The 277,594-nt window shown below is 61.1% G+C and overlaps 3 protein-coding genes and 1 long non-coding RNA gene across 9 annotated transcripts; 2 read left to right on the forward strand and 2 right to left on the reverse strand.

The window, feature by feature from the left end:
• Positions 1-77,172: 77,172 nt before the first annotated feature.
• On the reverse strand, positions 77,173-86,065 carry LOC123826002. Of its 6 annotated transcripts, none has more exons than XR_006786990.1 (6): positions 85,927-86,065; positions 81,033-81,140; positions 79,693-79,772; positions 79,322-79,547; positions 78,112-78,592; positions 77,173-77,826 (listed from the first exon to the last, which is right to left on the reverse strand). It is a non-coding gene; the product is annotated as an uncharacterized LOC123826002 (long non-coding RNA). The 6 variants fall into 6 exon arrangements; XR_006786989.1 differs by having other exon boundaries at positions 80,725-81,140; XR_006786985.1 differs by lacking the exon at positions 85,927-86,065 and adding an exon at positions 84,476-85,908.
• A 29-nt stretch (positions 86,066-86,094) lies between these two features.
• On the forward strand, positions 86,095-151,561 carry ZNF236 (zinc finger protein 236). Its single transcript, XM_045849677.1, has 32 exons — positions 86,095-86,204; positions 94,357-94,499; positions 95,744-95,908; positions 103,892-104,070; positions 105,843-105,967; positions 106,239-106,411; positions 107,119-107,262; positions 109,664-109,867; positions 110,774-110,999; positions 117,347-117,619; positions 118,456-118,659; positions 122,583-122,724; positions 123,300-123,560; positions 124,381-124,634; positions 125,499-125,600; positions 126,019-126,170; positions 127,100-127,203; positions 130,277-130,428; positions 131,906-132,122; positions 133,477-133,791; positions 134,636-134,739; positions 136,129-136,494; positions 136,842-136,987; positions 137,083-137,320; positions 137,636-137,812; positions 139,373-139,528; positions 141,533-141,720; positions 143,621-143,749; positions 144,252-144,443; positions 146,403-146,532; positions 147,306-147,482; positions 148,294-151,561. Exons 1-32 carry the CDS (start codon positions 86,150-86,152, stop codon positions 148,416-148,418), a joined length of 5,718 nt encoding a protein of 1,905 aa, XP_045705633.1. The 5' UTR covers positions 86,095-86,149; the 3' UTR covers positions 148,419-151,561.
• A 2,415-nt stretch (positions 151,562-153,976) lies between these two features.
• On the reverse strand, positions 153,977-216,288 carry LOC123825955 (myelin basic protein). Its single transcript, XM_045849604.1, is given in 11 exon segments — positions 153,977-155,472; positions 159,893-160,012; positions 161,804-161,836; positions 162,171-162,206; positions 163,057-163,164; positions 173,656-173,733; positions 180,258-180,448; positions 180,451-180,693; positions 193,188-193,260; positions 199,248-199,313; positions 216,086-216,288. Coding segments are annotated over 10 exon segments (978 nt in total). The 5' UTR covers positions 199,299-199,313; positions 216,086-216,288; the 3' UTR covers positions 153,977-155,427.
• A 13,145-nt stretch (positions 216,289-229,433) lies between these two features.
• On the forward strand, positions 229,434-239,177 carry GALR1 (galanin receptor 1). Its single transcript, XM_045850408.1, has 3 exons — positions 229,434-230,099; positions 233,940-234,005; positions 238,860-239,177. The coding sequence occupies exons 1-3, from the start codon at positions 229,434-229,436 to the stop codon at positions 239,175-239,177; spliced, it is 1,050 nt and encodes a 349-aa protein (XP_045706364.1).
• The last annotated feature ends 38,417 nt before the right edge of the window (positions 239,178-277,594 follow it).

Consider the following 277,594-nt stretch of genomic DNA (forward strand, 5'->3'; position numbering starts at 1 on the left):
AAGTGTATTTAGGATATGTTTTGCTTTTTCACTTTTTCGCTGCTTTCCCCTTTGACACCCCAGGGTGTCAAAGTTGAAACAGGTACGTTGGCCTTTGCACAGGCAGACTTGAGGGTGCACTTGTCACGGCGAGGACCCGCCTCCTCTGGTTCCAGGTCCCGTGGGAGGGTGACCAGGGAAGGCCCTGGAGACGGTGCACCCGCCCCTCCAGGGCGAGGAGGCAGGGTCCCCATTGTCGTCAGGACCCGGCCATGTCTGGTGGGACAGCCTGAGGGGCACTCAGGGCAGGGAAAGGCTCTTCCGTGTCTGCCTCCTCCTCCTCCGTTTCCTCCGGGACAGAGTGAGGTCTTCTTTTGTCTGCTTGTTTGACCCCATTACTTCGAGGTGTGTGCGTGAGTGTCGGCAGGTGTAACTCAGTGTGGCTACGGCACTGCCCCGCACGCTCCGGCAGGCATCCGAGTCCCTGCAGGGCCTGTGACAGCCTGGGGTCCGGGGCCCTGGCATCTCATCCCGCAGACCTGGGGCCACCCAAGAATGTGCTTTTCTAACGAGCTCCCAGGTGGTGCCAGAGCCCCGAGCCTCGCCGGGTCACAGCCCCAGACGGCCGGTCGGCTGGTCCGGAGGAGAGGCTGCCAGGTGACCTCTGAGGGGGTGGGGCGGGGGGTGGGGGGCTCCGACGTCTGGTTTTCTTGCTCGCCAGCCACCGCCAGCCAGAACCGTCACCCCCATTTGTAGATGAAGACGTAGCCACTTGTTCAGTGCCCATCGCCTGGATTTGAAGGGTAGGGTTGGAAGCCAAGTTTCTCATTCTCCAGCGCAAAGGTCCTCTTCCCTTGGGGTGACCCCCACCTCAGCTGTGCCCAGCTCTCGCCGGACCCAGGTGCTGGCCGCTGCAGGAGTGGCCATGCCTCGGATAGTCCGGACTTATGTTCGGATGGCCCGCCCACCTGCCCACATCCCCATGTGTCCGAGTCGGGTCCCAATGCCCCCTCCTCCTGTAAGCCCTTCTGAAGGGCGGGTCTTTCTGCTGGCCACATCCACATGCACAGTCACACTGGAGTCGTGCCAGAGCCATTACGAATATGGTGGCAAACCGTTCCCTCAAAACAAAATAATGCCTTAGTCCTGGCTGGTGCGACTCAGTGGATCGAGGGCCGGCCTCCTAACCAAAGGGACGCCGGTTCAATTCCCAGTCAGGGCACGTGCCAGGGTTGTGGGCCAGGTCCCCAGTACCCCTACTGGGGGCACTCGAGAGGCAACCACACATTGATGTTTCTTTCTCTCTCTTTCTCTCTCCCTTCCCCTCTCTCTAAAAATGAATAAATAAAATCTTTAAAACCAACAAACAAAACATAATGCTTTAATGCATAACGCATACAAAAGTACATGCAGATCCTTGCAAAAGAGGTAACATCAGGTTGTACCACGTGAAATTGCCATTCGTGAATATCAGAAATGGCCAATTATCAGCAATTTTGTGCGGTGCAGCTGAATGTTTTTCTCAAACAATGTGTCAGTTGGTGGTTGTATTCCTTTTAAAAAATCGGCATCAAATCAATGAGCGCGTGACTAACACAATGTCATACAAGCAAAGCTGCCGCGATTATTGATGTCTGCACTAGTTTTAAAAAGTCGAGTTACGCTCCATGTCATTGCGTTTTAGGGCTGAGCAGTACTTAGAGATCGTGAGTCTAACACCGTTTTCCAGACACGGAGACCGGGCCTCAGAGAGGTCGGTCACACACCCAGGACCGGACCTCCGGTTTCCTGGTCCCCGGCTCGGTCCTCCCCCCTCGCAGGGCACAGAGCGCAGCCTGCGGGAACAGAACCTGCGTCTGCTCGGGTGCGCGTGCGAAGAGACAAGAAGCCACGGTTGTGCCGCAGCGTGAGCGAGTCCTGGGTGAAAATGTCAGCTGTGAGAACGTCACACACTTGCTGATGCTGCTGCTCCTGCACGGAGGCCGGCTCTGCTCCCACGGGGCTCCCACGGGGCTCCCACGGACGGCCCGTCCCTGTCTGTCTGGTCCCTGAAGTCACTCCCAGTCTAAGCAGTGTACACAGCGGTGCAGCGGGGGGCGGGGCGTGCGCACGCAGGCACGCGCCTGCGTAGGGGGCGTGGCCGTGAACTGTGCTGCGGGAGTATCGGGGGGTGTGACCGGTACTGAGACAACGGTTTTGAGTAGCGGAGTGTGAGGCATGAAAACCATCCGAGGACGACGTGAGTGGCGCCACGATGACCCCCCCTCCCCATTAAAGAGCCCTGTATCCGGAAACAAGGGTAGGAGGGGACCGTTTTTCCCCGGACGACGCCGTGTGAGCGTCAGACCTGGGGCACGACCCTAACACACTCTGGAGACCCCATCCTGGGGCGCGCCCTGTGCTTTTCGGTCCCCACGCGCCCCCCCCCCCCCGCCGGCCAGCTGAATGCCTGGGCCGCCTGAGCCGTACTGGGGACAGTTGCTGTCCAAAGGCTGAACCCGTCCCCCTCGAGTCCCCCGACACATCACCCCTGTGGCACAGCGTGCCACCCCCAGGGACTGCAGACCCCAAGCCGTGGAACAGGTTGGGATTGGCCCTGCACGTGTCCCCTGGAAGGCCACCCCCCCCCCCCGTGAGCTCACAGGTCCAGTCTCCGCAGCGTCCTCCCTGCCTGTGCCCCCATAAAAGGCCTCGTTCCTCATCCCCCCCCCCCAGGGGCGTGGGCAGACCCACGGAACTCGGAATCTGTTTTCCTCCCACGAGCTGGTGTCCTCCGTCTTGTGTAACAAGTGGCGTCTTCCGAGGGACGTGGGGAAGGGAAGTGGGGTCAGGGAGCCCCGAGCGGCCTTGCCCGGCCTGTGTGCTCTGCGGTCTTGCTCACCTCGAAGGAGGGATGACAGAGCCCCGGCCTTTGGCCTGGGACCTCCAAACACCCGGGTCCCCCTCAGAGTGACACGACACATTTTCTCCGTGTCTCAGGTGCAGGTGCTGCCCTGGATGGGTGGCCATTCTGCGGTCCCAGACCACAGCAGGTTGCCGCTTCGGGGCAGGAGAGACCGGCCCCATGTTTCCCTTCTCCTCACTCGCACACCCAAAGGGGGCGGAAGGTGAGGCCGGGGTCCCTCCCGAAGAACTGGGTAAGGAGAATCTGTGGCATGAGGGACACCCTCTGCCTCCTTGTCGCAGCCTCACGTGGAAACACCTCCAAGATGCAGCACCTTGCAGCGGGAGGCAGGCCTTCTTTCGTTTTAAAGTGTGTCTGGAGCCGGGGACTCGGGGCCCCGCCGCCAGGGCATCCTGCAGGTGGAGGTGGCTGGGGCGCGGTCCTCACGGCTGTCCCTGTGGCAGCCTCTGCGGCTGTCCCTACGGCTGACCCTGCACCTGGGCTCGTCCTCCTGGGAACAAGCCGGGGTGACCAGGGGTGTTCCTTCGAGTTTGTCCCCTTACCCGTCGAGGTCAACTGGACAGAGACAGGAAGGTTCAGAGACGAGCCCTGTTCAGCGAAGTTGGGGACGGTTGAGGTGCTTGTCTCGTTTCTTTAAGGCTTCCGCCGTAGGTCTGATTTCCCCCAGTTTTGGGGTGAGCGAGGTTTTGCGAGGGCTCCCGCTCGGTCGTGGTTGGTGCAGGCTGCTCTCCGGACGAGGGACCGGGCAGGAAGGCCGGGAAGAAGGGGGTTTGCTGGAAATAATCGGGAGGCTGCTGCAGACAGCGGGAGGCTGCGTCGTCACAGAGCTGTGTTTTACTCTGTGTCCCTGCGCTTGGGTCTCGAGTACGCCCTGCATAGCTGCAGTTAATCTCGCCACACCCGAAGGTGGGCCGGAACGCCACACCTTAGGGAGATGCAGCCGAGAACCCTGCAGGACGTTATCGTAAAAACAGGAAGGGAATTTAAGTTATCGAGGATCCCCGAGGGGTGTCTTTACTGCCTCCATGCACACGCGTGTGCCGAGTCTCCCTTCCTCTGGGCCCTGGAGGGAGGGGCGTCCAGAAAAGAGCGTCTGCTCGGGTGTGTGTCCTGCGCCCCCACCGTCCCGTCTGTCAGGCCTGTCCAAGGAGGGCTCCCACTGTCTCCTCCAGGAGCCCCCTCCCAGGCCTAGCTGCCTCTGCGCTAGGAAATGCCTCCTCACAGCTTTCTAGAACTTTCTTAAGCTGTTTACCCTTCTGTCCTGACCCCTTTGGAATGACGTCTCTCCAAGAGGGAGGTCTTCTCCTTTGCCAGGGAAGCCCCCACCCCCCCCACATTGTCTCAAGCACCCCCTCCTGTGCTAGGTGCTGACAGAAGCGGCCTTACACCTCCACTCCTCCTGCGCACCTGGGGTTCCAGCCGCTGGGAAGCCGGCGCTTAAGGCACACACGGTGACCGGACGGAGGGAGACGGGGCGGGCCCACGGCGAGTTCGTGGGAAGCTACGTGCAGGGAAGCGGTTACCCAGCATGTGTGGGCAGAGGGCACGAATGTTAGTCTGTGTCACGGTGGCAGCCGTGGAGCTCGGCAGGGCCACCCAGACGCTCGGGGGCTGCGGTGGGGGACACGGTGAGCACGGGCAACCCTCCCCCCGTTTTGTCGGCGGCACAATCTCGGGGGGGGGGGAGGTGCTTCTGGACAACAAATAGCACCTTTTCCTGGGCTGCTCTACTCCAGCGGGCAATTAGTCCTGGCAGCCGCGAGGACAATGCCTCAGGGCGACCCCGGTCCTGTCCACGATGTGCTAGAGCCCCTTGGAGCCATGCAGGGTCCAAAGCCATAAACTTGCCCCTTGTCTAACGCCCAGACCCCACCCCCCGCCTGCCCCAGGGGCACGAGGCTGGTGAAACTTACGAGAAAAGTACCCTCACGTTTACTTACTCACTGCGCCTCCCTATGGTCAGGTGTCAGGGAGGCGCTGGTCTTCCAGAGCCGGAATCCTCCTGCCTTCTGAATTTGTGTTAGCTATTTTTGTTTTAAATTATATTTTATTGGTTATGCTATTACAGTTATCCTGATTTTTTTCCCCTTTGGCCGCCCTCTACCCAGCAACCCGACCCCCTCAGGCAAACCCCACACCATTGTTCAAGTCCCTGGGTCGTGTTTTTAAGCCCTTTGACTGCTCCATGTCCTACATTGTACTTGACATCCCCATGGCTATTCTGTGACTACCTGTTGGTACTTAACCCTCTCCCCTCTTCACCCCGCCCCTGCCCTCCCCTGCCCTCCCCTCCCTCACCCCTCCCATCTCTCTGCAACCATCAAAACGCTCTCCATGATTCTGTCTGTCCTTGTTTGCTTAGTTTTAGATTTAATTGTTGATAGATACGTATTCACTGCCATTTTATTGTTCATAGTTTTGACCTTTTTCTTAAATAAGTCCCTTTGACATTCCATATAATAATGGTTTGGTGATGATGAACTCCTTTAATTTTTTTCCTGCCTGGGAAGCTTCTTTATCTGCCCTTTGATTCTAAATGGTAGCTTTGCTGGGTAGAGCAGTCTTGGCTGTACCTCCCTGCTTTTCATGACTTCGAGTATTTCTTGCCAATCCCTTCTAGCTTGCAAAGTTTTTTTTTTGAGAACTCAAGTGCTGGCAGGGTTAGGAAACCAAGGATATGTTTTAGCTAGAATGATAGGTTAATTCCCCTGACCTTGAAGGCTTGAAGAAGCAATTTGCTGACTCATTGCAGAATACAGACATCTCATTTTTGCGCTAGAGGACTTCTGTTAAAGGAAGTGTCCCTAGGTCTGTGGGTCTGTCCTTCTGTCCTCTTGCACCTTCGCTGTGGTTCCTTATCTGGGGCGGGGGACGGGGGAGGGCTGCCGTGTGCAGGCTGCATTTCTGAGATGTTTTTCACTTGGAGTTTGACTTGAGGATGTTTCGGGCCCGACTCAGGTTTCAGCTACTGGGAGGAGAGGCGGGCGGGCCAATCGGGAGGCGGGCCTGCTGAGGTCATTTGCATCTCCCCGCCCACTCGCCGGGGGCCCTGGATGGTGCAGGCCGCCTGGGGCTGTCACCGCTGTGGCTGATGGGCTTTCCCCCGGAGCCGCTGCAGGGCACTTGGCTGCAGCTGCTTCACGTGTGTGGCCCTGGGTCACGCAGAGCTGCCAGGACGCGGAAGAATCTTGCCCATCGCGGGACTGCGCCTGGGCAAGACCAGCAATGACAAGGAGTCCTGTGCAGGGGGATTCTTTTGCTCGTTAATACGTTGATTTATGGCTGCTTGTTTTTCTTTGGCTCAGCGTGACCTTAGTACCCACAGAAAGGCAAACGCGTATGAGAATGCTTCTAAAGCAAAATCCGTTTCTGCAAAGGTAATGATGCTCTAAAATTGGAAGGAGTGCGACTCAGCCGAGTAGAAAGAGACCCTACAATGACAAAACTTCCTTGCAGCTTCTCTGGGTACTCAAAGATTTTCCTCAATGTGCTATCAGATTGGTTCCATGGTGTAAAAATATTTTTAACACAGGAAAAAGTTAACGAGCCTCGTGTCCCATGTTTCGCAATGCTATCGGATCATCTTCCGCTGTTCCAGATGTTGGCTGGCGTGGTGCAGGCAGGCTGATGGTTTAAAATGGAGCCTATAGTAGGATTCAGTCCAAACCCCTGCAACATGCCCGCCGAGCCAGGGGCTGGCGCGCTGCACCGGAGGGCTGTGCACGGTGTGCCTGGGCTTGGACCTGCAGAGCTCACAGGGAGTCTAGCTGGAAATGACAGTGAGATGGAGACTTTTTACGTGGTATGTCGGTAAATGAAACTTCTGGGGGAGACACTAGCAGAAGGCGCTGGACTATAGTCCCGGTTTCCGCCAGAGCCACCCCAGCAGGCAGGGGAACTGCCCCGGCTCACCTCCCTGCCCCCAACAATGGGCATCTATGTGAAAATGCCGGGAAGAAAAATCCGTGGTTCTGCCTCGGGTGTGAAGGGATCCCGAGCAGGTCGGGACCTGAGAGTCCCAGGTCGTGTGGGCGGGGCTGGTGCCCCTGGAGGCTGCGGGGAGGTGGCGTCCTCCTCAGGAGCAGCGAGGCCACAGGTGTACGTGGGTCCATGCAGATAAAAACGTACCTCGCAGAGACTTGGGGTTTCACAAGTCACAGCAAGCGACCTCAGGGGCCGTCTCTGGCCACGCCCACGGCCACCCCTCGGATTACAGCCGGGACTAGAAGAGCAGCGTCACTACGGATTCTGGCCCGAGATGACCTGCGCAGCCGGCGGCTCCCGGGCCTTTCAGGGCAAGGAGGCCGCCCTCCGGCGGTTCCGCCAGGCCGGCCTTTCTGGGACGGGCCAGGGTGGGCGGAGGGGCGGGCCCTGCAGCGCCCCGCTTGGCCGGCGAAAGTGGGCCAGGGAAGCCACTGTACGGGAAGCATTTGCTTAGAGAGTCCAATGGTGGTTGCACCATTGTAATTACAGCTTACATCTTGCATGAGATAAATCCAAATAACTTGCATTATGTAATCTGGTTTCATGTGTTTCAAAACAAAAAAAATTAACTTTTTTTTTCTTTTACCATTTCCTATGACACTTTCATTCCCTTAAGTGGCCGTTCCTCAGCTTGGCCTTTTCCCGGGAACAGTGTCCTCAGGTGGCGGTGGGTCTCCAGCCTCTGGGGACGGCAGCAGGCAGGCCGGCCGGACGAGACTGCGGGGCGTGCCGGGGCGTGTTCCCTGTGGCATCCTGTCCTGTCGTAGCTGGTTGTGTCTAGGTGGGCGGACCTCTTGGGGCACCGAGGGTGGGGTGTCGACCATCCATCCGCAGGGTGTCGGGGGCGGTGGCTGCAGAGCCAGGAGCTTCTGGGGGAAATCCCAGGCCTACAAAGGTCAAAGGGTGGAGAGGGCAGACTCTTGATTAACCCAAAGTCTTAGAATGTTAACCCCGGCTTCGATTTCGATAACTTTCCTCCAGTGGTTCTGTTAAAGAAACAAGGGGCATGTCCAATCTAAGATTTCCTCTTGTTACAAACAGTGCACAGATTTAAAACCCCTGCCAGGTGGTTTCTGAGAAATAAGATTCTAAACGGAAACTTAAGGCCATGAGGGAGGGGCCGGGAGAGGTCCCGCCCTCTGTGGAGGAGACCACGGTCCAGTCCGTGGTGGTGCTCAGAGCGTGGGGAGGGCACCCACGTCGGCTCGGGGCTCCGCCTGCGGTCCCTTACCCTGCACACCTGCCGCGTCTGCGTTTGGGACAGGGCACAGCTCGGGGAAGGTGCGAGGCGCAGCGGCAGCGTGGGCTTGATGGGTTGTGACACTCCCCGGGGACACAAGGGGGACAACGCCAGGGCCAAATTTTAGAAGCTCACAGGACCCTGTGTTTCAGCAGAAGGAGTGGGAGGCCACCACGTGTTTTCACAGGATTATGGGGGGTGGGGATCGGTGGATCCAAGATCACCTTTCTCGGCTCTGGGTCAGCCGCGCTGACGAATGAGCACCAGCTTACCGGAACTGCTGTCCACCCAGCTGGTGCTTGCCCACACTGAGCAGGGGCTTGAAATACGCATGTGTTTTGTTGCCTGGGCTGAAGGCTGCATGTAACCAGCGGGGGAGTGGGTTCGTCTGTCAGCGACGGTGCTTTTTTTTTTTTAAGGTTTTATTTATTTATTTTTAGAGAGGGAAGGGAAGGAGAAAGAGAGAGAGAGAGAAACATCAATGTGCAGTTGCTGGGGACCGTGGCCTGCAACCCAGGCATGTGCCCTGACTGGGAATTGAACCTGCGACACTTTGGTTCGCAGCCCACGCTCAATCCACTGAGCTACACCAGCCAGGTCAGGCGGTGCTTTTGGAAGAGGCGTGCAGGGAGGGGCCGATTCTGGGGTCCCCCACTCAGATGTGCGGCCGCCGTCTTCTCGGCAGAAGCTTCAGGCCCAGCTGGTGCGTCCCGGGCACTGACTTGTTCCGGGGTGTCCCGCGTCTCCAGCTTCACTCGGGGTGCTTCTCCACCCTGCCGGAGGGCGCTCTGCCCCCCTGCCGGCGAGCGTCGGCCTCCTTCCCCCCGTTCCAGCGCCTGCCTCGTGTTCCCCACACTCTGTGCTGCCCGGAGTCTGGTGGGAAGCGCTTCAGCCGTCCCGGCTCTGCGGGACAGAGACAGAAGTAGGGGCTGCAGCGCGGATGCCACAGGTGGGGGAATTTGGGGGCAAAAGTGAGGCCAAATAACCTTCCTCGCAGCCAAACCGAGTGGCTGTGCCGGCGTCCCAGGGGGGCCCCCAGGGGTCCAGCCCATGCTTTTTAACGCAACATCTTATTTCCAGTCACTAGCTTTTCTTCTCCGGAGCAGACACGTTTACTCTGGCAAGGAAACAGATTGCGCAGAGTACCAATTTTAACGTTCAAGGTAGGTGTGTGCATTTTTCACATGTGGATAAAGGAGGATATATCGTCTAATGAGGGGAGATAAAGCCTACGCTATTTTTAAAGCAAGAATAAGAAGCCTGGATCCATTCATGCTTCGAAAAGCCACCCTACGTGGGAATTCATTTGTGTCTAATACAATTTTGCTTGTATCTTTTGCATAACAACTTTTTTCTTGAAGGCAATTTCTCATATTTAATTGCTATAAGAGCGTGTAAAAGATGAAAGTATATTCAGATGTACGTGTGATTTCTAAGGAGGTATAAAATCTGAATTTTTCCCCAACTCAGGAATTTAAATGAGGTTGACTGCAAAAGGTTATTTTAATTGTGATTTCGTGAAAGAATTTTACGTTCTTTAGTCTTTTTTTTTTAGCGAGTTCTCCCGATCCACAGGCCCACCAGCGGACTCGGGCTGTGGGGACACCTCCCCACGGTTCCGCGGTGAGTGCGCAAAGCACAGAGTTTATTCTTCTGTTGTTATTATTGTATTTTCCGTGCGAACAACTGTAAGCCTGCTTTTCCCCCGCCCTGCATAGAAGTACCAATTTTCCCCACTGTTACCCATGTATCTAATACCGACTGAATTCTTGTCAACTTTTAAAAAATGAGACATGGCCTATTTTTAAAACTACAAATAAAACTATTCCCCTTGAACAGCCTAACATCTACCACACTGTCCCTGTGCACCCGTCTGTCCTTCCGTCCACCCTTCCCTCCACTCCTTCCTTTTCTCCTTCTGTTCATCCATCCGTCTTCCTCCACCCATATTTTTAGCCGTTTTTAACAGCTCCCAATACCAAGACACGGTCATTTACCAGGAAACACCCTTACTGGTGTCGGGCGGTGTTGGTGTCCAGCTGCCCTCTGGGAGCGAAGGTTGGGCCCCTTTACGCCGCTGGGGGCCGGCGCCGCGCCGAGCGGGCGGTGCAGAACGCCGGCGTGTCGGGTGGGTTTCATCCCCCGAGCAGGAGCTGGGTCTTTCCTCTCCGTGTGCGAACACTCGGTGGAAATGTCATGGGCCACCTCTTGGTGGCTTCTGTGACACCACAAACCCGAATGCCAGTCGCGTGCACAACAGGCAGGTTCAAGGTGAGCACGCGGAGAGAGCCGCTGTCAGAGCCCCAGGGACGTGACGGAAAGCGTGGTCAGTCACGCACTCCCGTCTCCTCCGTTCGGGTGGTCGGGCGGTCGTCTGGACCTCCTTTACTGGAAACGGGGCTTTGCCAGCGTCCACACAGGGTGTCGTGATAAGCGCCTTCTAACCACATTTAGCAAGCTCCTTTTTCTTCTTTTGCTCCTTTTTTGGAAGAGAGTTGGTGGAAAGACTGAAAACGGATCTCTGATGTTCTACCCAGATCACAGAGCCACAGTCTAGGGTAAACAAGCTGTCGCTCAGATGGCCCTCGACCCTCGGCGGGTGTCAGAGGCTCCCCCCCGCCCCAGTGTCCACCCCTGTCCTCCCAGGAGCCCTCTGAGCAGTGCTGACCAGGTTCCGGTGAAACCGGCCTGCGGGGAACGTGGGTGCTGCCCCCCACCCCCAGCGCTGCGTTCGCTGCCCAGGTGATGGGGAAGTGCTGGCGTCACCCAGGGACGGGGACCAGCACCTGACACCGTGTGAATCCCCATCCCTGGGCCTCTCGGTGACGGGGCCGGCGCGCCTGAAGCCACAGCACAAGGAGAGGAGGAGGCCGACGTCTCACCAGGCAGATGGCGGGCCACCTGTTCCAACCACGGCCCTCGGAGGGGGGGGTATTTATTTTTATGTAAAGCAATTAACTGTGTCCGTGAATTGTTGTAGAAAAAGGCGACCTCTGTTGTGTGCACTTAAACTCTGTAGCTATCCACTACCCATGTTGGGCTCCTTGCCTCTGTTTATTAGGTAAGCTAAAAAAAACATTTCCTTAGATTCCTGGGTAGCTACTTATCGTGTTGGGACACCCCCCCCCCCACCGTGTGACCATGTATCAGACTGCAGCTCAGTGACACTGTTGTCGTGACATTGTGCCACTGTTGCCACTGTTCATTCCCAGAAGTTTCCAGTTTCCCGCCACCTCAGAGGCCCCACCCCCTGATCCTGGACTTCACTCAGCAGGGAGGGCAGCGCAGTGCAGCGCAGCAAGCCGCCACGGGCGACCAGGGGTTGTGTTCCTCGTGACTGTGGCACGTGGTTCAGGCGGAGGGGCAGGCCTGCAGCTCCAGGCAAAGCCCGGAACCGGGCTCAGCTTTCCCGTCTGTGTTCACGGAACTTGGCTGCCCACCCCACCCCCCTGCCCTATTCCGGCTCGTCACTGCGTCACAGCGTCCGGGTGCCCGGGTGATGCCCTTGGGCTGCATTCCAGCCATCTGTAGTCGCCCGAGGTTTCTTGTTCTGTTCTGTTCTGCGATGACTTTGTTCCGAATGGCAACGCGCAGTGCCACATTCCAGCCGCCCCGGTGCGTCACGTCTGGCCTTAAACACCGCGGTGGCCTTTCCCTCTTTCGACCCCCACGAGCGGACTTGTTCCCTGCGGCAGAGCGGAGGCGGGGACCCGTCCCTGTTCCGGGGACGGTGGGCAGACAGGCTTGAGTTCCAAGTTCAGGCCAGTTCCCCTGGGCCTGCAACGCATTTGCAAGTCTCCTGACACCCAGCCGCCACCCCCTGCAAAGGCAGAACTGGCGGGACGGCGGGCCGTGGCCCCGCACGTCCCCTTTGCACACGCCCTTGCCTCGCCCGCGTGGCCCCGGGCTGATGGGGCGGGTTTTTGAGACGGTCTCCGCCGTTGTCAGGGTGTGTGTTTCTGCGGAAACAGGAGGACGGTTTCGTGACCGGGAAGAAAAGCGTTCGAATCCCGCCTTGTGAACTGTCAACGTGCACCTCTCTTCTGGCTTTAAACATTTTTAAAGGAGGGAACGCACGCTTCGCCGCGCGCACACACAGGCGGCGCTCTTCGGGAGCGCGCGCGCGGTGCGTCCTGGGGCGGGGCGTGCCCGGCGGGAGGCGGACGGGAGAGGGCGCGAGGGGGAAAGCGAGTGTGCACGGGTGCACATGCGTGTGCACGTGTGACGAGGAGTCACTGTTAGCGTGTTCACCGTGGCGGCACAGGGCTGAGGCTAATCCAGAGGACGGGGGCGGGGGGGTGGCGGTGACGCCTACCCGTCCGAGGCCTTGATTGCCAGGAAGAGAGCGCCGCGGCCTCGGGCCGGTCCCCGCAGCCGGCATTCCTGCGTCCTGGCGGCGGTCTCGGGCCTGCGGAGTCCCCCAGGCAGGGGCCGGGAGCCGAGCTGGGCTCTTCCCCTCGACCTGGGACGAGAGGGGTTGGGATGTGGGTGTGCGTGGGCCGCGGCAGAGAATCTCGGGTGGGGGAAGAGGAGAGAAATCTGACGGCGGTGAGAGGCCCCGGCGGGGGCACTCCGGGCGTGCAGCCTCGCCCCTGTGCTGCCCGGGGCACCCACCCCGACCCCCGCCTCCCTCCCACCCCGAACGGCTCTCTGGACTCACAGACGGGTGGTTTCACTCTCAGACACCTCCAGCCAGAAACGCGCCCGCTGAGCTGTGTGGCGAGGAGGAGGGTGCTCGCCGGTCCCGCCCAGTTTCTCATGCCCGGATCCGTAGCTCAGCGGCCCACGCAGCCTTCGTCACGGGTCCCCTCTGGCCGCTCCGAGCCCGCGGTCCTTCAGCGGGGGTGCAGGAGGAGGGGGGATGGCGGCCTGTGGGCTGAGGAACGCGTGGCTGTGTGACAGGGAGGGGCAGGCGGGTCACACGGTGTGCAAAGGGACTGCGAGAGGAGTGGGGTGGGGGGCGGACAGGACGGTCACAGTCACACTTAGCTGGCCAGGGCGCAGGAGGGCGCTCTTCCCTCACTTGCTGCAACCGAGGCTCTCCCTCGGCCCACCCCTCTCCCCGCGCCCACCTTCCCCCGGTGGCCTGAAAACACGGCCAGCGCGCAGGGACAGGCTGGCCGTCGGGGTCCAGGATCGTGTGCTCACGGTGCCGTGGTGCCATGACGCAAGGCTGGTCTGGCCTCTCTGCTGCTGCGAGAAACCGAGACGTGGGGGTGGCAGCTGGGCGACGGAGCCCAGGCCGGAAGCTACGACTTCCCGCAACGGCCCACTCCCAGAGTCCGCAGAGAGACGCCAGGGGCGGGATGAGGGGCTCTGGGCGCCCAGGACCCCTCCTGCCTCTCTCCTGACCACGGGGCGGTGGCAGGCAAGTGCCCCCCGGGCTGGTCTGTGAACCGGAGGTGACAGGGACAGAGTGCCCACCAAAAGCTGACGAGGACAGTGCCTGGCACACCGGGGCTGCTTGCCAAATTCTAGCTGCTGCTGTTCCGGAAAACAGACGGTGAAACCGGCACAGCCGATGAGAGGCAGAGATGCACACCTGAAGACAGATTTGGGCCCAGGCCCGCCAGGACGGGGAGGGCGGCAGATCCCAGCCAGTGTGGGCCCCCCTCTGCCGGGCACACTTGCTTTTCCGAGAGCACGTGAGTCTCTGCCTTGCAGTGGGGAGCCCCTCCCCTCTTCCCGGGGAGCCCACACCGCCTGCCCTTGACTTCTGTCTGCGGAGCCTGCGGGGGGTCCCGCCCTGCCCGCCCTGATTTCAAAGCCAAGTTGAGCACTGCCCTCCTTGCGGTCACCTGCACTCCTGTTGCCTGAGTTTGTTTTTGATTTGCGAAACTATGTAACAGCCCGAAACAGTCTTGGTCTCCGAGCCAGCTCGCATTCTTATCTGAAAAGAAAAGTCATCTCGCCTACGTTTGCGGCCACCCACTCACGCCGATGTGGTCTAGGGATCCATGTTCTCAGGGTTCCCGGGAGCGTGAACGCAGAGATGCACGGAACCGAAGCCAGTCAAAATTAGTCTGGTGTTGTTTAAACATTAGGCATATATTCTCGTTTCTCTTCTGACTGCATCCAGTCAAACGGGGGCATTGTCTGCCCCCCCAGCACGAGTGTGCTAAAGCAAGCTCTGCCCTCCACTGTGTCCAGAAGTCCCCGGTGGCCCGGTTGGGGATGTTCTGACTGGAAGACGAATAAACAAAGGAGCCTGGGACGTTTCTTCTCGCGGACACTGGGTTTGCTCCGAGACCCCGTTCCCCTGCCTGGAGCAGGCGCTCTGCTGAGACCCTGCAAACAGAAGTCAGGAGGGGCAGGGCCCATGTCAGCGCAGCGAGGGTTTCAGGATGTGATTGCGTGTGGCACGGCGTTTGCCGACGGCGCCCGGTCGGCCTGCGCGTCAGGGGCACACGGCAGCTTGGCTGTGCCTCTGCCGTGTTTGGTGACCTCTGGGGTCGGCTCTAGAGGCCCCCAGGTTAAGAATCTAAGCTGCTTTATGTACTTGGTGTGGGGGTGTGGACATGAGGTGGGGATCTATTCACTCCGAGGAGGAGCTGCATCCCCCAAAGCTCCCCAGCGAGGCCCCGGGGTGCCTTGTGAATGTGTAGCCATGGGGGGTGCGGAGCCTCGGTCCAGGGTGCGTGCTGGATCTGCACCAGGCACAGCTGCCCACAGAGGCCTCTGCACTGGGCTTCTGGGGACCCCCAAGGTGTGGGTTGGAGGAAGGAGCTGAGCAGCTGAGGTCAAGGGCTGGGGGGGGTGGCGGGGGTAGGGGCTGAGCTGCCCAGCAGGACCCCTGTGCCCAGGGGACCCGGGTACCAAAGGCCGACTCAGGACAGAAAGGTCCCCTTGTGCCGTCCCGGGTCAGAGAGGTGTAGTCCACACCCGGTGCCAGGCAGGAGCGTGGGCTTCGCACGGTCCTCCTTCCTGGGGGTGCGCCGTCCCTGCACGGAGCTTGCAAAGGAAGGTCTGTCACCTCGTGGCTGCAGAGGCGCAGGGGAAGGAGCGAGACAGGAAGGGGTGTCCTTCCCTGCCTCTTGGAGCGCAATCCTGTGTTTGGGGCTCCCCCTCCACCGTCCCGCTGTGGCCTGTGGGGCGCTCCCTGCTTCAGTGCACTCAGCGCTCCAGAGACACCCGGGGGGTCACTCGGACAAGGGCTGAGAAAGGCGCAGGGCCAACACCCTCCTGTGGGTGTCCCCTCAGGGCACCCAGCCACGGGAGCCGCCGGAAAACCGGGAAGCCACGATATGAGTGGGCCACTCTCAACCCCCTTTTAAATAAACGTCCGTCATAAAGGGAGCCTGTCCCGTCGGGAACCAGACCGTGGTGACGGCCGTGCGACCTCGTGTGGACAGGAAACAGGCCGCCGCGCCCCTCCGGGTGGCGCACTGTGTGGTGGGCGGACGGACTGTCGCCCAGTGAAAAGTGACGCATCCCAAACTGGTTGGAGGTGACTTTTAAAAATATTAAATGGCATGAATTTCAAAAATGAGATCTCTCGATCCCCCTGCCGACCTCCATCTTCCGTAGGTCTGCCTGAACGCTGTAGCTCGGGGTCCCAGCCTCCGAATCTCTGGCTGCAGCCCTGGACTGAAACCGCCCCCTCTGGTTCCGACCCCCAGGGGCCCTCGGGGTTTCCTGCCGGTGCAGGACAGGTGGCCTGTCCGTTGCACAGCTGTGGCACCACTGGGGTACTGGCCGTGGACAGGAGTTCCTAAGGAAGGACAGGGTGCCTCGGAGGTTAAAGGCTGAGCGTGAATGAAAGCTACACGTGGGCTGTTCAGCCGTGGGCTCTCAGAGAGCAGTGCCGCGTGGTGACAGAGGGGCTGGGGCCGGCAGGTTCTGTGGGGCCCGGAGGGAGTGCGGGTGGGGAATGGGAGCGGCTCCTCTCAGCACGTGGGGGGTGGGGCCAGAGGGGGCGCTCTGTTTGGAGAGGCAGCTTGTTTTGTAGGAAGAGGAGGGACAGAGTGCTCGGGTGAAGCGAAAAAAATGCAGCCTCTGGCGGGACACGCCCGGAGAGAGGCGAGGAAGAAAGAGAAGGAAATTCAGGCTGGATGTCACCTGTGTCCCTGAGCCGGCGGGCACAGAACTCCATCACTGGCCCAGGCCTGGGGCGTCCGGCCGCCTGGAGCAAGTGGTGGTGACTGGTTTTGGGGGTGAAGAGCCCAAGAGGGAGGATGCAGGGGCCCGTGGGCCCACCTGCGGGGAGCGGCAGCGCCCAGCAGCCCGTCACCACGGCTCCAGGACCGAGTGGAGACTGAGCTGCAGGTCCGTGCGGAAGCCCCGGAAGACAGGACCCTGACTGCGAGGACCTGCGGCTGTGCTCGGTCAACACGGGCTGACGGAGGGAAGGGGTGTGGGTGAGGGCTGGCCCCAGGTCGGAGATGGCTCACGTAGGAACCGGGGCAGGTCAAGGCTGTGGCCGTATGGGGTGACGGAAAGGACAGGTCGGGGACAGGGGATGCGGGAGTCCGAGGTAAACCGAGTCCTGCAGTGGGATGAGGAGACGGGGGAGGGGCAGGCGCGGGCCTGGGGCCAGGGGACTCCAGGAGCGCCCTGCAGGGACCGAGCCAGGGCCCCGCCGCGGGAGGCCCTGGGCTGGGGCACGGAGGGAGGACTTTGCTTAATCAAGAGCGAAGGCCTTTTGTTTCCCCCTGGAAGGTCCTTGAGTCCTGGAGAGGCCCTGGCTTGTTCATGACAGTGGGGGCTTTGTGAAATAAAACTGTTATCTTCAAACAGAAAATGCACCCAGCGCAGAGCGTCATAATCGCCGCATTCAGCTCTGCCCGGCTCTGGAGGCGGGGGAGGAAGCCCTGGGTTCACGGGGGCACGGGGCGAGTCAGAGACGTTGCTGCCAGTCCCTCCCTTCCTTTTGTCAGTTTCTCTCGTGACGCTTGGGGGGCGCACGGGAGACTTACGCTGGAACTTGGCTTTGAGGTTTTTTCCGTGTAAAAGGTCAGGAGAGACCCGACTGCCTGAGCAGGGAAAGGAAATCTGAGTGGAAGTCCCACGAGTCTGGGGCGGCACAACCACGGACAGACCAAGGTGGTAACGCTGCGCCGTCGGCCCTGGTGTGCCCGTGGGGGAGGCCTTGCCTGTGTGTGGACTTCCTGGGAGAGGCGGGCGGGCCTGGGTGCAGGGCCCAGGACGCTGCCCCTCCTGCCCCTTCGGTTCTCCTGGGGCCTCAGGGGCCCGGGCCCGCTGGGCGCGCAGAGGGCCCCTTGGGTTCGCCAGATTTTCTGTGTCACCCAGCAGGGCTGTTCAAGGGGTGGCGCCCCAGCCCACACTCACGCCTGCGTGGACCTCAGCCCAGCCAGGCACCGGGGACTTGTGGGAGGACGGCGGGGGTCTGCGCAGCCGCAGCCCACCCCGAGCGCTCTGCCCCCGCCTGCTGCTGGACCCGAGGACTGTCGGGAGGCTAAGGCGGCGGAGAGTGTGCAGCCTGCGTTTGGTGCTGGGAACTCCAGGGCGGCGGCGTGGGGCCTGGGCTAGAAAAAACAGACGAGGCTCCTCGGAAACCAAACACTGAACGCGGAGCGTGTCGCGCATGTGCCTGCAGGTTCCCGGGGCAGAGGCAGGCCTGCTCTCGGGCCCCTGGCTAGCGTTTCAGCCGGCGCACCGCAGAGCGCTCGGAACAAGGGCGCCGCCTGAGAGGCCGGCCAGCGGGCCGCAGTGGTGGTGGTGGCGGGGGGATGGGGCGGCCTTGCCCTGCTGTGGGTGCTGCCCAGTCGGGACTTTCTGGTTAGTCTCGCCTCCCAGGAGGCTCGGGAATGGGCTTCTGCAGGGGCCGGCCTGGGGCCCACCTCCTGCCACCCGTGGAAGCCACAGGAGGAGCGGGGCTGTGGACGTGGGGGCCGAGCCTGGGACAGTGCAGGACACGGAGGCCATCTTAGAAGGGATGCCGCCGCCGCCACCGGGCCCCAGCAGGAGACAGCTTGCAAGGGGTCAGCCCTCCTTAGCTGGTGTGTTTTGTTTTCCTTGGGGGGCGGGGGGAGGGGCCGTCCTTCCTGGTGCTGCTGTCTCCCCAGCAGATTCCCCAGGGGCTCCTGGCCTTTGTCTCCGCGGGGGGCCGAGGCGCCCCCTGCCGGCAAGTCTCCAGGCCTCCTCCTCCGGCCCCCGCCCCCCACCCCGGCCCGCACGTCCCTCCCCACTCCTCCTTCTCCCCATCTGGCAGGCTCCGCCAGGCCCTCCCAGCTCCCGGAGCGCCCTGCCTTGCGGAGGCAGCTCCCAAGCTCAGAAGCGCCGAGGATGGGCTGGCTGGGAGAACCCGGCTCTTTCAGCAGGACAGAGGATTCTGTGCTTGTGCCCACAAAAGCTTTAGAAAATTGACTCATTTAACCTTTCCAAAGATGTTATCCAAGCTGCAAAATCTTGGCAGTTTGAAGGCCTTTTAAGTCAATGTATCAAAGAGCTTTAGTCGGGATTAAACGCAAAGTGCCAGAAGTTCGCTTTTAAAAACACAAGGCCTAGCTGCAACCTAAGCACCTTGGAAACCCCGCCGGCCAGGCTCTGGCGAGAGCCCTCCCGGCCCCGCCCCGCCCCCACCCCGTCTGCGCACATGCTGTTTGCCCAGAGCCCCAGGAACCAAACGCCAGGGAACTTTCTCTTCCTGGCTGGCAACCTGCAAGTCTGAGCTCACAGAGGGGATGTTGAAGTCCCTGTGGGCTGGAAAGCAGCGTGGGTGTGGGAAGGCCGACACTCTCGGCTCCCATGGCCTCTTAGAGGCAGGCGTGGGGCCCACGTCTCCTGCGTCCTCTGGCCCAGTGATCCGCCTGGAGGTGTCCACTCTCTGCCAGAGGCCAGCATGCCGCCGGTGCCCGGCAAGGAAACAGAACACGTCCACAGCAAAGACCGATTCTGCGACACACCCAGGCAGTGCCCCTGGCCGCCAGGAGCCCCGGGAGGAAGTCCCCTGCTCGCAGGGAGCAGAGCGGTGCAGCCACCACGTGCAGGCAGGGGAGGCGGAGCCCGCGGCGCCCACCCGCGCTCCACCCCGTGCGCGCCCAGAAGCGGTTTGCAGGGCAAACAGAAGCAGCTTCTGCACCCGCGACGCTTGGGGCTTCTTGGCCGCTCTTCAGACGCTGCAAGTACATATTTCCACCTGGAAGGAAACGGTCCTTTGAAATGCAGCCCGTTCTACCAGGAGAGAGATGCAGCGAGGCACCAGGGCGTTGGTGGCAACGTGCAAGATTATCCGTTCTTGGCGGTCCATCAGCGCCCGTGGGCGGTAGGCTCTGATTCCCACGTGAATTACATGCAGGTGGCAGCCACCTTTGCTGGTCAGGGAACCGCAGGGTGGCCTCTGGCTGACAATGTAACACCTTCTGTAAATGCTTTGCTTATCCGGTAAGTTAGAAATAGTCGTGCCCGCGCCTGGGCCCGCCTCAAGCTCAGGCTGCGTGCGTTACTCTACCGCCTGCCTATGGCGGAGTTAGTCCCCCGCAGGGGCCAAAAAGACACTGTTCTGACGTGTCACGGGGGCTGTTGTGCCTCTGAGAAAACACAAGATCGGGACCGATGTCAGATTAATGGGTGCCAGGGGTCTGTCGCTGTATCTCGTCGCTGCCTATTCTCGCAGTGCACTGTTTTCCCTTTAATGAAAGTACTCCGGCCAGCAGGCCCCGCGCAGGGCAGCGAGGGGCGGGGCGGGGGCGGTCTGGGGGCGGGGCCTGAGGCGCAGGCTGCTCTCTGCTCTGAGGTTTCAGAACTCCCAGCAAGAACACCGACGTGGAAGCGAATTATGCTCAGTCCAAAGGCTTCACGTTTACTCAAGTGAAAGCCGGTCCCTCCTCTGTCCTGTAAACATTTGTCGGGAGCCTAGTTGGGGTCCGCGAGGCCGCCACCTCCGGAAAGGCCGAGATTCCTCGGGAGACTCGGGCCCCCCGTGCGGCAGAAATGCTCACTTGCCCTTCCGTGCAGCCTGGCCCTTCCGTCCCCCCACGACAGCGCGGTGACGGCAGGCGCCTGACCCCAGAGCCCAGGGGTGGTTTGTGGTGGTGGTGGTGGTTTTTAAATCAAACTGCTTGTTTCATCTGTGTTAACACTAACCCGGGAGCTCTGCCGAGTGCGTCGGCGGCCTTGAAGGGAGGGTGGGGCCGTGTTTTGGTTGCACGGAGAGGGTACGAACACACGGGTGCCCCCTTTCTGCTCAGGGCTCTCCACGATGCCGAAGGCCCTCCCCCGCCCCTCCCCCTGCCTTCCTTCCCAGCGTGTAAACAGCTCCTCATCCTCTTTGTTCACGCGAACAATAGCCTCATAACTGGGAAGAACCTGAGTGTCAGGAGAAAGCCCCATGGTGGGGGTGCTGAACGCCTTTTCTTCCCCCCCCCCAGAAGAACAAAGTATGATGGTGATCTCGGGAAGAATTTGCGTGTAAAGTTGGGAAAGCAGCAGAGTGGAGGTCCATCTTGCACGATGCACAGCCGCTCTTGGGACTGAGTGTTAAATAACTTTCTTCTGCTCTCCTGAGCGCCCTACCTGAGCAGTGGAGGCTGGGGCGAGAGGGCGTCAGAGGCCTGGGGAGGCAGGGTCCCCAGCTCTGGGTGTGGACCAGCCGGCCGTGGGCAGTCAGGGTGAACCCTGGGGCTGGAGGCTGGGCTTCTCCACCAGACCGAGGGGCTTACGGTTTCGAACAGCCGAGGAGTGGAAATGAGAGAGGAGCTAGAACCTGCCCGGAGGCCCTGTTGCCCCCAGCCTCAACCTCAGGGCCCCAGGGAGCACCCTCTGCACCAGGGCACCAGGAACCTGACCCGGGGAGAGCAGGGAGACTTTGTAAACACCGTGCATGATTCTCTGGAATAAACTCCATCTGGGGCTAAATTTCAGGAACGGCCCGTTTTCAGGTGTCTGCTGGTAAGGGCCCCACAGGACTCTGTGGCTGCACTTTTGTACAGTTCGCTCATTTGTTGTTGACAGTTGTCACCCTGGACATCCCCGGGCCGAGACAAGCTGTGGGTCTCGGAGTCCGGGAACCGGAACTGAAGCCCCAGCCTCATAATCCCTTTTTATGGGAACTTTCGTCAATGACCTACTCTCCTGAAGGTTCGCTTTGCTGGTTTGCACCGTGGGGTCATTGTGCCTGGCTCCCAGGCTGTGAGACTGTTATTATCCTCTTTTTGCTCCCGCGTCTACGTCAGGCGGCCCTTCTCCAGGGGCTGGAGTGTGGGAACGGTCCCTTCACCGGCGGGAAAGGCTTCTTGCCGAGAACTGCAGATGAAGACGCTGGCCACGGCGCAGTCCCTGCCTTCAAGGGACGCACAGTCGCGGGGGGGGGGGGGTAGAGGAAACCGTCACCGCCACTGGTGCAGGGAGTGTCATTCTAGATGCAGCGGAATCTGTCGCCTTCTGCAGCCCCACCTTCGAAGACAAAGTTAGAAGGAAAAGCCACCTCCTTCCTTCTTCCCACAGAGTGAAAGCGTAGGCAGAGGACCCGGCCCACTGGCCGCTCCCGCCACGACTCGGACACTGCGGAGTTCGAAGCGACCACAAAGGGACCATTAGGATTTGTTTGCAGACGCGGGAGTGCCATCCAGCACGTCCAGCCCGGCACGGCCCGGGGCCCGCTCTGCCAGCTCCCCGAGCAGCCGGGTTCCGCGCGTCGCCCAAGGTGTGCTCTTCAGCCCCCTGAGTGTCCCGGACAGCGTGTCGGCATCGGAGCGAGTCCCAGATGCTCTGTGCTCTCAGCATTCATACAGAAGGGACTCAGAACAGCCAGACTGCCGGGACAGGGGAAAAATGAAGTTGGAGGAGCCACACGCCCTGAGTTCAGAACTGCTGCAGAGTGACAGGGAGCAAGGCCATGAGCAACGGAATCGACACAGGAGCCCAGAAATGAGCCCACACATCGAAGGTCGACTGAGTTTTCAACAAGGGGACAGAGGACCCTCAACACAGGGAGCTGGGATGGCGCCGAAGGGGCTGCGGACCCCCTGCCTCGTGCCGGGTGCAACAATTAACCCCAAGTCCATCGAAGACCTACAGTACGAAGGGCAAAACGATACACATTCACAAGGAAGCAAGGGCCGGTGCTTAGGACGTTGAGTGAAGGTCGTGGCCTCTGACAACATAAGACATAAAGCAACCAAAGATGAAAATAGATAAACTGGCCTTCACCAAAATTTAAAACTTCGGTGCCTGAAAGGACACTTGCCAGAAATTGAAAAGAAAACCCACTGAATGGGAGAAAGTATTTGCAAACCATATACGTAATAACATTCTAGTATTTATAACATATAGAGTCGTCTTACAACTCAACAAGTACAAAGAGCCCCATTAACACACGGGCAGAGGGTCTGATAGGTGGTTTTGCAAAGGAAATGCACGGCCGGTCAATAAACGCCTGAGAAGGACACTCACACGATTAGCAACGAGAGGGACTGAAATCAAAAGCGTGACGGGGTCCCCCTTCACGTGTACGGGGACGCCAGGTACAGCAGCTAGGCAGCGGCACGTGCTGGCCAAGCAGGGGGACCGCGGTCCTCAGCACTGCGGGGGGACGTAGCGTGGTGTGCTGCTTTGGGAAAGGGTGGTGGTAGCTCCGGGGGTTCGACACAGGACCCGGCATTTCAGCCGCTCGATGTGTCCCTCTGAGAACTGACGGCGTGTTCTCAGACACGCCTGTCACAAACACCCGTGCACAGACCACCAGAGCAGCACCGTCCATACCAGCCCAAGTGTCCGGTGACTGAGGAGTGGACGAACAGAAGGCCGCCAGCGCACGCCCTGGAGCAGCACTCGGCCACAAAGGGAATGAAGAATGGACCCGTCGCCCCGAACACTGAGTGAAAGGAGCCAGTCACCGTAGGGAGGCCGGGGCAGGACAGAGCTCCCTCCCAGGGGCGGCCCCTCCCTTGGCCGCCTCCGCTCCGTAGGCCTTTCCCAGGCCCCCCCAGGTTTCTTGGGCTCCTGCCGCCCCAGGCCCCTGGTCGAGGCCTTCTCGCCTGGACTGTCGAAGAGCTCGAAGGTGTTTGTGGGAGGATTTGCCTCGAACGGAGGGCCATCCAATGACGTCGGGAGAAAGAGCACGCAGGAAGAAACCGAGCCAGCCTCTGCCACGGCTGTTTTGCTCAGATGAGACCCAGCTCCGGTTTGCACACAGACCTCTTTACATCTGTGACTGAGTCCAGTTGGGAACTTTACCCCCCTGCCCCCCCGCCCCGGCACTCAAACACCCCTGCCCACAAACGGAGAAGCTTCTCGAGGTGACCCAGACCGTGGGGCAGAGGTTTGGGGCAAACCTGGGTCTCTGGCCTCCCAAGGCAGTGCTCTTTGGGTCAGGACGTGTCCCAGACTCACGCCTGTTCTGTCCCCGAGAGAGCAGGAAGACGAGGCAGGTGACGGGGGGGGGGGGGCTTGGACCGAGACCCTGGGGGCACGGAGTGTTCTGTGACCTTCAACAAGCCCCTTTACCGCCTCCTCTCCAGTTCCGTTCTGTGATCAGAGGCCGGGGGAGGGGTGCATGGCAGACGTTTCCATTCTAACCTGGTCTCGTGCAGTTCCGGAGGAATCAAATTAAGAAGACGGTGAAAATTGATCATCTACTTTATTTCATATGATTTTGCCAACACATCCTGTTCGTTCAAAATTAAAAAAAAAAAAAATCATCCCGATCATCATCAGCCTGGTTCACATGGAAACTCGCATATTTGGGAGTGCAGCCACCCCGCCCCGTTAGCCTCGTTAGCTTTAAATCACGGTCGTGAGGGCCGGAAATCATTTACAGTCCGGGCACCGGGCAGGAGAGGGCATGTCCTTTTCTGGGAGGACGGGAAGGCGCGCACGTCCCCCGAGCCGGCACCCCTGCTCAGCCCTGCTGGGGCCACGGACACCAAAGAAGACGTTCAAGTCTGCACGAGAGATGCAAGGAACGGCCCCACGCACTTCTGGGACCGAGCGCTCCCGTCGGCGCTGGGCCTGATCCTCTGCGGCTGGAGGCCCGGGCTCCCCGGGCTGGGCAGAAGCTGGTTTACATCTGTCACACAAAGAAATAGGGCAGTAATCGCCCCGGCTGGCGTAGCTCAGTGGATGGAGCGCGGGCTGCGAACCAAAGCATCGCAGGTTCGATTCCCAGTCAGGGCACATGCCTGGGTTGCAGGCCACGGCCCCCGGCAACTGCACACTGATGTTTAAAAATATAGATATAGTGCAATAGTTAACGGTAACTTAAGAACGTGCTCTGTATTTCACGTCCTCGCAGCTGTGAACCTGTGGCGAGGTATGTTCCTCCCGGACGGTAACACCCCCTCCACTTCCCCGAGTGACGGCGCCCTAATTTTTTGTTCATTGTGCACTTCATGTCCTCGTCATTTCCCCGCGTGGCGATGTGTCCGTCACTGCGCGTTGCTTCGCGCTGCCTGCTCTCGCAGCCTCTGCCGGGAGTGCGCATTCGCCGCAGGCAGCCTCCTCTCCGGCCCAGGCTCGGGCCTGGGCTGCAGCCCGCGGGTGGGGGCATGTGGCCCACGCACCGCCGCGATGGGGAGTTCCGCTGCAGGAACACACCACGGTCTCCTTGCCCACGCGAGGATGCTATCTCACTCCTTTTTATTGCTCTAGTCTATTAGCCTTTTTAATACTGTTTACATGTGCATAACAATTTCTGTACGTTGTTATTAGTGAGTTTTAAACCTTCTCCGAGTGTAGGGCTCCCACACGGGACGGTTGAGCTGGCAGCTGGTTCATTTTCTGCAGAGTTCCTCCGGAGGCCAGAGGCCGGACAGCTGGGGCTCCGCCGGCCCCTCCTGTACCCCTCGGGCCCCTCCTGTACCCCTCGGGCCCCCTGCAGAAGCAGTAACCTCACCCCTGGCTACTGACACTCCTTCCTCTGACACTGACCAGAGGTCAAAGCCTCAGCGATCCCCACGACGTCCTTTGACGTCAACCTAAAGCCGAGTTTCCTTAGTTACAACAACAATGCCATTTATCCTGTGTCTCCTCCGCCCCCTTCCCCGACTTTAGTGATTGAAACGGCCCCCCACCTCCGTGGGGCTCACCTGTGGAGCGGCGGGACCAGAGCCAGCGAGGGGCTGGGAGGGGAGGAGCCTCCGCAGACGGGCTCCGAGCACTTTGCGGTGCGCGGAAGGCTCCGTCAACGGGCGCTGAAGATTGTCAAGACCTCCGCGGATCCAAACAGGCCGCGGAGGTGCCATAGCAACAAATGAGCAGTAATTGCTGCCGCGCGGGCTGCTTCCTCAGCAACAGGCTCCTGCGACCAGCCCGCAGGCCCCGTCCTTAGCAGGAGCCCGGGCCGGGTCGGCCATCACTGTCCGTGAGGCGGGGCTGCAGAGCTGGGGGGAGGGGGGCTGGGCGGCTTGGCAGCCGGGCCCAGGGGGAAACGGGGGTGTGCTGTCTTCTTTCCCTGCCTCTGCTCCCCACCCATGTACCCCGACACCTCCTTAGCACCAACAGAAAGGTCATCCTTCTTGGCACCCACACCCCAAGCCAGTTCACCCAGTATGTCACCCGGTAAGAATTTGCTCCGGAAGTTCCACCTGTGGCCGCGAGGTTCTCACCTTGATGTATGTCTCCGGGTGGCCAGTGCAGCAGAGGAGGCCGGGAGTGGGTGGCGAGCCCCTGGTCCCTCTCTCCAAGACTGAAGTGAGCACACCCGCCGTGCTGAGAGCCACGGTCCCCCCCCGCCCTGGGGAGTCCGGGGGGCTCATACAGAGGTGCTTCTCTCCCTGCCGTTTTTGGGAAGGGACACAGCCCTGCTCCCCTGCAGCAGAGGCAAGAAAGGACACACAGCACATGTGGGCTGCCCCTGCTACTGGCAGTGTCCCTCTCAATAACGACCCCAAGAAGGTACTGATGCAGGGAGGAAAGACCCCCTCTCCCAGGAAGCCCTCCGGCCTCACCATCTGGAGGGCGTGGTGGGGGCCCAAGATGCCTACATTAGGGGACGTAGGCGGGGAACAGGCTGTGGAGGATGGAGACTCTTCGCCATGGAGTCTCGGAAGGCGTGTCCCTTGTGGAAGGAGGGACAGAGGGACAGCAAAGGGCCGGAGGCGGGGGCAGGAACCCTCCGTGGTTGGGGGGCGGCCCCACTCCCTGTGTCTGGAGGTTGAAGCTGCCCTGTACCCCCAGCCGGCTGGGCACCTGCCGTCCCCGGGGCCTCCGTATTGGAGCAGGACTTCCCAGGCGCTGGGCAACCGGGGAGCTTTTCTCTCCTTTGCCATCTCTGAACGGTGATCTGGACGCTGGAGGTTTGCTCCCAGGCATCTCAAACTCAGTTTGTTTCCATGGTTACAAAACACGGCGCTCTCCTGACCCACAATGCACTGGGGGCAGGGGCTGCCTGGTAAGGACTAGACGGTTTTCCAGATGTGCGGACCTCCTCACCCCGGCCGGATATCAGGCGGGCGGGGCCTCCTGCTGCACTTGCGGGCCGGCAGCCCCAGCTTCGCCTGGAGTATCCTGTGGGAGCCGAGTAAAGGGCGTTTGCGCTATAAATCACAAATGAACCTCCTCCCCCCCGAGAACGCAGGCACCAGGGGAAGGCTGGAATGCAGGCCAGTGTTGGCCATTGCCGCAGGGCCCCGGGGGTTCCTGTGCCCCTAAGCCACTCGGAGGGAAGAAACGCTGTCAGGGAGGCTGCCGTCGTGGTCAAGGGCCAGGCAGCAGGTCGCAGACCTCTGGACCAAGTGCTTTTCTTACACGCCATGGATGACGAACCGCGGGTGTCGCACCTGTGGGAGGAGCCACCCTCCTGGGTTCGCGGAGGGTATCCGCCAGACGGGTCGGATTTAGTGCAGCCCGTGTCCTGCACTCGGTAAATGCCAGCTACTCTTCTTGGCGCTGGGATCTCAAAAAGCCTTCAATCCCTGTGACGCCAGCCAGTGCCCCGTGTGCAGGGGCCCAGGATGTCTGTGGTGGGATTTAGGACTGACAAACGGATGGTTATGGTGGCGTGGTGGTGGCGGTGACCAGGATAAAGCTACGGCGACATCAAAGACGAGGAGCCCTTCAGGTAATTGGGCCTGGCTTGCTCCACGCAACGCCCATGCTCCCCAGGGGTGGTCCGGGAGCGCGCAGGAGTTCAGGTGTGGGCGTGGCCTCAGCCCAGGTGTGCGTCCCCAGAGATGGAGCCTGCGAGTGTCTAGTGAAGTGCGGTGACAGTGACCTCCCCCCCCTCCCCCGACTGCTGAGAGCACTGAGCGCGCTGATGGCACCCGGGACTCCGACCGTGCCGGGCCTCCGAGGACACCCAGACCTCAGGGCACAGCAGGGCGCTGCTGCGTCCCCTCCTCTCCGCCCACCCCTGGCCCTGGCCCGGGAGCTTCTTCCCGCTGCCTTGAGGAACCTCTGGGTGCTCTTCATGATGCCCCCGCCACTCTGAGATGGTGCCCAGCACGTGACTCTTCTGTCTCCGTATTGCTTTAGGCGTCTCCAAGAAAGGGCCAGCTTTTCCCCTTGGTCCACGGGGTCCCCCGTGAAGGAGGCCACACCTCCTCACCATTTGCTAGTTGTAGGGGACTCCAGGGTGATGGGGTGCAGCTGGCGGAAAGGAAGCTGAGAGACTCGCAGTTTGGCTGGACGCTCTTTCCACGGGCTCTTCGCCTGGATGGACGTGTCCCCCTGGGCCCCTTCCTTCCAGAATCCATGTCCCCCCCGTCCTCTCTCAGTCGCTGTCTGTAGGGAGACGAGGGCCGCAGCTGCTGGAGACGACCCAGTTAGTGGGGAATGTTGGCCTCCACTCGGCACTAAATCCGCTTTATAACCTTTTCATGTCTTTCATCTGGAGTCTCCAGCTTCTTTAAAAGGAAAAGAATTTCATCCCTGGCCGGTGGCATCTGTAACGGTCAAAGACTTTACCTCCAGAAGACACAGTCCTTCCTGCCCATAAAGGAGTCGTCCCGAGACCCCAGCCTACGGCCCACTTTGCCAAGTGCAGACTCTCTGAGGATGAAAGCTTTATTCCCGTCAGATGACGGAGGAGGTTGGAGACGCCACTGCGCTCGCTTACGCTCCACTTCCTGGGAGACGGGTCTTCACTTTCTGAGACGGAAAGGGGTTCCAGCTGTTCGGCCACGTCCCCTGGAAGGACAGGGCCATCGGAACCGCACGTTTGCTTTCCTTCAGGAGCAAACACCACCGGTCACTGCTGTGCGTGGCCCTCGCACGGTCACTCACCGGACCCTCACCGCCCAGCGGGAGAGGCTCTGCTCATCTCCACCTGGCGTGACACTTCCAGGAGGAGAGTCTGTGGCACGTGCCTCAGTGACACAGGTGGGGGTGGCGGGCTGGCGTGTGACCCGAGGCATCGGGCAGGGAGTCTGCTTCGTCCCTCTGACCTTCCGCCCTGGGGTCAGCCCCACGCAGGCTCAGGAGAGTCTCGGCATGAAGCGAGGGGTGCCGCCGTCTTGAGTAACGGTTGGGACAAGTTGCCCATTCACTTTCCCTTCCCAATCGACATGACGTAACTATGTTTCAAAGTAAAAAAAAAAAAAAGTCTGGACATCGAAAAGGCATTGCTCTTATTTAAGTAAATCTATGGGGAGGTGTACAGCACAGGAAAAGAATCCCAGATCGTGACAGCAGTACCGACAGCTCCAAGACAACCCCCGTCACTGTGCTGAGTGTCCCCTTCTAAGTACAGCCTGTCCTGTCCCACTGTTTGGGGAAAGGTAGACATTCACCCCTCCTCTACTTACCATATATGTTCCGAAGCACCTGATTGTACACGGGGCCCAAGTGAAACATTTACCAAGCGTGTGACCGTGACGGCCCCTGAAACATTAGCACAGGGGGACACTGTGGGACGAGGGGAGTATTTTTAGGACGGATGTTTTGGAAGCACCTTAGACTGTGACTGCGTGTCCTGCACTTCCGGACTGCATCACACGCAGGCCATGTGAAGAAGCAGAGACTGGCCAGCTTTACAGACTAGCCCGGCACGCCGCCGCCACCACGCCATGCCAGGAGGGCCGGAGCCCGGGGCCGGCCCCCTGACAGCGGGCGAGACCCACACAGGGCGCACCCCACTCTCGGGACGGCTTTTCTCCCTCGTCCCCTTGCTCGTCTGAAAGACGCTCAATCCTCACTTTTCAAATCAGGCGACTGGTAGTCTAACAAGGTAATGAATGGAAAGAGTACAAAATAAATACGACAGGATAATGCAAATCCGCGAATTGGTCAGCTGCTCTGATTAAAAGTCTCTCGTTCTCCCATTGTGCCTGTTTCCAACGGCTCTAGAATTCTCTGATGTCCTTGCCCAAGCCCAGCGGCCACACACTGTCGTGCTCCACGGTGATTTGCAGAGTAGCTGGAACTCCTTCTAATGTTGTGCTTTTAAAAACAATTTGCCCAGGAGTGAATGATGAAACTGGGCTGAATTGGCAGGCTTTCCTTTTCCTAGGAGTCCGTGGTTTGGGCCAAAACCATCCCCTGCTGCTCTGAATAAAAGAATACCAGCCGTGTCACCCTGTGTACTCCACAAGGCCCGCATCCACAGACCCTCCACCACAGACCCCCTCCTGGGGTCCCCAAGGCCCTCTCTGCTCTGCACCCCCAAAGTCCCCACTGTGACCAGCAGACAAATGGCACGGTGGCTTCAGGCTGCTGTGTGTCCTACCGGGGACCTCCCAGGACCGGATGCTTCTGGAAGGGGAAGTGACCGAGGGCCCGGCAGGGCAGCTGCGGAGGGTGGCCCAGCCGGGTTTCCAGGGTCCGGCCAGGCTGTGGGTCTGAGACGCTCCGCCGCTGTGGACCTGACATTCAACTGCAGGCGGCATTTTCTGTTCAAAATAAAACTGGGGGGAGTGGGACTTCGAACTCCTTATGATTTGGCTAATTTTCCAAAGGTCTGTGTTCAGAAAGCAGAGCGACAGAGCGGAGAGGCCGTCCCCCTGAGGACAGATGCACGTGGTCGCGGAGCGCTGGGCCGCCCCCGCCGGCGGGAAGGGGTGCTCTCTGCACGGCGGGGGCCTCGCCAAGGCCAGGCTTGGCGTCAGAGCGGCAGGACCCAGACCTCCGTTTACCCCGGGGCCCTCAGGGGCCCACCATCTCAGGGGCCCAGTGTGTGACCCAGGAAACGGGAAGACGCCTTCCACGTGGTCCTTTCCGAGTCTCCTGACTCAGACTGAACGTGGGAAACGTGTGTGGCCCCCAGGGAGCACCAGGGCCCGGGAGCCCCACCAGCCGCCCCACCTCAGGGGTTGGCAAGGTCGCAGCTTCACAAGCCCCTGGGGCCACTTGCTTTCTGCTTTTGGTTTTGAAACCTGGTGCGGTGGGGGCTGGTTTTGTTCTGCTCCAGAGGAGGCAAGCAAGGGTGAGCATTGTCTTAGAATTCAGATGACCCCGGGAACAGTTTAGTCCCTAAAAGAATGAGACAGTCCCACACACGTGGGAGACAGCGTGTGATCGATCGCCCGCGGCTCCCCGGCCGCCCCATGAGCTGCCCGAGCTGCCGCACCTCGAGGGGGTCGCGCGGCCCCACGAAAAGAGCAAGGCTGACCCCAGCCTCCGGGACTTCCTGCTTTTCCGTAGGCCGCGGCCCTGCAGCTGCTGGCTCCCGGCCAGGGCGGCAGCCCGGCGGGGGCCTGGTTCCCACTAAGGGGCCGCCATCTCCTGGAGGCCCGGGAAACTGCACCACTCGGGAGCAGGCCCCTCGTCACCACGGTGTGTTTCTTCCTCTTCCCCACGGAAAGGTGGTCCCGGGCCACCTGTCAGCCAGTAGGTCAGACTGACCCAGATTCCGCGCTCACAGGACAATGACCCGGCCAGGCCCCTCCCTCGCCGACACAGAGGAGGCGTAAAGGGAATTGACGTCAGCAGATCTTTGCCGGATAAGTCGCCCTAACAGGGACGCGTATTTTACCGGCTGCGTAGAAGCCCGAGCTCGCGCCTGCCTCTGAGATGCCATTGCCCTAAGAAATCGAAGCCTGGAAAAGACACTTTTAAAGACTTGTTGCAGGTCAAGGTCACTGAAATGTGGCTTTTTGCACAGGGCCCCAGGGACGTGGGCTCCTACCCCACCTGGCGCTCTCCTTGACCTCTCGACCCACACCCCCAAACCGAGGGGGAAAGGGATACCAACCGATAGGGATGGTTCCTGCTCACCTGGACCTTCAGGCCCTGTCCAGACACAGGCGTCGGTTTCCGGAGCGTGGACGTGTCAGCCGCTGCCCTCCTGAGCGCCGCCAGGTGGGCGGAAGCACAAAGAGACCACCGGGACGGTGACCCCGCCCGCGGAGGTGAAGGGTGGGCGGGGCCGGGCAGCCCGCAGTCTCAGAGGTGAGGAGTGCCACGCGGAGGACCAGCCAGCGGCGCATCTCTTTGGAGGACCCGAGATGCGACGCCAGTGCCCGCCGTCCGCGGCGCAGGGTGCCGTGAGCCGTTCTCACGCAGCTTCCATCCCGCCCGGGGCTCCAGGGGCGTCACCGCTGCAGCGCCCGAGCTGGGCCTCCGCAAGAGGCCCGCCCCGGTGCTGGCCCCCGACGCCGTGTCTGCCCCGAGAGAGTGCCGAGGAATGTGGCGGGAGTTCTGCACACGGAGCCAGACACACCCACATGCACACACGCGTGCACACACGCATGCACACGCACGTGCACAGGCATGTCCACACACACACACACACACACACACGGTAAGGGGGAACTGAGGGCACTCGCCGGAGCAGGGGCCCCTCATTCCCCAGTCGTCCTGTGTTCCTGTTTGAGGACCACGGCCCAGGGCCTGCTCAGCCCCTGACCTTCGATGCTTCGCAAGACGCCCGAAGTGCACTTCCTGAAAAGGATACTAGGGAAGCAGCCAGTCCCTGGGGTCTGACAGCGACGCCCTGGGAAGCCAGCGGGGTCCCCGCAGACACGGAGAATGCCGCCGGCCCGCCCCCAACCGCGTTCTGCTCTCTGCGGCTCTGCCCGGCCCCTCCCAGTCTGTCCGCTCGTATTCCCGGCTCCCGGCGGCGGTGCAGACGGGGCGCGGGGGCGGGGCTCAGCCTGTCCCCGCCCCCCGGCCAGGCAGGGCCGCTGTGTCCTCGCCGTGTCTACCTGCGCCAGGGACCGCGGCGCCCTTCTGCGGCGCCCGAAGAAAGATGTGCTCCAGGGAGCGCGTCCGTGTCTGGGAGGAGTGACTTTGCCCCAAACGGGGGCAGGGTCGTGGCCACAGGAGCGTGGGAGACGGAGTGGGAGACGGTGTTTGGAGGTCAGGGAACCCCCGGGGAGGTGCTAGCTCCCCTCGAGGTCCTGTCCCCGTCTGCTCCCCTCCCGCCTGCTCCAGCACCAGGTCGGTGTGGCCACTGGGGCTGGGGACCCCACGGCGCGGGGCCGCCAGGGCTGAACCTCGGGGCGCTGCGGTGGAACCTCGAGCCCCCTTCCCCGGCTGTGTGCGCCTGTGTCTGTGGGGCCGCAGAACGTCCCCTCCGAGCCCCAGCCTTCCGGCCTCCCACCCCGTGGTGTTCCCACCATGAGGTCGGCCCGCCCCCCCCCCCACAATCTTCAGGAAGCCCGTCTCTAGCGCCCCCTTCTGGGGGGCTCCTGCGCCCCCTGGGCAGTGCCCCCTCTGAGCCGCATCTCAGGTGAGCCGTCCAAGGCCGAATCCAGGACACGAGACTGTGTCCCACCCTCGAGGTGAGTCACCGGGAGCCCACCCCTGCAGCAAAGGGAGAAGAGAGACGTGTCAGCTGGGCAGGGCGGGGCACGCAGGGGCTCCCGGGCGTGGGGTCACCACGGGGCCCTGCCGTGCGCGGGGACCGCCCTCGGAGACTCTGGATGGAACACCGCGCCTGTGCAGAGCGGGGAGAAGGCCGTGCACCTTGCACCTGACGCGCACCCGTGGTGGCCTGTGAGATGTTAGCCCCCCGGGCCGGAACCTCCGTGTTTCTTCTTTACCTGGCAGTGATGCAAAAGGGCTGACTCACTTGTAGGGCCAAAAAAAAAACACCCCAGTTTCACGTGGAATGTTTTGAAACGGTTGAAATGACTCGCAAATGCTTTTCAAACACCAGCGGACAAGCAGGTGTTTTCACGGTAGAAGGGGCTCACGCGCCCGGCGCGCCGGTGTGCGGTTTATTAACGCGCCTGCGCGTGGCAGGCAGTGGCAGCTCCAGAGGCGGCGGTCCCAGGGTCAGATCCCGGCGCCGGGGGAACTGCTCACCCATCTCAGGCGCCACCTGCTGCCGCCACCTGGAATCGCCGGTGCGTGGAGAGCGTGGTGGAGACACAGGCCGAAGATGAAACAGCAAAGGCGGAGGAGCAGGCTTGGAGTGCCATTTCCAGGAGCCCAGCGCGCCCTCTCTCCGCCTTCCGGGGACCTCTGGGGTCAGCGCGGCTGCCTCCCTCTGACTCCTTGGTGTCAGCGGGCGGGTGCTGGGAGCTGCGTCTATAACTGAATGCCCGCGCACAGCAAGTCCAAGGCGGGCCCCACGCTGCGCCTGCAGCGTTCTCCGTGCCAGCGGCGCCGGCACAGGCCTGCGAGGCGTGAGAAACCGCAGCCGGGATCCTCACCTCTCACCGCCCCCTTTCGTCATTGGCTGCCCGCACTGGGCGACACCTGGCCCGCCCCGCGGCCCGCGGGTATTGCTACTTCACCAGAACCTGCTGGAGCACAGGTGTCGCGGGAGCCAAATGTCGCCTCCGAGAGGGAAGGGTGGGCAGACAGGGCGCTCAGTGTGGGCTGGGGGTCCCAGCGCATGGGGCATGCATACCTCAGCTCTCGGGTCACCGACCAGAGGACCTCCGGGGTCCCCTCCCCCGAGGACTCGGTCACACTCTCCCACAGCGTCCTTTCTTTCCCTGCCCAGCACCCGCCCACACGCCCCCAGGGGTCGTCGGTCACCGTCCACACTGGAGACACCCGCCCCTCCCCAGGCCGCCCAGCTCCCAGGGACGGCGCGCTGTCTGGTCCCCCTTCCCTGTCCGCACGACGCAGCGCCTGCAGGGCCCCCCCACCCCAGACGGCTCCTGGATGGCGGGCGGGGGACACCGTGGACAAGCCACACACAGGGAGAATCCCCGGGTCCTTCCAGCCCCGACGATGGGACTCTGTCCTTCAGGTTCAGACCGTTGCTCAGCAAGTGCCTTCCAGCAGTTCCTTCTCAAAATAGACTTTGTGTCATTTGCTCTCAGCCTGACCCTGGGCTCCGAGCATCTGAGTCACGAGCAGTGGCCACGGTCTGCAGGCAGCGGTGTCCCGGCGGCTGTCACGCCGCTGGGCGCGGAGTTTCTGTGACTGACGGTGACGCACTCTCCTCGCTTGCGCTAGGAGTCCGGCTTCCTAAAAAGTGTGTACCCTTCTGCTCACGCCGCTGACAACAATACGTGACACAGCACCAGGCGTATCTCACGAGGGCTGTTTTCAGGTTCGCTGAGGGGTTTCTACCGCCGACAACAGCTCCAAGGCCCGCCGGCCGCCAGACGCGCCTCCCGGCAGGGGGGAGGCGCCCGCTGGGGAGCAGCACCGCCCGCCCGCGGATGAAGCCCAGTGATCGGCCTGCGCTGGCCCTGCCGGCGAGCCACCTGCAGGAAAGCACGCCAAGTCCAGGGAAGGCAGCGTTTCTCACCCGGGACTGTTTTCACTGCTTTTGGACTGTAATTTCCGGGGGCAAGAGCTTTAATCCTGACCACAGACCAACCCCGTCAGACAACCGCCGCTTCTAAGAAGTCCGGGCTCCAGAGTCGGTCTGGAGTCTTCATTCCCACGGCAGGGCTCACCCCTGCCACGCAGAGACATGGCCGGCCCGCGCTCACGCTGAGGAACGTGATGCAGAGCGGTAGGGCGGGCGCCAGGATCCAGGACCCAGGCACGGGGGCGTGGCCCAGAAGCAGGTTTCCACGGTGGGGCACCGGGAGCAGCCTCCCACGCCTGCCTGCCGGTCGGAGGCAGAGACGCGCAGACGACGCCGGAGGGAGGAACTCCGGGCCCGGGAGGCTCGCAGGGCGGCTGCGCCCCCGTCAGCCAGAGCCGCCAGCAAGCAAGCAAGCAAGTTGCCAGACTTGCTCCCAGGGCTGCGTGTCCCGGAATGACCGGCTTGTCGCTGGAACGTTTTCAACGCGCTGAGACTTGTGACGGGTCCAAGGGAAGGGAACAATGATGTGTTTCTTTTCCCAGGGCAGGGTGAAATGATAGGACGCACTGAGTCGGACTGGGGCCTGTCCACTCACAAGCCCTTACGGCGTCCACCAGGGACGTGGAACGGCTGAGATGTCCCTGCAGGGAGAGATGTCCACGCACATTTCACCAGAAGTGTCCCTGGCACTGTGGCTGGTCGGTCGGTGGCCTCGGTCACAGCACCAGTGCACCTCCCGTCTAGGTCCTTCTGCTGGGTGAGGCCCAGGCCCTGGGGCGGAGGCCAGGGTGGGCACGGGCCACACACAAGCCACGGGCGGGTGGAGACGGCCCCGCCTCTTTCCCGTCCTGCTCCGCGCCCATCTCAGCCACTTTCCGCCCCAGCCGGTGCCAGCTCCTCGGTCTGATTATAGATGCCTCTTGTGTTGGCGTCTCTTAAACTTGTCGAGAAAGAGTTTATTCACGGCTGATGTTTGGGTGGAAAGCATCTAAGTACAAATGTAGCCTCAGAAGTGAAAACAGTGTCTCGTTTGGATTCATAAAATTGACAGTAGAAAGAAAGGTAACATCTTTCCCCAATCGAGGTTTTTTTGTTTAAAGAGACAAGGAAGACCACCCTCACTGGCCAGGAGATAAGCAGGTGGTCCTTCCGGGGGGTCTCGGGAGAGGCTGCTCAGGGTCCATCAGGACCACGATTTGAGGCAAATGACATGAGAAAGACAGTGTTGTCACATGCAGCAGCTGCTTCTGCAGGAGGGTGACGCGCCTCATGAACGCCCGTGACCTCGCTTGCTCTCTGCACCCCGTAGGAACCAGGCATGTGCAGGAGGCCGGCCACGCCCCTCCCTGGGCCGCTGGCTCACGATGCCTCCTGCGGGCCGTCATCTCAGGTCAAAGCACTGTCACCTCCAGTCACTCAGAGATGCGACTCATTCACGAAGGATGCAGTCCCGTTGCTGCTGCCTCGTCTACTCCCCGCCTTGGAATCGCTAAACCTTTCTGCCAGTGCCCGGCCTCTTCCCCTTTCATCCTTGCTAATTGTGCAAAATCAGGACACATAGATACACTCTGGCCCAGTAGCTCAGTCGGTTAGAGCATCGGGCTGACTCACCAAAGTTGTGAGTTCAGTCCCTGGTCAGGGCGCATACAGGAGGCAACCAATGAATGCAGAGATACTTGGAGCAACAAATCATGTTTCTCTCTCTCTCTCTCTCTTTCTCCTCTTCCTCTCTATCTAAAAAACAAAACAAAAATCAATACATAAAGACTGAAGAAAAAAGAAAACATAGTTACATAAAAATAAGGGCAAGCCACTTATAAGCTCGTGATCATTAAAAATTAGTGTGGATATTTGGTGTGTATCTACTCCAAAGATTTTCTAAATGTATGGGATCACACATTTTTATGTCCTTGATTACTGTTTCATGGTTAAAGACCATGTTGATATCATGGTTTTTAATATATCGCATATAAATATCTTCAGGTATTATATATCTTTATTTTTATTACTGCACTATACGGATGTGCCATAATTAGGCTAACTAAATCCTTATACCTAAACGTGGAGGTTGTTTCAACATTTTTGCTGTTATAAACCTTTGCCTCCACCCCAGGCAACCATTTTTCTGGAACCATTTTTGGTGGCCTGACAATTACATAAAAACAATCTACTCACATAAGAATTTCATTTTGTTTTGTTTCTTTTACAAAAATGATCTTATGCCTTAAAATCTACTTCTGTCAATTAAAAAATACATGATGAAAATGTTTCCAGAGAATTGTTTAAATAGCTACATAATATTTCCCAGCACGAAGGTAGCACTCACGGTGCAGCCATTCTCCCTGGCAGGCGTTCGGGTCTCCCCTTGGCGTCCGGCACACCAGAGCCCGGCCCCCGACACCCCACGAGACTCGAGCGCTGCTGCATGCGTGTGGTTCCTTCCGCTGCGTCAGGGCAAAGCAGGGGGGGTGCTGAGTCCAGGGGCACATCTGCAATGTGCAGACGTGCAGTGGACGCGGCTCTCGGAATTCGGGCTGCCCTGCCTGTCTTTTGCACCCACGCCGTTGCGGCAAACACCTTGTGTGTGAGCGTCTACAGGGGGAAACCGTTGCTCAGAAAAGTAACAGGAGTCGTCCAAGGTCATACAGCTAAATAGTTCAGAGTCAGGACTGGGACCTAGGGCTCCTGGTTTTTTTTGGCCAGGACTATTTACATTAAAAAAATGAGCTTTGGGGAAGTGTGAGGGAGCTGATAAAGTGAGAAAGAAAAGATGTATCAGTTAGCTATTGGTGTGTAACAAACGACACCCCCCCGCCCCCCCAAACGTACAGCCATGTAGTTAGTTGTGATTCTGTGGGTCAGCAGTTTCAGTGGGCTCTGCTAGGAGGATCTTCTGTCTGCATTGGGTTCGCCCTGTCTGTGTGGTCAGCTTGGGTCAGCTGGGATGCCACGGTGCCTCTTCTGTGTGTCTCGGCTTCCAGCGCACTGTCCTGCTCTCCTGGCCCAAAGACAGTGGGCATGGGTAGGGCCTCCTGAAGCTGAGGCTCTGGGCTGGGGCATTTCCATGTTTGCTATGTTGGACGATGGCCCAGCCCAGCTTTGGAGGTGATGAAGTAGGCCCCACCTCTTAACAGGAGAAGCCGCAAAGTCCTGTTGCCAAGGGCTTGGAGAAAGGTGGACTGGGAGAACTGGAGCCGAGCTTGCAAGCGGCCCCCCACATTGCTGGGTCCATCAAGCTTCCCCCACTTCCCAAACTCTCACTTTGGTATCCGGACATGGCTGTTTGGAAAAATCACCGCTCTGTAAGACAGTAAAGGAAGTGATATTTGTAGTGAAATTTCAAAAAGTGCTGTCCAGACACCTGAGGCACATTTGGGAAACCTCTGTATTAGGTCGGACTTCTTTCCAGCTTTAAAAATAAATTGTCAGGTAGAAATTAATCTCTACGGCCACCCGACGCTCATTGCCTGGGATGCATCGGGTGGGGCGTTGCTGGCTCACCTCTTCCTCCTCCCTCTGCAGCCGCGAGGAGCGCTATGTGGGGTCGTGTGTTCTGTGCCTTTTTTTGTGTGTGTGTGCAGGTGTCTGTTTAAAACCGTGTCTCTGTAATTCACTCTCTCACTCAATAAACAATGGGTGGGCTTTCCCGGTCAGAAGAACAGCAGGCACTCAATGCAGCCAGAGACGGCGTTCTTCCTCCTGATCTTTCCGCGGGAGCGTGTCCTTGGAGATGAGGGGGGGACGAGGGCCCGGGCTGACAGGCGGACGCAGCCTGTGGGTGCCAGACGGCCCCGCAGGGCGGCTGGGAGTGCCCTGGAGAGAACCACCTCTAAATTTAGAAACTTCTGGGTTCAGCCAAATATGAAATGGATTTAGGATGTGGGTTGAGGACAGGCGAGGGAGCACACATGTTAATACTCCATTGGTTCTCTCCTGGACCAGCAGCTCAGCGTGGACAATGGACTCCTGTTACATTCCTGTCTTCGGGCAGTTGCAGAGCCGCAGGGAGAGGACAGACGAACCCTACACCCCGCTGACTTTTTACCCCAGGCCTCTTGCGACAGCCTGAGCGTTTGCTTGCCCGCCATCTGCCTGGGGCAGCCAGTCCTTCAGCTCCGAGCAGAGGCCAGTGCCGTCTGCTGGGAGCCGGGTGCTGAGGGCGGTGTGGGGCATCTGGGCACCTTCTGTGGGGGAAATCCAGGGGGGTGGAGAAGGGTTAGGGCACCTAAAGCAAGCCCATCGGGAAGAACTATAGGCTTCGGTAGAAAGTCCTCCAGAGAGACGTTCCGTACCAGAAGTTCCCGTCCAGAGGAAACAGGGTACATGGAAAAGTAGAGACCCTATTGTTTACTTGGAGGTATGAAAAGAAATAGGCCAGCAATTTGTTTCCATGGTGACTCAGTGAAATAAGACAGACCGACACCAATACTGATGTATTCCTCTATTCAAGCCCTTTGCAAAGATCACTTGAATCTGAGTTGGTTCTCGACTGTAAACCAGAAAACCAAGTTATCTTCCTCAGTGATCATCTTCTGCTACTTGCAAATGAGAATTTAAAAAAATAATAATAAAACTGAAATACTCCAAAGCCATGCCATGCCAGTTTGTGGTTTTGACCACACTGTGTGCCTCCCCCACAGGAATCGTGTTCTGGGCATTTCCTGTTCGACTCTGGTTCCCGAAGCTCCGTTTGTTCTTGCTTTACCCCAAACGGCGGGGTGTGCGTTTGCTGTCGGTGACCTCTGCGGCCACACGGCCAGGGTCTGGGTTGTAAACGTGGGCACGTCAGATGCTCTCCTGGGTGACCGGTTGGAGTTAGACCTTGACATCCAAGAGCAAGATTTGGGGGGAGCATGTGACACAGGTGTGACCAGGGAGTCTGACCCTTTTGCCCACGTTATCCACCATGACGAATCGCAGGTGAGCTGGCCCGATCCCCCTCAGGGGGCTGGGGTCAGTGGACACCTGTGGGTCCCACTCCCCGGTTTGGGTGGAGCGGAGAAATAGTGGACAGTCTGGGCCCAGGCTGTCCGGGAATGTGGGTCAGAAGGATCTTGTTCCGTGTGGAAGCTTTTTTGTGTCTGGCCCATTTCCTGGGCCCGGCTCTTGACCTTTGCACACACAGAGCAGGTGGGTCACTTCTGAACCGAGGGACGTGGAGATCATCCCTCGTCTTTTGTCTGGTGCGGCAGAGCAAGGGGGGGCCGGGCTGTGCTCGGGCAGCGGGCTGTGTGTGCCGGTGTGAGAGCGTGCTCACGTGTGTGTGAGAGAACATGCGTGCATGGAAATGTGCCCGGGTGCGGGCGAGCATGGGTGTGCCCGCAGGGAGGGGAGCAGTGCAGGGCGTGCGTGGGGCAGAGACGAGTCCTTCCCTCAGTCACCCCTTAGTCACTGGGGCCTCAGAGCCCCGGTGAGCAGGGTGGCCTGGGGCCATTCTTCCTCTGCTCTGCTCCCCCTTCAGCAAGTTCCTGCCTTCACAGGCAGGTGGACGGGAGAAGAAGAAGGAAGCAATTTCTTGAGTAAGATGGAGGGGGCAGAAGCTGAACCTTTTGGCTAGAATGAGGTGAGAAGATTATCACGGATCAGCACAAAAGTAAGGAGCTTATGTCTCTGGCTTCCCTTCTCACTAGGTCAGGTAGCCAATGCGTCTTGTTTCTCTAGCACACACGTTTGTCAAATAAATGTATTCTCCTGTCCATAAGCCATTATTTCTCCTAACGTAGACAAATGCCAGCCCAACGCTGATGTGATGAGGCTGTAATGGAACAGCACTGAGCAAGGTGAGGACGCAGAGTCCCTGCTCAGAAGGTGAATCTTTCATTTTCCAAGAATGGAGCCGTCCACTCCCCTGCAGGGGAGCTGAGCCCATCCCCCACCCCACAGGCCCTGTCAGTGCGGCAGCAGGGGGGGGAGGGGAGCGGGGAGGGCGCACTGTGCTTGTTCTCCCGGAGTGTTGTAGAGGCTTAGGAACCTACAGACAGGGTTCAAGTGGTTAAAGAGTTGTAAGCTAGTGCAGTTCACCCGTTTTCTCAAGTTGCTGATGCTGAAAAATGCAATCAAGTGTAACCCAATAAAACCACAGAAGACTTCTTTTACTTCCTTGTCTCCCAAGAGTTACCTGCCAACGTAGAAATCTACAAAAACGAAATTTAAATTACTAGTCACTTAAAGTGCTAGACAAATCTGAAAAGTTCTTCTAACCCTATGAGGCAGAACTAACATGTCAGGTGACAAAGTAACATCCACTTGTTGGTCTTCACGTTATGGCTGAGGTTTTTTTAAAAAAAACTTTTAAAAAAGATTTTATTTATTTATTTTAGAGAGGGGGGAAGGGAGGAAAAAAGAGGAGAGAAACATTGATGTGTGGTTGCCTCTCACTCGCCCCCTGCTGGGGACCTGGCCCGCAACCAGCCATGTGCCCTGACTGGGAATCGAACTAGTGACCCTTTGGCTCGCAGGCTGGTGCTCAATCCACTGAGCCACACCAGTGTTCAGTGACTATTGCCACTTCGCTAAGTTTTTTGAAAGAAGTATCCTGTTAAAAAGAGTAAAGTACCTTAAAAGAAAGCCAAAAAAAAAAAAAAGGAAGGAGGGATAGGCAGGCTTTCTTTGAGAATCTGAATTTATAAGCTGAAGAAAATGTCCTATTCCTATTTACAAAAGAATCTGCTGTGTCCCCTGCCCCCCTGCAGGCCTTTTCAATGAACACGCACCTAAAATCTAAAAGCCAACGACCAAATAGATACCTAGGTACTAAAATTTTGTCAGTGTTAACATTAAATTTTAAGAACTCCTTGCACATTAAGAATGATAAATGTTCTAGTAGAAAAACAGGTAAATACCACAAAAAACAATATACAGAAGAAAGAAAAAAGTCGATAAATATGTGAGCAATTTTGAATTCCCTGAGAAAGAAATGCACATTAAAATAATGGGACTCCGGCCTCAAGGAGTGGGCACACCCAGCGCCCAGGTCTCGGGGTCCCGTGCCAGCCTCCAGGGAGAGGAACCGGGGCTCCTGGAAGACGTGCCATTTTAGTAAGAAAGCAAAACAAATCTAGGTGGTCTCAAATAAGGAGAACGAAAGCATGTTTTATGCTTAAAAACAGCACCTGGAGGAATAAACAACTGAATGTAGCAAGGACAACACCTGTGTACAGCTCCTGTTAAGTTGGATTGCATATTTTTTTTTGAAAGTCACACCCAAGTAAACACAACACCGTGGAAACAACAGACTGGGGCTCAGGCCGGGCCCTGTGTTAAAGCTGTGGGCGTCTGTTTCGGAGGGTGGGCTCCGGGGCCTCCCGTGGGGTGCGGTGCTGAGACCAAGGGCAGGTGCAGAGCGGAGACCCCACCGCACGGAGGGCCTCGGGCTCCGCCGACTCTTTCTAAAGCAAGTGGAAAGCCCCGCTTCTTCGTAAGTGCAGGAGCTTATCACAGAGTCCTGGCTTCAAGAGCCAGCATCGGATAAATCTGCATTTTACTCCGAAGTCTTCAAGCACGGGCAACCTGAAAAACCGGGAACTAAAGGTTGTATGCTCCTGCTTCTAGGGAGAGCCTGGGGTCCAGCTCTCCTTACAGTGAGATTCTATAGGCCTGTACACGCAGAGCTGCTCTGTAGGGCCAGGACAGCACACAGCTGGGTGGTGATTTGGGCCGAAGAGCGGGGGTGGGGGGGGGTGGGGGCGGATTTCTGCAGAGCCGGTGTGATTGTGTGTGCGGCACACGGGACAAATGTTCGCACGGGGATTGTCTCCACGAACACAGAGCCTAGAATTGGCACAGAACACAGGCTTGGGGAGCTGGGCTCTTCCGGACACCCCGGGGAGCAGTCGGGCAGACGTGGGCGCTGCAGCCCCAGCCCCACCCCCACCCCAGGCCTGCCCCTCGCCCCGGCAGTCCTTCGGACCCTCGTGCATCTCCAAACTGCCTTTCTGGCCCCAACGGTCTGAAGGTCTCTGATTCACGATGTGCACTCATCAGAAGTCCCCAAAAGCCCACTTGCAGAGCAGCCGGGAATCTCGGAGCCAGGGGGCCGCCTCCAGAGGCACTCGGCCACCCGAAGGAGGCAGCCCTGGCGGTGACGTCTCCAGCGCACTGCATCTGCTCCCGGAGAGCATGAGACAGGTTACACGGTGGACCCTCTGATGGTTGGGGAGGAGGGGCGGGAGGGGCGAGTACGGCGTCGCGAGGAGGAAGGTCACGAAGAGACTGGGGTCCGAGGGCTCTCCCTCCCTCTCCAGCTCTGTCTGCAGCTCTTGCGTCATTTGGGGCCGGCATCCCGGCACCTCGGACCAAGTCCCGACCCCTGACATCGGTTAACTCCAGCCTGCTTCCCTTTCACTCTTGCCCGGCATTCACGCCCACGGTGCCTGACTGCTGGCAGACGAGGAGGTGATTGGAAGGATTCACACGAAGGTGCTCCCGTTCATTCTTGTCCCGGACCCCCTGCATTCTGAAGGACTAGCTGGGAAACCCAAACAGAACGTACGGTCTGAGTCCCTTTCAGGTAATTAAGCAGATTATTTCAGCACTACTGCGGGCCAGTCGGTGCCTGCGGTTCCCTGTCCGCTGCAGGGAGACGGTGGTGTTGACGTCACACCTTTAAAGCTCTCATTTCCACACTGTGGACGCTGCACCACCACCGGATGGGAAAAGGGCACCTACCCAAACGACTGGTCAGTTTATACACACACACACACACACACACACGCTCGATTCTTGCACTAACATGCTTTATTGACTATAAACATCACATTTTAAAGAATGTGAGCAAAACAAACAATAGCTATTTTAGCTTTAAAAATACACTTTTCTGCTCTCTCTCCAACTTTGAGAGCAAGTCAGGCCGTAATAGCGAAACACTTCTCACATAAGCGCGCGCACGCACAAGGGAAAGGAAAACCAGCGAGTGCCTGCTGCCTCTCTCTCCAGGACCACCTGTCCCCATCCGACCGGCACACCCAGAAGGGGGAGGGGGTCCGTCTGTACGGTACTAGTAGTTTTTCTTGTTTTATTGAAAAAAAATAGAAAGAGATAAAGGAGCTCTAGTGGCTCCTTCCTGCACCCCAAATGATTATCCTGAGAACACATTTGCCCATCTGTGCGCCCTATTTACAACAGAGCACGCTCAGAGCCAAGCTTGGTGTAACTCAGAACTGTGACGATTTCTGAGAAGAGGAAACTTTTTAAAGAAAAAGAACACAAAAAACCCCTACTTTTGCAGCTTCTATAAACTGTGTCCCTAGCAGAGCAGGAGCGGGGCCCTCTCCAGGGGACAGCAGGGGCCCCTGGGGGTCTCCAGGCTGGGAGAGGGCGGTGAGCGGGTTGGAGGAAGCTGCTCCTGCAATGGAGCGAACACGGGAGAGGAGCTCCAGCACCCACGGCCTCGCACCGGACTGCTGTCCCGATTTCCCTCCCTGGCTGGGTCCTCTTCAGCCGCCTGTGCTCTTAGAAAATCCAGCCTGCTGTGCTAAACTGTTTAAAGCACAGTGAACTCCGAGGTCTGGCACTGATAAGAACGCAGAGCAAATGTTTAGATAACGTCCAGCCACTCGCACTGGCTGTCTGCTTTTCTTCTCCCTGAAAAACTCTGAGCTGCGGTCTCAGGACAGCAGAGCTCCGGGCAGAAGGGTGATGCTTAGCTTTCTGGTGCAGAGCGGCCTGGGCTTCCTAAGGCCAGCCACACCGTCGGCTCCTGCGCCTTAAGGGGGCCCCTTTCCTCTAGTCCTTCCTTGCAGGAGAGAAGTGCTGAGAGGAGACAGGTCTTGCAGAAGCCTCTGCTGCCTCCCTTTTAAGGTGTTGTATTCAATGTAAGCTGGCGGAGCAAAATCCAAGAGAAGGCCGCAGCTAACGGCAGGCTTACGGCCCGGAGAATGCAGGAGAGGGTGGGCCATGAGGACTTGAATGAGGTGGAAAGTGGGCGTGCCCAGGGAGGGACTGGATTTTTAAAACGATAAATGCATTCCTTCCCCGCACCCGTTGCTCCATCTGTGCACGTCAGACAGGACTGCCTGGCTCCACGCCATCCTTTTCTTCTATTCCTGATGTTTTCCCCGTTTCCCTGTGTTCTGAGTGTTGGAGGCAAGACCAGGCAGACAGCTGCAGCCCCCGGATCACACAGGGCCCTGACGTCCTCTGCTCCACAAAGCGGTCCGTTGCGCCCAGTTTCTAAGGCCAAGAGTCAGTTCCCATAGGAGACGGGGGCCTGACGACCATCCACCACCACGTCTCCGAGTCAGGAGAGGCTCTGGCTTCTGGGAAGTGACCTGAGAACCAGCTTCCGGGCCACCCTGGATGCGCTGGGCCGTGGCTGTGTGTCCGCACCACAGATGCCACCCCGGGGCGCCCTGGACTACGGGGCTTCCCTTCCCTCCTATTCTGGGAACCCTCCTTCCCGCACCCCTTTCCTCCATGGGAGCTGGGCCGCCTCGCGGGGGCTCGTCTGCCCATGGAGGTTCGGCACCCCGCAGGGTTCCTTTGGCTGCAGCGCCCTGTCCGGCCTTTCGTGCTGGGCTCATAGGCGGTCGCCGGAACTTTGCTTTTTAATTTTAAAGAACTTCCTCCAGTTGGCATCCGGGGATGGCAGCACTGGTTCACACGCCGCACGCAGTCCAGGGTGACAGTTTCCGAATGAGCCCCTCCGACACTAAACTGCTCCCTTTCGCCACCCACACGTCCACCCTAGCGGGGAGAGACGGCGGGGTGCGCCCTAGCTTCCTTGGGGGAACGCCAAGTCCACGTGTGGCCTCCTTGCGAGGAGACGGGGCAGGGAGAGCTGGTTCTGCCCCACGAAGGAGGGCCCACGGCAGTACACACCGCGCTCGCTCCTGCCCGCCCCTGAGCTGCAGCCACCGCCTTGGGCCCGGGCAGTTCCAAGGAATGTGGCGGCGGCTTGCTCGCTCTCCCGCAGCGGAGGCAAAGGGTCCTCTCCCCCGGTGGGCTTCTTCCGCTGTCCTCGCCGCCCTCGTGGCGTCGCTCACACCGGTCTCTCTCCGCGGCCGTGTCCGGGCCTCCGGCCGCAGCCCACCCGGATGCCGCCCGGGATGGCGGAGAATCCTCGGGACCAGGCGAAGCGCTGCTCAGCCCCGAAGCGGAAGCAGGCAGGCGCTAAGCTCGCCCATCGCGCTCTGGGAGGCCACGCGACGGGTCCGTGCCACGTGACCGCCTGCTGTGCGGCAGGGGACTGGCTGGCCCGCGTCACGTGACCACCCCCGCGCTCCAATCAGCTGGCCGGGCCCGGGCGGGCTGGGGGGAGGGGAGGCGCGCCCAGGCGAGGAGCGGCAGGGGTGCCGGCGGCCGCGTGAGGCGCTGTGAGCTCCGCGGTGCGAGGCGGGAGCGCGGCCCTCGTGCGGCGTGTCGCGCCGCCCGGAGCTGGAGCCGCGCCCTCCGCCAGGCTCGGAACCGCCTTCCCTCGCGACTGGGCCGCGGCCCGGAGGGTGAGTACGTGGCTTCCGTGTTAGAACCGGGCCGGGGACGGCGGGCGGGCCGGCCGGCCGAGGGCCGCGGAGAGCGGCGGAGGCCCCGCCCTCCGGGGTGGCGCTGAGACGAGCTCGGGAAGAGGTTCGGTCCGTGTACGAACCCGTCCGGGCAGCCCGACATTGCCCCGGGGACTAGGTTCCGGGCGGGACGCGGCTCCGAGGACGGACGCCGACCTCCCCGCACGCGGGCCAGGGGCCTGCGCAGGCGCCGCGCTTCGGCGCCGGGGTCAGCAGCAGGGGCACCTCGGGGCGGCGCGGGCCCTCCGCACCCCTGGGCACCCCTGGGCTGGCCTGCGCCCTCGCAGCCGCGTGCCGGCCACGTGGCCGCCGGCCGGGGCGAGCCGGGCGGGCCCGGCTTCCGCAGGAACGTGGCGGGAGGCCTGCGCTCGGAGGGGCGCTCCGGGCCGGGGCGCCCCCTCTTGGGCCCGAGCCCCGAGCCGGCCGTGGGCGAGGCGCTGCTGCCACCCGGCGGCCGCGCGCGGAACTGCAACTCCAGGCTCGGCCTCCCGGCCGCCGCCGGGTGCATGTTAGCGAGGCAGCCACTGCCCTTTGAGCGTTGGAAGCGCAGCCTGTGATGCTGGAGCTTCTTCAAAGCCCGGGGCAGGGGAGTGGGAGCGGCGAGTGTCCGGGCGGGATGGGGGGCCTGGGCCGTTTCCAGGGCTTGCTGAGCCTGGCCTCCACGAGAGGGCCGTCGTCGCGGCATGAATGGTGAGCGTTCCCCCAGCCTCGGACGCCGCGGAAGTCACCGAGCCACAGCGTGCGGGATGGACCTCTCACCGGGGATGGCCCGTTTCCCTTTCTCCGCATTCGGATGTCAGGCTTCTTACGGCGAGCCCGTTTGTTACGTCTGCAAGGGAATGCCGCCCAGGCGGCCCTCGCCCCGCACCTCCATCTCTGGACTCTGGCCCTTGCCCGTGCAGCCTGGAGGGGGCCTGCCCCACCCCGGACGATAGCAGTCCTCCACGTGGGCTCCGGAGAGCCAGGCTAGGCGGGGAGGGATGTGGCCGAATAGCAGGTGATGTCCCCAAATAACGGTCTCCTTGCTTTTCCGAGTCTCGCACTCCCCCACTTGATTCTTTTTGACTCCACGTTCCTCGTGGCCCTTGGCCTTGCACTCCGCTAAGCCAGTTTAGGGGACCAGACAGGCAAAGGTGAAGAGGGGAAGGGCCCTGCATCTGTGGTGGGTTCAGGCCAGTGCCCTGCGACCTACCCGAGCCCCTTGCTGGGTGCTGCGGAGCGGAAAGCAGAGGCAGAGGGAGCTGATACCCGGCCACAGCGGACAGCAAGTGGGCGGCCAGGATGAAACGGGACCTTGGCCTCTCCAGTGAGTGCAAACAGCAGACTCCCATCAAGACATCCGCAGCCTCTCCAGGCGCTGGACTCGGCCCGGAGGCCTGACGTCTTCTGTACTCCTTCTCCAGTGGGTGCACAGCAGACTTCCCAGGGAGCTGGAACGTTCTCCCTCGTCTCAGGACCTAGGGGTGAGCAACTTCTCAGCCGAGCAGGCATTAAATTCACCCTGTTCTTTCTTCCCGTGTTACGCAAGGATGGGCTCCACACAGAAGGAGGACAGCTAAGCCAGGTGGCCGGAGTTGAGGATTCTTAGCCTGTGGGTTCAAGAAGCAGATGTCTTGGTTTTTAGAGCTGCCCTGTCTCGCGTGTCAGCTCCTCTCCTCACTGCCGAGTGCCATGACCCCTGGAGCCCCTGCACTGGAGCCCCTGCAGACACGCCTGTACACGGCCCTGCACACCAGCAGCGAGGCGCCCTGAAAGCCAGGGGGCGGGGGACTTACAAATAAAGAGACATGCAGGCCTCGACTGTCCATCCACATGCAGAAACGGCCCCGGGCAGCCGAGGAAGATGGCCAGGCCTTCTGGTGATGGCAGTCTGGGCAGAAAGGGAGGCCCATGGGGACAGCGCCCCTTACTGCCTTGGGCCTGCCTAACGTCTAGATGCTTCCTCAGCGCAGGTGGCCCTGCGCCCGGTCCTCTGAAGGTGGCTGTGTCGAGGGTCACCCCGTGGGGAGTTGCAGACTGGCTGTGTGCCAGGTACTTGCTTCCTGGTGATGGTGGTTAAATGACGTGGTGAACCGTCCTCTCGAGTCTGTCTCCATCAGCTCTGGGAGTGAGTCCTAAGAACCACTGAGGACTGACCGTACTTTTCTAGGGTTCCCATTGGACGGGCGCAGGGTGTATGATGGAGAGTCTCAGAAGCAAAAAAAAAAAAAAAGGTCTTATTGGAGAGGACAGGGGCCTGCAAATTTCTTTTCCCTGAAAAGGGCCAGATAACAGACATTTTAGGCTTTGGGAACTCTCCAGCCTGTTCCAACTACTCAGTGCCTCTGTGGCACAGAACTTACAACACTCCATGTCTGAATGGGCGGGCCTGGCTGTATTCCAGTAAAACTTTATTTACGCAAAAGAGGTGCTGGGTAGGATTTGGCCACAGAGGGCCATCTTTGCTAACCCCAGGCTGGAGGAAGGAGCAGAAATGTTAAAAGACTCCAAATCAAATTCCTGTTTTGCCATGCACCAGATTTGTGACCTTAGGCAATTTATCTCTGAGCCTGTTTCATGGTTAGTGAAAAAGAGTTGATCATATCTACCTCTTAGTGTTGTGGTAATGTGTCCAGAGCTCCTAGCACACCACACGACACGGAACGGACATGCAGTAAAGGTAAGGCTTTCCATCAAAACTCTGCCAGTTCTTGGGGTAGATAAGCTGCAGGTAGCCCTAATGCTCTGTTCCTTCCCAGTCTTTGATGGTAATTTTTTACTGTATTTGTTAGACCTGACTCCGAGTGAAGGAAGTGCCTTTCATTCCATTTGTATTCTGAAAGTAGGCCTTTCCAAACTCACTGGTATGCTATCTGAAATTGTCTGGCACAACCCAGGGCTGTGTGGAATGCCCTGGCATTTTCACCATACCAGAGCATTGCCTACCCTAAAATTTTAAAATTATAACAGAATCCAAAACAGATGCACCAAATCTAGGGAGGGTTAGAGCATCATTAATTTGTTCTTTGGGAATGCCCTTCATAAGCACATTTTTAGGCAGACATTTGTCATCAGAGCCAGGCAATGGAAGATCCCAGTGTTCTAAACACTACAATTTTGGCAGTTTGTGTCAGAGAAAATTTGGAAGGCATGGAGAGCTGGAACAGAACTAAGTTTATGGCTCAGCCTTTCATGAAAATTTGTGTTTGGAAGATGTCATTGATCAGAGAGATGAGGATTTGGATGGGAAAAAATAGATCGTATTCAGGTGGGTGGGACTCTTAAGTGTGACATCGGTTACTAGTTATTTAGAATAAGAACTGGGCCAGGTCGCTGCTTGAGCCTCTGTCAGGGCAAGGTCATAATATGTGGTGAACAGGAGCTGTTTGAGGAATGCTACTTCAAATACTGCAAAGTTGAGGAAGATAGTTAGGAACATTATTTATAAGAATTTATAAACTAGAATAAGACAACAATGCTATTTTTGTATCAAAAAACCTGTGTCCTTTCAGAGTGGAAAAACTTACAGAGGTAGTTAAAACTGTGCAGAACTATCTTTAAATCTCATGAATATTGTACAAAGAGGAAGAATAAGGTTTTTAAAAATGTGGCTTAAACCCTGAAAGCTTTGCCTCTGAGATAAGGAATAAGATAAGAATGCCTGCTTTCACTTCTGCTATTTAACATTGTATTAGAAGTTCTAGCCAGAAAAGTTAAGCAAGAACAAAGAAATAAAAAGGCATTCAAGTTGGAAAGGAATAAGTAAAATTATATCTACTGCAGATTACATGATCCTACCTAAAGATCCAAAAGAGTTCATACACATGAACCCAACCAGAGCTATAAACAAATTCAGCAAAGTTGTAGGTACAAGATCCCATACAAAAAACAATTGTATTTCTTTATACCACCAGTGAACAATTCGAAGAGGAAATTAAGAAAATTATTCCATTTATGATAGCATCAAAAAGAATACAAAAAACCTGAAACAATATCCAACCGTACCCAACCTCTAAATAATGCAAATAAAATAAAATGTGTAAACTTCAAAAAAATGTAATACTTAGGAATAATTTTAATCCAGAATGTGATTGACTTGTGCACTGAAAACTACAAGAACTGGCTGACAATTTAAGAAACCTAAATAAATTGAAAATACCGTGTTTTAATGGAAAGAGAAACTTAATGTTATTAAGATAACAAATCAATATACAGGCTCAAATTCAATTCCTAACAAAATTCTAACAGCATTAAAGGGGCTCTGAATAGTCAGAACGATCCTAAAAATGAAGAATAAAGTTGGAGGACTCACACTTTCTGATTTCAAAACTTAGTACAAAGCTACAGTAATCAAAACAGTGTGGTAATGGCATAAGGGTAGACATGCACTCCAAATCAGAAGACTAGGCTTGGAAACCCAGACAAACCCATATCTATGGCCAAGTAAGTGGTTTTCAACAAGGGTGCCAATATCATTCAATGGAGAAAGAATGATCTGGTCAACACATGGTTCTGGGACAACTGGATAACCAGAAAAGGAATGAGTCTGCATATGAATAACTTTAGACCTCTACTTCACACTGAATACAAACATTAACATACAAGTTGGTTATCTAAATGTGAGATCTAAATTATGAAACTCTTAGAAGAAAATATGGAAATAAATTTTCATAACCTTGGCAATGGAGGCTTAGATATCACATCAAAAACATGAGTAATAAAAAATAAATTGGAGTTGATAAAAATTAAGAAGGTGTATAACAAAGTATATTACAAAGACAGTGAAATGAAAACATACCGGATGGAAGAAAATATTTGTAAGTCATATATATTATTAGGGATATCTGGAATGCAGGGTCAGGTACAAGTAATGCCATCTTTTTATCATAACAAATTCATAAGCATGTACTTTGTAACATAACAGTATCACACTCAAGTACACCATATGACATTTTAGGTGAAATGTTCAAATTGAAACTGTAAATTACTACACCCACATTATTACCCTGCCAACCACACTCAAGCAGGCCTTACTTCTGCCAGACCTTGTATGTAAAGAACTCCTACAACCCAGCAACAAGACAACCTGATTAAAGAATGGTAAAAGGACTTGAGTGAATGTTTCTCCAAAGAAAATACGTAAATGGCCAGCAGGCACATGATACTCAAGATCATTAGTCCTCAGGAAAGTGAAACTCAAAGGCACAGTGAGGCATGCTTCATACCACAGTGACAGCCGTAATTGAAAAAAAAGGGCGGTGAGGATGTAGAGAGGTTGGAACCCGTGTGTATTGCTGACACACGGAATGTAAGGTAGTGCAGTCCTCGTGGGAGACAGTGTGGTAGGTCCTCACAAAGTTGACAGTAGAGTCACTCTGCCATCCAGCAGTCCCACTCCGGAGCATGCAGCCACACGCCGCGTAACCATGGTCTGGCCAATGAACTGCCCACACAAGGGTGGTAGACCATATCGCCTCGGTGTGTCCTTAGCTATGCCATCTCAGGTTGTGGAGGTGCCTCTGTGATGTTTGCACACAGAAATTGCCTGAAGACGTGTTTTTCAGGAGGTATCTCTGCATCATGTGGTGCATGACTGCATGTATATGCAAAACCATTGAAACAGGAACTCAAGCTGAAAATAATCCAGATGGCCATGGATGGGTGAATGGACAAACAATTGTGGTATGTCCAGTCAGGGGAATATTACTCAGCCTTAAATGGAATGAAATTCTAACACACACTCTAAAATGGATGGATCTTGTAGACATTCTGTTGAGTGAAAGAAGCCAGTTATGAAAGGACATATCCTGTATGAATCTACTTATATGAGATACCCAAAGCAGTCAGATTCACAGAGAAAGTAGAAAGGTGTTAGCCAGGGCTGGGGGAGGGGAGGTGGGGGGAGTTATTATTTAGTGGGAACAGTTTCAGTTGGGAAGGATGAATAGTATTTTGAGATGGATAGTGTTTGCACTTAACAATATATTTAATTCTAATTACCTATACACTTAAGAAATTGTTAACATAGCAAATTTTATGTATATTTTGCCATAGTAGGAAAAATGTTTGCACACATACTACAAATGTGGAATTATCGTGACCTCACAGTTACCTTCCTAGGTATATACCCGAAAGAATTGAACACAGGAGCTCAGCTGTACTAGTCACAGTAGTCAGAAGATAGAATCAGCCTGAATATCTGTCAACTGATGAATGGATAAACAAACTGTGTTGTTTACACACAATGGAGTAGCATTCACCCAAAAAAGAAAGTATCGATTCATGCTGCAATATGGATGAACCTCAAAAACGTTATGCCAAGTGAAAGAAGCCAGTCAAAACAGGCCAGATGTAGTGTGATTCCGTTTATGTAAAAAAGTATAGGATAGGTAAATCACGGAGACAGACCTCAGATTGGTGGCTGGCAGGGGAGAGGGGCAGTCAGGAAGGACTGCTGAGTAGCAGAGGGCTTTACTTTGGAGCGATGGAAGTGTTCTGGAGACACAGAGGTGGTGGTTGCACAGCATGGAGACTGTACTGAATGCTGCTGGATTATTCATTGTAAAGTGGTTGATTTCATGTTACATGAATTTACTTCAATAGCTTAAAAATAGCTAATGACAATAACTATTTTTTAAAACACTGTATTAGGAGCTGTGTTATGTGACTTACATAAATCATCTGTTATCACATTAATCCAATGAGGCTATAATGTTATTATCCCAATTTTATACCTGAGGAAACTGAGTGTTGGCTGTCCAGGTGGAAAGTAGCTGGTGACTTTATACAAGAGGGTGACAGAGTTTTCATTTGGTAGAATGGTGATAATTGCTACAGTTCATGAGCATGTACCTGTGTGGAGTGGACTCTTCACAGAAACCCAGGAATGGAATTCACATCCTTCACTCCTTACACACAGTAACTGGGCTCGGGTTTGGGGTAAGAATTAACTGGGTGCTTCTAGGCAGTCATCTTGCAGTGTTGGGCAACCAAAGGATGAAACCATTAGGAGGAAGTGGCTAAATGAGGAACCTCTTTTCTATTTTTGATGGACTGAAGAGCATGGCTCTAAAGGTGGGGCATGTGGGGAACATCGAGAGGTGATTAATGCAGGAAAAGAAACCATCTGGAACTTGAAAACCAGTTGTAAGCAGTATTTATGTCTCTTCTAAACTCTGTTGTCCTGGTTTAGAGCCTCAGCAGGAGAACAGGTCCCCCCAAACCCTAAGTCATCGCTCAGTGTTTCTGTCGGTTTAGAGTTAGATTCTGTGGCAGTACAATGAGCTTGAAAGCCAGGCTGTGTTAAGACAGGGACGGGGACAGGGACAGAGAGAATGAGAGTGACGGTGCATGGAAGACGCCTGTTTCTGGGGCCCTTCACAGTGGAGAAAGGCAGGCAGAGCGTCTCGCCCTCCGCCCAGCCAACTCGTTCCCTGGGCCGGCAGGAGGATGTGGCATAGAGAAGCAATTTGAAGCCGTTCTCTTCCTGTCCTGAGAGAGAATACAGAAGGGAAGAGGAGGCAGAAAGTGTGAACAAGACGTTTAGGTACCAGGTCCTTGTTTCCTTCTCCCCACTGAGATACTTCTTGATCTGGGAACTTTAGAAACATCCACGTGGGGGGAGTTCTAGAACTTTCTGAGGCAAGAGAGCCATCAGGTCCCTAGCCTAGGCCCCTTGCCTGTCCCAGCATGTTCCCATGAGCTGCAGCTGTGCTCCAACGGACCGCTCCGGGCTCTCGTCTCCTCGCCTGCTACTGCCCACGCTCACCTGCGTTCCCAGCACAGCACACCTCGGATGGGTCCCTGGGGCAGTTATGGCCCTCTCCTGTGCACTCCTTCTCTGTACCTTGTCGCATGTCACACGATAGCCATGTCCTCTTTACGCTGAGGCCATCAAAGGCCTGGCCAGTGTCACGTTTATCCTTGGGTACTTGGTCACTAGCAAATAAATGCCCCAAGAGCACCTAGAACAAGTCCGCTAGCAAGACCACATCTGGGATTGTTCTCTAGCCCCGTGCCCTTGTGTTCAGGTCACTGGTGCCTCTCAGTTCATGAAAAGTGGGGTCCTCTCTGGTTTACCTGTATAATTTTCCCATGATGGACCAAATAAGTTTTCAAGCAAGACTTCCAATTCGAAAAAAATAATTTCCGCATTTAAGATAGTGCCTGGAATAAGGTAAAGACCTGATAAATATTCAACAAATGAGTGAAGAAAAGCCAACCAGAGGGGCAGCAACCACAGGGATCACCCAGTGGAAGGTTCCTTTTCTGTGTTAAATCGCCACTCCTGAGCAGATAGCAGGCACTCTTCAAGGTGGCTGACTCCATGGTGTATCACAAATCTCAGCCCTCAAAAGAAAGTACAAAACTTTAAAGTAATATTTTCAGAGAAACTGACTTGTATGCAGGCTTCATTGAGTTTCAGATTCAGAGAAAACACACCATATGGGAAAACAAGCAGTGCATCAGAGCAGCGGTACTTCGTGTAAATGCCACTAGGACACTGACCTGAGAATTAGGCTGCATCCACGCCGTGAGCAGCACTGCTCGTTAGCCCCACGGTTTGTAAAGGAACTATTTGTGGCACAAGGAACAAAAGTTCTCTGGGCAAATCTGAAATTTCATGTCCTGCAAGATGTGCTTGTGATACTTTTTTCCCTGTAGGAAACAAATCTGATTGAAATCTTTCTTGACCCTATGGAGCTGTAACCTGCTGAGTAAACCTGACCTACTTGTTACCTGAGTCTGCACTACCGCATCCTTAGAAAATGGTCTTCGTCGGGGAAGTGGTGTATTTGTGCTCCAAAACATGCTTTACAATAAGATAAGTGTTTTGTTACAAAGGGGAGACAGAACCAGTTCACCAAAATAGAACATAAACACCTTCTGTAACTTAACTGCTTACTAATGACTCACGAGTTCTTGCCCAGTTACTGTTTTATAAACAAGAGAAGGAAACATTCCGTTTGTGCTGAATTATGATGCCAGTGAGAGTTGTAATACCCCAGTGTTGACGCCACAATAGAAGGTGATGTCATTAGAGTTTTATTGTAAAAGATATTATTAAAAGTATGTATTTATTTATTGTATTTTGTTCTATCCAAATACAGTTGTTTCTGAGGTTGGGCTTATAGAATTCTGTAATGCTTTTAGGATTTTTTTTTTTAAATAATTAGAGGTTCACAGGAAGTTGTAAAGATAGTACTGGAGGTTCTTTGTACCCTTCACCCAGTTTCCCAAAATAGTTACACCGTACTATTTGGTATGGACTGTGGTACAATATTGAAACCAGGAACTGGCATGGGTACAGTGTGTGCAGAGTTGTAGCCCGTTCTATCCGACGTGCGTTCATGTGACCACCACCACCACCACTATTCCGTCACGCACAGACCTGTCGCTGCCCCTTTGTAGTCACACCCGTGACCTTGCAGCCCACCGTTCTCCGAAACCAGTAATGTGTTCTCTGTCTCGGTACTTCGGTTATTTCAAGAGTGTTATTTAAATGGAAGCATACATTACATGGATTTTTGACATTGTTTTCTAATCAGCATAATATCCTTGCGTATGGTTGGGTCACATTTGTTTAATCCCCTGACGATGTCTTTCAGTTGGGACATTCACCCCATCTTCTACATTGGACGTCAGCGCGCAGGATGAAGCCTGAAAAGGGGTTAGCAGTCAGGGCTTGGTGTCTGTGGCCAGATCCTCTCCAGAAACCCTTGAGGGCTGAGGGAGATAGTGTTCGCAGGGACGAGAAGGACCCCGTTGAGTCAGGGACGGGAAATAGAAGGAAACGTGGTTGGCCGTGGGAGGAGCCGACCGAGGTCGGATGGGAGGCTGGGAGGGCACAGGGAAAGTGAGTTGGGAGGGAGGACGGGCCTGAGGGCCAGGAGAAGCCAGCCCTCCAGCAGCAGCGAGGCGGGAGTGGTGCAGCCTGCTGGGCCGTGGCCCATTCCCACGGAGTAGATAGCTCGTGAGTGTGTGCCGGCGTTCCCAGATCTGTGGGTGGTCTGCCGTCCGTCTGTAGACAGCCGGGAGACATGTGACTGTGTTTTTGGCACTTAGCGAAAGGGTCACTGAGGAGAGACAAAAAGGACATTTCTCACTTAGTGTTAAAAAGAGAAAAATCTGAATGTCCAAACTAAAGTTCTGCCCATTTTCTCAGCTGCATCATCTTAAAATTCAAAGCTGAGGCTAAACCACAGAAACGTATTTGTCCAGAAGTTCATGGAAAGGTGTCCCAAGGTCTCAGTTCCCCTGTGCTTCCAGGGTGGTCTCGGGAGAAGATTCCTAGGCATGCCCTCCAAAACAAAGAGAAGGACAGGCAGTAAAAAAGGCAAAGTGCTGAAAATGTGAGCCCGAGATGTCTCAGTGCGGGTAGAAAAGAAAAGAACCTCTGTGTGACTCAGAAAGTAACTCTGAAAATGGAGAGCACATGGAACTACAGTGACATTTGAAGCAAAGTCGAAGGCAGATATAGAAGGAGCAGATACCAGAGATGGAAGTCAACAGGAGTGACGTCAGGAGTGACGTCAAGAGTGACAACTTTAAAGTGATTCTGTTTGGAGAGGAGGCAAGAGCATTGTAGAAGGGTCAACTGTCTTACTCAGAGCCCAGCCTGAGAGGGTGACGAGCACCTGCCGGCTCCGTGTACATCTGACAGGCCACACTTGAGCCTGCATCAGCAGCCGCCGGACTTCCATACTTACCAGTCAGTGCCCCAAAGTTGTCCTGAGGCCGCAGCAAGCAACAGCATAGAACAGAAAGCCTTTTGTCCTCTTTCATTTTGGAGATGAAATAATGTGGTTTTGGGGGAACACACCATAGCGGCACCATTGACAACAAAAGAGCAGTTAAGGCCAGGCACTTCCGTTTCCTTATCAGCAGGGTGGGGAGGGTGCTGCGGGGCTTCCTCTGTGCAGGGGGTGGGGGCTCCACCCTTCTGAGGAGGAGGAACCGGGGCAGTTTACAAGGGGACTGACCCACACTGACTGTCCCCTGATGCTCTGTAGCTTCAGTGTTCCCACTGCCCATGGGAACGATATGGTCTCTGCCAGGCCATCGGAGGGCCCAGTAGGAATGTCATGCTGTCAATGACTGTCAAAGACATGTGACAGTGCTTCCAGGGAGCTCTCGAGCTGGAGCTGCACCTTACAGGAGTTGGCTCACGTGAATCCGAGTGTGTGTGAGACTGGGGGTTTGTGAAGTCTGCGCTGACCCCGGAGACCCGGCCCCGTCCCATGGCAGACCCTTGCTCAGAAGTTCCTGCTGCAGTTGGGAAGGTCTGAGTTTATCTCTTCCCAGCTCTCAAACCCTTAGGGGAAAAAACATAACAGTCTTTAATTTTTTCTTTTTATCCTCACCTGAGGACATGCACATTGATTTTAGAGAAACGGGAAAGGAGGGGGAGAGGGAAAGAAATATCGATATGAGAGAGAAACATCCATCCTGACTGGGAACTGACCTTGCAACCTAGGTATGTGCCCTGACCGGGAATCAAAGCCATGACCTTTCAGTGTATGGGGCGATGCTTCAACCCACTGAGCCACACTGGCCAGGGCCCATGCCAGTCTTTAACATGGGAGCAGGTAACGTTTCTTGGCATCCTTTGAACTCGCGCTGAACTAAAAGCTCACTGGCCTGTGTGATTAACCATGCTCTGGGGAAAAGGGAGCTGTGTGGCCGTCGTGTGTGGCTGAGGTGTCCGCCTGCTGCCCAGCCTGCAGCGGTGTGAGGTGCTGCCCGCCACAGTTAAGGACGTGGCCTGCAGGCCTTTTACGTAAAGACCTCGTGGCCTTGAAGCCCTCAGGACAGAGGTTTCTGTGTGGGTTCACTTTAGAAGGCGTCTGGAACGAGTCACACAAACCGGGTGGTGTAAGACAACAGAAACTCACTGCCTTAGAAGAAACGGGGTGCACGCAGGACCGCGCCAACTCCAAGGTTCCAGAAGAGGGTACTTCCTGGCCTCTGACCGCCCCCGGTGGTGGCCAGCAGTCCTCCGTGTCCCTTGGCTCAGGGCTGCATCTCTCAGTCTGTGCCTTTCTCTGCGCCCCGTGCATCTGTGTCTTCACACAGACTTCTTCTCTGAACTTGGGCCCGAGTTTCCTTGTTCTTACAAAGGAGAGCAGTCATTGCGTTTAGGGCCACCCTGACCCAGTGGGGCCTAACCTTGATTGGTTGTATCTACAGAGGCCCTACTCCCAGATAAAATCCACTATAAGGCTCTGGGTGGTATGAGTTCGAGGGGATAACGTTCAATGCTCAGCATGCAATGCTCTCAAGCAGAGTGAGCGGCCAGCAGGCCCAGCTGCTTTTACTGTAAGTCAGCCATGCGACAGCCAGTGCCGTGGTGGACAGGACTGCCTCCTGCCCTGGCCGAGGCACGAGACAGCTTCTGGTGTGAAATGTCAGGCAGAGTCATGGCGTCCACATTGACCAGCAGCGTGCCGCACGCCAGGGTGTCCGGTGCTGTGAGAGTCCCAGCCTGCTCCCAGTGCAGTCTTGGGGCGTGCTGGGTTCCCGGCGTTCCCCCGGGTGGATGTCATCCCACCAGTGGTGTCACCGCCAGCGGTGGCTGGAGGCGTCTGTTCTTTGGCAGTTCTTCCAGCTGCTGACGTTTGTGGTAGGTCACACATGGCCACAAAAAGAAATTGCCCAAGTCAGTAATTTTTTTAAAGTATCAGTTCATATCTTTGGAACTTTATGTTTCTTCGAAACTACTGGGCCTATTGAAATAGCAATTCTGAGAGCGAATGACTGAAACCCAGCAAATTTCTCATTGGTCTTTTGTCTCAAAATATTTGGAGAGAGGTGACTGGGGAGCAGTATTTCTAAGTGCAGTATTTTGAGATGTCCTGGCCCTTATTTTCATTCACAGAGAAAGGGAAGACAAGCCTACAAACCTGAGGTTGCATTAGGGGAAAGTGGTGTCTGGAGGTAGCTCTAGAAACCCCAGGGCAGCGGCCCATTGTTTCGGTAATACCACGCATTCTTGCAAAGAAGCAGAAGGGCAATTTGTGTCAGCAGAAGTTCTTCCAATTGTTAAACTGGTAATTCTTAGCTCCTTATTGGATTGAATAACTAGAAAACATCAGTTGTATCTTTTTATTAGATCTGAGGGCTTGTTCATTGTTCACAGACCTTGTTCATTCAAAATTCTATTTATGTAAAGGAGTCAAATTTATAGAGATCATGCTCGTACAGATTTTTCTTTTTCATTTCGTTTTCCTGTTTCCCTTCTTTTCTCTCCATCGTATTTTTCTTTAATTTCTCCCCACCCCAGAGTTACACTTAGATTACCCACAGACTTCTGCAGCCATTAACATATTTAGGTCCCACACGTAACGGAGCAAGGGAGAGTCACCTAGCCCAACACGTCTCAGAAGTCAGGTGCCTACAGATGACCTACAGTGCTGATCTTGTCTCAGCAGGTCTGGGGTGAACCTGAGAATCTGCATTCTTGACAAGCTCCTAGCACGTGGACCACACAGAACAAAGGGATTTTTTGGTGAGATACCTCAGCAACCTGTGATACTCAAGTGCTTTCATTTACCTTCAACGTGGAGAAAGCACCAAAGAGGTGGCTGGGCAAGCGGGGAGGGGCACAGTCCTAGAACTGGTGGATGCCCGGGCGGGGAGCAGGTCGCAGCATCTGAAGGGTCTGGTCCTGAGCAAAGCCGGGTCCTGGGGAGACACAGTGGGAATCCTGCAGACGACAGGTGAGGGGGTGAGATGGGCGGTCACGAGGTGGGACCTTCAGAGACCTCTAGATGGGGGCCCAGCGTGCCTCTGGGCGCTCCCCCACGGGTGCCAGTGATTGGCGGTCTCCAGGTGCACACTTCCAGTTGCCGTGTTTCAACAAGTCCTTGACCCCTCTGATGGGGAGTATCTCTCAGGAGAGCGGCACTTCTGGGACCAACAGACATCCAAATTAACTGCCTGCAAGGTGTTTTAGAGTCTTTTGAGAAGTTACAGGGACATTTTATTCATTAGGATCAAGAGTTTGTCTGTTGGAATGCAGACCACCCACCATGATTCATGCTACTGTTGTTGCTCAGGAAAAAGAATGGAAAAAGCCAATTCCCTGTTGCCAAGGAGAGAGTGTGCACCGAACGGCCCTGTGTCGGTGCCAGGACTTCAGTGCACGTCATCCGCAACTCATCTTGGGACTCTCTTCCTGCTGGGTCAGCGACGTTTCCAAAAGGCCAGCCCCTCGGAGGTGCTGGGTCCGGATGCTGGCAGCCTCTGCCGCCCAGGCCACGCCACAGCAAGGTGCGAGAGCAGTGCTTGAATGTTGGACAGGTAGTAAAACAGCCTGGTAGGGGGCCTGTCTCTCTCCTTCCAGTGCAGTGGCGGTGTCTGTTGTCTCTCTGCTTTAGGGCTTTTTCTCCATGTCGGGAGAGAACCGTATTTCGGTTCATGCAGTTACAAGAGGTTATAAAACAAATGCCAACGGTTATTATTATTGCACTTCTACCACTATTCCAGTAGTGGTGAATGCAGGCCACTCCTGACTGCCGCAGAAGAAACAGGGCAAGACAAAAAGGAAGTCACAGGCAAATTGCCCTTCTCACCAAAAGATGCGCGTATTAATTGTAGAGGGAGAGGAAAGGAGGGATGGAGAGGGAGGGGAGGAGAGAGGAATCCATGTGAGAGAGAACATTAATCAGTTGCCTCCCATACAATCCCCCACCAGGGAATGGACCTGCAACCTAGACATGTGTCCTGACCAGGGCTCGAACCCCCAGCATTTTTAGTTTATGGATGAGGCTCTAACCTAATGAGACAGCCAGGGCTGACTTGCCCCTTTGCTTAGGATTGGGTGCTCATGACGCCGGGCCCCAGGCTGAATTTTCTTATGGGTGCTGTGACTGTAGGTCTCATATTTTGGGGACTGTCATAATTTCAGATACTCTGGTTTGTTATTTTCATATGTTTGAGTTTCTTAGGCCATGAGTTTCCATCGGTTACTGGGCAGCTCATCCAAGGAAGACTGCCCCCTGGCAGAGGGCATGTCACGCCTTTCTCCCAGAAGCCTGGGGAGAGTGTGGACGGGTCAGAGCCGGTCTGTCCACGCCCGCCCTGGCGCAGCGGGACGGTGCATCCCGGCGCCGCCGCCTCCCTGTGGGGGAGAGGGCTGGGGTGAAGGGGACACTCTAGTGGTGGAAGGGAAGTGAAAAGAAAACCACTTCCGTCGTGGACTGGGAAACTGTACGTTTGCTCGCTGATTGCGCCCCTGAGAGGAAAGGCCGAAATGCCAGTGACAGAACCCACAGCTGTGAGCAACCCGTGGGAACTGGGAAGGACTCGACAGGTGACGGTGCGTCCCACGAAGAAAGCTGTACAGTTTGCAGAGCTGCCGTCTTCTGTGGGTGCATTTGAGATGTATCACTACTTAAGGAACTTCCAAAATGGAAAGTACAGGTTATTTTGCCAACACTGCTATTTCAGACTGCCTGTTTCAGCCCACGCGCCTGTTGGAGACAAGGTGCTGCGCTTGAGGGCCCTGCCTCTGGTGTGGCGGGCATCGCGTCGAGGCTGGGGCCGGGAGAAGTGGCGGCGTGGCCCCCGGTTCCCCAGAGGACACCTGCGTGAGGGTAGTGTTGAGTCTGTGACCCAGGCCCCCTGCATTCGTCCGCACCACTCCGGCCGTTGAGAAGTCAGAGCGCTTCGGGGTTTCCGCTCCCCCTCCTCACCCCCGCTGAGGTCGCAAGTGGGTCGGTTCTGTTTCCTTTCCAGATTGAGCTTGATGGCAGTTTTCCCTGATTCTACTGCACTGCTTAATAATTACTGCCACTTTATACTGCCTGCCTACACAAAGATTTCTGTGTCGGTTCTTGCCATGATCACTCAGTGACATCATTGTCCCCCGTGTGTGAATAACAAAACTTTGATTTATTGATTTCTCCGTGAGGTAAGAAAGACATGACTGGAATCCAGTGCCAGTCCTTGTGGTTTATATGCTCTGTTAGAATAGATTATTAAAGAAGCAATGGGTGCAAGGTAATTGAAAATGACAAGCCACCTTCTCCTGTCTGTGAAGGACTTCAGCCAGTCGCAGCCAACTCTGGAAGTTTCATGATGTGTTACTAATCATGCCCAGAGCCTAACCTGTGACAGTTTCTCTAGGAATCAGATTCTCAGGCAGGTACGCTTGCCAATTTGAAGAGATTTTAACAGTAAGAAAGTCTTTCCCAGTAACCACGTATTTATCATCTCTGATGTTCCTGCCTGCTGGGTGCAGGGCCGCATTTCCATCTGGCATCGTCTCCTCTGTCTGAAAGATGCCCTTTGATGGTTCTTCTGGAGCTGGGTTACTGTAGTTAACTTCTACATGTCTCTCAGCTTTTATGCATCTGAAAAACTTTATTTTGCCTTCATTGTAAAAACACAGTTCTTCTGGGTATAGAGTTCTAGGGTGGTAAGTTCTTTCATACATTGGCGCTCCTTATTCACGGTTTTTACGTCAAACCGGGGATAGAAATATTTGGGAAAAAATGCCACACTGTGGCTGACAAGCACCAAGTAGTCAGGCCTAGGATGGGTCTCTCCATATTGAACATGTACAGACTTTTTTCCTGGTCGTTGTTTCCTAAACAACACAGTGTAACCACTGCTTCCGTAGCATTTGCATTGTATTGGGTATTATAAGTAATCTAGAGATGACTCGCAGTGGTCTGTTGGAGTCGCCTGTGGGCAGAGCTCTCCACTGGGGGCACAGTCCTCCGTCAGGGGTTACGGCCCGGGGTCAGACACACAGTGACGTCTTTGTCAGTCTCTCCCAGGACCACATCTGTGGGATCGTGCTCTATGTTCATTCACAACATAAGACTTCTTATTGTCCATTTGAAAATGTAATGGACAAAAAAACCCCCTCGAAATGTTTGTTAACCCAGTTTGCTGCAATATATCATTATGGGGTTTTCTATATTTAGACAAGGGTTTAACTTCATAGAATAGCTAATGGGTAAAAATATACGAAATACTGCCTATGAATGCATGCCGCTGAATTAGTTCAGCCTCCCAGGAGACCTGTTCCCCGGAGATGGTCGAGGTTCCGCCAGGACCGCTGCTGACTCGGGTGTCGGTGGTTCTGCTTTGCGGGAACTGCCCACGCAGCTGGTGGTTGGCCTTCTCACCCAGCTGCCTGCCTGCAGACTGGCACCCGGTGGATGAGTTACTGCCCGCAGCCTTCAGAACTCGGGTCCTGCTCCGTGTGCTCCAGCCCAGCGCCCCGACACGAAGCAGCAGTGGGCTGCTCCCAGCACTGCCGACTGCATGGCTCTGGCCCTGCCCCTTTGTATGTAGAGCCGTGACTAATGATGCCCCAGCGTGGCAGCGTCAGAGACTGCGGTGACTTCGGATGGCTTGACCTCACTCACAGACATCTCATGGTGACGACAGGGAGGGTGGGAGGGCAGGCGAACTTAGTTAAGGGGAGAAGGTTCCAGCAGAACCACAGGCAGTGGCAATTTTTGAATACATGAGGTGTCTTTTCCCAGCTTGGCTGCTCTGTGAACATAAATCTCGGAAATAGTTTTGTTTTAAACTTCATTCCTGTTTTCTAGTTTTGGACTAGGATCGAAAATATTTTCAAAACGCAGGACTTGCTTAGCCGGAGGCTGTGAGCAGGTCGTTCTGCCCAGGAGGGGCTGCTGGTGCGGGCGTTCGAGCGCCTCCGGAAGGGCCTGTGGGCGTCGCGGAGAAGCACTACCCCGCCCCCCAGGCGCAGCGCCCCCGAGCGGTCCCTTCCTTTGGGGTGTGGCCCCAGGCATCCTCGGAAAAAAGCCATTGTCTTTAAAAGGGCAGTTCTTCACATCATCCTAACCCTTGGATGCCTTAGCAAAGGCTTTCCAACTGGCATGTCTCTGGGGACGGCATGGGAGGACCTGTAGTTTTGTTGGGGGTGAAACACCGGGAATCCTACTCCTAAGGGTTGGGAGGGAGGATGGAGCCGAGAGGGACGTGGGTGACTGGTCGTCATCACCAAGATGGCTGCATGCAAAGTCAGGGAGAGGACGGGCCGGTGACCATCCCCTCTCCCGTCACTGTGTAGGTCGGAGAAGGACACCCGAGGAGAGGGACAGCGTGGTCCAGCTTGCTGACCGCCTCTGTGTTACCTTGTTTGCTTGCCCGCCTCATGGGTTTTTTCTGTTCAGAAATCAGGTGCTTCTCATTTTAGAATGGGAAATACAGAGAGGCCCAAGAATGAAATCAAAACTTGGGTGAAACATGGTTGCCCACCACAGACAAGCAATGCAGAAGTGACCCCTCGGAGGCAGACAGCAGGCTGGGGGTCCTGGCTCCTGAGACCCTCAGCCTGCTCTGCCTCTGACGACCTCTTCCAGGCTCTGTGGACAGAACAGCAGGCCGGCCCCTCGCCCATCTTTCGAATGCTGGGTCACGCCTCTGTCCCCAGGCGGGAATGTCCAGTCCAGCGACTCGGGAGAGCCCTCTCGGTCGGCTTTTACCGTGGGCATCGTTACTGTGTTCATTTTGAGGTCTTGTCCGAAGCTCTCTTCGTTCCAAAAGGTGACCCAGAAGTTTTCAGTTTTCAGGTAGCTTTGCAAGCATAAAGGCCCAACAGAAATGATAAAAAATTTGTATTTGAATTTTTAAATACATGCACTCAGAATGACTTCTTTTCTAGGCAGTGCTTTAAGGTCTGCAGGAGAGCCGACGCTGCGGGGTCAGGGCTGCCTCACGGCAGTGGCAGGCCGGTGGAAGCCTTCGTTCGGGCGAGCGTGTCTGGAAGAAGCCGGGCAGCCCGCGCACACTTCCCGGCAGCGCCCCCCGCCAGACTGTCCCTCGTCTGCCCGGACTGCCGCGCGCTGTGGGCCAGGACCTTTCCTTCGTCTGGCGCAGGAGTGCGAGCGAGGTCTCTTGCTCTGTTTTCCAGGCCGGTCGCGCACGGCGTAGTTCTCAGAATGAAGCTTCCAGTCTCAGTGCAACGCCAGGTCTGCCTTGACTCCAGGAAGCTCTGCTCTCAGCACTTCTGACATTCTGGTAAGATCTCTTTCTTTTTGCCGTTGAAGTAGATTTTAGGCATTCTTATGAAAAGAAATGCTTTAGTCTTCAAGTGTCCCGTTCAGTGGCAGTATCAGCTGTTACTTGAGAGAGTGCCTTGCTGTGAAAGAGATGCAGTGCTCTGCTGAGCACACCAGCGGGAAACTCCTGGGGTGCGTCCTGTGACGGCACAAGAGGCACAGACCTCCGTGCTGCCTTTATCGGAGACACTGAGCTGTACCTGTCCGTCAGAGGAGACGGGGAGTGAAGGTCAACGGCGTGGAGTCCGCTGTTTGGGCACCCCCCGCTGTTCCTTCCCGGGGCTGCTCCTCCAGAGGGCCTCCTCCGTGGGGAGGGGGAGGCTGCGGGGCGCTGTCCGAGGCATCCTCGCGCCTTCTCTGTTCTGAGTGTGGCTCTCAGCAGCTCAGAAGATGGGCCAGGTGAGGATTCTTTTACCGACTGTGGAGCGAGAGGCCCGCCCTGCCTGAACCCCAGCCGTGACTTTGGCCCCTGAACACCACTGCTACACTTGGCTACAGTATTCATTGACATTTTTATTGGCTGTCTTGCTTTTTTTTTCTTTTTACTATTGTGGCAAAAGATATCTACATGAAGTTTACCATGTTAACTGTTCTTAAGTGTCAGTTCAGTGGCGTTAAGTACATTCACAGTGATGAGCAATTGTCTCTGCCATCCGTCTCCAGAACTTTCTTATCCAAACCAAAGCTCTGGATTACCTTGTTTTATGAATTATTTCCTTTGTTCCACGGGTCTTGCCAAATAGATTGTAAGCCTTGTAAGAAGAGAACAAGGTATCTACAGGCCCTGGCACTGGCCCATGTGTCCCGGCACTGGGGACATACCTGGTGACCACAGCCCGCGTCTTCACGGGGCTCTGGCTGGCTCTCAGCAGCCTCTCCTTTTCAGAGGACACCCCCTTGCTGACGGGGTCCCTGCTTGTTAAAAGTAACCACACCTCTTAGGCTGCGGCTGAGTGGACAGGCCCGGGCCCCAGACCCAAGTGGGACTAACTCAGGCCACTCTTCAAGGCCTTGATTTGGGAAGGACTCAGGTGAGTTTTGGTTATGACTGCAGATGTCATTTGCACTGAAAAGCTACGTAGTTCCTGAAAAAGCAGACACATGGGAATCTGAGAGGGGGAAAATGTGTATGTAAAGAGTGCATGTGAGTGTGTGAGAGAATGTGTGTGCGTGTGTTTGAGAGAGAGTGTGACTGGGACTGTGGATGTGAGAGTACAGATGTGTTGTGACGGTGTGTATGAGCGCATGAGGTCATGTGTGCAAGAGAGTGTGAGTGTGAACGTGTTGAGTGGTTGTGAGATGGTGTGTTTGTGTGAGTGAGAATGTGCAAGAAACGTGGATGGGAGAGACTGTTGAAGAGTGGTGTGACAACTGCGTGTTGAGCATGTGTACGCTTGTATGAATTAGTGTGAGAAAATACGTGAGTGCACGTGAGTGTGTGTGAGAGAACATGTGGGCGAGAGGGAGAGTGAGCGAACCCTGACACTCCGTTCCCCGTCGCTTCAGGAGGGGTCTCACTGGCTGCAGTCTTGTCAGTGACGGCCTTCAGACGGGGACTATCCCAGCAGTGCGTGCGGTGCAGGGGCAGAATTCACAGCTCAGTGTGAGGTGCAGAAGGTGGGGCCCCCCCGGAAGCAGAGGCCGAGGCTGCTCCTCGCGCAGTGTCTGCTCCCAGGCCCCCCCGCCCAGCCCCACACACAGTCCCCCCCAGCAGAGGGTAAGGGGCAGCACTCGGTCCACGAGTAGAGCCACCTGTGCCCTGGAGCACGGGTCTCGTGCAGAGAGCTTCCGGAAGGTTTGCCCTTCGGCTGAGCCGTGAGCTTTCTGGCCCATCTTTCCATGGACCTCTCTGCAAGTCACTCGTGACACCGTCTCCGAGTCTCATGGGAGAGTTCGGTGAAGTTCTTCCTTGCATCACCGTGCAGGGTGGTGACGCGGGGGGCAGCCTCCTTCGGCCCAGTCTGTGGTGCTGCCCTTCTCCGCTCTCGGCCTCAGCGTGGTGGAGAGCAGAGAGCAGGGACGCTGGGGTGGCGTCACCATCGCTCCACTCGGGTGCGTGTGGGGCCCCAGCCCAGCTGCAGGGCAGTGGACGCAGGAGAGAGAGAGGTGTTTGGGGAACACGAGGCACTGCCCACCACCCCAAGCCAGGAAGGTGACGTCCAGCCCTTCTCCCCAGAAGTGGTGTGTGGGCGTTTGCAGCGCCCCCCCCCCCAACTTCTGAGCCCCAGGTAAGATGACCACTCTCTCAGCACCTTTCCTTTTCCCACACGGTCTCCGCTCCCCCATGGTGTTCGTGGTGCTTATTCTCACCTTTGCCAGAGGACATCGTGGCAGACGTGGGGGTGCCGGAGCCTGGCGTGCTCACCCGTGCCTGCTGCTCTTGTGTGTGGCCGGCCGGCAGTGTCCTGGGGACTGAGGCTGGAAGCCGCCTGCGTTCCTGTGCGGAGGTTGTGGGGAGGTCACCGGTCCTCTGTCTTCCAGCGTGTGGCTGGGTTTCCCAGAAGCCCGGTGCGTCCGGGCTTCCGGACTGTCCGGAAGCGGCTCGTGTGTCACGTTGCTTCTCGCTCCGCCTGGGGAGCGCTGGGCCCTCGCCGTCACCGCCACTCACGGGCTGCAGCTGCACACCGACGTACGCCTGACCCCTGGGCAGGTCCTCGGTGGGTCCTCTCAGCCTGGAGCTTCCTGTCCCTCAGTTCTCGGGCTTCTCCGGTGACCGGCAGGCGGAGACCCCGAGTCTGGCTTCCACTGGGTGCTCCGTTTGTATGTCTGTTTCCTCGTTCCACTTTCTGAGAGACTTCTTTAACTCTACCTGCCAGCATTTCCGTTGGGTTATTTTGTTTCTGTTTGTGTATTTTAATTTCCAGGAACTCGTTTTTTAATTCTTCTGTGCCCCTTTTTATAGCATCTTGTTCACGCTGTATGGACAGAATGTGTCCTCTTACCTCTGCAAGGATATTGGTTATAGAATTACTAATTTTTTGCTCCTGCTCCATCTTTTCTTTCCTCCGAGTTCCTCGGCCCTGCTTGTGTTCCGGTCCTCCCTCCTGGACGCCCCTTGGGTACCTGCCGAGGCCGGGTGTCCGTGTTTAGTAATAGTCGCGACCGAGCGCGTGAAGAGCGGAGGCTGCCGGGGCGGGGGGTGGTCTGCGGTGGTCTGGCGCGCTCACTCTGCGGCAGGGGCCGGCGTCGCTCTTCGAGAGGCCCCCGTGGTGCTCCTCCTCCTCGGCTGTGCGGACCACGTGGTTTCTGTTGCTGCACGCCACCCCGCTGTGCGGCACTGGTGTGTGGTGATTGGGAGGAAGCCACAGACAGCATGGAAACGAATGTGTGTGGCTGTGTGCCAATAAAACTTTTTTCACAAAAATGGGCGGTGTGCCAGGTTTGCCGGCCTCTGCCGCAGTGCCTCACCCATGCCCTCAGCGGTCCCTGGAGTCCTTGAGAGCAGAGCCTCCCTGGTCAGCTCCTCGGAGGAGAACCGCCAGTGTTCTGTGGGGCTGCGGGGGGTGTGGGTGGGGGTGTTTGGGGTCGTGGTTGCTGATGCACGTGAATTGAGGGAGGGGCGCTGGGGGTTCGTGTAGACGCCAAGCCTGTTTTCCAGGTAGATCTCTTAACTCTTCTTCCGGGGGTGGGTGGTGCCTCCTTTTTGGCCTTCCATAAAGCGAACTTAGCTCCAGCTTTCAGTAAAGTGATCACTTTATTATTATGGTTTTTTTGTTCTCATAAGTTTGTAATTTTTTTCCCCTTCAAAGCCGTTTTGGTAGGATTTCAGGATGCCAAAGTATCATGTGTGTCCAATTGGCTAGTTTAACCAAATCATCCTGAGAAGTTTAAAATATTTAGAAAGGTAATGGGGAGAGTGAGGTCAGAAGAAGGAAAAAATTAAAAAGAAGTGAAAATAAGATGGAAAAGAGAAGAGAGGGTGGAGGCCAGTAAGTAAAACACTTAAGTTTGTTTTTTTTTCCTCCAAACACGGAGCAGTGAAATGTTAAAACCTGTTTTACTTCAGACCACACGATGTCAGCATGGAAACCAGTAAGAAATGAGATGGTAAACGCAAGGAGGGGCACGGCTTGCCCGGGAGCCTGGAGCAGAAGTGCAGGGAGGTCTCCGCAGTGCTTCCTCCGTGTCTGAGCCCAGAGGGAGCCAGATGGCGTGCTGCACGGGGACGGGGGCCTCCGGAGGCCACGGCTGCCGGCCTGCGTTGTTTCCGAGGGTGCGCAGTGCCCTCCCTCCCCCGGAGTGTGAAGGCCGGGTGCTCTGGGGCGGCTGTGGAGCGCCGTGGCTCCAGGGCAGCCAGCGTGCACCCCTGCAGCTGGCTGCCACGGTGGCGGTGTGCTCCAGCGTCCCCCCGCCCTGGAGGAACTCGAGTTTGCCCGAAAAGGCTCTGGACCAGGACTCGGTGGCGTTGTGACTAACTGTGCGCAGCTCAAGTGCCGCAGGGCTCTCTCAGGGCGACACGGTCGGTGTTTAAAGTGCTGCTCTTCAGAGGAGAGGAGGCGGTAGCTTTCCCAAACAAAAGCGTAGCCACACGCCGCCCCCCTCTATCTGCCCTCGCCATCACACACACGTGCACATGTGCATCACGCACATGCACACATGTGCACACCCCACGCTTGCTGTTTCCCCGGGACATCGATCCGCTACGTGGTCTGTAGTTGAACTGATGGACCCTTGTGGGGTGTCTGGGAACTAACTGGGGAGGGCAGTTGGGGGGACAGGCTCGGGCAGTGCCGCCCTTGGCAGTGGGCCAGAGGCGAGCTGAAGGAAGGAGTGTGAAGGAAGGAGTTCAGCTAGACCTTGGGGCATACTGGCCACCATCAGAGGGACAAGGGCGAACACGGGCAAACTCACTTAATCTTGAAAACCAAACTTGCCTACTGCTTACTGGATGAGACCACTGAAAACAGAGATGTTTGCCAGCTTGCTCAGGGCCACCCTGGGAAGAGGGGAAGGCAGGGTTTGAGCCCGGGCCGTGGGGCTCCAGAGCTCAGCCACCTCCAGTGTGACGCCATGTTGTTGCTCTTGGCGGCAGGGGCCCGGATGCCTCCATTCCCTGCGGCGCCGCCCGTGAAGGCAGGGAGAGAGCAGGGAGGGTGCAGAGCGGCTGCCTCCTTGCACATGGAGACCGAAGTCCACGCCAGCCTCGCTGGGTCCGCACCTCCGTGGCTGTGCCGCCGCTGCGCACCCTCAGGAGGCTGCCGGCCGTGCTGGCAGGTCCCTCGCCGCACGCAGCCCCCAGCCCGCGGCCCCGCCTCTGCTGTGAGCAGTCATTTCCCCCCCTTCTGCGGAGAAGAGCACAGACCGTTTGTGGAGCAGGGACACGCAGCCGGAGGCCGGGCTGCACATGTCGCAAGAACGCGCCCTCTCTGGCTTTGTCGGTACACTCCCTGGTGTGTGTTCTCCAAGCTGTGGGCCTTCTTGCTCCGCCCCGTGTGGGCCCCTCACCAGGTCCTGTAAGCCCGACCGCCTGTCACCCCTACGTGTCCAGAGCCCGCCACCATCTCTTCTCCGTCCTGGCTGCCGCCACTCGGGCCCCAGCCTCCCCCAGGTCCACGCCTCCACTCCGGCTGCCCTCAGCCTGCACGGCAGGCAGCCAGAGTGGCAGCCCAGAACTTGGCGTGCACGGCCCTGCTCCGACGCTCACGGAACGTCACTGCGAACTGTCACGACTCCTCGTCCCAGCTGGACAAGCGCTGCCACTCGGCCCTCTCCTCCCCTCCTCCCCAGCAGTGCACTGCACCCCGGGGGCGCGTCCGACTCCTAGGCACAGTCCTTCCTCTGTTCCCTCGCGCTTCCCCCAGTCACCCTCTTACTGACGTAGAATTCACATAAAATCCACCAGCTCACACCAGACAACTCCGTGACGTTAAACAGATTCGCAGTGTGCAACTCCCGTCACTTCCTAGTTGCAGCACCTTGGCATCGTCCTACATGGGCACTCCAGACCCGTCCGGCAGCCGCTGCCCGGTGCCTGCTCCGCGCGTCCCCTGCGCACCACCCGTCTGCTCGCACTCTCTGGGTTTACCTGCTGTGGGCGTGTGGTGCAAATGGAATCATACACTGCTGACGTGTAGCCCCCAGTGCCTGGCTTTTTTCACTTCGCATAATTTGTTGGAGGCGCATTCATGTGGTAGCACAAATCAGCACTCTCTCCTGGCTGAACAGTGTTCCATTGCATGAGGGACTGCATCTTGTTTATCCGTCGTCAGTTGGGAGGCGTTGGGGCTGTCTCCGCTTTGCAGCCATCACAGATAGTGCTGCTGTGGACATTTGTGTACAGACTGTTCCGGTCCCTGTTTCCGGTTCCTTTGGTGTTTCCCTGGGAGCGGAAGGGCCGGGCCTTTGGACCTCTGAGGGGCCGCTGAGTTGTTTTCCACGGCAGCTGGAGCATGTCGCTTGCCCGCCAGCCACGTACCAGGGCGCCCGTCTCTACACGTGCCTGCCCACACTCGTTACTTCCCATGTTTTTATTACAGCCATCTGAGGGGGTGTGAGGTGATGGCTCATTGTAGTTTTGATCTGTATTTTCTTACTTATGATGTTAACCGTTTCTTCATGCACTTACTGGCTATGTGATCTTTGTAGAAATGTCTGTTCAAATCCTTTACCCATTTTATATTTGGGCTATTTGTCTTTTTTGTGGTTGAATTCTTTATATATACTACATACTAGATTCCTACCCGGTATACAATTTGCAGATATTTTCTCCCATTCTGTAGGTTGTCTTTTCATTTTCTTGGTGCTGTCCTTCAATGCACAAAACTTTCAATTTTGATCATCTAATTAATCTCTTTTTTCTTTGATGGCTCACGCCTTGGCTTCACATCTAAGAACACATTGGGTTTGGAAGGGCTTGCATCCAGTCTGCTTGTCACACTGGGGATGGTGGCGTCAGGACAGTGTTGGGTGTTCCGGTTCCCTCTGGTTTTCCCAGCACCGTCTCCTCCTCTTCCCTCGGACCTCAGCTCGGCTGCCGCCTCCTGTCTGAGCTCCTCACGTGGTGCCTGCACCATGCCACGCTGTTGTCACTTGCTCGTTGTGTTGCTGCTTCTGCTCACCTCTGTCCACCGGAACGCCAGCCTTCTTGTCCCCTGCTTTATCTCAGCACCTGGAACCGTGCCGGCACCTGGCAGATACTTCACGCACGTTGGTGATGATGAAGGGGTGAGCGAGCAGAACTGGCCGGGGCAGCTTTGCCGGGGAGCAGAGCTGCGGTGGTGCTGCTCTGACGGGAGGTGACACTCGGATTTTGAGTTGCTGGTGTGCAGACACTGCAGACGAGCCTTTCCTGTCCCTAAGCCCTGAGCTCATTGACTGTGGCCGCCCCTTAGGCGTCAACCATGTGGGACAGGTGGGCGGCATCGACTTCCCTAGCTAAGGATTCATGAGCAGTGACTACTTGCTATCACTTGCTTACATTTCTTTTCACTCTGTTCTAAGTTGTGTGTTACCCACCAGCCCATTGATACTGCTGAGAGTCCGACGCGGTGAGTGTCTCTCTCCTTCATCTGGTCTGCGGTCCCTGTGGGAATGTGGGCTGTTCGAATCGGGAGGCTGTACGCACAGCACACCTGTCCTGCCGGTGGCAGAGAGGCACCGGCAGGCTCCCTGGACAGCACTTTGGCCCGGTCCGCTCCCCCCGTTCCAAGAGCAGATGCCCACTCCCTGTGGGTGCATGTCCTGTCACTCGGCGGCTCCCAGCCAGCGTCGGGGTGGAGCGTTGTGGGCTCAGCCCCTAGTCACGTCTGAGGCCTGTCACGTAGGGTGTGTGCAACAATAGCTCCAGCCGCCAGACTGGCCGCCAGAGGGGCCTGAGTGTGCACGGGGTGGCTGAGACGGAATTCCCAGTGGGGGCAGATGAGCCCCGAATTCCCAGTGGTGTGCGTGTTGGCAGCAAAGCGGAGGCCACGTGCTAGGAGGCAGAGGCTGGAAAGGCAGGTGTTTACTCTGAACCTCAGAGTGAAGCTGCACCCACGATCCAGGGGACTCACAGAATAGGAAGAAATAGGCCAGCGCCCACTGGGCAAGAGCAGGTCAGCGAGGGCAGCTTAGGTGAACAGCTGACTTGACCCTCTGCTCTGACTTGGTCTTGCTCAGAAGATGAGGTTGAAGACGCACGTGCATCTGGAGCCAGGGAGAGGCCCAAGCCCGCGGGTGCGGACCGAGCGTGATTTTGCAGTGGCCACCGAGCCAGGCCTTCCCGAAGGTGCTGGCAGCGAGCCCCGGAGGTGGCACAAGTCCTCAGCGTCTGCCAGGACGGTGGTGTTTTCATTCGTGGGTCTTACCCGAGCCCGGGTTCCAGCCGCGTGCCCGGGAGAGCAGACCCGCTAGTCTGCCCTGGCCCCACTGTTGCATGCCGTGTGGAAGATGGGGTGGGGGCCTTGCAGAGGGGTGCCCTCGCCAGGTCCTGGCCCAGCAGAGCCCTCCTGCCTCTGCCGCGTCACCTCCTTCCGGCAACCTCATACGTCCTGCCCGCTCTGCAGGGGTCCTCCCCAGAGAGGCAGTTTCACCCAGGGCTGCGTTAGCCCCGTCGGGCAGGACAGTGTTGTTTACTCCTGTCCAAGGAGCTGGTCAGTACGAGAAGAGAGAGAGAGAGACGAGAGCATATTCTGACAGAGGGCGGACAGGAACAACCGCAGCGGGCGAGTCCCATCTCCTGCAGCCTGCCCAGGGGTCTCAGTGCAGAGCGCGCGGCGAGGCGAGGTCGGGCGCTCACCGTGTCAGCGGTGCCGAGGGGCTCCGCTCTTCAGCCGCGTACCTCGGTTTCACTGCGAAAGGAGCGAATGCTTTAGCCAAATAACCTTTTTAAGAGGATGTTGCAAAATGATTTGGGTAGAAATGAAAGTGTGGCTTTCTCTTTTAAAAGGGTCATCTGTTGGCCTCCAGGGAGGGCAAGATATTTTCTCCTGCACTGCGGAGACCGCCTCCCTCCTGCTCCGTGTGCGCACACTGCCGTCCGTTCCCTGCGATGGGGCCTCCCAGTACTGGTGGGCACGGCCAGGTCCAGTGGGCGCTGTGGGCGCTGTGGGCGCAAGGAAACCTTTGCGGGATCTTCATACAGGAACGAAGTGCTGTTGAGGAGAATTAACGATGCACTGATTTGATTACCACGCACAAGTTGCCCTTTTCTGGGCATGGAACAGAAACAGTGTCTAAGAGGAAACCGCTCCTGACACACAGATGCAAATGCAGAACAGGCCTGGAACCAGGACATCCTGAGAGCTCGTGATGGATTCGAATCTGTGCACAGTAGAGCCCTTTCACTTCGGGGCGAGGGAAATGTCAGGGAACTCTCACAGCATAACGTGTGGCTTGGTAGTCCCTGCAAACGTCTCGGTGCTCTTTGTGCAGTGAAGGGGATGGAGTCGGAGCAGGGTGGGTGAGAGGGGCACGCTTGTCCAGCCCCCCCACCTCCCGTGGGCCCTGTGGCACTCGGAGCACACTGGGGACACACAGCCCGTGGCACAAGCGAGGTCCGGAGCTGCAGTGAGTGGAGGAAGCAGGGCCCAGCGTCCACACGGCGCCGGGAATGTGCTACCAGGTTGGTATTCGGAGACAGCGAAGCGGTGTGAATGAGTTACTGATAACCACTACAGCAACGTTCCTGAAGATTAATATGGAAAACACTCTTCTGCACAGTAAGAGAAAGGTAACGCAGCGACTCCACTCCAACAGAGAAATGGTCAGAGATCCACAGAAGTGTTTGCAAGGATTAAGTGGGAACAACCAATGGATGGGTACAAAAAAGTCCAGCCTCGCAAGCTGCTAACGCAAAACAAATACGTGGTAACACACAGCTTTTGGGGCTACACAAGACAGCAGGGGTTTCCCCTCGTGTTCATGCTGAGTGTTGGCGAAGGTGTGGGAGGCAGGGTGCTTGTGTGTGTTGGTGGCGACGTGAGCAAGCGTCGCTTTCTGGGTGTGGCTCACATGCACCTGCGCGGACGGAGGCTGGGCCCCGGAGGGGTGAGGGCAGCAACCGTGACCGATCTACCTGGGGGCCTCGCGGGCCTGTGCGGGGCTCACCGCGTCTCCCGGCTTCTCACCGGAGGACAACTCGGCGACGCCCCAGATGTCAGCTCACAGGGACGCTCCGTTTCCTGATTATGTGGTCGCTTACCAGCCCAAGTTCCTGTGGAGGCCCGTGCGAAGTGTCTCCAGGTCTTCGCTCCCGAGAGCACAGCGGTGTCGGAGAATGCACAGCCTTCGCACAGCCTTCCCGTGTGTCCGTGGGGACACAGTTGCCACGTTGCTCTGCCCCGTGGGTTTGCTGGGGCTGTCACGGTGAAGTGCCGCGGACAGGGTGCTGTGGAGCGACAGGCGAGATCCCCTCAGAGCCTGGAGGCTGCACGTCTGAGGCCACGGCCGGGCAGCGCAGCTCCCACTACTCCGGGACTTGGGGTGCCACTGTCTGACCGCTCCTCGAGGACACGGTTCTGGACGTGGAGGACGGCTGAGCGGTGGCCAGGGTCAGAGGTGGGGGAGGGACGCGCTGTGAGAGGGCGGCGTCGGGGGAAGGCATCAGTGCGTGTGGACAGCGCAGAACCTCACACGCGCCCCAGTGAGCGTGAGTGACACTGGGAGTGCGGGTGGTGCACGGTGTATTCCACTGCGAGGCTGCACCGCCACCTGGCAGAACGGTAGGCAGCATTTGGGACTGAAAGGTGACTTTATTTGCCCTCATGTTTCTTTATGCCGTCTGGAAGGGTTGTTTGCCATTGATACTAAGGAAGTAAGCAAATGAAGGTGTAGGCAGATCTCACTGCCTCTTCCACGCGGGAACGCCACCCCCACTGGCTCCTTAACGAGCCGCTGCAGTAACTGGACATCAGCACGCGGCATGCCACCGCCTGCTCTTCTGGCTTTGAACTAGGGCCTCACGTTCAACACTGCTGCTTGGGTCCCTCTGCCCACTGCATTTTAGCATGTGTGGTGTTTCTCTCTAGACGAAGTGACAGGCCTGGCACCGTCCCTCAGGTCCAGCTGCTGGAAAGGACAACTGCCCATGTCGATCAAGACCCCCAGGGATCCCCAAACTTCGGTCAGACACCATAGAGCCAGTACACCCACCCACTTGGGGACAAGCTCTCCAACTGCTTTTGCTTCCAGTGGAGTTGTAGACGGACCCAACTTCATTCTATGCCAGTTTCCTCGGTGCTAGGAGGAACCTGAGGCTGAAGGCGTGACTTCCCCCGTCCCGTTTCCCATGTGTTACTGAGTGTTGCGTGGGTGGACGTGCCGGGGGCCTGGGAGTGAGGAAGCCTGACGGGAGGCCTCTGGGTTTCTGCAGCCGAGACCCAGACTCCGAGGTGCCGACCTGCCCCTTCCTCCTGAATTGTCCCTGTGCCTGTGGAATTCACGTTAGGCACCTGGTGGCCCTCTCGGGGTCCAGGGTCTGCAGGCAGGTCAGTCCCCTCAGTAGGGAGGCCCCTGTAGAGGGCAGGGGTCCTTCAGATGGATGCGGTGCCAGCCCAGGGGTGACTCAGGGACATGAAGGCTTTGGGGACGGCCCCGGACCAGGGTGTGTGCTTGGAAGGCGCAGCTTTGTCTCGCAGAGGAGGAGCACACTTCCCGCCTGACCTCCACGTCCCAGACACGTTGCACAGGTTGTCGCGTTCGCCATCTCAGCCGCACGAGGCCGGATGGTACACCCTGGTTTCTCGGTGGAAAACAGTCTTAGCGTGGCCTTCTAACTTGGCCACGACCACACAGAGCCGATAGTGGCAGAAGCCATGCCCAGAGAAGGGACACGTCACGGGAGCGAGTCACTGCCAGCAAGTCCTCCAGCTGCTGCGCTCGGAGGCCCCGAGCCACCACGCTGCTCCCCCCTCCCGTGCCGCCGCCTCTCTGCGGCGGGATCGTCGTGTCGGAGGGGCGCAAGTCCCTCTCGGGGGTGAGGAGCCTCAGCTTTGGGCAGTGATGGCTAGGTGCTCCTCAGAGACCCCGCTTTTGTTCGTGGTGGGTTTATTTTGTCTTAGCTCCCGGGTTTGGGGTCCCGTTGTAGATGACCGTGGTCAACAGAAAGTCACGCTATGTCTGTGTCAGCGTGTGGCTTCTGTCGAGCTTTATTCCACAGAAATAAAACACTGGTAACTGACCACAGGCCTCTTGTTCCCGCCTCCCAGCGCTTCTGACGTCTGCCTGGCTGTCGGCACCTGGGCCGGACGGTGCTGATAGCCTCCCCTCACCGTCCACCTGTTGCACCCCCACCCAAGAGCCGGTGTGGACGTTTGATGTTTCTTCGTGGCGCCCATGCCGCCACGTCCTCGAGGCACCTGCTGGGGTGGGGGGGCACCTCTTACCTGCCCCCAGTTCAGGGTTCTCTCGGCCCCACGTCTTCCCGCAGCCGGGTCCCGTGCGGGCTTCGAGGGGCTCTGCAAAGCTGCTGCTGGACAGCACCCTTGGTCTCCCTCATTCACAGCCCGGCAGGGTGGGCTGAGGAGGCCCGACAGCAGGGCCCTTGGTCGGGTCCACCTGGTTCACAGCAGTGACCGGAGAACCCGCACACTGACGCCTTGTCCGAAGGGCAGGAAGGGCCAGCAGGTGCTCCTAGAACGCACCCATTCCCTTTCGTCCCTCAACCGGGCAATCCGAAGCAACGCCGCATTCCCAGAGGAGCTGCATGGGAGTGCCCCTGCCAAACACAGGGCACAGGCGTGTCCCCAGTTGTCACATCCCTACTCGAAGCATTTATCTGGCTCCTGCAAAAAACCCGTGGGCTCTGCTGAGTGGCATAACCTCACCACACCTGCGACCCGGCCTCTCTCCCCTCAGCGCCCCCACTCGTGCAGTGAGCCACACACACAGCAGCCGTAGTGGCAGGGAAGGGGGGCAGTGTGGGCTCCCTCTCACCAGGGCAGAGCGGGTCCCTGCCACCGCTCACCCACCAGCGACCCCAGACACACGCTCGGCCTTCAGTAAGGGACTGCCCTGCAAGGGCTCCTGTAAGTGGAGTGGGAGGTCGGGTACACTGGACACCTTCTTACCCTGGTGGGGACAGTGACTGCTCCTTCCAGGGATGGACCCCTGGTCCAGAGAGCGCCACCGGAGGGCTTCGGCAGAGCCCACTTCGCCCTCAGGCATGTGCCGCCCGGAAGTGCAGGGGTGCTAATGCCCCCATGAACTTCTTTGCCGTTCCCCTGGAAGGTGGTTCTGGATTGTGTTTCATGAGGCTTCTCCAATGGTCCCTGCAGGGGTCATGGTGGCCGCAGCTGGAGAGCGTGTCCTTGCATTGGTCTTCCTCCCATTTGGCTCTCTGAGGTCACGTTGCCCCATATGCCACCTGCACACAAGCCTTGGAACTTGGGGTTGGGCCTCGCTGGGGCACTGCTCCTCCCAAGAGGCTTTACGTAGAAAGCGGGGCATGACAGAAGGAGTTCTCTTGTGCTTCTTTGAGGCAAACAAATCTCTCTTGATCTTTGCCAGGTCCTATTTGATTTTTCAAAGGCACATAAATATGTGCCTCAACTTAAAAAAAAAATTTTTTTTAAAGGGGAGAAAGAGAGGGAGGGGCACATCAGTGTGCGGGAGGAACACTGACTGCCTTTCCGTGTGTGACCCCGTAACCCAGCATGTGCCCAGACTGGGAACTGAGCCCAGCCGCTCACACTTTGTGCAAAGAAGCCCAACCCAGCGAGCCCCGCTGGCCAGGGCTCAGTTCTCGGACATTCTCCTCCTGCCTCCAGGGAAGTTGTCAGGCTCTGGATGGGCGAGGCCCTCCGGAGAGCTGGCGAGCCTGAGCCTCGGAAGAGGGCGGGGTGGGGAGGAGGGGAGGCTGAAGGGCAGAGGGCTGCTCCGCAGCTGGGGAGGGCGGACAGGGGCCCAGCCGCGGGCTCCCCACAGCGGCCCACACAGCACCGCCCAGCTTCCAGGCCCTGGAAGTGTGCCCGTTGGGCATTCCCAGTGGCTGACTGTGACTGGAGGCCGTGGGCTTGCTCGGCCGCTCTAGATGTCTCCCACACACCACTCACAGGGCCTCACACGCCGTGAACAAGGAACTAGGAGCCCCCCCCCCCCCCCCCCGGGTGCACAGATTAGAAACGAGGCCATGGCTTCAGCTCCTGGGCTCTCCCAGGGCCCAGAGCTGGCGGTTCAGCTCCTGAGGCTCGGCTCTCGGTGAACCTTGGACTGGGTGCTAATTGTCCGAAAACGATGACCTTGTCGATTTAAGACTGACGTTGTCATCACAGATTTTACCTTGTGTCCTGCGCACATTCATTGCTGCTGGGTGGCCCACACGGCGTGTCCATCACCTGGTCGTCACAGTCGTCTCCGGTGCACTTGGGGTTTCCCACCCACACCTGCAGCGTTTGTTTCGGACCTCAGCTGAGGATAAAGTGAGAGCTCCAGTTTCCTTCCTCTCGTGGCCAAATGTCAGACATAGCCTACTTCTGGAGTGTTTTTATGTAGCCATTTCTTATGCCTTAAAGAAAGGTGAGCTTCAGAAATCACCAAATCATACAAGTGGCAGAACTAGAAAGAACAGTAGCAATCACTTACTTCAGATTAGCAAACCGAGCCTCAGAGAGGCTAAGTGACTTAACACACAGCAAGTAAGTAACAAATACCCGTGAGAACTCCGGCCTCCTGCCGGCCTCCGATCCAGTTCTCCTGTGGTGTCACGGGACAGAGTGTTTCTTGGAAGGATCTGGAATGCAATAGAAGTTACACAATCTTTGCTAAACGTCATTTGAAGTTAAAACTCGGTTGGTATAGGCAGTGTGTCCACGACCATGCTGTTGCCGAGATCTGCCCCTGGGAGCGGAGGTTACGTGCAGGTGCCGGTAATGGCCCGAGTGTGTGTGGAGACCTACCCCCACTGTGACTGTTAGTAGGTGGGGGCTTTTGGGCAGAGATCGGGTTATGAGGGTGGGGTCCTCAAGAAGGGGGTTAGTTTTCCTTTGAAAGAGACCCCCAGACCTCCTGCCCTCTTCCACCACGTGAGGACACAGTGAGAAGACAGTGTCTGCAGCTCAGAGGAGAGTTCTCCACAGAGCCCAACCGTGCCGGCCCCGTGGCCTTGGCCTTGGAGCTTCTGGAACTGTGAGGACTGAGTTTCTGTTGCTTGTAAGCCTCCCAGTCTGGGGTCCTTTGTCATAGCCGCCCAAATGGACTAAGACAGGTGTCAAGAAGAATATTATGAGATAAACACAATTTAAATCTGCACGCAAGTGTGTTCCCAAGGCAACGGGGTTGATGTGTGTGAGCCTCCTGCACCGGCCGTCTGTCCGTTTTAACACAGATGTGTGAGCCGGGGGCCGCCGGGGGCAGAGGGTTTCCCTGGCTGTCGTCATGGCCACTTCGCTTCGAGTGTGTGTCCACAGAAATGAGTCTGTATTATCGCTGCTGTTTCATTTTAATTGGGAGATTTAAGTAACAGTTCCTAAAATCATTACACACAGTGCAGATGGTATGGGAAGTTACTTTAGGTGATACTCCAGCAAACATGTTTTATTTAAATATCTGTGTACCTATTTCATATATTAAAACATTATAAAAGGCATATTTGATAAATAACTGGTAAGCAAGATATACAAAGTTAGAACTCGACATGAAAACCCAATTTTAAAAATAGGCAAAGATATGAATAATTGCCTCACCAAAGATGTACAGACGGCACATAAGCACACGACAAGATGCTCCACATCACACAGCATCAGGAAATGCAGGTTCAACACCATTGCATTCCAGCTGGCGGCCAAACGGCTGAGGCCCGGAACACCGACAGCAGCAGACGCTGGCGAAGACGCGGCACGGCAGGGGCTCTCACTCCCAGTGGTGGGGGCGCGGCCCGGTGCGGCTGCTTTGGACGGCGGTTTGCCGTTCCTTATGAAACCGAACAGTCCAGCAACCCTGCTCCTTGGCATTTACCCAAAGCAGCTGAAAACCTGTCTGCACAAAAACCTACCCCTGGATGTTCACAGCAGTCATGGCGACAACTGGAAGCAGCCGAGATGTCCTCCAGTAGGTGCTGGGTAAACTGTGGTGCGTCCAGGCAGTGGGATAGCATCCAGTGCTGAAAAAAAAAGTTACTGAGTCATAAGAAAGATATGGAGGAACCTTAAATGCATGCTGTTGACTGAAAGAAACCAACCTGAAAAGGCTGCTTACTATATGACTTCAGCTATATGATGTTATGGAAAAGGAAAAACTGTGGAGACAGTCAAAAGCTGAGTGGCTGCTAGTGGCTAGGAGGGAAGGGGCGAGCAGGTGGGGCACAGGAAAATTTGGAGGCAGGGAAACTACCCTCTCTGATACCATGATGGTGGACACGTGAAGTACGTTTGTCAAATATCACAGTGTGCACCACCAAGAGTGAACGTGAGTGTAAAGTGTGGAATCTGGTTTTCACTAAAGTGTCAATATTGGTCCATTAAAGGTACCACTAATGCACGATGTTATTTGTAGGAGAAACTGTATTTAGGGGGGAGGTTATTTGGGAACTCTGCCAGCTGCTCAATTTTGCTGTTAATCTGGGGAAAAAACCCTATCAATTAAGAAAGACCTGAGAGTTGTAGCTCGACAAATAGGTGTTGTTACAAGGATCCAGGGCGTGGCAGTCACTGTTTCAGCCCTGGAGGCCAGGCCCCTGCAGTCAAGAGCAGGTCTGCGTCGTGCCTGAGACAGTGCCTGTGGCAGCACTTGCCACCAGGTGGCGATGTAACATGCAGCCCTCTTAGGTCTCTTCTCTGAAACACAGCCCTGGGCTGGTAACCCCAAGAGGGAGCCACCCACTCCTTTACATGAGTGCCCCCCACAACCCTGGTCACAGCAGCTCAGGGTCGCTGACTCATCCTGGAGCAGCCTTCTCAGCCTTCTGGAGCTTCGGCACCAGTAGAAAACTGGTGACTAACCGCGCTGGTGTGCGGGTGAAGCTGCTCCAGAGGGGGGTGGCCGCCTTTGTACACCCCCCTCCCAGAGCCAGGCAGCCAGAGCCAGGGAGCTGAGCTGACACGGCTGAGCTGTGGTCAGTGGGGAGTACACTGAGAAGCCCCACTGCCGGTCTGGTTGGGATTCAAGGAGAAAGAGGAAGACTGGGGCCATGGCCGCACTTTAGAAGTAGCGCCCCAATTCCTGGTGAGCCCCTGGCAGTGCAAGTACACAGGCACACCGCGAGGACTCTGCGAGACATCGGTGACCGAGAGCAGGCCTGGAAGGTTCAAGTGAGAAGTATGGCCGCCCAAATAACAGACTAACTGATTTTCATCACGCGCCACCAAAGTCAAGCCCAAAATAGCGTGTTTTCATTGGATTGAAAGAAAATAATTGTCAACCTAGAATTATTTAATTAGAAGAAAAAATATTTAAGAATGAGAACAACATAAAGAGATTTTCAGGTAAACAAAAACCAAGAATGTCTGCCATTAGTCATGCTCACTAAGTGAAACTGTAAAGCTTAGATGAGACCAAGAGAGCAGGTCAGAGATACAAGAAGGAAAGTAGAGGGCAAAAATACTGGCACACACAGCACATTTAGACAAGTTAGAGCAGTGAAAATGTCTTCTGCAGTTTAACAGCAGAATTACAACAGTAGTACGGAAATTAAGAGAAGGGTAAAGAAATTAACATTCTCTTTTCAGAAGTATCATCTTTAAATTTCTAGGTATGCTTAGCAGAATATAGTACATAGTTTTCAAACTAGTGAAGGAAAAAAGAGTGAGAAAAATATCAATCCAAAAGAAGAAAGTAGAGAAAAATTTAGATGATTTGGGACAAATGGAAAGCAAAAAACAAAAGATATATTATTCATATTAAAAACACCAAAAATAAGTATGAGAATACACATAGCATGTTCATAAAAACAAACCAAAAAACTCTGTATAATCCCAAAGTCCATCAATAATGGGTTGAATCTGCCAGGGGTGTCTGAACTTTTGGCGTCTCCAGGCCACATAGGAAGAAGAGTTGTTGTCTTGGGTGACATATTAAATACACAAACACTAATGAAAACTGATAAGCAAAAAAAGGTTTTAAATTTATGATTTTGTGTTGGGCGGCATTCGTAGCCATCCTAGGTGGCATGTGGCCTGTGGGCCAGGGGTTGGGCACCCCTGGCGGAGCATTGTGTTACAATGAAATACTATAGAATAGTGAAAATGAATGAATTACAGCTATATGCATCAACATCAGTAAATCTCACAAGCATCATAATGACTGAAGAGGCAAGACATGGAAGGACTTTAAAAAGATTCCAAAATTGGACCAATACTTCATGCACTTAAAGACATCTAAATAAAATGTGCAACCACAACAGCAAGGGGATGGTGCTCACAGGACAGGAGAGCAGGTGCTTCTAGGAGGAGAATGTGCCTGGTGTGGTTCTGGGGAACGTATGGTTCATGCTCCTTTGTATGTCCCATGTAGCCATCTATTTTAAACAAAAAGGAGGGTAACAGCAGCCCTCTCTGGAACTCGGAGACGTCTGGGAGGTTAAATCTGGGAAAGCAACCTACATACAACCTACCAGAACTGGATCATGAAGAAATAGAAAAATTGAACAGACCAATGAGGAGTGAAGAGATTGAAACAATAATTGGAAACCTCCCACCAAACAAATGCCCAGGACCAGGTTTCACCAGTGAATTTTAACAAACATTTAAAGAAGAATGAACACACTCTTTTTCAAAACAAAGTTTTCCAAAAATTTTAAGAGAGGAACATTCACAAACTCATTTTAGGAGGCCAGAATCGTCCCGACACCAAACCCAGATAAGGACACTAAAGCTATAGGCCAGTAACATCCCTGATGAACATATACGCATACACAGATTTGTACATGTAGATTTTGAAAAAAATGATGCAAATCAATAAATGTAGTATGTCATGTTAATAGAATGAAAAGATAGAAACCATATTTTCATTCTGATAGATGCAGAAAAAGCATTTGACAATTCAGCATCCTTTCAAGATAACTCAAGCTGCTGGGCACAGAGAACGCATCTGCAGGGTGAAGGCCTCGGGTGACTGACCCACAGCTGACGGCACGCTCAGTGGTGAGATGTCCACAGCTCTCCCGGCAACACCAGGAACAAGATGGGGGTGGGGGGGGCTCACTCCCACCACTGTTAGTCAGCGCCGCATGGGCTGTCCTCGCCAGAGCAGTTAGGCCAGAGAAAGAAACCAAGGGCGTCCCTGTCAGGGGAGGTAGAATGGTCTCTGCCGACGAGATGTTTGCGGTGAGGAACATGGTGACAGGAGGCAGGGACACATGGTGAGAGGGACACAGGTGTGTCTACGGGCAAGAAGCTTGTGAGGGAGCACGCTGCTCTGGACTGGGGCTACGCGGCACCTGGAGATTCACTTTCTCTTCTGCTGTAACTACACAGGACTTGCTTTAGTTTAGGTACTTACTTTTGATTCTCCACTCTTTTCTTCCGTCCTCATGCGTTCACGCGACTCGTACGTAAGTTGCTTCCAGTTCTCTTCGGAACAGAATAGGGTTACGGTTATACACAGGCCGTCGTCGTCCAAGCTGATTTGTGAAGGGCCGAAGACTCTTACCACCTGCCTCCAACCTGCTTTCTCAGCCTTGTTTCGTAATCCAGCCCTGCTGTGCGGATGGGATTATATGGGAACAGTCTCATCTGCTTACATACGCTTCTGCTTTGACTGCTTACAGCCTCTGTGGCTTGAACCAAATTCCTTTTTTGAACCTCAGCACTGTCATCTTTAAAATGGTACTTTACAGGATTGTTGTAAGGATTATAACTAAGAAGTATTCGACAACAGCAGATGTTCGTAATTAAATCTCACTGGCCAGCGGTCCCCAACCTGTTTTGTGACCGGGGACCAGTGTCACGGAAGACCGTTGTTCCACGCATCGGGGGGTGGAGGTCGGGGACCTTGCCGTTGGCCATGCACTGGCTGGCTCATGACGGTCGGAGCTCTCTTGGCTTGTTTCTTTTAAACGTGAGTGAAGACACATAAAGCACCTGACAGATGGCCGTCCTAGTTAGTTTTAGACTTTTCCTTCTCTACCTGTTGCCTCCCCCGGGAAGTCCTTTCTTACCATGTTACAGTGCGACCATTTTACTCGGGTGGAGTTGAGAGTCTGTCCCATTGTCTAATTGTTCTTGTTCTGGAGGTTCTCCGTGGATCTGCCAACCCTCCGTTATAGTATTCTGGCTACTTCGGTGTCTTTCCTCCCCATGGTTCCAAGCGCCTTGTATTTCCTCACAGTACCTCGCACGCAGTTGATCATTCTTTACCGCCTGAATTCGATGCGGGGGCTGCCAGTCCAGGCTCCTCCGACTTGCTTAGCCAGTGGGCATTCCTCCTCCGACCGCGAGGCCCCTTAACCTCCCAGCACGCTGGGTCTTGTTCGCGTCACGACTTCGTGGGAGTTCGGACGGACGAGAAACCACCGCGGACTGGTCGTATTCTTTGGACAGGCGTGCGGGGGCCCGGGTGCGTCCCCTCCGTTAGGCCCCGGGTCTGCGCGCGGGGCGCTCTCCGAGGCCGTCTGACACCGCGCGGCGCCAGCGCCGAAAGGCCACCGGGCCTGGGTTTCCGTCTCGCCCCACTGCCCACCTGGGAAGCGCTTTCAGCACCCGCCTACTACGTGGGCACCTTCCCTCGTTACCGCCCCGACGGCTGTCCCAGCGGGGTGACCGCTTCGGCCACACGCCGGGAGGGCCCTCCAGGTGACGCCAGCCGTCGGGGCCCGGGCCGCCAGGGGACGCCGTTCGTCCGCCCGGTGCTCCAGGCCCTACTGCAGAGCGCGCATGCGCAGAGCGTCCCTTCCCCCACCCCGCGCCCGCGCCCATCGACCCCAACGCGGCCCACCGAGCCATGGAACCCACCGCAGTGGGTGCGACTCCGGCGCTGCCGTTAGTTCGCTCCGGCGCCTTCCCCCCGTGAGGCCCACGGGCGCACGGCCGCCTGCCTGGGCCCCTTCGCCCGCCTCCGCGCTCGGCGGGGCGCGCGCCGCGTCCCCGCGGCCTGTCCCCGCGCGTGCGCGCTCCGCCGAGCGTATGTGTGTGAGTGTGTGTGCGGCCGAGGGGAGGGCCGCCGCCGCCGCCGACGATGCCGCGGGGCCGCCCCCCGAAGCCCAAGGAGAGCAAGGCGCGCGGCGACACCGGTAAGCGGCCCTTATCCGCCGCCGCTGTGCCACTCCGCGCGAATATAGTCCCCGGATGCGGCGCGGAGGGCGCTGGGAGCGGCCGGGCCGGGCGGGGCAGCGAGAACCCGGGCGGGCCGGGCAGGCCAGGAGGGCCGGAGACCGCGCAGCGCCCTTCTGCTGCCCTGCCGCTGCCGCCGCCCGACTGCCGGCCGCAGGCGCGGGCGGAATGATACGGCGCCGGCCCTCCGCCGGCTGGGCCTACTTTTCTGGGCCGGCGGCGGCGGCGGCGGGCCGGGGGCGAGGTGCGCGCCGCCCTCTTCCCCCTCCCCCTTCCCCCTCCTCCCTCCCCTCTCCTTCCACCTCCTCCTCCCTCCACTTCTCCGCGCGGCCCGGCGGCGGCCGTGCTCTTGCCCGCCCGCCCGCCCGCCCGCTCGCCCGCTCGCGGGGATCGCACCCCCGCCCGGCCCCGCCACTCCGCTGCGGAGGCCTGTGGACGCAGGTGCCGGCGCTGCCGAGCGGCTGACGGGACGGCGGGGCCGGGAGCCCGGCGTGATGGGGGCCCTTGGCGTCCACGGGACGCAGGGCCAGCCCCAGGCTCCTCGCGTGTGGGATCGAGTGGGTTCCCCACAGGGACTCGCCCCGGCGTCGGTGGGGCCCCGTCGTACTGAGGGCCCCTGCCCGCGATGAGGGTGCCCAGCCTCTGCGAGCGCGGGTGCAGGTGTGCGGCGGGCCCCGTGCTCATTCAGCATCTGCGCGCGATCTGCACGCCCTGCTGAGGCCGTCCCCAGGGCCCTCAGTGAAGGGGTGCAGCACAGATGGGGACGGGAGTGAAGGGCACTGCAGCCAGGCCTGACCTCTCGTGTTGCCGCCCCACGCTGGGCGCATCGGCTGCCTCCACGTGCTGCTGGGCCCGAGTGTTAACCGCCCCAGCTGTTATCAGTGGGAGCTGGGGCCTGGGGTGGCCCTGCTCTATTTGCTGTTCGTTTACTGCGCCTTGTGACGGCTCCTGCTGCACAGGCGCAGTGTCTGGGTGACTTGGGCACGGAAAGGCCACTTCTTGCAGCCTTCTGTGTTACCACGTGTTACCAGGTGGCATTGTCAGCCACTGGGTTTCTCACCGCGAAGCTTTCTAGCCTCCTCACCAGCCTGCATCCCGGGCCCCTCCCCCAGGCCTGGTGTGGGGGACGCCAGCCCGCTGCTGCCCCAGGCTCCGCCTTCTGAGCCTTCTCACGGTTTCTGCGGAGTGTCCCATCACTCCAGGCCTGTCCGCCTCCGGGGTCCCTTTCAGACATCCATCAGATGGTCCACTCTCCGGCTGACGCTCCCGAATGGGTTCCTCCTCTCCTTGACAGTGAGACCCATGGGCCTCGAGGGTCCTCGTTGGTCTGGCCTTGGCCCAGCTCTTCTCTGGGTCCTGCTCCAGCCCAAGTCCCTTGTCCTCTCCCATGGTGTCTCCCTGTGGGGCCTGTGGTCCCCATGAGGGAAGCCCACCTCCTGCACCTGCGGGGGGTCTCAGTGCTGCGGCCTCCTGTAGCGGTCCCCAAAGTACCTTCGGGGGCTCCCGGGCACCCACACTCTGCCAGGCTCTGCAACGTGCCGTCACAGCGATCCCGACACTGCTGGACTCTGTGACTTGGTGCCTGTTTGCACTAATCGCACAACAGCAATGAGGCCTCAGCGCACACCACACAGTGGCGGTGCCAAACCTCCAGGCCGCCGCGTGTGTCTCAGTGTGTTGCTCAGAGACCGCGCACCACTGCTGGGCCAGCGCGGAAGCGGACGCAAGGGCCCGCCTGCCCTTAGGGCACCGACAAAAAGATCTGCACAAGTGAAATTTTTCCTTAGTACTTTTCTGGAGAGTATAATTTTCATAAAAATGTGTATGTTAAATGTAATAGCTTTATTTTTAAGCAAATAAATATTTAAAAGTTGCTCAGTTTTAATTTCTGGTAGAGAAAACATCAGCCAACGAAACCTGTGTGTAAACTGGAGGTCATTGGGCCCTCGGTGACGGAGGAGAACATGAAGGGTCCTGGGACCACACTGTTTGAGGGCCGTTGTCCTCTCAGCTTCCTCCCTTAGTGATGGTTCTGCAACCAGAGGTTACTTTTTTGTCACCCACTACCGATGTCGTTTCTGAGAAAGCCCTGGAAGGTAGGTGGGGATTTTTACAAGTAGGGGAAATGAGGCTCAGCGAGGGAAAGAGATTGGGAAGCCCGCCCGGCCGGTCAGGGTCAGAGCTGGGACTTGGCGCTGCACCTGCGCCCGGAGCGTGCGTGTCCCCGCTCCGCCGGGGGAGGCGGGGAGCCCTGAGCGGGGGCTGACCCGCTGACTCGGCACAGGTCTCAGGTGCTCTCTGTGGCTGGGGGCCCTGCGGGGTGGGGCGGGGGCACAGACCTCAGCGTCTGAGAAGGGACCTGGCCTTGGCCCCTCAGGACAGTGCCCAGGCGGGCGGGAGCACTCGGTGGCAGCAGGGAAGTCTGGGCGTCCCAGAGACGACGACGTTGAACAGAAACGTCACGAAATGATGAGGAGCGGGCCTCCTTGGGGACGTTTCTTGACGTAGGAGTTGGCTCGGGACCCAAAGAAAGAAGTGAGGCTTCTCCCTAAGTTGACTGGGGAACGTTTACTGAGCACCAGCTCTATGCCTGGCACGACCCCGGGGAGATACCCCCTGATTCGACGTTACTTTTGTCTTCGTGAGTCGTAACATGTCCTTGGTGGAAACCGTGTTAGGGGTCTCCCGTGGCTTCCGCTGGCTTCTCCAGAAGACGGCATAGAGCTGCTCTCCTGAGCTTGCACCTGTGGTGGGGCCCCTGCCCCGTGTCCTGGAGGAGAGCCGAGACAGGCGGACAGTGAGCCAGGCAGGCGGACACGTCTCCTCTTGCTCCGGTGGCCAGTCCAGGCCGCTGGAGGTTTCTGCGGTGGAGCTCCGGCACTCTGCCTGCCTCGGGGAGGGAGGCCCCTGGGGTGGGCTGCCAGGGCAGAGCTGGCACTGTGGACTGGGCGGCGGCAGCCTTGGACCCATCGGTTTTCGGGCGACTCATTTGCTTCAGCAGCAAAACTAGGCATGATTGGTGGGGAACAGTTCAGAGGAGACGGATCCTGCTTAAAACAGTAACTTTCCAAGTGCAGCAGGTATCCCAGGATGAAAGGATGTCTCCAGAAAGGAGCACCCTTCCCTTTCTGTAACTGAGTTTCTTAGGTAGGCAGAAGCTTGCAGTGCTCAGAATTTTGAGGAAAGTTGGATGGTGTAACACTTGTCATGATCCTGGAATCAGGAGTAAGTTACCGTGGGTTCCAAATCCTCGTCTTTGACCCCAAACTGGTCTGGGAGAACCACACCCAGCACGAATTCTTCACAGAAGTCGACTCTGCAGTGTTCTGTGCGGTGACTCTGTGTCCTGGTCCCTGCGTGGTCTCCATTCACAAAGGCAGGGCCCCTGCGCTGGAGGGGTCAGTGTGTGCCCCACTGTTCTCCAGACCACCCTCCGGTCGCAGGGCTCCGCCTGACGCATCGCCACGAGGCCTGGGTGGGAGCTGTCGCCCTGCGGGACTCGAGGAAGTGCCTGGGAGCCTCACTGAGCTCAGTTACACTGGGGGCCGAGAGGCGGGGCCCAGGCAACCCCACCTTGCGGCCACGGTCGCGGGGAAGGACCACTGGCCGACAGAAAAGCTGCTCCCGTTGAGGAGAGGGCGGCAGAGGGGTTCAGGGCCAGCCTGCCCCTCTGAGGAGCTGCGCCCAAATCTCAGCGCCGTAGAAAACTGCCGCTGCAGTGGGTAGAAATGGGGAACTCCCGTGATCAGATGAAGCGCATGGAGAGATGGCGCCCTGGACTCCCGAGTCAGCCTCACTGGCCCGTGGGTCTGACCACGACGGCGAAGGCGTGGTGTGGCTGCGGGCGCAGGTGCTGGGCGCTGATCGCTGGCTCCGGGCATCACGGAGGACTGCCGAGTCAGCCTGTCCCCGGGGCAGGCGCGGCTCTGCGCGGCGCGGCTCTGCGCAGCGCAGCTGAGGAGGTTCCGAGAGAGGCCAGGGGTGCGTTTGAGCCCTGTGTTGAGCGGGTGGAACGTCTGCCTCGAAAAGGCCACAGGGTGTTAGTGATGCGTTTCGTGGGTTCTCGTAGGTAACCAGCACCTGGAACGTGAGCAGTGCCTTAGAGCTCCTGTTACCTCTGAGCAGGGGTTCCGCACCCCTCCCCTACCTGCCTTCTGATGCCCACTTCTGATGCCGTAGACTGATCCTCCCTGTTTTTGAGCTGAATTGAATTCATGCTACGTGCCCTCTTGTTTATGGCTCCCTTCATTCAATATTTGGTTTTATGAGCTCATCCCTGTGCTTATATAGCCGAGACGTGTTCCTTTTCATGGATGTATAGTATTCCATTCTGTGACCACACTGCCATTTGATTTATCCTGTGTACTGTAGATACTTGGCTTGTTTCCGGTTTGGAGACTGTTAAGAGTAAGTGCTGTTGTGAGCGTCTTGGTGTTCCTGGGTCAACGTGGACCATGCTAAATGGTCTTCCTTGGACAGTACAAGACGCTGACTTCCTGTATAGGAGAGGGATTTCTTGTTCTGTTCTTCTCTCTACAGATCAACATAAATTTTAGCCAAAACTGAAATGCTGTAATATACATCTTTCTTTTGTATTCCTGTCTTCCTCTAGATTAGGGTCAACTACCTACGGCCTCACCTTTCTGGTAAAGTTTCACGGGAATGAGCCACCCTCATCACCTGTGGTTGCTCTTGGGCTACAGCGGCAGATTTGAGGAGTTGCGGCAGACACCTCCTGATCCCCAAAGTCTAGAACGTTTCCCACGTGGCCCTTTACAGGGACACTGGGCAGCGCCGGCCCCGAGTAGTGAACTGTGATCCTGCTGCGGCTGCCGTCGCCCGCGGGTCCCTGCAGTCCCCTTGCCTTCCTGCCCCAGGTCCGGAGTGACAAGGGCATTGTTTCCTCCAGCGACAGCCTGAGTGGTCGCTGACGCCCAGTCCCCAGGCTGACGAGGACCTTCGTCCTGGCACTGGGACGGGAAGGCTGGGTGCCGTCCCGAGAATTGGTCTTCTGACGGTGAGCACGACAGCTGCAGCGTTCTGTCTGCGTCTCACCGCTCTGTCCCACCCCTGTGCCCCCTGCATCTGCTCACCCCGCTGCTGAGCGTTGCCGCTCCCGTGTTGAGGTTGGCGACGGTGACGGAGAGCTCTCGGGCCTGGGGGTGCCGCCCGGCGCCAACCACACGGGACGCGTTTCCTGGAAGTGGGCAGAGGCCGTGTTTCCTAAGCATGACTGCGCCCGTAGCCGTCCGCGAGGAGGTTGTAGGGAGCGCCAGGCCACCGTGCAGTTGTAACGGCCATGGGGCCATTTCAGAGTGTCTCAGCACGAGGTGTCCGCTGGGACCCCCAGCAGGGAGGCGGGCTCGCTCGGGCAGGCTCGGACGCAGACTCGGACCGCATGGCTGCGTCAGGGTGCGCGTGCTCCCGGGGAGCAGGCGCGGGGGAGCACCTCGGCCTGGCCCCGGGAGGGACCCTTTCCTGAGGCTCTGACCCAGGCTTTATCTTAACCCCGCCGCAGGGGCGCTGCAGGGCGTTCACCACGCGCCAGGACCGGCGCCGGCGAGTTCCCTCAGCGCGCACGTTCTCGTGTCACCCGCAGCCCGACCACGCGCTTGTCACAACAGTCCGCAGAAGCGTGTCTGTGATGCCTCACGTCAGGGCGCGGGGCCTCCCCAGCAGCGCAGACGTGCCCCATCCAGGCAGTGTCCCCGCGAGCCTGGCGACCATCCTGGCGGCTGGCAGCCTGGGCAGGCTCCGCCCGCTCACCGGGCATGCTCTCTGGCTCGGCGTCCTGCCGTGGGGGGGACGGACGCTCGCCGTGTGTCGCCGCAGGCTGTTCCCTCCCGTCGTTGGAGGGGCAGCGGGTCCTCGCGCAGCGGTGTTCCGCGCTGCCGCGGTCTCGTGGGAACTGCCCGTGCTTTTGACAGCCGGCCAGGTGCTTGGCCTGGCTCTCCGTCGAATGTGTTCTATGCTGAAAGAACATAAACAGTCTTAGGCTCCGCGTTGGGACAAAATGCTGCTGCTAGAATCCAAGTTCGTCCGCTGTGTTCGCACAAGGACGGGGCGGAGACAGGAGTCTCATCATGGAGGCTGCGGCCTCGGGAGGCGCGGAAGCAGGGCTCCAGGGGAGTCGGGCGAGGCTCTGGGAGCCGCTGCCAGCCCTGCCGCTGGCTGACGGCCCGACCTTGACCAAGTCGCCTCACTTCTTTGGGGCCCGAGCTCCCTTAGCTGTACCGCACAGGATGGGGTGTGGGACCCCCCTCTTCCCCCAGGTGTAGCTTGTGTATCTTCATTTAAATCTTTTTGAATCGATAGTACACTATAATGGCTCAGAAGTCTAAAATAGGGACATCCCCTTTCCCAGCTCTGTTCCTGCCTCCTGCACAGGCCCCGTGCCCTTGTTTCCCGGCTGGCCCCCGGGGGTTCAGGCGCCTGCAGGCTCAGGGCACGCCCGTGCGCCTCCTGAAAGAAACCACAGCACCTGGGACACGGCGCCCGTCCCATTGGCTGCAGTTTGAGGGTGAACTTTCCAAATGAGTACATTTTATTTCCAGACGAGCACCGTTGTGATAGTGAACACTTCAGCACGGGTGGCACGTACAACGAGGAGGTGCAGAGGTCCCCCCTGACCTGACCCCCTCTCTGGGCGCAGGCCCCTTCGAGGGCACAGCACCTTCCTGAGCGCTGAACTGTCCCTCATCCTAGTGGGAGGTTCCAGGGGGACTCAGATGTGTCAGTTGATGTGGTCCCAGCAGTCCTTTGTTTTGGGCCTCGGGACTCATAAAACGTTTCACTACTAGTTTCGTGCAGACGTTCTGAAACCGGGGTCTCCGAACAGAATGTGGGTGTGGTTCAGAGTAAGGAGAATCAAGTCAGGTGTATCTTCTTGGTGGACCCACCTCCTCTATGAGGACCATCGCAGTCCTTGGAATCACACCCACGTTTCCTGAAACCAGGGTCGGCTTTACTGGCAAATGTGCGAGGAGGTTTCTTGAAGCTGCTGCAGCTCCAGGCCCCACCCGGCTTCCTCCAGGGCGTCTGCCGCACCCTGTCCTGCCACTCTGGGCCCCTGGGCAGCGGACAGGTCCCCAGGCCTCGGGCCCTGCGCCTGTCCCGGGCGGGGGGATGTGGGGGGGGTCGGTGGGCGGGGGCACTGCTGGCTGTTTGCTCAGAAGAGCTGGGCACGCCTCTCAGCACTGGGCCTTGCAGGAGGACAGGGCTCTTCTGCGCTCGCTGGGTCTTCTGCTTACCCCTCCCCTGCTCCCAGGTGTCTGGGTTCCAGTATTTTGAGGTCAGATTCGCCACTGTTGTAGGTGGTGTATTCCTAGTTTTTTTTTATAGTTAATGTGTATTCTACATTCATGCTCAAATTATAAGATGTAAAGTAGTATTATTTGTTTTAAAGAATTGGAGAGATTTGGGGCATCTTTATTTTATGACATTCCTGACAACTGTACTTGAACAACAATAAAGTAATTTCAAAAAGTGTTGATGGTGATCCTATGGTTATTCTTATTTAACAATGCGTTTATATTTGCTGCTGTTTGCTTCCCTGGGGTGGGCAGAGCCCACTGTGAGAGCGTTGCAGGTCTTCGTCCTCCAAAAGCAGAGTTCAGAGGACAGTGTCTTCTGCTTTTGACTTAGGCTTGCTTTTCAGCAGTTTTCAGAGGTGGACTGAGTTAGTGAAGTGGCATTTTAATTTCGACTGGAGTTTTGTTCGCTGAGGAATTTAGGACCCTGTGTGGATTCCGGATAAACTCGCCCAGCAGCCTAAGGGTGAACTGCCCTTAGGGTGGGGAGTGACGCAGAAGTGGAGGGAGACTGCGGGGACTGGCTGCCCTGCGGGCCTCGGGCCCTGGGCGTCGTCTCAGGTTTCCGAGGGTCTGAAGAAGGATTTAGGGTTCCGCGGTCCTGTGTCTCAGTCATCTCGGTGTTCCCCATTTCTGCTGTAAAACCATGTCCATTTTAAACATTCACAGTATCATTCATTTCATCTAAAATCTCTCATAAATTTTTGACATAATTCGGTTTCTAAACAATAACCAAATGACTTTATTTATGTGATGAGAATAACAACTGGTATTTATTGTCTATACTTATGCGATTTTGTAGATGGAGTTTTAACATTGAATGCGGAGAATGCTAATTATGCCTATCAAGCGCCAAACTTCCGTAAATGTGAAACCTGTCTGCTATCTTTTCCAAAAGAGTCCCAGTTCCAGCGCCACATGAGGGACCACGAGCGGAACGACAAGGTACGTACTCAAGGAGGGTCGGCGGCCAGAGCGCCGGGCTGGAGGCGCTGTGGACGGCTGGGGGCTGGAGCCCGTCTCCGGCAGCGCAGATCCCCGAGCGGCGGGCGTCTCGCGGCACACACCTGGGACTTGTGTTTCAGCCGGGGTCGCGGTCCTCCTCGCCCTCGGGAGGTTGTGAGCGGAAGGGAGAGGCCGTCCAGCGAGCCTGTGCCCTGGGGTCGTCCGGGCGCAGTGGCGGCGGGGAGGATGTGTTCCCAGAGCACGCCTGTCTGCCGCGGGCCCCCTCTCCTCCGTGAGCGCACGGCCGGTGCGTGTCCGTGTGTTTTTCTCCGGCGGGGGGCCGCCCTCGGTGATTCTGTTTTACAGTGGCATTCAGACACGTGCGATCGCACGCCAGCAGGGGCAGCGCTTGTCCACAGGGTGTGGGCCCTTCCGCAGGACGCCCTGTGGGGCACGGCGGGAGTGTTCGTGTCCTAGTGGGACGGTAGTGGGGCGGTGTGCGGGTGGACGGAAGGGCGGCAGTTCCAACTGCAGTTAAAAGTGGTCGCGACTCTCCTCCAGGTCGGAGGGTGTGGGCTAGCGAGCCGCTGGACACCAGCCGTGCCCACTCTCTCCTCCGGAGGCCTGGGTGTGGCCAGCCCCACTCTGCTGCCAGCGGGAGTGGGGTGCTGTCCTGTGACGGTTAATGCTGACGCCGGTGCCCGCGGCCGTTACCCTCCCCCCGCCACGGCCGAGAACCTGGAGATGCCGACTTAGTCCTCATCAGGGTCTTGATGTTTCAGAGGGAAATAAATGCCAGTGATCACTTTATCTCTCTGCGAGGGAGTGGCAGGGTGCCTTCCTTCTGGGGACCACTTTAGACTGAGAAAGCAGCTCGGTTACGGTCCAGTAAGATTCGTGTGATTGCGGGTTTTACCTGGAGTGGCTCTGTGTGCAGCAGGGCAGCTGGTCGGAAAAGAACGGGACGTTGCGGCCAGCGTGGCATCTCTCTGCTCGCTGCCCGAGAGGCCTTGCTGGCGGGGGGCGTGGCACTCCTCTGGGAGGCCCTGCTTCTGCCCAGGCGCGTGGTTGTCCTCACCGTCCCCTGAGACGCCCCCCAGGAGTGCCACCAGTCGGTTTGGGAGTTACGACGTCGGGTCTGGCAGGGGCGTCGGAAGGTTCTTGGAGAGGTTGTGGATTGTGGTGCTTGCTAATACTTGAATGACGTTGACTGTGGTGGCTTCTCGACTTTTCTCTCCAAATAGCCACATCGATGCGACCAGTGCCCCCAAACCTTTAATGTTGAATTCAACCTGACCCTGCACAAATGTACCCACAATGGGGAGGACCCTACCTGTCCTGTGTGTCACAAGAAATTCTCCAGAGTGGCCAGTCTCAAAGCGCACATTATGCTGCATGAGAAGGAGGAGGTAACTATTCCGGCCTGTCCTTTGTTAACTGACTCTTAAAGTGCATCTGATCCCCGGGAGGGTCTGGGTGTCAGCGAGTGTACGAAGCCTTCGCGTAGGTTTGCAGGGGTGAGTGAGTGAGTTTGCCGTGGCTGGTCTCCAGTTCACTGATGAAATGCTTCCTTTTCTGGCCAGTACCACTTGGGGTGGAGGCACTGAATGCGTAGTGTATTTGGGGGATCAAAATTGTCTCTGTGGGCCAGAAGAGGTCCCCCTCCTTTCTGTTTTTAGCAGAAACTAACTTTTGTAGAAATCTGTAGTGGCCCAAAGTGGGTTTTCTGCCCAGGAAGGCGGCTCCTGAACCCATGGCGTGGGGGCCTTGGGGGCAGGGAAGACACGCCTGGTGACCAGCCCTGCAGGCACCCAGTGGGCAGTCCTGGCTGTGTGCTGGTGGCCAGGTTGCGCTGGTGCTGCTGCTAGGGCAGGGGTCTCCTTTCAAGTATAAATGGTGGCCACTTTAAAAATATCTCCTTGCCCTGGCTGGTGTGGCCCAGTGGATTGAGCGCTGGCCTGCAAACCAAAGGGTCACTGGTTGGATTCCTAGTCAGGGCACATGCCTGGGTTGGGGGCCAGGTCCCTAGTGGGGGGAGTGCCAGAGGCAACTACACATTGATGTTTCTCTCCCTGTCTTTTTCCCTCCCTTCCCCTCTCTCTAAAAATAAATAAATTGAAAAAATATTACCTCCTCCACCCTGGTTATTACTGTAGAAAATTAGGAAAATGCAAAAAGTGAGGAAGAGAACTTAAAAATCACATGTAATCCTACTATTCAGTGTTGATTACAGGTAACTATTTGGTATATTTTTCCTCCTAAGACAGAAAAAAATACAGTATTTCAATTACATACATAAAATTCTTATCCTAAAAATGGAGTCCCTACCGTTTGTGGAGGTTCGTGTATCTTCTGTGTGTCCTCAGTTTTTCACATAGAGTCACCGGTTGTGTGTCCTTTAAAACCTGCCGAGTGGGGGCGCCCGTGTCACCTGGGGGCCGCGGAGTCGCTGTCGCCCGCGGCGACGGGTCTTGCAGGGCCCCCTGGGCATGCCCAGGCTCCTCCGCGGCCCCTCCACACCCCTTGTCACTCTGGCCTGCTGTCCCGTGGGCCGTCGTGGGCATCGCCACGCCGCACCTGCTCCCCACAGAGCGGCCGTGGTCCTGGACGCAGGTCTCCCGGGCGGCAGGTCGCCGTGGTCACACGTGTGGGTTGTTCGCAGCCATGCAGGGACGGCGCCGACACAGCCGCCTGAGCCAGTGCTCCCGCGTGTGTCTGGGTGCACTGGCCGGCGCAGCGGCCCTCCCGGCAGCCGGTTCAGTGCCCAGAGGACGTTTTGGTGGCCGCTCCTGTGGGGAAGGGGGTGAGGTGCTGCTGGCACCCAGTGACCAGAGGCCAGAGGTGCTCCCGAAGGTCCTTCAACGCACAGCCCCCGTCACGCCCCTCGCCCACCGAGAACGGTCTGGTCTCCGGGAGAGGGATTGCTAGGTTAGAGTGGACGTGACCCTAGAAATCTCCTAGTGTCCAGTTGTTTTCTGGAGAGTCTTCTCAGCTGGTCCTCCTACAGCAGTGTAGGAGGGCGCCCCTTCTGCACGCCGCTCCTCAGTGTCCGTGTTGCAGAGCCTGTCGTTTCCGGCTGGTGGTGTTCGGGCGGGACGTTTCTGTTGTTCCAATTTGTAGCTCCTTAGTTATGAGTGAAGTTTAGCACCTCTCCGTGTTTGCTAGTCATTAGTGGTCTTATTTCGTCTTTTAATTTTCTTATTTTGGGGGAGAAGGTGGGGATTATGGGACTATTCTTACATATTTGTGTCAGCTATTTACATAGCTAGGAAAAAGCCAAAGGGCTTTTTTGCCCCTTGGTTTCTGACATTTTCTCCTGGCATAAATTTTTAAATGGCCAAATGCTCAAATTTTTAAGCTGTTCATTTACAGATCCTCATTCTTGTGACTTGCTTGGAAATACTCCCCGTGGCTACAGTTACTTTTTAAACCCCACCGTGTCTTCCAGAGTGCAGGTGCCTTCTTCCCAGTGCGCTGCACGCGCCCGTTCCAGAAATTGCAAGTCCACGCTGGTCCGGGTCCAGCCACCCTCCCCGGCTCCTGTGAGCCTCCCCCACTTCCTGTGCGTGTCCTTCCTGCCCGGCGAGGAGGCTGGCTCCCACGTGGCAGCCCCGTCCTGGGTTCTGTCCATGGCAGGGGCACGGCTGCGTGGCTCACCCTGCTGCAGTGCCCCTGCGGAAGGTGTGCGGGGTGGCGGGGTGTGAGCTCAGGGTCCTTTGACGCCGCTTGCGTGCTGCTGCAGGGCCACCCCGCCCCGCCCTCCTGGGCCGCACGCGGCGTGCCGTGAGCTGCCCTCCAGCAGCGTTCGGGCAGTGGCAGCGCGACCGCAGAGACAGCCCGGAGCGGGGCAGGGCCCGAGGGCCGGGGAGTTAGGTGACAGGCGTTTGACACGAAGCTCCTCCTCGGAGACGAGCCCTGGGCACAGGGAGCCCCCTGTCCCCTCTGCTCCCTCTGCTGGGCCCTGCCTGGGGAGGGGCCACCTGGTTTTTCTGGTTTGTCCCGCCGGTGTCCCTTTGCAGTGATACCACGTGTCTGTATGCTTCTTACCTTTCTGTTCTGGTTTGTTACTAATGTAAACTTTAGGGTTTTGCCTACTTAAAACTGAGTTGGTGTCTTCATTTCGGCCGCATTGAATTTTTAGGTTGTGCCGGGGAGAGTCAAACGTGCTCACGGCGTTGGATCTTGATCCTCAGGACAGCAGCGTTCTGCTCTCGTGGGCTCAGCGCGCTGTCCACATCTGTTCTTAGATGTTTTGGACTCTTACTGGTGTCCCTGGGTGGCCTTTCAGTGACACACCGCATGCGGTTTGTCTGCCAGACTGCAGCCTGTCCCCTGCCGGATTCTCGCCTGCAGCACCCGAGTGGACAGCAGGGCTTGGTTTCAGCAGCCACGAGGGTGGTTGAGAACAGCCACCTTTTGGTCATGGTTTGCCACGGCAGCATGTGGTGATGACCACAGCACACCCCAGCTCTGTTCCCGTGCACTCGCCACGCCGGAGAGCACGGCTCGGTGCACCCTTGTGGGAGGTGTCTCCTTTGCCCGGCTAGCATGGCCCCCACCATTTCTGAGCAGTTTTCAAGGAAGTTGCAGACACCACATTACTTACATTCCCTCTAAACACTCCAGTATGCACCCCCCAAAACAGGGCACTTCCTCGGCATCCCAACACAGCCACCACACTCAAGAATAATACTAGAGCCGGTGCTGCCGGCCTCCCCCTGTCCACGGCGCCCTCCCCTCAGGGTCTCGCCGGGTCTCCACCGAGGCCAAACCCTGCGCTGGGCTTCCTGAGGCGCCAGACCCCCGCACCCGGACAGGTGCACGCACCTTACCCACTGCGCAGGCAGCCGAGAAGCGGCCACGTGTGGGTTGGGTGCTGTGCAGCTTTCGGAGCCTGGGGCTTCCTGTTCCCCGTCGAGCCCCCGGTCCTGCTCTGTCACCACCGCCACTGCCGAGGCCCAGCTCCCCGAGAGCGTGATGCCGCTGCAGTGAGCATGCTCAGTTGGCTGCTGGTGCGGCATGGGCGAGGCTGAGTGGCGAGGGCCCTGCGCGGCCGACTGCCCCTGGGCTCCCTGGGGAGTGTCACGTGCCCCCGGTGCCTTGCTCTCAGGGTGGGCCTGTGGCCGAAGACCCTCGTTTCCCCTGCGAAGTGCGAACATGGCTGTGTCTTCATGTAAGAGTGAGGTAGTTGGCGGTGACAATGGGAAGCCTGGCTTGGGCAGTGGGAGCAGAACCCGACCGGGGACGGAAGCAGGGGCTGCGTGACATTGTGTGACGTGTGCCCAACGCGTGGGCCCCGGCGGGGAGCTGGCGGGGCGTCCCTGTCTGCCGGGGCGGGGATGCAGGGGCTTGTTCGCGCCGAGGCTGGGGTGTCGGCGGCACGTGTTGTGGGACAGCCAGGGAGTCGGGGCGTGGGGGTGTCGGCCAGAGAGCTGGGCGTGGGGGTGTCTGGCAGCACGTGGTGCAGGCCAGATAAGCACAGTGCACCCAGGGTGTGTACGTGTGCGTAGGTGTCAGCACGTGTGTGCGTGAGAACCCTCCAGCAGGTCACGTGACGGGGCGGGAGGCCGAGGCGGCCGCACGTGCACCACGCATCCTGGCGGGGCCCGTGCGCAGCGGGCCTGGAGAGGGCAGAGGCCCGGCCCAGCCTGGGCACTGCCCCGACCTCCGACCCGCCACGCGGACAGGCCCAGGGGGTGGGGTCCTGCCCGCGCGGGCGTCGCTTCAGCACACACACCCTTCACGCTGTGCCCTCGATTCCTCCGTGGCTGAGACCACGGACAGACAGCAGTGATTTCTCATTTCCGCCGGCGCGCAGGGTTCACACACCCTTCTCTCGGCCCTCCCTCCCTCGTATTTTCACGCCCACGCGCTTTCCCGGAGTCTTTTCCGGACGGTTGCCGCAGTGGAGCTCGGAGCCCTTCCGCCTCTGGTGTCGCTCCCCTGTCCGTCCGTCGTTCCCTGATGGCGGTTCTGGTGCTGCACAGCCTGGCTGCGCCGTGGTCCCCTGGCACGGCAACCGCGTCCTGTGTGGCCGCCGAGGGGCGGCGGTGCGGCCCGGCCTCGGTGGGACGCGGGGCTTCCTCGGTGAGGCTCCACCGCCTTTGTCCTTCATCGTCGCAGCGGCTGGGACGTGCACGTGCCGTGGTTTCTGACTCTGCCTTTTTCCGAAAGGTTTTTGAGAAATGTTTCTCGAAATCCATTGACCTGATGTTTCTGTTGCTCCTTACCCACCTCCTCCTTCCTGTCCTCTGAGATGGCAGGGTTTCCAGACCAGTGAACAGTCACGGCAGCAGAAAAGGGCGGAGTGGCCGGGAGAGGGGTTTCTGCCCGCCTGTGGTTTGAACCGGCGATGGGGGCCGTGGGAATGGCTGCCTTCTTGCTCGGGGCGCTGGGAGTGGGAAGTGGTGTTCAGCCCTGACCTTGGTAGCCCAGGACGAGCAGGGACTCGGGACTAGGAGTTTCTCGTGAGCAGAATTCAGGGAAGGTTTCCTGTGCTAGTCTCAGGTGTGAACCAGGTGGTGCCGACAGGTAAGGGGCGCTGCTCCCTTTGGTGGCCGCGGCAGGGTCCCGGCGTGCAGCCTCTCCCCCTCCACTGGCTCTCGCGCTCGGCAGTGCGGGCAGAGCGGCTCTGTGCCCCAGAGGGCCGGGACCCGCACGGCTCTGCGGTCCCCGTGAACGCCACCCTGTCGTGTGGTCGGAGGTGACGGAGGCAGGAAGGGAGCCAGTCCTGCCGAGGTCCCGTGGGCAGGACACAGCATCGCTCGGGCCGCCCAGTTGGAGGCTGGGAGTTTGAGGCCTCGGTGAGGGGTGAGGCGGCCGCGGGCTCGGCCAGGGAGCCTGTGGCCGTGCAGGAAAGGAGCCCTGAAGTGCGTCTTCCCCGCACGTGTGAGAGGAGCGCACCTTCGGTCGCCTTCCTCTGTTGCATGTGTTTCATTTCTCGGTTAATTGGTTTGAATGTGGCATATTAGCAGTAACTATAGGAATAATCACTGGCCTTTTGTTGCATTTAAACGTAATGCATAAGAATCCAGCTAAGCCCTGGCTGGTGCGGCTCAGTGGATTGAGTGTTGGCCTGTGAGCTAAAGGGTCACCAGTTTGATTCCCAGTCAGGGCACATGCCTGGGCTGCGGGCCAGGTCCCCAGTGGGGGACATGCAAGAGGCAACCACACACTGATGTTTCTCCCCCTCCCTTCCCCTCTTTCTATAAACAAAATCCTAAAAAAAAAGAAAAAGAAGAAGAACCCAGCTAAGATGGAGTAGCTAGCCTCTTTATCCTAGGACCCCCCTCTTAACACTAAAAATGCCAGAGACACACCCATAGATGGAGAAAGACTCTGAAAGGTGGGAAGAAGGCAGATGGCAAGGGGGTGTCAGGGTGTGAGAAAGAGCGTGGCAGGGAGTGCCCTGGGCTTCTGTCCTTCCTCCGGGGCAGCTGGTTCGGGTTCTGGGGAAGCCCGTGGCCTCTGCCAGTAGGTCCAGACGAAAGTGCTCCAGGGAAGCTGGGGAAGGGCTGTCTGACCCTAGAAGACCTTTTTGACCTCGCCCGCCCTACTTCAGCCACATGCTGCTTGGTGGGGCCCGGTGAGACTGGGTGGCGGGGGGGGGGGGTTCCACCCGCTGCTGGCTTGTGTCCGTCTGACCCCCAACTGCCTGAGATAAGGTGGGGAGCCAGTCCCACAGCCCTCTCCTGGCAGGTGGGGGCAGTGGCACCCAGGTCCCTCCCTGCCACCCCGATGGTGTTGGCAGAGCCCAGCTGCGAGCTGTCTTTCTGTCCTGCACCGGGCAGCACAGGTAGAGCTCTGATTCCTGGCTAGAGCAGGGGCAGTGGGCCTGTGGAAGCTGAGCCTCCCCACCTCCCCACTCCCTGTCCCCCCTCCCCCCCCCCCCCGGCAGCAGGGAGACCGAACCGGTGCTGCCACTGTGCTTCTCACCCACTGGTGTCAGCGGGCCCTGCAGGGGAACCTCCACCCCACCTGGTCCTGTGCTACATCTAAACAGGTGACTTTCCACTAAAAGAGAGCTAAGGTGAGTCTCAGCACAACCCCCAGGTGTGCAGGTCCCAAACAGCAGTCCCCCGTCGGACCAGGAGGCAGTGCAGCCCCAGCCCCACGAGGAGGACAGTGGTGCCCCAGCTGTAAGGGTCCGGCAGGGACCGCAGAGCGGCCGTCGCGTCAGGGCCCAGGCTGCACGTCACCCGGCTCTCACCGTGCGAGCTGGCGTGCGCAGCCCGGAGCTCCCGCTCAGAGAGTGGGGATGGGTTTCTGAGTCGTGTCCGTGCCTCCCGAAACCCACGGACCTGCTGGACGGGGAGCAGCGCGGACCGGGCCGCGGTGGAGAGAGGCCACGGGCGGACGGGGGACGGGGGACGGGGGCCGGCCTTGCTCCGCAGCCCGGACAGGAGGCGGGAGTTGTCGGGGGCAGTGAGTGCTTTCCCTGGAGATTCAGGCACCCAGGGGTCATCTTTTGAGAGACATGCAGCAAGTTATGTTAGGAGTTTTGTTTGTTTTTGACCATTTCCTAGGAAGAACTTTCTCAACGTTCAACAAGATACTAATAATCTAGTAATTTTTAATTTCTTAAATTATTACACAATGATGTTAACTTGAAGTTACTTACCTTGAAGTCGTTTTGGACTGCTCAGCACCTTTCCCCCTATCCTCGTCTTTTCCTGCCAAGGGCGTGCCGGGCAGCGGCCGTGAGCACCCGCCGGCGTGGGGTCTGCGTGCGTCGTTTCTGGGGCCGCTGTGTGCCGGATGCGGAGCACTGGTGGGGGGGAGCGGCTGTACGTTTTGTGGGGACAGTGGTCTGTGCTCGCTGCCAGGCGCACTCCTTGTCCCTCCTGCGTGGACCTGTCACTCGGAGAGGGGGTCTCTCGGTGTGCGAGGGGGTTCCGGACGCGGGGCTCCTTGGACCTTGCGCCACGTCAGCAGCTCCTGCTGGCAAGAGCCGTTGCTGAGGCTTCCTCGGCCGTGCGCTGCTCACCTGTCCGCACATGCTGTGGCTGAGCTGCCGCCCAGGGGCTGGCCGAGGGCCGGTGTCCTGGCGACCCTGGTCTATAGGCGTGGGGTGGCCACCTGCCCGGATGCACCAGACCCAGGTCCGGAACAGCTGCACCTGCACTACCTCACCGACGTCATCTGTCTCTCCAAAGTGCTCACTGCACTGACGGACACAGGGCCAGTCCCCCAGCAGCCCACTGGGAGCCGTTCACTGTGCTGAGAAATTGTTCACTGGTTTCTGTCTTCTCCTGCCAGCAAAGAAATGATTTTTTCTCTTCACATGTGGACATAATGATACGTTTTTGAGGGGTGAAAACAGTGTCTATGTAACTTGCGTGTTGGCCAGCTGCAGGACTGGCTCTTGCTCACGGGTGGTGTCCCCTCTGCAGAACCTCATCTGCCCCGAGTGCGGGGACGAGTTTGCCCTGCAGAGCCAGCTGGCCGCCCATCTGCAGGAGCACCGGCAGGAGCTGGCCGGTGGCCGCGCCCACACCTGCAAGGCCTGCGGGAAGGAGTGCGCCGCGGCGCCGCAGCTGCGGGAGCACCTGAAGAGCCACCACAGAATCAGGTAGGAGCCTCGGCTCGGCCTGGGGATACGCGTCCGTGCCCGTGGGAACAGGCAGGCCTGGCTTCGCCTCCCGACACTCTGGCCGGTCCGCCGCGGCCTCAGCATGCCTCCCCCGGCACGCAGCTCCAGTCCGCAGAGGGAGAAACGGGCTCAGGCGTTCGGAGTAGGAGTTGGGCCGCGTGGGTGGAAGGTTCTGGCTGGAACTGACACGTCCCTGGCGCAGTGCGCAGCGCACACAGAACATGTCTAAGGGAGGCAGCCCCACCGGGACACAGTCCTTTCATGTCCCCAGTGTGCAGAAGAGTCGAACTGGGTTAAAAAGAGAGGCCACCTGCCTTTCCAAGGCTGTATGTCATCTGGTTTTAGAGCTCATAACGTTAATAACCACGCTTATATTTAAATACACTATATGCATTTATTCCTGGTGAAACATAACATGTCTTTCAAATTTCATACTTCACCTCTTCCTGATTATACGTTTTTACTGACACATCGCTTTCTCAGTGCCATTAAATACAACTTCCTTCCGGGCCCTTGGCGCTGAGGCTGGCTCTTGGTGACGGCCAGGCTGCCCTTGCTGAGCCCCTTTCCCCACCTGGCCGGGCCAGCACCACGGTCTCTGTGACCGCCGTGATGTCATCAGCCTGCTGCCATTCCCAGCCCCGGGTGTGGGGGCCTCTGCACTTCCCAGCCACCACCGCCCGAGCCCCAGCCCGTCCTCGAAGTTGGGGGAGTGCCGAGGCCTGTGCCCTTTGCGCACGCTCAGGCCGGTGTTTCACAGACGCAGGCCGAGCGTCTCCGTGGGCCGAGCCGTCTCATCTCCCCACCCACTTCTCTGCGCCTGTGGTTGGCACGGGCGGCCCCCACCTCATTCCTCGTTCCTTCAGGGGCTTCCCAGCCCCCAGGTGTGACGCGTGTGCTCCACATACGACACTTCCTTTCTGATAAAGTTGAACACAGGCACGTGTGCTGGTCTCCACGGTTTGGGAGAGGTGGCCAGCATGTTACGGGGCTGTCACACACTGGAATGCACTGGCCCTGGGTCTCGGGGGGGGGGGGCGCTGAGCTGCCGACAGCCTCGTCCTCACGGAGCCAGCTGTCACTGAGCAGAGGAGACGGCAGGGACCGCGTGAACGGGTCCGCCAGGGCGGCCGGTTGAGCCAGTGCGTGTGCTGCGAGGGCGATGGGGAACCGGCAGGGCAGGCAGCTGCCGCGGCTGCACGTGAGGGAGGCCACTGTGGGGGCCAGCGTCAGGGTCAGGGAGCTGGAGGGGCCGGCCCCGCTCCTCAGTTGTCGGCTTGCACGCCGGGGAGTAAGCAAAGAGCTGTGCTCAGGACACGCCGGGGTGGAGCAGCCCCGCGCCCTCCCCGAGGAGGTGGGGCAGAGCCGGGTCCAGGGTGGGCTCCGCGGAGGTGTCTGGGTGGGAGGCCGCCAGCAACGCCTGGTGTTGAAGTCGGGGCGGGGGGAGGTGGCAGTGACTCGGGGTTGTGCAGGCTGCGGTTGCACAGACCTCAGTGTCGGGCCGTGAGGTGGAGCCCCTGCCCCCCAAAACGCAGCTGTGCCCCTCTCGTCGCGTGTGTGGACAGCGAGTCTCTGTGGTGCTGGAGACAGAAAACTGGTGGGGGGGTGTGGGAAGGGGACACACACACTTAGGTGGGGCTGACTTTCCGCTACGTCAAGTTCATGACCGGCCGGCTGACCCTGTGGAAGGACTCCCCTGCCGAGGGTGTCACACAGGCAGACGACTTCCTGAGCACCCCGTGTTGCACTAGGATGTCCAGCACCAGGTCGTACAACCGGAACGTCGACAGGAGCGGGTTCACCTACTCGTGCCCACACTGCGGGAAGACGTTCCAGAAGCCGAGCCAGCTCACGCGGCACGTGAGGATACACACAGGTGCGGAGCGCGCTCCCGGGGGGGCGGGTGGCGTGTCTCGCGGGGGGAGAGGCGGGCCTTGGAGCCCACCAGACCCGGCCTTGACCCCTGGCTTTTCCCCGGGCTGCCGTCCAGCCTGGGCGTGGAGTTTGAGATCCCGGGGTAGGCGTTGGACGTACGGGTGTGCCGTCATGGGGCACGTCCTGGCTGGAGGGATGGCTGGGGGTCCCGAGGGTGGTGGTGACGACGCGGCCAGCGCCGTGACGATGGTGTGTGTTCCTTCTCCCTCCAGGCGAAAGGCCCTTCAAGTGCAGCGAGTGCGGGAAAGCCTTTAACCAGAAGGGGGCGCTGCAGACGCACATGATCAAGCACACAGGTGAAAAGCCGCACGCCTGTGCCTTCTGTCCTGCTGCCTTTTCTCAGAAGGGGAACCTGCAGTCCCACGTGCAGCGAGTGCACTCGGAGGTGAGCCCGCCCGCAGATGCGGGGCCCCGGTGTGCCCAGGTCAGGGGGCTGCGGCCTGTGAGCCCAGCTGACGCCATCTCTAAGGCTGAGTTGCTAGGTAGCGTTCGGTCCTGGGACTCACCGCAGGCCGTGCCCTTGGTTGTTCACAAGGCACTGGGTGGGAACAGACCGGAAGTCTCGTCCAGGTGAGCTCGAGGCAGCCGTCACCCCGTGATAACGCAGGCGGGCCGACGGCGGCGAGGAGCCTGGGCTCTCCACCCGCGCTCCACGCGCCCTGCACGCGCAGCCCCCCCGGGCCGTGCCGCCGTGGGACAGGTGCAGGCGGTGACGGGCTCACCCCGTGGGGCCGTCCTCCCAACTTGTCCGCCCTGTGCCGCAGACGCCGCTCAGGGTTACAGGACACGGGGACACGCGTCACACGTGCTCTTGTTCCTGAGTCGTAGTGACGGAAAACCGTGAGTGGTCACGGTGGAACCAGCCCGGACAGAGCGGGTCTGTGGCGCCCAGTTACTCTCGCACCGGCCGTACCGGCCAGAGCGCTCGGGCACGGGTGCTGGAACGAGCCGCTGTAAAGGGAGAAGCAGCGTCCGAGGGCTGGGCTACTTCTGTCATTTTTAACGGAGTGGTCAATTATGATGTGCCCTAATCAGAATGTTTTGATCTGATAATCAAGTGTAAAAAGTCATTTTTCTCTTTGATTTGTTCAGGTCAAGAATGGCCCTACCTATAACTGCACGGAGTGCAGCTGTGTGTTTAAGAGTCTGGGCAGCTTGAACACGCACATCAGCAAGATGCACATGGGCGGGCCGCAGAGCGCCGCCAGCTCCGCAGAGACGGCGCACGTCCTCACGGTGAGCTGGGAGTGGGGGGGGGGGGCGGCTGCGGGGAGGACGTCCCCTTACAGAACCTGTCCTCTCGGCCCGGCCCGGCCCTCAGAGCGAGCTGTGCCCGCAGCGTTCCTTAGTGCCGCCAGGTGCTGCGGGGGCTTCTCTGCGTGGCTGCGGGGTGCTGCTGCGTGTGAGTTAGTGGGGAAAAACCAGTCTCAAATTTTAGAGTCGAGCTGGGTGATCCTGATTTATGGACTGTCTCCTGACCTAATAAAAATGAGACAAATAGAGTCACTAATTTATAAAATTGCAGTTCCTTCAATTTATTGGTGATTATTAGGGAATATTCTTTACCGTTATATTACAATTTAAAAATCAAGTATCCTTTTAAGATACATTTCTCCATTAGGTGACGATGATACTTTTTCCTGAGACTTTGGATTTGGGGAAACTAAATTGTATGACTTCAAACACACGCTTTCATTCTTTTTCTGTAGGATTCTATAGCCCAGCCCAGTCTGCAACCCCCACCTCTCCATTTACAGCAAAGGGCAGAGCCCAAGCCCAGAGCGTGGTGTGTTGAAGCCGCTGCGCCCAGATGGGTGTCTGGGCGGGCCCACCGCTGCCCCCTCCCGTACAGCACGGCGGCCCCCTGCGGGTTCGTCCTGAGCGCCCGGGCACAGGCCTGCCGCCAGCTCCCCTCCTTTCCGCCCCATGCAGTGTGTGCGGGTGGAGACGGCTCCTCCGCTCCCTCTCCCTCGGGGGGATGTCCTGGAGGAGTTCTGAAACTGGAGAATAATTAGAGCCTGATAATTAAGTCTTAACATTCTATTTTGGACTGAGTATGTTGTAGTAGAATTCTCAGCGTGTGGATCGACCCGATATTGAGAGTTTTCACCATTCTTCTGGCAACATGGAAAGGAAATGTGTAGATGCAGAGACTAACCTGGAGTGATAACCCAGATAACTTGTGACGTCTATGTTCTTGATAAACGTCTGAAAATGCAGCTCGGGTGGGCGGTGGGCGCCGGGGCCCGCCCTCCTTTCTCCTCTCTTGGGCCGGGCGGGGCCTTCTCCCCAGGCGGCTCTCCGGCTCTCCGTGCTGTATCTCGCTCTTCTGACTCCTGGTCTTTTTGCTCTTCTTTTGATGGTGGTTCTCTTCAGCTTCATCTTACGATTCTCTTACTGACATTCTCAGCTAGTACGAGTTTTAGTTTCTGGGAGCTCTCCTTCGTGCCTCTCCAGTTTGGCGCACTTTCCTCTGAAATGTGATTAGTGTTTTCCTTCGAAAAGTCCCTTCCCCTCTGAGTTGCCTGCCTGGGGTCACAACCCTCTGCTCCCTTTTGCGGACGTTTTGTTAGGTCCTCGGGGGATGAGGCCACAGCACACCCCAGGGCGGCCTTTTCACCCAGGGTGCAGCTGGCCCATCCCCAGGGCAGCCTGGGCCAAGGGAACCAGCCCCCCGGCCTGGGGTCCTGGAGGCCGAGCAGAGGAGACTCCAACTCTGTGTTTCATCTGGGGCCTGAGGGCCGCAGGCACCGAGTTCTCCCCAGTTCTTACTCGTTTTTCTCTCTCTTCCCAGTCAGTCCTTCTTTTTGCCTAAAGGTAGATGCCTAACTGCCATCAGTGGAGGAAGACAAGGGGTTAATTGTCTGTCCTGAGCATTTCTCCCAGGGTCTTCACTTGGTGCGTTGATAGACCTCATTTTCAAGAGCAGGTTCAGGTCTGCCGAAAACTGAGTGGGAAGCACAGCGACGTCCATACTGTCCCCCGTGGCTCACACCCCACGCGGCTGGGGCCTTTGCTACAGCCGAGGATGAATGCCCGTGTGTTGTAGGGCCTGAGGCCACCCGCTGTGCTGCGCGCTGAGCAGGTTTTGACAGACGTGTCCTCTCCTGAGCCCACCGCCACGGATCCCACGGGGCCGGTCCTCGCCGCCCTGCTCCCCGCCGTCCGTCTGGCCTGGCGTTTCGGACGCCCGAGTGTCTGAGGGGTCAGGCCAGCTCTGTCTGCAGCTGCTCCTCACTGCACCCCTCCAGGGCCCTGTTGCCTGGAAGTTTTTGAATTTCTAGTCACACTTGTTTCTTCTTTCGCTGCTTCTGTAGCTCCTCTCACCCTTTCGTGCTGGTGGGCTCACAGCGTCTGAGGTTGGCGCGCTCCACCCCGTCCTGACCCGATAGTGCTTGCTCACACTTCAGAGACTTGGGGAAGCTGTAGTGGGACACTACTGGGTGTGTTACTCGGAGGGCCAGCGTTGTGCCACACACGAAAGTGTCCGCAGTGAGGCATTACATTTACGGTGTGTCTGGAACAGGGTTAGATTTTCATGCTCACAGGGAAGATGTGCCGGTTTTGTTTTTTTTAAATGAAATGAGCACTGATGTAGTTTGTGCATGTTGTTAATGAAAGCATTGCTGTGTTTCAGGCCACGCTGTTTCAGACGTTGCCTCTTCAGCAGACGGAGGCCCAGGCTGCGTCGGGCCCGGGCCAGCCGAACTCCCAGGCGGTGACCGACGTCATCCAGCAGCTGCTGGAGCTCTCAGACCCGGGGCCGGCCGAGCCCAGCCAGGCCCCGCAGCCGGGCCAGCAGCTCAGCATCACGGTGGGCATCAGCCAGGACATCCTGCAGGTGAGGCACACTTCCCTGCTCTGTCCGTGCCTGTCAGACACCGGGTCACGGCCTGGAGACGGGTGGGGGCCTGTCGCACTCCCCCAGATTGAATACGTGTTCGTCAAACAAGATAGGCTTACTCAGTCCCTTACGGACAGTGCAGAGTTCTAAGTGATTATTAAGCTAAACACTTTTTAAATGTTTAAACCCCTAATTTTTTCTCTGTAAGTGAATTTACTTGAACGAGCTCTTCCGAACTTCTTGTACCTGTCCCTGTTGACATAAGAAATGTTTCGTTGTTGCTTGAGGTTGTGCTGTACTCTTTGGAGTCAGCACCGTGTGCGTGCCTGTGTGTGCTGTGTGCACATCGTGCGCACGGTGGGGACGAGGGGGGGGGACGGAGGAGGAGGAGGCAGGGCTGGGGAGCTGAGCCCTCACCGTTCCTGACTCTGACCGCCCAGCCTCGAGTCTGGTTTCACATCCAGTGTTCACTGCCGATCAGACGGCCTTGTTCCTGCTCCTCCTCCCTGGCTGTGTCCTCAGTGCACTGCCCACCTCCCCCTCCCTCGTGGGGACGCGCTGGTCGGGTACCACGACATCCGACGTCTGAAGTCTGAAGGGCAAACCCAGTGTAGCTTAGAACAGTGATTCCCAAAGGTGCCTGAGGTCACATACGTAAAAATCAACTTACGTTTTGTAATTCAGACACCAAAGGCTGGTCAGACTGTGTCTGGGAGGGGGTGAGATGCTGGGTGTCGGAAAGGGCGCGTCAGTCACGAAACGGGGGTGTGCTGCCGACCGAGGACTGTCGCTGGGTGGCGCAGCCTGCGTCTCTCCGCGTGGCGCTAGCGCTCTGTGGGTGAGGCTGGCTCGGAGCGGTGCGGGCCGTCGGATCTCCTAACCTCCGAGTTTTTTCTGTCTCAGCAAGCCTTAGAAAACAGTGGGCTGTCTTCAATTCCAGCTGCAGCACACCCCAGCGACCCCAGCCACGCCAAGACTGCCGTGCCGGGCCAGGACCCGGACCTCCCCGACGCGCCCCGCGAGCCAGCTGACCCTGCCGACGCGGAGCCGGAGAAGGAGCAGGAGAGCCCAGAGAAGCTGGACAGAAAGGAGAAGAGGCTCCTCAAGAAGAAGTCACCGTTTCTCCCTGGTAATTTCAGTGGGCTTTGAGCTTGAGACGTTCGGGCGGTACAGTGCTTGTCTTTTGAGAAACACCTTTTTTCCCCTTCTGAAGGTGATGGTGTTCTGAACATCCCGATAAGGCTACCTAGCAGCGTTTGTTTGATATTTAAAATTAAAAGCCATGAGATAAATTTGATAGACTACCTCTTTTCCCGGGGTGCCTTCTTCCTCTGACTCCAGCCTCCCCTGGCTCTCCCCCACGGCTTGACCGGGCTGTCACTGCCCTCCTCCCGGTGACCTCCTCACCCTGCAGCTGCCGTGCCTCCTGGCTGTGCTGCTGCTGCGGCCTCCTCGCACCTCCTCCCTCCCTTCCGCGGTGACGGAGCCGCCGAGGCAGGCCTGCAAAGCGCGGCCCCTCTGCTCTCGGCCTTCCCCTCCATGCACCGTGGAGCCTTGGCCTTGGAGCCCCGGGAACCAGCCCCGCGGGCGTGGCCCCTCTCCCACCCGCTCCTGGGAGCAGGCCGACCTGGCGGTAGTGAGGGCTTCCTGCCGGTGCCTCCCAGGCCGTTCAGCGTCAGGAGCGCCTTCCTCCTCCCCTCCTCTCCGTTCCCTGCCACGCCTGGGGGCTGGTCACTTCAGCCCCCTCAGTGTGCCCTCCCTGCAGAGGGCCACCCTCCCCAGCCCTGTGGTCCCCCCTAGCTGCTGAGCAGCGGGAGTCGCTTCCGTTCCTTTCCGATTCCCTGCTCGCTGAGCCCGGCTCGTCGTGTGGGGGCAGGGTCAGCACGTCTCCCTCCAGGGAGACAGGGTCCTGTCTTTCGGACAGGAGCGTTCCCGTGAAGTACTTCGTAGTGGCCGGAACTGTGCTGCCCGCCCCAGTGTCTGGGGAGCAAGGGCCTTCTCGCTGCCCAGAGTGGAGGGGCCCTGGTCTCCACTCACCCTCCTGAGGGTGTGCTTCCTCGCTGTGGGCACGGCCGTGAAGCCCTCCTTTCTCGCCTCACGGCTCCCCCCCTTTCCTGCATCCGCCCCGTCCCCCCAGCCCCGCGGGTGCCGGGCCCCGTGGCCTCCCAGGCTCCGGGGGCTGTGTGGTGGGTGTCTGCCCACCTCACACGCGTCTGTTGGGGGACGGACATCCACAGCGGTGCCGAGCCTCGCGTGGCGTCGCCACGGGCTGCTGCCTGTGCTTCTCCCGTGAGAGCCTCTGAAGGGGCTGGCCCTGCTGCTCCGGGTGCAGCGCCAGAGCCCGCTTCCGGAGGCCGGGCGGCGGCAGCCCGGCACTGAGGACGGCAGGCGGCTGGCTTCTGCACTGAGCATAGGGGTTTCAAAGTGCTAGACGTGCTAGGGAACCTCTTCTCCCGCATTTTCATGTGCGGTGTTGTGGTTACAGAGCCTCTGGAGGTTACACAGAATAATTTTTGAATAAGCTAAATACATGTATACAGTACTGAGCAAGTTTTGGCAATTCTAATAAACTTTATTACTTTTCTGTTTAAAGCCGGGGCAACATTGGTTAGTAGGATTACATAGGTTCCGGGGGTACAGTTCTATCATGTTCTGTCGAATACATCATCAGTGCACTGCTGTGTGTCCACACCCCAGGTCAGGTCTCCTTCCGTCACGGCTTGTGCCCCTTCACCCTCTGGCTGCCACCGCGCATCGTCTGTGGGGGGGGGTGTGTGTGTGTGTTTATGGCTTTACTGCTTTTTTGTTCCTTTCTCCCTTTATTTTTCTTTAGGACACATTTTTTAATTCGGCCAGTATTTTTTTCAATTTTACTTTATAAAATATACTTTTTTATAAAATGTAATATGGGTGCTTTAAAATCAGGTAATTTATGAAATCATTCAATCATAGTCACTCATAAATCATTCAGCTGGTAGTGTAATAATTTAAAGAAATGTAATTGCAATTTACAAAATAGTTTTGTTTGTTTCATTTCCCCATACTTTGTGTCTGCACAGATAAAAGAAAATTAAAATTTTCAAACATTTTATATTCAGTTTTTTAAAAAATACACTGTTTTCTATAGCTTTGGTCTTTTTTTAAAAGAATTTACTTATTTTTAGAGAGAGGGGAAAGGAGGGAGAGAGAGAGAGACACATCACTGTGTGGTTGCCTCTCAGGCGCCCCCTACTGGGGGCCTGGCCTGCAAACCAGGCAATGTGCCCTGACTGGGAATCGAACTGGGGACCCTTGGGTTCACAGGCCAGTGCTCAATCCATTGAAGCACACCAGCCAGAGTCAGCTGTGGTCTCTATAAAGGTCTTGAATTGAAGTTTGAAAGGACAAAAATTAAGGTACCAGGATAACTCTGCTGTAGGTTTAGCAGCATTTTCATATAGAGCAATTTGAAATGGCAACTAACTTGTCTTATCACATACCTGCACTTGGGGAAAACCACTCCCAACGCACAGAAGAGTTCCCACATGTGCACTGCGGTAGGCTCACAGAAGTGTCCAAAAGACCCGTGGGAACGGCGCAGAAAACTGCTTCTTTGTGAAGCGTTGGCTGGCGATCCTGATGCTGAGGGGGGCGCGGGAGGCTTGGTCCCTAGGCATTGCTCTCCGGAAGCTCAGTTTTTAAAAGAAGATTTTGTTACTTATTCTTAGAGAGGGGGGAAGGGAAGGTAAAGAGAGGGGGCGCAACATGGATGTGCGAGAGAGAAACATTGATCGTTGCCTCTCACGTATGCCTTTGCCTGGACTGGGCCTGCAGCCCAGACGTGCCCTGAACGGGAGTTGGACCGGTGACCTTCGCTTGCAGGCCAACGCCCAGCCCCGCTGAGCCACGCCAGTCAGGGCGCCTGTGGGTCATTTTTAAGAACTTGGGCATCAGGCTACTGGAGCGCTTGCTAGACCTGCCTGCACGAGGTCAGGTGTGCTCCTTGAAGATACTGGACACATTCCGGCCGTCACAAGAGATGGCTTCCAGTGGCCCTGTGCATGCAGCTGCAGTGGTACTCGGTGTGCACCTGCCAGGTACAGGTGTTCCGAGGGTGCTAGGACAGGTGTGGAGGTGCTGCACCCCTGAACTAACCAGCACACCCGTCTGTTGTCACGTCCCCCCTGTTCTGCCCGCTTTGACCTCGGCCCTCGGGTGACAGTGGCGTTCTCCAGCCCTGGTGCTGCAGGGCCATTTGCAGGAAGCTGACTGACCCTCCCCAGAGAGCGGGCTGTCCTCTGCTTCTGCTGAGTGGGCAGCACTTCCCGGCTGCACGAAGCAGAGGCAGGACCCTGCGGTAACGGGGGCCCTGCAGGCAGCATCGCTGCGCCCAGTCGTCTGGCAGGAGCTCCCGCAGGCCTCCTTGGCTCCGAGGCTGCAGGCGTGTGCTCTGGGGCAGGGGGAGGGCGGGACTCTCCTTCCTCCAGGCAAGACGGTCCTGCTGTGAGGGCAGCTGGGGACCGGCAGGGGCGGCAGCATGGTGACATGGGCTGCTAGAGATGCTGGCCTTTCTTCATCTTGTGCCAGCATCAGTTTTTGTAACAGAATTTAACTAAATCTTTGACTGAACTTTATTTCGTTTTTAGATGGGCAGCCAGCTGTACACATTCCGTTTGTCCATGCTGTGCTTGGCCCACTGATGTGCAAAGCCACCATTACTGTATGTCACCCTCTCAAATGGCCAGGGTCTCTCTGGCCTTGACCCCCCGTCCCGTGTTCCCGTGTTTATTGGTGTATCCCAGGTCCAAACGGCTTTATTTAGAATTGCAGCATGCTTTCATAAGGCGGGAGCCCAGTTCCTTCTCGCTGTATTTCGAAAGTGTATTTTTGACCGTTTTCACATATTTATTTTTTCATGTGTACTTTAGAATTGTCAGCTAAATTTCCACAACTGTAGTTCTAAAAAAGTCCTATTGGTATTTGTATGTAAGTGATTTAATCAGGGAGAATTGATGATGAACTCATAATTTTTAGTCTTTGTACCAAAGAATACAGTGTGCACTTTTCTTTTTCATATTTTAGTAGTGTTTTTAAATTTTCTTCTGGGGTTGTAGATATGAAGGATATTGACTTCCATGTATTAAACATGGGTCTCTTTCCGAGATTTAGTTTTTTTAGGTCCATATCAGGTCATTTATAAAGAATAATTTTACTTTTTATTGTTTATGTGGTATGTATCTATTATCTAATTTCATTGACTAGTATCTCTAAACACGATAAATTGCAATGATAGTGGCCCTTTTCCTGACTTTAATAGGATTGCATTGACTATTCTTCTGTGAAGTATATTGAGATGTTTTATTCACCTCCTCCTGTTTTAGACAGTTTTTTTAAAGTGAAGACTAGATGTTGGATTTTAGTAGAAGGCTTTCTATCTGAACAATGACTACAAGTGGATCTCTCTCCTGTTACAACCGGTCACTGCACGTGAGAGGGGAGCCACCGCCCAGCGTCGGGAGGGCCGCCCTGGGGGCGTGGCCCGCTGTCTGGGTCCTCAGTTTGTCAGAGGGCTGGGGTCTGGCTTCCATTTCCCTTGGGACACGGGGTGGGCCAGACAGACTGTGCAGAACAGACTTGTGAGTAGACCCTGGGGACAGTCCTCTCATGTCTCTTACGTAACTAAAGATTTTCATTGTTCAGAAAAAACTCGGATTTTCCAGGGTGAATTCCTAAGTTTAGCTCATAACTTTTATAGTTCCCTCTCATCTTGTTATAGTTTGCTTTTTGATTTGTGGTAAGATCTTTAGGTAGTAATTCCACTTCTGCATTAATTTTTACTTATTATTTTTAAGTGGTCTTAAATTTTAGTCTACATTAATGTAAGCAGTATGACCATAAACTAAATGTCTGTCTTTCTTTTGAAACCATTTCCCTTGTTTCCTACTCTTTTTTTTCTCTTCCTGCCTTGTGTTTTGTTTCCATTGCTTCACAGATTTTTTAGAAAAAATGTCATTTTTAATTCATTTTTTTAACCTGTGTTAGTCTTGCAAAGAGCAGTATGTGCAGGAAAATACGTCATCTTTGCTCACAGTCTCGTGCACAGAGGAGAATTCCTGGTATTTATTGGCAGCGGGGCGGGGGGTGGGGGGAACGCCAGCATTTCCTTTTCCTACCAAAACTGCAGGTACAGCAGATCCTGGAATAACGTCATTTCGTTACAATGCTGATGAGGAAGAAAAAAGGTTTCTGGCCAGGCCACTGTCCGTGTGTGTTTCTCAGGAGCCCGTGCCCTCTCGTGTCCTCGGGCTGCCCCGAAACTGCACCCCCGAGGTGTGCGCGTCCACCCTTGCCCCCACCCCCGCCGTCCCCATCGCAGCCAGCGTGGGTGTGCTCGCTGTGTGGTGGGGGGGCAGGGCGGCCCTCTCCTGCCTGTGACCCCCCCCGCAGAGCCTCCGCCCCTCTCTACCCCAGGCCGGCATCCGCAGGGTGGAAGAGTCATCTTCCTTGTTTCTGTCAGTTTCTTAAAAAGCGTGTGCTGGCTCACATGTGTTTCACTGATCAATATTAGAATGTTCTGAGCCTGCCTTTGGAAGCTGGGGGAGGTCTTCGTGACCAGAAAGATGCTGCAGGAACTGAACTCTCTGTATCGATTAGCCCAGAGTGCACGTGGCTTCCTTACCCGTCATTGCTCTCTGAGTCGAGGCTCCGAGACCCCGTGGCCCTTAGGGAGGAGGGGGGCTTGCTGTGCCCAGGCCAGAGTGAAGGTGCTCCAGCCGCGTCCCCCACGCGGCCCAGGCCCCACGGGAGACTCTGCCGGACCGTGCACGCCTGCTCCAGGTTGCACGAGGACATCTAATTCGAAGTGAAGTGATTCTGCGAACTCCGTTTTGACGGTGCTTTTATACCTCAGAAGTAATTTGTTACTGCATCTCCGTGACTTCTGCTTGTGATTTTCTCCAATAGGACTGCGTCACCCCGATTCGAAGTTGAATTGTATTTAGAGGCACAGAAGCATCTTTCACGAGCCCGTCTCCCACCCTACTCCGACCGAACTGTTTATAGATTACCTTTTGTAGCACATGGACTTACCCTTTCTGAATTATTTGCACTTGCATTTCTTTTATTGGTGATCTTGGAGGGACTGAAACAGCACGGCGTTACTCCTTCCCTCCTGTTCTATGGGTCGACTTGGGGGCCCTTCTGACTCGCGGTCACTCTGGCCCGAGGCTGCAGCCAGCCGCCGGCGTGGTCCCGTCGGCTGCCTGTGCGGTGAGCGCGCACACGCCTCGGTTTGTGTTGGTGGGGCTGGCGGGATTTCCCGCAGCGCTAAATCACAGCGCTCGCCGATCGCGGTGATTGCAGCAGTGTCCCCTTTGTGCGTCACTGACCGCGTACCTCCCGCTGTGCCAAGGAGCGCCCGGGCTTGCGTGGTCGCGCGGAGCCGTGTGAGCAGACCCCCGGGCGGGCCCTTACGGCGTCTGTGTCCTTGCGCTGCAGGCTCCATCCGCGAGGAGAACGGGGTCCGCTGGCACGTGTGTCCCTACTGCACCAAGGAGTTCCGGAAGCCCAGCGACCTGGTCCGGCACATCCGCATCCACACGCACGAGAAGCCCTTCAAGTGCCCGCAGTGCTTCCGCGCCTTCGCGGTGAAGAGCACGCTGACCGCGCACATCAAGACGCACACGGGCATCAAGGCCTTCCAGTGCCAGTACTGCCTGAAGAGCTTCTCCACTTCCGGGAGCCTCAAAGTGCACATCCGCCTGCACACAGGTGCGGGGGGCGGCGGGGGCGGGGGCGGGCAGGTCGTCCGTGCGCGTGCGCAGACGTGGGGGCTACGGGGCAGGGCGGCCAGCACGCGGGGGCGGGGCCCGGGCCGGCGGGGCCAGCCCTTACTTCCGCACCTGTGCGGCGGGCCGGGCCGGGCCACGCTCCCCACTGCACCGCGGTCTTCCCGCGCAGCGGAGCGTCGCCAGGACCCGCGCTTACCTCCGCGATCTGAGTTCGCGGATGCCCTGGGTGGGGGAGGCCCGAGGTAGGTCGTGGCAGAGGACACCCATGTGCTGGTGCTGGAATCTGCGTTTTCGTTTACCAAAAAAATTGTAAAAGAAGGAAATTTCCTCTAAAAAGGAAAGTGAGAGTAGAGGGTTGTTAAGAGGAATTCATGACCGCCTTCACCAGCAGCAGCACTGTTACAATGAAGAAGAGCTTGTGTTCTGCATGCCACAGCCTGCGGGTGCGCCTTAAACCCCGCGCAGCTGCCCCCAGGGCCCGGCCCTCCTGTGGCTGCTCGGGAGGGAGGGCTGCTGGAGGGAGAGAGCCGCTCACACACTTCAGTGTGTGTACGACTGCTGGTGGTTTGACCTCCATTTTACTGTGTTCTGCAGGTGGTGAAGGGGTTTTCTTAGTTTGAAGTTCTTTTACTGCGTTTCTTGGTGTCTATAACATCAACTGTATGCAAACGAGGGAAAACAACTAATGTATGTCAGTAAGGAGATGAAGGCATGAACTGACACATCGATAGTGGAATCCTGGGAGTCTGTGCGGGTGTTAATTGTTGAGAAGTATTTCCTCGGAATGACTCTGCAGCGTGCTTTTATCTTCGTCAGGAGTCAGGCCCTTTGCTTGTCCTCACTGTGACAAAAAGTTCCGGACCTCCGGCCACAGGAAGACGCACGTGGCTTCCCACTTCAAGCACTCCGAGCTGAGGAAGATGCGGCACCAGCGGAAGCCGGCCAAGGTCCGAGTGGGCAAGGCCGGCGCCCCCGTCCCCGACATTCCCTTGCAGGAGCCGATCCTCATAACCGACGCAGGTGAGGTTCCCTCCCCGGGGTCTCGCCAGGGGGGCGTGGCGCGGGCATCCCCACCACCCCGTGGTCGGGGGTGTGGGGTGAGTGGGCCAGCGCACTGCACGGTGGCCGCTCGGACCCTGGTTCTGTCCGCACTGCCCCCGGGCCGGGCTCCTGGTGAGAAGGGAGATGCGTGAGCGGCGGCGCTGGTGCCCGCGCTCACTCGAGAGGCACTTCTCTCTGGACGGGAAGCTCGGGGACGGGCCGTGGACAGGTGTGCACTGCACGGAGCACGCCGTGTCCTTGGCTGTTGTCATCTTACACATCTTACCTCGTGCGTACCGGGTTGCTGTGTGTGTGGCTCTCCTCTCAGAGTTTCCCGGGGTGGTCATTCTTAGGGGATTTGATTGTTCAGAGCACAGTGGTGGCCGGCACCGCCCTGCCGGGGGACCCTGCACGGTCCCTGCGCACCAAGTGTGCCTTCCCTCCTCACCGCAGTCCGTGTTCGGTGCTCCGCACCCTTCCCGGAAGGTTAGCACGGGCGTGGTGTCCACGTGATGGCTCTGGAACTGTCCTCCTGGAACTAGCTCTTTTCAGGGTGCCACGAGTCGTTTGGAAACCCGCGGGCTCCCGGACTTCAGGCCTGTGACTCCGAGCTGCGTGAACGCGGCGTCCTGGCTCTGCACACTCTTCAGGGCGGGACCGGGGCCCGTCGCGCCCGCCCTCTAATTCACCCTTAATTCTTGTTCCTCAGAGACGGAGAGATCTTATCAGTAGCCTAACTTTTGAACAGAACTTGGTGCCTGTGAAATTATCTGTTGAAAAACAAAGCGTCTGAAAACTGAAGTCCATTATTTTACTTCTAATAATCCAGAGTGGGGAGCTCCCACCCCTTGCGAGGGGTGCAGAATCACCCGGGGCCTGTTTCAAAACACTGCTGGCCGCCACCCCGGAGAGTGCGTGTCGGGGGAGCCCACGGGGGTTGTCCGCCGTGTTGTGACAGCGCAGTAGAGGCCATGGGAACCACCATCGAGTGCACCGAGTGCCCTGCACACGCTGGCGCAGCGACTTCCTCTGGCCGTCCACAGGGTGACGGAGGCACATGCGTAGGTAACGCACTTGGAAAGGTGCGAAAGGGACAAGTGACCGCCGACGGGGGGTGGGTGGGTGGTGGGCCCCACTCGAGCAGAGTGCATCTGTGGCAGCGGGGCGCCCGCCGGCAGTGCTGCGCAGGCTCTCTGACCGCGCTGGGCCGGGTGACCTCCTGTTCTCGGGGTGCCGCTCTGGAGGCAGCACACAGCCCGCCCTCGGCCGGCTCCGCACCCGCGGTGCAGCGCCCCAGGGAGGGAGGCACCCGACACCCTGGGTGCTCATCGCTGGTCTACGCTCTGACCGGCGGGTGAGCTTTTGAAGGGCTCCCTGCCCCCCAGGCCTCGCTCTTCGTCCCTGCAGGGGCGGGAAACGCCAGAAGCAGCTCTCTGTTCTTGGGGTGAAGTGCCTCATTCCCCTGTGGAACGGGGGTAAGGCGTCCATCGGAGGGCTTCCGCTTCCTACAAGTTACCTGTGGATTTCATTTATTCTACCTGCTGCTGTGACTTTGTGTAACTAATTGCTTGAAATTACTTGCTTTCTTTGCTTTCCTTTCTTCTTGCTTTTTAATGTATGTTCTGTCTAACAAAACAGATGCACTTACTAACACTGCACATTTACGTTGCACGCTGTAGTTGTGGGAGGGGCGTTTCAATTTTTCCTCCTGGTGTTTTTCTTGGAAACTGTCCATAGCCGGCTCTCCCGGCCGTGTTCGGGAGTCGCCGTCCTTGTGGTCTGGGGTCGGGGGGCTGTTGGCACACACGGCCAGTCTTGGCCCGGCCCCGTCGGGCGTCCCCTCGGCCTGCTTCAGGAAGCCTTCGCATCCCCACGCCGTGGGCTCAGCAGCGAGCGGACGCGCCCTCCGTGTCGGTGGCCGTGTGGGAGGACATGCACGCAGTCTCCTGTCCTCTCCCTGGCCTGCGCGTGGCCCCCGAGGCACAGCGGGGGGGCCAGAGGGTCCCTCCGACGGTGCGGGCGGACCACCCTGGTTTGAACTCTCTGCGCCCCTTGCCTCCAGCCCTCAGGTGCGGGACACTGAGAACAGGTTCACCAGGTCGCTCGGTCCTGTGTGTGTGTCCCGCTCGGCAGGGCCTGTGGGCTGGGGCCAGCGTTGGTGGCCGTGCGGCAGGCTGGGGAAGCTGTGGCCAGCCTGGTGGGGAGAGGAGCCCGGAGCGGAGGGAACGGAGTCCCAGGGTGGTTCGGACGGCAGGGAGAGCATCTGACGTGGAGGGGGGACAGGGCGACACTGCATGTGCATATGGGGGTGGGGAGGGGCAGGAGGATGGACAGACAGAGCAGGTTGCGTTGCGTGGGGGGGCCGCCGGAGAGCGCCAGCGGTGCAGGCTGTGAGGGGGGGCTGGCGAGGGTGTTCACGCCTGTCACTGTGGAGCCCCAGCTTGCTGAGCAGAAGCGCTTCATTCGGGGACACGAGAGGTTGAGGGCGCCCACCCTGGGGGCCGGGGGTCTTGGTGAGGGTGTGGCAGGGGCCGCCCTGAGGGGTGCAGGGGAGTCTGGGCTCATGGAAGCAGCGCGCCAGGGCCAGAGTGTCTCCGAGGCGTGGGCGTGCCCTTCTCTTCACTGGACTGAGTGCCTGTGAGGGGCGGGGGGGGGGGGGTGGGGGAGCTGTTCCTGTGAGCAGCAGAGGGGCCAGCGAAGGCTGCCGGGAGTGGGGGTGTGGGCCGGTCCGGCTCCGTGAAACTTGCGCCCCGGGGGAAGGTCTGGCAGCCGGAGGGCTGCGCTGTGGGGGTGCACTCAGGTCAGGGTGGGGTTCGGAGTTCTCTCGGACACAGGGAGCAGCTTCCGGAGCCGTGCAGACCGGCCGACTCCGGGCCGGTGCCTGAGCAGCGCGGCCTGGGCGAGCTGTCCAGCCCGGTCCTTCGTCCGCCCCCTCTCTGTGGGAGAGGCCCGTACTGGGAGTGGGAGGGCGGGGACTGGGGGTCGGGGGGGAGAGGCCGGGGGGGGGGGGGTAGTGGGACCTCCAGGCCTGGCGAAGACCAGGGGAGGAGCTGGGGGCAGCTCTCCGCGGTTCTGAGTCCCCTGGCCCGCGCCCTTGGAGAGACCTGCCGTGGGCACGGGGAGAGCCCGGGCCTCGGCTTCAGGAAGGAACGGTGTGCGCGCACGTGGGCTGGCAGGGAGGGCGGGGCCGGTGTGGGGTGCCGCCCCGCTGAGGGGACGGGCAGGCGGGGTCTGAGCAGATGGAGGCCTGCCGTGGAGGGGGCCCCGGGTGCCCTCCCGGATGCTCCCGCCACCTGCAGCGAACCAGGGTCAAGGGCGCTCCTTCTGAATCGGGGCTCACCAGTGTCGTGTGCCGGTCAGCCAGGGAGCCCTTCGTCCACGGGAGCCACGCTAGAAGTAACTACCGTTGCTGTCGGCCGGTGACCCTCCGATGGGATCTCTGTGGGAAGCTGACCGCTTCCGAACCAGAGGTCACGTTGGAGTGGTTTCCCTTCTGAGTGTGGCACCGCGCTTTGTTTGTCCGTGCTGGACGAACGAGGGGTTGAGTTCCAATGACCTTAATTTTGGACACACTCACGTCGACCTTGTGCCAGCAAACGCTCACACGGAAAGTGAGCGCAGGTGCCCGTCAGAACCCGTCTCCAGACCGGGGACCACGTGTGACTTGACTGCAGAGGTGCTCTTTGTGTCGAAAAGCTGCGTGCTGCACCCTGGCCCGGTCAGCGCTCCCGGGCGCTCTTCAAGGAGCCGCTTCCCGACGCGGCGCAAGCAGCGCCTGCGAGCTGCGGTGGGGTCCGTGCTTGACCTCCGCCGATCCCGCCTTCGGGCGCAGCGGCCGCCCTTCGACGCCCCGGCTTCGGCAGCCCTGGCAGCGAGTTGTGCCCGGTTCTCTCGGTGTCTAGGTCTCATCCAGCCCATTCCGAGAAGCCAGTTTTTCCAGAGCTACTTCAACAGCAGCTTCGTGAGCGAGGCGGACCGGCCGTACAAGTGCTTCTACTGCCACCGAGCGTACAAGAAGTCCTGCCACCTCAAGCAGCACATCCGGTGAGCCCGCAGTGTCAGGGGCGGGGCCTGGGCAGTGTCGGTGTGAGGGGAGCAGTGCGAGCTCTCGGGGTTTCAGATGTCACGTGCGACCCCGAATGTGTTTATTCCTCATTGTCTTGACTAAAATACGTTACCCAGAAATTCCCACCAGGTTTTATTTATACTCCAGTAATCCCTAAGTAGTTACAATTTCTAGGACAAGTCAAAGAGGTCCTTGGTTGGTTTCTTTAGAATTGAGCTCTTCGCCAGTTTTTCGGGTGTGTTTACTGGAGTTCAGGCTAACTCTCGGTGCTAGCAATGATGAAGAGAAAGTAGCAACTTGACCCTGAGAAGCAGATCGAGAAGGGGGTACAGAGCCCAGAGCAGCCTGGGTTTGGCTGGTCTCCGAGTAGACGGGCGTGGTGGCCTCGGGCCAGCCACCGAGCGCGGCGTCCCGGGGCCCTGCTGGATGGTGGGGAGAGTGGCGCTGTGCTGCCCAGTGGGGACATGGCGCGGGCGGGGCCCCGCGGGGCGGGTGTCCAGTCCCGGAGCGCTGCAGGGTGCCGCTCCGTCACTCTCACGGTTCTCCTCCCGAGGTCGCACACTGGCGAGAAGCCCTTCAAGTGCTCTCAGTGTGGGCGAGGCTTCGTCTCCGCGGGCGTGCTCAAAGCCCACGGCAGGACGCACACGGGGCTGAAGTCCTTCAAGTGCCTCGTCTGCAACGGGGCCTTCACCACGGGGGGCAGCCTGCGGCGGCACATGGGCATCCACAACGACCTGCGGCCCTACATGTGTCCCTACTGCCAGAAGACCTTCAAGACCTCCCTGAACTGCAAGAAGCACATGAAGACCCATCGGTGCGTGTCCTTCTGGGGGTCCCCGCGTGGTGGCGGAGGCCGGTTTTGAGGAGGGAAGGCCTTTGAATCCTGCGTTGCCACAGCTGGTGCGAGGAGTACGGGCTACGGAGCTCATGTCCGTGTCTGAGGGCCTGTCCAGAACCCCTGGCATTTTAATTTTAATTTTAATTTTAATTTTAATTTTGAAACTTTGAGTGTAAGTCTGAAGTCATCTATATTGGGCCAAGTGCCTCATAAGCTCTCTTGTAAAACTGGAAGCGGCAGATGAAATGGTAGACTGCGTCTAGCATGATGAGCTGGTAAAGATTTTTAGAGCGGTGTCGGGTGGCCCTGTGGCTCCAGCGGCTGCGGGCGTGCCCTCAGCGTGTGCACAGGTGCCTCGTCCGCGGTGCCACTCGACAGGGCCGCCGGTTTCGCTCCCAGCAGACCCGCCGCTGAGCGGTGCGCACGTTCCGCGCCACGCGAGCGCGCCTGTCGCGGAGGGAGGGGGCCCGAGAGCCCGCAGCCGATGCTTTTTCATGCGAGAATCCTGGAGTGCTGTCCCCCCCGCCCCCCGCCCTGGCTGCCTCCGTGTCCCCGAGGTCCGCTTCTGTCCCTCAGAAGCACCGGTACTGTTTCGTGTCCACCGAGAGGGCCACGGGGCTTCAGGATGAGGATGTTTAAGGGAGTGTGGTTTGATGACTGAGTCGTCGCCCAGCAGGACCCATTTCACAACCGAACAGACAAAGCACAGCCGGCGCCGCCCCCCCCCCCCCCCCCCCCCCCGTGGGCGCGGCCCTGCTGCCGGCCTCTGACTGTTGCGTCTGGTTGGTTCCTGAAGCTACGAGCTCGCGCAGCAGCTGCAGCAGCACCAGCAGGCCGCCTCGCTCGACGGCAGCGCCATGGACCAGCAGGGCGTGCACGTGTCCACGCAGATGCAGGTCGAGGTCGAGAGCGCTGAACTGCAGCCGCCTGCAGACGCCGTCGCCGCGAACCCCGAGGCCATGTTGGACCTGGAGCCGCAGCACGTGGTGGGCGCGGAGGACGAGGGGCTGGGCCAGCCGTTGGCAGAGCCGCCTCTGGAGGCCGATGAAGGTACAGGGGTGGCCCGTCCCAGCCTGAGGCACAGTGCGTGCCGTGCGTGTGCGGGAGAGTCTCACGTGCGCATGGGGCTGCAGAGACGGGGCCTTTGGGTCCTCCCCTTCCCTGCAGCCTGCTGTCACCCCCTCGCCGACAGGGGGGTCTAGCCCGTGGAGCACGTGCGGCCCAGGGTGGCAGTGAATGTGGCCCGACACAAAACTGTAAATTTACTTAAAACCCCCTTTTTTTGCTCATCAGTCTTTGTTAGTGTTTGTGTATTACTCTGTGGCCCAAGACAACGCCTCTTCTTCCAGTGAGGCCCAGAGAGGCTGAAGGGTTGGACCCCGCCGTGACAGGGGAGGGCGTTTTGTTTTCAGAAAGGGCCTGACTGTAAGCTCCCGGGTGTTCTGTGGCGGCTTGCTCCCGGCCTGCAAAGACCTCAGGCTTCTAAGCCTCCCCCGTTCTTCCTCCATCAGCAGAGTCCTGTAGCAAGTGGTCAGTGCGACCGCGGGCAGCGAGCACAGAGCCCCGGCCGCTGCGCTGGGCACGGGCTCCGGGCTCGCGAGGGCTGGCTTGCGCCTTCGTGCGTGTGGTGGACGAGCACCAAGTGCCATTTGTGTCCTCCTGCGGCCCGCTGCAGTGCACCTCCGGGGGGGGGGGGTGCAGCGGGGGTTGGCTGTCACGCGCTCAGAGCGCTGCGGGGGGACGTCTGCGTTCTGGGCTGCGCTGCGAGGGGACTCTGGAGCCCAGCGGCCTGGCCCGGCCTGGCCACACTCGCATCTTCGGGGCTCGGGGAGGCTGGCAGGTGCCGCCCGGCTGGCGTGCCCGGACCGGAGGGTCAGTGGTAACCTGCGCCGCTGTGTTCGTTCTCGTCCTCAGACAGGTTCGGGGCTCCGCAGCACACACTGCCAGGGCCCATGGACCAGTTCGCGGAGCAGGCCCCCGCGCAGCAGCCCTTCGAGCCGGCCGGCCTGGCGCAGGGTCAGTGCTGGGGTGGGGGCGGCCCCCCCGGGCGTGTCTTCCGAGGGCCCTGCAGTCGGTGGTTGCAGACCAAATGGGGTTTTGTGTGGAGTGTGTGTGTGTGTCTGTGTGCGCACGTGTGCGTGCAGTGTTCTGGGACGTGCTCATGTTTCCTGGAACGTGGCTTTAGCCGCTGCTGCCTGCGCAGGTGGCCGGGTCGAGGTGGGGGCCGAGGGGAGCGGGGTGGGGGCTGGCCCGCAGGCCTAGCGCCTGCTCACGGGGAGTGCTCGAGCCTGTTGGTAGGAACTGACGGCTGATTATAATTTGGAAAGTGCCAAAGCCTTTTTAACATTTTTATTTACAAAAGTGTGCGTTTGCCTTTTTGGGTGCAACTCCAGCCCTTTCGGTAGGACTCACGGTCTCTGACCTGTCGTTGCAGGTTTCGCGGTGACGGACAGCTACAGCCAGCCGGCCCCGTTCCCGCCCGTGCAGCAGCTGCAGGACTCCAGCGCGCTGGAGGCGCAGGCCCTGTCCGCCAGCTTCCACGGGCAGGGCCTGCTGCCCGTGCCCGGCTCCGAGCCCGCTGCCGGGGTGCGTGTTGCTGGCGGGGGCGCTCGTCCGTCCTCAGCACGTCCTGGTGTCCCTCCCTGTCATTTTTTGGGACCGACCTGCTCCCGAGGTCCCTGCCGACCATGAAAACTCTGATGTTTCGCACAGAGGGTGTTCTTTCTCCTTACAGCCCTGTGGTTTTTCCGAAAGACTGGGTTACCGCGCACGGCTTTACCTCTCGGTTAGACCTCAGGACAGTCAGCGGAGTGCTGTGTCATGGCGTCTGGAGAATGTGGTGTTGCTTTAGCCCCACAACTGGACGCGTTTACGTGTGCCGCCTTACAGAGGAGCACACTAGAGTGGAACTGTAGTGAAGCTGGCGTACCGAAAGTACACGTTTAAGCACATAATCTTGAAATTCTATTTCTTAGTCAACTGGAAGACGCTCAGGTTTTGGTTTTGATTTTTCCATTTTTGGAAAATTTTCAGTAGTTATGGAAATGATTGGCCAAGCAGTTCTTTCTTCAAAAGCTCGCACGGGCAGCCTGGCCCAGTGCTGCCCTGGGGCTGGTGGGCCTGCCCCGTGTGGGCGTGAGGCCGCTCCTAGAGTGGGCGGCTCTGTCCCCACGTGGCGCGGTGCCGAGCCAGGTGACACGGTGTTTCCAGAAAGTGTTCCCTCTCAGAGTGGGATGGGTGGAAGGGTGGTGTGTCGTTTAGGTGCGTCAAAGAACGCGGAAAGGTCAGCTTCGTGCTTGGTTAAGCTTCGTATTAAGGTAAGTTAATAGGAAATAAGTATTGAGTAAAATCGGTGTAAGTTATTCTTGCTCTTCATCTGTCCCAGTGACTGCATTGAACTGCTTGGGGTTTCTCCCTTTTAAATCCGCGTTGGAGAGTGTTTTTCCCTGGGTGGTCAGTGGTTTTGTGTTCACAGACCCTCAGCTAGCCTGCTCTGTCCTTCTGTTGGGTTTCAGACGACGCCTTTGATGCAAGAGCCGTCCCAAGAGGAGCTGGACCTGCCGGCGCCCCGCCGCCCATTCCTAGAGGACAGCGAGGACCAGAGCCGGCGCTCCTACAGGTAGGCACCCGCGGGCGGCTGGCCTGGCGCGGTACCCCGCCGCTGCCGCCAGCGCCTGCCCCGCCCTCCAAGGGCTCTGCCGCCCAGCACGCTCAAACCCTCGGGGGCGGGTTCCGCTGGCACCCCCGCTGCAAGCACAGACTCCGAGAAGACGTGCACTCGCTAACCGCTCCGCAGCTGGTGACCGGCAGAGCCGGGGTCCGGGTGCAGCAGCTTCTCTTGGCCTGGAAGTTCAACGTACTGGGCCACCACTTCCTGTCACCACTAGAAGCCATTGCTGGTTTTGCAAAAATAACTTTATATCATGCCTTTTTGTCTAAGGGTTTTCTGTGATTTCTATAAAACAACCTGTGTGCCAGGTACAGTATGATTGTAAACAGATTTTTAAAAACACACTTCCCCTCCCTCCCTCCACTCATCTACCCACCCACCCACCCATCCACCCATCCATCTACTCATCTATCCACCAATCCACCCACCAGTCCACCCATTTACCATCCATCCATTCACCTGCCCACCCGCCCATCCATCCTCCCACCATTCACCCTCCTTCCTGTGCACCCATCCCCCATCCACCCATCTGCCCAGCAGTGTGTGCTGAGCCCCCTGAGGGGGCCGCCTGCTGCTCTGGATGCTTGAAATACTGTGATCAGAAAAACAGGACCTTTGACCCTGCTTAGGCTGAGGCAGGGACATTCTCAGTAAATAAAATACCTGCCCTTCCGTGCAGTTGAACGTGGCTATACTACACATGTGATAAGAAAGTAGAGTAGTCTTCTTTGTGGAGACTGTCTGGGGTTTCTTATATTTTAGCAATTTTATTTGCTTAATACAGTACTCTTCAGGAACGTGTGAGCTACCTTACTGCAAATTAAGGATTTTGAAAATCGATAGGTTTTGCTAACGTTACGAAGTGTATGATTGCTGAGACGCCAGCAGGCTCTCTGTGCTGTTTCCGTAGGGTCTGTCTCTCGGGCGAGCTCTCTGGCACTCAGGGCTGTGTTCTCGTGCGTGAGCTGCTGCGCCGTCACAGGTGTGGCGCCCTGCTCTCTGTGGATTTGCGACTCAGAAAGGCACCAGAGCGGAAGCTCCTAGCCCGGGGCTCCGTGCACGCTGAGGGAGGCCCAGAGAGAGGGGCTCAGGGTGCCTGTGACTTTCCCGATACTCAGCCACTTCATGTATTCAGGAACTTGTTTGCTGATGTTTAATTGGGGTTTTGCCTGGTCTTCTAAGTGAGATCAGGCTAATGTTTGTCACAACTTCTTCATGATGTCGGCGGGGCAGTCCTGGATGGCTGGCCCTGCCCCCGGGCCATGCAGCGCCACTAGGAAGCTGTCACGTGCCAGGCCCCAGGGCCGCGTCAGCGAGCAAAGTGGTAGAAGTCCTCAGTCCCCTGGGAGTCGACCCCGCGGTGGAGGTAAAAAGCCACAGGGGCCTGAAGTGCACACAGACACGGGCTCTGGGGGGCGGTGAGCGGGGGCTGGGAGTGCTGGCCACGCCCGCGTGAGTGGGGGTGGGCAGGGCAGTGGCCCTTGGGGCCGGTGGGCGGGGGTGGTCGTGGCTCTGGGTCTGTCTGGAAGGCAGAGCCTCTGGGTTTATTCAAGGCAGAGAAGTAAGGGAGAGGGACGAGGTGAGGGAGAGGGACGAAGAGGTGAGGGGGAGGGAAGAAGAGGTGAGGGGGAGGGAAGAAGAGGTGAGTGCACACACAGGCAGAACCACTGTCCCCGGAGGCGGGGGCGCTCGGGGCGCAGGCCCCGGGGTCAGTGTTGGAGGGGAGCTTCACGCGGGCAGGTCCTCCCACCCGATGGGGACACAGCGGAGAGGCGCTGGAGGGGCGCAGCGGGGCGTCACCAGTGTGCGGACGGGTGCCTGAAGCCTCCGTGCGAGGAGTCGAAGGTGGCACCCTTGGGTGCCGCCCTGAGGGTGCGTGTGGGGCCGGGGGGGCCCCCGGACGCTGAGCGCATGGCGCCCGTGGGTGGCACTGCCGTGCTGGCCCTTGTGCGGCAGCGTTGCCTCTGGCCTCGTCAGCGGGACAGGAAGGGTGACCACGAGGGTCCCTGCACAGGACACTGCGGGCCAGACGCCCGCCGCGCAGGAGCTGCTGCTGCAGGCCCGCCTCCGGGGGCTCAGCTGCCCGGGATCAGCAGGCGTGCGGGCCCTGCAGGGGTGCTGCCCCGCAGCTCTGCGGGGGTCGGTTTCCTCCACCAGACGTGGCTGTTCTGAAACGTTCGCTGTCCCCGTCGGGGAGCCTTTCTTGGCGAATACCGCCGGGTTCGGCGCCACTCGGTGCCCCTGAACCGGCCACCCTGCTCCGCTGCCCTGCGGCCGGGTCCGTCGGGCTCCCGTCGGCACAGCCACCCCGAGCCAGCGGGGTGCCGCCGGCCCGCTTCTCTGGAATGCACCGCCGACCCACGACGCCCTGCCTGCGTGCCAGAGTGAAGTTTCTGGACGGGGGTCGGTCAGCCGGCCTGGGGGTGAGCTGGGGCGCCCAGCCCTGGGCGCTCTGCCTCTGCCGGCCCCGAGACGGAGACCTCCGCCGGCCGCCTGCCCAACCCGACGCAGGCCGCGGAGGGACCCTGGCGGGACGCAGTGGCTTCCTGAGTCGTCTTCGTTAGGTTCATAATCTGCGGTCGGGGATTTTGAAGTTGATAGTTATTTTCGTTGGACTTCAGTGGATTCCGTGACGTCTGAGGGAAAACGCAGTGTTGCGTGTTCGTAGATTCAAACGCAGCAGCTGTGTCACGTGTGTAAAGCACCTTGCAGACCGACCGGTGTCTGGGTCAGGACTGATGCTGGCGTTTGAGGACTGGTGACTCCGTGAAGAACAGCACACACTGCACAGTTTCTTCTCCTCGTCTCCACAGACAGACTTTGTGATTGTCGAGGGTGCCTGCGGGGGGACTGCTGTAGGGTTCACGCTCGGGTCTGTCGATTACGTCTGACCCTGAAACCCTCGGAGCAGAGCTGCAGCTGCTCCTGGTTTGCAGACTGCGTGTTTCTGGAGGGACGGGTCGGGGTCCGGGTCGGGGCGGGCGGCCACGGGCTCTGCGGTCACGCCGCCTCTGTGCCGCAGGTGCGACTACTGCCACAAGGGCTTCAAGAAGTCCAGCCACCTGAAGCAGCACGTGCGCTCGCACACCGGGGAGAAGCCCTACAAGTGCAAGCTCTGCGGGCGCGGCTTCGTCTCCTCCGGCGTGCTCAAGTCCCACGAGAAGACACACACAGGTTGCTGTCCGCCCGGCGAGGGGGGCAGGGGGCAGGCGGCGCGTGGGGCGTGGGGTGTGGCTCTCAGCTTTTCCCGGCAGTCGCCGCCGCTGCCCAGTTCTAGCACAGTTGCATCGCACCCAGCAGGGCCTCAGTGTCCCCCAGCCCCAGCCGGTACTGACCTGCTGCCTCTGTGGTCGAGTTTCCCTCCCGGACAGTTCCTTGAAGGGGAGTCCTGCAGCAGGCGGCCTTTGTCGCTGGCCCTGTCACTGGGCACATCCGGGGCCTCTCCACACAGGTGTCGGGCGTCACTGCTTCCTGCAGCCCACAGTGTCCCGCCACGGGGGAGGCGGCCGCATCTGTGCCCTGCTCTGTGGTGGGACCCCAGGGCCGCTCCATTGGGGGCTGTCCGGGGCGGCCCCGCTGTGGGCGTCTGCACACAGGTTTTTGTGTCCCCAGGTGGGGGTGGGGTCGCCTGGTCCCGTGACGACGCCGTCTAGGCCTTGAGGTCACCGCACCGTCCCCACCGTGGCTGACCCAGTGTGCTTGTCCACCAGCAGTATGTGGGGGTTTCGATGCCACACGTTTTGTCAACGCTTACTGTCTGTCTGCTTGTTAGGACCGTGCTTAGGTGTGTGAGCTGGTGTCTAATTTGGGTTTGTTCTGCATTCTCTGACGGCCAGCGGTTCTTGTCTAAAGAGCCTCTTTCGATGTGCTTTCCGAGAAATGGGTGTTCTACTCCTGTGCCATTGTGAAACTGGGTTATTTACACTCTTGTTTAGTTGTGAGAGTTCCTTAGTGTACTATTTAGCAGCTATGTTATTTGCAGTTAAATGCAGTTAAGTGTATTACCATTACTTGGTAATACACTTAGCGTGTTAGTGACACACCTGTTTTGATACTGACACGTGTCCTGTGTAAGGCTTTGTTTGAAAACAGAGGTGTGCTGCTTGACAGCAGGGGACGCGAACGGGAGGGCTCCGCGGGCCAGCCTGCAGGGCGGTGGCTGTCACCGCGGTGGCCAGTGGCCTGGGCCCTGCAGGGCCCTCCCAGGGCCGTGTGGCTGCGGAGAGCAGGCGCGAGTCGTGCGCGACTTCACAGGGGGCGCCTTGCTCAGCTGCTGGGTAGGACGCCTGGGCGGCCTGGGGAGAAAAGGTGGCGGTCGGGAGGAAGCACCGGCACGGCCCCCTGGTTCAGGCTGGGCGTGAACACGAAGCCGGGGGCGCGGAGGTGCCGTCCTGAGGGCCCGCGGGGATGTGGACGCGGGCCAGGTGGCGGCCGTTTCTGTGGCGGAGCCGCGCCCGCGGGGCCGGTGTGGGGGCGAGAGGCTGGCATCCGTCCCGGGAGGGGCTCTGAGTTCGCAGTGGCTGCAGTGAGGTGGGGTCCGTGCCCCGTGCTCGCTCCCGAACAGGGGCCTCGGCCAGGAGACGGGCTCGAGGTGCGTGGCCGCAGAGCACGGCCAGGTAACGAGCGCGTCTGCCCCCGCCCTGCCACCCAGGCGTGAAGGCCTTCAGCTGCAGCGTGTGCCGCGCGGCGTTCACCACCAACGGCAGCCTCACCCGGCACATGGCGACGCACGTGAGCCTGAAGCCCTACAAGTGCCCGCTCTGCGAGCAGGGCTTCCGCACGGCCGTCCACTGCCGACAGCACGTGAGGAGGCACCAGGCGGGCCCCTGCGCCCCCTCGGCGCCCGCGGAGGCCAGCGAAGGGGCAGGTACTGTCTGTCTGCGGAGCCAGGCCCCCGGGTGGGAGGCTGGTGTGCGTGCGTGCGTGCGTGCGTGCGGGAAGGTGCAGAGCTCCTGCGGTGCGCGTGTCCGCGCTGGGAAAGCAGCCGGGCCCCCTGAAGCACAGGCTTGGAGAGCTCTCGCCTCCCGGTGACGGCAGACCACACACTCGGCACCCTACCCCCCACCCCCACCCCCCCCCGGGCGTGCGCACATGTGCAGCGGGGTCTTGGTTCCTCTCGGGGGGAGGGGGTCTGCCATGGTGCCGGGTGCAGGGAGGCAGCCCACCACGTGCCCCTCCCCCAGTGTTTGTCCCAGACGTGCTTGGTGCCGCCCGGCACGGGTCCCGGGGCGTCCACACGGCAGCCCCAGGCCCGCCCCGTGTCGCTCCACCCGGGCCGTGGGTGTGCGTGGAGCTGCACCCAGTCTCGCCGTGGCAGCGGGAGCGAGGACGGGCGCTCTGGCCACAGGCAGACCGCGCTCGGCACTTGGGAGGCGGTGTGGCCCCCAGGGCGGGTCTCGCTCTGCACACCAGCCTGTGGCGTGTCGGCGGGGCCGCCTGTGGGCAGCCTGCTGTTGCCAGGGCCTCCCGGGCCCCGCTGGCCCGCCGCCTTCTCCTGGGCCTGCATGCTGTGTCCCTCGGGCTCTGCTCGCTCCCTCCCGCCCTGACCCCTCCCCTCGGCCCCTCGCCCGCCCCCACGCTCCAGTCCTCTCTGCTGCCCTGCGCTCCGGGGGTCCTCTCGTTCTCCCAGCGCGCTCCTTCGGTTCCAGCCTCGAGCCGCCTGGCGAGGGCCCCGGTGCAGCCTCCTTCGGACTTTCAGTCTGAGGCCGTCTGGGGACTGACGACCTGCCTGCCACCGAACGTATCTGTTAATCTCCCTCCCGTTTTAACAGCGGCTTGTTCTTGTTTTCAGTCAGGGCGAGCGTGTCCTTGCGGCTCACAGAGAGAAGACTCACACGTGCACGCACTCACGAGTGTGCATGTTTTCCCTCCTAAGTCCTTTTGGTTGGGGGCCGTGTGCCCGTGTGCTGACGCAGCCTCTCTGGGCGGCCGTGTCTCCCTGGTCGACTGCCACCGTTCCTGGCCCGCGCTAGCAGCTGGGCAGCCGTGTGTGCGGCTCCCCTTGGCCCCAGCGCACGCTGAGGCTGGAGCGCTGCCTGCTTCAGTCCTTCGTCCTCCGACGTTGCCACCCTCCCCCGGGACGCACCCCTGGCCCAGAGCTTTCTTCCCGTGACCCTGCGCGGGTCCTCGGGGCAGCGGCGGGGAGCCGTCGCCGCGCCGTCTCACGTGCGTCTCCACAGACGCACTTGTGCAGTGCGTTGTGGTAAACCCACCTTTTAAACTCGGGTCTGACCCGTTCCTCGTGCTTCGTTTAGACGTGTGCGTGGAGGAGGAGGAGGAAAATCCTGAGAGAGGCGCGTGGAGGAAGGTGCGTCCCGAGGTCATCACCTTCACGGAGGAGGAGACGGCGCAGCTGGCCAAGACCCAGCCCCAGGAGAGCGCCACCGTCTCGGAGCAGGTGCTGGTGCAGTCGGCCGCCGAGAAGGACCGCGTCAGCGAGCTGAAGGACCGGCAGGCCGAGCTGGAGGCCGAGCCCAGGTTCGCCAACCGCTGCTCCTACTGCCCCAAGAGCTTCAAGAAGCCCAGCGACCTCGTCAGGTGGGCGTGCGCGGCGGGCTCCGCTCCGTCCCCGGCCGCCACACCACCGCCCGGGGGGTGTGCCGAGCGGGCCGCCGACGGACGGCGGCTTCCTGAGCTAAGGCTTCAAGCCGGTTCAGGTTCTGAAACTTATTCTTAGGTCCTAATTAGAAATTTGCTCCGTAGGTTGCTCATGTTTATTTCTATTACGGCTGGTTTTGGTAAAAAAACAAAACAAAACTAGAACTTAACCCGTTCTGTTCCCTGCCAAGGTCAGGGTGGGGGTGGCAGGGCAGGCCCCCAGCCACTCAGCCCGGGGACGGGGCCCAGGATCGTGCCGCCCAGAGAGGGGCGCCGCCTGAACGTCCACGCGCCCGGCACCGGGCTCTGAAGTGCGTGTCTGACGCGTGTGCCTCTGAGTTGGAGCCCCTGCCCTCCCCCTCGCCCCCGGTGCTGCCCGGCCCCAGGGGCGGTGTCGGTGTGACCGACGCCTCATGTGCCCTGTGGGAACCCCGAGTCTCCTCCGGGCTGCCGCCGTGTGCCGCCCTCCCCTCCGAGTCTGCCTCGCTGCCTGCGCCTTGCTGTGGTGGTTCTCGCCGCGCGAGGACGCTTCGGAGACAGACGGCAAGCCCTGTTCCCGTCGGCTCAGCGGGCCGTACCTGGTCTTTCGGGTTTGTGTGTGGTGTGGCTTTGGGGAGAGCGAAGCTTCGGGTTTTGTCGGACCAAACCTGTTCAGTCTGTAGTACCCGCAGCCGTTGTCGGTGTGGACGGTTGTGCATCTGGAACCAGGGCGCTGCTGGGAAGCGTGCATCCACGGGGGGTGGGGCGGGGGGGGGGGCACTGACCCGCAAACGCCCTCCGGCAGGCATGTGCGCATCCACACCGGGGAGAAGCCGTACAAGTGCGACGAGTGTGGGAAGAGCTTCACCGTGAAGTCCACGCTGGATTGCCACGTGAAGACGCACACAGGTAGGGGCCGGGCCGCCGTGTGGGCCCTGGCCGTGGCGTCCTCCCTGGGTTGGCGCTGCGTCGGCACCCATGTGTGCTTCCAGAACGCTAGAAACGGGGAAACTCAGGAACCGTGGGACACGGCTGTGCGAGGGTCTGGCACCGCCACGTGGGGAAGGGAGTCTGCAAAACACGGAGGAGGAGGGACGCAGTCCCAAGTGTCCGGCGGCCAGTTGTCCTGTGTCCTCGCTGAGCCCCAAGTGCCTCTGGCAAAGAGGTGACCCGGTCTCGGTGAGGCCAGGGAGAGGTGCTGTGTCGCAGCTCTGTGAAAGCCAGAACTTGGCAACTCTGGGTGGGGTCATGGTGGGTAAATCCCTGTGACCACGCGGGGGACACCTTACAGAGGAAGCGTTGATGGACGGTTTCCACGGCCACTTCCTCCTCTTGCTCTGGTGCGAGGGGCTGACGCCTCGTCGTCCCGGTCCCGCAGAGCGTGCAGCCGTCGGGGAGGGGGCCCCGCCCTGCACCTGGCCCGGACCCTGGCCGCCACTCCAGCCACCGGTCGGAGCCCCTGGGCGCCACGGGGCGCGTGGGGAGTCGAGTCACCCCCAGCAGGTGCTGCTGTCGCTCCTGTGACGAGCCAGCGCACCACCTCAGTCTTCGGGGGCAGGCAGGATCACCCAGCGGAGTGCGGTCGAGTCCCCACGCTTCCGTGAGGCCCTGGGGCTCTCTTCTGCCGGGCTCGCGCTTGGGACGGGCAGGCAGAGACGTGCACTGGCTCGGCACACGTGCCTCTTCCGTGGGGCGTTTTCTCCCGTTTCACGGGTTCCAGTGTGTGTCCTCGGGTGGGGTGTCAGCTGCTGAGGGCCAGGGCACTGGCCCCCTGTCCCTGCGTCCCCAGGTCTTGCAGCGTGCTGCCTGCACAGGGCAGCTGTGGCCACGCGCACGGTGACCGTGCGTGCTGGGCCTCCCTGTGGGTCCCCGCCCACGAGGGAGGGACAGCAGAGCCTCCTCCAGGATAAATGCCAGGGCCTCTTGGCCCGGCGCGCATCCCGCCTGTCCTGTCTGTCTCTGGGACGCGTCAGCGCTGGCGTTGGGAGCAGTGGAGGGAAGCAAGGCCGGGGCGTCTCTGCCCCCGGGCTCTCCGGGGCGGCTCGGCCCGCACACTGGGGCTCCCGGGTGTGCTGCCGGGTCGTGACAACGCCTGCACGCGGCGCGCGGGGCCCGTCCAGGCGCTGGGCGTGTGGGGTCGGCGCCGAGCCCAGAGCTCCCGCTCCCGGAGGGCTCCTGCCTCTGCCGGCTCCCGGGCGCCCCCTGGGTGGGCACGAACGCAGAGGCCCGGGGCGCCCGCGTGCTCTCCGCGCCCCCCGCCGCTGCCCGCGGGCCGGCGCTGACCCCCGGCCCCCGCAGGTCAGAAGCTCTTCAGCTGCCACGTGTGCCGCAACGCCTTCTCCACCAAGGGCAGCCTGAAGGTGCACATGCGCCTGCACACGGGGGCCAAGCCCTTCAAGTGCCCGCACTGCGAGCTGCGCTTCCGCACGTCCGGCCGCAGGAAGACGCACATGCAGTGCCACTGCAAGCCCGAGCCCAGGAAGGCCCGGCGGCCGGTGACCCGCAGCGCCTCCGAGGGGCTGCAGCCTGCCGGCCTGCTGAGCCCCGCCCCCGCCGACCCCAGCGTGCTGATCATGAACAGTTCGGTCCTGACCGGCCAGTTCGAGCCCAGCCTGCTGCAGCCCGGGCTGGTGGGCCCAGCCGTCCTCCCCGGCCCTGTGTCAGGTACGGCCGCGCGCAGGTCCCCGTGTGCGGGTGGGGACGCGCGGCCTCCTTCCCGCGTCCGTTTCCCAGCCGGGTCGCAGCCGGGTGCGATGCGGTGGCCCGACGTTCGAAGTCCGGGCCCCTCGGCGCGGCCCTCGGAGCCCGGGGTCTGGTGGGTGGTGCGTGTCCGGTGATGGCCCGGTCAGGCGGCGTGCGTGCGTGCGTGCGTGGTGCAGACGTCAGTGTTCCGTGGCCAGGTCGTGCCGGTGCACGTCCAGAACGCGTGTGTGTCCAGGTCCCTGTGTGACGGTGAGCATCCTCTGCTTACGAGCCTCTCCTGACGTCTTCGCCCCACCCTCCCCTGGCAGCCGGCAGTGACTGGACGGTGTCCCTGACCGATGGGAGTCTGGCCGCCCTGGAGGGCATCCAGCTGCAGCTGGCGGCCAACGTGGTCGGGCCCAACGTGCAGATCTCTGGGATCGACGCCTCCGGCATCAACAACATCACACTGCAGGTGAGGCCCTGCCTCAGCCTCCGCGGGCGCGCGGGGGTGGGGCCGAGTAGCGCTCGGGCCGAGGCTCCACCGTGCACCCCTGTGCTGCTTTCCAGATCGACCCCAGCGTTCTGCAGCAGACCCTGCAGCACAGCAGCCTGCTCGCCCAGCCGCTGGCGGGGGAGGCGGCCGGGGCCCCGCACGGCAGCTCCCTGCAGGCCACGGACGGCGCGGGGCCGGCCAGCGTCGTCATCCAGCCCATCGCGGGCCTGTCCCTGCAGCCCACCGTGACCTCTGCCAACCTAACCATCAGCCCCATGGCGGAGGACTCTGTGCTGACCACCAGCAGCGGCGGTGAGGGCCGCTCCGGGGGCCTGGGGCAGGGGAGGGTCGGCTTCGAGCCACCAGCTGAGTTGAGGACACTGGTGCACTTCTGCACTCGGTAGAGCTCACGCGTGCGGTGGCGCCCGCTCAGGGGCGCGGCGGCTCTCCCGTCGGCTTCCTGTCTCCTGGGGCGCGCTCGCCTTCGCAGAGGAAGGCCTCGGAGGCACCTGGTTCCATTTCAAGCTTTCCTCTTTTTGGAACGAGTGCTACTGAAATCTCTTTAACGTGAAAATGAGAACACTGTGTTTTAAGCCCAGCTTCGCTTTGTTCTGTGTCAATGACCAGGGACTCCAGAGCTCGCTCAGGTGATGTCGTCCCAGGGCCTGGTGTCCGCTGGCAGCGGCCCCCACGAGATCACGCTGACCATCAACAACTCGAGCCTCAGCCAGGTCTTGGCCCAGGCCGCCGGGCCCGCCGCGTCGGCCTCGGGGTCCCCGCAGGAGATCACCCTCACGATCTCCGGTCAGTGCTTTCCCGCGGCCCATGTTGTCCCTTCCCCCACAGTTGTTGAAGTCCCCCTGTGCTCTTTTCTGCGGTCAGCCCGGCGTGGAGCCCGTGCTCAGTAAGGGTGTGTAATTCAGGTGAGAACTCAGGTTCAGTGAAAGCAGCGGCACTGTTCAAATCTGACACCAGACGTTAAAGTCAATAGTTCCTTCCAGTTTGAGGCAGCGATTTTCACACTTGTTTGCTTAGCAAGGGGCGCACAGCCGTAGCTTCACGTTCTCCCTGTGCTCCGTCAGACCCCAGGAGCATGGTCGGCATGAACTGTGTCACGTGAGGTGGTGGGGAGCCCCTCTCCCCAGTCCCCTGGACCCTGCCTGGGCCGTGTGTGAGAACGTGAGCTCTGCTCAGACGCCGAGAAGCAGGGAACCAGGTGTGAGTTCCCTCCCGGCGGCGCAGGGCCGTGGGATGTGCCCAAGGACCCTGCGCGTCTGTCCCCGAGCTGTCACGGGCCGCGCCCCGGCTGGGCGGCTCACTGCCAGGGTTCTCCCCCGGGTGCCCTCGATCCCTCGGGTGCCCTGGCCCGTTTGCGCCCTCAGCCGTGCGGAGCCGCTCCTTCCGTGATGTTGCACAGACTGTTAGTCATTCCTGGGTCACCTGAGAAAGAAGGAAGCGCTAGTCGGGGCAGGCGGGGGCCAGTCCTCGCCTCTCCAGAACCCCCCCCCCGCCGTGCGTGTGCGGTGGAGGTCACTGGCCTGAGGCTTTAGGCCAGCTGTTCCAGAAAGGCTGTGAGCAACAGGAGCCGGAGAGGGCGGGGCCCGAGACCTCGGAGGGCTGCGCCTCTGTCCTGGCCCTGCTCGCGCCCACAGCCTGCGGCTCCCTGTCCTCGTGTCCGCAGTCCCGAGGACGGCCGTAATCGGGCTGCAGCGGCCGGTCCTCTCTGGCGCTTTCTTGTTCCGGTTTCCGTCAGCCGTCGGCCGTACGCCTGACTGGACGGCAGAAGCTCTTAGAAGCCTCTGGTCTCTGTCCGTTGTTTCCAGAGCACCTGGCTGGGCCCTCGCTGAAATGCCGGCGGTCTCCGCCCTCGGGCTCGCCCGCTCCCACGCTCTTTGGCCGCAGTGCTTGCTAAAGCAGCCGGGAGGCTGCAGCGCGAGCAGGCACAGGGTGTGGGTGGCACACGGGGCCGGGGGCCTTGGGAGCCGCCCGAGGGCCTCTGTGGCCTGAGCCCCTCCGGCAGGATGACCCCGGGCCAGGGGAGGGAGGTGGCGTCCCTCGGGTCCGTCTTGACAGACTTCGCTGCACCTGGCGTTCCACCTCATTTGGCAGCATTTCCAGTTCAGTTTAAGTTTTAGTCAACAAAGCGTGCAGTGTACATGCTGAAATGCTGAGTTAAAGCAGAACACTTAGGGAGCAATTGAAATTGCAGTTTAAAACGTGTGAACAAACACTTCCGTGCGGGGAAACGGCCTCCGCGGCCTCATTCTCGCTCTCTCCCGTAAACACGGTGTTGCGCGTGGCGCCCCGCCTGGGAGTCGGTCACGCACGGCCTCAGAGCTCACGGCACGGTCTCCCTCTGTGAAGGTCAGGACCTCCTCCAGCACAGTCCCGGCGGGGGCGGCGAGCTGAACGGGACCATCAGGCTGTCCGCGCCGGCCGTCGGGAGTCAGCCCGCCGGCGCCACCCTGACGATCAGCAACGACCAGCTCCTGGCCCAGACCGCGACGCTGACCTCCTCAGGTGCGCCACCCTCGCTTCCGCGGGGAGCGGGGCCGGGCTTGGTGAGCAGGCGGAGCCGGCTGGCCCTTCGCAGGCGGCTCCAGCGCGGCGGGCGTGGGGCGCTCCGACGTGTCCTCGGGGGCCTGTGGCTTTAGAGACACGGGGGAACCAGGGGTAAGAGCGCAGTCTTCGCTGAAGCGTTGAGTCTCAGTCTTCACGCTAACAGTGTGCAGGTAACTGGAGTTGGGAAGTGCAGCGCCGGGGGCTTTAGACGGACGCTCCCGTGTGGCGAGGAGCTCGGGGCTGAGCAGACGTCAGTGGGGCCCGCGGGCCGTTCTTCAACTGCACACCCGAGAAAGCCCAGCTCTTCCTCCTCCGGTCCCACGCGCTGTCCCCGCGTGTCCAGGCCAGCGGGCTGGCACCGCCCTCCTTCGGGGCCCTCCGGAGCCAGGGGCGCTGGGGTCACTCCCCGCCGGGCCGGCTGCAGCGGGGACCCCGGCATCACTTCCTGTCAGGGTTCCCTGGGGCCGGACGAGCGCAGGCTTGTCCTCGTGAGGGTCTCGGGCTGTGCGGTTGCAGGGCGAGGTGTGGACCCCGCTGGCCCAGCGGCTGCTCTCTGTGAGCAGAGCCCTGGAGCCCCAGAGCAGCTCTGGCGGCGGGCACCGTGGTGGCCCGGGCCCGCCGCCACCTTGGGTTTTAATGGAGCAGCAGTTCGCGTGGCTGGTCGTGCCACACGCCGCACGATTCTTCTTTCAGACCCCGTTCACCCGCGTGAGCCGTGCCTGCAGGCGAGGTCATGGGAGGAAGGGTGGGAGGGGAGGCGGTGTGGCGAGGACACGTGGCCAGCCGTGCTGCTGGGGCTGGAGCACTCGGGGTGCCCTCTGCGCCGATCCCACAGCCATGCTGTCGTGCATGCCCGGAGGGCAGGCGGGCGCCCACCGGCAGGGGTCTGGAGCCCTGGGGCTGCTTCCCTGTGGAGGCCCCAGCCTCCTGCGGGTCCCCTGCTTTCGAAGGTTTCGGGTGTGTGTGGTGCAGAGCGGGACGCAGGAGTGGGGCCTGCTGTCCGGAGGCCTCCAGCCACAGGGGAGGGCCCGGGCCTGGGGCCGCTGGCTCCAGTTTGTGTCCTGGTTGGGAAGGAGTGGTCCGGGCTGGTGCTGATTTCCACCCCGGTGTCTCCTGCCCCTGGCGACAAGTCCTGGTTGCCGGGCGGTCGGAAGGATGGATCGTGGGAAGAGTGTGCATTTGTGCGCACACGTGTGTGTGTTGTGTCTACAAGTAAAAACTCAGAATAGTGCCGGGTGTTGGTGCCACTGGGATGCTGGTGACCCAAGCTGAGCCCATCTCTTTGCCAGGGGGTGTGTGGCTTTCCCAGTTGTAAGAGAAAGGCTTTTCTCTGCCCAGTGCTGTCCTGATGTCTGTCTTTCTCCTCTCACCGGCTTGAAGGGGAAAGCATTTAAAGAGTTCTGTTGTGCGTCCCACGGAAAATGGGGCTGTCGTGCAGGGGAGTGAAGGTTGGCAGGGTTGCGGGAGCTTTACCTGGACGGCCTCCGTTCAGGGTGCGCGGCCGCAGGCTGGGGAGGTGTGGGCGTGAGCAGCCGGCGGGCTGTCCAAGTCTGCACTTGGGCCCCGGGCGCTGCACTGCGAGCGGACCGCAGACGCCGCTCTGCAGGCTGGTCTCTGGTGACCGTGGGGCAGGGCCCTGCAAGTTCAGGGTCCTGCAAGTTCTGGCTGGCGTTTCCGCTCCCCGTGGCACAGTGAGTCTGAACACTCAGGTCACGTGTTTGCTCTTCTTCACTCGTTTTTCTCTCTCTATTGTACTTAAGAAACAGTGTGTTTGTGTGCGAAGCCGTTTAGAAACGATGAAAGACCGCCACGAGCTGGAATCAGAGGTTCTGTGAGTTGCGTGATGCGACCTCGGAAGCTCAGACAGTGTGGGTGTGGACGGTGACAGGCTTGCTCTCATGACAGCCGTCCTTCCGCCCTCCGCAGCCTCGCCGCTGACGTGCCCCTCTGCCTTTCTTGTAGAGCTCAGCGCTGCGGCTGGCGGCCTCCCCTGCACCGCCCCGGCGTCCCCGCCGGCCATCTCCGCGCAGAACCTGGTCATGTCTTCCTCAGGAGTCGGGGGCGAGGCCAGCGTCACCCTGACCCTGGCCGACACGCAGGGCTTGCTCTCTGGAGGACTGGACACAGTCACACTCAACATCGCTTCTCAGGTGGGTGCCCGCCTGGCCGCCCCGTGCAGCCACGACCCTCGCACCCGCCCTGGGGGTCTGGGGCTTCAGGGACTGCTCCTTCCTGGAGTGCATCTGAGCACTTCCTCCAAAATCAACGTGGTCTTTTCTGATGTGAAGGAGAGTAACATGTTGAAAGTAAGGGGAAAACAAGAAAATTTAGCAAGCACAGAAAAATATTTTTTAGAAAACCTGCTACCCAAAGGGACTGCAGGGAACACTTCGGTGCACAGCCCTCCCTCTCCGTGTCAGGCGTGCGGCCGCGCGCCGGGAAGCTGTCACAGTGAGGAGCCTGGGTGGGTTGGGCAGCGGGACCTGCTGCTGGTCGGCCTCGGGGCTGGTCGCAGCGACGCCGGCCCCGTGCGGACGGCCCGCACAGCTAGAGCACGGTGTCCCCAGGCAGGGACACTCCTCAGAGCCAAGGCCTGGCTGCGTCTGCACCCGCGGGCAGGGGCCTTGGCCCTCCCCCCACCGACGCCGCCTGTCCTTCTGGATTGCAGCCCTCCCCTTGATGCGCCTGCCTGAGCTGCGAGGAGTCTCAGATGGCATAGCTTCTGTCAGGAACACATCGTTACCCCGGAGCTGACGTGGGCGGTTAGGTGTACGGGCATTCCTGGCCACCGTTGTATTTGCCTTCCACGACTGAAAGGAGGAAGTAGGGACTTAGTGAATCCGATTGACGCCGTGTTCCGTAGCTGGGCAGTGCGTCGGGAGCAGGGCAGAGGCCAGCGGCAGAGAACGTGGCAGTGCGCAGGGGCCCCAGGGTCCAGAGGAGCCCGTCCCACTGGCCCCTGGGGACGGTGGCATGAGGGCCTCTCGGCCCCTTCCGCCTGCCTCACGTCGGGATGGGACCGCGGATGCCACGTGGGCACGCCTGAGATACCGTTGTCTCGCTTCCGGGGGGCACGTGTGGGAGGCAGAGACCCCACGTCAGTCTCAGTGGCTCTGCCCGTCTGAGGAGTCCCTAGATTCCAGCCCTGTCACCCCCAGTCCTGCGTCCGCCTCCGGGACGGTCTCCCCCACAGGGCGGACCCAGCACTTGCAGCCCGCTCGGTTCTCCTGGGGACACCGTCCCCAGGGCCCTGGCCACGTGCCCCTCCCACCCGCCACCCTCGCCCTTCTCTCCTTTCCCCGGGGTCACGGGGAGGGGGGGGGGCCCACGCCCTGAGGCAGGCCCCCCGGAGGTCTGCACCGTGGAGCAGAGTCCAGGTGTATTTCCAGAGAGGCAGACCTCGTTGTGCACGTGTTACAGCTTCACTGAGGTGTAACTTACAGACCTTAGAGGCCACCTGTGTGTTCAGACTGTGCAACTCAGGGGTCTCAGCACGTTTGCAGCTCTGTGGTTGTCACCATGTCTGACTCTAGGGCACTTTGTGACTTAGTGCCGCTGGCAGTCCGCAGTCACTCCCCTGTCCCCTGGGGCCCCACCCCTCTCCAGGCCGTCTCCTGCGGCCTCTGGCAACCACTGGCCGGCTTCCTGCCGGCACGGTTTGCCTGTTCCGGGCACTTGCCGTGCAGGAAGTCGTGCGGTGTGCGCGCTCGGTGGCCAGCCTCGCCCACTTGGCTCGTCCACGGTCGTCCCTTCTGAGCACCGGTAACATTGCATTAGGTGGTAGCTCCCACGTTCTGTGTGCCAGTTAGTGGGCACTGTGGGCCGTCCCCCGCGGCCCCTGTGAGGAGTACTGCTGCGAACACGCGTGCACAGGTGTCAGGTGGGCCCAGGTCTTCACGTGGGGGACACCTCGAGCGGAGTTGCTGCTTCTGTGACTGACTTCTGAGGGCCCGCCCCCTCGTCTTCCAGAGGGGTGCTCCACAGCCCAGCTTCTGAACGGCACCGGTCTGTCACGTGACAGTGTCTGAACGGTGCCCCTCCCGTCCGCAGGGCCAGCAGTTCCCGGCCCTGCTCACCGACCCCTCGCTCGCGGGCGCCGGGGGAGCCGGCTCGCCGCAGGTCATCCTCGTGAGCCACACCTCCCAGCCTGCAGCTGCCGCCTGCGAGGAGATCTTCCAGGTACGGGCGCACGTGCACTCCCAGCGTTCGTTTGCGGTGGCGTTGAAAGCCTGGACTCCGCAGGGGCGGGAAGCGGGCGTTGCTGGCAATGCCGCTTGCGTGTGTGGAGGCCGAGCGCGGCACCTGCAGCCGCTGCTGGGTCCTGGACGTGCCGGGGCCTCTGCTTTGTTGAACCATCCCTGACCCCCGGCCTGGACCCCGACAGGCAGGCACCCGGACCAGTGGCTGCTGCTCGGAGAGGGAGCAGGCCCGAGGGGGCGGGGCAAGCCACTGGAGGGCTGCTCTCCAGATGCAGGTCCTGTCCGGGGAGCCGGCTTGGTCAGGGCCCCCGGCGTCCCCGCGTGGCAGGTGCCATCCTGGTGCAGTGGCGCCAAGACCCGCTGCCTGTGCCCTGAGGACCCGCGGGCGCCAGGCCTGGTGCCTGCCCGCACGCACGAGTGCTGCCCTCCCTGGGTGTGCCAGCCCGCGTGCACTGAAGGCCCGCATCCCCCGCCCGCCGCAGGTGACCGACGTCTCTGCCCACCTGGCGCCGCCGCCCGAGAAGGAGGGCCGACTGCACCCGTGCGCGGAGTGTGGCCGCAGCTTCGCCTCCTCGGCCCTGCTGCTGCAGCACAGCAAGGACGCGCACGGGCGTGAGCGCATCCATGTGTGCCCCGCCTGCAGCAAGGCCTTCAAGCGGGCCACCCACCTCAAGGTAGGCCCTGCCCCGCGCTCCTGCCCGCCGGGCTCCGGTGCACCCCGCCTTCAGAGACTGCCCTGGGGCTTTGCGGGAAGGGCAGGGGACGGGAGGGGCGTTCTCGGGGCGCTCGGTCCCAGGTGAGCCAACTGCAGGTCCACGCGCAGGCACGGCGTCTGGTGCCCAAAGGGAGGATGGCCTGCCGGCAGCCCCTAGTGGCGGCCATGTTTGCGAGCGGCAGGGAAGCCGGAAGTGTCCCGGTGGGAGGCTGCGCGCTGCACGCCCTCTGCGGGGAACCGGGGAGCCCCTGACTGGCACCCACTGGGGAGCCGGCACAGACCGTGCACCTGTGGTTCGTGGCAGCGTTGCTTATAACCACGGACGCCCGGGTGTGACCTGAGGCGTCCCCACAGGGGCCGGAGCGCGGCAGCAGTGGGACATGCCCGTGGCGGAGACAAGGAGGGGGTGAGCTCAGGGAGGGGCCTCTAGGCCAGGCAGTGGTCCGGGGGAGTGTCACCTTCCTCCTGACGAGAGCGTCACCCTCAGGAGCCAGCAGGTGTGCTCCGCAGACCCACAGCAGCTGGCCCACTCCTGAGTCGGGGGCCCCACAGTGACGTCCTGAGGAGCCCGAGTCCCTTTGTGGCACAAGTTCCTCTTGCAAAGGCCACCTGGTCGGCCCCTGTGACGCCGGCCCCTGAGACGCTGGCCTATCGTGCAGCCCGTGCGGCTGCAGTGTCCTCGCCTCTCGGGGCGTGTCGGTGCTCGCGTGCTGTGGTGGTGTCGAGGAAGATCTTCATCTTCATCTTCAAGCGCTTGCTTGAGGGGTCGCGCTCCCTTAGCTCGTGGACAGGACACAGAGGCGTGACCGCGGGGGAGCTGTCTGGCGGAGAAGGAGCCCTCTCAGAGAGGAGCGGAGGGAGAGGGTTAGAGACTTCCCGGCGAGTTCCGAGAACGTGTGTTAGCATGCAGGGCCCGGCAGGAGTGAGGGCTGCTCGGGTGTGGTTGGCGGGGTCACAGCGTTGTGTGATGGTTGGTGTTAGTTTGAGCGTTTCACCAGAAGTGTCGTGTGCTGTGCTTGAGTGTGATGTTGTTGTGGTACAGAAACACAAGTTTATGAGCTTGTGATAAAACATTTTGTAATAAAACAGGGGCGTTATTTGGGCCAGACTCTGTATGTTACTATATACAAAGTGTGACTTTTCCGTAAATGTTGTGGAATAGTGTCACACGATTTGAAAGACACAATCTGGCCTTTTAATACCTGTAAGTTACTTTGTCTTCCTGATCTTCCGGAATCTGTGGTGTAAAAGTTTGTGATGCATTGCACCAAAATAAGGAAGTGCTTGGCACATGCACGCACACGCACACACGGTGCCAGGCCTGTTTCGGGGGGCCCAGAGCAGGTGCAGCCAGAGTGAGGGCGCAGACGAGTTACCAGTGGGCCGCGAGGCGCGGTGCTCGGCAGGTTGGCCTGCGTCCGCCCCGACGGGCAGGCCGGACCGGGCACGCCCATGCACGAGGAAGGGGCGGGGCTCTTGTGAGGAGGGACCGCAGGTGGTTTGCGCAGGTGCTGCCCTCGCAGGCTGACCCCGCTCCTGGCGGTGGGGTAGGGTCTCGCAGACTCAGGCCCGTCCCCCTCCAGAGCCCAGGGTGGGGTGGGTGAGCATGGACCGGCCCACGAGGCTTCAGCTGGGGGACTTGCCGGTGTCGGCCACGCGGCGCACCTGGGCGTGGTGTGACGGGCCCGCAGCCCTGGTCTCTTCTCCGGAGAAGTGCCAGGCGGGTCCCTGTGCAGGGGGCCCTGGTGTCCCCTGCCGGCCCCAGGCCGGCCCCTCTGCGACCCGTGGGGCCCCCGGGAAGCCTTCATAGCGGCCCCCAAGACGCCCCGCTGCCTGCACCCCCACCGCTTCTCCCCCCTGCCCAGCCTGTGCGGCCCCCGAGGCCCTGGCTGCGGCTCACCCTGTCGCCCCCCCACAGGAGCACATGCAGACCCACCAGGCAGGCCCCTCCCTGAGCTCGCAGAAGCCCCGAGTGTTCAAGTGCGACACCTGTGAGAAGGCCTTCGCCAAGCCGAGCCAGCTGGAGCGGCACAGCCGCATCCACACGGGTGAGCAGCCGCCACGCGGTGGGGCCCGCGTTCCCGGGACACCCGCGGTTTGCAGCGCCAGGGCCACGCGGCCCTCCTGCCCTGGCGCTGACCGCATCCTCGTGGCGGCCGGTCCCGCAGCCCCTCCTTCCCGGTCGCACGCCGGCCCTCACACCTTCCCCGCCGGCTTTGCCGTCCACCCCGGCCTCTCGCCCCTCTGCCGCTGCTCAGCGGCCCCGGGACCCCCGCGGACCACTCCCGCCCCACAGCCTGCGGTCCCCACACCCTCGGCCGGCGCTGGGCCGGGCTCTCTGCTCCTGCACCGCCTCCTCGGGGGGCCCCCGGCCGCCTGCGGCCTGTCCACCTTCTCTCCCTGCGCCCAGCAGAAGCCACACGGGGCCACTCCCCCCCACACGTCAGGGTCTGGGCCACCCGAAAGCAGTGAAACACCATTGAAACACGAGTGTGCAAGACCCGCTTTCAATGCCATGGTCCTGAAGTCTCAGGTCCTGGGGGTCTTTGCTCCAGGGCCCTGGGGGGTTAGAGAGATACCTGGCTGTCCCGACTCCTGCCTCCAGGCCCCTCGGGGCTGCCCCCAGCCTCCGGGCAGCTTGTCTCGGGTCACAGCCGGGTGGGCGCTGGGCCCCTGGGGTGGAGAGGACGTGCTGGTGACCCCTGGGGGCCTGTACACGTCCACCGGCCATTTGCCCGGCTGCGCCCGCCTCCTGCACGGGCCCCCCCAGGGCAGGCGGGCGGGCGGGCAGCCCCCCGCTGACCGGCCGGCCCGCCCGCAGGGGAGCGGCCCTTCCAGTGCACGCTGTGCGAGAAAGCCTTCAACCAGAAGAGCGCGCTGCAGGTGCACATGAAGAAGCACACGGGCGAGCGGCCCTACCGGTGCCACTGCTGCGCCGTGGGCTTCACCCAGAAGAGCAACATGAAGCTGCACATGAAGCGGGCGCACAGCTACCCCGGTGAGCCCCGCGTCCCCGGGGGGTCCCCGGTGAGGTCCGCGTCCCGCGGCCACGGGCGGCCGGCACGCTGTCAGCGCCGCAGCCTGTCCGCAGGGACTGGGGGGTCCCCTTCCCCAGCGTGCAGCGCGAGGTGCGGGCCGGGTGCAGGGAGGCCCTGCGGGTCTGAGTGGCCGCGGTGTGCCCAGTGCTCCCGGAGGGACGTTAGGCTCTCCTTCCCACGGACAGGGCCTCCGTCTCCAGGACGACGCACTCGCGCCGGGGCGGGGTGTTGTGGCTGTGAGCCCTCCGCCGTCTCCCCCGGAAGCCGGGCACGCTGCGGCCTCGGCGAGGAGGGGCGACGAGGGCCTGCAGCAACACGGCTGCCGGAGGCCCGGGCTGTGGGGGCCGAGCCGGACGGTCTGGGGCGTGACAGGCCTCGGGGCTTCCGTGGGCGAGCACCTGCAGGTCAGGCAGGCGTGGGAGGGTGTGACCCGTGAGTGACATTCGACGGCCTGGAGGTGACAGGCGCAGGGTTGTGCAGGTGACCAGAGGAGGAGGACGCTGGGTCACAAGGACGGGAGGGAGGGGGGCTCCAGTGTGGCAGTTCCTGCCGCCTGCCTGCCAGGAGGACAGGCTTATTGCCGCTGTGTCGTCATCCTCAGGTGCACATGCACGCGGCTGGTGCCGCCGCCCGGGTCAGAGAACCGGTACACCTGCCCCAGGTGTGCTGGCTGCTGCTCGGACGACCCTCGCGGTCAGTGCCACAGTCCCTGCCTCTGCTGGGGCCTCCTCGTTTAACGTGGGCCCCGTTGTGCTCTGTGTCCACCTGCAGGAGGCTTGCAAGAGCCCGCCGGTGCCCAGGAGCAGGGCGTGGAGGAGCTGGGCCAGACCCTGCACCTGGAGGAGGTGGTGCCCGAGAGCGCGGGCGAGTGGCAGGCGCTGGCCAACGTCTTCTGACGCAGCCCGCGTCTCCCTCGGACGTCTCCGGAGGCCCACGTGGTGCAGAACGGAGCCCTTGGAATGTCTGTTTTGGAGCTTCGAGTGTTAAACATGCCATCACAGTAGTTTTTAGCTCTCGAGTTATCCGAAGAATCATTGTCTTTCAGAGATGGGAAAGTGGGGGAGCATCCTCACTCGCCCGCAAATCACTGAACTCAGGTACTACAGTGGGCGGCCTCACGCCCGCCCTGCAGCCGGCGTGCCTGTCCCCACGAGCTGACGGGGCCTGCCGGCGTCGTAGGGCGATTTCTTTGCGTTAGCAAAGGCTGTGGCGTGGCCACGGGAGAGGCCCGACTCCCCTCGTGCTTTCTGTTCTAAGAAGCGTCGCTCACGGAGCACACGCCAGGTTGGCGCCGCGGCTCGGAAACACGTCAGGGCCCAGGGAGGGCTCCCGTGCTCCGCTCCGTGTGTTGTGGAGCGAGTGGAAGCGGACTCTTTAGTCTGCGGTGAGTCCGTGGAGATGACACCTCGAGAGACGGCTGGACCAGTTCTCTCTCCGTCCCCACGCCTGATCACTGGTTACCCGAAGGCAGCCCCTGGGCGTCCGCACGGGGGGCACAGGCAGCCCTACACTCGCTCGCGACGGGGACACCTCGCCGGCCAACTGCAGGTCCACGGGCCAGACGCGGCAGAAAGCACAAGCCATAGGCCGCAGGCGGGAAGCGACGGAGACGCCTGGCCCTGGTCGCGGCGGCGGGGGCCTGCCCGCCGTGGACAGACTCGGACTGGGAGAGGCCGTGGCTGCTGCCCGGGCGTCGGCAGGTGCGCGTCCATTTCAGGGAACCCTCGAGTCTCATCAATGGTGCCACACCCAGCCCGTCCCCACCAGACCCACCCGTGCAGGCAGGGGTGTGCCCTCCCTCCAGCATTCCAAAGACGGGCAGTCCTTGGTGCGCGCCCCTGCGGAGTTATTTATATGTTCTACATATAAGTGCACATGTACATACGCAGATACAGGGCCTCTGTGTGGCCGAACGGTATATTTTGTAAATAGAAGCACTCGCGCCCCCCCCCCCCCCACCCCGGAGAGAGCGCCCGCTCCGCGCCTCCCCGCGAGCACTTCCCACCAGCACTGTGTCCCCGGCGGCGGTGGGGGCCTCCCCGCGGGGCGGGGCGGGGCGGGGCGGGGCGCCGGGGCCATGCGTGTTCCAAGGAGTGGTTGCCTTTCCTTGCTCTCTGCCTCGCGCTCCGCGCTCCCTGCTCCCCGCGGAGAGCACTTCCACTGTAAACGTCGTCGCATGGACTCGGTGCGTGGAGGGGCCCGCGTCTCAGGCCCCCGCGAGCGAGCCCGCCCACTCCCACTTGTCTGGAAGGGCGTCTCCTGGGTGTCCCCGTTCGCTTCGGGATCTGTATATAGGTGACATCGACGGTGATGTAAAAAGTTTTGTTACGTGGAAATATTTAAGTCAGAAAACTGTTAAATAATATTACTTCTTTTTTCAAACTGCTTTGTGTACTGTATATTTTTTTAAGGGAAAAAAAGCCTTATTTGACTTATTCTTGTGATACTGGACTTACTGTATACCCTGAGGCTTTTCTCAAATGTTGGTGTGTGTGACCTGGCTCTGGTCAGCGTATTCCGAATCATTGTAATTTTGCCAGAGTTTTAAAGGTTCTGCTTTTAATGCACTTTCTTTTATAATTTTGTATTAAAGTATTTTAGAAATGTTGATTAATTTTGGTGAACAAATATCCCCAAAGTTGCAACTATTGGAATTTTAAAAGAAATTTTGTTCTTGCTAGTTTATTTATTTTGTTTTTAGCATTAAATGTCATCTCAGGACAGTCTCTGAAAGGGGTTTGTTTAATTCTGAACTGTACAGAAAACACAGCCCGCTGCGCTGTGCCAGCCAACTGCCCGGTGAAGGGCCTTACCCGGTGAATCTAAAGCCTACCTTTATTTTGGTAAATGAGAAGAGAAAAAAGTCTATGGCTAATCCACTTTGCGAGTGTTGTCGATGTATCAGCGGGCAGACACAAGGCACTGCCGCGTAAGTTGGATCTGCTTCCCGATCCCAAAAGCCGCCTCCTTGCAGGGCGTCCCTGGACAACACAAGGGCCGGCGAAGACAGCGCCTGGCGGCCCCGGGGGGCGTGTGGCCGCCCGCTCCGCTTCGGCCGCCGCCCGTGTCCTCGGGCGGGGGGGGCTCCGGCCGTCTCCGCCACCAGGACTGCGCGGGCGGGCAGCTGCGTTTTTAGAGCTGTCTCACGATAGCACATCTGTCTAGGAACTACAGCAAATAAAACATCAAGTTAGGAGGCGAGATTTTTTCTTTTAAAAGTTTAATGTAAGAAAGGTGGGCGCGAGAACTCGCTCCAAGTTCAGATAGTTTTTAACACACACGCATTGGAACATTTTTCTTCCCCTCTGTGAAGTCCAGAGAAGGAAAGCCACCCCCCCCGCCCCCGCCCCCTGGCAAACTCGGCGACACCGAGGCCCCTGGAGGAGGCCCGTGGGCCTGGCGCCCCGTCCAGTCGACGATGGCAGGCAAGTGTCCCCACGGGACGGCAGGGGTGAGGCGGAACTGTCTCCGCAGGAGTAGGAGCTCCCGGGCCCACTGGCGGCTGCCTTCCGCCCCACCTGCCTGTGCCGGTGCTCAGACACGAGTGGGGGGCGAGTCTGCGGCCCTCGGGGACTGGGGGGGGGCCGGGGTGCTGCTGCTCTGTGTCTCCAACCCCTGTGTCCCCGAGGGCGTGTGGGGACCTGCCCCTACAGGGGAGTCCCAGGGTCCTTTGCATGGAGAAACGTTAGCGCCACCCAGCGCCAGCCTCTGACTCGGGGACCGTCCCTCGGGGCAGCATCCGGTGCCCCTCCGCCCATGGGCATCTGGAAGGAAACGGGTTCTCGCGCTTCACCCTCTCAGCCGGGGCTTCCTGGCTTCCGCACTCCTGCCCGGCGTGCGCGTGCGAGAGATGCGCGTGTCAGCGCCCGCACAGGGCTCTGCACGGCCCAGGCCCAGGGGGTGTCGGCGCTCACGCGGGCTTCCCTCCGCGGGAGGAGACCGCCTCCCGTGAAGGTGACACGCGTTTCAGCGGAAGAACGATCGCTCGGATGTCCGTGACGCCTTCTTAAGAAAATGTGTAAGACCTCCGGTGCTGTTTTCCGGCTAGATTTTTGGAGCGATCTCACGCCTGCTCTTCGCGTATTTTCCCCCAGAAGGTGACTTTAAAGTCAGTGCCCCTCTCCCCCCCCCCGCCCCCCCAGAAGCGTTACTCCAAGGGCCCACCACTGCCAGCTCATTTCCTCTCGAAACTCTGTTGCGCCAGGTGAGGCAGCGCTGACACTACACAGCTGATACTTGTGCATCTGGATCTCTTCTCTCTCGGCCCCTTCGTCCGTGTTCACGTGACACGGGTGTTTTTGGAGTCGGTAGAGGAGAATTCCAGCCGCGCCTGCCTGGCCGCCGGGGCCTGAGCGCTGGCACCTGCTTCCAGCAGGGGGTGGCGTTTCACCATCGACTCGCATCTCCCTGGCGGTTTACACGGGGGCGGGGGGGGCGGGCAGCCTGCGGGTAGGGGCAGCCCCCTGGCGAAGACACGTCTCTGCCTTGGGAGGTCCTGCACCCGGTGTCCCGTGTGGTTGTCAGCGACCTGCACACGCCCCCTCGCTCAGCCACACGCGTGCACCAGTGAGCCCGAGCACCCCCTCACGCCCAGCCCTCCCCCCGCCCCGGGCGCTGGGGCGGGCGGTGTGCGGGGGGCTGGCAGGCTCCCTCAGTGCCGAAAAGTGGACACCGAGTGGCCGGGGCGGGGGCGGGGGCAGTGACCTCGGAAGACCGTGCTGGTCCGTCAGGTCTCCGGCGACACTTGTCCTCCAGGGAGGCCTCTGTGTCCGGGCAAGACGGGCGGTCTGAGCGGTTCCGAAACCACAGTGGTTCCTTCTCCACTCACCACTGAGGAAAAGTTACAATTTTTTTAATTCACAGAAGCATTCCTTGTTGTCTCCGGCATTGCTTCATGGTCTGTTTATACGTTGGATAATATTTATTCGATCCTCTTTTGTATTGGAAATGGATACTTAATGCCAAGGCCACTGTGCTGGCTTTCAGAACAATAAAAACAGTTTTTGTAGGATTTTGAAGCTGCTGTGCATTGAGTTACTTGGGCTTTGGGGGAGTCCCAGCGGGTTCGAGGGGGACGTTCTCGAGGTGACTTTGCAGCCTGGACCGGCGCACGGTGGCGCTAAATCAGCACCGTGTCCCGGTGCGTGGGGGTGACCTCTGCCAGGCCGTCTCACCTCCTGTCCGCGAGGTCACGTCCCGCCTGCTCGTTTGTGAGGGGTTCGGGGGCGACAGGACGTGAGGCGGGAGGAACGCAGTCGCTGTGCCGGTCTGCCCGTCCAGGGGACGCCAGAAACCCAACCCCCAGTGATGCCCCCTGGGGCGAGGCCACACCGTGGTGTCTGGCCCCTTTCAGAGGCAGGTTCTCAGCCTGGAGCCGCGGGCCGTTGTGGGCCGCGGTCCCGTGGAGAGTGAGCGGAGCAGGTCTCCGGTCTCAGTTCTCCGTTTCTGGAGCGGCGGGGGGCTCTGCACCCCTCGGGCGAAGGGCTGCGCGGCCGGACTGCGGGACCTCCTCAGAGGGGATGCTGGGGGGCCGCCCCCCCCTTGTCGCCTGTTGGCTTGGGGGCTGGGGAGCCGCTCTGGTGGCGTGTGAATACGGGGTGGGGGTGGCGGAGGGGACTTCTCAAGTGATCAGATTACGGTCACTGTTCCCTCTGCGGTGGGTGGCCGCAAGGGTTTAACACGCCTCTCCCGAGGAAGGTTCCAGAATGCTCGGCGGCACACCCACCCTGTGCACACCCGAGACGCAGGGGGACTTGGGACCCGGGCCAGCGAGCCCTGCACCGGCCACTTGAAAACCGTGATTATCTTCCCACGGTTTCCCAGCCCCTGCGCCCCGAGGGCCGGGGCGGCGAAGTGAAGGGGGGGCCGCCATGGGCTTGGGGCCCCTGTGCCCACGGGCGGGGCCGCGGCTGCCGAGCCCGGCCACGCAGGGCGGGGGCTCCGGTGCACGGGCGGGTCCCGGCCTCGCCCCGGACTGGGGCCGGCCCCTGCGGAATCCCTCCGCCGCTGCCGGGCCTGGAGGGAGCCCGCGGTTTTGTCAAAAGTAAAACAAAAAGCCTGTTGGGCTGATCTTCCCAGGAGCGAGGCCCCGCAACCACAGTCAGCTGTCCACACACGCGGACACAGTCCGGCGTCAGCGTGTCTGCGAGGGAAGGGCGGACCCGTGTGTCCGAGGCTCCCGCGGGCGGGTGGGCGGGCCCCACCGCGCCGCATGCGTGGGGTTGGGGGTGGTCAGAGGCGGCTTGCGACCTCCCTCCCTCCCTCCCTCCCTGGGGGGTCTGGGCGGGCGCCCTAACGGGGACCCGACTCCACCGCTCGTCATCGCGTCACCCGGGCAACGGCCACGCACCTGCCCGCGGGCGCCCTCGGGCCGTGTGGGGACCGCGCGGCCAGCACCCACGGGGGCTCAGACGCGAGGGTCGCGGCCCGGAATGACAGGAAGACACGGCGGGAGCACCATTAAAAGTTTATTCACGTCACTGTCCGAGAACGGCATGCACGTCCCGTGGCAGCCGTGGCTGCTGTTGGGGTGTCGTCTGCGTGGCCCCCCCGCCGGCAGCAGCTCAGACGCGGGCCACGCTGGGGGAGTGAGGGGGGGGTGGCGCCCCAAAGGCGGTTCTGTCTGGGCGCCCACTCGTCACCGAGGCTGTGTGTTAGTGGACGTTACACAAACCCACACTCGACAGTCGGGGTTAGACGGGGTTAGGGGGCCTACGGGGGCCACGCCCCCTGCTCACTCTGGGGGGGGCGGGCGGGGGCTGAGGAGAGGCGCTACAACTCAAAACGCAGTCAGTGTGTTAGGGAGGGCCGGGGGTCGGCTCGTTAGAGGGCCCTTCGGGGTCGGCGTCTCCAGCCTCGGGCTGGGGGGGCCCGGGCCGGGGGCGGGGGCAGGATCAGCATCAGGACAGAGTCGGGGGCGGGATCGGGATGGGGGAGAGGGGCGGGCAGCCCTACGGAAGCCTGGCCGGCCCACCCCAGGAGGAAAGCCGAGGAGGGCGACCCCCCCGGGAGGGCGGTTAGTGTTTGCAGCGCGCACTGCCGTGCTGCACGTGCCCCCGGTCACGGTCCGCTTCCCAGTGACCGGGGCGGCTCTGCGTGGCACCCCGAAATCTCCTCCAGTCCACTCTCTCTGTGCAGGTCTCCCCGAGCTCTCGGCCGGGCTCCGGTGACGGTTCCTAGGGGCCGCTCTGGTCCCCGCTGTGTCCTCGCCTGCTCCCTGCTCCAGGCCACGGCCCAGCCCCCCTGCCGCCGTCCGCTCTCCGTCGCGCGCGAGGCCAGCCGCCCGGCGGGGGGGCGGCCCGCCGGGCCCTCGGCGCCACCCCCTGCTCTCCTCCAAGCTGCCCACCTGCGTTGCACATACAGAAGCTCCCGCGGGGTGAGGCCACTCGCTGCCTCGTCCTGTTAGCAAAGGGAAGGGGCCTTCGGGGGTGAGACGGGGCAGGGAAGGAAACCGAAGGGAGCGCGGGCACCAGCCCCACCACCCACGCGTGTCCTGTGTCCACAGCAGCATCGCACGGCAGTGCCGGAAGCCGGGGAAAGGTCAGCCTGTGCAGCAAGGCCAAGGGTGGAGGGTCAGCGGGCGGCGGCCCGCCCCTGGGCGCCGGGTCTCCGGGGCGCCCGGCCCGCCGCCGTGGAGTGAAGCTCCGAGACGCTGTCTTCAGATGCGAAGCACGGAGTGCCGGCGTGTTCCGTGCGTGCGCTCCCCCGTGGAGCTGCGGGCCGGAGCGCGCCGGCGGGGTGCGGCGGGCCTGACCCTCCGGTGCGCCGGGCCCCGCTGTGCGCATGCGTCCAAGGCAGGGGGCCGGAGGTCGTTTCTGGAAGGCGGGGCTGGGCGGGGGCCGGGTTAGCATCTCGGGGCGCAGTGTTAGGAAGCCGAGGGCAGGGTGCGGGAGCAGGAGCCAGGCTTCAGCGTCTAGCCATGGGCGACCCGGAGCGACTGTCTCTCCCCCCCTGGGAAGAGAAACACAGCGTTAGGGGCGGGGCCTGGACCACCCACCGCGTCCACGCCGGGCTCCCCTATCCCGGGGAACTGGCCACAGACCACAGGGGCTCCCTGTCCTGGGGGGGTCTGTGGCTGGAAAGGATGCCGCGCAGAAGCGACTGGTCACCCCGTTCCCCACTCCTGTCCTCACCGAGTGCCGCCTCTTCGAGGGCCACAGGAGGAGCCGCGGGGACTCAGTGCCCGGGCCACACCGGGTCTCCCGGGCCAGCGTGGGCATCCTTCCGCGCTGGGTGAGCACTGCCTTCCTGCTTCTAGCTAGAAATCCCAGGGGCCTGAGGGACGCTGTCTGCAAACAGTGACTGGGACCCCCTCGCCTCCGCGGGGACGGGGAGCGGAGGACCCACAAGCCGCTGAACCGCACACGGTCACGCGTGACTTTTCCCCGCGTGGCTGCCCTCATCGGCCTCGCCGGACAGAGCCGCCGACAGACCTCTACGGTCTGGGTCTCAAAACCAGGAAGGGACATGTTTTCTCGACACACACAGTTTTAAAATAGGAAGAAAAGTCGGCCACCGAGACGCGGACCGCTGTGCGCGGCCCCGCCTGTGGCGGTGGCGCGGGGGTGGGCGCCGCCGGCCCGAGAAGACAGCACAGTCCGTCGCTCAGACGCACACGGGAGAGACGCGCTTGTTTGGCATTCCAGTTTCAGTCTCTTCCTCCTCGGCCCCCCCGCCCCTTTGGCCACGGAAGGGGAACTGCTCCCTCCAAGACGTCCTCCACCCGGGAAGCCCCAGAGAGCAAGCCGGGCGTGAACGGCGCTGCTCCCCAGAGCGCGGAGCGCGGTGAACCCAGGCAGCCTCGCCGGACTCTGGGGCACCCTCAGAGCTGCCCTTGGGGAAAAGTCTGCAAGAGCCTCGCCTTTTCCCGAATGTCCACAGAGGAAACCAAGGGCTCCCGGGAGTGTGACCTGCCCCGAGCACGCGGGACCGCCTGCGCTCCCGGCATGCCCTGCGGGGCGGCTCCCGAGACAGCGAGTCCCTCCCCGGGGCTCCTGTGCGGATTAAAACTGGGGGCCTGTTGCTTTTGGCTTCCGCTACTGCGCCACGGCCACTGCCTGCCGGCTGGGAGCTGCTCCCGTCCCAGCGGTTCTCCAGGAGCGCGAGAGCCCCGCCCACAGGCGGGGGGCGTGTCCCCCTGCGATGTGGGGGCTGGTGCTCAGACAGGCCGGGGTGCCCTGGCTCTCTGAGCAGTGGTGTGCAGCCTGCGGCCCCGGGGCCACGTGCGGCCCAGCACAGAGTCGTAAATGCACTTAAAACGCGCCGCAGCCTCAGCCCCCGACCCGCCCCCCACCTGCCCCGTGCCCTCAGTCTCGGGGGGAACTTTCTAATCTGTCGTGACTGCTCCGTGTCGCTCCTGCAGCCACGGGACCACAACAGGCCAGGTGATGCGCTCTGAGGCGGTGAAATCCAGTGAAAGCCGTCTTCACGGAGGTGTGTTCTCATTCGGTCAACTGGAGCTTCCCTTGCACTCCACGGAGAGTCGAGATCATTTCTCAGCCGCCGCCTCACGAGAGGATTTTAGGGACCGGTGGGCCCTTGTCAGGGAACGACAGTGTGAGGGACAAACGGGCGTTTCTGGTCCCCGCGGCTGTCCGTGGTCACAGCCCTGACCCTGCGGCCACCTGAGCACCGTGCGGTTGCCGGTCACCATGCTCGTGGGAGCCGTCCGGGAAGAGACTCCACCCCTCGACGGAGCCCCAGGCCAGCCGTGCCCCTCCCCCGCCTGTCATCCTTGGTGTCATTAAGGGTCGCCAAGCTGTGTGACCGAGTGACGAGGGCCCCAGGACAAGGAGAGAGGAAGCGGGTTCCCCCAAAGACCCCCGACCCGCGGCACATGGCGAGGGGGCCCAGGGAGGGTCAGGGCCCTGCAGGCCCTGCCCACAGAGGGGCCGTCCGGCCGGGCCAGAGGCTGAAGCCATGCTGAGCGCACTCCCGCCACCTGAGTCCCGCCATCACGCCACGTCCTGGAGTCCGTGAGTTCACCTGCCCACTCCTCTCTGCCTCCAGCAGTGGGTCCTGCCTGCACTCCCCGGACCTGCGGCCGGTCAGGAGCTTGGCCCGCGCCGCTCCGGCAGGGGTCTGAGGCTCTTCCTTCCGGGGCAGCGGGGACTGGCCTCGGGAGCAGTGCCGCTCCCCCAGGGCACCTGCGCGCCCAGCGCCACCGGGGCCCAGACGTGGGGGCTGCGTGCGCACACTCGTGTGCAGCGTCTGCCCGGGCAGGTTCCCAGCCCCGATGTGCCGCCCTCCGGACTCCTGTGAGTTCAAGGGCAGGTGGCCGAACCAAGGAGCGTCTGGGCTAGGGACCCAGTCATCCACCATGAACTGCGAAGTCCTGCTGTCTTCATCGTCAGCCAGTGAGGAAGCACTGGCTACGGACCGGAGACCTCCTGTCACGGCTGGTGTGAGCTGCTTGGGTGTCACCTGGAGCTCAGAGGGTGTGTGGGCCCCGCCCCCAGTGGGAGGGGCAGGTATGGCTGAGCCTCCTACAGCAGAACCTCCAGGTGTGACGCAGGTGCAGTTGCCCCCGAGACCCCGGCAGCTGCTCTGAAGACAGGTCTAGCGAGAAGCCACCCAGTGCCCGTCACTGGTCGTGGCGCCCCCGGAGCCCAGGGCTACTCACACCCTCCCCCAGCACGACCATGGCCCACAGCCACGGGAGGCGGGAGGCTGCACGTGGGAACCCAGAATCGCGTGTCCCAGCCCGTGGACGCCAGCCTCGGCCACAGAGCCGGCCTCCGGGGCCGTGTCCGCGAGCCAGGCCCCAGTGCACGTCTGTCCGAGGTACGAGGTCAGGTCCCGCCGCATCTGCGGGAACGTTAGTGTTTCTCCCGAGGAGGCCACCATGGAGCCTCCGTGGGCGTTCTCCCCCAGACGGGGCGCCGAGGGCGGTGTCCAGGCAGAGCCCCATGATGCTGGTCACACTGTATCCGAGGCCCCGGCTCCTGCGGGCACCTGTCCTCATGACGTGTGTCCTGTGGGCGGGGGCGCAGGTCACCGGCCCCTGTACGTGGTTGGGACCCTGGCGTCCGACCCGGCCCTGAGGCCCCCGGTGGGCAGGTGGGCGCCCTGTGTGGGTTGTGAGTGGGTGGGACGGTGTCGGGAGAGCCGGCGGGAGCGCGGCTCCAGCCGCTGTCGGTCCTGGACATCCGTCCCCAGCTCAGGGATTCGGACGCAGTCCTCTCGTGGTACGGCAGTTCGGGAACGGTCCAGCTGCCCCCTGCAAGGACGCCGCGCCTCCCTCCAGGGGCCTTCCGGAGCCGCCTCCTGGCTGCGGCCAGCCCTGAGGTACTCGCGCCCCTGGAGCCCCAGCTCCGTCCCCCGTCCCTGACGGTGGCCGCAGGGTCCACGGGTCCCTTCCTCGTTGTCTGTCCAGGGAGCGTGCACTCCAGCCCCCGTGGCCGCTGACGTCTGCGGGGCACACGGCTAGCCCTCCAGCGCTGGGGTCCAGGTCACGCCGTGGCGCACTCTCCCTAGGAGCCGGTGACTCCGGCTCAGGGTGGACACCCAGGCCCTGAGGACGGTCACAGGGCCTGGACCATGCAGGGAGCCCCTCCTTCTGTCCCCTGCTGGTCACCCCTGCCGCTGAGGCCGGGGCCTGCAGCACTGCCCGCGTCGGCCAGCCCCTCCCCTCCCCTCCCGTCGCGATGCCGCTTGCTCAGCCTGGCCTCCTCCGGACGCCCACCCAGAACGGTGACCGCCTCGGACACCAGAGGCTCAGAACAGCGACCCTCGGCCCCACGGGGACACTGGAGTCTGCCACTCTGTGTCGGAATCGGCCTTTGCTGACCAGAGGGACACGCTGAGATTTCGGGGTATCTGAGGGGCCGTTACTGTCGGCGGCCCGCGGGCACCTCCTGACCACATTGTCCTCGTCGCCTCGCACGGCCACGGCACGCTCCGTGCTCGGCGCCCCTTCCGTGGAGCCGGGAACCTAGGCTCAGCCGAACGCAGGCCGAGGGCTCTCGGCTAGCGAGCGTGTGTTCGGCCTGTGTGGCAGCGGTGTCCTGGCCGCCGGGACATGGGGCATGGGACACAGGTCATGCCTACTGTGGTTTCCGGGGTCTCTCCCGGTCGGCCGACCACCCCCTGCCTCCCTGCCCATCCCCCCTCCATGGTCCCAGGCCACCGCGGCCTGCTCCCGCCCTGGGAGGCAAAGATGCTGCCGCCTGCGGAGCCACCCGACCGTCCAGCGGCGTCTCCACCCTCAGGCCCCCGGCCCAGCGGTGGCCTCCTGCCCCCTCCTGCTCTCAGGGCCCCGAGGGGCCTGGACCCAGGTCAGTGCTCACCCAGACGCCGAGAGCAGCCGGGCAGAGGCTGGACACCCCCCAACCGCCCCAGCGAGTCCCGGGACCCGGGGCAGCTACGTTACCAGTTTGAAGATTCTGGAAAGCGTGCCCTGGACATCCTGGCCCTTGAGGCCCTTGTGAGCCGATTTGTAGTCGGAAGCTCGGCCGCCGTAGCCGAAGCCGGGCTTCTGCCCCTCGGTGCCCTGCGGGAGGAGAGCGCAGCTGGGTCTGGGGTCCCGGGCGCCCCGCCCGCAGTGCCCTCCGCCCGCGAGCTCCACCAGGCGCACGGGGGGGGGGGGGGCGGCCACAGTTAGGGACGCTGCACGGACCGCAGACGCAGGCGGCACGCAGGGACCCCGCTGCCCCACGCGGACAGGCCGCCTCACTGCCTCGTTTCTGTCCCCAAGTCGGGAGCTCCTGAGACCCAAACTCAAGAACTGGCCTTCGGATTATCAGTGCGCTCGGCTTTTCCGCTTTGCCGGGGCCGGGCCGCTCTCAGCTTCCGACCAGCTGGGACTCTTCAGACACAGAACGCACGGCGGGCGCGGCGCGGAAGGACACGGGGCCGCAGAGCTGCCGGCGGGAAGGCGGCGGAAGTGCGGCGTGGGGGCGGGGGTGGGGGTGGGGCGGGGGCGGGGGCGGCTGCTTCGCAGAAAGAGGAGCTGGACTCCCGTTAGTAGGGCGGGAGGGGACGGCGGGCGGCAGGGAGGGACGCACAGGCCTCTCTGGTTAGCGGCGGGGACGTGGTGGCCCGGGAGTGGCGGGCGGAAGAAGGGCGTGGACCCGGCCACCGACACCCGCCTCCGGGCGCTCGGGCGCGAGGCCCGGGGTCTGCTCCTGGGGGGCTGCGCGGCTCCGGAAACAAGGTTTCCGGGTCGAGACCGAGTCCCATCCTTCGGCCTCGCGCCCGCCTCCCGCTGTGAAAGTCACGGCCAGCTGTCGGGGCGTCCGCTCTGGAGGCCTCCGGGCTCCTGCAGAGCCACGGGGTCGGCCAGGGCTCCACGCGCTCGAGCGGACTTCCAGCCAGCGCCGCGCTTCCTCCCGCAGCGCGGCTGCGCCCCAGCGGCTCAGGCGGGCCCGGTGGGACCTCCTCTCCACCGTTTTTCTGCGGGGCCCGCCTCCCTTCCCGCTGCCTTTTCTGCCTGCCTTCCTCTCTGGTTCCCCTCCCTTCGTTCACGGGGTGCCTCGCCATCGGGCCTCTCGCGCCCGCGGAGTGGGCTGGAGATCCAGGGTGCTGCGTTCCCCAACGGACACCGCTCCTGGCTGCGGGTGAGTGGCGGGTCTTCCCTCTTGTTCTGAAAGTTGTACTTTTCATTGAGTCAGACCCACACTTGTTGTTCACCCATAACGAAGGCCTGTGAGCCGCGTCACAACACATGGCCTTTTGAGTTGGCTCGGACGCCAGACTCCCTGGCGCCTGAAAAGCGGACAGACTGCCCCCTTCGTGTGTCCATCAGAATCTGCCCTCGGAGTCCCGGCGCCCGGGCGTCCCAGGAGGCGCCCGGAGGGTCGGCCGTGGAACCTGCAGTTCTCACTGCGGTGCTCGCAGAGCCCGGAGCCGCGGGGCGAGTGGGGTCCCTGGAGACTGAGTCCCTGAACTCGGCACCCGCTGTCCCCTCGCTCCCGCTCTCCCTCAGTGAGAAGTCCCTGTCGTGGGTGGGGCCGGTCTCGGCGATGGCCCCTCAACCCCAGGCCCGCACGGCTGTGGGAGGGAATCTGCATTTTTCTCAAATGTGGGGCAACGTGAGGCTCCCTGGGGAGGAGCCCGTGGAGGGGGCGGTGCTGGGCCCGGGGGTGCCCGTGGCGGGCGAGCACGTGACCAGGGTGGCCAGGTCCACCCAGCCCTGCCCCCGTCCCCCTGGAGAGAACACGTGGGCGGGGGGGGGGGGGGAGGAAGGTGCTGGAAGTTAGGCGGCTGAACCGGAGCAGGAGAGAGCCGTGAGTGGCTGCGCGGCCGGGGAGGGGGCGCGCGGGGACGCGGGTGTGCCACCTACCCAGCTGAATCTGCTGAGGGACAGTCCTCGCCCCTGGTGAGGAAAGAGAGACACAGTTGCGATTGCGCAGGAGGAAAGGGCTTCAACGGAGAAGAAATGCAGTGGAAGCAGCCCGTGCGGGGTGGCTTGTGGGCCCGTCCCCGGGAGGGGGCAGAGGGCACCCGGAGAGGGACAGCGCGCGGGAACCCACAGCCCCGCCCCCGGCTCTGGGCGGAGACCCCTGCACGAGCCGCCGTGCCTATCTGGGGCCACGCAGCCAACACCGCGGCCGGGGCCGGGAGGCCCGGCCCTCCGTGCGGTGTGTTCCGGGGTTTCAGGGAGGGCTGTCCGGAAAGGGGTGACTGACCCAGACGCGCAGAGGCCTTACCTTCCCTTGCGACGGCGGGGGTGTGCGGGGCGTCACCTGCGAAGACACGGGAGACAGTGAGGGGGGGCAGCCCCACCTCCAGAGCGGCCCCGCCCTCTCCCTGGGACCCCGGAGTGGCTTGGGTCTGCTGACCGACGGCGCCAGACCCTGCTGGGCGTGGCCCCACTCCAGGCCGGAACCTCCGAAGTGTCCGGGAGTGGAACCCGGCCCGAGGCCCTGCTGCCAGGGAAGGCAGGGAGGCCCTGCGAGCCGCGCCTTTGGGGCTGGAAGTGACGAGCCCCCTGACACTCCGGTGTGTGGCTCGGAAAACCCACTCGTCCGAGTGGGAAGTATCATTTCAAAGTGTCAGCCGCGCAGAAAGGTCGTAATGAGAAGGCTGCGGTTCTGCTCTTCTCTCTAAGACTATGTTTTCGGGCGGTTCTGGGTGTCTGGGGAAGGTGCCCATGAGTCTCCGAGTCCCCACGGGCCCCCTGGGGTCCCTGTGGCCGCCCTGCGCGGCAGGGGCTCCGCGCTGCAGCTGGTGCACGGGCGTCGTTGCACGGGCGGTTTGGGGGCCACGGCGTCCGCGGGCTTCCCCCGAGCCCCGCATCCCGAGGGCTCTGGCGGAGGTGGGGGTGTGGCGCCCACCGGCCCACCGCTCAGAGCACCTTCCCTGCCCTCTGGTTGTCACTGCCCCCATAGTTGGGCCGGGCTGAGTGTTACACTGACCGCTCATAGCAGTTTAGTGCAAAAGGAGTTCTCCCCGCCCGGGGACCAGGTGCCGAGGCCGAGTCACCAGGGGCAGATTCTCACCCTCGTGGGCCCAGCCCGCAGCCCCCTGGGGCAGACTCACACCGGGTGGCCTGGCGCCGGGCCCCGCCGCCCCTCCCCGGGGAAGAGCACTCACGATGTTTTTGAAGAAGTGGACTACGGGGTTCTCATCCTGGGCCCGGCCGTGCTGCGCCCTCGGGGGCAGGGAGCCGTAGTGGGTGGTTCTGGCCGCGTGGTGCGCGTCCTGGAAGACAGGGCGTGGTGACCTCAGGACAGGCCGCGGCGGCTGTCCTGGCTGGACGCGGCCCCTGACCCCTCGATGCACCCAGACCGCTCCGAGTCCGGACTGCACTCCGCGCCAGGTCGCCGCCGCTGCCGCCGCTGCCCCACAAGACACGCCTGCGGGGACTGGGGCAGGACCTCCCGCTGCGGGGGTCACCGAGCGGGGAGCCCTTCCCACCTCTGAGTCCGCGGCGGGTCCCCGAAGCCATTTTTCGGCGTGCTGTGTCCTGCGTTTTGAGTCACAGAAGCATCGTCTACTTTTAATTCACCCGCCCCACGGTTAAACTAAGAAAAGTCTAAACTCCTCACGGGGTTTTTAAAGAAATGGACGTTCTGTTGTTTCCTGCAGCTCTCATTAATTCTTATTTACCTTGTGAGACAGTTAATGACCTGTGACCTGTTACGTAGATAATAATATTGTTTTGCATCCGAATTATACACACCCGATTTGAATGCTAAAGGAAAAACGACCTGTTTCTGTGGTTTTTATACTGAACGTCTTGGCCACCGATCCTCTCAGGGGAAAGGAGTTCAGATCTTTGGAGGAACGCAGGAAGGTGGTGGGTTGCATTTGGCTCTCGGAGCCTGGAAGTTGGGGGCCCAAGTGCCTGGGGAACAGGCCCGCGGTCCCTCTGCCCAGAACCGGCCCTTGTGAGCATCTCCGGCCTGGGCACGCCCGCCGCTCGGCCGCCATGAACCCAGCATTCGGCACCAGCACGGACTGCCGGCGAACAGGGGGCTCTCCCGGAATCACCCGGTGCTTTTACTGTCTATGCAAGGGTGGGCTACACCTTGGTGGGCTTTCTCGGCTACAAGCTGGCAGCAGCCCAGATGGCTCAGTGGAGCCACGTGGTTATAACTGGGCGGTCACTTGACAAAGCTGTGGCGTCACATCAAATGTCCTGGTGCTGCCCTGGCTGGGGTGGCTCGGTGGATTGAGCGCCGGCCTGTGAACTAAAGGGTCGCTGGTTCGATTCCCAGTCAGGGCACGTGCCTGTGTTGCAGACCAGGTCCCCAGTAGGGGGCGTGCAAGAGCAACTACACGTTGATGTTTCTCTCCCTCTCTTTCTCCTTTCCCTCTCCAAAACCAAATAAATAAAATATTTTTTAAAATGTCCTGGTGCTTAAAGAACATCTAGTTCATCTGGTTGCTGTGTATTAACGAGGGAGTTCAGGAAACCTGAACGCACCACTGCAGGTACAAGGACCCTCTGCGCTGAACACCGGGAGCTGCGCGTGGGAGGCGACGTGGAGAGATGCACCGTGCTCCGGGGCAGAAAGGCCGACCGGTGAGGGGCGCCGGGCCTCCCCCGCTCGGCCTGCAGACGCACGGCACCTCCCGCCCAGACGCCAGCGGGGTTTCGCCGGGCGGAGACAAGCCGGTTCTGAGCCACATGGACCTGCAAACCAGTCCGAGCCGCCAGACAACGGCCACAGAGAAGACTAGAGCGAGGGGAATTCCACCCCTTGGTTTTGCGGCTTCCTGTGTCTGCCGCCAGCGAGCAGATGCCGGGGACAGACACACAGATGCACAGACCCCCGGGGCACAGCAGGGCCCGGAAACGCCCACACACACGAGCGATCGATTGATCGATCGTGGGCAGAGCAGTGACATCAGTGCGGGGCAGAAGGTTCTGGTCTCTGCAGCAGACGGTGCTGGAACCATCAGAGGCCCCTCTTTGGAACAGGGGTCCTGAGCCCGGAGCCCCACCGCCAGCAAAAATGAGCTCAGAGTAGCCCCCAGAGCTCCCTCCACAACGTGAAGCTGTAAGTTCTAGAGGGAAACCACAGGAAAGACCTTCCACGACCTGGGGGTAGGCGTCAGGTCTAAGAACCTGGCAGCAAACTCGTGACCCCTGAAACACACCGGTAGGTTGGACTTGACCGAGCCTGACCTCCGCTGTGCAGAGGATGCGGGAGAGGACGGACCCACGGGCTGCAGAGTCAGATAACGTGTTTACAAATCGCATCTGTGACGAAGAATGTAAAGCCAAATATGCAAAGAACTCAGAAGTCATTGGCAAAAAAAAAAAAAAACAAACCTAGCTAAAAAATGGGTAAAACAGCCGAGTACACATGTCATCGAGGAAGATGGACAGGAGAGGAGTGAGCACAGGGCAGCATCGGCCTCGTGGGCCGGGGAGACAGAGTCCCAGGCGTGAGGCCCCGCCGTGGACCACACGGAGCCCAGAGCAGGGGCAGGGGGCAGCCGGACCCCCCAGGCGTTGCCGGGGCACGCGCCACCCAGGGCAGCCGCTCTATAGAGCAACTGGAGGTTTCTCACAGCCTCGTCACACGCTCACTGTGCAATGTGGCGATCCTGTTTCTTGCTGTTAATAACGAAGGGAAAATCCAGCATTCAGAGAAGCGGTTTTTACGATAACTACCTTGGTCTCCAATTTTTAAAGAAAAACTAACTTAAGTCTTAAATGAAAACGTCATCACAAAACACCTGTACCTGAACGTTGGGAGCAGCAGCTCCTTCCTAATCGTTACATCTGCCGACCACCCCCCACCCCGTCCGCCAGCGGGTCGGGGGACCGGCGTGGTGCGCCCGGCAGCCGAGCACTGCTCCGCGGCGTCTCCCTGGCACTGCGCCGAGTAAGGGAAGGCGTTCTAGAAAGATTGCTTCCTGTCCCATCCCACTTAGGGGGCGTTCCCCAAAAGAGTCAGCCCTAGTGAGGCAGCTAGGGGCCAAGGGGATGGGGTCAGGGAGGGGGGCGGGGGCTGTGCCGTGACTACATAGAAGCAACAGGGAGGTTTGGGGGGTGTCCCCAGGGTGGTGTCAGAATTCACAGAACCGCACGTGCCAACAGCCGATTTCCCGTGTGCGAACACGTAACACAAACTGAAATAAGGCCACAGAGCACCGTCTGCCCACCGGGCCGTGGTGTCATCGCCCGGATTTGCCGTTGGCGCCGCCTGGCAGGTGGGGCCGGTCCCCCTCTTGGCACACCCCGACTCCCGGCCCCGCACAGGCACTGGCTGGCGCGGCTGCCCGTCTGGGACGGTCCCCCCCCCCGCCCCCGCCCCCCCCGCCGGCCGCCTCTGTCCCCCGAACGGGGCAGCACCTCCAGGCTGGGCGGGCCTCAAACTGTCCTCTCAGCTGCCACAGCACCTCACCTCTCCGGCTCGAGTGTACTCTTCTGGAGGAAGAGAAACGGTTCCCCGTGACCCCCAAAGCTTCAGCAGGTGGCCTCCCAGAGAGGGGCTCAGCTGGTGCACGCGGACGCCAGCGGCCGAGGACCAAAGGAGCCGTCTCTCTGACGCGGCCTCGCAGGGACAGCCCGCGCCCGCTGCGGGGCCCTGGAGACTCCAGCCCGCGCCCAAACCTGTGCGGCGTGGGTGAGCCTCGCGGGGCGCTGGGCTCCGCCGTGTCCTCACGCGTGAAACGGCGTGGCGGAAGCGGGGCCTGGCTGAGGGAGCCATGGGCTCGGGAGTGCTGCGCAGCCCGCCCCCGGGGGCAGCTGTCTGGGGGGCCCGAGAGTTCCCCAGCGCGGTCGATTCTCGGGGCGCGTCCTCAGACTCCCCCTGCCTGGGGTCCAGCCTCCTTACCCAGGTGTCACGGACGGAGGGGCAGAAGCCCTGGCCCAGGTTGTCACGGTGACAAACCCTTCACACAGTGGGGGACCAGGGGGTTGCCCGTAAAACTGTTCTTGTTGTGGCAAAAAGGAAGCAACACCAAATCGGCCGTCTTCACCGCGGTGAAGCGCGCCACTCGGCGGCATCGAGGACGCCCACGAGCAAGCGCGGCTGTCACCACGTCACCGCCCGAGCACCTCGTCTTCCCGAACCGACACTCTGTCCCCGAGCCCCCTGCCACCCCGCCCCAGAGGCCCCGAGCCACATCCCCTTGCTCCGCATTCCACGACTCCTCTCGGCTCCTCGAGAGCCGATCCACAGTGTTCGCTGCGCGGTGCCCGGCTGCACACCCAGCACCGGGCCCTCACTCAGCGGGAGGCCCTCACCTGGCACCGGGCCCTCACCCAGCACCAGGCCCTCACCCAGCACCAGGCCCGTCCCCATGGGGACGCCTTTCCGGCCCCCTCCCTTTTCAAGGCCGAGTGGCAGTCCGCAGCACGCACACGCCGCATTCTGTGGTCTGTCCCCCCGTGGACGAGCGTTTGGGCTGTTCTCACCTTCGGCTGCTGGGCGGGGTCACCTGGCCTGGCCCGGCCCCTGCTGCCCTGGCCTTACCTGGTCACCACAGTTCCGTGGCCCCCACGCCTGGCCGAGGGCACGCCCCCACTCCCCTCGCTCCCGCCCTCTGAAGCCTGCGCTGTTGGGTGCGGAGCCTGTCGGGGGGCCGCTCACGTCACCACGCTGCCACCCCGGGCGCCAGCCCCCACGGAGACAGCGGGCCCTCCCGGCTTCGGTCCCTGTCCCGTCCCCTGGTAAAGCGGCCGGGTCCAGGAATGCGCAAACCGGCTCTGGGGCTGGTGGTCACTTTCTGGCCACAGCAGGGCCGGCCTGGTGAGTCATTTAAAAAATAGTGGTTTGGTGTGTTATGTTTTATAATCCGGGGGCGTGGGTCGCTGAGCTCGGGGACACTGGAGGATGGTGTGTGGCTCTCCCGGGGCAAAGGGGACCCGCGGCCTCCCCGTCCCAGCTGGAGGACAGGGTGGGGGGTGGGGGTTGCGTCCAGAGTGACGGGCCTGGGGGTCCAGCAAAGGGCAGCGAGAGAGTGTCCCCACTGAAACCCTCAGACCTCAGGCCAGTCCTGGACTCGGTTTCCTCCTTCAGTCCCTCCTCAGCCCCTGCTTGTGACACACGAGGTCCCCTTACGGAGGCCGCGGAACTCGGGGTCCCCGGCAGAGGGAGGACCCAGTAGCTCAGTTAGTTGTAAAGACACTCGCTGAGTCCTTCGCTGACGGTCACCTTTTAGTCGTGCTCGCCGAGGTTAGACAGAGCCCAAGCCGGTTGCCGCCTACAGTCATCCGCGAGACGGGGTCCCCTCCCCCGCGTCTGTCCGGTTCCACGGCTCTCGCCCGCGCTGCGGGGCAAGAAGGGGCCGCGGAGGGATTCGGGGGTGGGCGCCCCGGGAAAACAAAGGCTGAGCAGAGCGACAGGGCCACCGCCACCCCCGCGACCACGGGTGTCGGGAGAGGCAGAGGGGCCCGAGAGGCAGGGCCCGCCCCGTCCACCGGCGTCTCCGCGCGGGGAGCTGAGGCTGGGACAGCGGAATTCGACGCAGTAGTCCACGCTGGCGAAAGTGACAGTTTTCCCGCTCTGTGCGCAAAGAAATCGAATACGACCTGCAAGTCCGTAGAGGAACGCCGACCCCCCAGGGCTGAGCGCGCTTCCATCCCTGTTTGCGGGTCGAGACCCTGCCCGCGCGGCAGCCCCGACCGCGGTCCCCGCCCACGCGCGACCGCGTGGCCCCCCTGGGTGTCACTCATCACACTCAATGGCGTTCTCACATCCCACGGCTTCTCATCCTAAGGACACAGCTCCGGGACGGCAGATGCATCCACGTGGCGCCGGAAAGGCGTCAACACCCCGGGACGAAGGCCGGGGGTAAAGGGCCGGGGCGACCGGTCCGTTCAGTTTGGAGGCGAATCGCTGTTTCCACGAGGCTGCACCTCGCCCCCTTTGGAAACCGGGTTTCCCCGCACGTGCGGTCACGCCCTGCGCCAGCAGGGGGCGCGCGCGCACCGGGTCTGGGCGGCCTGCTCCCCGCCGGCCCGCTGGGAGCGCGTTGCAGTCCCCGGTCCCCGGTTCCCCGGTTCCCCGCGGAGCCCGGAGAGGCCCTCGCTCCGAGAAACGACGGGACAGCGGGGCCCCCTGAACGTCTGAGGACCCGCGGCCCCCAGGCTGGGCGGGGGCTCCTTCCTTAGCCTGCAGTGGGCGCGTCAGGAGACAGGCCCGTGCAGCAGCCCCTGCATTTGGATTTGACCCCAGAGGAGGGGACGGACCGATCCCCCCCCCCCAAAGAAAATGCCGATCTTGAAGAGTTTAATGCTTGCTGGCCCTGGGGGTGGGGCGGTGGCGGGGGAGGTGAGGGAACGGGAAGAGGCCCGGCTCTCTCCCCACCCTGGTCCGAGAGAGGAACTTGAACGGGGTCTCCCTCCGAGGCGCCCAGGGACGGGCCACCGCAGGGAGTCACAGGTCTGGGGCGTGCGCCCCCGTGTGCTCACCGCCCAGGCTCTGGGTGGGCGCAGAGGCGCAGGCCCCCGACTGCCCCCTGTGTATGCAGCAGCCTCACCCCCGCACGAGCTGCGTCCGGGGCGCGGGCGAGGGGGAGAGACGGTGACGGTGAGTCATCAGACACGTGGGCGAGGACAGACGCCCCGGGGCACCGCCCACAGGGCTCACGCGGCGGGTGCCAGGTGCAGCCAGCTGACCCGGAGTCCGCGCCCCGGCCGCCCTCTGCCCGAGGGTGCGTGTGTTCTCCGTGAGGGGACAACTCGGTGTTCGGTGTCATTGCGTGGCGCCAGCTCCCTCCTGCCACAGGCGTCAGCAGGAGCGACACTCTGTCCTCAGCTCTTCCTGAAGTTTAGAGCCGGTTTCGGGGAGCTGGCCCCCCGAGGGGGCGGGTGGGGTGTCTGCCCCGTCTTTCCTGCGTGAAGGGCGGGCTGGGCTCCATGTGGGACCCCGTCCCTTCCAGCCTCTCGACCTTGTGCCCTGTCACAGCGGCCACCAGGGCAGCTGTCCCTCACACCAGCGTTGTCCCCTCTGGGCACCGTTGGCCGTGGGTCTGTCAGCACAGGTGTCCCCTCGCCTGAGCCCCAGTCACCAGGCTTCCGCAGACGCCTTGTCCCGTGACAGGGCCCTGAGCCCCGGGGCCAAGGTCAGGTCGCCGGACACTGGGACGCGGCCACACTGGCACTTCAGAGTCACACTCTACAAAGGCCTGTCTCTGCTGATCCCTCCTGAACGTGTCCCCGTAGTGACCTCCAGTGGCTGAGAGCGGTGACAGTTTCCTTTTGGAACTTTTCACTCCAGGCCCAGCAGCGCCCACCTGTCCCCGGGTCCTCGGAGGGCGCGGCATCGAAAAGGAGTAAGAAGGGGATTCTGCTGCTTTCGAAGCACGAGGTGTGTGCGTCCCCAGGTCACCCTCCCTGCCCCTGCCCCGGGGATTGCCCCTCACGTCGCAGAAGGGCTGAGTGACGCGCTCACTGTCCGTCCAGGGCTCGGTCCCTCAGGCCACTCGCCTGGCAGGTCTTGGGGCTTCCACGTGTAGTGACAGGCTGGGGCCCCGAACCTACAACGTGCAGCAGGAGGGACGGGCACCGGCTGGACACACGGTGGACAGCAAGCAGAGGTTATGGAGAGGACTGCACTGGTGAAAATTGGGTCCTGTTGCGCGTTGCTTCTCAAAGGTTGTAGCCTGACTTTCTGTTAAGTGCGAACGTCCGATGGCCCAGGACCGTGCTCGCCCGTGGGAGGAAGTGGGGGCCGGTGGATGGGGTCAGCCGCCGCGGGGGTCTGGACCCTGGGGCGGGGGGCGGGGGCTGTGACGGCCCCCTTCCCAAGAACACGCCTCCCCACTGCGCTCCTGGATGCTGGCGGCCGCGTGCAACCCTGCAGCCGAGATGGTAAGACGAGACTCTTTGTCGTGGCTTCCTCGTTCCAGGAAATGGTCCTGCGTCGTGGCAGCCGGGGCCGGCGCGCTCCCACTGAGCGCGGGAAAGGCGCCTGGGCAGGAGACGAGGGCGTCCCCTGCGTCGTTCCGGTCCCTGTTAGGGCCCAAACCCGCAGGGCGGGCAGGCGGCCCGCGGACACACAGCTCCGGCCCCTGCTCTGCTGGCCCCAGCTGTGCGCGTGCCAGTGAGCAACCGTCCTCGGGGACGCGCGGGACGCCTGTCCCTTCACGAGCTTCCTGTCCTTCACGGAGACGGCTTCGCCGGGGGCCTGCAGGGCGAGGGGGGCGGCTTTGCAGTTTGCCATTTTCCGATCTCGTGGCTCTGGGCACGCGCAGACCTGCGCAGCGGCGCGGTCGGCGGGGCGACCCCGGTGGTTTCTCCGGACCGCCCGCAGCAGCGTGAGGCCCGGGCTCGGCCACCCGATTTCTCCCGGGAAAGCGGCGATCGAACCCAGCCCGCTTGTTCGCGCGGGGGTCTCTGGGCGGAAGGGTCGCGCTCGCCGTGAGACCGGCGGATTGCCGCGCGGGATCCATCCGCGCAGGCCGGGCGGAAGCGGATGCTCCGCCGGAAGACGTGGGGGGCGGGGGGGGGGCGAGCAGCGCCCCTCTCCTGCGGGCCGGCTCCGCCACCTCCCGGCCGCCCCCGGTCTCCAGGACGAGGCCGGGCGGAGGCCTGAGCAGCTGGGCCTCCTGCGGCCACGGCCAGGACGGTCCTCACGGCCCCACGGCCCTCGCCCGGCGCGGACCAGGCGCCAGGGAACTGACTGGCGGTTCCAGCGGCGTGGGTTTGGGGTGGCACGTGGCAGGGCGGGGACGACCTGCAAGCTGAGCTGCGATGCCCCTTCCGAGTCGGTGCCCACGGACTCGGCGCGGGCCTGGAGGTCCCCCTCCCTCGGGCCGGCCCCAGGACGCCCTGGCTCTTCCGAGAAGTCGCCGGCCCCGCGGGTGGTTCCCCGGCGCCCGTGGGTGGCGGTCGGGGTGTTGCAGGAAGCGCCGCCCCACCGCGGGCGGAGGGGTTTCCGCGGCGTCTCAGCAGCGAGCTGGGTGTTCGCGGGTGTTTCTGGCGGGTGGGTGGCCGGCAGAGAAGGCCTTCCCGTGGGGGCCACGCGGGCTGCCTGGGCCCTTGGCCCGCTCAGAAATACGCTTGCTGCTGAGTCACGGACCCGAGTGGGATGAGTGAAGGCCGTGGGTTTTCCGGTTTCTTCGGAGAGAGCTGTGCTGCATTGAGGCCATGCAGGCTTTGTTCTGTTGCTGGGGAAACCCACCAGCGACCCTTTGACGTGGGTGGAAATTCCAGGGCACCTGCTGCCTGTTCAGATGCCTCGTTTCTTCTCTGATATTGGAAACGCGGGGGCGGCGGCGTGGGGAGGGCAGGAGGCTCACGGAGACGGACAGCCTGGAGGGGCCGTGGGGCCTGTGACGTGAGGACCCCCATCCCTACCCCACGACGCGGCGGTCTGTGTCCTTGACCCCTCGGGTCTGTGCAGTGGGGGGTCCTGGCTGCAGCCTGCGGGCCCCGGCTGCCCGCCTGGGCTGGCTGTGGGTGGGGCTCGGGGCTGCTCGGACCAGCTGGCCGGGGCGAACGGGGTCCGGGGGTTTGCCGTGGAGGGGCCGCCCCCTTGTGGGTTTCTCCCTCGGAGTCCTAGCGTCTCCAGCCTGCCCTTCACTGCCCGAACCTTGTTTCCTGTGTTCGCGTGTGCGCCCCTCCCACCCCCAAGGCAGGGTCACAGCCTGGGGTGCGGGGCAGAGCCCTGTGCGAGGCCTGGGCACATGCTGGGTCTCCTGCTGCCCAGGAAGTCTCTCCCCAGGGACGTGGGTCCTTGAAGACCCTGCAGAACTTCCTGTGGGGGCGGGGGGCGCCCCCACAAAGGGGACCCTGAGAGCCCCGGGAAAGCACGCACGGCCACGCGTGAGACTCGGTTCAGGAGGAGCACAGGTGTCCCGTCCAACCTCCAGGGTCTCTGGGGTGGGGGGGACAGAGGGATACCCCCCCACTCTGCGGCTTAACTGCTGGGCCCCTGCCAGGAAGCTGGCAGCCCACAGGCACCTCTGCGGAGTCAGGTGACAGGGTCCCCGCTGCGGGCACGGGCTCCAGACCGCCTGCCCGCCCCCTGCCAGGCCCGGCTCCCCTCGCTGCCCCAGAGGCACCGCCCCCGAGACTGTCTGCCCTGGAGTGGGGGCCCCGTAGTCCCCCACAGAGCCCCTCAGCACCGGGCACAGCCTTCGGCGCCTTTGAGGAGGAGCACTGCCCCCTCCCCCAGGCTCGGCCTGCCCCCCACCTGGGCTCGCCCATCACGTCGGAACAGTGTGTGTCCCGCCTGTCCCACCCGAGTTTCCCCGGGCGCCCAAGCCCAGCACCTGCCGTCGCCCGAGTGTCATGGGGACGGGGGCCTGTGGTGGCTGCCTGCTGGGCATCAGCAGCAGCCTGACCCCCATGAGTCACTGTCCCCTTCCTCCCGGCCGTCCACTCGTCACTACGCCTGGAGGCAGAGGACCGGTGACAGCTGTGGCCGCCAGCTCCACACAGCGCAGCCCCTGTGACCACAGCGCAAGGCACTGTCCTCGTGAGAGTTTACTCCGACCACCGTTTGTGAGGGCCCCCTGCCCGCTGCCTGGACCCGACCCGCCAGTCCCGAGCCATGCGGGCCCGCCGAGGACCCCCCTCCGTCTCCACCCCTTGTCCTTTGCCGGCTTTCCCGGGGGGCTGCCCCTCGCTCTGCCGAATGCGACGTACAGACACTGCGGGAGGGAGGCCCTCGGCACCCCCGACGGCGCCCCAGACACGCCCGTGTGGACAGGGGACTGCGGGGGACGCAGGCCCGCAGCCCGTGGCCGAGCCGAGGAGCCGGGGGCCGGCGCGTGACTCACCTTGTACATGTTGCACAGCCCGGGCCGGCCGCGGGCATGAGCGGGCAGAGGGCTCCTGCCCTGCGTCAGCCAGGGAACCTGCCGGAGGGACACAGAGTGGCCGGTTGAGTCCGCGAGGCCCTCCAGCGGCGCCCCCTCCTGCCGGGGTGGCCGGGCCCCAGGCGGCGGGGCGGGCGGGGCGTCAGAGGGCCCTGGTGCAGATGGACGGGTGCTGGGCGGGAGTGGGGGTGGAGGGCACACGGGGAAGGGGACGCCGAGGACTCAGGGTGGTGGCCGTCAGAGGAGGAGGAACGGGAGGAAGCTCTCTCCTGCGGCGTCTGCCCCGAGGCCGGCACCCAAGTGTGCGGCCAGGTTCTGCCTGCGGGGTCTCAGGGAAAAGGGGAGAGAGCGGCTCCCGGCCAGTGCAAAGCCCTGAGGGGCTGTTCGACGTCTAAACTGGAACCAGTGAAGGTCACATCAGTTTATGGACAGAGCTTTGCTGTGCTTTCCTTCACGGCAGGTGCGCCCGCTGCTGTGAGTGAGGCCGCACCTGCTCTGCAGGGTGACGGGCAGCTGTCACGCCCGGGCCCCCTCGGGGGAAGGACGTCGGGTCAGCAGCACCAGGTGCGCAGGCCCGGTCCGGCCAGCCCCGCGGGGGTCCCTCCTGGTCGAGCGTGACATGCGGGAGCCTCGCGTTAACAGGACTTGAGGCTCCTCAGGGGGAGCGACTCGGTGGCCATGGCTCTGTGGTCACAGATCTCCTGGGACCGTGTCTGCAGCTATTGGCACAGCTCCGGGACGGGCCCTGCCCTCTCTGGGTGGCGTGGTCCAGACGGTGTTGTTACAGGACCCGAGTCAGCGGCCTGGAAGTCCCTCCCTTTAGACTGTCCCCAGCGAAAGGGGGATGGAGAGAGAGAGGGAGGGAAGGAGGGAGAGAGAGAGAGAGAGAGAGAGGGAGAGAGAGAGAGAGGGAGGGAGAGGGGGAGAGGGAGAGAGGGAAGGAGGAGGGAGGGAGAGAGGGAGGGAGAGGGAGGGTGGGAGAGAGAGAGGGGGGAGAGAGAGAGGGGGAAAGAGAAGGAGGGAGGGAGGGGGAGGGAGAGAGGGGGAGGGGGAGGGAGGGCCCTGCTGTGCTCAGGCTGCCGAGTCAAAGCCACGGGCCCCAGGGGGTGTGGAACTGGCTGCAGGTGAAGCAGACTTCTAGTAAACAGGTTAACTGCTGGGTATTTGTGGAAACGAGCTGTACTTGTGACACGGAGACGCGTCATCACATTCCAGAAACATCTCTGCAAAGCGAGCCCCCTGGGGTCCCAAGGCAAGTCCGTGGGGCGCGAGCTTGGTCCCACAGCTCGCCCGGGTGTCGGGGTCCGGGGGGTGCACTGCACCGGCCGCACGGGGAGCTCCCGCCGGTGGTGCTGGGGGCGCGCACGGGGGAGACGGCTTCTCGCCGTGGGTCCGCACCACGGCCGAGCCTGTGGCGTCTCTGCCGAGAGGGGGCCTGGTGTCCCCTCGGGGAGCGGTGACCCTTGGCGGGGGGGGGACACAGGCGTGTCTGCACCGCACACGTGGGCCGGGGGTGGCTTCCCACCGCACCTCTCCCCCTCCCCCCTGCTGAGGGACACGCCCCTTCCTCACGGGCGGGAGCGTCTCTGAGACGTGCCCTGTGGGCGGCTGGGCACCCGGCAGTCACAGGGGACGTCGGGGGTGCAGCCCTGCGGGTGGGGTGTGGGTGGGGGATGGACGGGCTGCGGGCCTCAGGCCCGGCCCTGGGGACTGGCCGGGGGTCGGCAGAGGCGGCTGAGCCCCCGGCCCCTGCGGCCGCCTGTCCCAGCGGGGCAGGAGGAGGACCGCTGGCTGTCCAGGTGCCCGGAAGGGGAGGGGATGGTACCGGGAGGCGTGGGCACAGACCCTGCCCCTGAGGAGGGCTGGGGACCGGGACCAGGGGTGGGGGGCAGCCCCACGCAGCAGCCGTGCTTGTGAGGCCCACACTGGTGGGGTTCCCTCGGGGGGGGGCTGTCTCCACCTCTCCTCCCTCTTTGCCATTTTCTGTCACGCTGGGGGATTCTGGAGAGTTTGCGTGTGTGCGTGGCGGTCTCGGGGACCCCAGCACAGCACCGCGTGGGTCTCAGGGAGATTTCCCGCGGTTCCCCAAACGCCCTCCGCTCCCAGCGAGTCCCTCGGCCCCGGGCGAGGCTTCCCCACAGGGCACAGGCCCCTCAGGGGTCAGGGGTCGGGACAAGCTCCCCAGCCCCCGGCCGAGTCGCCTGTGGCCCGGAGTCAGGGATGCCAGAGGGACATGCGGGGGGAGGGGGGGAGCTCGGGGAGAACCAGGGGGCGGTGAGGCCGGGGCCGCCGGCAACGCCGTGCGCCCGGGGCAGGAGCCGGGTCAGAGCTGGTGGGTCTCGGCTGCCCCCACCTGCGCCCAGGCCCCGAGCTCGCCCCTGGTCTCCCGGGCTCCAGCCCCCGGGTCCTCGCACGTCCTGGACCCCGCACTTGCTCACCCCCACCGGGTGCGCACGCACGCCGGGGTCTGGTGAGGAGGGCGGCCCGGGCAGCGTCGGTGCGCGAGCGGGGTGGGCGCGACTCACCTGCCGGCGGCTGGTCCGCGGCCGGGGGAACACCAGCAACAAGCGTGCTGAGCGAGCGAGGGGCGCCAAGGAGGGCGACAGAAACACTCACACGAGATCAGTCCACCAGGCTCACTCGGTCTGTTAAACTGTTTAATTTGCGTGTCAAAAGGGAGACATAGATGCAAACGGAGATCTCACCACACAGTCGCACTGGCGTGCCCTCACCAGGAGGCGGCCCCGGGTCGACACATCAACAGAGTTTACAAAGGGCTCAGCGGGCGCGGCGAGACCCCTGCCAGCCTGGGGTGCGGTGGCTGGGGGGACATTCTGACCCAGGACGGACGGCCGAGGGCGTGGGGAGGGGGCAGGACACGGTGTCGACAGCTGGTGGCAGAGCCGGGGAAACCACGGAGCAGCATGGGCTGGGGGGGCACTTCGGAAGGAACTCCTGCAGGGTGTCCCCAGGGACGGGCACCCCTGCCAGCACACCCGTCCTTTCTCTAGAAAGGTCTCTGGGCAAGCGGATGCTCCGAGTGGCCGGGCCGTGGCCCAGAGACTCACTCCGGGGGGCCACCCCCTGGGCGGAGGCGGCGGGGGGGAGTCGCTGCCACTGCGAGTGACCCCGGGGCTCCAGGCCCCCGCCGTGGGGGCGGCGGCACTCAGGCTTCCCGCTGCGTCCCCCTGCCCGTCCCCACTCCGCCCTCCCCGCGGGGCTGCCCGGCACCGTCCACGGTCAGGATGTCGCAGCCCCAAGGGGGAGCCGAGCTACCGTGGCACTGAGACGTGGCTGCGTGAGGCTAAAACTAGGGGGGAAAAGGTCGGGGAGCAGAACACTGGTTAACCCGCAAAGCGACTTCGCCCCCAGCATCAGCCGGCAATGCCCTGGCCTGACAGGACCATCGCGCGTCAGAGGCCCCGGTGGGAGCGGGAGCGCTGGTCCGCGGCGCGAGAGGGGAAAGCAGATGGGGGGACGGGAACGGGGGTGAGGCCGGGACCGGAGCCGGCCTGGACGCCTCTCGGGAGGTGCCCGACTCGGGGGACAGACACCCGGATCTCCCCCGAGTTCCCGCCCCGAACCTGCCACCAGTTGTGACTGTCTGGTGGCCCTTCCCGCCGGGAGACCAGGAGAGAGGGATGAGCGCCTTTGTGCAGCCTGGGTGTGTGTCTGGGGTTTGGTCGGCGAGGCCCAGGCGGCCTCGGCCCCCCGCCCAGGAGTGAGGCCCGCAGTGCAGGTTCCGGGGGGACAGGCGGGGAGCACATGGCCGCGGAGGGCCACCCTTGCCACACAGAGCGTGCACTTTGACCTTTGCCCTCATTGCCCGGCACCCCTCCCAAGCCCCACATTCCAGGAGGTGGGGGGCAGGGGGGCTGGCCCCGGGCCAGCAGCAGCCTCCCCTCCTCCCCCAACAAAGAGCGCTTTCTCCGTCAATGCCCTTCTCAGTGCGGCTCTCAGAGGACCCCGCCTCCTCCTCCCGGGCTGCACAAAGCTCTTTCCTTGAATGTCAGGTCCCCGCCCCCGGGGCGGGGGGGGGGGTGCATTCCCAGGACTGGGGGCCGTGCTGGCCCAGACCCAGGCCCAGGCCCAGGCCCAGGGAGGGTGGGGGCCCCGGGGCAGGAGAGCCCCCGCCCTGCACTGGTGGCCCCCCGGAGCGGGCCGGCCCAGCCCTGCAGGAACCCTGCACGAACCCTGCTCTCTCGGGCACCCAGAACAGCGGCGTCCCAGCACACTCGCCCGTGGGTGCTGCCAGCCCCCCTGGCCTGTGGGCGCCTGTGAGCACCCTGGGCCCCTGAACCGACAACGGCCTTGGACCCGGGGAATGCCTCAGTGCACGGCCAGCCCTGTGGGTTCCCCTCTTCCCCAGCCTCCGCCCCAGGACGCCGGCAGCACAGAAGGGGGAGGCTCTGCTGACGCCCAGGCAGAGCCCAGCAAACACAGCATCGGAACCGGAGCCTGGGCGGCCCACCCTCTCCGCCCCGGGGCTCCCGGGGCCATCGGGGGCCTGTGCGTTGGGGGCCTGTGCGTCTGGGGCGTGCGGCTCCCCGACCTTGTGCTTCAGAGCAAACGCAGCCACACCCCCACCAGGGGAGTGGAAGGACCTTGGCCAGGAGTCCACACACCCCACGAGGGGCGGCGTCCCAACCCTGAGCTTTCGGGGAGCCGCCGAGCGGTGACACCGCAGCCCCTGACTGATGACGCGTGGCCCCCAGGGGGCAACGCCTGGGCCTTTAAAACCTTCATTCAACAGTCAGTAGTGAACACAACCGGTACTTTCTAAAGTCCAAAACAACCGCTCAAACCTTGTGTCCGCGTTTAAGGATCCTGTAAAAACGTTCTGGTTTTCCCAGACCCCTGAGAATCAATCTGTTCGCCTAGGAGGGGCCTGCCTCTGGAAGCGGAACCTTCTTTCCCCTGAAAGTATCGGAGGCGCGGAGCAGCAGAGGCGGGACTCCCCAGGACGGAGGAAAACCCGTGTGCGCACGCACCCACTTTGCCATCAGGTCACGCCGCTGCAGACAGATGCTTCCACAGTTTTATTTGAACTTAGACTCTGACATTAAATGAAGCTTATTTCATAATAGATGCTCTTCAGACATTTAAATCTTTTTTTCTCTTTTTTTTTGCACAGTTTAAACATATGTTGCCTGCTCCTCAGTTTAGCAGAAAGTGTGAGGGTCGGAAGGCGCCGCGGGCCTGTGGGCTGCGTGGCCGGGGAGGAGTGCACCCTCACTTGCTCGCAGCCGGGGTCTGCCGGGCGGGGGCCGGGCTGGCAGAGCGGCGCTGGCTGGCGCTGGCATTGGAAATGGGTCAGAGGACCCGCACTCCGGGGGCAGAAGCCGGCCCCAGAGGAAAGCGAAAAGGCTACATATAGACCCAGAAAAGAACCAACCAGGAAATGGATTCTGTAAGCCCTCAATACACACCAAGTGTCATTCGCCCAGCGTCACGACAAGGGGCCCGTAAGAGACCTGGACTCCGGGTGGACGCAAGGACGCAGCGGGCGCCTGAAACCCGGGCCCGTGACTCCCGCCCCGCAGGCGGAACAGGCACCGGGCATCCTCAGCCATGTTACGGTCACCGGTCCCTGCGGCGTGGCGGTCACACACTTAAAAGCAGGTTTCAGAAACTCGCCAGCTCTGAGCAGCCTGGGCTTTCTGGGGCGCTGCTCCCGGGGGGGGGGCCAGCTGCACGCGCCCCCCCCCGGGGGCCTCTCGCATTGCTGCAGGCCCTCGGGGGCCCCAGCCGGAGGAGGAGCAGCATCAGGGCGGCCCCTGCTTGAGCTCAGCAAGCCCCGTGTCTGGAAGCCCAAGCCTCTCTCCGTCCCCGCCACGCAGCCCGCCCCACGCACCGCCAAGCCGAGCGACCAGCCTCGCATTCCCCGGGGGCCCCTGGCACGCGGCCCCCTGGGACCTGCTCACACCCGGCTCCCGGCCCTGCTGTGGGCTGCGGGGAGGGGCCCCGGCAGGAGCTGTCTTCCCCGAGACGCGTTTCTGTCTGCAGAGCAGCTCAGCGGGGAAGGGCCGCAGAGTCCCGGTGCCAATGGACGGATCACAGAGTAACGCAGCTTTGATTCAGAGACACACACACACACACACACGCTTCTCCCTCCTCTGCGCTCCCCTGCACGGCCCCGGCAAGGGGGGGGGGCTCGCCCACGGCGCACCCCAACACCCCGCAGGCCCCACGGCCTTCAGTTGCACTGTTGTTGCGGACGACACGCAGCCCCCAGTCCCAGGCAGGACGTGCACCACTGGGCGTCAGAGCCCAGCCCAGGCAGCACAAGCCAAAGCAGCCAGAAAGCCCAAGAGTAAGACGCCGGAGCCCCCCGAGGACGGACCGGCCCCGAGACCCACCCGCCCACCCCTCCGCCCCAGGGTGCAGAAGTCCCAGAGTCCGGGCACCCGCAGGGCGGCAGCCGCCCCGGCCCCCGCGGGTACGGGAGCCTTTCCGGCGGAGACGGCACCCGCGGGCTGGCGGCAAGTCCTGCGAGGGGGGGCACGGCCGCGCCCCCTCCGGCTGCAGTTAGACCGGCGCGCTCCCGACTCCTCAGAGCTCACCTTGCCCGAGCCCCGCTTGGGCGCACCCCTGTCACCTCCAAAGAAGCGCCCCAGGGAGTCGAGGATGCCCGTGTCCCGGGGCCGCGGCAGGAAGACCTGCCGGGCGTGGTCCATGGGGCCGGTGGAGGCCAGGTGCTTGGCCCCGTGCCTCTGGGAGGGTCTCTTCTGGGCCGCCATCACGTCCGGGGCCCCGCGGCCACCGCGCTGTCCTCCTGGATGGTCTGCAGCTCCTCGGACTCCGAGGGCCTGTCTTTGAAGGTGTTGTCCTCCCGCCCCGGGGCGTCTCGGGAGAAGAGGCGGACCAAGTGGGGGCGGCCCCCGGGGTCAGCTGGGCTGGCGTCCGGCCAGGCATTCTTCGGGTGCACTGTGCGCTTGGAGTCTGTCACCGCTGGGCCCTGAGAGGGGCTGCCATTGTCCGGGGCCACATCTGCCTCTCCTGCGGACAACAGGGGAGTGAGTGCGGCCGCGCCGCGGGACAATGCCCCTTTCACGGCCCGCCCGCCGGCCCCCTACAAAACCCGCGGGCTGCGCCCTGCCCCGGAGCGCCGCGGCCGCCCAGACCGCCCGGCACGGGCCTGGGCTGGGCGCCCCTCAGCAGCGCCGTGCCCCAGAGGCCCGGGAGCACCCCGTTCCTCCACATTTGGGGCCCCCCGGGGAGGCGTGTGGAGCCCCTGGGGTCCCATCCGACGCCCCAGGGGGTCGGCCCTGCCCCATCCAGAGGGGCCTGGCAGGACGGCCAGCGCCTCTCAGGGAAGCCACTGGGGCGCAGGCCAGAGCGCTGGGGGCGATCGTGGGACAGAAGGCAGTTTTAGCGTTCCCGTCGAGGGGGGCGTCCGGCAGCCGGGGCCCCCCTGCCTTAAGGAAGCGGGGGCTCAGAGTTCCGTGTGGGGGTCTGTCCCACAGGGGCTTGGGCCCCAGAGACTCCCACTCAGGACTCTGGCCCAGCCGCCCCCTCCCCCCACCCCAGCCGCACGGCAGTGGGGACGCTGGAGGGGGGACGGGGCCTCTCGCTCGGCCCCCGTCCCCGTGGTTTTACAGAAAACCACAGTGGTTCCTGCAGGAGCGGCCGCCCACCCACCCGTTCGCTCTCGAGTGCGGAGCTCGGGGTGAACGAGAGTCCGTTTGTTCTCACCACTCCCCCCCCCTCGCCCCGGTTCGTTACCCCTGCGGTTCACTACCACTCCGGCGGGGTGGCGGGGGGCTCGCCCACCCGACCGCCAACAGTCTGGGCGCGGGCGTTTACCCAGCAGCATCCAGCCGTTCCCCGGCCCGCCCACCCATCCCCCCACCCATCCCCCCACCCACTCAGCCACCCACGCACCCAGTCATTCGCCCACCCGCCCTTCCCCAGCGCCCAGGAAGTGCGCCTCCCTGGGCTAGGTGCTCGGTGGGCAGTGATGCACGAGCGGACCTCGTCTCATGGACCCAGATAAAATGCACGTGGGGTTGAATGACACCCCCCAAACAGGATGGCCCCCGTCCTAACCCTTGGATGCCATGAAGGTGACCTTGTCGGGAAACAGGGCCGCCTGCAGGTGTCATCGAGCTCACGCAGGGCCAGACAGGCGTGGAGTGGGCCCCCGGCCGGCCCAGGGACCAGCGCCCTTCTGGGGGGGGCCGGGGGGCCCGGGACCCAGACACCCGGGGAAGCGGCCGGGGATGATGCCCACGGGCACCGAGCTGACCCGTCTGCAGGACACGGGGTGCGTGGCTGCCGGGAGCATGGGAAGGGGGAAGGCGGGGCCCTGGCCTGGGGCCTGCGGGGAGCCCGGTCCCGCCGGCAGCCCGGCCCCAGCCCTGCGGTCTCCGGCCCCAGGCTCCGGGTCGCCCGCCCGAGGTGGTCGGTGCCACAGCCGCAGGAAGTGGGTGTGATGTGTCATTCCCACCACGTGACAGTGTGAGGGGACACAGAGCAGGACGGGGGTCAGCGAGGCCCCTGGAGGGAGGTCGGGGGACCTGGGACCGAGCTGTGGCGCCCAGGGGTGGGCTGGCGCGCCTGCGGAGGGAGGGACCCCGGGGCCCGGCCGGGGCAGTCAGCCTGGGGGCATCACCAGGGAGAAGCAGAGCGGCCTGGGCCTGAGGTGGGAGCATGGGGCGGGGACGGGGGCGGGGGGAGGTGGGAGGCCGCGGCAACAGGTGAGCCCAGGTGGGCGGGGCAGAAGCGGGACGAGCTGCAGGTGGGGGGCCACACCCGAGGGTGGGCAGGGCCTTCCCTCTGGCACATCTGGGGTCCCAGTGGCCACGCGTCCACGGCACAGGCTCCCCCCGTGTGCCAGTGGCTGAAGGCCCAGCAGCACCAGGGGGTCACGCGGCCGCCCCGTGAGGGACGGTCCCCAGGCCACCGGCGCACGGCCCCTCTTTGCGGGGCCGTCGCTTCCTCCCCACGGGTGTCGGGGCGTCGCCGGTGAGAGCACACAAGGCCACCGCCGTGACCTCTCCCGGGAGAGGGGTCACGCGTGCCCCACGCAGCCAGGCCCAGGCCTCGGAGATGCCACGCGCAGGACACGCGTGTCCGCCACGCCCACGGACCCCCCTCAGCCCCGGGGGGACGCCGGTCAGCCGGCCAGCCCGGGGCTGCAGGCGTCTGCAGGGCCGCAGAGCCGATCTGCCGTTCTGCCCAGAGACAGCCCGACCCCCCCACCCCGCCCCTGGCCCCCTGCTGGGTTCCGGGGCCTGTGGAGCCCGTGCCAACTCGGGGGAGGGCAGCCCGGCATTGTGCCGGGTCCGGCGCATCAGCCGAGCAGGCGCGCAGTGAATCCTGACATGCCCTCCGCAGCGGGGCCCTGCGGCCCTGGGCGCGGTGGTCCGCGAGGCGCAGGGAAGGGCGCTTGTGCCCGGAGAGCAGCTCCTCCCGCGCACAGGGGGCGCGGGGAGAGCCGAATCTGCGGATGCACTGTGCCCTGGGGGGCCGAGGGCCGTTTTAGTTTGCGAGTTGATGTCAGCCGCCGTCACGTGAAAGCCGGTGCCCGGCTGCGACTGAGACGGACCCTGGGGCCGGGCCCGTGGGGCTCGGGTGTGACTCCCCAGGAACGTGGGGGCAGCGTGCCGGGGCCGGGGTCGGCCGGGGCGCCCCCTCAGAGACAAACCCGATCCCCTCGCGTGGTGGCGAGAACGAGCCCCAGAAACCTTGGGTGGGTGGGCTCCAGCCTGCGAGGGGCCGACGCCACCGAGCAGGACGCGACATTGGGGGGCGGTGCCCACTGTTGGAGGGGACTGACAGCCGTCGTGACCGAGGGGCTCCCGCTTCGAAGGCCCCCGTGTCTGGTGTCCGGCCGCCCCCACCATGCCGGGGCCGCCTCCGGGGGCTCCTCCACCCCCGACCTCTCCCCACAGGGCGGGCCGGGCTACCCTGGCACCTCTCCTCCCCTCCGCCGCCGCCGGCCGGGTTCCCTGTGGCTCCGAGGCTCGCTGTGCTTCGGTCCCTCGTGGGTTCGGCCCACACACCGCTGAGACCCCCAGAACCACGTTTCCCAGTGCAAGCCCCCCCAAGCCCAGTGCACGCCCCCCCCCCCCCCCCCAGAGGCCCTCCCGGACCAGGCACCAAGCACAGACGTGCCCACCCGCTCTCCGGGGCGTCCCAGCCCGTGGGCCCTGCTCCGAGTCCCGGGGCCTCCGCTGTCTCGTCACGGCCGCGGTGGCCTGTCTCCCTGCCCCTTCTCGCCGGTCCCCTGCTGCCCCGGAGGCCTGCCCCTGTGGACGCCGGCTTCCCCGGGGTCGGCTGCCTCAGTTTCCCCGAACGGTGTCCTGCGCACGCACGGCTTCCTCAGCTGGCGGAGCCTGCGTGTCCTGGGTCAGCCGCTCGCGGCGGAGGGGCCCCGGCCCAGGAATGTGCCCGAGTGGGCCCGGGCTGAAGAGGGCCCTCCTTGTCTGGGGAGCGGTTTTGCCCCCGGCAGTCGGCCTGGGGCCGCCCGGAGGGGGAGGCAGACAAAGGGCCTCGTGTGGCCGCGGACTCGCTGTGGCAGCAATCCTGCGTCTGTGAGAGGCACGCGGCCGCCCGCCCGGCCCTGGGGGGGGTGCTCTCTCTGCACCCTTCTCACCGCGAGTCTTCTCCGCCCACCCCGCTCTCTCTGAGGCCGCCTTTGTGCGCCCAGAACATGTACTTTTTATTGTCTCCGTGGAGCTCGCCCCTCCAGCCCGCCCACAGCAGGGTCGGGCCGGGGGTCCGCGGCGCCCGGCTCGGGGCCCGAATTCCCGCGTCGCACAGCGGGGGCGGGGAGGACGGTCCCTGCGCCCGGCTTCCCGAGCGCAGGCGGTGCGGCGACAGCAAGGTGAAACGCACGGCCCAGTCCTCACGGAGGGCCGCGCGCGCCCCCCGCACATCTCTGGCGGCCCCCGCGGCCGCTCTGCCTGATGGTCACAGCTCTCCGCGGCCACAGGGGAGCAGGCGGCCCCCAGCCCAGCGTCCAGACCCCGACCTGTGGCCACTTCCTTCCACCCCTGGGACGCGTTCGGGCCCTTTGGCCCCATGGCCCGTCCGGGCGGCTGGGAGAGACCCCGCCGGGCCCCGGGGGCGGGGGGCGCAGGTTTTATTTCGGGAGGGGGAAGCCGAGACCTGGCTTCTGACCTGCGTGGACGTCCCGGGCTCCCCCGATACGACGCTGCACCCTGGAACTCGCCCCGGAATCGCTGGGCTGCGGCTGGCTGGGAAGAGCCTGGTTCCCAGCGGGGGGCTCAGGCGGCCACCTCCTTCCTGCAGGCCACCAGGCCCCACCGGCCACCTGCACCACCCAGGGGCCTCTTCCCAGGCGCCTCTTCCCAGGCGCCTGTTACGTGGAGGAGCCCTGTCCTGGCTGCTGGGGCCTCAGGGGCACCACCCACCCCAGCCTCGGGCCCACTGTCCTCCCTGGGGCCTCGGGGGACACCCCACGCCCCCCGCTTCCTTCTGTGGGGGACACGCCCCAGACGACCTGACCCTCCACAGGCCGCCTCAGGCCAGCAGGACCCCGGCCGCAGCCCGCAGAGCCCGCAAGGGCCGCCGTCCGGCCCTCCGCTGGAAGAGCCCGCCGGCCTCCGTGAGCCGCTCTCGGTCTCCCTGCAGCTCCGAGGAGGGGCCAGTCGGTGTGGCCTGAGCGGGGCTCAGAGGTGACGGTGGGGGTTGGACGGCCACGGAGGCCGGGTTTCGGGGGCCGGAGTTTGTGCCCCGAGACTGAGGCACTGCGTCACGGCACTGCTGAAGCTTCGCGGTTGACCTGTCGGTCGATGCTGAACAAACATGTTTGGTTTCGCTTCTCGAGGAAAATGGACGACAATTGTTTTTTAAACGAGGGGACTGGGCGTGCTTGCCTAGAGGAAGTCAGCCCCTGGGGTGAGTTCTGTCTGACTCAGACCCCAGAGCCACCGCGGAGCCCCGGGGTGGGGGCTCCCAGGACCGGACCTGGAAGGTGGATGTGGGCGAGCAGGGCCGGGGCCTGGCGGGCAGAGAGCTGCTCACACGGGGGCGGCCGGGGGGTGGGGTGGGGCTGTGAGTGACAGTGAGGGGAAGGGGCACCCTTGTGAGTTTGTCCCAAGTCGCCAGGGGGACGAGGGCCAGCAGGAAACCCGGAGACGGACGTGGAGTGCCCGTCGTGCCCCCAGGATAAAGGTCACGCACGTGACCCCCTGCAGAGAGAGCGCCTCTGGAGTGCCGCATGGCTTGCTGCGCTGGCCCAGACGGCACCCCCCGCCGAGACTCTGCCCTCACGCTGCTCAACGTGGACACACAGCTAATGCTCCCTGATGGAGCATTAGCGTGGGGCCCCATGGCAGCCAGAACCCCCCCCCCCCGCACAGAGGCAGCGCACCCACCCCCCACGCAGGAGCGTGCCCGCACAGCGGGTGTGAGGACCACATGCCGGAGTTGCCCCCTTTGCTCCTGCCATCAGCTCTGAGGTCTGCTTGCCGGACGATCACGCCACACACGACGGTTTGTTTTGGAAGAACTGCCACTCGGAGTCTTGGGAGAAAAAAAAAAAACACCCAAAGAGGTTTGTGCAGCAGAACCTGCGTTATCTGCGTGTGGCCAGCAGAGAGATGAGGCGTTGCCGCCGATCCCGGCAGCACCGACCCACGCCCGGGCCGGAGCTGCGGCCGTGGAGATAAGGAAAACCCAACCGCCCCATCTCTCTCTGCGAGCTCTCTGGACTCCGCACGTGCGCGGCAGCGCTCCCGAGTTAGGGAGGGGACGGCGGGGGCGGGCGGGGGGGCCAGAAGCGGGCGGCTGGTCCACACCCCCGCCCAGGGCCCGCGTCCAGGGTCTGACCCCGGGCGATGGATCGCTGGACCGCTTCCCTCCGGCTTTGCTGTGGTCGGAGGAGCAGGGCAAGGGTTCAGATTCAACTCCTTTGGACGGGCGCCCCTTCTCTTGGCTGAGATGTAGTACCAGGTCCAGCCGTCACACTCCTAAAAGTGTGGTTGGTCCTCAGAGGACACCTTATCATTTGTCACCTGGAGACTGTCGGAACCCAGGACAGTCTGTATAAATTCCGCTCTGCAGCTCAGGCGTGACCCACGGGTTGCCACGTAAAGCCTCGCCATTAGTTACATCGGCGCGTGGGCGGTCTGGGCACGAGAGGGTTACTTCCAGTTCTCTCTTGGGGACGGTTGCAGATCCGAGCTGCGGCTCCTTCCGTCCCCGGAGGCCACTGGAACAATGGTGCCAAATGCCGGGAGCGGGGACAATGCCTGCTTTTCACAGCCGCCCGGCTCCGAGCGTTTCACGGCTCGCCCGCGGTGCAGCCCGTACCAGCCAGCGGCGGCCACCGCCGTCTTCCACAGACAGAAGTCACTCGCATACCCGCCCTCGCCGTCAGGGGGTGTCCAGGGCGATGCTTACAGGGGACCTCGGGCCGGGGGCCGCGAGCGTGCAGACTGGGGACAGGTGTGTCTCAGCCAGAAGCTCGGGGGTGACCGGGGCGTTCCCGGGCGTTTATGCCACGGTCCCTCTGCTGCGCCCGCCCTCCCCAGGTGCCACTGTCTCAGCTAAGTGCGTGCCGGTTTCTCAGACGGTGTTTTAGGGGTGTTTGCCGACTCCCTTTATTGGAAATCACTTTGAAGTGATTCTTCACGGCCGCATAATCAGACACCACTTCCACTGTGTAGGGCGTCTGAGTGAGGGAATGTGAAATGTATTCGCTGTCTATTCGCCTCGTAGACGCCTTAGAGGATTCGTCCATGAAAATTCAAACCTCATCCTACGTCCTTACGATCCTCCGTAGTTAAGTTTTGTGGAAGGACCTCGAGTAGACTGACAATCCCACAAGGAAACGACCAGATAGAGGAAGTCAGCCAGTACGTGTCATGACAAACTCATGCCTGCACACGCGTGTGAACGTGTGAGCCTTTCCAGGTTCTCCCCAGTGGACAGAACTCTCCCGAGTCGCACTGTGCCAGTTTCCCCTCTCACCTCGGACCCCCTCGACGTCCTTCCTTCCCCACCGGTCCTGGGTCATGTCCGGGGGTCCCGCTGTCTGAGCAGGCGGAGGACGCCGCTGTGCAGGGTCGCCCACCCGTGGGGACCCCGGGGTGGGGGCTGGTGTCGCCGCCTGCCCGGCTCTGCGCCAGCGCCGCCCGCGGCAGGGCCGGAGGGGGTCGCAAAGTCCTCCTCCCGAACCTCTACGAGTGTCCGCACACGGAGCAGGGGCCGTGCCCCTCACCGGCGGGTGGTGGGGTGACGCTCAGACCCCCGCGGGCACTGCGGCGGGCTGCGCGGCCGCCCGGGGCTGTGCTGGGAGCCTGTGGGTTTGCCCGTGCGGTTCCACGTGGGCCCGGAGTGAACCGAGAGGAGCGTGGGGCACGGGGGGCAGCTCTGCCCGCCCCTGACACGCGGCTTCCATGTGCTGACCACGGATCTGCCTGCATCCATCTAACACGCAACTTCTGTGTGCCGCTCACAGCTCTGTCCACATCTAACACGCGGCGTCCGTGTGCCGCCCGAGTCTGAGCCACTCACTGGGGCCCCCGCTCCCAGGGCCGCCCGGGGCTCGTCCCAGGCCCTGCCGCCTCCTCCGTGGTTCGTGACAGAGGCTCCAGCGGAAAGAATGGAACATTGACACACAGATTTTGAGGCGACTGAGAGCAAGTTTCAGCTGGAGGCGAGTTTCCTGATAAGACCAGAGAACAGGTAAGACCCCGCTGTGCCGGCGCGGTCGCTGCGGCTGCTGCTGCTGGGGGAGGGCGGCCTTCTGCAGTGGACGGCCGGTCACCTGGGAAACTGTGGCTGTGCTGCCCCGAGGTAAGAACGGCCTGGACGCGCCGTGTGCCGAGAGGACATCGACGTACCTGCGTGCGTGTCACTGGCTGGCGATGACACAAACAGCCCGAGCTGCCCTGTGCGTCCTTAACGGTAGAGTTACATCTGCGGACACTGCGTTAGGTCCGACGTCTGTTGTGAAAGCCCCCCGCCCGACCCCCCGGGCCCGGCCACTGTCACCGTGGCACAGGTGCCCTGAGGTCACCTGCCAGCACAGGTGTGGGGCTGCTTCTGAACCTCGGGGCGCTGGGCGTGGGGCTCCGGGCCCAGCGGCAGCACCTGCGGGGCTGGTGACACGGCAGTGACACAGCAGCAGGGACCTGAGGCAGCAGCCTGGGCGGGGCCGGGGCCTGACTCTCTGCAGAGCCTCTGGCCCCTGAGGGCAGGCAGGCGTGGGGGTAGGGGGGCAGCCCAGGGCACGGCCGGCTGTCCCGCTGTCCCTCTCAGAGACTGGTTCCTTCGGCCCAGCAGACGGGGGTGGCGATGCCCGCGGAGCAGGGGCGGAGGTGAGCGGGGCCCGCGCTCCAGGAGGGCCGGGGGAGCCTGGGCGCCTGTCCCGAGGTTGGAACAAGTGAGACTCAGGGTCCCGGCCCCTGCCCTGCTGCGGAGGGCGTGGGTGGCAGTGGGGCAGTCGGGAGAGACAGCGCCACGGCCACTCTGCGGCGCCCACGCCCACGAGGGAGGTCGGAAACGGTAACGTTTGCCGAGGGGAAGCTAAGGCGGCTGCCTTCCCGTCGGGGCCGAGGCCCGGGGAGCGAGGAGGGCGCCGAGGTCCAGGTCCCGAGCTGGGCCGGCCGCCGCTGCCCGGCCACGCCCTTCACAGCTGCTGTTTGTGCCACGGCGAGGTCTGTGTCCCTCTTTGTTCTGGACACTGTTCAGTGGTCCCATTGTGGCTCTGCTGGCCTCAAGTGACCCCGGGGCACTCGGGCGGCGTGAAGGCCAGGACCTGGGGGCAGGTGCGCAGGGCAGGGGTGGGGCCTCCTCTCCCCCCAGGGCTGCCCTGAGGATGCTGCCACTGCTGCCCCCAGGGGTGGGTCCCCGAGGACCACAGAGGGGGGTAAGGGGGGTGTGCTCCGCCAGCCGGAGGCACGGCAGGTGAGCCCGGCCTGGGCACAGGCCACCCTGGGTGCCTTCCCTGTGCACCTGCTCTCACCTGTGGGGCCTCGGGGGCCGGCCGGGAGCCTGGGCGAGCCGTCCCCCTTGGAGACGCCTCCCTCCCGACAATGTGAGTGGGGGGCGCCCTCTCCTACGTTTAGAAGGCCCGGCAGGGGCTGGCCAACCCCAGTGTCGCCTCCAGCAGGTGGTGGGTGTGGCCTCAGGGAGTGGGGGACGCCAGCAGGACCTTGGGTGTCCGAGAGAACACTGCCCAGCGCCGTCCCCACCTGCGTCTGCAGGGCAGCCTGCTGTCTGCACGGTCCCCGGGATGCCTGCAGGGCGGCGCCGTTGGCTGGAGCACGGGCAGGGCAGACGGTGGCCATGGGAAGACTCGGGAGGGACAGAGCTCCTGGGTCTCGGTCAGGAGCAGAACTCTGTCCTCGGCCCATGGGGCCTCGGGTGCGGGTTTTGCCGCCCGGTGGATCCGCGTCCACAGGCGGGAACGCCGGCACGGCACCCGCTGCCCTGTGTGCCGACACTGTTTCCACGGAAACACCGGGGGGCAGAGTCACCGCGACAGCTCACGGGGGCCAGAGGTGTCTTGTCTGCCGAAAGACCACTCACACGCATGTGTGTGCAAACACCCCCACGAGCATGCACGCCTGCGGGCCCACCCACACTGCACACGGGCGTGCTTGCACACACACGCGTGTGCACCTCACCTGCTTGGCCTCGGGCCCCGTGCTCTGGGGGGCTTTTTGAAAACAGAGGTCGTCCCGGACAAAGGAGGGGGCAGGGCTGCGGGCGCGGGGGTGTCCCCAGTCCCTCCGTCCCTGGCAGACGCCGCAGCCCAGCCCCCCGGGGCCCGGCACCTTCAGGGAAAGGAGCCTGATGCACACCTGGCCGTGCGCGGGCCAGAGCACAGCCGAGCCTGGTGGGGGGCCGTCCGCGGGGGTGGGGTGTCCACGGGGGCGGGAGGTGGCCTCTCTGACCCAGGCCTCGCCCCCCACGACCCCGCGGGCTGGGCCAGCCCGTCCAGCGTGAAGGGTTACTCTTCCTTGCAGCTCCCGGCTGGGGAGCTGTGGGTCCCGGTGGCGGGAAGGAGCCACGGGGCTCCCGGAGAGAGCGGGGCGCCCCCTGTTGGGGACTTCTCTCCTCTGCCGCCGGACCCAGGGAAACCCCAGGCTCCCTCCCGCTGCCCAGCGGTGGGGTCCCCGAGGAGGGAACTGGTGGGGTGGGTGACGGTCCCGCCTTCCCACCTGGTTCTCCAGCGGCGAGGACGGTTTGCGCCCTGTGCTGGCGGTGAGGGTCAGAAAAGCCCAGGACAGGCCTGCGGCCCTACAGCACCCGCCTCCAGAGCCGGGCCGGCGCCCCAGGAACTAGCGCTTCCTCGTGGGAGGCCCCGGGGACCCCGCCCTGCAGCGTGGCCGTCAGAGGTCAGAGGTCAGTCCCAGGGAGCGCTTGGACGCCCGCTGCAGTGAGGGGTCTGCCGAGATCTCAGGCAGCCCCGCGGTGGGACTCTCCACGACATGGGGAAGCCGGTAAAACCGGAGGGCGGTGGGGGGGTGGGGCCGTGTCGGGCCGGTCCTGCGGCGGCGCCGTGGAGGCGGCAGGGCACCCCCCCTCCCCCCCGCAGCGCACCAACGCCCGAGGGCCAGGGGCTCAGCCCCGGGACTCCACCAGCCGAGTGCGACCCCGGGCCTGGGGGCCGTGTGACCCGCGGAGACAGGTCGGGGCCGGAGGACACCGGCCTCTGCTCTTTCCTGGGAACCGGGGCTGCGGACCCTCGGACACACGACCCGTGGGAGCAGGGCACCCAAGGTTCTGAGGGCGTCGCACTCGGGCGGACTCCTGGCTGGTGACGGAGAGGCCGTGGTTTCTCTTTTTGTCTCGCGGGAGGGGACCGCTGGTCTCGTTCGGGGTGACACGTGTGTGGGACGCTGCGTGACTTCAGGAGAGGTCACACGTGCCGTCCCCAACATCACGCAGCGAAGGCGGACGGCCAGGGAGCGGCAGCGCCTTTTATGCCGTGGCCCCGCCCCCCCATCCTGCACGGGGCGGGGCGTCTCTGGTGCTGGGGGGCGGGGCCTCAGGAACCAGACGGGGCGGCCCCGCCCGCCTTCCTCGGGGTCGCTGGGCCCGGCGACCGACCCCGGGGGCACCCAGGCTGCTCGCTCTCGGTCAGATGGAGGGCGGGTGCGGTCAGACTGCTCACAGACCTGTCGCCTCCGTTGTGACCCGGCCGGAGCCCAGGGTCACTGTGCTTGCCCGGAGGTGACGGTGGGGACCCGCGTCCTGTCCCTGGTCGGCCGAGAGCCTGGCAGGTGCGCCCCCCCGCCGATGGTGGGCTCCAGCTCGGGCTCTGGGCAGTCACGGGGACCCTGCAGGCCGCCAGCCGCGGGTGGCTGTCCTCCCCGAGAAGAGACGAGTCCCAGCGCAAATGCGGCCGAGACACTCCCGTCTCCATTGGCTGCCACGCCCCGCCCCCGGGTGGCGGTTCTCCGCGTGGGGGAGGCATGTTGTTACACGTGTGCGCATGCACGCCGTGCGTGCCCACTAGTGCCAGGAGGGCTGACAGGGCTGTGAATGACCCTAGGAGCCACGGACCAGGGGGAGGATGAGGAAGGTGAGGCCTGCTTTAGAAATACGTGCGCCTGTGCCCCAAATCACTCCAAAACGTACTCTTATTCGTGTGCGACACCTGAGGTCGGGCATTTGCGCGTCGCCACTCCAGTGTGCGTGTTCACGTGCGCATGCAGTTGGCATGTAGGAGCGGGGATGTAGTGTAAAGAGACTCCCATTTCGGAGGTCCCCAGGTGGGTCTGTTCCTGGAATGACCCCTGCGCAGACGCGCCCCTGGGCAGCCCTGGGGACGGGGCCGGCGTCTCGGTGGCTCTGCCCCCCTGGGGCGGACCCGCGGGAGGGACCACCTCGGGCCTCACGGCGTCCGGCTCTCGCTGCTGCAGGAGCCCGGTGCCTCGCCGGCTCGGGGGTCGCGAGGCGGGAGTGGGGCCAAGGGCCTTCCCGTGAGAACCGCGCCGGACCCCTCCGTCCCGCCCCGGGAGCTGGCACGGCCACAGGCGAGGGCCATGCAGGTCGCCGGGCAGCCGGGGAAGCCCAGCTTCGTAGAAAGGGGTCACTTCCCACCGCCTCCCGAGTCCCTCTGGGGGAGAAAACGAACGCCCCACCCCAAGGCCGTGGGCCGGTTCCTCTTCCTCTTCGTGATTTTTGCAGGCCCTGCCCCGCTTTCTCATGCCCACCCACGGGTGAGCAAGTCAGAGAGACATCGCCCAGAAGGGGAAACCTGGGAAAACTCCGGCGCCTGCGTACAAAAAAGTGTGTGAAATAGACCAAACGAGGCAACAACAAGGAGGGGACCGACCCCAGGGTCCCCGGGGGAGGGGGTCGTGTCGGGGAGAAGGGGTCGTGAGCAGCGGGGGAGGGCTCGCCGGGCACGCTTCTGTCGAGTCTCGGTTTCGGCAGGGAGGACGGGGCGCAGGCGACCCGCGCGCCCGAAACCGTTGTGACCCCCCCCCCAGATGAGGGTGCGCGTGGGCACGGCCACCCTGTGAACCAAACCACAAACTCCCAGCCACTCCGCCACCTACCGAACACGTCGCTGTCGCCCGAGGTCTCCCGGGACAGTCCCCGGGGCGTCCTCTTCCTTTCAGCTTCGCCGTCCTGGGAAACGAGACGGAACAGAGTTTTAGCAACAAAGTGACTCCCTGCAGCTCCGAGCTGACACACGCCGCAGCCGCAGCCCACCAGGGCCCCACCCCCGGGTGAGCGGTGAGCGAGTCTCCCCGGTCGGAGACCGCCGTGCTGCGGGGCGGGGGTGGCGGTGGTTTCCGCAGAGGGTGCGGAGCTCCGCCCATTTTCTCGGCCCCAGTGCCCACCAGGCCTTCTCCCCGTCCGGGGGGGTGTTTTCGTAGGAGAGAAACTACCACCCCGGATACACCGCGTGAGCACACTCTCACCCCAGCCCTGGTTTTCTAGCGTACAGACAAGGCGGAGAACAATTCTCGGCGGTGATGGGGACGTGGCCCAGCAGGGACCCTCCTGGGAGCGGGGACAGACACCCACGGCCCTCCTCAGAGCACAAGCCACAAAATCCTCGCCGTCCCTCTGCCTGGGGCCCCTCCCCCCACCCCCGGCCTCTGACCCCTCAGGGGCTTCCCTGAGGCCGTGTCCTTCCCGACCCCACCCCCCGAGGAGAGCGGACGCCGTCACAGACACACCGTTCGACAACAGGGGGGACCTTGCCTTCCGCACCTGGCTGCCCCCGAACCTGACCGTGGTGGGGCCCAGCCAGGGCGGCGGGGAACGCGGTTCAGACACAGACCGCGCCTCTCCGAGCGGAGAGGACTGACCGTGGTTCGTGTCCACTTTTTGGGCTTTCCTACTCAATTTTGGAAGAGTGAACTTGGAACAGAAAAAATGTCTCGGTGGTTTCCTTTCTCGGCTGTAAACTCAGGCCGTGTGTCTGTTCCACATTTGCTCTACGCAGATGCCAGCGCGGTCTTCACTCAGCACAAAGTAACAGTTTTGTTTGAGGAGTCGTTCATTCATACAACTTGGCTACCACTTTGTCCACGTGGAGTTTGTTTGGTTTTCTGTTTCGGTGCTTCGGCACCTAAAATCGGCTCACCCCTTCCAGCCCATGGCCTCTGCCCGTGAGCCCTGGCCGAGTCTCCTCTTCCCCTCTTCGCGTGAAGTCACGCCGAGTCTCGGGGGTGGGGGTGTGTCGGGTTCACGGCAAAAGCTGGGCGTTCACCATGAAGGGGGGAGGCTGGTCAGCGGTCGCAGCCTCGGGCGGGCCCGGGCTCAGGCGGGGCGGGCGGGGACTTCCTGCCGCTCACACCCGCCCTCGGGCCCTGGGATCTGCAGCCACAGCACGTCCGCCGTCCTTTCCTGACCGAGAGCGGCCGCGGGCGGAACAGAGTGGGGGGAACAGGCAGGACCTCCGTGTGCACCCGCCCCCTGGGGTCTCGTCTCCTCTCAACACCGGTCATGGACGTGCTCGCGGTGGGGGGGGGGGGGCAGATGGGGCAGGGGACGCACGGGCCGCCCGTGGAACCCAGCGACTGGTCTCCGTCCAAACGCAGGCCCGTCCCCGAGGCCCGAGAGCATGAAAGTGTCCCTGCGAACAAACCACGCGCTCTCGGCCAGCGACGTGTCTGCCAGAGGAGCGAACAGAACCAGGGGCTGCGGGGCGTCACAGGCAGTGGAGTTTCCGCGACAAAGAGCTCAGAGCTTCCTGTGCGTACGAATCGCTCGGGGACCCCACAGGGCCAGCGCCGGACCCAGCGGCCCCGGGCACCGTCCCCAGCGGCCCCAGCGGCCCCGGGCCGGGTCTGCGCCGGCAGGCGTCCGAGTGGGTCTGAAGCCGTCAAGGTTTCTGTCTTCAGACTGTTTGTGCCTGTTTTCCTCCGTCTGCCTGCGGGTGTGAACTCCTCCATGACCACGTGGGGGAAAGGCAGTGAGAAGACATCATCACGGGGAAGGCAGACTTAGAAGCGTTTCCTCACACAGAGGAGGCGTGTCACTCGGCAGCGCTGGCCGACACTCGCGGGGGAGCGAGCGGGTGGCCGCCCGCCCGTCCTCCGCCGCTCGCCCCGCCGCGGGCTTCCTTGGTGCGTGATCGGACAGTCTGGGGCGGCACAGCCGTGGGCACCCCTCCGCGGGCCTGGGCCTGCCGTCCCCTCTGGTCGCTGCCGGCAGGGCAGCGGGGCCTCGGTCCGCTCCGCCCAGGGCTCTCGGGTGCACCCGGGGCCTCGCCCCCCCCCCCCCCCCGCCGAGCCCACAGCCCCTCCGGCTCCCGGCGGCTCCAGGCGTCCCACCCGGGCGGAAGCTGCCGGACGGATTCCGTTGGCTCCACTTGGGAGGGTGTTGAAATTTCCTCTAAGCTTAGGAGCGGCTACCTCTCAAAGGTCCTAGAGAGACACTGCCTTTCAGACAACTCCTCGTGACATGGTTGGGACCCTGACTGTCACCCCCAGAGGGGCCCCCGGCGGGGCCCCCCGCAGCCCGAGGTGGGCCTGGGATGCTGGGGGGGAAGGCAGGTGGACACGACAGGTCACACGCTCACGCTCACAGGCAGAGTCCCGATCGGGGACACCAGGGACAGACAGCAGAGCCGTGGGAGCCTGGGCTGACACTGGAGAGTGCCTGCGTCCTTCTCGGGCGATGAAAAAGTTCCACCGTGGACAGGGGCGACAGACCCACACCTTTGCAAACACAGCACAATCCCACGACATCGCCCACGGCAAGGGGGCGGCGGCTCGCGTGCTGTGGGGACCACGTCTCAGCGCAGGTGTGAGGGAAAGGAGCCTCCTCCTGCAGGTGGCTCCCGTGTCGCCAACGGGGAGCTGGGCTCTGCACCCCCAGTGGCCCCCGAGCCTGTCACCCGGGACTCAGAAATGGCCCTTCCAGCAGTGCCATGCCGGGAAGGCCCCAGGCTCTGCCAGGGTCGCTGCTGGCTGTGTCCCTGGGACCTTCGCATCCCTCAGACAGGGTGTGCAAGGGAGGGAGCGAAGGGCTGGTTTACACGCGGCTTCTGGACGCCACGGCAGAACGAGTGCCGGGAGCCGTGGGGAAGCCTCTCCGCGGGCCGGTTCTGAACGTGGACGAGCCAGCTCCCACTGCAGGCGCACAGGCATCTCGCCCTCCGTTCCCGGGAGCCACTGCTCACGCAGAGTGCGGTCGGCAGTCACACCAGGAAGGGCGTGGGGACGGGGAGGGGCCGGCGCAGACCTGGGGGGAGAACGACTGTGGGCGGTTGGAGCCGAGTGCGAATGCGCTTACAGCTAATTTGCATCAGGGTGTCCTCAGTCTCTGAAGGGACCTCGCCCGTTACTGAGAACCAGATCAGGCCACGATCAGGCCTCGTGGGGAGCTCCGACCTGAGCTGGAAGTGAACGCACGGCCTCGGGAGGCACGGAGCAAAAGCCTGCCCTGCGCCTGGAGGTGTTTGTGTCCAATCGCTTCCTGCCGTGCAGCTGCGGCTTCGGCTACGGCTAGGGTAGGAGCGCCTCAGGTCCAGCTTTGAAGAAAGATACATGTTGCACAAAAGGCGAGCGCCAGGATCCATCAGAGCTTGCACCATTTTCCCAAACAAGCTCCCAGCTCGTGAACGCGCCTCCCACACTCGCCCCTCCTCCACCAGGAAAAGGGGCCAGGAGTCTCCGCCCTCGGGGACTCTCCGAGGAGGCCACCTTGCCGGGCCAGGGGCCGGGTCCTGCCCTCAGCTGGCAGTCCTCACCAGACACCGTCACACCTAGGTTGCTGTTACCCGTCTTCTGACCCTTGCCCCTACTTCAGAGAAGGTGGGAATAAAGGCTTGAGTGAAGCCACATTCCACCGCGCGTGCCAGCGCGGGGAGGGTCAGGCGTGGAAGGGGGGAGGTTCCCAGAACTCTCGCCGCGCCTGCCCCGGGTTTCCGCGTGTTCAGCGCAGGGACGGGTCCGTCGGGCAGGCGGAGCGCTCCCCGGTCTGCGCAGGCGCCCTTGCGCGGAGCGGCCTCTGCTCTCGCCGTGGTCGCAGGGGTGAAGCTCGGGAGGGGAACCTGCTCCGACTCGCTCTGCGCGCGGGAGCGGCGGATCAGGCCGGAGCTTGTCCGGCTCTGTCTGCACCCGGAGCAGGCACCTGAACGCCAGGAACCGGCTAAGTGCGTCTCCAGCGCTTCACACCCACGGGGCTGACAGAGGCCGCTGGGCAGGATCCCAGAGTCCCCCCCCGCTTCATGAAGGCCCCCCCTTCCCCAAACGGGGTCCTTCTGCAAAGGCACCTTCGGGGCAAACGCTGCGCCTCGGCCCGGCCGTCTCTCATTTCATGATTGACAGCCACAGCAAGTCCCGTTGCAGTCTGTGCGTGCGTGTGGCTGTTGGAGGGTCGGACCTTCCGAACGCAATGTCACTGTCACTTTGATGGGGTTGTTCGGCTTTGGGACAGACCCCGGCTTCAGGGCAGAAAGGAGCGGATACCCACGGTCCCCCAGACCTGGGGTGACCAGCGTCCAGCATCCAGTGGCGCTCCGCTGTCCCTCGAACATGTGGCTATTTGAGTCTCAACTGTTTAAAATAAGTGGCACTAAGAACGGGGGCCTTCAGCTGGACTAGCCCCACGCCCTGCGGTGCTTCCTGACCGCGCGTGTCGAAGGACCACGGCGGCAGCGGAGGTCACAGGCCCAGCGCGTTCCCGCCGCAGCCGGAACTCCTGCGGGAGCCGCGCGGCCGCGCCTGCGCGGTGAGGACTCGGGACGCGGCAGCTGCCCCGCCCCTTTGGTGCACCTGCTGCCGGCTGGAAGGCGGTCCGCTCCGCAGCCCCTGACGTCAAGGGGAATTCTTGGGGGGTGGGGGCGGGCGTGCGGGAGGTGGAGAGAGAGGCCACGAGGAGCAGAGGGCGGCCGAGGCCCAGCGAGCCCGCCTGCACCTGCCCTTCCGGCGCCCGCCCTTTCGCAGGTGTACACGTGCACCTGCGCGGCAGACGGGGTTGGCGAGCGTCCGCAAGCACGGCCGGCGCCCACCTGCGGCCCACCGGCAGCGTCCTCAGGTGCAGCCTGCCAGCAGTGACCTGGCCCGGGGAGGGGACGCGCTGGACAAGGGCCACCGCCAGGCTGCGCAGGGTGGATCGCCAAGGACACACCCGCGAGCAGGGCCCTCAGAGTCAGGCCCTCGGCTCTGAGCTTCTGCGTGGAGGTACGGGGGCTCGCGCGGAGCGGTGGGTGCGCCGAGTGGTGGGTGCAGTGCGGTCCGTGGGAAAAGCTGGGGGCGCAGCACAGGGCTGAGCACAGAGCAGCCACCTGTCCTCTGCGCCTGGGACAGGGCGTCTCAGGGCCCAGACACCCCGGAGCAGCGGGGTGGGGGTGTCAGGCATCCCACAGCTGGGCCCCAGCGGCTGTGAAGGAAGCGAGAGGCTCAGTCTACACCCGCTGCGGGAGGGGCGGGGTTGTCTGTCTGCAAGCACAGTCTTATCTCCCCAAGCATCATCCCGACACTGTCGGGGAGTCTCCTCTGGGACCTCGGTTTCCCACCCAAACACCTGGCTCCCACTGCCCCCGAGAGGCCGCGCCGAATAGTTCAGGTGCCAGCTAGCTCCGATAATCCTGCCCCCACCCCGAATGAGGGTGGCTCCCTGTGTCTGCTCACAGTGTCGGGCCTGCGTGCCCCTCACCTGCAGTGGCCCCGGTGAGTGTCGGGGAGGCAGGGCACAGAGGGACCGAGGCACCCAGGGGCCTGGGGATGGCGGCGCGTCACCTGTCCCCCAGGGCTCAGCGGGCACAGGGCTGAGAAGCACCCTCCGCAGACCCTCCTGGGGACACGACGGCAGAGCAGAGCCTCAGAACCAAGCGGAGGAGCAAGGCAGGGACGGCGAGGGCTGTGCTAGAAACTTGAAGACGTTCTCTGTGGCCAGTGGGGGGAGGAGGGTTCGCAGGGTCTTCCTCCGCACCATCCTGCCTCCCCGAGCTTCGCAAGCCCTCCACAGTGACACATGGGAAGGGCCTTGGAGGCGCCAGCACCGGGCGGCCCAGTCCCCAGGGGTCTGAGAGCGCCTCCCGCCACGCAGCCCTGGTGTCTCCAGGGCTTGGAGCCGCGGCGCCCACCCGCAGGACGGCGTCTCATCTCAGGGACAGGCGTGCGTGCGGAGGGCTTCCGAGCCCCCCCTCTTACCTTGTGGCCCTTCTCGGCGCTGGCCTCTCGCTTCCCTGCGTGGTTCCCCATGCTGAGCCGACCAAGCTGCGGAAGGACAGAAGCGAGGAGGTGTCAGCCCCAAAGGGGTGCGTTTACAGTTTCCTGCCTTGTTCCTCAGTCAGGAGGGCCGGCCTCCCTCCCCCCGGGAGAGGGGCAGAGGAAACACACCCCCAAGCCCCACCCACGGCGCACCCCTCGTGCGTGGTGTCACGACAACAGCTCGACTCGAGGCGGGGGCCTGTCTGGTCCAGGAACAAACACTTTCAGGGTGTTTCCTCCTGGGAAGAACAGCCGGCCCAACTCGAGCCAGGTCGGGGGCTGTTCTGGCCCAAACACGCCCGCAGAGGGCGCCGGGGTCACGGTCGGGCGCCACGGGCCGAGAGCAGCTGAGGTGCAGGAAGGGGCCGCGGATGGAAGGTGACGAGTTCGCCCGGTGTGCCCACTGCCAGGGGCCCTGTGAGCAGCCAGGCCACGCAGCCCCACCCAGGGCGGCTTATCAGACAAGTATGCCGAGAATCTGCCGAGTTTCCAGGGGAGGCAAGTTGGGTAAAAGTGAAAAAAAGTGTGTGTTTCTCGTTGGCCTGTTCTAACCCACACTCGAGCAGCAAACTCACAATATGTTTTCTCCAAAAAGGCCCAAAGCTGAAGAATTGAGCCACAGCCCATTCCTGATCTCGGCGCACCCCTGCCCTGCATGGACCCCGAGGTCCGGGCGCCCCTCGGACCTGAGGCCTTTGGGACAGCGACGAACTGCCCTTTCCCACGATGTCTTCTGGGAGGACAGGTGGGTCCCACCTTCTCGCTGAACCCGGAAGGGCTTTCCTTCAGAAGCCACCGGAATGAGTCACTTTCTAATGCGGACGGCTCTCTTCAGAACACGGGGCATTACCCGAGTTTTCCCACGGTCACCGGCAGTCCTGGCTGCCTCTCGGGTGACTCATGGCCTGTCACAGGCGGAGTGCAGACGGCCGCCCTGCGCCCCGTGACGCTCGGGGACGGGCTGGGCACCGGGGCAACGGGCCTGTCCGGGGACGGCCCCACGCGGGGTCGGGGGGCAGCCTCAAGGGGCCCCGCTTCCAGCAACTCAGACGAGAGCGTGACAAGGTGCCCGGGAGCCAAAGGCGCCGCGGTCCTGGTGCCGATGCTCGCACCCGCTGCAACGAGTCACGGGGGTTCCTCGCGCTTCCCGAGCAGAGCGGAAGGGACCCAGTTTTTATTAGGCCGAGTGAGAGGAGCCAGCCCGAGGAGGGCAGACACCGTGCGGTCTCACTTGCGTGTGGAATCTAGTCAACAGGGGAACTGACGGACAGAATAGGAGTGGAGGCGTGGACGCACGAAGCAGACTGCTGGGTCTCCGCGGCGGGGGGTGCTGGGTGAGGGGGGTGAGGGTCAGTCCCGGAACCCGCACCGGACACGCAGACGGCGGAATGGTGCCGGCTGAGGGCAGGGGCGGGGCCAGGAGCCGGGGGGCAGTGGGGTCGTCGGTCCTAGTGTCAGCAATAAAGGTGAAGTTAAATGGGCAGTGAAGTGTACCCGTTTAAAAATGCAGGTGCAGCTGCTCTGCCGGTGAGCTCAGCACGGAACGGGGTTCTGTCCCCTACCTTCTCCACTTATTTAACTAGACCCGATGGCTCGGGGACAGTCTCGTGGGGGAGACGGAGACCTGGGGGGGCACTGGGCCACTTTCCGCGGTAGGGTGGCTACAAGAAGGGGGGGGGAGGATGCGGCCTTGGCCTCCGGAGTCTGGGCCGTAGTCAGAGGACGCAGGTGGGGGGACAGCAGCGGTCACTCTGACACCTGGCCCCTCGTTAGCTCCATTACGGTGAATGCCGAGTAAAGCAAATGTTGGCACGGCTTTCGGCAACCCCGAGAACTTGCTACATGCACACGGAATCCGTAGGATGACGATGTCCCGAACATCCGTGGGCCCACCCCCCTGTTTACGGGGTGAGGAGGAGCCTCTTCTAGACGAGGCACAGGAAACGCAGCTAACCTCTTTTCATCGCGGTCGACAGCTGGGACTTTCGAGGGGCTCCCCCTTGGGGGCACAAAGCACCTCACGTCACCACCTCTGTTCCCAGCTGGGCAGCATCGGGGACCCACGTGCTCCAGCCCCGGCCACCTGCCGCCCCGGTCTGGCCCTCACCCTCTCTTTTCGGTTCCCCGCCGGGGTTTGGCAGCCCGCACCCCCCCTTTGTGCTCCTCCTCCGGAACACAGGACTCGAAGGGTTTAGCCAGCACCGGAGGCTCTCGGGGCCTGTAAATATTTGGGGCTGCGGCGTGTGGGTCCAGGCAGAACGGTTGGTTCTGCACGAAGGAACTGTGAGCGAGGCACAGCTGAGATCTGCCCACGGCTCACGCCCACGGCTCCCGGGAGAGCCGGGCCGTCTCCCGGGAGAGCCGGGCCGTCTCCCGCCGTGCTCGACCAAAACCTCCGCCAGCGGCAGAGCAGAGCTCCAGGTCACATTGGGGGATGCAACCAGGCTTCAGGAGACTTGTGACAGCTGTGCACAGACAGAAGAGGCCCCGGTCACAGAGGTGCGGGTCAGACTTCCGAATGCGAGCAGAACCGGGTAGGTCTGAGCAGCGTTTCTGACACACGACCCTTCACCCCTCGGTAAGCAGACGGCCGGTGTGTGGGGGCAGGGGGGTGGTCCAGCAGCCTGCACCCAGTGTGACCGCCCCGCCCTGTCACCGGGGCGGCGACGGTCGGGTTACAGAAGGGCAGCGATGGTCGGGTTACAGAAGGCCGTCCTCCTGCCGTGCCGGGGACAGGCCGCGCACCAGCAGCTGGGCCCTGTCATCGGTGAAGAGAGCCGTCTGCACTCCAAACGGCCGGAAGACTGGGTCACCCTCGTCTCATCTCCTGCTGCGATTAATCAAATGGAGAGAGCCAGAGGAACACTCGAGGCGCGCGTGGAATGCCGTGCGGGAGCCAGGCTGGCGCGGAGGCGGCTCCGGGTAACTTCAGGGGCTTCTGGGGAAACGAGCAATCAACAGAGGGGAGCGGGAAGACTTCTGGGTTCCCTCGGGACAGTCTCCGCGGGCTGAAGTCCGATTCCAGCTGAGATTGCCCCACAGCCTCTGGACCAGGGGGACCTTCCACGTCCCCGCGATCACCCCTCGGGGGCAGCTGGAGCGCCGCGGGCGGGCCTGTCCCGGGGAAGTCACCTGGCCCGATGGATGGGAGAGCCGTGTCGTGTCACCGTTTCTCATCCCACGCTCCCGCTGTGCTGAGGTTTCGGCCGTTCTCCTGGCGGGGAGCCCGAGACCCGGGCGCAGACGGAACCCCGTGCGCAGTGGGGGCCCGAGAACGCGCAGCTGGGGGGCCGCCCGGGAGAACAGCGCCGCCAGGCGCCCGAGCCGGCGACGTCTACAGGGGGTTCTGACTCTCCCAGGGGCACACGGGGCAGCTGAGACCTGGGGGCCAGTCCACGCTCCCGCCAAGACCTGGGGCGGGTGACTCCGCTGCCCGAGCCTCGGGGCCCCCCTTGGTGGGAGGAATGAGGGCCCCCTCGCTGGGCTGGGGGTGCGAAGCCCACAGAGGAGGAGCTGCTGAGGGCCGGGGGGCCCTCGGCCCTGGCTGGTGCCTGGGATCCCTGGGTGGTCCCCACCGGGTGCCTGTCACCAGCCAAGGTGGCCGGCAGGGGAGGCGACCCTCCTTGCTGTCCCGTGCTCCGCCATCCCAGCAGAAGTGCAGAGACCCATCTGTGGGCTCTCCCATACGTGGACATCCATGGTCCAAGGGCCAAGTTCAGGGAAGGAAAAGGGGTGAAATGCCAGGGGCCCTAGAGGAGCCCGGAAGTGACCGCACACCCTGGGCATGTAGAATGCCCCTGCTGACAGACAGACGACCCTGACGCGGGGAGTGACGTAGCTCCTGCAAGTTCAAGTGCTGCGCAGGAATGCAGGCAACGGCATTGAAACAACCGTATATTCAGTGTCGGGGCACTAGACTCACGGGGGCATCACTTGGTAGGATACATACACGTCTAATAATCGTCTAATAATCGCGCGTTACACACCGGAAGCTGATACAGTGTTGTAGGTGCATCGCCGCTGAAGGATTTTTAAAAGTTACAAACAAGACTGTCCTGAGTTGGGGCGGAGAGAAGAGTCAGCCATTCCTCAGCCAAACCTCGGAGACGCCGGGCGATGTTGAAACGCTGAACCGGCTCTTTCTGCAGTACCGCTGGGTGCATTGTTACAGGTAACGGGATCATTGTGACATCTTTTGTTTCGATAAGTTTATTGTGACACAGAGGAGGTTTCATTCCGGTCTTCTTCTTACAGAGCTGGCTCCATAGAGGTGGTGGCCGAGCCCGCTTTCCTGTCTCCCGGGGGAACAGAGACGCAGGGGGCGGGGCCCAGCGTGGGGCGGGGCCCAGCGTGGGGCGGGGCCTAACGCGGGTGCCGCCCAGTGTGGGGCGGGGCGGGCGACTCTCTGCCATCACTGCAGGTCTGCGCTGCCCACGGGGTGGGAAACGAACCACAGTTGCATAATTGTTACAGACTGACGGTTCTCTTGCCTTCATTTTCATAAGATGCCGCCAATTAGACAATAAGGGTTTTTTTTGAGTTCCTGTTCAAGAACGCGCTCGGAAAACGCGTGTTTCCATGGAGACGCAGGACTGACGTGCCGGGATGCGCTCCCTCCCTCCCGCGATGGCAGTGCAGGACCAGCCCTGTGAGCTTCACCCCCTTCCAGCGCGGAGAAGGGGACGCGGCCGGCTGCGTGGAGGCAGGAGAGCCGCAGGGGAAGATGTGGGTTGGAAACGGGGCCTCGCCGAGGTTCCCGTCTCCCGTGGCGGTTGTAAGAGAGCGCGCACTGCCGAACTGTTAACGCCGTAGAGAAAGAGGGCTTCCCCACGACGAGGGGCCGCGAGAAAGCGCGAGAGTGCCCAGGACCTGTCGCGCAGGAGCCCCTCTGGGGGGCGCACGCGGTCTGGAGCGGGAACAGCGGGCGCTCCTCCCCGCGGTCCGGAGACCTTGCGGCCACGCGGGCGGAAGTGCGTGCTGGGCGTCAGCAGGGGCTCTCTCCACGCGGGCCGCTGACTGTTCGCTGTTCAGTGTGCGCGGGAGCACAGCCCAGCCCGCGCCTTGGGCCTGGACCCGGGGCTCCGGGCCGTGGGAGGTCACGCGAGTGTTTTAAGCCCTTCGTGACCGCCTTGGAACACCGCCCCTTGGGGAAAGCGGCAGATAAGCGGAGACCCGCGCAGGGAGCCGCGGGTGCAGGCGGAGACTCGGAGGCCCTTTAGCAGGGGCAGAGGGCTCCCGCGGAGTGTGGGGCTGTGCAAGGACCCTGGGGTGGATGCATCGGATTACTCATGGCCGGATCTCAGGGGAGGGGACACTGCCGGCCACACACGATGCTGTCCCCCATTTCTGGGGCAGCTAAGTTCCCCTGGGACGAGCAGGCTCTGCAGCCAGTTCCCCGAAAGCTGCGCCGCGGGCCCAGGGCCTGCACCTCTCCCAAGCCCAGCAGTGGAAGCCCACCCCCATGCTGATGGTGTGAGGGGCCGCGCCTTTGCCGGCTGGTTAGGCCGTGGGGGGGGGGCCCTCGCAGGTGGGGTGCGAGCTCTTCCTGAGGAGACCCCAGAGAGCTCCCTCCCCCTGGCCACGTGAGGACCCAGCTGGAGGGCGGCCCCCGTGACTCAGGAGGAGGACCCTCACCTGACACTGACACTGACCCTGCAGGCACCTCACCTTGACCTTAGACTCCTCGCCTCCTCAGGTTTGTCTTCCCAGGGCCCCGGGCTGTGGTTAGAGCGCCCGGGACAGGCCAGACAGCCTGCACCGTTCCGAAAAGGCCGAGGTCGGAGCCCACTTCAGGCATTCAGGTCCGGGGGAGAGGCTCCTCCGCCCCGTGAGCCGGGAGGGACCTGTTCTCCCAGAGGCCTTCGGGATGCAGCCCCGGGGGTGCTGGCGGCTCCCGTGGGCAGAGACACTCCCAGCTCCGCCTGGACGCGGCCCCCTCAGGCGTGTCCAGGGAGAATGCAAGAGCTGGACTTCTGGGGGACAGGGACTCTTTCTCGGGGTGTCAGGTAACAACACCCTAGTTACTACCATCCTTCGTGTTCCACGGGCTTCTGAGGTGTGAGCAGATTCACGGCACAAAGGAACACGGCCTGAGAGTGACCACAAACCGTTGTAAAGGACAAGGATGGAATTGCATGAAAATGGAGTTTGTTGGCAACCTGGCCTCGGGCCCTTGAACTCGCCCTGCTCGGCGTCAGCTGACTCTGTAGATAATGCCGTTGCCCAAGTGCAGGGCAGCAAGTTACGTTCCAGAGCTCCCGGCGTGGGGAGTGCTGCAGCGGCGCCGGGTCAGCCGCAGAGGCAAGTTCTCAGCCGAAGCAGCAGCAGGTCAAACTGCAGCGAGCTCCTGCTCAGCTCAGACCGGCTGCCAGCACGTTGGCTCAAGTGTCCGTGAGGGTCCGGGCGGCCGAGACGTTTAGCTTTCCCCGGCTCTGCTGGGGAAGGGATGTTCTCCGTGTAGAAACGGAGAGTCTCGGGAAGCTGGAGTGCTCGGGGCACCCGGCGGTCACGTCCAGACCGGCCTGCCGGTGCGGGGCGGGGCCTGGCTGGGCACACCCAGGGCGCCCCTGGGCGGGCGGGGAGGCTGGAGGCCTTGCAGTGCAGGTGACCGAACTCAGTCAGCCCCCTGACTCTGTGTCTGGGACCCACAGCTGCTGGGCCTGCCCCTGGCCCACCCAGAGGCTGCCCTCGGCCCTCCTGGGGCTCTGGGAGAGAGACCCCCAGGGGGAGGGGCCCAGTGCCCGGGGTGTGTCTGCTCTTGTGGGTGGCGCCGGGCACACTTGGAGGGCTCCGGCCCACTGTTCCTCCTCCGAAACCCGGAGGGCAAATGCCACTTCCTGGAGGAACTGTGGAAATAGCTGGTTAATGTTTCACAGCGCCCGAGGCCACACACCGTGAGTCAGAGGGGAGTGAGCCCCAGCAGGGCCTGACCTCTGGCGGCCGGCCCCTGGCCCGTCTCCAGGGTGCCTCCCTCCTGGGCCCCGAGGGGAGTCATGCGTGGCCTTGGTGCCGGTCCGTGCATGCCACACGGCCCAGGACACTGACACAGCAATTCCAAGGGACACAGCCGTGCACGTGCCATCACCGCCCGCCGGGGTGTGCCACGTGGCCTGGGACACCCGCCGGCTCCCGTGACAGAGGCAACATGGACTCTTTGGGCATTGCTCACGGCCAGAGCCAGTGACCGAGGGCAGAACAATGTTTATGTGATTCCAGGCGCCTTAGTCACCTCCGGAACAGCTGGTGGATCCCTCACCACCGGGCAGGACGCTCCGTGTGGGTGGGCGGGGCAGCCTGGTGTGGGCTCAGGCCGGCTGCCGGCGTGTGGCCCGGGGCAGGAAGGGCTCCTGTCCGAGTCGGATGGAAGTAACCCCCCTGAGTACGAGGAGACACGGAGACCCCGGAGTCCCGGGCCCGTCGATCTGAAACGCCCAGATTCTGAGCAGCAGCCCTGCCGCAGCCTGCCCCCCGGTATCCCCCTGTACCCCCACCCCCACCGCGTGCTCAGAGCTCATCTGCCAGGTGCCCTGTTGTCATGCAGGCGCGCACGGCTTCTTCCCAGGGCAAGTCCCCGCTTCTCCAGAAAGCAGGAAGATAAAGGACGGGAGCCAGTGGCAGTTCTATCGAACAGGACGGTGGGCGGCAGGTCCCCAGAGCGCGTGACGCTGACGGGGACACCGGACTTGCGGCGTGAACGCTGCGGCAGCGGCAGCCTCACACGTGCGAGCGGAGGCCCCAGAGGTCTGTCCCCTCCCCTCGCCCCTCAGCTCATGGGGCTGCGGCACTGAAGCCAGAAGGAGGGGGGCCCGAGGCCCCGTGGCAGTTCCGGGGGGCAGCACAGGGCCCGGCTCCGGCCGGGTCTCTGCCGTGCTGGCAGTCCGGGGCCCCGTCACGCCCCAGAGGATGGACAGTTCCTCTCGGAGGGCGAGGGTGCGTCACCACGGGGCCGGGCCTTACGATTCCACGGCTCCATCAAAGTCAAGGTCAGGCAGGAGTGCCTTTTACAGGAAATGAGGACGGTGGTTTGAACACCCGGGTGTCTCTGCAGAGTGTGTTCCCTACGACGTGGCGTGTACCCGAGACTCTGTGACCACATCGAAATGACCTTCATCACTTACATCACCACCCCCCCGCCCACAGTCACATTTCTGATGTGAGAACAACCACAGATTCTAGTGACGGGCGGTAATGTCCCCAGGTCCCCAGACAGCGCAGGACGGGCCACAGTGTGCGAAGACTCGGGGAAAACGGGTCTGGGGCAGGGAGTCTGCACTCCGGTCCCTGCGGCCACAGGCGGCCGGCAGCCTTGGACGGGTCCCCTGGTGTCCCCGGGCCCCACTGTCTGTCCGTCTGGAGGAAGGAGGGGGCTGAGCTGGGGGCCTGGCCACGGTGACGGTGACCGCACTCCAGTGCCACAGGGGTGGGCGTGGCCCCGCCATGCCGGCTCCCCAAGCCCGGGGTCTTTAACCATCACACGTTTCCAGCCAGGTGTGGGCAAAGCCGAGAGCAGAGTTCTCACACGGGTGCACACATGCACACACAGGTGTCCACACACACAGATGAACACAAAGCACAGACACGTGTGAGCACACACATGCACACACTGTGTTCCTTCTCCGTGTCGTCAGAACACCAGGGGACAGTGGCGCCCACGCCGTCCAGGCTGTGGCGTCGAGGAGACAAGCCCTGGCCCCCCCGGCGGACCCTCCTCTGCCTGAAACTCTGCCTGCAGACGGGGCGTCGCAGGAGAGAAGGTCCAGACAGAGGCCCCGGAGCCGCCCGCGGGCTGTCCCCCGGGCGAGCAGGTGTGGCGGCCCAGACGGTGCGCGGGGCCTTCTCGTGCCCACCGCCAGGCCCCAGCACCCGCAGCAGTGGCCGGCACGTAGTAGGTGCGCAGCAATCGGCCAGGCGACTGGGAGAAGACACACGGAAGCTGGCCCCTGCCCCACACGCATGCCTGCACGCACTCACACAGCACAGGCCCGTCCCCCGGCCTCCAGGCCCACCCTTGATGGCAGCACCCGCCCCAGCGGGGCCCGGCGTGGACGGGGTGGGGCGCAGGGCGGCGCGGCCGTGAGGACCACCGCACACGGGGGTCCCTGCAGCCTCCCCAGGAGCCGGGAGCGCCGAGGCTGCCTGGGGCGGAGTGTCCCCTGGAAACGGAAGCCCGAGTTCCTTCTGCACACAGACAGGACCCCGCAGAAAGGAAGTGGGGGCTCCCCTGGGGTTCGCAAGGCTGCTCCCAGGAGGAAGTGGGCACAGAGGCGGCGCGCCCGGCCCTGCACACAGGCCAGCCCCCCTCAGCTCGGCCCTGAGGCCTCTGGGGGGGCAGACAGAGCAGCAAGGGGAAGAAGACGGCAGGCGTGCAGGCCTGAGCCCCGCCGTGCACGGCACCGGGTCCGGGGCCTGCCAGGGGCTCCCGCGTGGAGATGGGGCGCTGCCCTTCAGAGGTCACGAGGGCCCTGCGAGCAATAGGCAGGTGCCGCGCTGGCTGAGCGCGGGAGTGACTGGGTGGGTGCGGGGCACTGCTCCCTCGGGGTGGGCGGGGGCGGGGTGCGACAGGAACCCCTGCCTTGCAGGGTGCTGCTCTGGAGACCGCACCCTGCTGTGAGCTCATCTGAACGTTCAAACAGAAACAGTGACACCAAGTCTGTGCACAGCCTGGGGGACAGACCGCCCTCCCGGGGTGGGGGAGCAGCCAGGCCACCCGGCCACCAGCCTGGGCGCCTGTGCGGACCGGCCGCGGCGCAGAGGCGGGCCCACGTGGGTGCTGCACGGTGACCGGGGCCGGCTCTTCTCTCTCTTTCGTGAAGCCCACGGGCCCGGCTGGGGGCCAGGGCCGCCCCTGCTCTGAGGAGTGCATGGACCCCACCCCTCTGCCCCCGTCACACCTGCCCTCCCCAATGTGCCCCAAACGTCTGCAGACGTCAGGAAACGCGAGCTGCCGCCGTGGGCGGAGGACCCCGGGGAGCAACTGGGAAGGTCAGTCTGAGAGGAGGACACGGAGGTGCTGGGACTCGGGCGGCAGGACCGTCCCTCAGCCCCGTGGGCCCAGGAGTCGTGGCCGCCGTGGGGCCTGCGGAGAGGGGCCAGGAACCACCTCTGCCAGTGAGTGCGGGGGACACGTCCAACCCCTGTGCCACCCACTGCGTCACAAAAGCCAACGCCGTCTCAGACACTGAGGACCCAGTGACATGGAGGTGTCACCTGAGCCCCACAAAGACGCCACCAGGGGCCTCCTCTACCTTCACATGTGGGTCAGGTGGGTTTTGTGTTAATGCTGTGACACATCTCCTCATGCGGCCGCCCACGTGGCCTGGTGCAGCATTTTGGGGAGGCCGGCCGAGGCCTGTGCAGGCCTGGGCCAGCCTGCCCCCCAGACCCCCGAGCAGAGCCCTGTCCAGCGCAGGTCTGAGGTGGGTGAGGAGGCTGCGAGCGTCTGGTTTAAATCCTGCCCCTTCCACAAGCAGTTCCGACTCGGAAAGTAGCGACTCACGTGGCCGTCGCACCGCAGCACAGAGCGGGGTGCTGAAGCCGTGGGCACTGGCCCCACCTCTGACATGCGACTTCTCCGGAGGAGCAACATCCAGACCGGCCTGGGGCTGGCTGGTGGCCGGCGGCCGGGGGCGACCCGCGTGTAGGGCGGACCGGGCCTCCCAGCCCAGCGTGCATGCCGTGCAGCTGCAGAGCCTCCCCGCTGGTCCGGCACAGCCCCCTCCCCCGAGAAGTTCCGTGGAGCTCTCCTGGGGTCCCTGGTCACACTCCAGAGCCCTTTCAGGGCGAGGACCGGACGTGCTTTAACTCCGTGTCCCGGTCACACATGACGCAGCGCCCCCCCGCCCCCCCCACGGGCAGCGGGCTTTAAAAGTTAATCGTGCATTCGCTCCGGGAAGCTCGCTTAGTTGAGTGAAGATGCTGGATTTCAACTATTTCAACTAAGCGAGACATCAGACGACGGATGTGGGCACCCACAAATACTCCTCGTCAGACAGGCCGGCAGCAAGGCAGGGAGTAAAACGTTCCCCTCTGACGGTGGAGGAAGCGTCAAAAGCAAGCGTCTGCGTAAAAACACGCCGTCCGCACAGGACTTGGTTCTGCAGGAGTCTCCCCCCCCCGGGGCCGGCTGTCGGTCAACACAGAGCGTGCCCTGTGCACACGCGCCCGCTGTGGGCGGCTGGGAAGCGCGTCGGACCACCCGTGCAGTCCTAGGTGGACATCGGGTGCCCGTCACCCACCCCTGCCCTCACTTGGGGCCTCGGCGGGCACTTGGGAGCTCAGGGGGGCTCCCGTGCCCGGGCCCCAGGACAGAGGTGAGGCAGAGACGGGGCTGGGGCTGCAGTTAGTGCGAATTCTGGGTGAAGCACACGCAGGCGACGGGCAGATGCCCAGGGAAAGGTTAGTGCCCTGCATCCCATGGCCCGGGGAGCAGGCCCGGGGTCCGGGTCGGGCCCGGCTGTTCCAGGGACTCCACCCCCTGCCGGCGGCCGGTCCCGGTCCCGGTGGGGGTGCTGTGTGCGGGCTGCCTCTCGTTCTGGGTCCCACTCCAGCTGCAGCGGAGCGGGGCTGGGAGGTTTGCTCTCTGCCCAGGTCTCTGCGGGAAGAGCCCACCCACACCCCACGCTGGGTGTTGGGCTCCGGCCTCCGGGCTGCACTGGCCGGAGGGGCGGGCAGCACGGGCTTGGGGCCAGTGCTCTGGGGAGGGGCAGCCCGTGTCAGCCAGCCCCCCCCAGCCCCACCCCTGGGTGCGGGGCCAGCCCTTGCGAGGTGTGAGTGGTGAGCAGGGGCCTCCTCGGACACGGTGACCCTGAAGCTGGGCCAGTGGCTGCTCGGTGGGGATGAGGGGGTGACACCCACTGGGAGAGGGGGGCTTCCCTCAGGCCTGCAGCCGCCGCTGGGCTGTCTCACGGGAAATAAAGCTGTCCTCCTCCACACGCTGCTTCTCCTTGGGAGGGGCCAAAACCCTCCAAATGCAGAAGGAGTTGCCACGGCGATCGCTTGTGTTGTGAAACGCACCGGTCCTCAGCGCCCGCTGGCCGCGGGAGGTCGGGGGGTGGACACCCCGCCTGCTGGGGTTTCTGTGTATGCTGCATGTGCGTGTTTTCAAGAAACGAGTCACGATGCCGCATTTTTTCTTTGGCATCTTGCTCTTTCCCATTCAGTGTTGTTACTTGGAACTCGACCTCTGTCGATACCTGAAGTTCTAAGTCGTTTAATCTAATTTCTGAGACTGTGCCATAATATATGTCAGGTCCGCCCAGGAAGAAGCCCAGCCACTGAGCCACTGTTAGTATAACAAGAATGGTTTGTGTGACATCGGTGTGAGCTGGCAGCCCAGGAGAGCGGACTGGAATGCGCGTGTGTGAACAAGGATGACTCCACTGTACCGGTCAGTGGGGGCGGTGGACACCACGGAGTGAGCACGTGTCCTGTGTGGCCGTCACAGTCAAAATGACTGAGTGAGCAGAGCAATGAATCTGCACCAAATTTCGCACTGAGCTTGAACACTCCTCTGTGGAGACTATTAGGATGACTCAGAAGGCCACGGCCACGGGCAGCTGGTGATCAGCAGCTTCGTCATGACAACGCATCTGCTCATGCATCACGTCTCGTGCAGAGTTTTTGGTGAAACATCCAATCCCCCGGGTGACTCAGCCCTCCTACAGCCCAGATTTGGTGCCTGTGACTTCTGGCTTTTCCCAGAACTAGAATCACCTTTGAATGGGAAGAGATTTCAGAACGTCGATGAGATTCAGAAAAATATGACAGGGCAGCTGATGGTGACTGGGAGAACTGTGTCAGGTCCCAGGGTGCCCACTTGGGAGGGGACTGAGGCGTCACTGTCCTGTGCACAGTGTTTCCTGTACCTTCACGAAAGGCCTCTGTCCTTCACAGCCCGTGGCCGGACACCTCCCGGACGGACCTCATACACCTATCGCCCTACGCGTGGGGTGTTTGTCTGTTTCTCTCTCTCTTTGTCAGTGTCCAAATCTTTACTCATTAAAATACGTGGGCATAGCCAAAGCAGTGTTGAGAAAGAAGTCTATAGCCCCAAGTGATTACATCAGGAAAAAAGTTCTCAAATCGATAGTCTAAGTTCTGACTCGAGAAACTGAAAAAGAAGAGAGAAACCCAAGGACAGTAAAAGGGAGGAAATGATGAAGGTAACAGAAACCAGTGAAACCGAAACCGGGAAAACGACAGAGAAAAATCAATGAAACGAAAAGCTAGTTCTCGGAGGTGGGGGGGTGGGGATCAATAGAGCTGATCACTCTTGCCGCAGGACACGCGCAAGGAGACAGGGGACAAAAGTCACCGAGATGGCGGACCGAACAGAGGCCCTGGGGACAGAGCCTGGGGTGGTGGAGGGACAGTGGGGGCTCTGAGTGGTGGGCCCTTGTGCACCGTGAGGGCGGGGGGGGTCCCTTTGCACCCCGGCACCCGGCTCAGCAGTGACAGTGCACGAGCTGCTGACACACTCAGGGGGAGTGTGCTAGTGAAAAGAGCCCACCTACAGCAGGTGCACGTTGTGGGATTTGGCTGGCACGGTGTTCTCAAAGGGACGGAATTACGGAGCACGGCCGCCGTGCACCACGGGCTTGGGGGACAGAGGCGGGGAGGTGATGAGGCTCTAAGGGCAGCACGACAAAACTGTCACACGGGACCGGGTGGTCACATGATCCTACATGGGTGTCAGACTACCCAGAACCACACACATGGCAACATGCGTGTTCATGACACCTGCAACCTCAGGCAGGCTGCCGGGCGTGTCAGCGTGATTCCTGCCTGCGATACTGTTCTACGGTCTCGCAGGGTGTTCCGAAGCGTGTACCGGCCTCCCTGTGTTGTTCCTCACAACTGCGTGTGAACCCACGATCACCTCTAAATACAAAGACTGTGACATGCCCCCGTGCCTGCCCCGTGCGTGCGCCCCGCACACACAGACCAGCTCCCCCCCGGAGGACACACTGGGCGAGAGGCCACAGCGTCAGAGAGAGACGCCCGCCTCCCAACCCCGCCCCCACCCCCCCTGTGCATCCTCGGGGTCTGCTCCTCTCCCCTCCCCCTCGCCGCACGGAGAGTCAGAGCCCACGCTGCCCGCCGGGACGACGGACATGAAGACCATCTCGGGGATGCTGCGGCGTTCGATCCCCGGTAACGCGTGGGCAGTGCCCTCGGCGCCTCGCCTGCCGGGTTTCTCTCCCAGCCCGGCCTGCTCGCCCTCGCCGCTTCCTACGGGGGGGCTCGTTTTACGTGACGAGTTCTAGAACTTTTCACGTGTTCCAGAGACCCCACCCACGCCTGTGTGTCCCCATCCTCTGAGCGTCGATCTAGTTTTTGTAACGGAGCCTCCCACCCAGCAGCGGCGGGCCCCGCCTCCCCGGCTGCCCCTTGCAGGGAGTCACTGGCAGGCATCTGCTCCCGGCGCTGCGTCTCCGAGGCGGCCGGCCAGCCCCGGCGGAGTCTCTGCCCGCCCTGAGCACGGGGCGCCTCGCTGCTGCCCGAGCTGCGCTGCTCACGCCCGCCCGGGCGCCCCGCTCTCAGCTGCCGTCCGCTTCCTCCCGTGGCCCTGACGGGCCGCAGGACGGCCTTACTGCCTCGTGGCTACTGGTTAAAAATGGCACCAGGTGATCGGATACTTTCTCTTCTCTTTTACTGACAACCGAGGAGGGCGAGCAGAGATGACTCAGGGACGCGCGTGACGGCACCGCGGTGGCCGCGGCGCTCCGAGGAGGAGGAAGCGGGGTTTGGGGAGTGGTAACTCATTCGCGTGGAATTTTAATCGGAAGGGGAAGAGGGAGGCAGGTATGCAAGGTTGATGGACTGTGTCCTGCGCCCCGAGGCCGTGCCGGGCGGCCCCCAGGGGCTGGCGACCAGCTCCTGGACCTGAGCCTCGGGTGCCCCGGGGTCTCTGCGCCCTGGTCTCCTCATCGGCAGAAACGAGGGCCTGAGAGGGGAGTTCCAGGAAGGGAGGGCGTCCCGGGCCTCCGGGACAGCAGCGAGGTGGCTGCGGCTCTCCGAGCAGAGCCCGGCGTGGGCGTGGTCCGCAAGTGCGACCTGGACACCCGGGTGGGGAGGACACCCAGACGGTGGCTGGCACCGCATCCCTTCTTCAAGGACTCTAGAGAGGAAGTTCGGGCGCACACACACGCGCCTTCCACGAGCGGGAAAACATTCAGGCAGCCGTGGGGCGTCGACGAGAAAGGCTTTTCAGCAGGTCCTGGGCCAGACCGTCAGACCCGGCACCCCCCACCGCGGCGGGCGCTGCCCCTGCCCTTGCTAGTCCTTGGGCAGAAAGGGGATACTTCAGAAAGATTTTCAAAATGCAGCGGAACAAAACAGCTCTTGTTTAGCCCCGAGGTGAAAAGGTAGGCCCTTCAGAGCAGCAAAGCCCTTGGGGGTTCCTGCGGGTCAACAGGTCACGGCGACGATGTTTAGGGGACAGCCGCTCACCGCAGGTTCCCGTTCACCCGCTGGACACAGAACGAGTGATGGGCAGAGATGCAGCTCTGAGGGGGGCCTCCTCCTGGGGTGGGGGCGGGCGCTGGCCGGCCTTCCGGAAGAGCTGCTGCTTCCCAGCCACCCCCCCACCCCGGCTCTGCATGCCCGGGGGGGCCCACTCGCACCAAGGTGGCTGCTGCGCAGCCTGTGGTGCCAGCCGGAGACGGAGCCCAGACAGGGTGGCCCTGACCTTTGGGCTGCTGCCCTGTCAAGTGTCTCCCTGACCTTGGCAGGCTGTGATCTCCTCCCCAAACCACAGGTCTTCAACAGGCGCCCCCTTCCCCCACGCCGGCAGTGTCCGCTTCCCCCCCCCCCCCGAAACCCTCCGCAGCCTGAGAGGGCATCATGGCGCCCCCCCCCCCACACACACACACAGCGGCTGTGCCAGGGACTTCCGCCTGCGGAGAGAGGGGATCACATGGTGCTGATTTTCACTCGCATCGCGGCAGCGGCTGCCGTGCAGAGAACCAGGAACCAGAGCTCGCCTGTTTCCTGCCAGCGTCCCTCTGAGATCCCCAAAGAAACCGACCCTTTCAACCAGCCCCGCTTCCTGCCACACCCCGCGGGGTGCAGAGGAGAGACCCTCGGGGACACAGGGCGCCGCCCTGGCGGCCCACCACCAGACCTGGAGCCACCTGGGCCCCCGGGGATGGCTGCAGACCCACCCCACCTCCGGGTTGCCCCCTGCCCAGGAGGGGCTGGGCCAGCACCTGCCGCAGGTGGGCGCTGGTGGGTGCAGGTGCATTGGCCCAGCCCCACCGGCCCAGCAAAGGTGGAAGCCAGGCCGGTTGCTTGGCGCTGCCTCCTGGGAGCCGGACCACAGGGCAGCTGAGCTTCCCCCGGGGTGCAGGGAAGTGGCCGGCGCTCCACTCTAGGTGAGGAAGTAGAAAGCACTTCCAGCCCCTAGGGACCCCGAGCTTTCCGGCCAGCTTGTCACCAACATCATCTCCACACTCCCAGAGTGACCACTTTGGCCCTGGTCACCTCCCACCCTACGCTCCCCTGCACGGCCGCCGCCCCCAGGCCCAGCGATCCTGGGCGACCCCTGCTCGAGCCCCGCCAGAGACCAGCCCCCAGACCCGCCGATTCCAGACCCGCGTCTACACCCACGCCATCGAGTGCAGGGAGGCCGCAGCGCCGCCACCTGCCCCTACCTGTCCCCACCTGCCCCGCCACCTGAGCACCGGGCTCGGGGTACCAGCGCCCTGCTCCCAGCGCCCTGCTCCCAGCGCGCAGAGACAAAGCGCCGCCGCCCCCCCGCCCCCGGGAAAATCACCCACCGTTGCGCTCGCCGCTGCTACGCCGAGGGCTGCGCGGGGTCCAGGCCGCCTCCCCGCCGCCCCGGGCCCCACGCGCGGGGTCCCCCGGGGCCTTTGGCGCCGCCTTCCGGGTCAGGGAATCGGTCCGCAGGGCGGCGGGCTCGTCCTCACTGGCGCGCAGCGGTGACTGACGCGCCGCTCCGGGCCCGCGCGCACCCCACCCGAACCCGCCCCTTTCGGGCTTCCTGCTCCAGGTAAACACTGCGGAGCCCCACCCGCCTCCCTCGCCCGCGCAGTGGGAGTCGGGAGGACTCAGGGGACGACCTCGGGGTGGCCTCGCCACGTGCAGCCCGGGACACGTGGGGGCCCCCGCCCCCCCTCCCCGCCGCGTCCTCGCGCCCCCGCGCAGTTCAGCCCGGGAGGGCGGGGTCGGGGGAGCGGCAGCGCTGACCTTCGGCTCCTCGGACTCTGAAGCCGCCCCAGACGGGTCTCCTCACCGAGCGCCTCCCCGCAGAGCGACCCAGGGCCTGGGCGCAGGCGGCTGGTCGGGATCCCGCGCCCTGCGGGTTCAGTGCCGGCTCTTCAGTGCTCAGGCTGCGGGGGTGGGGTGGGGTCGCCAGGGCCAGCTGGCCCTTGGGACCACGTGGAGATTAGCTCTGCTGGGACCCCGGACCGCCGACCGGAGCTGAGCCTGCGAGCACAGGGTGCCTCCCTCCGGGGGCAGGTGTAAAGCGCCAGGGGGCAGAGCAGCAAGCGCCCTGAGCTGCCCGCCGGGCGCTGCAGCCTGCGGCTCGTGGCTCCTGGTCCTCCTGGGGGGAGAGAAGCGGGCACTTCGGACATTAGCCCCTTGGATCTGATGGAGTCAGAGCCTTTCTCTGGATGGACTCCCAGCCTCCTCCTGATGGTGTTAGAGGAGGAGGAGGAGGAGGGCTGGACCCCATGAGACCCTGGCACACCTCCTGACCTAGGGGCCGGGTCAGGGCACCGAACCTGTCTCTCCCCGGGAGACCGGGCACCACACAGTGTCTGCTGGGTGGGCGGGGGAGCTGGCGCTGGGCGAGATCCGCAAGTCCACCCCCAGGCCGGGCGTTCGGGGACAGCACGGCCCCTTCCAGCGTGCTCCAGGGCAGTCTGCCCTCAGGGACGGGACCCACCAGCCACGCTCCAAGGAGGGAGGTGGGTGGTGCTAGGAGCCGTGAGTGCCAGTGACATGAATATTTAATTCAACCCTTTCTCAGAAGAGGTTGATGAGAGGAGAGGACACCAGGGTGGGTCCTCGTGAGAAGAGGGAATGAGGGAGAGGAGAGGCCAGGTGACATGGAGGCAGGGACAGGAGGGACATGGCCACCAGGGGCAGGGAGAGGCAGGGAGGACCGGCTGGCACAGCCAGAGAGACCCTGGGGGGGAGGCTCCGGGGGGGAGAGACTCGGGGGAGAGACTCAGGGGGGGAGAGACTTGGGGGAGAGACTCCGGGAGAGAGACTCGGGGGGGAGAGACTCGGGGGGGGAGAGACTCGGGGGGGGAGAGACTGGGGGGGGTAGACCGGGGGGAGAGACTCGGGGGAGAGACTCCGGGGAGAGACTCGGGGGACGCAGGGGTTCTGGTCTCTAGCTCCAGGCTCTGTGAGAGGCCCCGTCTGTGGTTCAGGGCGAGGAGGACGCCGTGGGTGTCCACGGAGGGGCCCCGGGCTCGGGGCCGCTCCCCGCCCTCCGCAGCCACCTGAGGCCCCTGGGCCGCTGCAGACAGCCCCACGCCCCTGGCCCCCTCCCCGGCTTCGGAAGCCCCCCCCCGTCGCCCCTGCAGACACGGGCCCCCCCCAGAGCCCCCCTGTGGGAGTGCCTGCGCACAGGCTCTGTGGCCAGGCCAGCACCAGCCGTGTCTGCGTGGGCCTGTCCACAGGTCGGAGGGTGGGCCGGGGGCCTGCGTGAGGTCGGAGAAGACCCTGGGGTCCCTGACGCCGTCTTCGGGGTGCAGAGCCACGTGGGGGGGCCTCGGCGGGCAGGGTGCTGGCTGGGCAGGCTCAGGGGTGTGAGATGCCGAGAACCCGCGGGCTCCCGGGGTGCGGCGCTGTGCCGGGGGAGACAGAGGCGGTGAGGGACGCAGGGAGGGCCAGGGCGCCTGGAGCCGGCATCCCAGCCGGGAGCTGCGTGGCCACCCGCCGTGCGTGGGTGGGTCTGCCGTCCAGGCGGCCGTGGCAGCGTGTCCCCGAGCTCTGCGGGTTGGGACAGCGGGAGAGGCTGGAACGCAGAGCACCTGCGGGAGGAGACGGTGACCTCGGGGGTGAGCTAGCACTGCGCCAGCCAACGCCAGTGCCGGCGCTGCCCCGAACCCCACGTGGCTGTGGGGGGCGAGCTCAGTCCCGTGTGGGTTCCTGGGGCACCAGCCAGGGCCGTGGCAGGGGCTGCGCTTGACTCCGCAGCGGTGGCGCCCCGACACAGCAGCCCTGGGTAGGCACCCACAGGGCTTGGAGTCGGGATCCGAGGCAGGCAGGCAGGCTGGCGGCAGGGCAGGACCAGGGCCTGCCGGCGGGCGCAGGGCCGGGGGGGGGCGGGGGGGCGCCCGGAGGGGCTGTGCAGAAAGGAAGGCACCTCGCTGCTGGCTGCCGGCTGCCGGCTGGCGTCTGGTGGCCGGCGGGTGTCGCCTGGCCCGGGGGCGAGGGTCGATGTGGGTGCTCTCGGGCCGCTGTGTGGGTCAGGTTTGCCTTAGGAAAGGCCGTCCGCGCCACCCCAGACCTGCATCCAACCCTAACGTGCCCTGGGGTCCCACGTCCTCAGGTCTGCCGGGACCGGTGCGTCCCAGGAGCCAGACTGTCCACGACCTGGATTTTCCTGCCCCCCTCTTTGGGGGGCGCTGTTCTCACCGGGGGGGAGGGGGACTCTCTTCTTGCACACGTTGGCTGGACCCGTGACGGCTGTGACGTGGAGACACGCCCAGGCTCCAAGCAGTGGCCCCGTGCGACACTTCGTCCCTGCTTCTGCAGAGGGAGGAAGGAAGGGAGAGAGGCTTTGAGGTGAGGCAGAAACATCGACCGGTCGCCTCCCGCAGGCGCCCGGACCGGGGCCCGGAGCCACGACCCTCCGGTGACAGGACGACCCTCCAGCCGGGGCAGCCGCACCGGTCAGGACGCACGCGTGGGCTTTATCGACATGATCAGTGTTTCAGTAATGGAGGTCGTTAGCGGTTCAGAGTATGCTGTCAATGACCGCCGCAGCAGTGGCCCCTCCCCGCCCCGCAGAGTTGGACAGCCGCGCCGGGCAACTGCCTGTCTGTTTACAATGAGGCTCCGGGAGCCCACCCGCCGTCTGGACTCCAGCCTCAGTCTCTGGTCCCGAGCTGCAGGCTCCTTCTGCGGCACCACCCTGGACCTGAGACGAAGGAGTGCTCACCCCTGACCCCTGACGTGGGGGTCCCTGGTGCTTGTTGAGTAAGACCCGTGGTTCTCGGCCCCTGAAGACTGGGAGTGGGGACCTCTGAGGGGTGTGGCCAGGCCTGCCCGGCCCACACTCCGGACTCCGACCCCTCCCTCTGCCCAGCTGGGCGCCGCCGCCCCGCCGGAGGCCGGTGGGCGGGAGCCAGGACGGAGCCCTCCCCAGCCCTCGGTGGGGGGGGGGACACCCACAGCCCGAACTCCCAGGCCCCCCCCCGCCCGGCGCCGCCTTCTAATTTGTGTGCCTCCTAGTTCACCATTTGCCTCCCCGCCCCAGTGCTGGACTCTGGATTGGAATTCTTACACGGTTCTGGGCGTGTTCGGGGGTCCGAGGACTGGCTGCTGGGTGTGGGGGAGGGAGGGAGGTCATCGCCTGCAGCTCCCGGCGGTCTGTCGTCTCCTGAGAGCGGCGTTCTCCGCTGCCTCTCCGGGGTGTGCGTGTGCATCTCGGCTCTCCCCCGTGTGCGGTAGGCGCGGCCCGGGAGCGCTGGGACGAGGCCGGCGCACAGGGTGTGGATACAACCGTCTGATTATCTTTTCCTTGAGCACCTGCGCGTAGGCCACGGTCCGTGGGCGGCCCGTTGGACTTCGGGAGCCCACCCTGGTGACGGGCTGGCTCCTCCGAAACCACCACGGCGACTGCTGGGCCCCCGGGCCGGGCTGAGTGGCGGTGCCGGATTGCGGGGCGTCTCTGCGCGCCCGCTCCCCGCCTCCGCTGCGGAGTCCGCGGCGCCGATGCCGCAGACGGCGTGCAGCGGCCTGTGGATTTCGGGTCTGGCGCTCTGCCGGTGTGGGTGTGGGTTGCAGAAGCGCCTGCTTTCGGCTGGAGAGCAGCAGGACGGGGGAGACGCCACCAGCTCTGAAGCCTCCCCCGAGGCCATGCCCCCCTCCCCCGCCCCCGCAAATGAGGAGGTGTCAGCCCGCGGGGGTCGCAGCGTCCGCTCCCCCTGCCAGGCGTGGGGCTCACCACACAGGGCTCCGCCCCGCGGAGTTCGTGGCCCGCACCGCACGCCTGAGCCGCGGCGGGGCTCCGCGTCGAAGTTGTCAGGACACCCCAGACCGAGGACGGTGGTGGTCTGGCCTGGGGCGGGGGCGAGGTGACGTTTGATGCGCCAGGGACCTAGAGACGTTCAAGTCACCCCGGAGGAGGTGCTTGGAGCGGAGACCCGAGGGGAACACCCCACATTAACCACAGTCGGCCGCGAGCCCGGTGGGTACGGTGAGTGCCCCGCACAGAGGGCCGGGGTGGCTCAGGCGCGTGGCTGCCTGCGTGGGAACGCGGGCGGGTCGGACGGCGGGTTCCCGGCTGCCGAGTCTGTGGAGACACGCCAGCACTGGGCGCACGCCACGCGAGCCGCACACGTCGCAGAGGGCCACCCAGGCGTCGGCTGCGGCGACGGCGCCCTCGGTAAAGCCAGGTGTGAGCACACTGCAGCGCCTCTGCTTCCCGGCGACCCCAGGCCCTTCCCGGCTGCACCGCCGCCGTGCGTGCCGCCCGGACACCACCGCACGGGGCTCCTTCCCCTCGGGGAGCGGGGACAGACCCACCCCCACCCCCTCGAGGAAGAGCGGACCCACCCAGCGGGCTCTCGGCTCATCTCCCTCCCTCCCGGACTCGGCCACCTCCGGTCCGCGCAGCGTGAGTCCTTGCATCGTGCTGTGTCTGACGCGAGACCCATCCGTTCTGACCTGAATTCGAGGAACCCAAGCCGTCACGCAGCCTCGGTCGAGGCCCCTTCGTTGCCAACCATCACGAAGCTGCACGGGAACTGGAAGACTGCCCGGGGGGCCTGAAGTGGATAGCTCCGGAAAACGATGGTAACGGCAGAAATAGCAGAATGAGAGCACCACTGACAGTTAAACAACTGTGACCGTCGAGAGGAAAACCCAGGCGGCACATTTCTCGTTTCTCAGTGCGTTGCTGCGTGTTCGACGCGAGAACCGGCCCCGTTGGCCCACCGTCGGTGGGATGAGGCCCCGTGTCCCAACCGAGAGGGCGGGGGGGGGGCGGCGTGTGCGGCAGGGGACACGGTCGCAGATGCTCCTCCTCCCGCATCTGCTCTCGGCGCCTGTGCACACACACCACACACGCTTTCGCCAAGAGGGTTGAGGCCGTTCCTCCGAGGCTGACGTGGAACCCTGAGGAAGTCACCCTCGGGGGCAACCCTGGTGTCCGGGCCCTGCCCCTGCCCCTCACCTGCCCCTCACCTGCCCCTGCACCTGCCCCAGCACCTGTACCCACACCTGCCCCTGCCCCCGCCCCTCACCTGCCCCTCACCTGCCCCTGCCCCTGCACCCGCTCCTGCCCCTGCCCCCACCCCTGTCCCTCACCTGTACACACACCTGCCCCCGCCCCCGCCCCTCACCTGCCCCTGCCCCTGCCCCCGCCCCCGCCGGGTGGACTCACCCGGTGTTCCTCCCTCGTCGCATGAGGAGGGGAAGGACGGCCCTGGGACGGGAGGGTCTGGGTGCCGCGTGAGCGGAAGAGTGGGGGCAGCGACTTGACCTTCACCTTCCACTGTTCCGAGCCTCACCCAGTGCTGTCTATGAACTTGGTCTGTGCGGAGGCCGAAGACATCAGTGGTTCCTCAGCGCCAGCTGACCGGTTTGTGAGGGCAACGCCGCCTTATATTTCCAAGTCGCCAACGTGCTGTTGGCGCGTGTGTGTTTGGGGACAACTCTGCTCTCAAACGAGGGAGGAGGAGGTACGGGCCCTGACCAAGGTGCCCGAAAGGAGAATCGGAGGGGATGACAAGAGTTAAAAACTTCGAACGGAAAATTGCTCAGACATACATCATCCCAAATCCGTTTAACAGCAGGTCAGGGGAATATTGTGTATTACAAACTAATTTGGCAAATGACATTTCAAATATATGTTAACCTAATTTAAGTGCATTCCACTGTGATTCTCTACATATGGCTTTGGGTGAAAATCCGATTACGGCGGGCAGACAAATTACAGTGTTTCTGGAGGCAGCCATGCCCTCCATCTTCCCGAGCATGCTCCAGAAGGTCGCCCGACCCCTGGGGGAGCGAAGGCTGCGACGTGCCCTCGCTTGGGGGGCCTGCAAGAAAGTCCCCCTTCCCGCGAGTGTCCGGCACTGCCCTGGAGTTCCCCCATGTCGCCATCAAGTGGTGGCAGCAGGCACTGTTCCTCCGTCTGAGCTGCTGAGGTGACTTGGACGAGAGAGAGAGTTGTACGTTTCTTCAAACCCTTCATTCAGAAACTCACAGGCTCCTGCGCAGTCTGACCTCTACGTGGGCCTCACGCGCCATCCGCCGCGTGCCGGAAGAGCGGGAGAAACAAGATCCCTAGTCCGAGCCTTCCAGCCCTGAATGGGATCTGACCAGAGCTGGTCTCCCCTCTGCTCCCTGTGACGGGTCCCGCTCCGCCTGTGCTCTCGCCCCCCGGCGTGCCCTCTGCCCCGGCTGTTGGGCTGGGCCTGCTCACGCGTGCTCTGCCCACTCGGGGGAGAGGTCCCCCGTCCTTTGGCGTCTGTTCTTGGCAGGGTTTTGGAGGGATGGCGCATGAGGACAGGCGCCCGAATCTCATTGTTAATTTATGTCCAAAGAGAAGGAGCTTGTTCTTTTTTTTTTTTTCCATCTTCTTAAAAAACTCCCTTCATCTTTCTTCCTCTCCTCACGTGAGACATACCTTCCAAAGATTCAATTCCCGGCCTCTAAGTTATTTTCCTGCTCACCCATTCACCAATGAATGGGATCGATGAGCGTTATTAAGGCAATAGGAAATCAAGATGAATTTGAAAACACTTGAAAAGGAATAGTTTCCCCTGCCTGTGTTAATAGGGAAGTATCATAAATATAAACACAGCCGCCGCACAGAGAAGCCTGGGAGCGCGGAGGGGAAAATGAGCGCACTGCCGGCCGCCCGCCCGCCCCACCCCCCGGCTGTGGGTGCGCCACGGGGGTGGCCCCGCCCGCCGGCCGCTCTGCGTGCGCCTGCAGACATGCCCCGTCCCATGCAGGCGTGTTTGTCGCGATGTCCTCTTCCTGCTTTTTAAAAAAAAGTCATCATGTTATGTGCTTGTGCTGCAGCTTGGTTTCTTGGCACGTTTCTTGGAAAACTTTGCAAACTGTCGTGGTAGCTCTGCTCCACTCTGTTGTGCCTGAAACGTTTGGTCGGAGAAGTGCTCCCACGCGGTGGCAGGGAGACAGTACAGGTGGGTTCGTCAGACGCCGTGTCGTGGGCCCTCACGCTCCTCGGGAGCCTATAATCTTAGAGATGTTAAGGGTAAGTGTTAACGGTCATCTGGCATCTGGATAAAGGGGAATGAACAGAAAGGTGAGGCATTTCAACACTGGAAATGCATGATCTGGAGAAGAGATCAAAAAGAGCCGTTCTCGAGCGTCTCTCCGCGGAGCAGCACACTGGGCACCCTCTTCTCGCTCACGCATTGAAATTCTCCGGTTGGGCCTGAACAGCTGTCGTGCACGTTTCCCGTGAGGCAGAGCGATCGCAGGTGTTTTCAGCTGCAGAAACAAATGCGATTCACTTGAAAAAGAGATTTTACTTTTATGTGATCAGCAAGTGCAGCTTCAGGCACGGCTTGACCCAGCTGCCGGGCCAGGCCCCTCGGCTGAGCTCTGCACTGTCATCCCTGGCCCCACGGGCTCGCTGCTCGCCCCACACAGCGCCCTCAGCCTGGAAGGCCAGGGGAGGCAGAGCCTCTGGCGTTTCTGACTGGTACACGTGGACAGGCAGGCGTTCATTCTAAAGCCAGTGAGGACACGAGTGGTGAACAGAAATTGCTACAGAACGGTGGAGACAAAGCTCCTAGCTCTGCCAGGGGCGCTGAGCAGACAAAACACACTCAGGGGCTTCTCCTGCAGGAGACCCCAGTGGGCTTCCCGTGGGGGACGGTGCCTGTGACAGCACCCACACAGGCGTGTCCCACACTCGAGCCAACAGGACAGAGGCTGGGGGTGCTTTGGTGGGTGGACCCGGCCCTGCGTTAAATCCCATCCAGCATTCCAAGGTACACACTGTAGGGTAACTTTCCTGAGACTTAGCTGTTTGCCCGTGAAACGGAGAAAACAACGTCAACTTCATAGAATGCCATAAAGTTATGTACGTGGTTTCCACGGTGTGGCCCACACGGAAGTCTTTAAAATGATCGCCAGTATTACCGACTTGGTTAATGCTGGTTTCCTACAGCTCCCTCCCCCGCTCCCTCCCCCGCTCTGTGTCCTTTCCAGACGCAGAGACAACAGGTGTAGCTGCGGTTCCAGTCTGAGGTGGGTGAGCAGACGGAGTGAGACACTATTTCGAGTGTTTTCTTTTATATGCATTTTCTTCTAAATGTTTCTTTTTTATTCTGCGTCCTGTATGTAATTAAAACCTGGCCAAGAGACGTGGGGCCACTACCCTCGGGGAACACTGGCCACGACGGACCTCGGCGTCGGGAGGGGGGTCAGACCCTCACCCTGAGTTCCCACATATGCAGTTGGGAGTCGCCGAGAGACAGAGACCGTGTGAAAGGATGTCCCCAGGTGAGGCGGGGACTTGTCCCGCCAACCTGAGAAAGGAGAGCACCGGCGACGTCCCACCTTTTCTCCATGCAGACGTTTTGGGCGGGTGAGGGGGGGGGGGGTGGCTGCAGTGGCTGCGGTGGCTGCAGTGGGCAGGGGGGTCAGGAGCAGAGCGGACTGGTGTCCTCTCCAAAGCCAGGAGGAACCAACCCGAAAGAACCTGCGCACCTCAGTGCTCACAGCGGCACTGTGTACAGTTGCCAAGCACTGGAAGCGGGCCGAGTGCCCATCAGGAGGTGAGTGAATTAAAAAACTGTGGTGCATTTACATAATGGAATACTACGCAGCAGAAAAAAAAAGAAGGAATTTCTACGCTTCATGACAGCATGGATGGATCTGGACAGTGTCATGTAAGTGAAATAACCAGGCGCTGAAACACAAACACCATATGACCTCACCTATAAGGGGAACCTAAGGAGTGAAATTAATGAGCAGAATAGACCAGAGACATGGAAACATGGAGCAGACTGACAGTGACCAGGCAGGGGGAGGGGGATAATGGAGGGAAGAAGGGGAAGGGACTGGTCAAAGGACGTGTATGAACGACCCACAGACGGGGGCGACAGTGTGGGGATTGACTGTGGGAGTGGGGGGTGGGCTGGGCTGGGCAGAGGAGGACAAAGGGGGAAAATCGTGACAACTGCAATAGAGTAACAACAATTTAAATAAAAAGAAGAAACAAAAAAGAATCCAGGACAGGGGTTCGGCAGGTGTAGTGGCCACTGTCCCTGTGTAGTGACAGGTGTAGTGACCACAGGGGCAGTGGCTTGCTCTGCTGCACCTGCACGGCCGCTCCTGGGTCCGGGGGCAGAGAGGAGAGCAGGTGTGCCGGCTGCCCCACCTCCCCGCAGAGACCGTGACGTGGACAGACGTGCGTCCTGAGGAGGCGGCCCGTGGTCTGAGCGGACGGCACGGAGGACACACACAGGCGGGCACAGAGGCCCCTCAGCACCACCGGGCGGCAGCCCCGCGCTCCGCGGACGTGGAGCTGGAGGAGGAGCCGGCCCGGAAGCGGGCGTCGGCTCCGGGGAGCAGCGAGCGCTGCAGTCTGGAACGGGGCCGCATGTCGACCCGGGAGGGGCTGGGAGTCTCAAGTCCAGGAGAGGCGCCTGCAGCGCACGCGTGACGATGCGCTACGCTGGGGAGCGGAGCTGAAACTTTGTGCAACCCCGAGGCTCTCGAAGGGCTTCACCGTCCCGGAGAGCAGCCGCCCCACACGCTCCTGCCGCAGGAGGGCGCCAGTGGGCCTCGGTCAGGGCCAGCCGCTGTAACAAGCTCCTTCCTCCCCCCAGGGAAGGGGAGACACACGCAAGAAACCCCTTAAAGAGAAACCCCAACGGTGTGAAGCGAGAGGGGTGGGAAGAAGCCCGGGCATAGGAAACGGGAAGTACGGCCTGAAATGTTAAAAATAAGCTCGCATGGATCAACAATAACAATAAATGTAAATGCACTAAACTCTCCCGTTGGAATCATCAGAGGCTGCCAAATTGGATTCTGAAGTAATTCAGTTACGCGTTGTCTCCAAGAGAGAACTCTAAATCACAGGGCACAGGGAGACCTCGAATTATCTGGCAGGCCCATAAGGAGCAAAGAGTGTGGGCACATCTGCCATGGTACCAGGCGTGTTACATTCAAGGGGGAAGAAGTATCACGAGACCCACCATGTGACATTTAACAATGGAAAAACACAGTTTACTATTTAAGCAGCCACGCACATGCCAGAAACGGGCAGGCATTGCTGACAGACCCCACAGGCTGCCCGCAGGTGGAGGCTGGGGTGGCGGAGGAGTGCAGGAGTAGCCACCATCCTATTATCCTTTCCTAGTGCTCTGAGCTGGGGGGCGGCTACACGGGTATGGGCTACAATTCCATCGTACACGTCCCGTGTGGAAAGGAGTTCATAACAATCAAAGAACCATTCTCTTCCAAATCTTACTACAAACAGCTCTCGGAGCAACAGAGCTGTCCCACCCGGTGCCTCGAAAACGTGGGCCGGTCGGCCCCTCGGGAGGCCCAGCCACTCCGGCGGGCCGGACAGCTCAGCGAGCTTCCGCGGCGTCCTTGTCGGGAAGATGCCAGCGTGGTTCCAGCACGTCCTCGGGAACCGCGTGGGGCTGGAACAATTCCCTGCGAGCAGCTCCCTGATCCTGGTGCCCGGTGAGTTCCTGGCAAGAGAACCGTGCACATCAGATCGCCAACTGCGGGCTGTCAGCGGGAACTCAGCGCCAACGGGAATCCCCAATCAGCGATCTGGTGAAGAAGGAAGCGCGCCGCAGAGCAACCAGCTGGATGGTGACACAGCACAGCTGTGCGGGGTCGGCTCTCCTGCCAGACAGCTCTGCTCCACCTCGCTCCGGTCCATCGGAGGCTCAACTCCGAGAGAAAACAAAGTATCACAACTGCCACCGAAAAACAAAAACACCCCGTGCCAGCCAGAGGAGAACTGACTTATACGGAGAGAAGCCCCACCCTGGTCCCTGGTCCCTGATTGGCCCAGCCTTATGCAAATTAGGGCTCCAAATCCTTGCAACTCGATTGGCCCAAAAGTCAGTGTCCTGATTGGTGAGAATGGAGCCACTCCGATTGGTTGGTGGAAATGCTGATAAGCCGCCCAGCCTTAATTGGACAGGGAAAGCCGCTGTCTTATTGGTTGAAACAGGATGCCCTGTAGTACACGGGCTGCTCAGCCGGCCCACGGCGGGCCGGCAGGTCGGTGCAGGCTGGTCCCTGACTGCGGTTCGGTGAGAGGCCCCGGGCGGGACGGCTGCGGGCCCTCCTGGGTAGGCACCTTCCCTCTCAGGGTCCGCACGATGACACCGTGAACGCAGGTACACTACTTGGTGCACAGCAGGTGTTCCGCGAACTGCATCTGCACCCTCCTGGAGGTGAGGCGCAGTAGAGCCAGTGGAGTGGGATGAACCAGAAATGAGGCCGCGTCTGCGCGCGGCCCGGCCTCCCCAGCGCTGTGTCCGGTGCACCGCGACACTCGTCACTGGGAGGACGCAGGAAGCGCGCTCGTGTCTCTGAGAGTGAGTGCGAGGCGACCGTGCAAACACCGACGACGAACGAGCCCGTCTGGGTCTCCAGTTTGGGAACCGGAGGTTCCAAGCAGGGACGGCGCTGGCGCTGGCGCTGGCGGGCCGCGCTCGCCTCCAGCAGCCCCGCCCCTTGCTGGCGTCGCAGCCGTCCCATTACACGCGCCCCTCCGCTGCACCCGCATCTCAAGTCAGAGCTTCCGTCTGTCACGCAGACGAGCCGCGGAAGGCAGACCCGACCTCGGGCTGCGTGACGCGCACGCGGCACTCTCCCCTTCCACCTTATTTCTGCCTGTTCGTAACGAGAACCCTGACGCGCGCTCCGTTTTTCTGTCCTGTCTCGTCCCTCCCCGGGGGCGGGGAGGGGGAGGGGGGACTAGGGATTTCACAGAACTCGGGATCGGGTGCCAATCGCCGACTTCCTGGGGCTCCTCTCGGGGCAGGGAGCGCTCTCAGTGGCGGCCTGGGCTCGCAGAAGGACGCAGGGCGCTGACGGGTGCGGAGGCCGGCGCACCCAGGGCCTCCCGCCCCCCGCGCCCAGCGGCGGGGCTGCCCTCGCCGCTGGTCCGGTGCCGCAGCGGGAGCCGCCGCCTTCGCTGGACTCCGGCGGGTCCGCGCCTTGTAGAGCGCGTGGCTGATTACAGCGAGGGGGCGGTGGGCGGCGACCCATCCGTTGGGATCGGCCCCGTCTCCGCGCGCGGCGACTTCCGGGGACAGGGGCGGCACCCGGGAGGCGCGGGCTTCAGCCGGGCTGTGTCCTCTCTAGGTCTCGGTGGCGAGGAAGAGGCCCGGGTAACCCCCTGCCAACCGCCGGGAAAGCCCAGAGAGCGCGCTCGCCCTGTTGACGAGTCGGAACCCCGGCGACAGCTGGGAGCCGGGACGGCTGGGAGGCGCGGGGAGCGCTCTCCACGAACCGCGACGAGCCCCGTGCGCGCCCTGCAGAGCCCCGGGTGCGCGCGGGAAGGGAGCGGCTCCAGCAACAGGTGGAGCGCGAAGCCGCTGCCGCAGCGAGGGACTCGGCTGCAGGAATCGCGAGCCGGTAAGGCGCAGTGAGGGGCTCTGTCTCCAAGGCGGCACCGCGCGGGTTCCTCCTCCCCGGCTCCGCGGCCCCGCAGAGGGCAGTGGCGCGCGGGCAGGCTCCTCTGCCCTCTCAGGACCGTCGCCTCCGCCTGGGAAGGTCCAGCTCTCAGGCAGACTCGCAGAGAGACGGTGCCCCTGGACACAGCCGCCCCGGCGCGTGGCCACCAGGGAGGCTCAGGCTCGGAACCTCGCGCTCTGTGCTCGGGACTGGGACCCCGGAGCCCCTCGGCTCCGGCAGGCAGCCCTCACCGGCGCGCCCCGGGCTCCCCCGAGGGCCATGGAGCTGGCGGCAGGGAACCTCAGCGAAGGGAACGCGAGCTGGCCCGAGCCCCCGGCCCCGGACCCTCCGCCGTTCCTGGGCATCGGCGTGGAGAACTTCATCACGCTGGTGGCCTTCAGCCTGATCTTCGCGCTGGGCGTGCTGGGCAACAGCCTGGTCATCACCGTGCTGGCGCGCAGTAAGCCGGGCAAGCCGCGCAGCACCACCAACCTGTTCATTCTCAACCTGAGCATCGCCGACCTGGCCTACCTGCTCTTCTGCATCCCCTTCCAGGCCACGGTGTACGCGCTGCCCACCTGGGTGCTGGGTGCCTTCATCTGCAAGTTCATCCACTACTTCTTCACCGTCTCCATGCTGGTCAGCATCTTCACGCTCGCCGCGATGTCCGTGGACCGCTACGTGGCCATCGTGCACTCCCGGCGCTCGGCCTCCCTGCGGGTGTCCCGCAACGCGCTGCTGGGCGTGGGCTGCATCTGGGCTCTGTCTGTGGCCATGGCCTCGCCCGTGGCCTACCACCAACGCCTCTTCCACCGGGGCCCCGGCAACCAGACCTTCTGCTGGGAGCAGTGGCCCGACCAGCGCCACAAGAAGGCCTACGTGGTGTGCACGTTCGTCTTCGGCTACCTGCTGCCGCTGCTGCTCATCTGCTTCTGCTATGCCAAGGTGGGCGCCGGGGGGCGCGGGCGGCGGCTGGGGGGTGGGGCGGGGCGGCGGGGGGGCGGTTCTCCGAGCCCCCACCACCGCTTTCACCCTGGTCCCTGTGTGCCCTGCAGGGCGTCCCCTCCCCCCACCCCCCGGCGCCCCACCGAGGGTTTGTGGCTGGGCTTTGCGGAGAAAGTTACCTGGAGTTTGGGGGACACTGGGAAAGTTTGCAGCGCACTTCCCAGAGGCGCGCGTCCCCTTCAGGTGGCTGCCTGCCGCCCCAGGCCCTCCCCAGGCGCTCAGCCCGCTTCTCTCCTCGGTAGAGGGAAATCAGCGCGGTTTTAGCAACTCAGACCGGGACGGCCTGCGGCGCCTGACTGCGGAGTCGGGGTGGGGGTGGGGTGCGCGGTCTCTGCGGGGCCGGCGGAGGAGGGGCGTTCCCTCGCCGGGGTGGCGGGTCTGCTCCGCTCTGCCGGCTCTCAGCGGGGACGCGCCGTTCGGTGGTGATTCTGGTGAGGCTCCTTCCCCGTGGGGCGTGGGAGGCTTGGGGGGGACCGCGCTCTGTGGCTGCACGAAGCCACTGCCCCTGGGGACGGAGCTGCCCACCGTGCTTCACGCAGAAGCCCAGGCGTACAGACCGAGCGGTGAGGCAGCGCTCCTGCCCCCGGGGTTTGACGGGAGCCGCCGCAGAACTTCGGGGGTGGCTCTGGGTGCCTTTCCGGAAGGCGTGTGAGCGATGTGCGTGGTCCCCGTGGCAGGTGCGACTCCGCTCCTGGGCCCGGCCCCGGGACCGTCACACTCACTGGGACACTGCTCTCACTTCCCCTTCACACGGCTCTGCACACTCACCACCCCCTTCGTGCACAACACAGCACCCGTGCTGTGCTGCAGGTCCCACACCCATCCGCCGTCTTGCACCGGACACAACTCGATCACGTCCGGGTGAAAAGGAGTCCACGCCCCATCCCCTGTGACCGAGTCCCACCCTGCTGTCCGGGCGCTGCCCCGTTGCCGTCGGAAACACGGCCCACTCCGTGTCCATCCCTCTGCGCGCCGCCTCCGTGTTCTGGCACTGCCCAGGCTGCGGGCGCGGCGCCCAGACGAGGTCCGAGGTCCGGCAGGAGTTTCTCCCGCTGGGCTCAGAACGTGCTGTTCCGGCCGCCCCGTCTAACACAAGCCCGGGGTTTGCTTCCCCTCCCCCGCATCATCGGTGCACACTGTGTCTGTCTGGAGTGGCGGCGCGGTGTCCGGGAGCACCTGGAAGGGTGGGCTGCACGAGAGGGGTGGGGCGTGCAGAAAAGAACGCCAGCTCAGCTCCTGGGTGAGAGGCCGGCTTGGTCAACTCGTCCTCTGCCGATGCCCCGCACAGAGGTCCGACGCGAGCCCTGGGTGGGTCCCTCTGCCCGGCCGCCCGGAGCTGGCGCTGCCATCGCTGCTTTGCTGGTGGGGACAGGGGCTTTGGAGGAACGCAGCGAGGGGCTCAGACCGGAGAGCTGGCAGGTGGCTCGGGAGCCGTGCCCACGCAGGGCTCCCGGTCCTCCGAGGGAGGGGACAGCTGGCGAGGGCCTTGGGGACATGACGCTTAGGACTGGAGGGACTCCAGATACTTGCCTCTTAATTCGTAATCCCACGGATTAGAGCTGACGCGTAACCTGCTCATTCCCCAGAGGTCTGTAGGTCGTCTGGGTGCGTGGGCAAACCGGACGACGTTTCTGTCACACAGCAGAGTTTGAACACGGTTATTTAAAGTTCAGCAAGTCCATGATCATGGGGGTTTCTAAAATGTGAGAATAGTTCTCTTTTAAGCATAACTGAACATGTCTTCGAGGTCAGTCTAATTAAGCAGGTTCATTTCGTGGCTTGAGTAGATGGAGTAATTTGTAATTTCAAGCTGCTTTTCTTCAGTTCGGCCATCCAGTGCCAGCCCCCCAGTGAAGGATTTTGCCACCTGGACATTAAGTTCAGGATGCCTACCACAGGTGGCCCGTCCACCCCCCAAGTTCCCGCACAGCCCCGGGCTCAGGGTTGAGTGTGTGCTTCCCACACGCCCTCCTCAGCGTGTACGGCAGTGGAGAGAGGCCGCCAGGACACCGCCATTACCTTCCGAGGAAATGTGTCTGTGACCCACCCTGACACCTGCGGGCTCTCTCTTCTCGCGTGGGACCTGCGGACCTGCCCTGGGTTGGGACACGTTGTAACACACTGACGTGTGCCTGCAGCGTGCACAGGCCAGAGAGGGAAGCAGCTGGGATGAACAGACGGGGTGTTTTCTCAGGCACCCCTCAACACGCCCCTCGGGGGTTTCGAAGTGGCTGGCGTGGTCCCACGGTTTGCGGAGGGTGTGAACAGACCCCCGCGCAGCGTTATAAAGCAGAGAACGCCGGACTTTTCCGTCCCGGCGTCCTCTCCTGGTGTCCCTCTCCGATTTCATTTGGCTGCCTCTCCTTTACTCTCTCCTCCTGTCCCTTGTCCTCAGTGGCCGGTGTCCCCCTGCCGGGAAGGCTGCCACCAGGGAACCTCGCTGGGCCAGGCCCGGCCCGTCCTCCCCAGGCGGGTCCTGCTTCTGTTGGAAGACTCCTCCTTTGCTTCTGCAGAAGCTCCTCCCCGTTGACCTCCGCCCTCCACCCAGGGTTTGGGGCCACCGTTTCCGCTGGCAGAGCAGTCACCTGACCCGTCGCCCGTGTGCTCAGGGCGACCCCAGCTGCCACTGGAGCAAGCGGAAGTCCTGAGCCCCGGGCGAGGCTCAGCCCCCGTAGGAGGGTGTCGGAGATTCGCACCCAGTGACGGCCACTGAGCCAGCGCCAGGCCCCTGCGGTCGGCCCGTGAACCCTGCGGTTTCCGATACGTGTGACGGATCGCCCAGAGGCCGGCCTCCAGCGCGCGGGCAGGCTTTGGCAAGAAGTCTAATCCGATTAAATTATTTCCGTGCTGTGGGGCCGAGGGGAGCAGGGATGCGGCTGGAGCGTGGTCCTGCTCTGGCTGCGGCCCCCGCGGCAGCCGGGGGGGCAGTGGAAAGCCCTCCGTCCCTCCGAGGCGAGTCCCCCCAGATTTCCGCGCAGGTGGGCGATGGGCGTGGGTCCCGTGCCTGCCTGGTGTCCGCGCAGCGGCCTCGGGCCGACGGAAGCCCCTGTGCGCAAACAACTCTCACACTGGCAAGAGGAGGCGAGGACAGCTTCTCTAAGAAGGGAGCCCCGGTCCCCCCCGGAGACGCCCCCACGGAGCTTTAGCTGTCGAACCTCGCTCACGGTCTGCGGCTCGAGGGGCTGGGCTCCCCGAGGGGGGCTGCCTCGGAGCTCAGCGCAGAGGGCACGGTTTGAGTGAACGAGGGAAGGAGCCCCGATGGGGGGGCACCTGCTCTAAGGAGACTTGTGGCCGTGGCCGCCGGCGGAGGGAGAGTGGGAGGGACACCTGAACGCAGACGTCGGCCCGTGAGCCCCCCCCACCCCGTGGGACGGGGCGCTGCAGGGCGGCCCCCAGCTCTTGTGCGCATCTGGGCTTTGACACTGCGTCCGGCCGGTATCAGGACCCACCGATGGTTACCATGGAGCAACCCGGGGGATCAGGTGGAAGGTGGACCCGTGGGGCCGGGGGCCGGGTGGCTCTTTTGGGACAAACTCCAGAGCCCCTCACGCAGGAGCGCTCTGCACCCAGGCCCCGTGTCCAGGGGCCGCACCTGGCCTCTGACTCGGACCGCACTTCTGGGTCGTCGCCACACTATCCCTGTACTTGAACTTCAGCCTGAATGATTTGGTAAACAAGGGCGTTGCTGGTTCAGCACGCCACGGATGGGGTGGTCGGTGCAGCAGAGACCAGGGACTGTGGGCCGCGTGGAAGCCGAGTGTAACCGTCTGTGTTTTTCAGGTCCTTAATCACTTGCACAAGAAGTTGAAGAACATGTCCAAGAAGTCCGAAGTGTCGAAGAAAAAGGTAATATTCACCATACATGTTCCCCGTGTCGCTCTCTGGGGCTCTGTTTGCATGCTTCGTGACCCCCACCCCCGCCCTTCAACGTGGGGAGGGCGGGAGGTCTGACGCGGGGGCGGGGGACCGAGAGTCAGCCCCTGCGGTGCCGTGGGGAACCGTGTGGCCGCTCCGGGTGTCCACAGAGGGCCGGGGGGCCAGGGGCACCTGCGTCTTCTGGGTTCCGAGCCCGTGAGGGCTGCGCTCTGGGCCGATGGGGACCGTGCGGTCGGGTTGCCACGGGCGTAGTTTGCACAAACTGTAGTCCTACTGTGCGTTTCCCACCCCTGGCGTGGTCCCCCAGGGCCCTGGCTCAGCTGTCTTTGGAGAGAATGTCGCTGGAATCCGCCCCTCGGGGCCAAGAGCAGAGGCCCTGTTCGTCTCTGCTCCCCCCGGGCTTGCGCCGAGGGGGACCCCGAGGGTCTGAGAGGGGCGTCTCCCCCTTTCTCGGTGTCCTTCTCACCACGCGAGTCCGAAGGACTTCCGAGGAACGCGAGCATCTCACACCCTCCTGCTTACGTGACACTCGGCGTTCTGCGGGAAAAACTACTTTATCAATCCGGGTTAATTCAACTCTTACTCAGACGCCATCCATCCACGTAGCTTCTGATTTTAGGAATAGAATGAGATTATGAGACACTGGGATCTGGGGAGAGGGGATGATAACCATGCGTTTTTACCCCAGAATGTTAGACATCACATCTTTTTTTTTTAAGATTTTATTTATTTATTTTTAGAGAGGGAAGGGAGGGAGAGAGAGGGAGAGAGAGGGAAACATCAATGTGCGGTTGCTGGGGGCCGTGGCCTGCAACCCAGGCATGTGCCCTGACTGGGAATCGAACCTGCGACACTTTGGTTCGCAGCCCGCGCTCCATCCACTGAGCTACGCCAGCCAGGGTGACATCACATCTTAAGATACTTTTTTTTTCTCTTAAATATTTATGATGACGAATGCCACAGAATTGGCAGGAGCTCTATTTTAGTCATACTTATTTTTAAAAGTTCTGCCCGAGCGAACCCCGGCCAGCTCTTCCTGACTTCCCTGGTCTCCGGGCAGTGGCGTGGTAGAGTCACGCAGGCTCCCGTCCGTCATGCAGCACGGGTCCCGCTCGCGTGCGAGAACACCCAGGCGGAGTCCGGGCACCGGCCGGAAGAGGGAGGTGCAGCGAGAACGCCGGGGCTGCCGCGTCTGTCCTGGCGTCTGGGCAGCCGCCGGCCACTCAGACCTTCGCTGCAGCGCCGGGCCGCCTGGACAGCGGCGGGCGAGGGCGAGCCGGCGCGGGAGCCGGTGCCCCCGCCTGGGCCCCCCGCCTGGGCCCCTGAGGCGTGTGACGCTGGAACGGCTCCAGTTTCCCCCGATGCATCTCGTCGTCGTGTTCCCTCCGAGCCCCGCTCCTCCTCTGCAAGACAAAGACGCGTTGAAGTCCACAGGGGATTGCTGCACTCCTCCCCGGACGGCACCTCACAGAGCTCCCCGCCGAGAGTGGGAACGAAGGAGCCGGCCCCACTGGCACACGGGTGACGCCGCGCAAGCAGGACGGCGCGGCTCCCGGCCGACGCACGGGAGCGGGGATGCACGGACAGCACGCACAGCTTCTCCGACAGGAGCTGGGTCTTCCTTGCACGCGAAGGTGGCGGTTTTGGTGTCTGTATTTGAGAAGGTTTCGGAGAGAGCGTGACAGTCCCTGGGAAGGACGCCGTGGCAGGAGAAGGAGGGCAGGACTCTCAGGGGACGAGGAGCGAAGCCCCGTGTCATTTCACAGTGAAAAGGCCTAGAGATCAGCGAGGGGGCAGCCACCATGACGTTCGGTTCTGTGTGCGTGTAGCGGTGTGTTTGTGTGTGTGCAATGCATATGCATGTCTGTGTGTGTACGTTGCACACGAGTGGCATCCGAGTGGCACCCAAGTGCGTGGGTGCCAGTCTCGCCCCCCGAGAGGTTTTCCACGGCAGGAGGTGGGAGGCAGAGTGCCTGTTCTGTGTTCACAGTCCCCGGCCCTGCGTAGCCACGGAACAGATGTCTGGTCTGTTTTGACAGACTTAATTGCCTCCTTGTTTGCATAGAACAAATAAAGCACGGAGGGCGTGCGTGTGGGTAAGAAGGAGCGAGCGGAGAGGTGCGGGCAGGGTGAGGGGGGGCCCTGGGCCGGAGGAGCGAGGAGGGGGCAGGGGGAGGGCCAGGGCAGGAAGCCGGCGCCACGGTGCGTCCCCGAAGGTGGAGACCAGATGGCCCAGCGCGCCCAGGCCCAGGAAGCATGGCCGCTGCACGTGCCCCGTCCGTGCTTGCTGTGGCTCCGTGGGCTCTGGCGGGTCAGCGCCCTCCCGTCCCCTGCCAGGCCCCCCTGTGTGTGCCGTGTGCCCCCGCACAGGGGCCCCTGCACAGTCGCCCTCGTGTGTGGGGCGGACAAGGAAGCAGGACTCGGTCCCCCTGCAGAGCAGGAGCGGCGAGCGGCGAGCCGTGAGGCCTGCGGTGCTGTGCTCGCGCGGGGCCGTTTTCCGCCGCAGGCCGGCCGGACAGGAGACGAGGCCCGGGGTGGTCCTGGTGGCCCTCAGGGTGGGCGGACGTCAGACGGGGCGGCCCCCGCCGGGAGGAGGCGGAGCAGAGGCTCTCCGGACGCCCCGTGGGCCCCTGGCTCTTCCTCTCCCGCCTGCGGTGCCAGCGGGTGCACGCCAGGGGCAGGGTCGCGCCCCCCGTGCCCGCCCTTTGCAGACACTTTCCCGGGTCCCCCAGCCAGCCCCTCGGCTGCCATTGACACGGCGACGACGGCGTGGTTTCACCGTTCTCCTCTCTCAGTCACGTTTTCCTTCCCAGCCGAGTTCCATTAGGCACGGTCTGAGCAAAACTCTTTGAAGGAAAAGACGGATTCCTCGGACGACTCGACAAAGAGCACCCCCCAGGAGCGGGGGGGGACGGCTGCTTCTCAGACGCCCTCAGCAGGCGGAGCTCAAAGGAGGGGGGCCCGCGGGGAGGGTTGGGGTGCTCCTTCAGATGGCGTGCAGACCCCCGAGCACCGCCCAGGCCCAGTGGGCAGGCCCGTCTCTGACCGAGGCTGGCGATACTATAGGAAACGAAAAAAGTCCTGTAAGAAATTTTAAGAAATCATCCCCATTCCCCACAGAGGGACACTCTTTCCGGACGTCCTGAGGCCCCACAGCAAAAGCGGGGTGGAGGGGGGCAGCTTTATCTCGTCTTTCTGGGCCGGGGTGGGGGGGGGAATCGGGCTTGTGAATGCTGAGGGAGCACCTTTGTCTGTGACTTGAAGTGGGACAGACCGTTTGCTTTTGTTGTGGCTTTATCAGTGGATCTTCAAAGCCCTGAGACCTCAGCTACTTCCCGGTGGTCGTCGCCGACGGAGCGGAGCCCCAGGGGTGAGGCCCAGAGACGCCCTGGGCAGAGCGGAGCACCGTCGGCCTGAGCCGCGGCTCGGGGTTTGTGCGCACGGTTTGGACCAGATGTTCAACTTCCTGCCGGCGGGGGAAGCAGCAGCCAGTGAGGCCACGGTCCTGCCCACGTGTGGGGGCTTCCTCCCGGGACCAGCCTCCTCCCCCGGCTGCCCGGTTTTCTCAGCCCGGGGGCCCAGAAGCCTCTGTGCCAGGGAGACGGACGGAGAGAACCATGCACTGCGTCCAGCTGCGCGCTCGGATGCCTCTGCTGGAGACGACATCACTGGGCTGACCTGGGGACGGCCTGGGGATGGCCCGGCCAGGTGCAGGGCCAGGTGCAGGGCCGGGTGCAGGGTGCGGTCTGTGCCCCCGCCGACAGAACTTCAGCCCCGCTGGGCTGAGATGCTTGTGAACTGGACGCCGCAGTAAGGCCTTGCGGACGCTCAGCTGGGAGCACTCTAGTTGACTCTTCTAGAACGGCCTTCGATGAGGGACACGGCTTACGTCAGTGCCCACTGCGTGTTCTTCCCTGATGTGCTGGGCATTGCGGTCCAGCTGCGTGTTCAAGGCTACAGGCAGACCAAGAAAAAGAGTCTCGCTCGTGGTTCTGCAAAGGCCGGGGGGATCACGAGTCATAGCAAGGTGCATTATGACGGGCCTGCAAACACGCAGGGACAGACGCTCCACAGGACACGTTCCCTGCTCAGGGCACAGCGCCCTCCCCTGGCCACCCGGCACGGTGCGCTCTCACCCAGATGCTGCTGGGTCCACTTCTGCCCCACACCGGCCCGGCCCGTAGTAAAAGCTTCCCAGTAGAAGCCACACGGATACCCAGAGGGCGTCGCTGGTTCTGGGAAGTGGAGAGACGCTGCTGCCGTCTCTGGAAGGGCGGGGGATGTCTCCTGTTTGCAGGTTCCATGACCTCTGGGTGCCTTGGGGTCGGTGACCCAGGAACCAGTGTCTCCTGCAGTGATGGAGAAACGGATTGGCCCCAGACGGTCCTCTGCTGCCTGGGAGCCCTTACCAGTTGTGCCTCGGGCAGTGAGTGGCTGTCAGAGCGAATCCCTCCTCCGCCCAGGGGCTGGGGGCGGGGCCCGGGGGCTGGGGGCGGGGCCCAGGCGCTCCATCCAGCTGCCTGGCCAGGGAAATAATCCCAGCGCTGAGCATGTTCAAGTGCATCCCCAGGCCTCCGGTTTCCGTGCCTGGGAGCACAGGTCCGGTCCCTCGCACGCACTTACACGCCCGGGAGAAGTGCTCCTGCGGGAGGGCGTGGCAGGCTGGCAGAAGGCCGAGCGCGGCCCTTGTGGGACCCGAAGGTCGGCACGGAGCGCAGACCCAGGCTCTCTTTGACCCCTCGGGAGTAGGCGCGAAGTTGCCGGGCGCGTTCGCCGAGGCTGGGCTCTCCCCCGGGCACTGACGGTCTCCCTCCCTGCCCCCAGACGGCGCAGACGGTGCTGGTGGTGGTCGTGGTCTTCGGGATCTCCTGGCTGCCGCACCACGTCATCCACCTGTGGGCCGAGTTCGGGGTCTTCCCGCTGACGCCGGCCTCCTTCCTGTTCAGGGTCACGGCGCACTGCCTGGCCTACAGCAACTCCTCCGTGAACCCCATCATCTACGCCTTCCTCTCCGAGAACTTCCGCACGGCCTACAAGCAGGTGTTCCGCTGCCGCGCGCGCGCCGAGTCGCCCCTCGGGGGCGCCAGAGACCCCAGGAGTCAGCCGGACACCCCGCCGTCAACCAACTGCACGCACGTGTGAAATCGGGCTCGCGGGGCCCCTGCCTCGGGCGTCTTCGTGGCGTGGACGTGCATGAAACACGAGGAGGGTCAGGCAAGGCTGCGCATGCTCTCTGCACGGCCATTCGCATTGTTCCCGTTCAACTCCACCTGTGTTTACAAAGAGCTTCCGTCCATGGAGGAAACCCCTAGGCCTTGTGAAAATTATTTTCGCGTTTTATTTTATTTCAAAGTCTATTTCAAAAGGAAGGGAAAGGCAGCATTGTTTTACACTCCTTAAGAAGTGAAGGATTAATACATTTCCATAGGCATGTGCAATTCTTTATAGAATAAGGAAGGAATGCCTGTAAGTGTGGCTGGGAATATTTACGATCTGTATTTTGAAGCAGGTTTATTTAGGAAAAAAACATTTACGCTTTGTTTCTTTCATGTTAAGAAAAAGGGGTAACGTGATAAGCTCTGTGTTTTAAACTGTGGCCGTGGACACGGGAAATTTTAGTGGAATTTATTTTAGTGGCTGTTTGTGTCGGGGCACAGCTGTCGCACGGGATTCAGACTTCGCCAAGTTCCCGGCACCGGTGGCATCTGCTGCCCGTTGCGAATAGCGTGCGGGGCTTAGAAGGTGGGCCGTGTCGTCCGTGACGATGTGGTCCTGGGAGGCGGTCTCAGGAGGTTAGAGCGGAGACTCTGGGGTGTTAGCCATCGGCGGCGACCTGTGAAACCGGCCCTGCGAACTTGGGTTTGCAGAATTGACTGAAAAGCCAATCAGGGGAAGTGCCGAGTACAACTGGTCTACCAGTGGGAACCGTGAATGAGTTTCCGACAATGAAACTGGGCGTTAAAATTATGCATCAACTTGGCCAAGGCCGCGGCTGTGCCCAGAGTGGGATTCGAAAGCTGTCTGTGTCGACGATACTTTCCAGGGACCGAAGTCTGGTCAGGGGTCGGTGAGTCACACGGGGGTGGTCATGCCCCAGGAGGACAGGGCTCTGGGCGTTGGGTTCAGATAACGTTGAAGAAACCACGTCTTGGGAACAGACACACCTAGGGACACCCTCGCTTACACAGACGAGTTCCTTTTGGTTACATGGTAATGCTGTCCCATGCTCACTCACCCCAAATGTTATTCCCTTTGGAAATGTCCATTTGGGGGTAACCCCATCACCACCTGAGTTTCGAATATAGTCTTCATGTTTCACACATTCATGTTTACAACGAGCCGAAGGTATGAAAAGATTAGATTATGCTGTAGTAGAAGATACTCTTCTGAATGCAGAACTGTGATGTATTTTTGGAGGACGCAAATGCAAGACGATAAAAAAAAAAAGGACCTCGTGTAAAGGACACCGTGCGGGGTCAGGACCGCATGCGGAACAGCCCACTCTAGGGTGAAAAGCACGCTCACGGTCAGCCTGGGCACGCGGACGCCGCAGCCCGGGTGTGTGTTTTCCGGAGATCCGCCGGCACAGCGTCGCATTCGCGGGGGCTCTGGACAGACAAGGAGAAGGAGACCCTGAAACAGCTGGGGCTGGGGGGTCGGAGCGTCCTGACGGAAGGGCGCGGAGAGATGCTTCGTGCATGTGCATGCGAGTATTTTAAAGGACGGCCCACGTCCTCTGCATGGAAATCATTTTGCACTTTATTCAAATGCGGCGGCAGACACGTCGCATCCCAGCAGTGACACCTTGTGCGCTTTGTGGAACACGAAGCTGCCATCGCCAGCCCTGGGACATCTGTGTGGGGGGTCGGCCTGCTCTCGAGCCCCTGCTTGCGCGCGCGCGCGCCCCCGCTTACGTGCGCCCTCTGCTCGCACGCCCCCGCTCACGTGCCCCTGACTGCCCCCTGGCCCTGCGGGGTCGGGCGCAGTTCCCTGGTTTTCTTCTTTGGACTCCCCCCCTCCCCCGCCACACGCACACACACACACACAGGTAGGAGTGTTTTAAAAAATGCTGCTTTTTCTAAGACGTTGTGAAATGCTGCAGCACAGTGCACAGGCCAAGCCACGCCTTTGGTACCGCCCCCCGCGCCCACCCCGCCCCCCGGCGCTGGGGTGATACCTTCACAGTGAGGACGTTCTTCCTGCCCAGCGCCCTGTCAATCAACGCCTCGTCCTCGGAGGGGAGGCGGTTTACTTCCGGGACAGACTCCGGCCCCGACGGCGCCGTCCGGGCCGCCGAGGTCTAGACCCCCGTCCTCTGCGCGCGGCGCTCCAGGGGAACTTGTTGCGGCTCCAGCTCCCAGGGGCGCGTCGGAGGCGCTCCGGGCACCTCCTGGGTGCTGGCACCCCTACGGCTGTGGGTGCCGCCCCCCTGACAGGCCGGAACCACCTTCTCTTCTCCGGGACGGACCGGCGGTCCCCGCACCCGCACCCCCGCCTGTCCCTCCAGCCGCGGCTTCAAAGAGAAAGCGCGCGTGGGCCTTTGAAGCCGGGCTGCCTGAAACCCTGGCTTTCCAGCGCACTTCAAAGAAAATTGATGTTGTGTCCTTAGATTGCGCTGCCTCGGCGGCAGAGGCAGCGGCGATTTTTCTGGGCCTCGTGCTTCCAGGTGGGGAGACAGGCTCGGGGCGGGTGAGTGCTTGCCCCTGCTTGTGACTCCGCCCGGATCGCGGTTTCCTGTGCCTGCGGGTGGGCGCGGCGGCGCCGGGGAAGGGCCTCCTGCCCCGGGTCGCCGGGAGGTCCCCGTGAGACGGTGTTCTCTCTCTGCTGCTGAGATCTTGTGGGTGCCCGGTGACGTGTGGGCGCGGAGGCCACTTTCTGCAGTTTCAAGGCACGCGTGTTTGCGGGTGCCCCTGTCGGGGGTGGGCAGCCACTCTCTTCCTCGTCCCCTCCACCTCTGGTGCTTCCACGCTGGCCCGCCGCCCCTGACCTCCTCCCTCCGCACGCACCCCGAGCCGGAGGGGAGCGGACGGCCGAACTGCGTGAGTCAGGCCTGGCCAGGCTTCTCGCGACTCGGCTTGACCCTCCGCTGTCCGCTGACCGCATTGGCCTCGGTCTCAGCTGCTCGGAGACAAGGCGCCGTAAGTCTGACACGCTGAGCGAACCCCAGCACCAGGCTCCATCTGAGCCGGGGGGATGGCTTGTCCACCGCTGGCCGCACGCCCCTGCAGGTTCCGAAACGCTGGCGTGGAGGCCGCTCCCCACACAGAGACGAAGTGCAGGCAGCTTCCTCGCACTCTGGCTTAGAAGGATTCGGCACATGCATGCGCACACGCCACACGGTCCCGTACAGGGGTAAACACGCCAGTGGGTCTGCTTCCTCCCGACACGTCTAAACTCTGTCCGTGTTGGTCTGTGCTGGTTGGGAATATCTCCCAGGTTTTAGATGTGTAAGTGGCTTATATTTTTCCTGGCCGTTAAAAAAATGTTGCCTATTAGGTTGTTTGTTTAGTAGACGGTGGTGATTTGTTCATTTAATGGCTTATTTGTTTTAACGCGTGGGAGGCTCGGGTGGCCTAGCATGCTGAGTGTTCCTTGCTGTCTCGGGGAAAACAAAATGAGGAAATCGTGATTTTCTCTGCTTCTGACTTCTGCTGTGTTTTGATGTTTCCTCCTCCGGAAGTGGAGGAGTTGAGCCTGAGGAGCAGTTTGAGGTGCTGGAAGCGTCCTGGAGGGGGGGCTGCCCCCATGCAGGGCAGGTCTGTCTGGGGAGAGGGCAGGGGTCCCCGGCTCTGGGCGTAGTGAGGGGGCCCCTCCCCCAGGTGGCAGCCCCCCCCCCTGGACTCACTCACGCTGTCGGTTCTAGCTGTGGGTTCTGACTGCAGCTGCTGCGCGGGGACCCGCGGTCCGGGCGCCTGCGTGACGTGACGAGATCTTTGGAAATGTGAGCAGGCCCGGGCCTCTGCTCCTGTGTCACTCGCTGGTAGCTGCCGAGCACACGCTGGCCGTTCTCGGCAACCTTGTCCGTGAACTTCTGAGGGCTGTGTCCTGAGTGTGGCGTGGGGACAGGACCGGCGTGGGGAGGGCAAGGGCCGAGCCGGCGTCCTGCTTTTGTGGGCACGATGGAAGTAACGGCAGCGGGATGTTCTGTGCCTGTCCTCACGCTGGCTGAGCTCGCCACAGGCGGACGGTGGCAGGAGGAGCCGGTCCTGTAGCTACAGGTGTGGGGGTCACTTTGGTGGGTGGATCACCCCATCCTTCTTCCCATCCCTCTTGCTGGGGAACGGGTTTCTGGGTGCCTCCAGGTGTGTGCTGTGTGACCCTCAAAGTCAGAGTCATGACCGCCAGCTGCTTGAACAGGCTGGAGCTGGACCCGTGGTTCACGTTCTTGAGTCTCTCAGGTCGAGGGGGTCGGTGAGGGAAACCCTGTCAGAGCCGGCGGGGGGGGACCGTGTGGCCTGCAGTCGGTCTGCGTGGCCATGCTCCGCAGCCCTCACTCGGAAGGCTGGGGACACGCTGTGACAGCCGGGCTGTCTGCGAGTCACCGTGCTGGAGGCCGTGGCGGGCTGTTGAGCTCACTTTCCCTTGGCTGAGCTTGTCTCCGCGGCCAGGCTGACGGGCCCGCGGGGGCAGGCGTGCGGTGCCCGGGGCCGGCGCTGCAGACAGACCCGCGAATGCACAGGGGCCCCTGACCCTGCGGGGGCTTCAGACAGTGCAGGGCGGCCCCCGGGCTGGAGGGGCGGCGAGGGCGGCGACGGCGGACTCAAGGGGGACGGTGTGCCTGGGTGGAGCGGTGCAAAGGGTGACAGAGGCGAGGCCACCGGAGCGCGGGTTCGATTCTGTTGGGGACGTGCTCGTGGAAACGTCACCTTTAACGCTCTTGTGCCCGAAAGGAGACTTCCGAAGGACGGATGGGCCTGCCAACCGACTCCACACTCGGAGGAGCCAGGGTGTGACGGGTGTGACAGGTGGGACAGGCGTGACAGGCGGCCCTGGGGCTCTGTCCTCGCCTGGCAGCGTGGCTCTCACACTGACCGAGAGCAGGCGGCCACCTCCCCTGCACAGTCTCTGAGCCAGGAGACTGGCCGTGGGCCCCCACTCTGCTGGTCGAGCCAGCTCCCTGGGCCCGGGGGCGCTGCTGGCCCGGAGCCGCAGTGGGCCCCACCCGTCCTGCTGGCGGGAGGCGGTGCCCAGGCCTCATCCGAAAGGCCGCTGGGCGCGCGGCCGGCGTGGAGAGCCGCTCGTGTGGAGCTGGCCCTTCCGGCGTCCAAACTTCTCCGGTTCCAAGAAGAAAATTGGCCAATGGAGCCCAACCTGGCAAATTTGTATGGTTTACATTGATCAGATTTATAAAGTATCTGTTCAACTACGATAATGCCCCAGCTACAGAAATGCAAAGCTTTAAAGAGTGTGAAGGAATTTGATACTGTACCTTCAAGGTTTTTATAGATTATTGTGATCTTTCCCCTTAAAAAACAGCTTGGTGGGAAAGGGCCGATGCACTCACTTCGCTCCTGTCAGAGTGTGGGGGGTGAATACAGTGTTCACAACTGTTCCGCGTCGGTTTTCCAAGTCCATGTCTAAGTAAATGCGTGCATGTCATTCTGCGTGGCTGCTAGTTTTTAACTGCGTTGTTATCTCTGAGAGATAAGTGCGACTCGCTCTGTGTTTAAAGGTTTTCAGTTAAATACCTTCTGATAGCAGGGTGGTCCGGATAAGGAAGAAGATCTGTGTGTTTTGTGTGTTTGTTTTACCAAGGCGACTGCTTCAAGGCTGCTGTGTGAGCAACACCAGATGCTGTCACAGCCGCTCTCTGGGGATGTTTCTCTACAGTGTGTCTCAGTATCTGTAACTTTGGCACGCCCAGTGTGTGTAAACTTAGTGCGAATGCCAGTGCACTTGCAAAGACAAAAGCCAAAAACGCAGAAGCTACGCTGATCCATGCGGTAACAACTGTGGTCCTTCTAAGTCGCCCTGCCTCTGCGTTCTGCATGAAATCTGGCTTGAATTTGTGATTTGGACCAATTTTCGTGAATTAAAAATACAATTTGTTCCCCCAAGTGTCCTTATTTATGAGTGTGTGGTTTTCAAATGTGGCGTAATTGCACCAGTCTATAAAGCGTTCCCCAAATTACAGGATCGGAACACGGCGCTGCTGATTCACAGCAGTCTGATGACTCTGACTGGGAGACGAGATGGATGAATCATGTGGGTGGAAATCGATAGCTGTGCTTGGAAAATGTTTTCCTCTTCTCTTCCTTTTTTCTCTTCTTCCCCCCTTCCTCTGTTTTAAAAAGAATAAATGCCTATTATTATTGTAAGAATGACAAAATTACTATACGATATTACAAAAAAGAAAGTAGACGTTCATCCAGAATTTCATTATCAAGAAATAGCTGTCACCCTGGCTGGTGTGGCTCAGTGGATTGAGTGCAGGCTGTGAACCAAAGGGTCGCAGGTTCGATTCCCAGTCAGGGCACATGCCTGGGTTGCAGGCCATGGCCCCCAGCAACCACACATCGATGTTACCCTCTCTCTCTCTTTCTCCTCCCTTCCCTCTCTAAAAATAAATAAATAAAATCTTAAAAAAAAAGAAATAACTGTCACCAACATCACCCTGGGTATCTCTCCAGTGGGCAGAGGTAGTAACAAAGGGTAGAGGAATGGATGGAGGAAAGGAAAAGACATTTTAGAAAAATTAAATCAATATGCATATTATTTGTAAGTACAATTATTAACTTTAATTTTACTTGAATTTAATTGATAAAGAAACCCCGTGGAATGACGTGACGTGGGAGGAATTACTAAATTGTAAATAGTTGAAGACCGTAAGATGAAAGCAGAGACTGTGAAAGGGTAGAGGGAATTGGAGTTATTACGATCAAGGCTAAAAGCACATTTCAGCTTCAGACGGTTTTTCCATTGCACGAAAAGCTCTTTCAGAAATCCTAATTCCATATTTAAATTTATACATTGCTTCAGACACTAGGCTGCTTTTAAATTCTCTCCATTTATGAGCTCTTGGGTTCATCTCACCAAGTCATATTTCATTCCCCCAAAGTTCTCTAAGGCACAATTTTCTGGGTTATTTATCGCATCTTTGGGAAGATTCATTTGTTGCCTGGATTCCTGAAAAACAATGTCAAATATGAAATTACTTTCTTGCACTTTGTTTTCACTGTAAGTGTCTAGAATTTTGGCATGACCTGCTCAGAATTTCGAACATCACCGGAAGGATGTCTGAAGGTGAGCTGATTTTCCCCAGTTTGGAGAACTAGTTTTATTTTCTCCCCTGAAAGCCCATTTGCTTTTTAAAGCCATCGATGTCTGGCATTTCCATCAGGATGTGTCTTTCTGTCACTCTCTAATGCCTGAGTGTTTTTCACAAATCAAGGCGTGATTTCACAGAAGTAAAAGAGATATCCGTGATTATGTAGCCAGGCAATTTCCAGCCTTTTATAGTGTAAGGCTTCTTTTAAAAACATAAGTAATTACCAGAACTTCGTACAGGAGTAATTGTACTTTTAGTACATATTAATATAGAAAATGTTACATGAAAAAAGAGAAAACTACAGACCAATGTCTCTCATGAACAAAGACACAAAAATTCGTAATAAAATATAAGCAAATAACACCCAGCATGTTTAAAAAGAGTTGTACATCATAACCAGTAGGGCTATTTCAAAAATGCAAGGCTGGGTCTGCATTGAAAAATCAATCAATGTAATCCATCATAACCACTGGCTATTAAAAAAAATCATAAGATTATAATTGAGATAGAAGACGCCTTTGACAAAATTCAACGCCTATTCATGATGAAAACCTCTCAGCAAACTGGGAATAGAGGGGAACTCTCTCAACTTGATACATAGTTTCTATGAGAAGTCCCACAGCTGACATCACAATTAAAGGAGAAAGGCCAAATGCTTTCCTCCTCAGACCAGCAGAAAGGCGAGGATGGCTGCTCTTAGTCAACGTGGGTAGGTGGCCACTGCAATAAAGCAAGAAAAAGAAATGAAAGGCATATGATCAGAAAGGAAAAATTGTATTTGCAGCTGCTATAATTGTCTGCTTAGAAAAGCGCAAGGAATCTACAAAAAACTTCTCGAAGTAAGAAGTGATTTCAATAAGGCTACAGGATGCAAGACTGGCACTTGAAATACAAAATGAAAAAACGCGACACCAAATCCGTTACACATGCAAATGTTTCTATTGTGTTAACCACAGCACAGGCCACATGCTTTAAGACTAGTAGCACACAGAGGGAGCCGTGTAGCTTATTTGGTCTACAGGCCACGCTACTTCAAACTGAACTTGACTGTTGGAACTTCGGAGCTCTGTACGTGAACTCGCGGGCCCTGTTTGCGCCCCTAACACGAGGGTCCTAACCATGGCGAAGGGCTTTGGCATGTCAGAGCTGAGTCTCCAGACTCACACACCCCCTTTTCCCACGTTTCCTGCAGTTTCTTCTCACGGTCGTACTTTTCAGGAATACAGAATACAGTTTATCTTGAGTTTGAGCATGCTTTTTAATAGTGTCTGGTCTGCAGTAAACCCTTGTGTCCAAATTTGTGATGCTGTGGAGGACTGGGCAGCACCTTAACTTTCCTTTCACTTTCTGCCGTGGTTGTCTGTTCAGTGAGAGGCGGCTCCACACTGCCCTTTGCCTACGTACAGAGGTGTGCGTGACTTTCCCTGTATTTACAGGGGAAGGTCTCGATCCATAGAAGCTGTCATCCATTGTCAAGATATATATATTTCAATATATAAATATATACATATTTGCTGATACTCACACATCATCTTGTTTTAAAAGATTTTTTAATCTTATTTTCAGAGAGAGGAGAAGGAAGAGAGAAAGAGAGGGAGAGAAACATCAGTGTGTGGTTGCCTCTCGTGCGCCCCCTACTGGGGACCTGGCCCACAACCCAGGCACATGCCCTGACTGGGAATTGAACCAGCCACCCGTTGGTTTGCAGGAGATCAACCCACTGAGTCCCACCAGCAGGGCTGTGTGTGATGTGCTGCGAGCGTGTTTGGTTGGGGGGTGCAAGCCCCACGTGGAGGGTCAGTGACTGTCCCCCACGCTGTGCTGAAGCAGGCTTCGGTTCCAGACCTCCGCGGGACTCGCTGGGTGGCGTCAGACACACGTGCGGGGGTGCCAGTCACCCCCTGGTCCCCGCAGCCAGCACACCAGGCTGCACCTCCCATCAGAGCCGGGGGTTGGGGTGGGAGGAGGCCGCCCCAGCTGGAAACTGGGCACTCTTCTAGGGAGAGAATTAGGATGGCTCTGGTGGGAGGCATTTCCGATGTAACGACTTTCCCCTCTTACGCAATAATGGCCTTGAAAACAGCGGTCTCGCTGCTTTTCGACAGCGCGCTGAGACTACGTTCTGACAGCCAGTCTCGTAGACTGGGAACCCCAGAAGGCCTCAGTCTAGTGCATGGTCAGCAGACACAGGCTGCCCTGTTCAGCTAAAGCAAGAGGCTGACCGGAAGCCTTGAGAAATAATATATTCTAGTGCCCGCTTTCTTGCATGGACTGCTAATGGCAGATCCAATTTTATCTCAATTTCAGCTCGAACTGAAGAAAGCAAACAGCCAGCTGCAAGGTCTTGGGGCTGGACACCAGGCTCATCCTGCCGGGTGTCCCTGCGGCTCAGACGTAGGGTATAGTGAGACCCCGACACACCCTCTGGTTTGCGTGAGGACACTCAGCTGGTTCCCTCCCGGCTGTTTGTGAAATATCGGGCCAAAGGCTGGTTGCTATGGTTACAGTGATGCATGAACCCAGCGATGTCTGCCCCGTGGAGCTTCCAGCCTCCCAGGAGCACGAGGCACTGGCCGGGCAGCCCCAGCGCGGTGAGGAGGCCAGGGGGCGCCAGGAGACGCGCAGGGCGCGAGGGCAGGGTGACACGGGCCTGGGAGATGAGGAGCCCTCCGGGCTGAGAGAGCAGGCCCGCGGTGGGCGCAGGCGGGGAACTTGCACCGGAGGGGAGGGCTGCGTGACAGCCGCGGGTGGTGGCTGGGGACCACCGGTCGGGGGACCCTGTGGCTGGAAGGTTGAGATCCGGCAGCTTCACGGGGATTGGGAGCAAGTGACAAGGAAGAGAGGCCCGGTCCTGCAGAGTGTGGGGGCGGGGCCGACACTGTGAAGCTCGTCTTTTTTGCGCCTGACTTCTGACGGTTTTTTTAGTTGCCTGTTAAACATGTGTTGGAGACCTTTGAGAGCTACGCTTGGGCTGAAGCCCTCCCCCCACTTCTCACCAGCCCGACAACCCCTGCCACGCCACATCGGGTGGGTTTCAGCTGCTAATGCGTCCTTAAATCCAAAAGAAACTTTTAATTTTTTTATAAAGATTTTATTTATTTTATTTTTTAAAGAGTGAAGGGAGGGAGAGAGAGAGAGAAACATCAATGTGCGGTTGCTGGGGGCCATGGCCTGCAACCCAGGCATGTGCCCTGACTGGGAATCGAACCTGGGACACTTTGGTTCGCAGCCCGAGCTCAATCCACTGAGCTGTGCCAGCCAGGGCTGAAACTTTTAATTTTGAGAAAAAAAAATCCTGGTCTGGGAACAAGGAACATTAATATCTACAATATTGGTATTCTTAAGTTCATTTTAATAATAAGAGGTGGTGCTCTAACTTAATATGTTCAAAAATTGTCGTCCTAACATCATTTATCCAACAAGCCATTACCGGTGGTTCGTAACGAGCGTTCAGGTAAAATGTCCTGGTTGTGTGCAACGAATGATGCTCGCGACAAAGATAGCTGTGTCCTGCCTCCTCCGACCAGAGCACGCTGGGCGGAGAAGACAGGTGTGGGTGAAGGGAAAGATACCACACAGTTCCAATTAGTGGGGGCGTGCGGTGAGTGTGGAGACCACATGTGGTCTCCTCCTCCTGAGTCCCGTTCCTCCCACAATGCCAGCCCCCCTGCCCCGCCCTCACCCCCACCACCCCGCATCTGCCCCGCACCTCACTGGCTGGAACCCCATCCATCCACTGTCGGGATCGGTGCCTGGTGTTTACAGATCATTCAAATTTCCAGTTAACTCTCGATGTGTGTCTGTCCCACTGCACCAGCTCTCCAAACACTGAATCATTTCTATCACTTCCTCCTGGGTGCCTCCCTGCGGCCAGCGGGCGCGAGGGAAGGAGTTGTCAAGGACAGGCAGAGAGGAGCAGGAGCGGGGCTCAATCACTTGAACTCTGTCAATTTGCTGTAACTTGGACATAATTGGAATATTCCAGTCCAGCGTGCACCTCTTAAATTGGCTAATATCTTTCTCGCCGTCACCTCCGCAGGACTCCTGGGTGCCGCTGTGCGCTCGGGAAAACACGGAGGCTGAACCCTGTTGTTCTGCGCAGAGAACAGGCCGTGACGACTGTCTGCACAGGACAGAGCCCCACAGGGTCCAGCCCTCTTCTGCGTGTGCGAGTGCACGCACGCACACCGCCGTGAGCACACGTGGCACGCTCACGTCGCGCAGACAGTTTACAAAGACTGGCGGGCGAGGCATCACGTATCATCTTTGTGTTCCTCTTTGCGCTTTAATGCATTTCCAAATCGAGTTAATACATAATACTCTGCTAATGAGAAGAGCATCCTGTCTGTTCCTTTTTAAAAGCAGAATGCTAATCTGGAAGCAGAATTCCGCGTTGCGGCGTGGTGTTCGCTTACATTCTATTTATGTATCCGCAAGCACTTTGCCTGCGTCTGAAATAGTAATGGAAGGGGCGTATGCCGGGTGCGCCGCTCTGCCCCAGCAGGGAGGCACCGTCCAGCCCTTGCCTGTGCAAACAGGAGCAGGCGGGAGCCCTTCCTGGCCGGACCCTAGGTGGCGGGTGCCTCCCTCGCCCTCCCTGCGGCCGCTTCTGCCTTCCTCACCACGATCCCTTCCCCGACTAGCTTCCAGAATCTTCTCAAGGCTGCCGCCCTCAGCGCTGGCTCGCGCGCGGCCCTGCTGTGGGGCAGCGCGTCCTCTCGGCCGCTGACCAGTGAGATGTCCCTGTCTCCGACCCCACTGCCCAGACCGGTCCCCCGGGCCCCTGCTCTGCATCCCGGGTCCCCCAGACCACGAGGGACAGAGATGCAGGCGCCCGTCAGGTCCGGGCCCAGCGCTCCTGGACTGCGTTTCCTGGTGGGACGTGGCCAAGACCAGGGGTCGAGGGCGACTGGCAGTGGAGGGCGGGCGGAGGAGGCCGCCCCGGGCACCACCTCTCCACCTCGGGGCGGGGGGTGGGGGACTCCGGCCTTGCTGAGGGGCTGGCGAATGGCCCCCGGTCTTTGGGGCGGAGACCCCCTTAGAGGAAGCCAAGGGACATTTTCCAAAGAGAGATCTGATCCTCGGTGAGAGAACTCCCCCCGCCCCCCAAATGATGCCCATCCACCCAATTCCCTACATGGTTTAGCACCTCATGGTTTTTTAAAATACACTTTATTTTAAATGTGAGTTCATTTGCTATTGTTTTTAAATGTGTCCATTACAGCTGGCGTTCACTCTTATTCTGTGCTAGTTTCAGGCGTCCCGCGCAGTGGGCAGACATCTGTACAGTTTATGAAGCGTGCCCCCGATGAGTCTGGTACCCACCTGACACCACGCGTCGTTGTGACAGCACAGACAGTATCTCTAACATTTTAAGAGCAGTTTTACAGCCGGAGCGACACCGAGTGGGAGGTGCAGAGGTTTCCTGCACACCCTCTGTCCCCCCTCATGCGGGGGATTCCCTCCCATCAGCACCGAGTCCTGCTATGACACAGGTGGACAGACGGACGATTTTGCAACCGCTCCCTGAGTTGGAAGCCTTATTCCATTGGAGAGCACAGAGGTTCGTGCTGGCCGCAGAGGGGCAAAGAAACTGCCCTCCCCCCATCACAACGCTCTCGATGGTCCTCGCGGGGACCTGGAGGAAGAGACGGGTGTAGGTGGAAGGGCAGCCCCTCTGTCCCTGCCGCCAGCTCCCCGTGTGACGCAGGCCGGTCACACAGCGTCTGTGGGCTGGGCTCCACTTTACATGAAAAACAAGGCCGCTCTTCCCCAAATTCTCTCCAGCTTGAACATCGGAGGACTTTGCCCTCTACTTATTGGGATAAAAATAAAACTCTCAGAAGAGGGGTGCCCTAAATATGGGTTTGTTATGTCACTCACTCTCTGACAAATGCACCGTAACGTTCAACTTGCCTCTAGTAGCAGGCTGTCCTTCCCGGGTGGTCCACGGCGCAGAGGAAGCCCTGGCTTCCACCAGGGCGATGAGGCAGAACCAGGCTCTTGAGCTGCCTCCCAGCAGGACGCGGCATTATTACATTTTTACGGAAACTGGCGGCCTCTGTTGAGTGTCTGTTTTTTATGGTGCCCGTGGGCAGTTCAGAACTTCTCCATACCCAGGAGGCATGCACCTACCTAATTACTGCATGAATAAAAGCTGAGTTAAGATGCAAATAAACTGTGGCCAGACCCCCTGGGCTATGTTAGTTTGCATAACTGGGAAATTATAATATGTTTTACCAACTCGTGTTTACACTTTAAGTTGTCACAGCTGCGTTGGGTGAATGTTACTTTTCGGTGCTGAGAGTCCCTGGGAATCTGCGCGGGGCCGCACGTTAGCTGCGTTTTGTGAACAGGACACAGTGGCCCAGGTGGAATCACAAAAGAGTCTGTGAGTGGCACACCCATTTGTCCCCTGTGGGTTTTTGACACGGTATTCGTGTGGGCAGAAGCTTCTTTCTGGCTGGCGCCTCCATCCTCCAGTCTGCACCCCAGACTCGGGTCAGCATCAGAGCGCAGGCGCCAGCCTGCGGCGGACGCCCACCGCTAGCACACGTGGGGCTGCCTGCGGCTCTGAGCCGAGGTGTGGGGGTCGCGTGCACCGGCCCCGGGCCCCTGCTCTTTGGGACCTGGGACCGCAGCCCCGAGCCACTGGCTGCCTGCCTGCTGAGGCTCCCCGACACACACACACACACGTGCGTGTCCGCTGGCCTTGACTCAGCTCTGGGGAGTCCGGCTCGGAGCCGCAGCCCGTGCACTGGGAGGCGCTGCAGGAAGCGGAGCACGACCGGCGCGGCGCGGCCGGACCTCGGGGCATCCTGGGAACCTCAGTGCGGCGGCGGGCGGAGCGGCCCTGGGGGACCTGTGAAAGGTGATGGCCGATTTTTAAACGTTAAAAACAAGTGCGTATGTAATGTATGTTTACATATATGCTCAACACATTATGTTCACACATCAGATACATACCAATAACATACAATTTAAAATATAGCGAACATTATTTAATACTCATATTGTTATATATTGATACATTCAAATACTTAGCACAGAAATCACTCGCTGTATGAAATATTCATGGTCAATACACATTAGTAATATCTACTAATATTTAATACGTCCGTGCGTGCAGATCTCCAACACACACAGACTGCGAGGGTGCACGGGCGGGTAGACAGACGCACGAGAATGGAAAGACACCCGCGCGCGCGCGCGCGCAGACTTGGCTCCTCCCTGGACCCGGCGAACAGGAAGCTGTGCGTCCCACGGCCCTGGCCGCCCACGAAACCTCTTCCCCCTGTGCTTTCCCCGTGTTTTCCGCTGTGATGGGAGACGGCCGTGGGTTGTCAGAGGAGGCGGGTTCGGGGTGGACACGCCCTCCCGCCCCTGAGTCACGAGCGCGGGAGAGCACGGGGGAACACGGGCCCGCGGGGCCGCAGACGGCTCTAAAACCCCCCGTGCTCCCAAACGAGCTGCCCCCTCGACCCGCTCCCTAGAAATACGGGGCGAAGCGTGGGCAGAAGGGGCACAGCTAGTCCTTTCGGAGAGGACAGTGAGGTGAAGCCCAAGTCTCAGTGTCCCTGCGTCAGTGTCACCGGGACGCAGCCCTCTGCGCCGGCGCCTTGGAGCTGGGAGCGGAGCCAGCGGCTGCCACGGAGCAGGGGGCGGGCGGGGCCTGAAGCCTCCGCCACGCGGCCCTTCACAGCAGGCGGTCGCCGACCCTGGCGCGCGGGGTCCTCCTTCGCTGCAGCGCCGGCCTCTCTAAGGTAAGTTCTGGATGTGAGGGGAGCCGGGGGCTGGGCCTCGCGCTCGCTGAGCCGGTCCTCGAGAATGAGGCTCACCGGATGGCTGGAAGGGAGGGGGGTCGCCCACCAGAGCCGAGCCTCTGGGCCCCCCCACCTCGAGGTGGGAAGACAATGCGCGCTGGTGTTGCTGGTGGAGGGTCTGTGAGTGCCACCAGGCCCTGTGGGTTGGTCGCCTGGTTGCATCTTTCCGGGGCTCGTGGAGTTTCTGTCCGGTGGTTCCGTGGATGTTGGGGCAGTGCCGAAGTCCCCACTGTGACCGTGGGTTCGTTCATTCCCGTTTAGTTCCATCAGGTTTAATCCTCGTGGAGCCTGAGGCTCGATTTCTATTTTCTTTCCATGCAGGATCACGTGCCTTACTGGTATTTGACCCCTGTATCATTAGCCAACTTCTTGCTAAAACATTTCCAGCTCTTAATCTACCGACTCCCGAGACCGTGGGCAGGTGGCCCACGCAGTCCCGCTGAAGGAACAGCCCCCGGGAGACGGGGATGTGGGTTACTTGGTGAGACCCGGGGGTCCCACACTTTGCAAGTGGGTGTGACTGATGGTGGCGGGTGGTTTCGGGGTGTGTATGCTTCCTGTGGCTGCTGGCGTCACACACTGGGGTGTCACACACTGGGGGCAGATGTGCTTCTGGAGGCCGGGGGTCTGAAATCAGAGGATCAGCAGGGCTGAGCCCACCTCCCCGGGCTCCCGGCCCGGCCCGGGGTGGGATCCTCCCTGCCCCTTCCCAGCGGGCGCTCCTGGGCGTGTGTGGCCACCTCCCTCTAATCTCTGCCTCTGTCTGCAGTGGTTCCTCCTCTTCTCGGCTGTGTCTCTCCTAAGGACCCTCGTCACTGGATTTCAGGCCCACCCAGATAACCCTAGGTGATCTCACCTTGAGATCCTTATCACATCAGTTAAAATCTTTTTCCCCCCCCAAATAAAGTCACATCCACAGGCTTGGGGGCTTAGAACATACCCATCGCTCTTCAACTCGCCACACTCCCCACCCTTCAACCCCCTGCGGGGGTCAACCCCTTGAACCATGGGCTGAGCAGGAGACACGTGTCCACCGGCGTCTCACGTGACCTCAAAGCCCAAACCCGGAGTCCGAGGGGAAGAGCGCTGGGGCCGGCGGTGCGGCCGCCTCCTCACAGCACCCCCTGCCGCGGGAAACCCCGAGCTCCAGGGCAGGCCCCCCTGAGCCGGCAGGAGAGAGGCCGCCTAAGGAAGGTTGCCGCTCGCAGCTCCCGTGCGTTGCCGTGCACAGTGTTTCAGCACTGCCCGTGGGCAGCGTGAGCCTTTGTTGTTCCCTAAAAAATGTGGGCAAAAAGAGGAGCGTTATACGTGGCAAAATACGGTAGCCAGGTTTTAATTTCTCACCATCCAAGCAAATCTTGTTTCATGAACTGTTCTAGGTTATTAGATTTAGCTCTTTACTGGGAAAAAAAAACACAAACAATCTGGGTACTGATTGCCTTTAAAAATTGATCGACTTACGGTGTCCTCACCTAAACTGCGGCGAAGGGAACAGTGGGCCACCGCTGGGGTGGGGGGGCGGGGGGGCGGTGTGAGGAGCCGCGGACCCACGGACCCTCGTGGAGTTGTTACAGACCCGAGACACGACCAGGCACCCGTACGGTACGTGTGAGCACAAAAGCCATCGCGCCCGCCTTTCCGTCTGTCCCCGTAGGAACTAGAGGGTGCTTTTCTGGGTCTCGGGGTCCTGGGGACGGTGGCACCACAGTCCTTCATCTGTGTCGGGTCGGCTGCACTCTGTGCAGAGCAGCGACCTCTCTCTCCCTCTCTCTCCCTCCCTCTCTCTCTCTCTCTCTCTCTCTCTCTCTCTCTCTCTCTCTCTCTCTCTCTCTCTCTCTCTCTCTCTCTCTCTCTCTCTCTCTCTCCCTCCCTCTCTCTCTCTCTCTCTCTCTCCCTCTCTCCCTCCCTCTCCCTCCCTCCCTCTCCCTCCCTCTCCCTCTTTCTCTCCCTCCCTCTCTCCCTCTCTCTCTCTCTCTCTCCCTCTCTCTCTCTCTCTCTCTCTCTCTCTCTCTCTCTCTCTCCCTCCCTCTCTCTCTCTCTCTCTCTCCCTCTCTCCCTCCCTCTCTCTCCCTCCCTCTCTCCCTCTCTCTCTCTCTCCCTCTCTCTCTCTCTCTCTCTCTCTCCCTCTCTCTCTTCCTCTCTCTCTCTCTCCCTCCCTCTCTCTCCCTCTTTCTCTCCCTCTGTCATGAAGTCACTTCCCCCCTTTAGCAGATATCCTATGTTTAAAAATTTCCTTAAATATGCTGATTCGATTTGGGTCATGGTCTCGCTTTATCTAATTATTCCGTGAAAATTCAAAACTCTGCTAGGGTGCATCCATCAATCCGGCTCACCCCACGGCCGAGGCAATGATGGCGTTTGCATAATAATTCAGTGACTGCGGGACAATTTTAAATGCCAGTCCAGTAGATCTTGTTTTTAAAATACCCAGGGACTTTTTCTGAGTTCCCAGCTCAGTTATGAAGGATGCCGTGAACTCGGGCTCGCACGTAATTGACAACTCAGTGACGAATGGGTAGCCTTTGCCCGGCACTTACTGTCTCTTCCCTCTAACGCGGCCGTGGGACCCGCCGCCATGCATCACTGTGCTGAGTCCCATGGGTGCCTCCGTCCGAGGAGTGAGAGGCGGATGGTAATTAAACCGTCACTGTCGCCGGCTCGGGCAGCGCTGAGAGGAGCCCCAGTTAATGTGCCCCACACGGAATTAGTGTTCGCTCGTTCTCACGCCCCAGCCTCCTGCCCCGCTGCCCCGCTGCGCGGGGGGGGGAGGCGTCGGAGTCCGAGTCCACGCCCCCCCGCGGGGACCCGGGATGCTCTCCACCCAACTTCATCTTTTCCTCTTATCTGTGACGCTGCAGTATAAAACAGACACGCGGAAATAATGGACTTCATGTACTCGGCGAGCTTTGTGTTGAGAAGACATCGCGCGGAAAACACGTCCAGTCCCACGTACTCCCCTCTCCCCGCAGTTCCCGCTGCTGCCGCCTCGCCCCCGCGTGCTGTGTCTCCTACAGTCGGCAGCCAGTGTCGGCAGGCAGATGGTCACCCACTCACGTCCACCACCGCCGACATTAGGGCCCCACCCCGTGCTGCCCGGTTCTGTGGGTGCTGGCAAACGCATGAGGACGCACACCCACTGGACGGTGTCTCAGAGAGCACTTCCACCGCCCTGGACGTGCCGGTCTACTCGTCCCCCCGCCACCCCCCGCCACCGCTCGCCTCCGTACCGCCTCCGTACTTTTCCCCTTTCTCTCAGGACGCAGCCTGTCGGACTGACCTCTGTTTCTTGGTGAAATGCAGTGGCGTTTGCCTCGGGCCACTGTGTGGCTGGTGGCTCCCGCCGTCCGTCTCCTCGGCTGGAGGCGCCAGCGTGCTTTCCCGTCCCGTCGAGATGCCGACAGCCATCCCGATCGCTCCCAAAATTTGGCAACTATGGACAACGCCGCACGCAGGTTTTTTTTGTGTGTGTGGACATGAGTTTTCAGCCCCCTCGGATAGGTACCAAGGAGGTGGATTTTATCGTGGGAGTGTAGTTAATCTTGTGAGAGGTGGTCAGACGGGCTCCCAAAGGGGCTGCCGCATGCTGGACTCCCGCCGACGAGGAGCGAGAGCCTGGGTTGCTCCGAGTCCTCGCCAGTAGGCGGTCCCGTCCGCGTTCCGGGGTCCGGCCGTTTTAACAAATGCACGGCAGTGTCTCGTTCTAATGTGCCCTTTACTGACGTGTGGCTTGGAGCGTCTTTTCTCATCCTGGTTGCCACTTGCACGTCTTTCTAGGTCAGGTGTCTGTTAAGATCTTCGGCTCAATTCTTAAGGGTGTTGCTCCTTTCCTTGTTATTGGGTTCTAAAAGAGCTTTGCATATTTTGACACTATTCCTTTATAATAAGTGTATTTTATAAATATTTTCACCTTGTGAAAACGTTCAGTGTTTTCTGGCTGGCGTAGCTCAGTGGATTGAGCGCGGGCTGCGAACCAAGCATCGCAGGTTCGATTCCCAGTCAGGGCATATGCCTGGGTTGCAGGCCATGATGCCCAGCAACTGCACATTGATGTTTCTCTCTCTCTCTCTTTCTCCCTCCCTTCCCTCTCTAAAAATAAATACATAAAATCTTAAAAAAACATTCAGTGTTTTATCTCCAGCACCTGAAATATCACAGCTCATGGCTCATTCTCAATAAATGTTGATGTAGGAGATGCACACACCTTTCCATTCATCCCACTGTGAGGCTGAGCAGTTCTTCATCATTACTTTTTATGCCTTTACTGAGGTTTGACTGATGTACAAAAACGCACCCATTTAATGCATACAATGTGATGAGTTCGGACCTACCCAGACACTGGTGAAGCCATCACCACGATCAAGATAATAAACACACCCATCACACCCCAAAGCCCCCTGTGCCTCCGTCGATTGTGGCGAATACGTTTAGCATGAGATCGACCCTGTCTTCAGTGTGTCGGCGGTGTGGTGGTTGTGCGTTCAGTAAGTAGTTCAAGGTAAAGACGGCCAAGCCAGCTCGCACATTCTTCCTTTCCAAGTCCGACTTACTTCTTAATTCTTATTTCTTTTTCTTGCCTAGCTGCTGCGGCTCCTGCTTCTAGTCCTGAGCTGAGCAGCAGTGGCGAGAGCGGGAATCCTGGCCTTGACGCCGATCTCGGAGGAGAAGCTCTCCTCGGGCTTTCGCCGCCGAGAGCCGTGTCCCTGTGGGCGTGGCGCCCGTGGCTTCAGTGACGTGGCGCTCATTTCCGTCCAGCCTCAGTGCGTCAAACGTGTTTTTCATGGAGGGGTGTTGAATTCTGCCAAGTTTTTGTGAGCTACAAGTGACCCTTTCCCCATAGAGCCCTCCCCGGGGTGGCCCTCGGTGTTTCCATGTCGGTACAAGGGTGTTTCCGATCCACTGTGGTCGGGGTCCTCTCTGCGGCCCCTCAGGGACGTTTCTGGGTCCCTTGGGTGGTCGATGTGGCCACGGGTGGGCACTGGGAGTGTTCAGGCCGACACAACAAGCAGAGAGACAAGTGGCGGAGGGCAGGCCGGGAGGCGGGGAGCGTGGAAGAAAACCGTGAGCAAACACGACCCCTGCAGTGACCTCATCCTGAGGAAAAGGGACCCCTCCTCCTGGACTGGTCGCCTGCTCTCTGGAGAAATGCCTTCTCTTTTTCCCGGGCCTCGGACAGGCCTGCAGCGTTTCTGTCTGCCTGCCCGTCCCGTCTTTCCTGTGTTACCAGTTAGACCGGGGGGAGGGGTGCCGTCGTTTAGAAATCTTATGAGGATCCTGGTTTTGGGGGGTGGGTTTTTCCGCTCCTACGGAACCTAGACTCCCCTCGGCCTCACCTCAGATGAATGCAGTGGAATGTGATTCAGAAACGTATGCATTTTTAATGGAAGACTAAGATTGATTTATTCGCTTCCAGCTTATGGTCTCAGAGTGAATAAAGTCATTTTTTTATAAAGATTTTATTTAATTATTTTTAGAGAGGGAAGGGGGGGAGAGAGAGAGAGAGAGAGAGAGAGAGAGAGAGAGAGATCAATGTGCGGTTGCTGGGGGCCGTGGCCTGCAACCCAGGCATGTGCCCTGACTGGGAATCGAACCTGCGATGCCTGGTTCGCAGCGTGAGCTCAATCCACTGAGCTACGCCAGCCAGGGCGAATAAAGTCATTTTTTTAAAATTCAGGTTTAAAGGGATGAGATCAGCAACCATCCCTAAAACCGAGGGTTTCTTGTGGGTCTTTCTGCTGGTCCTCCGGTAGGGGTGCAGGTGGAGGGCAGGAGGTGCGAGGGGCCCCGTGGGGAGGGGACGGTGCCAGCGGCCGGCGAGGGGCCACTGAGTCATGCATGCTGAGGAGCTCCGCCTTCAGGATGCGGCCGGTGAAAGGTCATGAACAGTGATCTGATCTGGGCTAAGTTCTGTTTTGGGAGCCTCTCTCAGAGAGCACACGGTCAAATTGCTTCACGAAAAGCCTCAGCTGAAATAAAGTGTCATAAAAAAACTCATTGATTTTAATCTTAAACCTCAAAACAGTAAATATTTAGGCAAACCACATAATTTTGAAATGCCAAAAGGTCGTGAAGGTAATCAGCACGTAACCTGAGCGGCGGCTCGCTCTCCGCCGCCACGTCTGGCTACACGTCAACGACCGGGGGCGAAACTCTGTTCATTTTCCGTCGTCTGGAAGCGAGTGTTTTTGCCTCACGGATGTACCCTGCTGGATGTGGAAAGCTCACAGCTATCGAGTTGTCCGCTGGGCTTCCCATTAGAACGTGACACCAGCATGGATTTCTAGTTCGCACTTGCTTGGCGCCCCGGCGGAGGAGGACCGAGCCGGGCCCGGGCCGGCCAGTTAGTCCCGCGCCCCGGTGGGACGGCAATCAGAGGGGACGCAGGGCCCCGCACATTTCGGCGATAAGCCCCGCTGGGCGAGGGGAACTGGCGCGGAGCGGTGCTCTCCCTTCCGCAGCAGTGACTCGGGGACTCGGAACCCCCCGGGCGGGAGAGAGCTCCGAGGCCTGGTTTCACCGCGGCCAGTCGGGGTCGGTGAGTGCTCCTTTCACCCCTCGTCTGGGGGTGCCATTCAGCGTGTCTCCTCACTCAGGGACCCTGCGAGGACCCTGCTCGCTGGCGAACTCTGTCTTCGTCAGGCTGCTTGGAGGCCATGACTAAGAAACCTAAGGCATCTGGCACATGAAGCGTGCCGTGTACATTTTTATAAGAACACGCACGCTCTGAACGTGCTCAGGTTGTGCGGGGTTCTCCCTCCAGCCCCGGCGGCAGGGAGGCCCGTGAGGACGTGGAGGAGGCACTTCGCTCTGGCCTGGGGGGCGGCCGGGCCGAGGTCATAAGGGAGAGCTCGGGGTGCCCGCTACGTTAAATTTCAGAAAATGAGTAATTTATTATTTTTTGTGTAAATGAATCCCATGGTACGTTTGGGGTGTCGTTGCACTAAAAAGCATTCTTGGCTTTACTGAAAATCAAATTTAACTCGGTGTTCTGTGCCTGATGACCCTACTAGTCAGTTATATTGAAAGACCGTTATTTTTTCCTTTTTGGGGGGGGCACTCTCCAGAGGTCTTATTATTTTCTCCAGATATCACGCCGTGTTTGGCGGCAAAACGTGAGCTGGACTGATGGTCTGAGCATAAAACACCCCTAATTGCCTGAGATATTCTTTGTCCCCCATTTCCAAAGGAGGGTAGTGGTACTACCTGGTGCACAGGTTTGCATTTAATCACGGTTCAGTGAGTTAATAAGCATAATCGGACTGGAGAAGTGCCCGCCATGTAAAAGTGCTTGCGATGTTAATTATCACCATATTGTCCGTTTTTTATGTTAATTTTTTTCATGATTTAAGATTCTTTTTTTTTAAAGATTTGATTTATTTATTTTTAGAGAGGGAAGGGAGGGAGAAAGAGAAAGTGAGAGAAACATCATCGTGCGGTTGCTGGGGGCCGTGGCCTGCAACCCAGGCATGTGCCCTGACTGGGAATCGAACCTGCAATGCTTTGGTTCATAGCCCGCGCTCAATCCACTGAGCCGTGCCAGCCAGGTGGAAGTGCCTTTATAATTTACGGGTGCTGTGGGCTGGTGGCCTCGGGCCCGCACACTGTCTGGCCCAGGCTGTCCCCGTGGTCACCGCTTCCATTGTGAGAAGTGCACTGTTTGAGGGAAAAATGTGTCACTTCTTAGGAGGGAATCTTGAAAAACACGAAAAGAGAAGCTTTTCTCTTGGAGAGAAGGTGCTCTGGGCTCAGGGAAGGGGGCGCGAGGCGAGGTTGTCGTGGATGAAAGTCGCGGGCAGGACGCAGGGAGACCCGTGTCCCCGGAGAGGACCGTGTGGGGGCCAGAGGCAGAGCTCGAGGGGGCCGGAAGAGGAGCAGCAGACGTGTCACCATGGAGACGTCAGCCGTGAACTCCCGTGAGTGTGTGTTTGTGAACAGACGCCTGCCCCCGAGTCACCCGTGGACCCGCAGGGTGAGTGCGGGGGAAAAGGCGAGGGCACTGCTGAGCGTGGGTGACACGCCAGACGGGCGAGTCAGGGCCTCGCGCACGAGGACTCGGAGACGGGCCGTCGGACCCATGACCCAGTGGCTCGCCGCAGTGCACTCAGCCCCACAAGCAGGCTCATCCCGCTCCGAAAGCCTGTGCTCCCTCTTCGGTCGTCAAAGGAAGTGAAAAAAGAAATAATTGCATGTAATGGTGGTAATGTCTCCGTTTATGAGGAGAAAAGGAACAGAGTAACAGACTCCGTGTGGGGATGGAATGAGGATTAATTATAAGCCAGGCGAATGTCTTTGTTTCTTTAACTAATTCTTTGATTTATGGTTGAAAAGGCTGGCATGGCGGGTGAGAGAATGAGCTCGCGAAGGCGGTGTCCAACTCCTGCGTCCTTTCCTCCTTTCTCTCCCGGGAAACGGTGCGCTGGTCCTGCTCATTCCCTGCGGACAGTCCCTGCGGCTCCAAGCACGTGGGCCCCGACCACCACCTCCCCTCCCCTCCCCCCGAGCTGCTGCAGTCCTCCGCGGCTCGCAGCGTCCCGTCCCCGCGTGGGTCTCAGCTCCAGGTTCAGGGAACCCGCGGGTGCCTCCGGTGAGAGTCTGAGGTGTCTCTCCAGAAACCTGGTTCCAGAGGCAGTCTGCAATGTTGTGTCTCTTCTGGAAGCGGAAGGCCCTTCTTCGCAGCAGGAAATTTCAGGGCGGCTTCACGTTTTGAGCGTCAGAAACTCCTAGGCTGGGTGCCCGTTCCAACAGTGTGTACAGTGGAGGCTGGTGGCCGCGGGGAGCGGGCGTTGGAGACCCAGGAGGCACCGACACCCCATGACGCCGAGTGGAGCTTCACCGGGGCTTGGAGAACATGGTGGGGCATCCTGTGGACACACCTTGGTGCTGCGCTGCTGTTGACGAAGCTCATTGCTTTAAAGAAATAAGCCACGGGGATGCACGCAGGGCAGGGGACACCGTCAGCATCTCCCTGGTGGCTGGGATGCTGGCGAATGTGACCACCGGGAGGTCAGGGTCCCTTTCTGCACCCCAGTACGGCGATCTGGTGTTTCCAGCAGGGCGTCTGCGAACCTCTCGCTGCACTGGACCCGCCAGACTCGAGCTACCGACGCGTGGACAGTCGGTGGCCAGCTCCCCAGCTTCACCGATGGGGGGAAGGGGCGCGAGACGCTCCTGGTGTGAAAAACCCAGAGCGAGGACAGCCGTGGGCTGGGAAGGGAGGAGGGGCCTGAGGCAGGTCGTAGAGGTGACAGAATCCCCACAGCGACTGTGCCTCTGACACACTGATGCTCAGCGCGACGCTTCGGCAGATCCCGAAACTGCAGAGTAAGCTTGGCGCAGACTTAAACCCCGGCGAGAAGCTCACAGCCCACCTCCATAATGTCTTTTCTTAATGACGCACCTGCCTTTGCAGACGGCGCTGTGCCTGCTGGCTCCCAACTCCGACTCCACTCTTCGTGGCTTTGACACCGACCTCTGACCCGGCAACGCAGGGTCCTGCTCTCCGACCATCATCCGAGTTTGCTCAGGAGCCTGGCACCTGTACGTCTGTCCTTTACCTCACGGGGCCCAGAGTTTATCCACTTTCTGACATTTGTTTTTCTCCGGAAGTGCCTGCCTCAAAGTCAGCCTCTTGTCGATGACAGCTGACCCTCTCGGCCCGTTTTCTTGGCCTCTCGGCACGACCCCCGAGTGATAGAATCCCATCATTGTCTGTGCCAGAGCAAACAGGTGTGAGTCAGGCCCACTCGGGGAGGAAGGGGTCGGGGAGCTCTCGGGGGTGTCTGCTACAAGGACGCTAATCCCACGGAGGGGGGGCTCCACCCCCACGGCCGCGTCCCCTCCTGCCGGCCCCAGGGCCCTTGGTTTCCTTCATCTGAATCTTGGAGGGAGGGACACGCACATGGGGTTACGGTGACGTCCCGCAGAGTTGCAATTTTCCCTAGGCGGACACACTTTCTCCGAGGTGCATGTCACACACGTGTGTGTGAGGAAGTCTGGGGCAAGTACACATGCACACACACACACACATGCACACGTGTACATGCAGCTAGCACGTGACACAGCAGCGACAAACGTCTAAACAAGGCTTCCCGAGATTTAAGCCAGCACACAGCCACCCGCCCGCACGCGAGAGAGTCTTTCGTAAACACACAGACGTGGGGGAGCAGTTTGAAAACCCGCAGAGCACCGCAAATACGGGAGTGACGGGGGCCCACCTCCCCGCGCTCGCTTCACAGTCGCGGGTGGAGAAGCACAATCCCAAACACACCGCTTTCCGTGTGAACGTCCCCGTCAGCTCGTTGCACGCTCGTGTGACCAAACGGCCGCAGCCTCACCTCGGACGGCCGACCTGCGGGCGGGGGGTCAGGGGGTCGAAAGGACGTGCCACCCCCTCACAGTGTTAATGCAGTCACTTCTTTCATCGTTTCCCCGGTAATTAGGCTTTTAAAATAGTCCCTCTGAAAGTGTAAACATTTAGAAGATGCTCGTATTATCCTAACTCCTGAAGGACAAGAGAGCTACAAGCACACACTTAATGTCCCTGCCAAAGGCCCCTGTATCTGCCAGGAGATCAGGGCGGGGGGACGGTCTGCCCTGCGCCTCTGCTGAGGGGGGCCCTGCGGTAAGGATCTGTTGAGCGGGTGCATGCCCCAGCGAGTAAAACACCCATCGATACTTCTAGCCCCCCAGAACGTATTTGAGCCCAATGTCAAGAGTGGCATTACTTTGGATTTTAACTTTTTTCTTATGTCTTGATATTATGAACAAAAATAGGTAGCTCTTTATATGTATTTTGGGGATAAAAGAGCACAAAACTGAAAGACATTTTTGGAATACTGTCGTCTCTCCTTATGGATGTAGGGCTCCCGGGGCAAACGGCACATCACCGTTTCCATAGGAACAGCCCTCGTCGGAAGCGGAGCGCAGGGAGGGAAAAACGCGCGAGGAAGAAGCAGTCATTCCGCACATCCCTGTGCGCCGCCCACTATGCGGAGTGGAGTATTCATTGCATTATTCATCTCTCCAAGAAATAATAACTCGACTGAGAACATTGAGGGGAAAATAGCTCACGGGCGTTCCGACCCAGTGGGTTTTACAGCGGCGGAGGCTCCGTCGGTCCCCGGGCCCAGCAAGGGGCGGGGGCGGAGTTGATCAGGGAGTGGGGGCGGGGTCAAAGTAACAGGGAACCAGCGCCCGCAGGGTGCCCTCGGTGACCTGGGTCTGGGGTCCCCCGCTGCTGATTTTCCCGCCCCCCCCCCACCAACTCCGGACGGCGCAGGAGATGCCCACTCTGCTCCCATCCGCTTCCTGGGAGGGAGTTTTTGGGCCATTTCTGTGGTGGTTTGGTTTCACGAAGGTGTCCTTTCTGGCAGGGCCGCGAACGTCATGCATTCACGGTTAGGAAGCGAGAGACCTTGGGTGCGGTTTGCACGCGCGCGCACACACAAACACGCCTCATGCTCGGGAGAGAACAGGGGTTTGCGCTGAACTCGGTAGATCACACATCAAAGACAGACGGTGACCCTCCAGGTCGTTGCGAAGTTTGTTGGGCCCGCCTGCGGCTTTCGCAGTGGGTCAAACACAGCGGAGAGGCCGGCGTCTTCCCACGGGGCTTCTGGGAAGGGATAAAGCGCTCTCGAGGAGGCCGAGCGACTGTGTCTGTGCAGAGACCGGGCGTCCGTGGGGCCGCACAAGCTCCGGCAGCTGCCGCAGCGACGGAAAGTCTGTCTCTCGCAGTCTGGGGCCCAGGGGCCTCCTCAGGGCGTGGGCAGGACCCTCCTAAGACTCTTTTCCAGTGCCCGGTGCCGCCCGGGACTCACCCCGCCCCCCAGCTCCGGCTCCATTCACTCCCTGGTCGGCCTCCTCCCCCTGCGGCCACCGGTCTCCCTGTCCTGACAGGTCTCCCTCTCCTGGCAGGGACACCGGTGGCGGAGGGTGGGTCCCAGCTGCACCTTGCAGGGCCTCCCGTCCGCGTGATGACCAGAGCACTGACCCTGTCTTCCACTGGGTCCCAGTCACAGGTCCCCGAGGTCGGACCTGAACACGTCTTGCTGGGGACACACTCGGAGCCCCTGGGGGGTTCCAGATGCCGGAGGGCCCGACTCCAGGAGGTCTGACTGCGGGAGGAAGACTGGAGGGCGAGAGGACCCGAGTCGTCCCTGAGTGTGAGGGTGGTGGAGAGGGGGACAGTGAGCGTGGTGTTGTCTCTGAGCAGGTACCTGTCGTGGAGGTGACCGCAAGCACTGGGTGGGCAGCACCTGTGACGGCCACTCCCCTGAGAAGGAACGTTAGTGCTGGCGCCGCTCTGCCCACTGAGGATGAACCTCTGACACAGTGGGGTGCAGGCGAGGCTGTACCCAGGAGACAGTCTTGTTTTCATGCTGTCTTTGCTGCATCGGGCCCAGAACAGCTGGAGCGGGTCTGGGGGCGTTCCCTCTACCTTCGGGCGTTTGCAGTGACATCTCCTAAGTGACGGTGGTCTGTAATTTTCTCTTCGGTACCAGCTGTCCAGTAGAAATGTCTCTCTGGCATATTTCTACTGACTGTAAAGATGATATTTTGTTCTTACTTATCTCTGCAAGAATTTTCTCTGAAGCTCATAAAATTGCATGAGTTTATATTGTATTATTTTGAACTAAAAGGAGTTCCTTTTGAGGGAGCATTGAGCCCGGATGCAGGATATGTATCTTTTTATCTTCACTGCTTTGGAGACCCTTTTTATTTATTTCTAATTTATTTTTTTGTCTTTTTTATGTGTGTTTCGAGCTGTGAGGTGGGATATGGACTCATAATTTCCAAGTCCCTTTCCTGGGCCTTTCGCCTCCCTTTCATCTGCGCCGCCCGCCGTGCCTCTGATCTGCTCGCCTGGGGTGCACGGTGTGCGCGCGGGTTCTGTCGCGGAGGAGCGTGTCTTTGGGTGCTGATCCCGAGACAAGGACAGAGTCTCCGTTGCCCTGGTCGGACCGCTCGTGGAAGGCTGTGTCTCCCCTCCTCCCCTCCGGCCAGACTTTCTAGAGAGTGTAGAGGCTCCACCATGAAGGAATCAGCTCCTTGTTTCAGTGAAGTGTTTTTTTTTTTTCATTGTAAAGTGACAGAAAATGAACTCAAATTTGTTTGAAACAAAATGTATGCACTGGATCGTGTGGCTGAGAACTTAAGAAGCTTTGAGCCCGTTCAGTCCAGAGGTGAGACGTCGTCCTGGCTGGGTGTCCCTGTCTGTCCCTCTGCTCTGCAGAGAGGCGAGGGGTGGGTAGTGCCAACAGTCAAACAGTGCCCTCCTGCATTCTTTCAAGTCCAAGGACAGCGGGGCAGAGCGCGCCCACGTGCGGGAGGGCCCAGGCAAAGATGCCGAACGCAGTGCTGGTTGAGGCCGCACAGTGACGGACTCCGTGGTCCTCCTGGAATGGGAGTGGACCGTTGGGAAGAGACCAGGGACCCAACGCAGCCAGACCCTTCGAGAGACACTGTTCTCTGGCACAGTGGGAGTGGGGGCTCATGGGAGGAGGGAGCTGCGTTTGGACAACAAAGCGCGTCCGCTGTGAGTTTGCACACATTTGATTCAGGATTGCCTTCCTCATCCCCATCACAGGGGCCTGGGCTCACACGCTGCTCAACTTGCATGCCCCAAGTGCGTCCGTTTTCCTCGCCGTCTGCATTACCGCGAGATCAAAGGAAGAGACTTCGTTCGCACTGCAGACTGAGGTCTGCTTCCTGCCGCACCGTCCTCCGCGAGCCAGCGTGTGCATTGCCCGGGGTCTTGCTGTGCGGGGGGCAGGGCCTGTCACTCACTCCCCGCCCCCCCCCCCCGCAACGTCGGGACGCCCCCACGGCGACGCGGCCCAGGGACCACGCCTTCACATCCACGGTGTAGGCGCTAATTTAGAAAACGAAGTGAGAGTTGAACTTCTAGGAATACGCGCTCTTCCTACGCGGAGGAAGCTGACCGCCGAGCCACGCAGCAGCGCGTTTGCGCAGTGCCGCCCCGCGGTTCCGCTGGCTCTCCACCTTCCGAGCTCCGCCCCTCCCGCTCGCGAGCTCCGCCCCTCCCGCTCGTGAGCCCCGCCCCTCCTGCTCGCGAGCTCCGCCCGGGCCACGGTCTGTCGATTGACTCTGAACCTGCAGTGTTGAGACTGAGCCTCCCCCCTGGGGGCGGGTTCTGGACAGGGGCCACTGAAGGACCCGATTACGGGCCCACCCCTGCCACGCAAACACCGACGCCAGTGATCCTCCACGTCGGGGCGGGGGGGTTAGCTTCCATCTCCACTCCTCCCCGTCTCCTGCCCACCGCTCGTGCGGGGCGTTGGCAGAGCGAGCTCAGGGCTCCTCACAGGTGTTTACCGAACACTCACGGCACTTTGGTGTTTATTCACGGCGGGAGAGGACGCGGGGAAAATGCACAGTCTCTGTGTCAACCTCACAGTTGCTGCGAGCTCACAGGGGAGGAAATGGCTCGGACTGCACAACCAGAGCAAGCCAAGTGCGTGCTTCGTGTGGGAGGGAGCACGAACCGCAGTCCGCGCGCGTCAGAGGCGCCGGGACCCCGTCCTGGTGTGCCCACGCGCGCCAGACACAAAGAGCAGTGCGCTGACCCACTCGTGTAGAATGCGTGAGCTTCAGCTGAAGTTTTTGTCTTTGTTGCTGCTGAGTTCGAGAAAAAGGATCCATCGTATTTCCCAAGCAGTTTCATTCCAATTCTTTCTGCCTCTCAGATTTGGGGCGACAGGCAAGGGGACCCCAAACGTGCACGGGGAGCCCCCTGCAGCTCAAAGGTCAGGCAGCGGGGAGGGGAGGGGAGGGGAGGGTGCTGGCCGCAGCACTCTGCGCGCGACACCCGATACCTCCCGCGGGGCGCCCCGCAGGGCAGACGGCAGCAAACGCAGGAGCTCTTCGGGAAGGCCCCCGCCCAGAGCAAGCACTCAGGGTGTCTGCTCGTGACATTTCTCGGCGGGCCTGAGTGGGCTAAAGTGACCTGCTCCTGTCCTCGGCGCGGAGCCGGTGCTGAGAGCGTGTCCGCTCAGTTTTCGTTCCTTAAGTGCAGGCACATTGTGGTGGCCGTTGTTGCCGTTCCGATAAGCTGGGTCACGGAGGCTTCCGTGCAGAGCCACGAGGCCCCTCTTCGTACAATGGATTGCTAACGTTCGGGGTGACGTTGGCTTTCAGGGACGTGCCTGGCCGCTGGGGGGGGGGGGGAGGGGACTGCGCCGGAACCTGAGCAGGTGGCAGGGATTTGCCTAGAGCCTGAGGAGGGGCCCGGGCTGGGGAGGGTGCACGTGGGGGCGGGGCGGCCTCCCCCGGCCCGTGAGCAGGCCTGGCTCTCCATCTGCGTCTGCGTCTGCGCCTGCGCCGCTGCCCAGGAGCCCGTGCACTCGCCTCCGCACTGGGGTGAATGCGGGCTCACCCGTCTCGGGGGAAGAGCAAAGGACGCTGAGAAGCCACCTGAACGTGGAACTCAGAACCTCTTCACGCCGGTCTGGGTCTCTGACTCCTCGCGAGCACCTCCCTTTCCGTTTAAGAGTACATTTAAGAGTAAATCGTTTGTGTATTCCCCCCATGGACTCCAAATTCAAAAACAAAGTAAAAGAGAATAAGAACTGACCGGAACCAATCTTCAGAGGAGGCCCTTCGCCAGGTCAGGCCCGCACTGCCCTCGGGCCTCCGCGTGCAGACGATTTTCGGGTCGGACCCTGCTCCGGCCGGCAAGCGGACAGCACGGAGATTTTCACGTGCGCGCGAATGACGCAGACCAGTGGGCTTTGTCATCACTGTTTCCTGCAGGTTTTGAGAGGGCGCCTGGAGGAAAATGGGCAGCGAGTAACCAGAACATGGAAGAGGTGCACCAGGCTGCGAAGGTTTCGTCATACGACAACGGTAACGCCGGTGGAACCGTGATGACGTGGGCGTGCGTGTCGGTCAGCCACGTGTTCCTGCACGACTGAGCTTTACACGCTCAGTGACACAGGGCTGTGCTTCCAAGAAAGAATTCACAATCCAAACATCAGAACTGATACACTATAAAAAAAAAAAAAAAGACAGTGAGTAGAGAAATGTATTTCATGACAATATCTTTTATATTGAAGGAGCAAGGAGGGGTTAATAGACACCAAATCTTAATTTCTCTTACTAAACTGTCAAAAAAACAAAAACAAAAAACCCTGCAGTGCCAAAATGCTGCTGATCTTTGAATGAACCTCTGAAGGTGAGTTCTGACGTGGAAGTGCACTGAGCCAGATAGTTGCTTTCTGCCGGAGAGCGGTGCAAGGTGGGCTTCCAGTGCCTCAGTTACAAGACTGGTTCAATTTGTGTCTCACCTCTCTGCAGAGAGGGCGCGTGGGTGTCACCCGGGGCAGGGCAGCCGTCGCCGCAGCAGCAAATGAGCCGTGCTCGCGAGTGCTCGAGGGGGGGCGTCGGCAGGAGATGTTTGTCGCTTCCGGCCTTGGAAACCGGGAGTTGAGCAGATGGCTGGGTGCCGCTGCCGGTGGCAGAGTCGTGAAGACAGGGCATGGCCTGCTGGGACACGGAGTAAGCAAAACTGCGGAAAAGGGGTGAGGCAAAAACAGCCAGCAAATACCCCGACGAGATGCGTGGGGACATGGCTTCCAGGAAAGACCCAAGAGCTAGGGGCAAGCGGAACTTGTGGGGACAGGTTCCAAAGAGGCCAAGGGGTTGCCTCCACAGGCTGGCCTGGACCCCAGGCTCCCGTGTGACCGTGGGACAAGGACGTGCTCTATTCTCTGTGCCCTGTGGAAATCCCCTCTTCCAGAGATCAGCGAAGGCCACCATGCTTACCTGGTAACCAGACATAAATATTTATCACAGCGACGGCTGTCAGAGGATTAGGGATCAGGTATCTCGTAGAGGGTCCCTCGTCTTGGGGCTCTTCCACGTTTGCTTCTTTGTCAGAACTGTCACAAGGGATGCCCAGTCCTCCTCCCGTCCCACCATGAGACACGTGCCTTTGCTTCCGCCCAGTGCCGGGAACGCCCACTTTGGTCACGGTGGCGTCTTCCAGTTTTCATGCTAAAATCACTTTTTATCACTTTTGTAATCAGTGAATGTATGGTGGTACTGAAAACTCTTTACCCCATTTTTCATTGCACTTTAATTATTCATTTATTCATGTATATATGGACGTGTAGTGCCCCATTTTATTTAAAAGACTCAAGTTCCTCATTGTCATCACGTCCGACACTCCCTCTACCTTGCGACGGCAGCGCGAGCCCTCCAAGCCGGCTGCGCGACCTCCGACGGGCTCCCTCCCGCTCTGCGCCCTTCCTTCCTCCCTCCCTCCCTTCCTCCCTCGCTCCCTTCCTCCCTTCTTCCTTCCTTCCTCCCTCCCTCCCTTCCTCCCTCCCTCCCTTCCTCCCTCCCTCCCTTCCTCCCTTCCTTCACCCCTTCCTCCCTTCCTCCCTTCCTCCCTCCTTCCTTCCTTCCTCCCTCCCTCCCTCCTTCCTTCCTTCCTCCCTCCCTCCCTTCCTCCCTTCCTCCCTTCCTCCCTCCTTCCTCCCTTCCTCCCTTCCTCCCTTCCTCCCTTCCTCCCTCCCTTCCTCCCTTCCTCCCTTCCTCCCTCCCTTCCCTCCCTTCCTCCCTCCCTTCCTCCCTTCCTCCCTTCCTTCCCTTCCCTTCCCTTCCCTCCCTTCCTCCCTCCCTCCCTTCCTCCCTTCCCTCCCTCCCTTCCTTCCTCCCTCCCTTCCTCCCTCCCTCCTTCCTCCCTCCTTCCTTCCTCCCTCCCTCCCTTCCTCCCTTCCTCCCTCCCTTCCTCCCTCCCTCCCTTCCTCCCTTCCTCCCTCCCTCCCTTCCTCCCTCCCTCCCTTCCTCCCTTCCTTCCTTCCTTCCTCCCTCCCTCCCTCCCTTCCTCCCTCCCTTCCTCCCTCCCCCCTCCCTTCCTCCCTTCCTCCCTTCCTTCCTTCCTTCCTCCCTTTCTCCCTCCCTTCCTCCCTCCCTCCTTCCTTCCTTCCTCCCTTCCTCCCTTCCTCCCTTCCTCCCTTCCTCCCTTCCTTCCCTTCCTCCCTCCCTCCCTTCCTTCCTCCCTTCCTCCCTTCCTTCCTTCCTCCCTCCCTTCCTTCCTTCCTCCCTCCCATCCTTCCTCCCTTCCTCCCTCCCTTCCTTCCTTCCTTCCTCCCTCCCTCCCTTCCCTTCCTTCCTTCCTTCCTTCCTTCCTTCCTCCCTCCCTCCCTTCCTTCCTTCCTCCCTCCCTCCCTTCCCTCCTTCCTCCCTCCCTCCCCCTCCTCCCTTCCTCCCTTCCCTTCCCTTCCTCCCTTCCCTCCTCCCTTCCTCCCTTCCTCCCTCCCTCCCTCCCTCCCTTCCTTCCTTCCTTCCTTCCTTCCTGGCACGACCAGCGGAGACTCCCCTTGCCCCTTCTGTGCCAGCCTTGAAGTCAGCCATGTCTCCAAGGAGCCTTGGGTCCTGTTAGTGGAACATCTTATTTAGAAGCCATCGTCTCGGTGGGTGCAAGGCCACTGGGTGTCACTGCCTCAGGCCCTTCAGTGGACCGCAGTGCAGAATATAAGCGTGAAGATAATGTACAAATGTGTGCACACACACACACCTGTGAATACGTCTGACTGCCTGTCTGTCCACCCATCATCTACCTGTCACCTGTCTCCCAATCTGCCGAATGTCACCCTCACCACCCACCTGTATTGCAGTCTGGGGGTCACACCGATGGCACCAACTTGAGTTCAGTGCCACGGTGCGTGTTCTCATCCTTTCTTTCCACCCTAGAGACTCTCCCTTCTAACACGGGAACACCTGGGTCTCTTTACCCCAACACACTGACTCATGCATTGTTAATGGGATCTTCCCCAACGCTGTCAGCCACCTCATGCACAGCCCGTCTCTCGTGGCTGCTGACTCCCCTCCTCCCCGCACGCGGACGGACACCTGCCCCACCGCTCCGCCCCCAGCCCGCTGCTTGCAGGTGTCCGCCCCTGGGGCTCTGCCCGCCCTCCCTGGCCACTCCCCCTCCGCGAGGCTGCGTGCATTTCTGTGGTTGCTGAGCCTTCTGAGCCTGCGCTGAGAAGCAGTGACAATGGCTGTCCTCGGGGGAGGGGAGATCAACCTTCTGGGCTGCGCCGCACCCCAGTCCCACCGAGCGGGCAGAGGAGGTTACGGCCACGGGAGCCACACAGGGCACTGAGTTCTTCGTGGGCCCGCGGTGTGCTCTTTACCACAGTATTTTTGCGCAAGAGAGGAATGCGTTACTTGGGTCCTCAGAGCTTCTTTGTGCGTCAGACGCTGTACGGCTTCTCAGTTTCTCTGTCGTGACAAGTAAAGGCCCATGAGCACGAGCCGCGTGGAACACGGGCCCTGGCTGGAGCGTTCTGGGGCAGGGATGAAGCAGGAGCCCGGACCGGGGCCACGGACCACCCAAGTCCGTGGGCGGGAGCTTCGGTGAGTCACCGGAGAGACTGCAGGCGCCTGGGGTGACCCTCGCTGAGCACTGTGCCTCCTCTCGCCTGCGCTGCCCCCGGGGGGAGCACACCCGCTAGGAGTCCGTGAAGAGTCTGGGTGACGCCGCCACCGGCTCTCACCCAGCGGGCAGCAGGGCGTCGGTGGGAGTGTGCTCCACGCCCCCGCCTGAAATAAGATGTAGACAAAACACTCAGCAAAATTCTGGGAGCCTCGGAGCTCAGATACTTTGGAAAGTCATTTAGTGTTCAGTCATTTCAGTGTTTGCAGAAGACTTGAAAGCACTTTCGATTTAGCTTTTTTCATTTCCTGGCTGATGAAAGCTGCTCCAGGAAACATTTTCGCGTTTTGTTTTGTTTTGTTTTTTTTTGTAGGTTGAGGGGGAAGATGCTCTTTATCTTTCTGTTTTTATTTAAACCGGGGTTGAGGCCAGAACAAGAAAGAATGGCACGTCACAGAGATTCATCTTCCCTACGGGACCCACTGGACCTGAGGGCTGCACTTGGCGGCTTCGTGATTATATAAGTTACTTTTCCACAGAGAGAATGAATTCTGTCCTCGCTCTCACCCTAGGCTATTTTTCTTACAGAAGAAAGGTCTGTGGTGTTCACATTCTCCTCTGAGTTTGTGAAAGAGACATTTGAGTGAAGGTCACCCACTCAGCTCACTCAGCACACATACCCAGACAGACAGACAGACAGACAGACACGCAGAGACACAGCTCGAGTGTGTGATACCCCCTTTCTGCTCTGCGAGCTCCCGGACTGGTCAATACACTGTCAACGTGCAACCTCTGTGTAGAGGGGACAGCTACCTGTATGGTTTTAGTATTCCCTTTATTACCTGGCCCAATTCGTTTTATTTCTAAACAACTTTTTACAAAATACAATAAAAATAGAAACAAGCAATCACATTAGCTTTTTTAAAAGATTTATTTATTTATATTTATTTTCAGAGAGGGAAGGGAGGGAGAAAGAGAGAGAGAGAGAGAGAGAGAGAGAAACATCAATGTGCGGTTGCTGGGGGCAGTGGCCTGCAACCCAGGCATGTGCCCTGACTGGGAATCGAACCTGCGACACTTTGGTTCGCAGCCCGAGCTCAATCCACTGAGCTACGCCAGCCAGGGCTGCAATCACATTAGCTTTTGCTCTCACAAGTTCTAATACCCTTTCCTCCCAGGAAAGATGGTAAGTGTCTAGGATTTGGGGATCATGATGATTGGAATGGCCCGTCTGATGGTGGGATCTGTGTTTTACTCGTGGAATGTTCCGGGTGGGTTTTGGCAGCCCAGGGGAAGCTGAGCAGCCAGGGTCTGAGGACTGGAGCCGGCAGACCCACAAACGGGTCAGTGCCTCTGTGCCCCCTCTCGCCCCCACAGACACCGCAAACTGGGCTCAGTCAGCTGCCTCGTTCTGTGCTGACCCCCCAGGGCTTGACGGTGAAATGATGGTCGCACTCGGAATGTCGAGGGGAGCTAGGATGCACGGCCGATGGGAGCAGAGACTTTACAGGCTGTAACACAGCACCCTGCAGGCAGCTTTTGCCGAGCAAAGGAGCGAATGGGCGGCAAGTGGAGATGGGAATTGTAGAGGCTGCCAAATCCGGAGAGCGGCGCCGCCCCCCGCATCCCGGCACCCACGGGCCCCGCGTGCCCACTCTCTTTCTTCTGTGCTTAGCCTGGCTGGAGTCACACAGAGCTTTGCAAAAAACTCGCATGTGCTTTCATTGATTTTTCACTATTGATTTTCTAATTTCAATTTCACTGATTTCTGCTCTTATTATTTTTCTCCTGCTTACTTTGGACGTAGTTTGTTCTTATTTTTCTGGTTTCCTAAGGTCAAAGCTAGAAGACTGATTGATTTTAGACTTTTTTTCTAATTCATGCATTCATGCTATAATTTTTTGTCTAAATACTGCTTTTACTGCATCCCCTACATTTTGAATAACTTGCTATTCATTTTTATTTAACTCAAAATATTTAAAAATTCCTTCAAGTTTTTCCTCTTTGACTCATATTACTTAGACATGTGTTGTTTAATCTCCACGTGTTTGGGGATTGGCCCGTTATTTTTTTGTTACCGATTTTTAGTTCAGTGTCGTTGTGGTCTGAAAGCAGACATTGTGTGATTCCCGTCTGCTGACTTTCGTGGGATGTGTTTCTCGGCCCCGAACGTGTGTGGTCTTCCTGGGCGAGCGTTCCGCGTGAGCGTGAGGCGGATGTGCGTTCTGCTGCCGTGGGAACGGTCTGCAGGCGCCCCTGGGTCGCCTGTCCTGGTGATGGATGGTGCTGCTGAGCTCCACCCGGTCCCTAATGATGCTCTGCCTCTGGATACAAACATCTCCGCAGTGCAGCTGTTGAGACCTCCAGCGGCAATACCGGATTCATCTCTCCCTCTTCGCATATGCATTAGTTTCCCGCACATCGCCTGATGATTTTCGTTAGATGCATGCACTTTAAGGATTGTCATGTCTTCTCGGAGAACTGGCCTCCTCATTATTACCTAATGCCTCTTTCACCTCTGATCATTTTTCTTGCTTTGAGGGCTGCTCGGTCTGAAATTAGTATAATTCCTCTTGTCTTCTTTCGATTAGTGTTAATACAGTGTGTTTTCTTCGCCTATTCTTAATGTAGCTGTGTCTTTATACAGCGTTTTTTGTAGGGAACATATAGTTAAGTCCTGCTTTTTGATCCATTCTGACCATCTCTGTCTTTTAATCAGTGCATCTAGACCGCTAATCTTTAAAGTAACTAATAATGTGGTTATTATCCCTTGTCCTTTGACCCTGTTTTTGCCTTCCACTCTGTTTTTGCCTTCGTAGATCCAATCGAGCATTTGGTAGGATTCCATTTTTCTCTTTTCTTAGCCTATGTCATAGCTATTTTAATTTTTTTAGTGGTTGCCCTAGAGATTTAAATATAGATTTATATCTAATCCAAGTCCACTTTCAGAAAACACTTTGCCACCTTACAGGTAGCGTGGGCAGTGATAATGACAGGTAACCAGCTCCTCCCTCCATCCGTTTCGTTGGTCTGTCACTCACTTTGTTCACGTATAAGCGTGCGTGAGATGCACGCATAAGCTTACAGAATCAAGTACATTGTTGGTATTATGATTCTGAACAAACCACTGCTTGTCAGATCAATTAAAAATAAAAGATCGAAAGCTTTTATTTGACCTTCACCTATTGCTTCCTCCACGCTCCCCCCCGTGTCACCTGAATCTGAGTTTGCGGCCCACACTTTCTCCTTCTACGGAAAGAACGTCTTCTGACGTGTCTTGCCAGGCAGGTGCCCCGGCGAACTCCAGGCCAGTGGACCGACGTAAACGCTTATTTAGAACAGTGAGCTCCACAGAATCCTCACAGAGAGAGAAAACCGCGCTTGGGCTCGTGGAGAACCCCAGGATGAGGTTCACAGATGGACACTGAAGGGCACGTGGGAAATGTCCAGGCAAGAGGGCGAACCGGAAGGAGCGGAGACAGCGCGTCCTCTGACGGCCGCTTTAGGAAGTGACCTTCACCTGTCGCCTCCTCCACGCCCACCCTCCTCTCACTGTCCCAGCGCTTCGGGGCAAGGAGAGAGCTGATAAAGTAGGCAGCAAACAGCACGCCCTAAGAGCTAACAGATTAGAAAGTGATCAGACAGGGTAAAACAAGTAGGGATTCTGGAAACTCCATACACGTCAGCTAGGGCACCTGCCCCTTCCGAGTGTGGACAGGGTCCCTCAGGCGAGGAAGCCAGGGAGTGGGTGGGGCAGGTGTGGGGGTGGGCTTTCGTCACCGGGGCTCTTGCCACTTCTTGTAGGACCCCACCTGAGCCTCAGCCCACCTGAGCCTCAGCCCACCTGAGCCTTGCACCCTCACTGTGCCGACTCCCCAGCTGCTGCAGGCCTACAGTTCAGGGGGAGAGAAGACCGGGCGGTCCGTTGTGGTTCCAGGGAACCGAAAGCCGACACAGTACATGTTTCTACAAGCAGGATTCCTTAACTCTCGTCAGTGTCCTGAAATCAGACTGTGACAACGTTCTATACACAGAATTTATTTTAAATATTCGAAAACCCATA

This window comes from Phyllostomus hastatus, unplaced genomic scaffold (genome assembly GCF_019186645.2).
Source record: "Phyllostomus hastatus isolate PE091 unplaced genomic scaffold, TTU_PhHast_1.1 phas_contig_80, whole genome shotgun sequence".
Lineage (NCBI taxonomy): Eukaryota > Metazoa > Chordata > Mammalia > Chiroptera > Phyllostomidae > Phyllostomus > Phyllostomus hastatus.

Excerpts from the sequence above, each read along its gene's own strand:
- ZNF236 (XM_045849677.1), top strand. The coding sequence starts at position 86,150 with ATGCCGCGGGGCCGCCCCCCGAAGCCCAAGGAGAGCAAGGCGCGCGGC. Across the intron at positions 125,601-126,018 it reads GCCGGCCGGCCTGGCGCAGG|GTTTCGCGGTGACGGACAGC; the intron begins GTCAGTGCTGGG and ends CTGTCGTTGCAG. Across the intron at positions 132,123-133,476 it reads GAGGCCAGCGAAGGGGCAGG|CGGGTCTGACCCGTTCCTCG; the intron begins TACTGTCTGTCT and ends ACCTTTTAAACT.
- GALR1 (XM_045850408.1), top strand. The coding sequence starts at position 229,434 with ATGGAGCTGGCGGCAGGGAACCTCAGCGAAGGGAACGCGAGCTGGCCC. Across the intron at positions 230,100-233,939 it reads TCTGCTTCTGCTATGCCAAG|GTCCTTAATCACTTGCACAA; the intron begins GTGGGCGCCGGG and ends TGTGTTTTTCAG. Across the intron at positions 234,006-238,859 it reads CCGAAGTGTCGAAGAAAAAG|ACGGCGCAGACGGTGCTGGT; the intron begins GTAATATTCACC and ends CCCTGCCCCCAG.